At 44.8% G+C, this 284,775-nt stretch overlaps 3 protein-coding genes, 1 long non-coding RNA gene and 13 other non-coding genes across 18 annotated transcripts; 16 read left to right on the top strand and 1 right to left on the bottom strand.

Moving 5' to 3' along the window:
- The first annotated feature begins 22,042 nt into the window (after positions 1–22,042).
- On the top strand, positions 22,043–22,126 carry Trnal-cag (transfer RNA leucine (anticodon CAG)). The gene has a single exon. It is a non-coding gene; the product is annotated as a tRNA-Leu (tRNA).
- A 397-nt stretch (positions 22,127–22,523) lies between these two features.
- Trnal-cag (transfer RNA leucine (anticodon CAG)) lies at positions 22,524–22,607 on the top strand. The gene has a single exon. It is a non-coding gene; the product is annotated as a tRNA-Leu (tRNA).
- Positions 22,608–27,823: 5,216 nt separating this feature from the next.
- Positions 27,824–27,907, top strand: Trnap-cgg (transfer RNA proline (anticodon CGG)). The gene has a single exon. It is a non-coding gene; the product is annotated as a tRNA-Pro (tRNA).
- A 396-nt stretch (positions 27,908–28,303) lies between these two features.
- On the top strand, positions 28,304–28,387 carry Trnal-cag (transfer RNA leucine (anticodon CAG)). Its single transcript has one exon. It is a non-coding gene; the product is annotated as a tRNA-Leu (tRNA).
- Positions 28,388–28,783: 396 nt separating this feature from the next.
- Trnal-cag (transfer RNA leucine (anticodon CAG)) lies at positions 28,784–28,867 on the top strand. Its single transcript has one exon. It is a non-coding gene; the product is annotated as a tRNA-Leu (tRNA).
- Positions 28,868–29,265: 398 nt separating this feature from the next.
- Trnal-cag (transfer RNA leucine (anticodon CAG)) lies at positions 29,266–29,349 on the top strand. The gene has a single exon. It is a non-coding gene; the product is annotated as a tRNA-Leu (tRNA).
- A 400-nt stretch (positions 29,350–29,749) lies between these two features.
- Positions 29,750–29,833, top strand: Trnal-cag (transfer RNA leucine (anticodon CAG)). Its single transcript has one exon. It is a non-coding gene; the product is annotated as a tRNA-Leu (tRNA).
- Positions 29,834–30,229: 396 nt separating this feature from the next.
- On the top strand, positions 30,230–30,313 carry Trnal-cag (transfer RNA leucine (anticodon CAG)). The gene has a single exon. It is a non-coding gene; the product is annotated as a tRNA-Leu (tRNA).
- A 397-nt stretch (positions 30,314–30,710) lies between these two features.
- On the top strand, positions 30,711–30,794 carry Trnal-cag (transfer RNA leucine (anticodon CAG)). Its single transcript has one exon. It is a non-coding gene; the product is annotated as a tRNA-Leu (tRNA).
- A 397-nt stretch (positions 30,795–31,191) lies between these two features.
- Trnal-cag (transfer RNA leucine (anticodon CAG)) lies at positions 31,192–31,275 on the top strand. Its single transcript has one exon. It is a non-coding gene; the product is annotated as a tRNA-Leu (tRNA).
- Positions 31,276–31,673: 398 nt separating this feature from the next.
- Positions 31,674–31,757, top strand: Trnal-cag (transfer RNA leucine (anticodon CAG)). The gene has a single exon. It is a non-coding gene; the product is annotated as a tRNA-Leu (tRNA).
- A 397-nt stretch (positions 31,758–32,154) lies between these two features.
- Positions 32,155–32,238, top strand: Trnal-cag (transfer RNA leucine (anticodon CAG)). The gene has a single exon. It is a non-coding gene; the product is annotated as a tRNA-Leu (tRNA).
- A 9,326-nt stretch (positions 32,239–41,564) lies between these two features.
- On the top strand, positions 41,565–41,648 carry Trnam-cau (transfer RNA methionine (anticodon CAU)). Its single transcript has one exon. It is a non-coding gene; the product is annotated as a tRNA-Met (tRNA).
- Positions 41,649–59,143: 17,495 nt separating this feature from the next.
- Positions 59,144–241,264, top strand: LOC135401506 (uncharacterized). Of its 2 annotated transcripts, XR_010424832.1 has the most exons (5): positions 59,144–59,201; positions 60,728–60,915; positions 224,105–224,284; positions 224,345–224,570; positions 241,161–241,264. It is a non-coding gene; the product is annotated as an uncharacterized LOC135401506 (long non-coding RNA). The 2 variants fall into 2 exon arrangements; XR_010424833.1 differs by lacking the exons at positions 224,105–224,284; positions 224,345–224,570; positions 241,161–241,264 and adding an exon at positions 148,901–150,392.
- On the top strand, positions 175,206–176,595 carry LOC135378432 (uncharacterized). The gene has a single exon (XM_064611462.1). It carries the CDS (start codon positions 175,272–175,274, stop codon positions 176,574–176,576), a length of 1,305 nt encoding a protein of 434 aa, XP_064467532.1. The 5' UTR covers positions 175,206–175,271; the 3' UTR covers positions 176,577–176,595.
- On the top strand, positions 232,834–236,939 carry LOC135378582 (uncharacterized). The gene is made up of 3 exons (XM_064611639.1): positions 232,834–232,963; positions 233,240–233,818; positions 236,917–236,939. The coding sequence occupies exons 1-3, from the start codon at positions 232,834–232,836 to the stop codon at positions 236,931–236,933; spliced, it is 726 nt and encodes a 241-aa protein (XP_064467709.1). The 3' UTR covers positions 236,934–236,939.
- Positions 241,265–275,151: 33,887 nt separating the features above from the next.
- Positions 275,152–279,093, bottom strand: LOC135377625 (uncharacterized protein K02A2.6-like). Its single transcript, XM_064610189.1, has one exon. The coding sequence runs from the start codon at positions 279,091–279,093 to the stop codon at positions 275,152–275,154; it is 3,942 nt and encodes a 1,313-aa protein (XP_064466259.1).
- Between the last annotated feature and the right edge of the window lie 5,682 nt (positions 279,094–284,775).

The following is a 284,775-nucleotide window of genomic DNA, read 5'->3' on the forward strand; positions in this document are numbered from 1 at the left end:
CGAAGGTTAAACTGTCTCCTGGATACGCACAATGATGTTTTTAACGGATCCTGAAAATTGTAGCGCGATAAGGATATGAATAAGCAAGGTACGACGCTTCCAAATCACAGATGAAAAACGGAGTTCAGCGCCATCTACCGAGCCGGTTTGGAAGCGTTCGTGGTAGCAACTCCAAAGGTTACCGAGGGTGGCGTGGCGCTACATCAAACCGGAACCGCATCATACAGCAAAGTATATGCGGTTCACGTTGTGAACTTGTCGGCAATTTTCTTGTCGACAAGTGGTGCTTGTGTAGTTTGTGGTGTGTGGTTGTGTAGCTTGTGTAATTATAGTATATGTACACTTTCTTTTTGCATCGTGAACGGCTTTGCCCATACTTATATTCACTGATGAGTTTTAGGACTCATGTACTTATTTGTGGTTGATACACCGAGACAAGAGAACACTGATACTCCATATTTTCTTCTCTGTTTTCTTCCATCGAAGCTTCGTTCAGCGAATTGAGGAGAAGCACTTTCTCGGGATTCGTTCTTTCTCGCAGATACTGCAATATTTTTTCCTATTCATTTTCCGAGGTCGTTTCCGTAAACATACAGTGTGCAGTCAGAGATTTTTTTGAGAAGTTCTTCTGCTCCGATAAGTTTACTCTTTAGTTTGTGATTGGCATTTTCTCTCAGCCGCGCTATATTCTTGTATATTTCTCAGTATTCGCGCATCTCGATGACGTTATCACGTGGCTTTCAAAAGGAAAGAGCACGGATTTGTGGAAATACAGCTAAGGAAAATGGACCGGTAGTTCTTTTACGCTTCCCGCTTCTGACAAATGTGTCTAATCTTACGGATGCTCATTCTGGCGTGAAGGACAGCAGTCATAAAATAAAGCGTGTCGCCAGTGCCCCTTCGAGCTTCAGTACGACAAGGCTTTCCTATGTCGTCCCTACTATTTCATTTATACCTTGAGCCGTTATGCCGGCGTATCATCTCTCGTGATGACATACGTGGTTTCGAACTTCGCAATGCTGTGGTGAAGGTCGTGGCGTACGCGGATGACCTTGCGTTTCTCGTGACAGACAAGCCAAGTGTCGTCAAAGTTATTCACGAACTTGGTTTGGCTGGTGTTTGGCCAAGTCTCTGGGGCGCGTCTAAACAAGGACAAATCCCTGGGGATATGGTGCGGTCAGTGGGGAACAACCCCGAAATTCTTTTCTGGCGTTCAATGGCAAACCCGTGGTCCTTGCTACCTTGGGGTCCCTTTAGACAAACGTTGTAACACGACCTCCTTGTGGTTGGAGCGATTACAAAGCATTAGGACGCACGCTTCGACCTGAAAAAAAAAAAAAAAGAACTCTCAATCTTTCAATGAGCTTCTGTGTGCAAGGTTTTTCTGGCCGCTAAGCTGATTTACCTCTTGCAAGTCCTGTAATGCTCCCGCAAAATTATACATGGTTGTCATCGCATATTTGCCACCACAATAAGGTGTTCAACGTTCGAAAGGATGCAAAGACAAAACCTGTTCAAGAAAGTCAAGGACATATTCCAAGAAGAAAAGCACAGGTGAGTGTCCAACTCCAAACATTACTAAATTTGTAATCACACTATTGTTCCTATTCCCAGGTATGCCCCTGTCAAGCAGACGTATATTTTCGTTGTGCCTAATTTTATTATTTGTTCATGATTACGTTTCAGGTGTTCAAAATAAGATGTGCACACATCACAAGGGTACGCAGACATGGCTTATTCCATCTGAACCTGTACCCCGTTCTTCAACTCCAGTACCAGCAAATGAATCGCAAGTGTGGAATGAAAGTGACAGCGAAACAGAGTGAGTGTTTATGATTGCCTGAGCAGAAAAATTCTTCACACGTTCATCTATTTGCTGCGGACACTAAGAGGTTCTCATGCTTCATTTCAGGATACGTGATACTCACGACACTACGTATGACCTCCAACCAAAGTGACCTAAACTTGTATGTTAATCTCCAGTTGTTCATTTTGTATTGCTCCTGCATAGGAGCTTATCACTATTCACATCCCTATGATAAGACGCAGGATACTTACCTCTGTGAAAGGTCGTTCATCGAGCACTGTGATACTGTCAACAGCCACACAGAAAGTAGCAGCGTTACTGAGTACCCTACTAAAGATGATGGGTACACCTGTGTTCCTAAGCTGTCCTGCTACTTGACAATGGTGTAGAGATAGGGTACAAAATAACCGGAAGAAAACAGTGCAAGAAGACGAGGACAGAGGGACACGATACAAGCGCTGTATCGAACCCTCACGAACACTCAGCACTTGTATCTTTCCCCTCTGTGCTTGTCGCCTTTCTTGTTTTCTTCCAGTTCTGTCGTGCTACGTTATAGTTATTGGTATCCCTAATTGCAGGCATGAAACCAGTGACACTCACCAACACCGAGAGGCAATGTACATGGTTTCGGAATCCTGCCCTCTTCAGCTGCACAAGACTTGTCCAGAATGTTTGACGACAAAAACTATGACAGAACTCAACTGCAAGGGCTCGTGCCTACGTGTAACTGTGACATACCAAAACAATCACACCATGGTTTGGTACAGTCAGCCTTCGCTTGGTGGAAAGCCAGTCGAAAACACCCTAATGAGCGCCGCCATACTTTTTTCGGGATGTAGCCCTACAAAGGTATTGCGACTTTTCCAGTTCATGAAGCTTGCCAGCATAAAGAAGACCCAGTTCTTCAGAAGGCAGCATTGCTACCTTTTTCCCGCAGTCAAGGAGGTAAACACAAGTCATTTCCTATTTACAGAAAGCATGACGGACTCCCTTTATCTATTTTTTTTTTAATTTGCTCTTCCAAGGCATGGAAGTTGGAGGAAGAAGCCTTGATGTGCGACCTCAAGGAAACACCCCTAACACTTGCAGGCGACGCCAGGTGGGATTCTCCGGGACATTGCACACTAACGGGGACATACACAGTCCTGGAGGCATCAGTCAATAAGATTCTTCACTTTGAGCAAATTATGGTAATTAAGTGCGGAGGTTAATTATGTGTGCGATGAATTTTGCTTCTGTATTTCATATATTAATCACCAGAGGTATCCTCCAGCAACCAAATGGAAAAGATTGGCCTTGAGCGGGTCTTGGGCTACCTCGAACAACAAGAAATGACGGTTGACATGCTGATCACTAACAGGCATACTGGGATTAAAGCACTCATGAAGACCAAGCCCATTAAACATCGATTTGATGTGTGGCATGTAGCTAAAGGCAAGTTTGCGAACGAAGCATTGAAGTAATGCAATGAAATCCCCTCATCAGTGTAGAATTTGGCATTCTGTAATGTTTTATTCGTAACGCACACCAAATTTAAATATATGAACCCTCTACTTCAAGGCATCAAGAAGAAAATTGCTGCTGCAGCACAAACAAAAGCACACCAAGTACTAGGCCTGTGGTGTGAGAGCATCATAAGGCACTTGTATTGGTGTGCAAAAACAAGTTCCGACAATGGAGAGGAGCTACTGGCCAAGTGGACTTCTATCATCACGTCACCAATGTCCACACGCACCCCAATGCATTGCACCCAAGATGCTTTCGTGATGACCCCGGAGAAAGGCTGTGTCTTCACGAAGGTGAGTGCAGTGCAGTAGTGCAAATTGTGTACGAGCCTTCCGTTGCTGTGTCATAAGCATATTCCAGGTTTTCCTTGTTGCCAAATTAGTGAATGACTGACATAGTAAAGATTGGTATAACGAGTTCTTATGCATGCTTTGTAGGCACAGAATCATTTATGAAGCTTCACAGCATTCTCATGTCAAAGTACCTGTTAGTCCACATCCCGAAGCTGTCTCCACGCGACCAGACCTATGGCCTAGCCTACCAAGCCTACCATAGCATCCTCATCCATTTTGCACCAAAGTCGCACAGCTGCACATATGAAGGCATGCTGGCAAGGTACTGCTTAGTTTATGCTACAACATTTAAAAAGAGATCAAATAGGGATTAGATTTACACATAAGATGAGTCAGCCTATTTGTGTGACGACATGCTGCACATGCCGCAGTGTACGACTGTGGATAATTTCGACCACCTGGGGTTCCTTTGATATGTGCTGCAAATCTCGGACATCTTACAGCATTTCAGTTTTAATGAGTTCATTCATTTTATCAGCTCAGTTCATGAGTTCACAGGAGTAGTGATGTTCCTCTAAGTGCATGTATACAGTGAACCCTCGTTATTATGACCACGGTCGTTCCCGAAAATTTTGGTCATAGCGCGGAATTGTCAATTTAACGGGGAGGATTTGCAGAGGTTTCATTGCATTGTTGCCCAAGAGTATGGTCGTAAAGCGCGTATGTCAGATTATCGGGGGTCATATTAAGGAGGGTTCACTGTACCTTGAACAATAATGAAGGTGACATATATTCTCCAGGACCCAGATGCTGCACTGCACTATAACTTCAACAGTGCCAGGATAGTGCTCAAAAATGACGACGGAACTGAGAAGTATGTCCTGAAAGGGTCTAAGCCAAAGAAACAGTGGGTTGTCATTCCACTGAAGGAAAATGCTTCATATGGTAAGTACACTCTGAGAAAAAAAGGAGTCGAACGAGAGTATTAGGCAATTTTACACCCCTTGATGCAGTTTAACTCTCACCAAACACCATTGCAACTCCCTGTTTCTGCGTTTCTATGTTTTCATGCTCTAATAACTCCATTCAACCAGCGCTTTACTCCGTGGTAAGAGTTGAGCGCGAGGCGTCTGCATATTCTTGGACCGTTTTCGTCCTTTTCATTGCGTAGTCTAGCAACACTGACATCGCGCTGTCGTTTAACGGTTGGCCGTTGTCATGCGGGAACTTGAAACTGTATCTATTAACGATGTTCTCAAAGCTGAATAAGATTATCTTCGAAGAACAACGTCGGCGTGCTGAAGTGCAATGAATGCCACAATTACAAATCATGTTTCTGAGTGTCGTCCTGTATGTTCTTCAGGTAAGCATGTGTCCTGCGTTACGTACACGAATTATCAAAATGTAGTAGCTGTTCACAGTTATATGCTTCTTCAAGAGAGTTTCTTTTCGTAAGTGGACCTTTGTATCCTAAGAAGTCTAACTTCTTTGAAGAACAGGAACTTCAAATTGACGATAAGTGAAATCGTATTTTGAACAGGACACTTTGTTAATTAATGTTAACAGCATTGCAGAATAGTCTGGCTTTGATGGAACGCACTGCAGATTACGAAGGTGGCAAGTTACCTAGCATCGCTCGGCATGGCTCTGGAATGAGAAGCCAACTGTGCAGGTTGTGGTAAGGGGGTACCCTGCACTGGTAAGTTCCAATGGGGTAGGTATTACCGCCGTTCTGTATTATCATTCACGTGTATCCTGCCGACGACAAGTGGTGTCAGTGCAGGGGCGGATCCAGTCCGTGTCGCTTTTGTTGTTGTTGGGGGGGGGGGGGGCGGTTTGTTTGTCGAAGCCCCTAAGTGGGTAGGGGAGTGGGGGACACCGCTGCTAAACCTACTGTTTTGAGCGGGGGGGGGGCGATCACCCCACCGTCCCTCCCCCCGGATCCGCCACTGCATCAGTGTTGAGTTCTAATGCTGTTGTTACTGTTTCAGACTTACGAGTCGTTTGCACGGCACATTGGGCAGACAGAGAAAAGAAAGTGCTGCTCCACCTCCACAAAGGATGGATGCACATGAACTAGTTAGAGTAATGATCAGCTCATAAATGAGAATATTATTGATGAACAAGATAGTAAGTAACCGACATAGCACCAATTACTTTTTGCACGCACAGACATGATTCAAACCGTTCATTTTCCTAGCATAGTTTGTTTGGCAATTGTTGGTTATGGAAGTATTTGACTTATGATAACGTAACATATCGCCACTGCTCGGACTCCATTACCTATATTTATGTTGCAGATTCTTACCCAGCATGAGTAATTCATGCCCTTGCTCATCTGCTGAAGGAGGTGCATCTGACCTTTTCACTTGTGTAAGTGCTCATCTTATTACAGGTGTTTTACAATAGATATATTGGGAAGTGTATACACACATCTATTTTAGGCAAGCTATTCTTGTAGCTCCAAATTGTGAATTGCATATGACAGCAGTTTCTCATATAAGGCAACTATTCTTCTGCCAAGAAAAAAGAAAAATCTAAAGTACATGCACTGCACTTCATGCCTCAGCAGGATGCACTTCAAAAGGCGCGTCTCCCCCTGCTTTCTCATGAAAAAGCAGAAAAGTGGGTGCCGATATGCTAAATTCCTATGCACTGATATGTTAATGTATAGTGGCAGATGAAGTTCGAATAACTGTTTTGTTTCCTGTTTGTAGGGAGTTGGAAGTATATGCCAGGTGATAGTTGCATTGCGTGTGTGGCAACCTTATAATGCAAGAATGTACTTGTACCTGCGGCACCTTACCAAGTGTTTTCATAGGATCATATTAAGCACTGAAAGCTTCCTTTTTCTGTTCTTGCCAATTTGTATCAGAGACACAATAAATGTTTCTTATTTAGAGATACTGTTTTGCAACACTTATTTGCGTGATCTTCAAGGTGAGGAAACGGCTGGAGTAATGTGCACTCCAGGTGAAGGGCATAACTTTTATGCCTTATGTAGCATAACAAGAACTCCCCAGTGGAGTTACGCTAGCCTCATGAACGGAGTTACTTTTACACCCGATATGCTGGAGTAAATAGGGAGCTGTATGGGAGTAACTTTTACTCTGCACCATAGGAGTAAACTTTACTCCGTAGTTCCCGGAGTTGCAGATACTCTTCAAAAGGGGTGTTATTTTGCACCCCGGAGTTAGGACGTTTTACCCCCGTAAAGGAGTCGGTACGACTCCTTTTTTTTTTTCAGAGTGTACACTTATAAACACTTCATGTTGTATGTGTCACATGCTGCACACTGTTCCAAAAAAAAATAAAACTATACATTTCAGGCTAAGTGGACAAGCTATTTGCGGAGCTCTTCAGATGTTTGAGCAAGTGGCCAACATATGAAAGTGCCGAGAGGGCAAATCCACGTGTGCAGCGGCCAACACTGTTCAGCTCCTATGGAGAGAAGCCAAGCATCGAAGTTAGGCAGAATCATTGGAGTCGATTCCAGAGATAGGTACACCCCTATGGAAGGTAGGCCGCTGGTGCAATCACTGGTTGCTTGTAATGCGATTCGATATGATCATGCATTATCAAAGTTGAAGGGAGACTGCACACAGAGAAGAATGAAAGGAATGCTCTTGTAGCTGATGCTTCGGATGTGTATCACACTTCACACAAAAGGTAAAAGTGCCTCTTTTAGACATAAAGAATTGAGAGAAACAAAATAATGCAATCAATGCAATCTTCACCCTGATTTTAATAAGTCTAAAACCCAGCACAAGGCCCTAATTTACGCACTAGCTAGCCTTCATATTGTGGTGTGTGACACTCGCATAATTGTAGGTTGCTTGGAGCAGGTGAGCTGGATCAGCTGTAGTGATCATGGTACTGTCTGTGCTCCTGGACTGACCTTGACAAACTCGTGACAAAATGTGGACTACAAGTTAGGTTTTATTTGATTGTAGGCATTGTAATCTGCAAAATTTTATGCATGTATAGGATGTTTTTAGAAGATCTCCTCTTATGTGAATCTTAATCCTACATGCATGTGACAAGATACAAGACAAGTGGGATATGACAGCTCATGCACACCACGACAGGGGCAACAGACGAAAATAATGAGCGAGATTGCCAGGTAGGATACCCTTGGGAAGCCGGTATGTGATATATCATTGCATATGTTATGTAGGCAAACTGAGGAAACATCAGTATAATGCATTATCACACATGAAGACAAAATGGTGCAATGCGAAGAATTGTCTGTTTTTAATTGTGGCTGCCTTCTCACTGAAGATAAGTATCACACGTACATACAATCTTAAACATATAAAATATAGTAGGTTACAATGACTTGAGAAACAACACAGTGTGACATGGTATAATTATCTGTTGCAGGTAATCTGGATGAAGGTAGCACCTTGAGAACAGGATGACAGTTGCCATGTAGGATACTTTTGGGAGGCTGGTACGTGATATAACACTGAATATATGTAAGTAAATTGAGCAAACATCGATAAAATGCGTTATCACAGATGAAGGCAAAATGGTGAAATGTGAAGAATGACCTGTGCTGTTTGGTTAGGACTGCCTTCTCACCTAAGACAAGTGTTACACTTATATACAATCTGACATATAAAATATAGTAGGTTACAATGACTTGAGAAACAACACAGTGTGACATTGATATAATCATCTGTTGCAGGTAATCTGGATGAAGGTAGAAGCTGAAGGTTAGAAGTGGTATGTGATATATCATTGAACACATTATGAAGGCAAACTGAGCAAACATGGATATAGTTGGACGTTATCACAGATGAAGCCAGAATGGCACATCTATGCAAACAATGACAAGAGTGGAATGAACTTCTGTTCCATTAAATATGGATTCCTTCCCACACAAGATAAGTATCACATTTGCACACATCATGAAATTTTCAACATATTATTATTGACGTCACTTTTATAGACATGAGGTTCGCAATTAACCCGCTGGTTCACACGGTGTGATTGAGGAATTCCAGAGAAATTTGCAGACTAATTTTTGAACTGTTGCAAATTGTGAATTGACATCACCAAGCATAATACTGTATAAGTAGTAATTTTCGCGAGGACCTATTTTTCGCGAAATTCGCGAACGCCCTTTTTTCGCGAATTTAAAGTCCCGCGAAATATTCGAACCAATGACAGAAAAATACGTGAAGGAAATATACCCAGAAATTTGACCCAGGACGCGGAGGCAACTTATGTACACGGGGTTTCTTACGCTATTACACTGCATTGTCTCGCAAAGTGCTCTGTTCGCCGCTGCAACTGGAGACAGTAGTCCCGCCTTCATGTAAGAATCCCGCGGAGATGTAGGCTTCCCGTGATTCCAGTTCCTTGTAAGCATGGATCATCCAGCAAGCGTGTATGCACTCTGCCACGCGAAGAGTAATTGTATTTGTAAAAGTTGTCGCATCACTATTGAGCTCCAATCGCACCTGCTCGATGCGATGACAAGAATGACGGGAGACAGGGCAGTTCGGCAATGGCATAGATACACGCCGAGTAGGACCCCCTAATCGCAGCCCTTTCAGTCAGAACTGCTCAAAAGGAAGACAAACTGGACGAGTTGCCCAGTTGTGATACCTTTTATTAGCCTCTTCCAGGAAGTTCAAGGTGGAGGGCCCCGGTCGACATGGCGGTACCGCGAATTCAAGGTTCCGCGAATAATTCCCTGATCCTGGCTTCTCACAAATTCGCGAATTATTGAGCCCGCGAATTTAACCACTTATGTATATTAGAACAGCTCGAAAAGCTAGAAGAACACACTGGTGTAACTTTGTAGCTTCGGAAGAAGTAATGCCACGGCAGTCTGTAAGGATACTCTTAGGAGCTCATATATTCTAAGATATTACAAAGGCTAAGATTGATATGGTTATGCATTATCAGAGACTAAGAGCAAATGGCACATTGTGAAGAATGCGGCTTGGTGACAGTGACGGCTATAGGCAGTGTGTGCTCGTGGATAAATCGATTATGGATGCCTCACTATGCAGGATGGGGCCCCAGGTGAGTGGAGCACATCACTTTCAAGATCACTGTGCTATCCTTAATGCATGCTGGAACTGTAGGCCGTTGCCTTGACCACCGTGGCGGAGATGAAGCTGCGTGTTCACCTGTACAGAAAAAAGACTCTGTGTACAAGACTGGGACATTAGTACCCCTTTGAATCAAAAAATCCTAAATACACACATCAATAAATGTGTTGTGCTACATCTTTCCATCATCCCTTTCTTGTGCATGCAGATGCGCACATGACATGACATAAGAGCAGTAAATGACCCACCACAGCATACCATTTATGTGTGTGTGTGCATGTGCTACACAACATTTCACAGTAGAAATTACTGTTCATTGCTGCATACATAGTACTACTTCATGCCTGATCCACGGCCTACTAGATTATAACGACCATGTCATAGGCACCCCTTCCCAGCACCGCATTTGGAAGCTAGCAGTGGTGCTACTGATCAGCCTGGTTATTGCTTCCTCAATTTCTGCAATTCTTTGTACTTCAGCTTACCTTAATTTAATATTTTTGTACAAGCGGGGGATATCCCACGGGAGACGCTTCTTTCTAAAATTGATCATCATCATCACATATACTTGCTTGCCATGATTGACTCTTTGCACAAGCCCTTTTGATAATGTTCTGCATACAAGATTTCAATGAAACAAAATGCAGTTGATCCATTGCAACATTGTCATGCTGTTGGAGGGTGGATTTCTTCATGTAAAATTTTTCCAAGCTTTTCATGACATCTAGTACAATATCCAATAATACACTGCCTTGCTGGCAAGTTCTATAACAATATAGGGCGAAATAATAACCATACTTAGCTGTTTCTATGAAGCCGATAACATTGCGATGGGAAGGCGTCCCTAATTCTGCGCAGAACACACCCCGGGATGTTTTGGCGGTTGTCACGTTCAAGGCGACCCCACACCCACCAGACAAAAATCCTATAGGCCTATAATATATAGTGCACCTGAGTGAACTGTACGTATAGGGAATAAAAAGGAACCAGTTTGAAAAATAACCAAGGAACGATTTGAAAACGCAAACTGTAACACTCACTACATTCTACGAGTACCCACCTGTTTTCGTCGCTGCATTCTCCCATATATGTTGGACAATAAAACCTCTGCATCCTCGAATGCACTAGTAGCTGCCGCCTATCTATGCACATCGGCTCGAACAGCGAATGGTGCATGACGCAGTCGACGCCTTTTTCGTCGCACACAACTGCCGTTTGGTCAATGTAGCGGCAACACAGCCACTCGTCTGCCTCGACCATTCGGCAGTGATCACACAGGCACCTAGTGATAAACTTTGGTACGACCTAAACTGCACAAAAAGCGAAGCTGGAAACGTCTCTTACCCATCTGTGGAGCCCTGTGAAGCGTCCTCTGCGCATTCGTCGCTCGACGCGTCGCTAGCGCTCACGTCGCGTGGCAAAGGGTCGGTCACAAACGGCGATTCTCCGTGAGAAATAATAATTTCATCCTCATCGGACTCGCAATGACTGGATGAAATCCCTACAGAAACGGTCCGTCAGCATAGCTATAGATAGTTTCGGATGTGGCGCGATCGCAGCTGAACCAGTGACATATGCGGCACCACCCACCACTGACGAGAAGCCAGTGGCGTCACCGGAAGACACGAGCAAGGCGAAGCGAGGAAGCGCAGTTTGAACAAGAAGTAGACGTCTGCTTTCAAAGCAGACGTCTACTTCTTGTGAGCCACCCCGTGTGCGCTTGGAGCTTCGGTTCGGCAAGGTTGTCCTTTATCGCCTTTACTTTTCGATTTGTACTTAGAACTGCTGTGTAGACACGTAATCTGTCAGTATGACGTTAATGGCTTTCAGCTGGGTGGTGTTGAAGTTAAAGTTGTGGCGTATGCAGATGACATTGCGTTCTTGGTGAAAAATAAGAGAAGTGTCGAAAAAATAATGGAGCTGGTCGACTTGTTTTGTGCAGCCTCTGGAGCTCAAGTAAACAAAGAGAAGTATGGTGTGGGCTTCGGGGTTCAACTCCAGAAATATTTTGCGATATCAAGTGGCAGACGCGCAACCCGAACTACCTGGGGGTGCCATTACACGCAAGTAGAAACACAAACAGGATGTGGTCAGAAATAATTGATAAGATGAAAAAGCATGCATTCACCTGGAGAGGCAAGGAACTGTCAATATTCCAGCGGGCTTCAGTTTGCAATGTGTTTTTGGTGGCGAAAATGGTATACATTTTGCAAGTACTCCAGTGTTCCCGTAAAATAGTACATGCATGCCATCGGGTGTTTGCCACCACGATATGATGCTCAACATTTGAAAGAATGCGCCGAGAAAACCTTTTCAAGAAAGTCAAGGATGGAGGTTTAGGTCTGCAGCACTTGTTTGTAAAGCAGCTAATTATGAGACTCTGGTTTTATAGGCAGTCTGTGCACCCGCCATTAGACGCCGTGAAGAGAGCAGTAGCCTACAACTACATGCCTGATATATATGTTGGCTTCCACGAACAAGGCTTGCAATTGACAGGGTTTTATCAGGAGGTCGTGGACTGCATCAACTTTCTGAAAGTCAGGTTTACCCTAGAGTACCTCTTTTCGGCTTCAAAGAAAGTGTTGGCAGCCCATTTGATAAATACCTTGTTTCCCGTGCCAATTTACAGGCAAATTCCGTCTGAGTGGCCTGGAGCGGATGTTTAACACAGGGTCAAACGCATGCACATAAAGCCGAATATGAAAACATTCTTTTTCAAGCTTCATACATCAACGCTCTCTGTGAAAGCATGGTTGCAACAGAAAGACATATATGTTCCATGGTCTGCCAAATGCAGGTTTTGCAAAGTCCCTGAAACCGTTGACCACATCTTTCTTGATTGTACGGAAGCACAGTTTTTCTGGGACGACATACAGATTAAAGTGTTGAATAAACGCCTCTCTCTGAACCCACACAGAATCAGATTTCTACCCTTACATCCGAATGAAGAGATACGCTACGATATTATCATGCTGATATATGTATTGCTTGTGGAAGCTGCGTATGGCGGACAGAAATGAAGAGCCATTGGTGTCGCCCATGCAGTATTTTAAAGTAGAAATAACGCAGCTGAAGCTATGCTGCATGCAGCATTTGGAAGCAACACCATGGTTAGAACGTCTGTGTGAATCGCTGTCCTCTATGTAAATTATTATTCTCTGTGTGTGACCTGTGTAACCTGTGTGTTGTGTACCATGTATTTTTTGTATCCTGTGTATTTGGATGCTGCGGTGTGCATCATTCATCATCCATCACTGATTAGCACTGTACAGTCATAGCTTATTTTAATGTTTGTAAATAAACGTTATTACCTGGTGGAACAAAAAAATGTCAGGATGGCCGAGTGGTCTAAGGCGCACGATTCTACTTCCGGCTGCGAACGAGTTCGGACATGGCATCATGAGCTCGGTTGGAGCGGTAAACAAGGCTAACCCTAGCCTGGATACAGAAGGCTCTTCTGCTTCAAGTGTGCCTCAGGATTACAGAATTGTGCTTCCTGTACTACCGAAGGACTCTCTTGGATGCAATGCCATCATTACGCATGCGGATATTACCGGTAGGCCCTATCGAATTGAAGACTAAGTCTGCTCTAAAGAACTTAGGGAATCCTCAAGATATCACGCAGTTCGGGGCGTACCTAATGAATCATGTCTGGCTGTTAACGACTAGCACGCAGGATGCAAAGGACAGGATACTCCGACATAAGGAGTGTGTGGTAAAAGCAAAGAGGTGCCTACTACTTGATCCGTCCCAAAGGGAACTGACAGTGAAAGTGTTCTGGATACCGTATCATGTGAGCGACTCTCAACTTCAGCTGGCATTCCAGGGCTTCGGCAGGGTATCTGATGTGCAGCGCGAGAGATGGCGCGAGGACACTTTCGGGCATGTAGAAACAACAACGAGAGTTGTCAAGCTTAGGTTACATGATGACGTCTCTGCCGAGAGGATTCCACATCTCATGAAAGTGGGCGGAAGCCAGGTTCTCGTGTCTGTTCCCGGGAGGCCAAGACTATGTCTCCGGTGTAGAGAAGTCGGCCACATTAGGCAGTACTGTAAAACCCCGAGGTGCACTACCTGTCGTCGTTTTGGACACCTCGCAGAAAATTGTATTCGATCCTACGCACAGATGACACGCCCGGTCCAGGAGGACAATACTGACGACATCATGGACCAGGAGGAAACGGCTAACGCAATGAACAGCCCATCAGGGCCCACCAACGCTAGCGACGATGTTATTTTAAGTGCCCCGGCTGGCGTAGCAACGCTCGATGCGCCCGTGACTCCTTTAGAACACGAGTCACAACCTACCGATCCCAACTGCAACGCTGAACCCAGCAACAGAAAGGAACCCCCTACTAATCATGGTGCCAACCTCGACACTTTAAGCCGGCGCCCTGACACAACGGAGTCCGAGTTGTCAGAGATGGAGGGCGATCCGAATAACACCCCTTTGGAATCGGATAATAGGCAGCGGCCTAGCTTTAGAACCAAACGCAAGAAATGGGCAGTGCCCAAGATTAAATACGACACTCGAGATAAGGGCAGTCACCTTACTATAGACCCAAAAGTTGCCTCACCATGAAGATTACAGTTGCTACTTTCAACGTCAGAAGTCTCATAAGCAGGAAAAGGAAGCAATACCTTCTGGACATGTTATTAGCGAAAAACATCGATATCTTGTTTGTGCAAGAGACTAAGATTGATACCGACGGAAATGAGGAGGAGCTCGTTCAGTTCTTCAAACAGTCTTATCAGGTTTTTCATTCTCAAGCTATACATGGAAGCGCGGGCACAGCGGTGTTTGTGAAACGATCCATGAAGATTAAGGTCGTTCCAGATATCGGCCACGACTCTCAAGGTCGCATCAGCTTCGTCGATTGCCTAATCCAAGGGGAACTATTACGCGTAATCTCAGTATATGCACCGAATGGAGCATGTGAAAGAAAAGATTTCTTTATCTATTTGCGGGAATTTGTGAATGTCCCGGGCAAAGTTCTGCTAGCGGGAGATTTTAACTGCGTTTTGTCGGCTGCTGATAAAACTTCACACACATCGTGGAAGGACGCCGGATCAACGGAACTGAGCAAGTTATTGTACGAGAACAACCTAGTTGATGCAGCAAATGATATACAGAACACCACCTTTCGCTTCACGCACTTGCAAGGGAGCTCGCATGCCCGACTGGACCGGCTCTATCTGTCCGCGGAGATCGATGTCACCGGTAGCCGATATGTTGTCGAACCCTCCAGTTATTCAGATCACGGCATGGTGCTTCTGACTTTTGGTGTGACACCTGAGAGAACCACGCAGTCACCAAGGACCACTCCTTGGAAGTTCAACGAGGCATTGCTGGAGGACGAAGGTTTTAGGTCTCAGGTGTCAGAGCTGTTGAACACCTATGTTGTGGCAGGAAAGATTGACGCTGTTTCATGGGAGCTCTTCAAGTGCCGTTTCAGGGCAGCCGCAATCAGCGCTGGACAACTTCAGAGTCAGAGAGCGAAGTACCAGAAGAAATGCCTGGTGGACACATTGAAGTTTCTAATTCGGGAAGAAGAACGTGCACCTGGCCTATTTAAAGAAGACATTCGGCATTGTAAAGATTAACTGCGGACCTTGCTGAACAGGGAGTACGCAGGAGCCGTTATAAGCAGCAGAGTTCAACTAATTGAGAGAGAGGAACTACCAACAAAAGTTTTTGCGACATTGGAGAGGAAACACTTTTCGACGAACGCCATCACAACAGTACTGACTGGTAATGGCATAGTACGTGACAGCAAAGGAATTGAAGAAGCCTTTGTTAAAGTATACAAAGATTTGTTAGCGCCTTCGTCAAGCCTAATGAATGAACTGAACACACGCCTATTAGCACAAGTTCCTAAGGTTCCGGATGAAGTTAGAGATAGATTGCAGGAAGAAATCAGTGTTGAAGAAGTACTCTGGGCCATCAACAACCTGCCAGCTAGAAAATCCCCGGGGCCTGATGGCATTGGGACAGCCTTCTATAAGTTGTTCAGTGAGCGTCTAGCACCCATCCTGAAAATCGTTTTCGATGACATCTACAAAAGGAAGCTCCTCCCTCCTTCAATGAGGCAAGCCCATGTGGTCCTTATCAGGAAGAAAAAGAAGGCGTGCGAAGTTACCGATGTCAGCGACTTCCGACCGATCAGTTTGCTGTCCACTGAATACAAGGTTCTTGCAAAGATCTTGGCAAGACGCCTGGAGATAGGACTTCCTTCCGTAGTCGGGACGCATCAACCTTATGGTTTTAAAGGCCGCTCACTAGTAACGAATCTTCATCTGATGCGCACAGTGTGTGAAGTAGCAAACGCACTCCAAATGGCGCTAGCGGTACTTCAGATCGATCTCAGTCGCGCGTTCGATCGAGTACTACATGGCTTTCTTTTTGCACTCCTCAAGTGGTGTGATGTGGGGGACTACATGGAAGGCTGGATAAGAACGTGCTACAGAGAGCTAACGGCTACACTACTCATGAACGGCAACCCGAGCGCGCCTATCCCCGTGAAGCAGTCAGTACGGCAAGGTTTTCCTCTGTCTCCTATTCTGTTTGCGCTGTACTTAGAGCCGCTATGCAGGAACCTCATGGCCGACAAGAGGATCAAAGGCCTTGAAACGCACGGGGGTAACTTGAGCGTTCTCGCCTATGCAGACGATATAGCGGTTATCTTCTCTGCGAGGGACCAGGTCGAATTCATTCTCGAGCACGTCGCTACCTTCTGTGAAGCGTCCGGCGCCAGCATTAACCTAGAGAAAACCTCTGGAGCTTGGTAAAAAACGCCTGGAATGCAGCGCCTAAGCACTTCTCTGGAATCACATGGGACAAGACGATCAAGAGGTATCTCGGCATCACCTTCAATCCCACGACGCCTCTGACTGAACAGTGGAGTCCACATATCAACCATCTTCGAGCTCCGCTCCTGAAGTGGGCTGGAAGAAACACGTCTTTCTTAACGAGATCGTTCATCTGCAATACTGCAGTCTATCCAGTGTTCTTCTACCATGCCCAGGTCACACCGTGTCCAGCCTCATGTGCGCACCGCGTGCATAGGATCTTCGCTGTCTTCATCTGGAACTCGCCAATGGAGAGGATGAGAAGAACCAACATATTCCACACCATACAAGGGGGTGGCTTCGGATTGGTCAACGTAGATGTCAAGCTTTTAGTCCATCGTTTCTCTACTTTGGGAAAAAGAAGCACGATGTCCTGCAGTGGGCTTTTCAGACGCTTGGCTATGTCTTCACACCTGCATTCACAGTGACGACGGCGAACCCTCCGAAGCGTAAGACGGCTCTCGCTTTCTACCGGGAAGTAGCTCAGTCGGTTAATTTCTTGAAGGATATGTTCTCCTGGGAGTATCTAATCTCGGTTAAGCGTCAGAAGTTGTACTGGGATATGATCAACAGCCTGTTTCCTGCACCGTTGTATCGAAGCAACTATCCAGGGAGAGAGCAAGATAAGGTCTTTAAGACTCTGAAGAAACTGCCAGTATCCACAAGTACCCAGAGGTTTTCTACACTATTTCACACGAGACCCTGCCGGTCAAGTCATGGCTGATAAAGAAGGGCTTCACGGTACCTCGGTCCAACAAATGCGACATGTGCTTCGCGGAGGAGGAGGATCTGCCTCACACTTTCCTGGGATGCAGAAATGCTGTACAGTTTTGGGGCTTTCTGCGTACAACTTTTGGCATCGAGGAGGAACTCACGTGGGTTCGTCTGAAGTTCCTTGACGTTGCAACGGAGGGCAGCGTCTGCCTAAGCCTCTCTGCCTCCTTGGCCTGCACGTACTGTGGATTCATCGCATGGACATTGCAAATGGCAGGTCTCCTCCGCGAATTCCGCTCGTCCTGCTCGTAACTAAGATCAACTGGTCTGTGAGTGCATTACAGAAGCGCGGCGTCGGCGACGACGACCTCCTACACAGTGTAATCAACTTGCGGGATACATTGTGCAACTCCTTCCCAGAAAAGCTGAGAGTCTTCCTCCGACCTGTCGATTTTAGTAGGAGAGACCCTTGCATACAGCGCCCGGCTCCTTATTAAGTTGAGGACTTCTTGATAACTTTCCTGTGACAGTCACCGGGAGTGACCCACAAGGACTGCTCATTGTGAGGTGTTTTTAAGTGTACGACGCCAAAGAGATGGCGTCGTGTTGAAATTTTAATGTAATAAAAAAGTGACTAGAAAAAAAAAAGAGTGGTCTAAGGCGCTGCGCTCAGGCAGCAGGTAGGATGGCCGTGTGACGCACCTGTAGTTGTGTGCGCTTGTGTGTTTTGTTAATAAAAGGTGGAAAAGAAAAAAAGTGTAAGGATGGCCGAGTGGTCTAAGGCGCTGCGTTCAGGTGGCAGTCCGTTTCTCCGGGCGTGGGTTCGAATCCCACTGCTGAGATATCTGTTTTATTTTACGGATGCTCACTCTGGCGTGAAGGCCAGCAGTCATAAAAGGAAGCGTGGCTGCTAGGAAATGCAACATCGCAAAGGCCACTGTTGCATCTCGATGAAGTTATCACGTAGCTTTCAAAAGACCTCGGATTTGTGGAAATACAGCTAATGAAAATTAATCTAGATCTCATTTGCGTGTCATGTTTTTCTGGCCGCTAAGCTGATTTACCTCTTGCAAGTCCTGCAATGCTCCCGCAAAATTATACATCGTTGTCATCGCATATTTGCCACCACAATATGGTGTTCAACGTTCGAAAGGATGCGAAGACAAAACCTGTTCAAGAAAGTCAAGGACGGCGGACTAGGCTTACAGCATCTCTACATCAAGCAACTCGTCTTGAGACTGTTTTTTTATAGGCAGAGTTCACACCCGATTCTGGAAACCATCAAGCGGGCCCTTGCGTACAACTACATTCCCGATATATATGTTGGGTTTCACGAAGAAAGTCTACGCTTAAGCGGGTTCTACAAAGAGGTTGTCGAGAGCCTAAACTTCTTGAAGGCTAGATTCAGCTTAGAGTACCTCTTTTCTGTCGCCAAGAAAACGTTGGTAGCTCATCTTCTCGATGTACTCTTTCCTGTGCCCATCTACCGTCAAATCCCCTCCGGATGGCACGGCACGGATGTATTGTGCAGAGTCAGGAAGATGCCGGTCAAGCCCAACATGAAGTCATTTTTCTTTAAATTACACACATCCACACTGCCCGTGAAAGCTTGGCTTCAACAGAAGGGATTCTATGTTCCGTGGTCCGTGAATTGCTGATTTTGCAACACGCCCGAGACTGTCGATCACCTTTTTCTGGACTGCACAGAAGCTTTATTCTTTTGGGATGACTTACAGTTCAAAGTCCTTAAGCGCCGTCTTTCGCTTAATCCTCACACTATCCGCTTCCTCCCATTACGCCCCGGTGAAAATGTGAGATACGATATCGTTCTTCTTGTTGCCATGTACTGTTTGTGGAAGCTTCGTATGGCCGATAGGAACGAAGAGCCCTTGTGTCCTCCTATGAAATATTTCAAAGCCGAACTACTGCAGGTAAAGTTAGCTTGTACTCAGCTCTTAGAAGTGCCTGAGTGGTTAGATACAGTCTGCGAAAGGCTGAATGTTTTGTAGAAATTGTGTTATTAACGTGTCCGGTATAGAGGAGAAACATCGTATTCTCTGTCTGTGATTTTGTCGTATTGTGTATGGTATTGTGAGGTATTGAGTCGACGTGACTCAGAGTAGTAAGCTCTGAAAAATAAAGGTGGAAAATAAAAAAAAAAGTCAGGTTGGCTGAGTGGTCTAAGGCGCTGCGTTCAGGTCGTAGTTCGTTTCTCCGGGCGTGGGTTCGAATCCCACTTCTGACGTATCTGTTTTATTTTACGGATGCTCACTCTGGCGTGAAGGCCAGCAGTCATAAAAGGAAGCGCGGCTGCTAGGAAACGCAACATCGCAAAGGCCACTGATGCATCTCGATGCCGTTATCACGTGGCTTTCAAAAGAAAAGACCTCGGATTTGTGGAAATACAGCTAAGGAAAATTAACCTAGAGCTCTTTTGCGTCTCAGGATGGCCGATGGTCGATTACTATAAGAGTTTGTTTGGACAAACAGCACGAAAAGTCGATGAGGGTTTGATAAATAGGTACATTGCAACCATGCCAAAGCTAAGTGAGGAGGAGAAAGAAATGTTAGGGTCGGACATTGCAGCAACAGAAATACAGTTTGCAATCAAAGAGTTAGCTTTCAACCGCACTCCCGGGCCGGATGACTTGGGAGCAGAGTTCTACAAGAAGTACGTAGAGCTGCTCACGCCTGTTTTACTTAATCTTTATGGAGAAGCGGACGAAAAGGGCATCTTTTCCCTTAGTTTTCGGAGGTCGCACACTGTATTAATCCCGAAGAAAATAGCTGAGGGGTCCACTCCGAAAGTAACTGACCTATTACTCTCTGCAATTTTGACTACAAAATTTACGCTAAAGTGCTTGCTGCAGGTCTGCAATTTGTGTTGCCCCATCTAGTAGGGGAACATCAAACGTGTGCCATCAAGAATAGAAGAATACAAACCAATATACATCTAGTTCGTACGGTGTTGGACTGATGCAAATATGAGGGTGGGCACGTGGCGATGCTACAGTTGGATCTTTCGAAAGCTTTCGATAGAGTTTGTCGACATACTTGTCTTGTCATACATACCTGTTCGCATTGCTGCGTCATGTCAACATGGGAGATAGGTTTGTAAATCGCATCCAGTTGTGCTACAAACTAGTTGCAACGAGCCTTGTGGTGAATAGAGTCATTGCCACCCCGATTGCGCTTGGAGCTTCGGTCCGGCAAGGTTGTCCTTTATCGCCTTTACTTTTCGATTTGTACTTAGATCCGTTGTGTAGACACGTAATCTGTCAGTATGACGTTCATGGCTTTCAGCTGGGTTGTGTTGAAGTTAAAGTTGTGGCGTATTCAGATGACGTTGCGTTCTTGGTGAAAGATAAGAGAAGTGTCGAAAAAATAATGGAGCTGGTCGACTTGTTTTATGCAGCCTCTGGAGCTCAAGTAAACAAAGAGAAGTATGGTGTGGGCTTCGGGGTTCAACTCCAGAAATATTTTGCGATATCAAGTGGCAGACGCGCAACCCGGACTACCTGGGGGTGCCATTACACGCAAGTAGAAACACAAACAGGATGTGGTCAGAAATAATTGATAAGATGAAAAAGCATGCATTCACCTGGAGAGGCAAGGAACTGTCAATATTCCAGCGGGCTTCAGTTTGCAATGTGTTTTTGGTGGCGAAAATGGTATACATTTTGCAAGTACTCCAGTGTTCCCGTAAAATAGTACATGCATGCCATCGGGTGTTTGCCACCACGATATGATGCTCAACATTTGAAAGAATGCGCCGAGAAAACCTTTTCAAGAAAGTCAAGGATGGAGGTTTAGGTCTGCAGCACTTGTTTGTAAAGCAGCTAACTATGAGACTCTGGTTTTATAGGCAGTCTGTGCACCCGCCATTAGACGCCGTGAAGAGAGCAGTAGCCTACAACTACATGCCTGATATATATGTTGGCTTCCACGAACAAGGCTTGCAATTGACAGGGTTTTATCAGGAGGTCGTGGACTGCATCAACTTTCTGAAAGTCAGGTTTACCCTAGAGTACCTCTTTTCGGCTTCAAAGAAAGTGTTGGCAGCCCATTTGATAAATACCTTGTTTCCCGTGCCAATTTACAGGCAAATTCCGTCTGAGTGGCCTGGAGCGGATGTTTAACACAGGGTCAAACGCATGCACATAAAGCCGAATATGAAAACATTCTTTTTCAAGCTTCATACATCAACGCTCTCTGTGAAAGCATGGTTGCAACAGAAAGACATATATGTTCCATGGTCTGCCAAATGCAGGTTTTGCAAAGTCCCTGAAACCGTTGACCACATCTTTCTTGATTGTACGGAAGCACAGTTTTTCTGGGACGACATACAGATTAAAGTGTTGAATAAACGCCTCTCTCTGAACCCACACAGAATCAGATTTCTACCCTTACATCCGAATGAAGAGATACGCTACGATATTATCATGCTGATATATGTATTGCTTGTGGAAGCTGCGTATGGCGGACAGAAATGAAGAGCCATTGGTGTCGCCCATGCAGTATTTTAAAGTAGAAATAACGCAGCTGAAGCTATGCTGCATGTAGCATTAGGAAGCACCACCGTTTTTAGAACGTCTGTGTGAATCGCTGTCCTCTATGTAAATTATTACTCTCTGTGTGTGACCTGTGTAACCTGTGTGTTGTGTACCATGTATTTTTTGTATCCTCTGTATTTGGATGCTGCGGTGTGCATCATTCATTCATCATCCATCACTCATTAGCACTGTACAGTCATAGTTTATTTTAATGTTTGTAAATAAACGTTATTGCCTGGTCGAAAAAAAAGTGTCAGGATGGCCGAGTGGTCGAAGGCGCTGCGTTCAGGTCGCAGTCCGGTTTTCCGGGCGTGGGTTCGAATCCCACTTCTGACATACCTCTTTTATTTTACGGATTCTCACTCTGGCGTAAAGCACAGCTGTCATAAAATGAAGCGTGGCTGCTACGAAAATCGCAAAGGCCTCTGTTGCATCTCGACGACGTTATCACGTGGCTGTCAAAAGAAAAGACCTCGGATTTGTGGACATACAGCTGAGGAAAACTAACCCAGAGTCCTTTTGCGTGTCAGGAAGTGCCTGAGTGGTTAGATACAGTCTGCGAAAGGCTGTATGTTTTGTAGAAGTTGTGTTATTGACGTGTCCGGTATAGAGGAGAAACACCGTATTCCCTCTCTGTGATTGTGTCGTATTGTGTATGGTATTGTGAGTTATTGAGTCGAACGTGACTCAGAGTAGTAAGCTCTGAAAATAAAGGTGGAAAAGAAAAAAAAAAGTCAGGATGGCCGAGTGGTCTAAGGCGCTGCGTTCAGGTCGCAGTCCGATTATCCGGGCGTGGGTTCGAATCCCACTTCTGACATACCTCTTTTATTTTACGGATTCTCACTCTGGCGTGAAGCACAGCTGTCATAAAATGAAGCGTGGCTGCTACGAAAATCGCAAAGGCCTCTGTTGCATCTCGACGACGTTATCACGTGGCTGTCAAAAGAAAAGACCTCGGATTTGTGGACATACAGCTGAGGAAAACTAACCCAGAGTCCTTTTGCGTGTCAGGAAGTGCCTGAGTGGTTAGATACAGTCTGCGAAAGGCTGTATGTTTTGTAGAAGTTGTGTTATTGACGTGTCCGATATAGAGGAGAAACACCGTATTCCCTCTCTGTGATTGTGTCGTATTGTGTATGGTATTGTGAGTTATTGAGTCGAACGTGACTCAGAGTAGTAAGCTCTGAAAATAAAGGTGGAAAAGAAAAAAAAAGTCAGGATGGCCGAGCTTTTTTCTTGCTTCCGGTTTCGTACGGAACGGTCGCAGGTAACATGAGCTCCGATGGAGTGACAACAACGGCTAGGCTTAGCCGGGAAAACGGTGTGAATATGAAGACAACGGAATGCCAGGAGTACAGAATTTTTCTGCCGAGTTTACCTGCTGGAAAAGTTGGAAAAAATACTGTTGTGCTGCATGGTGACATCACCGGACGACCCTACTGCAAGGAAGACTTCAAACCTGCGCTGAAAGAACTGATCAAAGGTACGGAAATCGCGGCGTTTGGTGTTTATCAGTTGAACCATATCTGGCTTTTAACGACGCACAACGAGGAAACAAAACAGAAGCTACTCAATGCAAAAGAATGCATTGTGAAGGGGAAGCGCTGCTTGATTATCGACTGTTGTCAACAGGAAATCGTAGCGAAGCTGCACTGGTTGCCTTATCATGTACCCGACGACAGTGTAAGCAAGGCGTTTGAGGTGTTCGGACAGGAAATAATCGTTAGTCGAGAAAAATGGACCGACGACTAGTTTCATGACGTTGAATCGACAACAAGGGTACTTAAAATGAAACTCAAAGAAGGCGTGACGGTCACATTATTCCTCACCAGATGAGGTTGTGTGGGAAATCGGTTCTTGTGTCAATACCTGGAAGACTCCCCCTATGCCTGCGGTGCAGGGAGCTGGGTCATGTCAGGAGACAATGCAGGGCTCCGAGATGTAGTAAATGTCGACGATATGGACATGATGATGAAAGCTGTGTACGCTCCTATGCGTCTGTAACGAAGGAGGTGCGTGAAGAAGCTGATGAGAACCTCATGGACGAGGCCGATATGGATGAAATTCAACAAGACAAACAAGAGGCGGATAAGGAGGGTGATGCAGTAACCGGTGCGACCAGCAGTAAAGTCGACGATGACAGAAAGCTCCTTGAAGCGCAAGTAACAACGCATGAAGAAGACCTGCGGGACGTTCATTCTACTAGCTTCAGCGAACAGAGTTGTGAGGGGGAACATACCGAGCTGGACAGTGAAAAAAAAGAAGAAATAAGAAGTGATCAGGCATTACAAGAGGAAACCGTAGAAGATTGGAAGAACACCTTAACTCCAGTGGAGTCATGGGCCTCACGGAAGAGGACAGGTGGGAAGTTCAAAAAACATGTAAAACCAAATATACCATACGACCCAAGGGATCGTGGGAAAGCTCAGATACAGCAAAACAACAATGACGGCTAAGTTATTAGTAGCAACTTTAAACGTTGTAAGCTTAATCTCCAGGAAACGAAAACAGTGGCTACTGGACTTACTGATTAAACAGAAAATTGATATAATGTGCATCCAAGAAACCAAGATCACGTCAGTGGAGGACGAGGATTATCTCATCCAGTTTTTCAAACAGAGCTTTCAAGTTTTCCATTCACGTGCTAGCAGCGGGAGTGGGGGAACGGCAATCCTTGTGCGCAGGAATGAATGGCTGCGAGTCATCCCCGATATAGGACACGACGAAGGTGGGAGGGTCAGTGCGGTGGACTGCTTGGTGAACGATGATATGATTAGATTTATTTCGATCTACGCCCCGAATGACGCCTCCGAGCGAAAGCAATTCTTCCGCTATCTCAAGGATTTCTTGGATACCCCAGCAAAAGTTTTCCTGTGTGGCGACTTTAACTGTGTGTTGACAGTGTCAGGTAAGACTGGGAGAGGTGCGATTAACGATGGTAGCACAAGTGAACTGAGGAAAATCATCGAGGAAAACAACCTTATTGATTTTATGTATGTTGCTCCTGAATGCAAGGTGAAATACACGCTCTGGCAGAGCACCAGTCACGCGAGGCTCGACAGAATCTATATTTCTGATGAGACAGATACGGCAGACGGGAGGTACAACTTCACGCCACTCTTCATGTCTGACCATGGGTTGGTTACGGCGGAACTAACTAGACTGCAAAACAGGGTAACACGAAAGAGTAGTGATCTTCCATGGAAATTCAACGAAAGCATACTGGAGGACGAAAGTTTCATCGCGGAGATTAAAGAGAAAATAAGAGAAGTGATAGAAGAAAGCGTGGACGCCTGTCGCTGGGAGTTATTTAAGGCGGACGTTAAAAGAATTGCTGTCCGGTACAGTCAGCTAAGAGCAGCTGAAAGAAGAGCAGAAGAAAAGGCGATGGTAGACACCTTAAAGATGCTGGTGGTTGAGGATGAACGAAACCCTGGTATGTTCATTGAGGATATACGTCAATGCAAAAAGAGTATCTTCAAGTTGAAGTTAGAGCACTACCGAGGTGCAATGATCAGAAGCAGAGTAACGACGTTAGAAAGTGAGGAGAGGCCAGCTAAAGTATTTAGAACGTTGGAGAAGAAACGGGCTAATAACAATTCTATAAGAAGAATAAGGAAAGGGTCAGAAGTTATTGAAGACGCCTCTCGGATCGAAGAAGAATTCCTGAATACGTATCAAAACCTGTTTGAAGAACAGTGTTCGGTAAGAGAAAACTTTGGTCAGTATAGTGCCATGCTCTCAAAAATCAGCGAGGAGAAAAGGGATGTAATTAATGCTCCCATAACAAAGTCGGAAGTGGAAAGAGCTATCAAGAAGCTCAAGAAAAACAAAGCGCCCGGCATCGACGGCATAGGCTCCAGTTTCTACATTAAATTCTGCGAGGACCTCGCTCCTGTTATAGTGAATGTGTTTGATGATATACACAGCAGGAAACTTCTTCCACCTTCCATGAGACGCGCTTTGGTAGTACTTATTCCAAAGAAGACACAACACGAGCAAATTCCTGAAGTGAGTGACTACAGGCCAATTAGCCTACTAACAACGCACTATAAAATCTTGGCAAAAATCTTGGCTGAGCGTCTCGCGTATGTACTTCGTGACATCATTGGCGAACACCAGACGTATGGCATCAAGGGACGATCGATCGCAACAAACCTTCATATGATGAGAACAATTTGTGAGGTTGCTAGCACAACGGGTCCCGCTTCAGCAGTTTTACAAGCAGACCTAAGCAGAGCATTTGATCGTGTACGACATGATTTCCTGTTTGCATTGCTTCGGTGGTGCGAGGTCGGGGATTACGTACAAAACTGGGTAGAAATCTGCTACAAGGAACTAGTTATGAACCTTCTGATCAACGGCGAGAAAACGAAGAGCATCCCACTACAGCGATCAGTCAGACAGGGGTGCCCGTTATCGCCTGTACTATTCGCCTTGTATCTTGAGCCGCTGTGCAGAAAGATTATAAATGACGAATTGATTCAAGGTCTGCGGTTGCAGCAGATAGAAATAAAACTTATGGCGTATGCGGATGATGTGGCCGTCATATGTACTTCCAAAAGCCAGATTGCGAGGGCAGTGGGACACATCAAGAATTTCTGCGCTGCATCGGGAGCTGCCCTCAATCTGAAAAAAACGTTTGGTTCATGGTTAGGACAATGGGACAGCGCACCGAGAGATTTCGTGGGCGCAACCTGGTCGACTGCGGTGGGAAGATACCTCGGTATCCGATTTACAACAATGGCTGTACTCAAAGAAGATTGGCAGGCCAGGATCAGAGGTCTCCAAACACAGCTGCGTCATTGGAATGGCAGAAGAATATCGGTTTTCAACCGTAGTTTCGTTTGTAACACGGCGTTATACCCAGTGGTACTCTACCATGCACAGGTTGGTCCGTGCGATTCAGCAACCACGCACAAAGTGCACCGAACTTTTGCGACGTTTATATGGAATTCGCAAATGGAGAAAATGCGAAGGGAGAATCTCTTTCATCCCCTATCCCAAGGCGGTCTCGGGCTAGTCAACGTTGCTGTGAAGTTATTGGTGCATAAGTTCATTTACTTCCGAGACCAGAAGAACGAGGTACTAAGGGGAGCGATACAAAACATCGGAGCTGTCTATCTGTTGGAATGGATAGTGACCACAGCTCGTGTCCTGAAACCGTCAGCAGCTCTGCGGTTTTATGGAGATATAGCCAAAGCTGTCCGATTCTTCACTGAAAGATATTCTTGGGAATATCTATCATCAGTAAAAAAGAAGAAACTTTATTGGGACACTATCAGCCTGTTGCTGCCGCTTCCCCGTTACAGAAGCGTTCGGTTGGGGAAAGAAGCAGATGTTCTGTGCAGAGTTAGAAGCTTCCCGGTGTCAACATCGGCCAATGATTTCTTTTGGTCATTTCATACGGAAACATTGCCCGTCAAAGTGTGGCGGAAAAGCAAAGGATTCTTCGTCCCGTGGTCACTCCGGTGTGACAGCTGCTATCAAGAGGATGAAACCCTTCCGCACGACTTTATGGGATGCCGGAAAGCTATTCAGTTCTGGGCGGCGTTAACAACCTTCGTCGGATCAGACACACAACTGGAATGGAATGACCTCAGGTTCCTCAGGGTTAGCAGTGACAAATGCGAGGGGGCGATGGACATTATTGTGCTTCTCGGGCTATATGCAATTTGGAGACATAGGATGGAATTCTATAATTGTGTGGCGGACATCAGGTCTCCATGGAATGTGTTCGTAAGTGCACTGATCACCACAATCAGCGTGATAGAAGCAAAAGATCTGGACGCAGGACGACCTTGGCTGAAGCTAAAGGAGAGGTTGAGGAAAGCTCCATATCCGCGGTGGTAGGAACTGCAGGGGAACCAGAAATGACTGAATAGTCATGGAACGAGGCAGCTACGAGCAACTTCTGTCGCACACAAGCTTGCTTTTAGACAAGGGGTCTCACGCCCGCATCTTTCTCGCTCCAGGGAGCGAAAAAAAAGTGTGTGTACAATGTGGTTTTAAATAAATGATAAAAAAAAGAAAGTCTGGATGGCCGAGTGGTCTAAGGCGCTGCGTTCGGGTCGCAGTCCGATTCTCCGGGCGTGGGTTCGAATCCCACTTCTGACATATCTGTTTTATTTTACGGATGCTCACTCTGGCGTGAAGCACAGCTGTCATAAAATGAAGCGTGGCTGCTACGAAAATCGCAAAGGCCTCTGTTGCATCTCGACGACGTTATCACGTGGCTGTCAAAAGAAAAGACCTCGGATTTGTGGACATACAGCTGAGGAAAACTAACCCAGAGTCCTTTTGCGTGTCAGGAAGTGCCTGAGTGGTTAGATACAGTCTGCGAAAGGCTGTATGTTTTGTAGAAGTTGTGTTATTGACGTGTCCGGTATAGAGGAGAAACACCGTATTCCCTCTCTGTGATTGTGTCGTATTGTGTATGGTATTGTGAGTTATTGAGTCGAACGTGACTCAGAGTAGTAAGCTCTGAAAATAAAGGTGGAAAAGAAAAAAAAAGTCAGGATGGCCGAGTGGTCTAAGGCGCTGCGTTCAGGTCGCAGTCCGATTCTCCGGGCGTGGGTTCGAATCCCACTTCTGACATATGTGTTTTATTTTACGGATGCTCACTCTGGCGTGAAGCACAGCTGTCATAAAATGAAGCGTGGCTGCTACGAAAATCGCAAAGGCCTCTGTTGCATCTCGATGACGTTATCACGTGGCTGTCAAAAGAAAAGACCTCGGATTTGTGGACATACAGCTGAGGAAAACTAACCCAGAGTCCTTTTGCGTGTCAGGAAGTGCCTGAGTGGTTAGATACAGTCTGCGAAAGGCTGTATGTTTTGTAGAAGTTGTGTTATTGACGTGTCCGGTATAGAGGAGAAACACCGTATTCCCTCTCTGTGATTGTGTCGTATTGTGTATGGTATTGTGAGTTATTGAGTCGAACGTGACTCAGAGTAGTAAGCTCTGAAAATAAAGGTGGAAAAGAAAAAAAAAGTCAGGATGGCCGAGTGGTCTAAGGCGCTGCGTTCAGGTCGCAGTCCGATTCTCCGGGCGTGGGTTCGAATCCCACTTCTGACATATGTGTTTTATTTTACGGATGCTCACTCTGGCGTGAAGCACAGCTGTCATAAAATGAAGCGTGGCTGCTACGAAAATCGCAAAGGCCTCTGTTGCATCTCGATGACGTTATCACGTGGCTGTCAAAAGAAAAGACCTCGGATTTGTGGACATACAGCTGAGGAAAACTAACCCAGAGTCCTTTTGCGTGTCAGGAAGTGCCTGAGTGGTTAGATACAGTCTGCGAAAGGCTGTATGTTTTGTAGAAGTTGTGTTATTGACGTGTCCGGTATAGAGGAGAAACACCGTATTCCCTCTCTGTGATTGTGTCGTATTGTGTATGGTATTGTGAGTTATTGAGTCGAACGTGACTCAGAGTAGTAAGCTCTGAAAATAAAGGTGGAAAAGAAAAAAAAAAAGTCAGGATGGCCGAGTGGTCTAAGGCGCTGCGTTCAGGTCGCAGTCCGATTCTCCGGGCGTGGGTTCGAATCCCACTTCTGACATATCTGTTTTATTTTACGGATGCTCACTCTGGCGTGAAGCACAGCTGTCATAAAATGAAGCGTGGCTGCTACGAAAATCGCAAAGGCCTCTGTTGCATCTCGATGACGTTATCACGTGGCTGTCAAAAGAAAAGACCTCGGATTTGTGGACATACAGCTGAGGAAAACTAACCCAGAGTCCTTTTGCGTGTCAGGAAGTGCCTGAGTGGTTAGATACAGTCTGCGAAAGGCTGTATGTTTTGTAGAAGTTGTGTTATTGACGTGTCCGTCCGGTATAGAGGAGAAACACCGTATTCCCTCTCTGTGATTGTGTCGTATTGTGTATGGTATTGTGAGTTATTGAGTGGAACGTGACTCAGAGTAGTAAGCTCTGAAAATAAAGGTGGAAAAGAAAAAAAAAGTCAGGATGGCCGAGTGGTGTAAGGCGCTGCGTTCAGGTCGCAGTCCGATTCTCCGGGCGTGGGTTCGAATCCCACTTCTGACATATCTGTTTTATTTTACGGATGCTCACTCTGGCGTGAAGCACAGCTGTCATAAAATGAAGCGTGGCTGCTACGAAAATCGCAAAGGCCTCTGTTGCATCTCGATGACGTTATCACGTGGCTGTCAAAAGAAAAGACCTCGGATTTGTGGACATACAGCTGAGGAAAACTAACCCAGAGTCCTTTTGCGTGTCAGGAAGTGCCTGAGTGGTTAGATACAGTCTGCGAAAGGCTGTATGTTTTGTAGAAGTTGTGTTATTGACGTGTCCGGTATAGAGGAGAAACACCGTATTCCCTCTCTGTGATTGTGTCGTATTGTGTATGGTCTTGTGAGTTATTGAGTCGAACGTGACTCAGAGTAGTAAGCTCTGAAAATAAAGGTGGAAAAGAAAAAAAAAGTCAGGATGGCCGAGTGGTGTAAGGCGCTGCGTTCAGGTCGCAGTCCGATTCTCCGGGCGTGTGTTCGAATCCCACTTCTGACATATCTGTTTTATTTTACGGATGCTCACTCTGGCGTGAAGCACAGCTGTCATAAAATGAAGCGTGGCTGCTACGAAAATCGCAAAGGCCTCTGTTGCATCTCGATGACGCTATCACGTGGCTGTCAAAAGAAAAGACCTCGGATTTGTGGACATACAGCTGAGGAAAACTAACCCAGAGTCCTTTTGCGTGTCAGGAAGTGCCTGAGTGGTTAGATACAGTCTGCGAAAGGCTGTATGTTTTGTAGAAGTTGTGTTATTGACGTGTCCGGTATAGAGGAGAAACACCGTATTCCCTCTCTGTGATTGTGTCGTATTGTGTATGGTATTGTGAGTTATTGAGTCGAACGTGACTCAGAGTAGTAAGCTCTGAAAATAAAGGTGGAAAAGAAAAAAAAAAGTCAGGATGGCCGAGTGGTCTAAGGCGCTGCGTTCAGGTCGCAGTCCGATTCTCCGGGCGTGGGTTCGAATCCCACTTCTGACATATCCGTTTTATTTTACGGATGCTCACTCTGGCGTGAAGCACAGCTGTCATAAAATGAAGCGTGGCTGCTACGAAAATCGCAAAGGCCTCTGTTGCATCTCGATGACGTTATCACGTGGCTGCCAAAAGAAAAGACCTCGGATTTGTGGACATACAGCTGAGGAAAACTAACCCAGAGTCCTTTTGCGTGTCAGGAAGTGCCTGAGTGGTTAGATACAGTCTGCGAAAGGCTGTATGTTTTGTAGAAGTTGTGTTATTGACGTGTCCGGTATAGAGGAGAAACACCGTATTCCCTCTCTGTGATTGTGTCGTATTGTGTATGGTATTGTGAGTTATTGAGTCGAACGTGACTCAGAGTAGTAAGCTCTGAAAATAAAGGTGGAAAGGAAAAAAAAAAGTCAGGATGGCCGAGTGGTCTTAGGCGCTGCGTTCAGGTCGCAGTCCGATTATCCGGGCGTGGGTTCGAATCCCACTTCTGACATATCTGTTTTATTTTACGGATGCTCACTGTGGCGTGAAGCACAGCTGTCATAAAATGAAGCGTGGCTGCTACGAAAATCGCAAAGGCCTCTGTTGCATCTCGACGACGTTATCACGTGGCTGTCAAAAGAAAAGACCTCGGATTTGTGGACATACAGCTGAGGAAAACTAACCCAGAGTCCTTTTGCGTGTCAGGAAGTGCCTGAGTGGTTAGATACAGTCTGTGAAAGGCTGTATGTTTTGTAGAAGTTGTGTTATTGACGTGTCCGGTATAGAGGAGAAACACCGTTTTCCCTCTCTGTGATTGTGTCGTATTGTGTATGGTATTGTGAGTTATTGAGTCGAACGTGACTCAGAGTAGTAAGCTCTGAAAATAAAGGTGGAAAAGAAAAAAAAAAAGTCAGGATGGCCGAGTGGTCTAAGGCGCTGCGTTCAGGTCGCAGTCCGATTCTCCGGGCGTGGGTTCGAATCCCACTTCTGACATATCCGTTTTATTTTACGGATGCTCACTCTGGCGTGAAGCACAGCTGTCATAAAATGAAGCGTGGCTGCTACGAAAATCGCAAAGGCCTCTGTTGCATCTCGATGACGTTATCACGTGGCTGCCAAAAGAAAAGACCTCGGATTTGTGGACATACAGCTGAGGAAAACTAACCCAGAGTCCTTTTGCGTGTCAGGAAGTGCCTGAGTGGTTAGATACAGTCTGCGAAAGGCTGTATGTTTTGTAGAAGTTGTGTTATTGACGTGTCCGGTATAGAGGAGAAACACCGTATTCCCTCTCTGTGATTGTGTCGTATTGTGTATGGTATTGTGAGTTATTGAGTCGAACGTGACTCAGAGTAGTAAGCTCTGAAAATAAAGGTGGAAAGGAAAAAAAAAAGTCAGGATGGCCGAGTGGTCTTAGGCGCTGCGTTCAGGTCGCAGTCCGATTATCCGGGCGTGGGTTCGAATCCCACTTCTGACATATCTGTTTTATTTTACGGATGCTCACTGTGGCGTGAAGCACAGCTGTCATAAAATGAAGCGTGGCTGCTACGAAAATCGCAAAGGCCTCTGTTGCATCTCGACGACGTTATCACGTGGCTGTCAAAAGAAAAGACCTCGGATTTGTGGACATACAGCTGAGGAAAACTAACCCAGAGTCCTTTTGCGTGTCAGGAAGTGCCTGAGTGGTTAGATACAGTCTGTGAAAGGCTGTATGTTTTGTAGAAGTTGTGTTATTGACGTGTCCGGTATAGAGGAGAAACACCGTTTTCCCTCTCTGTGATTGTGTCGTATTGTGTATGGTATTGTGAGTTATTGAGTCGTACGTGACTCAGAGTAGTAAGCTCTGAAAATAAAGGTGGAAAAGAAAAAAAATTTAGTTGGCTTCCACGAACAAAGCTTGCAGTTGACAGGGTTTTATCAGGAGGTCGTGGATTGCATCAACTTTCTAAATGTCAGGGGTCGGATTCACAAACGCGATCGTAAGCTACGCTATGATGCGCTAAGACGTCGTAGCCTGCGACGCGCGCACGACGGCGTCGTAAGCGCGATTCACAAAGCTATCGTAGTGGAGAGGGTACCCCCTTTGACGAGGAAGAGGAATTTGCTCGCTTCCTGTCACGTGCACCTCGGAGAGGAACAGCCAAAGGGTGCGAGACTATGTTTTTGCTATGGTAGCGATGACGAAAATTTGTAATCGCACCAATCAGAGTCGTCCCGTTAGAAGAAGACGAAGTTGTTCGTCCCCAAATGTTTTGTTACTGCACGTGCTCTCGGTGTTTCGGTAGCCATAATGGATGTCATGCAATCACAGGCGAAACGCGTTCGATGACACAGCAAATATATTCCCAGTATGTTCGTCTCGGGGAGGGGGTGGGTGAGGGTGTTTTGTAAGCGGTGTGTGACACGCAGTTTTGCAGCTCTTTTGTCTTCTTTTGCCTTTCTTGCAGACAATTTGGAAGGGTGTTGGGGGTGTCTTAGCGGGGTGTAGGGGATGCTTGAAAAATCCCTGCAACCCGATTTTACGGAGCACAAAGTTGAAGCATTCGTTGAGGGTTACCAAGCAAAAAAGTGCCTTAATGTCACTTCGGGGATGGTCTCGAAGGTTCTGTGGCAAAGTGCAATGCGTTGGCGCGTATTACGGAGTCTTTGGTTGCCATCTCCAAATCCACCGCTGCCAAATAACGCCGCCATCTTTCTTCGTAAGACTGGTCGGGAGCTCTCGCAGGATTCCGCCGTAAGCTGCGAAGATTTTGCAACGCGCGCCCTTCGTGAATCTACACTTCGTCGTAGCTTTCCCGTACGACGGAGATACGATAGATTTCGTCGCACGAGCTCTTTGTGAATCCGACCCCAGGTTTACCCCAGATTACCTCTTTTCGGTTTCAAAGAAAGTGTTGGCAGCCCATTTGATAGATACCTTGTTTCCCATGCCAATTTACAGACAAATTCCGTCTGAGTGGCCTGGAGCGGACGTTTTACACAGGGTCAAACGCATGCGCATAAAGCCAAATATGAAAACATTCTTTTTCAAGCTTCATACATCAACGCTCTCTGTGAAAGCATGGTTGGAACAGAAAGGCATATATGTTCCATGGTCTGCCAACTGCAGGTTTTGCCAAGTCCCTGAAACCGTTGACCACATCTTTCTTGATTGTACGGAAGCACAGTTTTTCTGGGACGACATACAGATTAAAGTACTGAATAAACGCCTCTCTCTGAACCCACATACAATCAGATTCCTACCTTTACATCCGAATGTAGATATACGTTACGATATTATCATGTTGACAGCTATGTATTGCTTGTGGAAGCTGCGTATGGCAGACAGAAATGAAGAGCCATTGGCGTCGCCCATGCAGTATTTTAAAGTAGAAATAACGCAGCTGAAGCCATGCTGCATGCAGCATTTGGAAGCACCACCGTGGTTAGAGCATCTGTGTGAATCGCTGTCCTCTATGTAAATTATTACTCTCTGTGTGTGACGTGTTTAACCTGTGTGTAGTGTACCATGTATTTTTTTGTATCCTGTGTATGTAAATTATTACTCTCTGTGTGTGACCTGTGTAACCTGTGTGTTGTGTACGATGTATTTTTTGTATCCTGTGTATTTGGACGCTACGGTGTGCATCATTCATTCTTCATACATCACTCATTAACACTGTGCAGTCATAGCTTATTTTAATGTTTGTAAATAAACGTTATAACCTGGTGGGAGAAAAAAAAAAGTCAGGATGGCCGAGTGGTCTAAGGCGCTGCGTTCAGGTCGCAGTCCGATTCTCCTGCGATTAAGCGATGCTCTCGTTATAGGTGAACGTGGGACTGTATCGACTGTAAGGACGTGAGTTACAAAAAGCTGTAATATTCAAGCATTAACGTTTGAACAATACCAGCGTGATGTTCACTTCGGTTTCTTTACAGGTAGTGTCCTGTCTCAACGGTCACGCATATGCGTGCAAAACTGCAACTGCTTCTCACATCGAAGAGGGGGCTGGTGCCACATGCTCGGACAATTATTCGTCGGCCATTTCATTTGAGGAAGTGTCGTGTTCGTCACTAAGGATGATCTTGGTTGAGCTTTGCAGTGCCAGCCTCGTGCATCGGAGTGGTTGTGTCCATGCAACGTGTGCTCCATATGTGTGTGTTGGGATTAGTGAACCGTGTATGCTTTCCATTCGGCCAACGATGCACGTTGGATACGTTGGATGAAATTTAAAGGTATGTGCACGCCAATAAAATTTGGTGTTTCAAGTTCAATGTCCTTGGTGCATTTTTTCCCCCTATTTTCTTCTTGTTCTTTTTTCTTTTTTTGCGAAGCCTGGAGATCATTTTCTGTTAGAGAACTCGAGAGGCATAATGTGTCTCGCGAATTAGTTGGTATAAGTATTCCTTCATTACGTCCGGTACACTGTGGCTCCTGGCGTCAGCAGCGATGTCGTACCAGTTGTTTCAGGGGGCACAGGGCACCTACAGCTTTCGCAGGCTTCCTCTTGAAGTCATCTGGTGCACTTTTTGAGAAATGTGCCAGTTGATCAGGCGGCACCTATCCGCCAATGGGTTTAGAATGTACATTGTACCTATTTGAGACGTACTTGTCTGAAGTTTGGGCTTCGGGCTTTCACAGCATTCTGCAGCCTCAGTGATGACTCGTTGCAAGTAGTAAGCAGCAGGCAGGTCGGGAAAAATCTGCTGTGCCTGTTTATTACTCACTACCTGCAGCATGCCGCAGAAAGCAGCGAAACCATGAAACCCAAATGACAGACAGTATGTCGCCAGCAGTACATGTCCATCTCAGTATGACTTTTTTTCAGGGCATTCAAGAAATCCTGTGAAGCGAAAAAGCCGCTGCTTCTTGCTCGCTCTTTCGCTGCCCCTTGAGGGCACATTAAGCTTTGGTACACTTTGATATATTGGCGTCAGAAGTTTTAAAGCAGTGTTGCCCATCAGGACTTTACATCATTCTTGTTGAATGTTTCTTTTAAGACCCCTTATGTATGAGACCGAGCTTTGTTATGCAATGCACAAAGCAGGTGCTTTGTATCCTGGCAAGCAAGAGTTTCATGCCATATATAGCTTCGGTGGTAATTGCGGTTCTAGTATTGATATTGTGGGGATTCGAAATGCGAGCGTTTATTGCGCTGACGATGGTAATGTGGATTCGGCTCGCGAGATCTGTCTCACAACTCTCCGGGCACAACTTCCCCCGTCTCCGGAGAGGAGCCATCCTGGCTAGGTGTAGGCGGTGGAGTGTCCTGGGGGGGTCGGGTGACGTACGGCTTGAGGCGAGACACATGGGCGGACTCGGTCGAACGGCGACGATGGTCGGTTGGGTGTTCTACCGGCTCGATGAGGTAAGTGACGTCGGAAAGGGCCCGGACGATTTGGTACGGGCCGACATAGTTGCAAAGGAATTTGGAGGCGTGACCCAGCTTCCGAAGAGGAACCCAAAGCCGCACACGCTGCCGAGGACTGTAGACGACGTTCACGTGGGTAGCGTCGTAGCGCTGCTTAGTGGCGGTTTGAACGTCAAATGTGCGGCACCGGGCGATCTGGCGGCACTCTTCAGCACGACAGGTGGCGTCCGCAAGGATGGGATTAGAGATGTTCGGCGCATACGGGAAGAGCGTGTCTATAGTGTGCACGGGTTCTCGTCCATACACCAGGTAGAAGGGGCTAAACCGGGTCGTGGACTGGGTGGCAGTGTTGTAGGCATAAACAAGATATGGGAGCAAGTCATCCCAGTTGTCTTGTTGAGGTGTGATGTAGAAAGAGAGCATGTCAGCCAGCGTGTGATTGAATCGTTCTGTTAACCCATTGGTCTGGTGGTACGGGGATGTCAGACGATGAGAAACAGAGCAACTGGAGAGGACCTCGTTGACAATGCGAGCGACAAACTGACAGCCGCGGTCGCTCAGAACGACTCTTCGCGCGCCGTGTTGCAGGAGGATGCGGTGAAGAAAGAACGCTGCAACCTCTGCCGCCGTAGCAGACGGGAGGGTTGAGGCGACGACAAACCTGGTTGCGTGGTCGACTGCAGTCACGATCTAGCGGTTACCAGAGGCAGACAACGGTAGCGGGCCGAAAAGGTCAATCCCAATGCGTTCAAAAGGATGCTCAGGGGGAGGTCACGGGTGGAGGGCACCGGAGGACGAAGAGGTTGTCTTCCGTTTTTGGCAGAGCTGGCAGGAAATAACATATTTGTAGATGCTTTTGTAGAGGCGCGGCCAAAAGAACTTTCGGCGAATTCGCTCGTATGTTTTGAAAAACCCTAAATGCCCTGCAGTTGGGTCGTCGTGAAATACTTGCAGTATCCTGCCGTGAAGATGTCGGGGTACAACTAGCAGAAGCCGGTCGCCTTCGGGCGTGTAGTTTCTCTTGTAGAGCACACCGTCTTGCAGTACGAAATGTTGGCTTCTGCGAACGAATTTTTTGTCAGCAGACGGAATAGAGCCGTTAAGATGACAAATGAGCTTCCGGGTCGATTCACCCTTAAGTTGTTCAACGGCGAAGTTGTCTGGATCAATCTGAGAAAGACACATGATGTCTTCGTAGGAAAGAGATGTGTGAGAGTCATCCATGTCGAGGGAACAGCGGGACAGGGCGTCGGCATCCTGATGTTTTTTTGCCTGACTTATATTGCACTAAAAAGTCGAACTCCTGTAAACGGAGGGCCCACCGTCCAAGGCGTCCAGAAGGATCTTTTAGAGAAGCCAGCCAGCAACCCGCGTGGTGATCGGTTATCACTTTGAAATGACGTCCGTAGAGGTATGGCCGAAACTTTCCTATAGCCCAGACGACCGCGAGGCATTCTTTTTCAGTTGCAGAGTAATTTTTTTCCGCTTTACTCAGCGTCCGGTTGGCGTACGCAAGTGCGTGCTCCATAGGAGCCTCAGGTTCTCTCTGGGCGAGAACGGCGCTTAATCCCGCACCACTGGCATCCGTGTGCAACTCGACGGGAAGAGAGGGGCAAAAGTGTCTTAGGATGGGGGCGGTGGTGAGAACTGCTTTTAGTTGCTCAAAGGCGGTGTTCTCGTCTGAATTCCAGATGAAGGTTGCATCACCGGAGAGGAGTGCAGTGAGACGTGCTGCGATGTGTGCATAACCTTTGATGAAGCGCCAGAAATACGAAGAGAGTCCCAAAAAGCTGCGGAGCTCTTTGACGCAAGTCGGTGTAGGGAAATTAGACACGGCCCGTATCTTGTCGGGATCAGGGGAGATCCCCTCCGCGGAGACGATGTGGCCAATCATTTTAATGCGTTCAAAACCAAAGTGGCATTTCTTCCGGTTGAGCTGGAGGCCTGCCCTTTGGAACGCCGAGAACACTGACTCCAGGCGATGCAAGTGATCCTCAAACGTTTCAGAGAAGACGACAACGTCGTCCAGGTAACACAGGCAGGTTTTCCAGCGAATACCTCTGAGGACACTATCCATCATACGCTCAAACGTTGCCGGAGCGTTACAAAGGCCGAACGGCATGACGTTAAACTCAAATAGGCCGTCAGGAGTGACGAATGCGGTCTTCGGCTTGTCTTCCTCCGCCATGGGAATTTGCCAATACCCAGATCGAAGGTCAAGCGACGAAAAGTACTTGGCTCCCTGCATAGAATCTAGGGCGTCGTCGATTCTGGGCATTGGGTAGACATCCTTGCAAGTAATCTTGTTAAGCCTACGGTAGTCGATGCAGAATCGAATAGAACCATCTTTTTTGGGAACCAAGACTACAGGGGACGACCAAGGACTCGATGACGGGCGAATTATCCCTTTAGACAGCATCTGTGTAACTTCTTGTTCGATGGTTGGACGCTCAGCGGGGGAAACGCGGTACGGACGTTGGCGGAGAGGTTTATCGGTCGTCGTCTTGATCGCATGCTCAACGTTGCGTGCAACGCCAAGAGGGGACTTATCAAGGTCGAACAAGTCGGTGAATTTGCGCAGCAGAGACAATAATTCAGCTTTTTGCTCCTGATCAAGAGTAGAGGACACCATCGGGGCAAGGGCCGAGTCGTCAATCTGCAGCAGGGCTGTTCCCACATGTGCCTCCTCAATGTTAGTAACTGTGCCAAAATCCACAAGCTCGCAGGTTGCGACGACAAAACCGGCAGGCAAAAGAACGGGCTCCAGAAGTGTGTTGGTAACAGGGAAGAAAGTATTCCCACCGGCGAGACGTGAAAGAGAGAATGGAGCGATGAGACCTCTGCGAGATAGGGTATCTTGGTTCGGAGACAATATGACGTCGACGTACGATGGTGCGAGTAGCGAAGAAACGGGTACGAAGGACGTAGCACGAGGCACAAGCACAATGTCTTCTGTAGCATGTAATTTGAATAGCCCACGGTCCTCCGAGTTTCGGTATGCAGGTTGTGTAGGTAACGAGATCTCACTCCGGGCATGATCAATAACAGCTTTGTTCTCTTCAAGGTAATCGCAGCCCAAGATGACATCGTGTGATGATGAGGGGAGCACTCGAAATTCCACAGGATAACTTACGTCGGAAATAGTGACGCGAGCAGTGCAGGTACCAACGGGACGGGAGATACTATTAAATGCTGACTTCAGACAGGCTCCACCGGCAAACGTCACCTTACGTAGCTTCTTGCACATGTCCAATGAGAGTACGGAAACAGATGAACCGGTATCGATCAATGCAGAGCAGGGGCTTCCATCAATAATGACATTAACGCAATTGCGGGGGCGATAGGGAGGAACATTTGCAGATGAAGCGAATTGTGCAGTGCGACCTCCAGGGACTGCATTTACGTGTTTCCCCGTGGAGGGGGCGACGCAAGACGAACCGGGCTGCGCGAAAGGGATCTCCATTGGCGACCAGGGGACCGTGAGCGTCGTGGGCTGGAAGCGTACCGAGCAGCTTGGGCGTCGCCACTGGACATGCCCTTGGGGCCGTAATAGGAGTATCCAAGAGGGCGGTCTGGAAAATGTTCATCGGCAAAGGAAGACGGTTGCGTGTATCGATGGCCGGACCAATATTGTTCCCGTTGGCGTCTTCTGCAGAACCTCATAATGTGCCCTGGTACCCCACAGTAATAACAAGTAAGCTGGCGTCTCGGCCGAGCAGCCGGCATAGGAGCAGCAGCGTGAGGGTACGGCGGCGCGTTGTGTTCCTGTGTTACAGCGGCGATCGTAGGCTTCGGTAGGTAAACTTCGGACAAATTAGCTCGGACAGCATCTGCATACGACAGGGGACGAGTCGGCGGCGATGATTGCGCGAGGGCGTTTGCAATTTCCTCGTGTACGATAGACTGCACCAAGGATGCGGGCTCCTGCGAAGTTCTGTAGCTGTTTGTAGCTACTGCTTTGGCAACTTCTTCCCGGACAATCTCACGGACCAGAAGGCGCAGATCACTGAGCGATGATGTACCATTCGTTGGCCCATAACTAACGTACGTCTCCCGATGTCGAAGATTTCTAGCATCCTGGAGTTTCTTGCAGAAATCAAGGATATCTGTTACAGTAGCGATGTCTTTGCTCATAATCAGCTGGAAAGCGTCCTCACGAATGCCCCTGAGGATGCAACGAATCTTCTCGGCATCAGTCATATCCGGGTTACAACGTTTGCAAAGGGACAGGACGTCTTCAATATAAGACATGTAGGACTCTTCGTTCAGCTGGATCCGGGAGGAAAGCTTCTTCTCAGCGTCTAGCTTTCTAAATGCCGGTCTGCCGAAAAGATCGCGGAAGCGGCTTGCAAATTGTCCCCAGTCTCTGAATTCTCCCTCGTGGTTGAGGAACCATGTCTTCGCTACACCGCAAAGGTAAAAAGCAACATTAATAAGTTTGCTCCCATCGTCCCACCTGTTGTGGCGGCAGACGCGACCGAATTCGTCTAGCCAATCGTCGACGTCTTGGCCGTCGACGCCGCTGAAGGAAGGAGGGTCACGTTGCCTTACGACAGGAGCGGCAGATGCCGATGTTGTGGCCTGCGTGGCCGGAACAGTACCGTTACCAGCTGCGACGGCTGGAGCACTGGTGGCCATGGACAGTACTCGTCGGCTTCGAAGTTCCAGGTTATGTTCCAGGAAGAAGTTCCGGGGTGCGTCTTTAAGCTGTAGTAGGGGTGCCTTGAGGAAGGGATCGATGAACGCACCTCCACCAAGTTGTGGGGATTCGAAATGCGAGCGTTTATTGCGCTGACGATGGTGATGTGGATTCGGCTCGCGAGATCTGTCTCACAATGTGGTGTTTGTCTGGTTTGGCCTCATTAGCAATACAAAGGATTGTAACTGCGGTAGCAATTGGACATCAAGCACTATGAAATAAAGAACCTGTGTACTTAACCTTCGTCTGGACTTTTCTTTTCAGGTGCATTTCCCAAATGCTGCAGTGGCTGTGCAGTGGCTGTGCATTTGGTGCTCATGGAAATTTCTTGTGTCCACAGTAATTAGCAGAGAGGCACAACCCCTGAATTATGTATGAGTAATTCAACTCCTCATTTATTGGACTGCGTACATGTGCATAGATTCACAGTTTCTGGCTGCTGGCATTTGTGAGAACTATAGCATCCATCTCTCAAGTAGCACATGTATTACTTGACAGATAAACGACACCTTTTTGAAGGGTGTAATATTACCAGGGGTGTTAAATTAAAAATAAAAGAAAATCCCTAAAGGGAGTTAGTTAGCAAATTACACCATTTTTTGAGGTTGTAGCCGATGGAAAAGGGTGTAATATTACACCCTAAAGGGAGTGAGTTATCGCACTTTGGGGTTACACCCTTATTACACCCTAAAGGGTATAAAAAAATTAAGAGTGATAGTAACCTTTAAAAATAAAGGTGGAAAAGAAAAAAAAGTCATGATGGCCGAGTGGTCTAAGGCGCTGCGCTCATGTCGCAGTCCGATTCTCCGGGCGTGGGTTCGAATCCCACTTCTGACATATCTGTTTCATTTTACGGATGCTCACTCTGGCGTTAAGGACAGCAGTCATAAAATGAAGCGTGGCTGCTAGCAAACGCAACATCGGAAAGGCCTCTGTTGCATCTCGATGACGTTATCACGTGATTTTCAAAAGAAAAGACCTCGGATTTGTGGAAATACAGCTAAGGAAAACTAACCCAGAGTTCCTTTGCGTGTCACGATGGCCGAGTGGTCTTGAGCTCCCTCGTGCTCGGCTTCCTGTGGTACAGCATCCCAGTGTTGCATGGCCTGCACACGACTCACGAGCGGGAACTCCTGAGCATCCAGTCTCGCAGCCTTCGCGCATGCCTGGGCTTACCCAAGACCACGGAAACTCATTCGAGACTTGCAGATCCAAGGGAACCACTTGTTACCACCCTGCGAGATAGAGAGGCCCTCCGCATTTACACGCGGCTAATGACTCGGCATCCTTCCCACTACCTCAGGACCATCGACCACGACAGCCCCACGTCTGCCTTTGGTAGCGCAGTGCGCCGTCTGAAGGGTGTTTTCCCACCTCCCACATCCCCCGTATCGTATGCTCCCCCAACGTGGGCTCTCGACCGACCTCTCATATGCTCATTCATCCATGGCCTCGGGAAAAAAAAGCGACACGCCAGCGGCTGTAGTACATCAACTTGCCCTGGAACACCTAGCCTCGCTGCACCGTTGAAGGCAGACCATCTATGTTGATGGGTCTGTGATACCTGGTGGAGCGACTGCAGCCTTCTATGTGCCTCATGAAGATTTTGAGAAAGCGTCCAAGCTCCCCAACGAGACGACCTCAACGGAACCAGAGCTATTCGCCATAAATATGGCCCTTCAGCACATCTCGTCCTCCCCACCAGCAGAGTGGACGATCCTCACCGACAGCAAGGCAGCCCTGGAGATCCTGAATTCTCACGCCACCAAAATCATCAGCGACCTCCACACGGCTATCACCACCGCATGCGATTCTGTTTGCGCCTCTGGCCACGGTGTGCGGCTACAGTGGGTTCCCAGCCGCATAGGCCTCAGTGGGAACGCCCGAGCAGACGTCGCCGCGAGGCGTGCCCATCAAGGCGTCGGCCCGCCAGCTAGTATACCGCTCACATCGTCCGCCTGCCTTATAAAGATCCGCCAGTGGTGTGCCTCCGAAATGCGCCGCTCTGCCGAAGACGCTGTACGCGCCAATGCGTATATCCAGTCCATTGACCCAGCAATGCAATTCACTCCACCCCAGCAGCTCGTCCGCACAGAAGAAGCGCTGCTCCATCGGGTGCGACTCAACGTCGCATATACACCGCAATACTTGTGCAGAGCCGGAAAGCGTCGCTCAGCTAGCTCCGCTACCTGTGGCGCAGTAGCAGACGTCGAGCACCTCCTACTACCTGCCCGGAGTACTCTGCAGCCCGCGCTGTCCTCGCCGCTCGCCTCCAACGCCTGGGACACGGTTCGCTCTCACTGGCCGTGCTTCTCTGCCCCGTCGCACGCCAACAGCAGGGAGACATTACAAGGGCTCTCCTGCGATACCTACAGGAAACCCAGCTGAGGGTTACGCTGTAACCTGAGAACCGCGGCCATGGGCGCTCGCCTCCACTGCGACGAAGCCGGCCGTTTTTTTTTCTCCACCAGGGCGTAGCAGGCCGACATGGGTCTGGCTGACTTCTCCCTGCGTGGACGCCACCTCCTGTTCATTAATCTTATATACCCCCCCCCCCCCCCCAGGTTGTAACAGATCTCGTAGACATCGAGGGACCCTTCCTGAAAGAATACGAACAGATGTTCAAAGAGGTGACATGACAGGTGCCCGCAAACTGTGAATCTCTCTTTAAGGCAGTACCGAAGGTAACGGAGTCGGCGAGGGACCATTTGAAGCAGCCAATCACTCCGAACGAAGTCGACAGGGCCATTAGAAAGTTAGCGGAGAATAAGGCACCTGGGCCTGATGGAATCGGAGCAAGCTTCTATTAGAAGTATCGAGAGCCACTCAGTGAGATCCTCGCAAGCGTGTACGCCGACATCCACAAACGACAGCTGCTTCCGCCATCAATGCTGCAGGCCATCACAGTTCTCATACCCAAGACTACCACGAACGACGCTAAGGAAGTAGGTCACTTTCGGCCTATAAGTCAGCTGTCAACTGACTACAATATCCTAGCAAAGATTCTCGCAAGCCGTCTAGAAGTAGCCCTACGAGGTACCGTCGGACAACATCAAGTATACGGCATCAAAAGGCCCATAACCAGCACGCACCTTCATCAGATAAGAGTGATATGCGAGAGAGCTACAGTGCACGGTGCGCTCATCGCAGTGCTTCAACTGGACTTAAGCCGGGCTTTCGACAGGGTGTCCCCTGACTTCCTGCTTCTGTTGCTGCAGTGGTGTGAGGTGGGAAAGTTCACAATTCAATGGATCTCGATATGCTATCGTGAGCTCACGGCGAGCCTGATAAACGGAAGAAGGAGGAGAAGCATAACCGTGAGATGATCCGTACGGCAAGAATGTCCCCTTTTCCCAAACCTCTTTGCACTCTACCTTGAGCCTATCTGTCGCATCATAGAAGCGGATTCTACGATAACCAGCATGAAGTGTGAAGCTGGAGAGGCAAAGCTGCTCGCTTACGCAGATGACGTTAAGCGTGAACCGGCTGGACCGAAAACCGTCCGGATTCTTCTGCCGAACCGAATTTGGGGCCGAACTCTTTTCGGGCCGGATTTGGGAGATCTTGCGAGGCCAGATTTTCCTTCCGAAATGGGAAGTGTCGTAAGCCGAAAAGGCGGCAGGCAGCCAATGACTGACAGACCGGAAGAAGAATCATAGCAACCATGGCAACCGTCGTAAATAGTGCCATGTGGTTATGATTCGCAGCAGTTCGTGTTTGCGGCTTAATCAACCATCCCACCAGTTCGCGGCTCAACAACATTAGAATGTAATGAAAAGCTTATCCAGGAAGTGGAAAAACGAGTACCTTTGTGGGATGTATCTGCGCCGCAATATAAGAATGCGGTGCTGAAAGCACATCTGTGGAACGAGGTAGGGGCGATCCTAGAAGCTTCCGGTAAGTGGATTATGCCTTGGCTTTGATAAACAATCCTATATCGGCGACGATGTCTGATGTATTGCAGCGGATGACTGTCGGAAACGGTGGGATGCCCTGCGAGACACTTTCAAGCGGCACTTAAGGACCTTAAATGCCTCCGGTAGAAGCGGAGCCGGCGCTGACGATGTTGTGGCCGTATCGTGGCCATTTTTTACAATCATGCTTTTTTTGAAGGACACGGTGGAATTGAGAAGGTACAGTTGGAACCATCAATTACTATAAGGTTTTTCATATTCGCGCGAGTCTCTCACTTTCGTGAATTAGGAAATTCATTTGTCCCAAGCATCACAGGCAGAAATTTGAGTTGTCCATTGAAAAACAAAATGGTTTCAAACAACAGGGAAAAGAGGTGCTGGCACTTGGAATTGCCCCTAATTGTGGTCTGCCTCGGTCAGTTCTTGTTGTTTACAACAAGATGGTTTTATTTTATTGTTCAAGTGGATCCACATGGGCGTTTAGAGCTCATAACGGGAGATGGATTCAGGCAGGGGGATATGTAATTTTCCAGAGACAGGATGCAGAAAGGGGAGATGCTTACATATATTGCTAGCTCATCATTTACTCGTGAAGAAAATTGCTAATTACCAGAGTATATCCCTGTGATTGTAAGAAAATGCCCAAACTTACTGATTGCATTCATAAAGGTAGATATGTTAGGCTGGTTGCAATGTGAGCTAACCAAACCACACAATATGATAGGCAGGATTCTTAAGATACAGTATGGTCACGTTTTCATTCAAGAGGCACTGGAAATTGTCCAGCTGTAGTGCAGTCACCACAACTGGACATTGCGGCATCTCTTCCTACAAGCTCTGCTGTGTCGCCAGCCGAAGCTATCTTCAGACAAATGTGCACAACTATCGATACTGAAGATGACGATTTTCAGTGATATTTGTTGCAAACACAGCTACTGCCACAAAGTGATGTACACAGGACCTAGCCCGTCAAGTTTCACAAAGAGAACGCACAAATGGCACCCTCAACAACCGCAAGCAGTCCCAGCAACTGCACTCCACCAGCAACACTGCATCAGCAAAGAGGAAGAAGCCATATGATCGAGAGATTGCAAGGCTGGATGCAGTTTTGGCTCACAAACCAGATCACGCTGAATATTTTGGCCACGTCATTGCAGGTCATATGCGAAACTGCCCCGAACGCCTCAAGGGGGAGATGGAGATTGAAATCTTAAGAGTTGCAGTCTCCTACTCTAGCCTGAATAATGCTGCAAATACAACCGAGTGAGCATTAAAATGAATGTTGTGCATAAGTTTACAATGTGGTGTTGTTGACTCCCTCGAGACAAGAATATTCCCTGCACTGTTCAATGCACAGTGTCGAACCGAAACTTTTATCATTTCGGTTCAGGTTCAGATATAAAGCTTTGGTTCCAGGGTGACATCAGTTCAAACCGGCTCATGAAAAGGTAAACTGGTTTGCTGCATAATATATGTGTGAAGAAGACATGACACGAAGGATAAGCTGGTTATACATGATGGTAGAAAAACCCCGATACAGAGGAACATGCAACACAAGACAACAAGTTTGTGAACACAGCAAATGTTTTCTCCGATCCAAGACCTTTTACAGCAACGCGAGGGCTCCTCTCCCATTTTTGAGATTTTTGCTGTAAAAGGTCTTGGATCGGAGCAAATATTTGCTATGTTCAAGAACTTGTTGTTTTCTGTTGCATGTTCCTCTGTATTATAGGGTTTTTCTTCCATCATGTGCAATGAAACTGTACACTGTTAGAAAAAAAGGTATTAATAAGGTATAATAATGTGCTCTTATACCTCTTTTGTACCTTCTGCTTCAGATATATACCTTTGGAGGGTATAGAAGAGGTACAAATTTCCTATTTATACCTCCAACCTTTCTCAAGGGTATCAAAAAGGTATAAAGGAGGGCTAACGTACCATATTTATACCTCATCACCATGCGTTCATATCCAGTACCAGGAATAGATCACCAGGCTATGCCTTTCACGGTATATAGATGAGGCTGCTTATACCTTCTGTTTCTTTATACCTTTATGGTTTTTTTATACCTTTACTTCCGCAACCTGCTGTATTACATCATTATTATTTTTTCTTGAGACGGTATCAGCTAAGTTAAACGGATATTTAACTAAGAAACACAGACATCAGTACAGGAGGAAGCAGTTGCCTCAGGACAGAAGCCGCCGATATTTCGAACAGAGACTGTTCTTCTTCTGGGCACCGTCCTCATCATTGGCATGGCATTTAAAGGGTTAGGTGTGACGTGTTTAAAGGTTCATGCGAATTGTGGGTCAACAGCCCGGAGGGAAGAAAGGTTCCGTACGGGGTTTTACGGCCGGAGTGAATGGCTGCTTTGTTAGAGTGTGGAGAGGATTATGTGAACGTAGTGATCTAGGCTACAGACCGGTTACAGAAAAATGGAAGGTTCACGAACACGTGGACGAAACGGGACAACAGACAAGAATTGGCAAGCATAGCGAAAGATAAGGAGGTTAGTGATTACGTGGGGAAAATTCCAGAACCAGCAACGGTTTTTTTTTTTTTTTTTTTTTGATATTTGTAATGCAAAGTTGTGGCATGCAATAAAGAAAGAAAGCAGTGGCCATGCAGAACATAACAGATGATAATGGAGGTAGAAGGGAAAAGCATATTTTATTTGTGAAGTGTTTCTAGGGTGCCTTGTGATTTGTTGATACCGGACGGGTGAAGAGCGTTGAACTTGTGTATGAGATAAGACTCCCTATCACGTCTGTCACGTGTGGATCTAAACCCGGTTTCTAGAATATATAGTTTAATGTTGTCAAAATTGTGACCAGGAACGTTAAAGTGTTCGGCGACTGCTTTGGGGAGTTTGTTGGACGTGTCGGTTCTGTGTCCGGTAAGGCGGTTGTTCATTTGTTGGCCGGTTTCACCAATGTATTGCATAGAGCAGTCGCCGCATTCAATGCAGTATATGACATTGGAGCTTGTGCATGTGAATGCGTGGTTAACGGGGTGGGTGTAATTGCTCGCAGTGCTTTTGATGGAGTTAGCGTGTTGAACGTGCTTGCATGTTTTGCAGCGCGGGAGGTTGCAGGGTCGTGTTCCCGTGTACGGGGTGCTTGTTTTGCTGATTTTGGCATTGACCAAGGAGTCTGCCAGGTTTTTTGCGCGTTGGTATGTCACCTGTATGGGATTTGTGAATATATTGCTAAGTCGGTCACTGCTTTGAAGGAGGGGCTCGTGCTTCTGTAGAATGGCTTTGATGTTTGGAAGTGCGTTGGAATATCTTGTGATGAAGTTTTTTGGCACGCGTCAGGATTTTTTCGGTTTTCCAGAACCTCGTCTCGATCGAGTGTGAGTGCCTTGCGACGGAATTCGGTTAGGAGGGAGTCTGGATAATCCCTTTGGGCAAGTGTACTGCAGAGTTCGTCAAGCTTCTCAGCGTAATCTGTGTCGTTTGAACAAATTCTGCGTAGTCTTACACTCTGCCCATTAGGAATTCCAACCTTACAGTGACGCGGGTGGTGACTCTTGAAGTGAAGGTATTGTTGTTTGTCATCAGTACAGTACTATCTAAATCCACATGGTTAGTTTATAACTGCATAAAACTGTATTGTTGTGGTGACTCTTGAAGTGAAGGTATTGTTGTTTGACATCAGTACAGTACTATCTAAATCCACATGGTTAGTTTATGACTGCATAAAATCGTCATTGCTGGAATGTTGAATCTAGATGTCCTCAGCCTTAGGGTTGCGTACCAGACGAAAGCTGCTCCACAGTTTCGCAAGTCGCCATCAGTATATCAGTATATGTTGATCTGTAAATGTCTATCTCGCGATACATCGTGATACACACTTGATGACTGCGCAGAGCGATCTTGCTCCTTGAAAATTTTCTTTAGATTTCAGCTCCACATTTTTTTTTTTAGATGCGGAGTAACGTGCACGAGGTTTTCGTCCTACTTCACAACCATATGCGTTTGCGTGTGTTTGCAGTACGTGTGTGTGTGTATGTCAAAAAAAAATTATTACCTCCAAATGTGATTTTCCTAGTTCCCTCCTCTAAAAATACCTATGCCTAGGTGTGATGTAACACCATGATGGTACCCGTGCAGACCTTCACAGGGGTATAGAGCTATACCCCTAAAGGTATGGCATATAGCCCTTTGTTGAGGACTGTTATACCTCTAACCGAGGTATAAAATAATATCTGAGAAGTGTTAAGTTCTTGAGCAGGCGATCTATACCTCTAAAGGTATAGATTTTTCTCTGAGTGTAGTTGCAATTTGTCCGTAACAACTTACAGGAACACAACTCAAAAAAAGGAACGGTCATGACCTGGTCATGAAGTTGTTAGTCTATGTTTTTTTCTTCAAATTTTTGTTAATGTTGTTGGCCTCGTACACCTGGAAGCCTCCACTGCCATGGGACAGCACCCTCCTCTGTCATGAAGTAGGCCGCTAGTGTGTCCCTAAGTGTAACTGCGGCTCTGCTGCTGTTGCGGGCGTGAGAGTACTCCAGCTTCAACACACTAGAGTTTTGTGCCATTATCTCCCGCCACCTTCCTTCACACAGGTTCCCTATGTTATCTTCAGTGTCCACCAAACCGGGAGGGCAGTAAGTGGAATCTGTCCCAATATGTGAGCACATGTAGTTGTGCAACACACATGCAGCTTTGACAACGTAGTCAACGTTGTCAGGGTCCAGTTTTAAAGGCGTCCGGAACACCCTCTCCGTGCCACAAGAATACCAAACGCATTCTCCACACAGCGCCTGCAAGAAGTGCAATGGATATTAAAGAAACTATCTCAACAATACAGTCCTCAAATGTCAATGGAATCCCATTGTGCGTGTACCTTGCCCGACTTAATCTATAGTTGAATACGGTGCTGATTTCACTGATGGACCTCCCAGGAAAAGGCCGCATGAAGCCAGTCCTCAGCTGAAATGCTTCGTCTCCAACAAAGACATGCTGTGTGTACGTCGTCGTGCCAGGCAGGCAGGTCTGGCTAGGTAGCCTAAGGGTGTTTGTTTCCAGCCTTTTACCAATAGCAGACTCCTTCAGTACACCGCCATCACTTGTACGTCCTGAGGCACCCACGTCTATCAATACAAATCTGTATTTGCTGTCTGCCACTGCCAGCAGAACAACAGAGAACGTTTTATGAAAAAGATTGACGTACACAATATAATGTCAGTTCACCGCAGTAACACTTCATGTAGATAAAAGCTGGTACCTGATCTAGTTATGGTTAGTTCATTTATTATCAACTACCTACAAGGAAACCTTTCTGTCATGAACACACCTGGTGCAGTTGAAACACGACCTATTAAAGGAGTAATTCAGGTTACAGAATCCAGAAAAATTAAATCAATAAAATCCCAGATATTCTGTCAGAAATATATAATGTTGTTTCGCTTGCCGCTCATATTCAGTTGGACCTTGCCAGTGCAATGAGATCTTGTTTAACACCAGGAGTGCTTCATATTCCAAGTGTACTGGCCGCATTTTCTCTACAGCTATATGGTTCAAAACAAAAACACGCTGTCCACCACTGTAGTGTACTGCGGACACACACATCGAAGTGAAGTATGCCATTCACCTATTGCGTAAACCTATGTCAGTACTGGTGAGGTAGTAGCAACTACAAAGGCTATGGCACTATGAAATCACATTGTAGTTAAAAAATAGGCTCCCACTCTTCTTAGGGCACTCAATCTGAATGTGCTTTCCATCCACAGCACCCACACAGCCAGGAAACTGCTATTGCTCCTAAAAGCCATTTGCAATTTCTCGCCACTCTTCTTCAGTAGGGGGCTGAAAAAAAGAAAACCAGCACCACATTCAGAACTACACAATTATTGTATGACCTTCCATATATAACACCAACAAGCAGATTACATGTTCCTCTCCCTTTCTCTCTTTATTTTATTATTATTATTATTATTATTATTATTATTGTGAACCTCTGGGGTTGGGAGAATCTACCTATTTTGGAAAGAAACGTCAGGGGGGGGGGGGGCAGAAAGGACGGCTTGCTATTGCTTGCTAAATTATTCCGAGTGGGTCGTCAAGTCACTGGGGTAGTTACAGTAATGCCCAAAACGCACCGATACAGGATCCACATCGCGCGCAATCGTGATTAGGCAGCGATTGTGATCGCACTCAGGTGCGGACAAAGCGAGTCTCGGCGACAGATATCAACAACGCAGACACTTCCCCCGTTCGCGAACATGATTACGCACTTCAAGGAGGGTTGGCCCAGGCGCAGTGGCTTCCTTTCGCCCTCGCCTTCTCGCTACTCGCACTGCCGGTTCCGGGTTGGCAAGATGGCGACGATGACAGCGGCCCACACGAATAAAACAACATCGACAAACGCCGAAACAGATGAAATCGCATTTGTATTAATGTGAATTTCTTTAAAGTAGACATCCTGGACCAGTGTTTTCTTTAAATTTTTAACTTCTGGGGGTATGGGTGGTTTTCAAGTTGAGAAGTGGCGCTACGCATGCTGGGTCTTCGAACTTCCGGTCCGAAATTGCGCTCAATTGGAGCAAAGCAAAACTTATACCATCTGGCTTAAAAGACAACCAAGATGAGCTTTCCTGGGAATGCCTGCACCTCAAAGAAGTACTGTAACAAATACTTCGCACGTACTTTTCTTGCGAGAAAGATCATATTTCGTGACACATCGTGCATGTTTCGGTTTCGTTCGGCGTGCGCTTCAAAATCGCAATCTTTTGCTGCGGGAAATGTTCTGTTACAAAGCGGTCAATTTGACGCTTCAAATAACAAAGATAACACACAGCATTTCAGATATGGCACAACTAAATGTGCAGGCAGTATTTTACGCTGCAGTCTTCGGCACTCTGACGATAGTACGCATGTAATCGTTTTCTTTTAGTCTGGGAAGAAGCTGTGGCTTTAGTAATATTCTATTCACATTATGAGTTGATAATCTTATCACAGCCACGCACAATTCAACGTGATAAGTATACAGCACGGCATTTGGTGACAAGTGCCTACACCCCCTAGTTCAATTTTCGTTTACGTTGACAACATTTTTCCAAAGGCGCAGGATCCAAGGGTATGCGATACATTATATGTCCCTTTTCCGTAGAATTAGTGCATTTACGCCCGGAACATTAGCTTATTTTTAGGTTGAAAATCGCACTTACTCTATAAGACTCCAGCAGAACTTCGGACCGGAAGCGTAAATCCACGTGACATTGCAACTTCCCTTACGTCATTTTGACAAGAAGTTGCAAACCACCTATTGTGTAAAAGCTTCCACCAGACTGCTGCAAATGAAAACCAAGATCACAAACGTGAAGTGCGGACGGTACGGCGTACCCAGCGGGATTCCGCCGACCAGGATTGTGGACCGATCCAGATTGTGTGCGACAGTGCGTTTTGGGTATAAGGCGATGTGGGATCAAAGGTTGTCCATCTCTGATGTGACCAGCAACTCAGCTGCTATGACATGCGTTACTTTCATGTACATTGGCGAAAGGGTGTCCCATATCACTCGGCAAGTGAGGTGGATTGCTTCACGGGCGGTTTCAATCCCAACCCTGTAGCTCAGGGCGATATCCTGGATGGGGTCTCCAGAGGAAAGGTACCTGAAAGTTTCCGTGTGTGTCATAAATGGCCTGTAAAAGTTTTGTGTGAAACACTAATGAAAGTTACTTTAATGGCACACTACCGTAGAGTCATGGCGAGACGTTCACAAGAGGAGATAGGTTCCCTCACGCAATGCTGCTTAGTGAGGTGCAGACGAACCATTTCGTGCAGCTCGTCGAACAACTCTGGGGTCATTCTATAAGACTTGAAAAAGAGCTCCGGGTTGCTCTTTCTCATAGTTTGCATCTTTAAGCAAAGAAATATATATATTATGCATATTGCAACCATATCTAGGGTGAGACAAAACCCGATAGCGCGATAAATACGGCGACATACCGCTGTGAAATATTCGCTCTCTGTTCTCCTGTTCGCCCAGGTAGTCCTTTTTCTTGTCAGCTGTGCAGCAGCGTGTCGCAGGCTTATTTTGTCAATGGAAGTCCGTATCCTATCTCTTTATTCATTCATCTAGATATATGCAAAATATGGGCAGTCTGGGTTATCCGGTGCTTAACTGAAAAAGTAATGCATCCGATTATATGCACGGGGCAAGACGCGACAACTTAATGTAATTTAAATTTAATGTAATTTGGAAAGCGATCAATCAACTATCAGGTGGCTTTATGCTTGTCCCTCAGAGATTCCTTTTTCTGCATATTGCCCAGGATTTTCCAGCAAATTTCCTGTTTTCTGGGACATTTCCAGCAAAGCAGAAGCGCATGCAAGGGCGAGGGAACAGCGACACGTCAGACTGGCGGTGCCTTGTTTGCAGAGGACGGTGGAGGGAAACAGCACCGGGTTCTGTCTGTGTGGTTTTATTGCATATCACGTGGGCGGTGGGCTCAAGGGGAGTGTTAGGTGCTTGGATTGCAAAAACTAGTTTCTATAGTTCATTACCAACCACGGCGTGTCTCATCTTGCCCCGAGGGCTGGGGTAAGACGAGACAATCTGGATTTTTAAATTTCTTGTTCTGTGTTTATTTTAGAACCGGCTGCATCAGTTATGATTTACAGATCAGAAGCTCTAGATTTCTGAGAATGTGCGTAGGGCTAGTTCTTTTTAAAAACACGAAAAATAAAAATTCCATATTCAAATGCCAATTCCTGTTTTATCTTGCAACACCTCCCCCTATATGTACTATTACCTAATATTTATTTGTTCAGGATCATGTTTCCTCTCGACCCTTTTACATTTAACTTTTAATATCTCCCTATTAGATAAACTAGTGCTTCTAGCTTCTCTACAATCTGTTGTCCGCGTCTTTTTCCTTCATGAACTACTATACATATATTATATGCGAAGTTGAATAAAATGAATAAAAGCAAAATAATAAGACATATGACAACAGACTGCAGGGAAGTTAACAAAAACTAGTCTATTTAGTGGGTAATTCAACACAAAGATTATAATATACTATGAGACGTTTAACAGTACGGTCGACCTTTCGACAGTGACACTGTCTTCGCCACGAACAAGTTCCGACGAGACATCTATTCCAAAGCCTACACACATCTGCTTCACAAACCAAAACGCCAAGGTATACCACTAGCCCCAGCTGCGTATGCAAAAAAGACATTTATGCTTTATTATCATCTGACTCCAGTTGCAGAAGTGAATGCCATCTGCCCTGTGGTTCAAGCCAACGTTCGTCTGACTCTAACGTTTGCTGCCAATCTCGCAGAAGCAGTTACGGTGTTGCTTGCATCCGAAAAACATCGCGTGCTAGAAATCGACGAAGACAGACGGATGAAATTTGTCTAAAAATGGTGGAGTGGCAGTTCTATGAAGCATTCAGCAGACACTGCTGCACCAGAGAACTGTTTTGGGGATCTTTGCATGCAATGAAATCGCCAGACAGGAAGCCAAGCCAGGCATTTATGTGATAAACAGTGCTCCAAGGAGCAGTAACGGTGAACGCTGGACGGTGATTTATGTTTCCAGTGACGGTGTGCTTACGTATTATTTTGATGACTACGGCATTGAGCCGGTCTAAATAGAATTTTACCAATTCATTCCCCCTACCAAGTCATTTTATTATAACAAGAAAGTACTTCAGGGCTACGGATAACGTACTTGTAGCCTCTACTGCTAGTATGTAGGTAGCATGCTGGCTTGTGGATTCTCGCTCCAAGAGTGCACTCAGAGATTTTCGTCAATAAACTTCAGACTGAACGACAAGCTCATACCTATTCTTGTACGCAAACAATTCCCAAGAATGACAGACACACACACACACATCAATGGGATGATGATGTAGTGGGTCATTCTCCGCCGTTATGGCGGTAGACTGACAGACAGCATGTCATGCTGCAGTGTACTTTACACAACAACATGGCATTTATTTCCAGAGCCTTTGTCATTTACAGAAAAATCTTATGTACAGAAAATCATCGCTGTCATTGATTTTCAAACCTTTTGTCGTGCACAATATTCAGAAATAGAAAAAGAAAAGAACATTGCAAGAACAACAGCCGGGTAGGCAACATGTGCATAAAAGCCTTCTTTCTACTCCTTTCTAATGGATACATAACCAAAGCGTAACGTATGGACACCCAGTGGCGTCACTGGGGTGGTGCGGTGGGTCGGTCCGCACCGGGTGATGCGACAGATGGGGGTGACGTGCTGCACCAGTACCGCGGCCTCCTCTCTTTTTCGATAGCGAGGTGACGTAAAAAAAAAAAAAACATAAGAAGCCCTCGGCGAGCATGTCATTTTTCCTGCGTACGATATGGTACTGTTATTTATCATGTATCGCCTCGGATGGAAAGGGACACATTATTGCGGGTGGGGTGGAGTGACGGAGCTCCCGCACCGGGTGACGCATACCCTAGTGACGCCACTGTGGACACCGCCCACCCAAATGAAACATATTGTGCCCAGAAGATTTCAAGCTATTTTCGTTACACATACACCTTTGTTGACATTTTCCTTGCGTACGATGAGCTTCAGACGAACTTTGTACACTTCACCAAGCTGAAGAGCGTCTACGTACATCGAATAATGAAGTTTCTGAACTTCACACTGTTTCACTCCCTTAGCAAGATTGGGACGTTTTTTACTGTAGAGGTCTAGCTCGTAGAGGTTTGGTTTCAGACGGCAGAATCCAAGAGTATGGTCGTTGAGCATCTCGTGTTTACATTTTCCTGGCAGCATGTTGATTCTCGTAGATTACAAAATTGCTGGGATGTGTCATGGTGGGTGTCCGCGAGCTCCGCAAGCGCCTTCTCATCGCTCAGCATCAAGATATAGGCATCCGTATCCATACACAACAGCCTTGTGTCCGGGGCCACCCGAAGCAAGTTGTTACAGTAAAAGTCATACAGGATGACTATGACTTTAGAGTGCTGAAGAATTGTGAGCCCCAGGAACAGAGGCTGTCGCATACGAATTATCCCCTGAGAGAACTGAAACAAGACAACGTCAGACCTTAGATCACTGAATTGCTTCACAATTGGCTTACACAAGAATCTCAACACTTCCTCCTCGGAAGCTACCAAGCAACAGTCGACGAACTTTGGTGCGTTCATACATATTTTCCTATTTAGCGAATTAATTTTCACGTTATATATATTGCATTCGAAGTTATTGGTTGCCTGCTTGTGTTGTTCCTGATAAAAGTCAACATAGGGTCGCAGGAATAGTTTCTGTTTAAACCTAAGTACACGATGAAGTTTCCCGAGCCGGAGACCTAAATACAGGTGCGAATTTAGACTGCGATAGTGAAGAACATATTTCTTCTTGTCAAACAATGTAAGCCGTAATTTCGGCTCGATGTCACTCTGTCGGAGGTTAAATGTTTTCATCAGGTCTTTCTCATAATCTTAGAGGAGCTGATTGGCAACGCTCGTTTTTCGGGTGCGACCCTATGTCGTTCGTGGAGCTCACGTCCGTAGGCCAGTTCGACCACCAAAAAATAACCAAGGTATGCATTATCTGCAACAATAGTTACATCTAAATTTGCATCCTCCTCGGGTGTCAGCCACTCAAAGCCTCCGAACGGGAGGGGTTCACGCATAAGTGCGCCATGAGTCCATTTATGTCCATGTAATGGGCCTTAATGGGCTCTATATAGCGCAGTTATGCGTGAGCCCCTCCCGTCTTTGGTTTTCTGGGATCGTACCGCTCCATCCTCATGACATATGCAGTGGCCATTCGCGTTGAACATTGAGTCGCAGACCCGCTTCATATAACAGATAGGCATCGGGATCGTGGATTAACTCCAGATTAATCTTATTCATTGTTAGAGACAAAAAGATTTAAAGACATGCTTAGTCCTGGGAGTTACACAAAATGAAAGGGTTCAATTTTGCGCGCGTCTCCAACGTCCATATTTGAACGTTTTGAAACAAGTCTGCCAGAAGTAGTGTGCCTGTCAGAAGGTACAAATCCGAGTACTCTCCCAGGCTCTTCAGTTGGAATTTTTCACATACGTAGTGCGCATGGCGATAATCATCCTCGCTTGTCAACTTATCATCTTCCTCACTCACTCCTTCCGTTCAGTTCGTTAAAAAACTGGTCACGGGATGGCAGACAGGGCTTATTGAAACGCTCGAAACAACATTAAACTCCATTCCGTACAACCAACTGAAAGTGGTCCTCCTCTGTGAAAAACTGACGGAGACACCTGATGTGGGATTCACCTTTGTCGCGTAGGTTTTTCGTCAGCGTGTCGAAACTGCAGCGTTCAGGAAGTTCAAGGTGTCTATGAAGCGAAACACGTCAACGTCTATGGCCTTAAACTTTTGACAACTGGAAGTGATCACTCTGATATTTGTCTTGTGAAGCAGGTGCAGATGAGATACTACGAACCCGAGGTCATAATTGGTATTATGCGCAATGATGGGCACTTTACGCGTGGTGTTCTCACCTTCAGATTACATTCCTGACACAATGATTGGCGAAATTTTCCACTTCGGTGATCATGGTCTGGCACTTTCTGCTTCTTAGTAAATGGTTTCTTGCAGATGTTCCAGTGGGTGACTTCAGAATGTTCGCGCGCTCGTTTCCTCGAGTCATTTACAATGGGAAAACCTTGTGCAACATCGCCTGCAGCTCGTCATGCAAATTATGCAATAGCTCCATGAAAACGGGAACGCAATTTGCACCGCATTAAATATGTTTTTGAACGACATACGAATCGGACGAGCATATGACTAGGAGAAAGAAGGATGAAGGAATGCGGTCCTCATAGACATTCCCGCCTCCCGAACAATGTGATTGTATGCTCTCAAAGTCTTATCCACAATAGAAGGGTACTTGCAACATCAGATGCTCACCGGCACACGACAATGTCTCACCCTTTTTGGAAAAATAGTCTTGGACACGTTTTGTTGTTTTCACATCGGTAGATGATCGGCGAGGACACTCGCGGTAGTGAAAGCCATCGTACACTGCTTGCAATGAACATAACCAGGTGGTGTCAACAAACCATCGAAATTAGTAATGAGTACAAAATGAACAGTAAGTCGACGTGCTTCTGGCACTGGTCTTCTATAAACTTAATGGGCTAACCATATTTTTGTCTTTGTCGTAGCCGTGCACGTTAATGCTCACATCGTTCTGTTTCTCAAAGAGCTGTGCATGTTTTGGAAACACCACGGTGAACGTCTCTGGAAATACATATTGAGATAGGTACGGTCTGTACGATGAAGCTCTGCGTCTGTAAGAACCCTTTGCAGGATGTAGCATACAGCAATTACAGCGAATTATTAGCACAGTTCTGTTCACTATCCTGAAGGTCGACATTCAGAAGACACCGACAATTTTTCTTCAATTCGTTTGGCAGTTCAATGACAGTACAACCAATGCGCTGCAATGCGAGACGTCCGACATCAAGAATGTATTCGAAAAAAAAAAACATCCCGATCCTTGCATTTCAAGTTTTTTCTAAATTGTTGTCTAAATTGTTGGTCACTTCATTGCCCACTTCAATGACGGCATGCTCTACGTGTCGTTACGACCACAGAGTATGCTGTCTCGAAAAGCGTGACAGAAATCCGAAGTGTCTCAGTATACACTGGCAAGGTAACGTCCGTTTTCATGAAAGAATGTGTTGACATCCTGCCCGTCGTCGTCTCTGTCGTGTAGATGAAGCTCATAACGATTGACACCAGCTGGACACCAATGGACGCCAGCTAGATGAATTTGAAGTCCCAGTGGTGTTGCTACCGGTTTGCCGGATGACAAAGGTGGCATGCCACCATCTTTTCCTTTTTTTCCTTCAACTGACAGAACACGTTGTCGGGTGGCATAAGACCTTTGCCAAAAACTCGCATAAGGGTGAGGGAGTATCGCTTGTATACTCACACCTTGTCGATGTTGTGTCTTCGATGTGTGCATATGACCTGTTAAACTATCCACAGTCGCTCGGTCTCAGACTGCGGTCGACAGCTAGCTATATCCTTATAAGACCCTTGTTTTTTCTCTCTCGAGGGAAGGGATCACGTGAATGCATCGTGGAAGTCTGCAACACAGAACCCCTCTTTTCATATAGGAGCATCATATGTGAAATGCGATACTTGCCAAGTCGCGATGATACGTTTTGCCTTTCTTTCTTAATTTTTGTCTTTACGATAAGACAAGCTGCGGAACACCATGCACGTTGCGAGCCTTCGATGGAGACATTTTCATTCGTCTGGCTTTGCAAGGAAGGCTTTCCCTCGAAACAGAAATGTTAAAATGCTATTCGCAGCACCAACCATACAAACCTTATCACCCGCGAGTAATAGGATGCCGCCGCCTTTTCGCTGACATTTCGAGAAGGGACTGGTGGTATCAATGTCAGTCCTGCCAGCGCCACATACGCTTCACATCTCTATCTGTGTGCCACGTGTGAGTCTCAGCGACAGAGGTGTGAGTATTTCAAGCAATTTCTTCAGTTACATAATAATGACTACTGTAGTTCAGTGTATCTTACATCTAAATGAAATGGGGCTGTGTATATTAGCTTTCAACACTTTTTATTGTCTTGCTCAGATTAGACAGCAGAAAGATAGTGCACGTTTGTGAAAGGGTGATACCGTAACCGCCGTACATTCCATTCCCGATGAGTCTTGCAATATTGTGCACGTTGCACGGACACCGTTCTATTACTGGCATGGGTTCGAAGCTTATTTCGCATAGCTTTAGCAGTGGAAGTTGTAATAATTGCGCGAGACCTTTGCTTCCTTCAAGCACTACATGCCACAGTTGACGTGTATCATTTTGCGACAGATTGACTCCGTGTCACGTCGGTTGACTATTGCTGTGCCAATGTCGTATGGCGGTTACTGAAGCTGGGCATCGGCGGACGTAGACGTTATACTCTACCTGAGTCGCCGTAGCGCATTTTCCTTGTTTCAGTGCTGGTTTTGTTAACGAGCAGAGAGATAGCACTCAGAAAGGTCAAGACGTATGGCAGAAAATGTCCGGGCACCTATTTACCATGGTGACCGACAGCGAAATGTGGCGACTCGTCATGGATTTCAATATATTTATTCGTAAGCGACTTTGGTTAAAAATGTATTTTGCAACAAGTCAATTGACATGTCGTTCATGCATGTACGACATGACAATTGACTTGTTGCAAAATAGATTTTCAACCATCTACACTACATGTACTGTCGCGGCCACTGTTAACCATTGTCTTGTTTCCGTGGCCTCCAAGGGCTCGACTACCGGAGAACAGGGGATATAGCAATGGAGCGGTAAACTATCAGTTTGGGGGCGGCCAGTTGCAGGTATAGTATTGTTTGTTGACAACAACTCTAAGGAAAACTGCCCACGAGCGATGAAAGAAGCCCCAGAAACATCATTCACGCACGTCTTAGATAAGCAGCCTTCTTTCATTGCGCTTCAACCGTTGTTTTTGTTTGTTTGTTTTCGCACGTGTTCACAACAAGTGATACTATGTCAGCACCCTGTCATCCCCAAAATAACAATCGACCGGTCTAGTGCTGTTTTCGCTGTTCCCTGGTAGTCGAGCGCTTATCGGAGAGAGGCGACGGAAACGGGAGATTGGTTAACAGTGGCCACCACAGTACACAACGAGGCAGTGATAACCAGTCTTCATCGCGTAGTACATGACACATAGACTATCCGCCACCAGTTGCATTACGTCGACGTCGCGATCGGTGTAATAGCGAAATATGGAGAGCTCATTTGTTTTCCCCATTCGGAGACCAGGTCGAATTGGTGATCGGACGGGTGGCGTACATTGTTTTTGCAGACTCCCACACAGTCTGTCTGGCGAGAAAATTCAGAGCCAGAGACTGGAATAGGAAAATGTCTCTAATTATCTTGAATGCCTCGACGAGCACATGATTGTTCTGATGATTTGGACAAACCGCATTCAACATGTCGCTCCAACAGATATAAGGATGGTGACATTTTCCTTTCAGTTGATGATGCCGGATAATGTACGGCGACCACCTGCCGCACGCATCATCTTTCGATTGGGACAAGGAATCGCCAGCGGGAGGCTGCTTGACATCCGACCAGTGATCGCCTGTCACTTCGTCGTCGTCGACGGCGGCAGATAGTTCTCTGGAACCCAAGTCCTTCTACGACTTCTAGCAGTTTGCAACAGGTAGTGCACTTTGCGTTTCGAACGCGTGTTTTTATAATTCAGTACGAGCTACTTCCCCGATTCGTAGTACCCTTCCACAACTTCATATTTTACCGTTCGTGTATGATAGGCAACTATGTAACTAACTTGTAATCGTAACTATGTTAATCATTTCTTCCGTATCCACCTGATATTTGAGCCAATGTTGGAGATTTGAGATCTCGAATTTGATTTAAATCTGGATTTAAATCCACAAGACAAACTTGTAGGTTTGATCTGGATTTGACTGGCGGCTTCATTGTGAACAGGATTTGGATTTGGACTGAATTACACTTTTACTCAGGGATTTGGATTAAATCGCATTTTTGCTTAGGGATTTGGATTGAATCACGTTCTCTTATCAAAAATTTGGTTTTGGGTTCGGATATCCATAATTTGCCATGAAATTTAGCCTATATGCATGAGCCTATATGCCTGTAACGATGTGGATGCTTGTGCGACCAAGGCGCAATGCTTGCTCCGGCTCTGGCTGTCTCTGCTATACTTTGTAATGTAATGCTGGCAGTAAATCAGTGCACTTCAATATGCGGCAAATGGGCCTCTCTGAAGACCTCGGCGACTCTTCATAGGATAAGAGGCCGTTCTTGGGTGGTATACTGCCCGAACACTGCAACGACAGTTTTGCACGCTGCTTACGTCAATATACGGTCTATTATACTATATGCGCGGGGGAAAAAAGCGCTAGGATCCGTCTTATCCTTCCTATTCCTCACCAATTTTTGCAGCGCTGTATCATTATGCTGCTCTCCCATCTCTTTATTTCACGTATTTTTGGTGCATATTGCACAGCAAAAAACTTATCACGTGGCAGGTGTACCGTACAAAGACCAGCGACAAGGAAGTAATAAGGACGACATTTTCCGCAGCACAATATTCGTGTCCTGCAATCAAGTTCCCTTTTCGTTTGCCGCAGTATATGCTCGTGGGGCTCCACTGAAGTACTAGATGTCTTCCGTGTTTCGCCTCTTTTTCTTAGCTGCGCAACTGCTAGGAATTCGTGTTAGTAATTAGGTATTATTTGTAAAAATTGAAGCTTCAAAAACTGCGCTACCGTTCCACAACTGTTCAGGAGTGTTAGTTCCGCTTCCGGATTTGTGATGGATTTAAACGGGGGTTTGATTTGGCGAGCTGAAAATAAATCCAGATTTAAAGTGATTTGATTTACTCGAATAAACTTATATCTGGACTTGATTTGGATGTGATTTAGCGCCTTCTACAAACCGCGGATTTGATTTAAATCCGATTTGTTTCCTCAAATCCTTAACACTGCTTTGAGTACCTAGACGAGTGATCCTCTGTCCAACGCTCCACAGCCGATTATCTTTTCGGCATTGCACTTAGGGGGAAGAGTTGCACCGATATGCAATCCATAGCTTAGAGGAAGTTGTATCTCATAATAACCACTACCTCGTATTGGTCATGCCTTATGCTTCAAATGCTTCGCTAAAAATTGTCTCAGGGGTAAGAGGATGTTTCCACTAGCATTGAACTTTACCTGCTCTGATGTTCCAACCGTAGCACTAAAGAGTCGTTTCCGATATGCTATTGACTGTGCCACTACCCTGTGTGCCCTACCCTGCCACCCCCTATCCTGTGTGCTGTGTGTGATTTTAATCGCAAAAAGGATACTCATTTCTGTCAAAGCAGCCTCCTACCTACCCTCCAACTTCTGTGGATGGGCAACCTGTGCTCGAAACTTGCTCGTTGTGTTGTCGGGAAACATCCAAAGATGCATTTGAGAGCCGATTCATACAGAACTGGTCGGCCATTTTTTCTGAGAGAATCTCCACGTGTAAGCTTATTTTATACCAGAATGCATTTATTTCATTGACGTTGGCACAGCGAAAAATGCATAGTGAGGTGAAACGCCCATTTTCAAACCGAAACCAAAAATACAGTTTTTCAATGCTTGTCTTGCTTGAAACTAGGGGGCGGTGGCTCGAACCACGCTTGGAAACTGGGAACAGTTCAAAACCTATGCGGCGAGCGATGATTTGGTTTTGATCCGGCGCTTACGTCGTTGGCGAGGTGCGCGGGAATTTTAAAGATGTGGCTGTCGTCCCCTCCGGTGACGTCCGTTGATCGATTTTTAATGAGAATGTTATTAAATGACATTGTGCATTATTAAATGTTTTTTTTCAAACTGCTATTAAATGTCCCTCCAGGTGCCTATCAAACCCTATGGACATATGAGTTCCCATTAGAATGTTTTAGTACATCGTACGCTACCGCATTTGCGTACGTAACTGATAGCGTTGGTGGTTCTGCGCACTGCGCGAAGCTGTCTTTCTGTTATGGGCGTGCGCAGAACAACCAACGCTATCCCTTATCTATCTACTAAAACTCTCATCTGAGTTATACGATATTTTATCGTGGCGGCGCCTGCCCGATGTTATTCAAGTCTGAGAGCCCATTGTTACGTACTCTCTACGTATAAGAGTACGTAACCAAAGATTAAGACAAAACGATTAACTTACGACATGCTCACCATTTCGGTAAGTGTCAAGGATGGGGACAGTTACAGTACTTCTGCTGTTGTAGTGCACCTCTTTGATCCATTTCCTCCGAGCTGCGCGCGTGTTCTCCATTCAATCAGCAAGTTTTGCACAGGTCATGAGAACTTAGCTTCATTTCCTGCATTATGGAGTTAATGTGTGCATTGTGAACCTTCTAATATTCGGTGTTACCGTCAACGTCCGAGGCCTAATGAGATTATTGAGAATGTAATGTAAGAAAGTAACTATTGGATCATTATCGTGCCACATTGTATAAGAGGATGCCAATCACTGAACAGTTGAATCATATTACTGCAGAATGTGATATTCTTGCGCCAGAGAATCCCGAATCAAGTCCAATATTACTGCAGAATACCCCACAATGAGCAGAACCGAAAAACTATTCCGTGCTACATTACACGGCTCAGTGACTTTACTTGTTAAGTAACATTTGCGACAATCACATTCGAAAGTACGCTGATGACTCGACCAAACTGTGATACGGCTTTGCAACTCACTCGTGAGGATTATGATAAGAAGCAGGTATAAAGTCGTAGTTGCTGCTGTGCTCTGAAAATGTCAATCATCATCACCGTCAAGCATGTATAGAAGTCCAGTTTTACAATTGCAAGGTTGTTAATATTTGCTTACTCAGCGATACAGTCGTTTAGCCTCTGGGTTGTCTGTGAAGCTCTTTTTGCGGCCGTACTTCTTCCTAGCTTCCTGCACAGCAGGAACTGTGTTCATTGTTTTTCCCACATTGCCCAACTTGAACTTGAAACACAGCTTCCATGAGTCCTGTGAATAAAATTCATCCACAACATCTAGTGTGAAGGTTAGTAGAAAAAACTGGAAAGAGAAAGCATAAAATGGGAGCAGCTTACTTAAAACTAAATATGTACGCAGAACTGGAGCAAGGAAGGCATCACGTAATTATTGGCAGAAATGCTTATGAAATAACATGCCTGGTGATGTGCGCACTGCTAACCTCAAGTAAAATAAATGACAGTTATATTATAAACGCGCAATTTAGAGAACACATTACTGCTTGAAAACTGTTAGTGCTCATATTTGCATTGTAATTTTATAAGCCAGGGAATATGCTTTGCTACCGATGTGGATGAGCATGAGCAACTCTGTACAAGACAGTTGTTGTTGCTTACAAGCCGATGGTTCGCCGATCCGTGGTTATCCAGGAAATAATTCCACCTTTGGCGCGTCTAACAGCTCTCCCGGCCTAGCATTGTCGATGCCGACTTTTATGCTAAAAGAAACTGGAGACAGCTTATAGTCGTACTCTCGACAAGCCGCTCGAGGTTTCGTACTTATATCTCCCTGAGATTAATCTGATATCAGTCCCTTATGTCCATCCACAGTTACCAGGTTAGCCCAGCTGCCCAACCATTGTGAACAACAGAGCCTCATCAATGGCCTCAGCTCGATGAGTTCATCCCAATAGCCCTGATTAGAGCAGCATAACTTGCTCATCAGTCGTCATAAGCCACCTAGCTTATCAGTGAGCAGCCTCTTGTCAGGTATCCACACACTTCATGATGTGGATCATAGCTTCCTGGAGGTTTCGTCGACATATCCCTGATCAGGGCAATATGTTTTGCTTATGAGTGTATATCGAAATAAGCCGTCTAAAATAAACCACCCAAATAAATAGTACCAAAATAAATCGTTTGAAATCACGCGGAAATAAATCGTGCCAAAATATATCCTATTAACACTCCTACGTTTTTGTTAAATCCCCCTATCGACGAGACAACAACCGCCAGCTATTCCGACACTGGCGAGTTTCGAAAACCCCCACCAAAAAGCCGTCCCGGCATCTTCTCTCCCGGCGGTCGCCCATATGGACGTCAAAGCAGCGGTGGCGGCCCTCACCCCGCACCAACGAGTTTTGACAGGAAACGCAGACGGCAGCAGTCCGTCGACCGCCAGCCATTATTGCGGCTTCCATGGCCTCCGCGGCATCCACGGGGCTGGCACAGCGCGCCTCGCCAGACAGCATTAGTCCGGAGGAATAGATATCTGGTCTTGTGTCTCTACGCGTATCATTGCATTGGTTCTCGTGTCGTCGAACTTGTTTCCCGTCCGTGTCGTTTCCCTCGGACTCAAGGAAATGCTACCGATCTCTAATGTACGCCAGCTGGCTTGTGCCGTTTTGTTTTGTTCTAGATCATTGCATGTTGCGTGCATGATTATTGGATCAAATACGTTGCGGTGACCGCACTGGCAAACGCCCTTTCGTTATATAATTTCTGGTCAGCTCGAAATCTGCTTACTCAGTCTGCTTACTTGCTGACGGATTGATCAGTTTTCACTGCGGTCAAGCGGAGCAGTTCAACCACTCATCGAATCATGAATACGTATCTACCAGGTCTCAAAAAGATCAAACGAATGACACAACCTTTGCTTATGTTTTCCTAGGGCTAACTCCTCCAAGAAGAATAGAGTCTTATGAGTAACTGCTGGCATACCACACCAAAGTTTAGGTCTCACAGGAATTAAGAGTTACTGTTGTTGCTTACTTCCTTCTTCCATTCTTCAAGCCACATGACGGCTTCTGACGGCGTTTAATACGCTCTTTCCAGTAGTACACTCTAAAACCGGTGACCCTTTTGTGACACGTTGTAAGTATCACTTTTTTGCAAAAAAGTGACGCTTTGCTCAAGTGTCACTTTCAGAAGCTTTTGTTGCTTTTTGCTTTTTGAAGCATGTGCCACGAGAGTTCTCACAGCAAGTGTCACAATCGAGGCCGCTTACGCGACGCAGCTTGCACGAAACTGTTTGAGTGCAACACTCCGCGAGTGTTACACGGGGGTGTTGGCGCCGCTCTCTATACATAAGCACCATATACAATTCCACCTCTCTTGTGCCTGCCCTGCAAAAGTACTTCCTTTCGCGTGCCGGTTCAGTGTTGCTCTCAGGACAAAGTACACAGCATACGAGAAAGTAACAGAAAAGAAACAGAAACATATATGAGTTCCGCTGACTCCTGTCTCAATTCACAAAAAACGAAATTAAATGCACAACACATATGCAGGGTGTCCCTGTAATTATGTCAAAAAATCCTTATTAAAAGAGCACGCTCCAGAGATATGCGGTCGACGATGTTTAGTCTTGCTACGTCTTTGGCTACCTCGTGATGTGGATTTCATTCGTTGGTAGCATTATTTTCACCATTCTTAAGTAGTCAGCTCTGAAAGTTCTCTTGATATCGACTCTTTTTTATGTCGCTATTTCGAAGCCCGTGATGAGTTTACTCAATTTCAGCATAGAGAAAATTGGTACTCACAATCAGGGCTGTGAAACACTTCGCCCAGAGTCTTCAGGAATACCGCACAAATTCGTCAATCTTGGGCATTCTTTTCGCCTCCTGCGACTACCAATTTGCTTAATGGCAAAATGGAGTGAAGTTGGCACGGGCTCCGCAATGGTGACATAAAAAAGCACCATCACCTAGGCAAGTTTCTGAGTTGACTTCTCAAAAATGTTAAGAAATATAAAAACAAATGAAATCCACATCACGAGGTTGCAAAAACGTAGCAGGACCAAGTATTGTTGAGCGCCATAGGTCGGCGCAATCATGATCGCAATGCCTTATCAAAGCCTGATGATCGCAATCATGAGTGCGATCACGAAGCACTGGCAAGGCTGCCGCGATCGTGATCGCGCCGACCTATGTTGAGCGCATGAACCTGTACAGCGTACTTTTTAGAAAACTATTTTTGGACATGGGTCACCGAGCACCCTATATATACCAGCTAAATATAAGCGCCCCGTATCCAAGGTCCATAACCACAGCTTCGTCTCCGCTCACCGCAGTAAGTCTAATATGCGTTTTGCCCGTGCTGACATGTACCATTTTTCAGGTACACTCTTCTTGCTCACAAAAATACACTCTAGCAAGCCTAAGAGCTGCGCGTACGCATTAGGATATTCCAAATCCAGGATGAAGTAAACGCTGAGAAGGAGCAGCAGACCGTCTTCTTGATTAGCGTACTTCTGGAGGGGGACTTTTTGCAGTGTTCTGGGGTCCCTTGACTGCAACGCGATACAGCTGTCATTTGGTCCCAGGAACAGTTTCGGGCCGGGAATCGCTGCATTCGGAGGAAGGTCACTCTGAAATGTATAAATGTCTTTTTTTGTTTTGCTTTTTTGTAAATAATATGTGTAACAACAAAAACCGCCTGTCGTCTGAACGTGATTGCAAACCACAACCAGAGAAGGATATAATATTCAATAACGTAATACATCACATTTGCAAGTGAATTTTAAAAGTGTGACGCAGTATGTCTCACGCTTGCCTCTGCCTCAGTGTCATTGCGTGACTACGTACCTCACACCAGCCACAAATGCAAAAATGCAGTAACCCTGTCAATTATTGATACCAAATTGCAAAAAAAGAAAAGAACAAAGGTGTCTGAATATTTTTGTTAGTTTTTTGTTTGCTAAATCAGAGCTCACATCACACACAGATGCCTAAAGAGTGGCAGCTTTGGCGTACCAGTGTGATTGCACATTTTTTCGAATGCTTTGGTTGGAGATACTTCGCCAGCTCAACGTATGTGTGTTGCCCCTCTTGACTAGCCAACTTGCTCAGAATATGTGTGTGCTGACTGCGCATTTCTGCCAAGGTAGCCTTGAAAGGGAGCTACGTTTCGCGCATCAACTATACGCGGAAGAAAAAAAATTGCCGGTTAGTGCACATTCTTCTCTGTAGCATCTTGTGTGCCTTCAGGCGGGCACACATTCTTCTGCCATGAAATAAACTGGCAGACAGTGCGTAACGTCCGTTTCCCTCTGCTCGTAAAAGTATTTCAGTAGGATGCAGACGCGAGCAACATCGAGCTGGTCGAGAGCAGCTTTCTCGATCACTTGTAAATTTAGCACAAAACACAATTAACTAGCACCGTTACTGTATCATTTGATAAAGTAATTGTTTGTAAATCAAGTAAGGTCAGCTAAGGATTTGATAAATAATTTGAGCTACCTAGAGTTCATCCATGGCGGCCTCGGCGGTCAAGGTCACATGACTCTCCTCCTGTGATCCCGTTTGTGCTTTTTGTTGGCTCCGCAGTTTAGGCATCTTCCTTCGCTGGCGCAGCCGACGAATAAAAACGCTCTGAGAGGAAAGTTTTTTTTACATCACACTACGGAATCCTTGCAGTAAGTAAACACTGATTGTCTGAGGTCAAGTTAACCGTAGCGAGTCGTACAAATATGCATAATCCGTAACTGTTAAGCTAGTTTCATTGAAATATCCCTCTCTGATAGGGATCAACAATTTGGAGACGTACCGAAACACTGCCATTGGTTATCTTTGTTCCAGGCTTTGTCTTATCAAACAGCAGATGAGGATGTTCCTCAGCCAAGGCTGCTCCTAGGACTTGGTACTGTGTCCTCTTTCTTCCCATTGGCACATCATTGACCAGGTTATTTTCACTACCAACCAATAAGGCATACTTAACGCTGTCCCAAAAATCATGCAACCTCAAAGCACACCCTTAGTCAAGATAAAACAGGAGTTCATCTTTTAACTGCGAGGACTGCTACCGAAAGTCTGAAGGATGCAATTCATTTCCCAGCAGTAAATTTTGTACTGTTCGTGAGAAGGTAGGGAGTGGATGCTTTCACTTGCTAACCTGCAGAAACCTTAGTCATTAGAGCATACTCAGTAGAACATATTTTAGATGCCAAAGACAACAATTTTTTTTTATACACAAAGGCGCAACTCATGGTGCAACACTTCACAGTCAAGATTTGTTATGCGCAATAAGTAAAATACACTTGAACTTTACCAGGCTTCGCAAACGAAAAAAAAAATCCCACAAAAATCTAGGCGAAAAATGTTCCCATTACGAAGGAAATCTAACACTGAAAAAATACAGGGTGCTTACTTCTTTTCTTAGGAGTAGAGCATTTTGTGACAAAACTATGACAACTGCCTAAATGTTATGTTGCTGTGATCGCTTTGTTATCAAAATCATGTAAGAATTCAGAAAATACACTGTGTAGAAGATTTTCAAACTTCAAAACAGTGAAAGCATTTAGGTACACCGAAAACATATTCCGCAGATGGGTAGTCAAGAATGGGCCACGGATACATAAGCTCTCCTGTCACAGCAACTACCTTTGAAGATGTGTCCTTCAGAAGAAAGCAGTTCAAGCGGTCACTGTATCCCTTTTTACCATTAAGGTACTCTCCAGATAATGGGAACAATCGAACAGCTCTATCTGTAATATACATGCGAAAATTACTGCCGAGTGCTTGCCGTTGAGTACAACTACGTTATTCGGCTGAAGCCGGACGTTCTGCACCATCGCATATGGCACAGGAAGGCCAATCGATGCCTCCTGCTGCTCAACAGTAGCCTTCCGGAGCACTTCCGCACTAAGTTTACAGCAACCTTTAGGGTGCTGAACATCAATTTCACGCATCGTGTTTGAGTTTCCTTTCCAAAGTGTGAATGAAGCCCTCAGCTGAAAAAATTCCGCGACAGAGTGGGGTATGTTTTTGAAGTTATAGAACTTTTTAGATTTTGGAACGGCATTTTTACCCTCGAAGCGCATTGCCCAATGGTTTCTTCCCGGCCCATGTTGTTTGAGCTGTTCTCCCAAGTGCACATGCATACGGAGCTTTGGAATGAAATTCTCCGTTCCATAGGAAGACACATAAAGCTTGTGATCCTCCTCAATCATGTCCTGCAGGTCACCTATTCCATCTGCTGAAAGTACAGGTGAGGTGCAGGTGAAACGTAAAGCTCGCAATACTTTCATTCAGCTCCTTACTTGATAGCCATGTTTTTCCTGAACGACCGACTTCAAAATAAGGATATTTCCTTCGGTACAACTCCTTCCAGAAGGACGTGCATGGGGTCATACATAGGTGGGGAAGTTACTTTTATTTTGTAGTGCACTACCGTTACTCACTACATTTTCAAAAAGTAACGCGTTACGTTATTCGTTACTGTTGCGGTAGTAGGTAACGCGTTACCAACGCCGTTACTTCTGATAAGTAATGCCGTTACTTTTGCATTACTTCACCAGTTGTCCTTATAATATGTACCATTTTTGGTTGGTCACATAAGTGAATTCCGCAAACCAATACAAGCAATGTTGGGCACAAACAAGGGTCACGCATGAACACAACTTACATGTACGATTTATTGCAACGCAGAAGTAGTTGATGTTCAAAATTTTCATCGGTGAGCTTCGCAGGTTGGGCTGAGAGGAAGCCTAATGACCAGTGAGTGCTCCTTGTCAAGGTTGATAGAGACGGTGACCTTTTATCTCATACAGTACAAATCCAAACAGCCAATTACTTGGTTCTTTGTTACTTGTTCAGAGGGTAGAGGCTATTTTTCTGCCGCTTTTGCCCCATTCGTCCGAAAAATACCAGAGGGAGTGAAAAACAGAGGTAGTAAACAAAGGTGACACCTCGATCAAGGTAGGTCAACAACCCTTCTTTTGCGCGCTCTTCGTGGGTGCCGATGTGACCTTCTTGTTATTGTTGAAGATGACTAGAAAAAATCGGGGATTTTCCCGGATTCTGCAGGCACGGTCCTCGCTCAAGCTTTCAAGTTCCCGAACACGCAGTAACGCCTAACGCCGTTACGCGTTACTTGCTAAAAATGTAATGACGTTACGTTACTCATTACTTTTCTCCTAAATGTAATGCGTTACCATATTTCACTACTCGAATGTAACGCGTTACCGATAACGCACTACTTTGTAACGCGTTACTCCCCACCTATGGGGTCATACCACACATATTCACAATTGAAAATCCCTTCAACTCTGAAAGCACACTTGCACAGTTAATACAAAATTCCCATGAAAGCCTAAACTTTTCCGTCTACGTTTTAGCTCTCGTGAGTTGCTTGACTTGATGTCTGATTTGGGTGTCAGTTCGAATGCTGCATTCCTCGTACCATACTACTGAAGGAAACTTTTCCGTGATTTCTGTGCACGTTCTGCAACCTCTGTATACAGATGGGGAAAATGACTCTTTGACTCTATGGGGAAAATGACTCTGAAAACCCAGCTAGGCCGTGACAAGCGAGAGCATCACCAGCAATACCTACGAAGCAGTCAAAAAATTTCTCTTTAGATAAAACGTCAAATTCGATCCCGACGGCACGTAATCTATTTGTGGTTCACACAAAGTCTCCAAGTATAGCTGCCTTGCTTCTTGCGTCTCTCAGGTGGCTTGCTTGTGCTACTCCAAGGAGAAAAATGTTTGACAGCTTTGATCTTTCTGCCAGATCAACATTTAAATATGTGGTATAAAATACCGTGAGCTTCCCTCTCTTGCCACTTTTCATGCCCAAAGCATTTGCGAGTTCAATATCGTCCGAATAAAGCACCATCTTTATATGATTTTTTTATTACCCCACAACAAAGGATGCTGCACAAAACTTCACGCTGTCGCATACATCTCGAACAAAGCTGTCATGTGACTGCCTCGCAGGAGATGAGAAATACGTTCGAAATGTTGGCTGCTGAAGGAGATGGCTAATGAGCTTCTGCAGCGCGATGTCGTAAGCATACTTTCCATTGGGCAGGCTTAGTTGTTCTCGGGCAATGTACATATTTTGGGACTGATTGTATTGTAGCCTAGCATGGTAGCTTGCAAAGTCAGAAGTGTCAAAGTCACAACCCAAGGCACTAGAAATTTCTTTTATGGATAAAACAACCGCGTCCACTACTACTTTAGCACATCTGTGGTGCCTTTCTAGCAAGCGACTTAAGCCGCTTAGGAAAGCCTTAGCATCGAATGGTTGTTGTGGTCTGCACGTCCCTCTCCTCAGTCACATTCACATTCTCAATAGCGGGATCTTCCTCAATACGGTCTTCAGCAGGAGGGTAATTTACACATAGTGCAGGTATGCAGAACTTCGTATGCTCCGGGTACTGACTGTATGACTTAAAAGGCGTACCACATGTGGAACACACAACACGAGCTCCTATCTGTGGAGCACGGTACATACGCATGTGCTGTTTCATGCGTGATAAAAAATGTGTGCAGTAGCTGCAATAAAGACAGCAGTGGACTCGTACCCCCTCCTGAGCACTAGAACTTGCTGTGGCAGGCCCCTGCGACGCGTACGACACAGCCTGCCCCAGTGGAGGCTCGTTGTCATTTCGTCCCGTCTCTTCAAGTTCCCGCTCAACCTCACCCTCTGTATGACCAGCACATATATCCGTGTCCTGCGAGGTATGTCTTTGGTTGCATGGACAGAAAATCTGGACAGGCGCTCCTAAAGAGAGGGCTTCCCCTAACATCACATGCGCAATCAGGGAAACATTACACACAGGCAGATGGGGGGGAAAGGAGGAAAAATTCGCAAGGGTGAGACGGAACTATCACAGAAAACCGCGCGTGCCGTCTGATGATAACCAGCGTTGAAGGATAGACTTGGCGCTTATCTTGAAAGCAGATTTCTGCGTTGCTTTCAAAGGACAGAGTTTTTGGGTATTATACCCCTGTCACACCGATACTTTCGATCCGCATTTAGCCAATGCTCATCGAGCTCAATGCGGACCTGGCGCTACTACACGGACACGTTCGAGTAGGATCGAACTCCAATCCTGCTTCACCTGATCCAGTTTTTTAAACGGGATTGAGATTCTCAAGACGGCTTGAACACCGTCATTGGCATCCTCGAACTCAGCGAATTTGTAGTAGCCAACAAAAACATTACATTAATTTGCAGATGTTCCTATACAAGCCCATGGAATTTCAGAGTTACGGTTTTAGTCTAGGTATGACGGGCGACTGCGTTTGCTCATTTGTTTAATCTCGACCACTCTCGACACCGCGCCCCCCGTAAAGGCTTAGTAAACACCACAATGCGGAAGCGGTTGTGGTTATTCTCGACTTTTTAGGAACATATTTGTCAATCCCAGCGTACCGTCCCTGTTACCGCCGCCTGTCTACAAGCCAACCTTTCAATACGCATTGAATTGGACCACGTAGCAGCATCGCGCACCGAACGCTCTTGAAAAACTCGATGCGGATCGGATTCAATCGGCATTGAAAGTGCCATGTGACAGGGGTATTACTCGCAGAGACTTTACTCCTTCTTACTTTTCTGGCTTTACACGATGGAATGTATGAGGGGGAGGTACTTTGTATCTGTCCGCAAAAACAATTAACAAACATGTAAACGTCAGTGGTTGTAAATGCCGTGAATTACCTAATACCTAATTTCTGGTAATTCACGGCTTTGCCTCAGGAGAGAACTGTGATCATGATCGACGCCACGGTGGTCGGTCTGTGGGTGAATTTTTCCCACCTGAGGGTTCTTTAACACGCGACAAAATCTCCACACACCGGAGACCGCATATTTAAACATCCCTTGCAGACGCCGGCCCCTCTGAGGCTTCGTTCTGTGCCACCCTTTGCTGACGCTCTCATCTTCGCACGAACAGGAGATAATTTAAATAGACAGATCATAACTAGGGCTCGGCATCTAAACCGTTTTTCTGATTTTCGTTAAAAGCATTTCCGTTTGAACGTTTCATACGCCGTTTAAATTAACGTATAGTCCGGAAAACCTTTCCTTATGAAACGTTTAAACGTTTTGTGTAATGCGAAACGTTTAAACGTTTTGTTAATGCGAAACGTTGAAACGTGTCGTTAATGTGAAACGTTAAACTGGAGCGTTTAAGCGTTCTGTTAAACTGAAGCGTTCGAACGTTATGTCAAGGTGAAGCGTTTAAACGCCTTGTTAATACGAAACGCAACGCCTTTCGAAACGGATAGCTATTTAAGCAACTTCTTACCTTTATTAATGGGAAACATGGTCGCACCAGGCGTTACGGGGACAGAGACAGAAGTTGTCCCCCTTATGCCTGGCGCGCCCTTGGTTCCCATCAGTAATTACCAACTACGCCAGTTTCTCACTGTCTTATAAGTAGCTTATTACTCAAGTTCATATTTGGCTTTTAAGCAACCCCCCCCCCCCCTATTTGTGTTCATTTTCGTCATACATTTCATTACGAGCCTACGTATTTCATGACAGTTCAAAACATATCGAGCTTGTAATGGCGGTGATGACGATTGAATCTTTTGGGTAGATTATAGTAAAAATTCTGTATTTATCTTCTTTACGCGAGTACTATTTTGGTGAAAAGACCGTGAGCGACCACTTTATGCTGAAACATGTAGCCTGCTCTTTCCTACTGGTTCCCACTACTGCACTCTAAAGCAAGAACATTTGCCAGTTACGCCAGTTACTATTAACCACCAAGAAACGGAATAAAATGCGCTCTTCGTTGTGACTGATCTTTATTAAACATAAGACGATCACAAATGAGTGGGACAAAGTAACATGCCACCTTAACGATACCCTGCACTGTCTTTCAAGGAAAGTAAGCTGTAGTCTTTAGAGGAGGAAAGGAAAAAACCCCGAAAATTTACATTTCACTTCTTTATAATAATAAAAGTTTCCTATAGGAAAACGTTTATATACGTATACGTGCCGCTGTATGTTTATGCAAACGAAAACGTTTAAACGTACTGAAGAGTGCGAGGTACCAGGCTGGTTGGTCTGGGAGTTCGACCGCTTAGTTCTATCAGAGGTTGAAAAGGAAGGATTGGGAGTAAAGAAAATATTTAGGTACGTCGATGATTTTTTGACTGGGACCATGGAGAATGTGAATGCGCTCTTTTGTTAGAATTGTTTAATAAGCTTGGGAAGGGTTTGATGCTCACTTTGGAGGAGTTGGTGGAAGGTGTCATTCAGTTTTTAGATATTGAAATTGAGTGTCATGAGAGGGGCATCTGCTGGGAATACAAACAAAGGTGCCGGAAACCGCTAATGCCTTTTGAATCCTCCATTTCAAAATCTGTAAAAAATGCGGTCGCACAAAATGTTCTTGGGGCTGCATTAAAAAAGTCGTGTGTGCATAAGGTGTTGAACAGCTGTTTGGGCCAATTGATGAGATTAGAGCAGGCGGGATGCCCGAAGGGTGTTGTTCAAGATGTGGTTGGCAGGATGTTAAGTAAGTTCGGGAAAGAGGGTTCAAGTGACGAAAATGAAAGAAATCGTAATTTCGGAGTGGTGCTGTACGTTCACAAAGCCTCGTATCGGTTATGTGGGAGGATCTATACCGGCCAGACATCGCAAGGCGTGTTAATGGAGCGCGTCAGCCGGCAAAAGTGTCTGGACCTTCCATTGGGAAGGCATTTGGGTTAACTGCGGTGGCTGTGGGGAGGGAGTGGAACAAACCTGCGGTGTTACATAGATCAAAGAAGGTTGGAGCGTTAATGTATTTAGAAGCGCTTGAGATTACGAAAGCAGGAAAAAAGTGTGTCAGTTCCACGTCTGTAACACTAACCGATAAGGTGAAAAATTTTATCGATGTTAATTAAGCGGTGCAGACGAACAAGTTTTTACTGGTTTCTGACGGGTTTGTTTGAACCGTGCCAGTGTTTAGTACCATTGTGTGTCTTGTCGTCTAAGTAAACCGTGTTATCGAGATAGTGCCGTGTCGTCCGTCCCAATTTTTCATCCCCTGCACTGGGTTACTGCTTCTGCAATGTTTAAACGTATCCTGTGAAAACGTTTGAATATGTATACGTGCTGTTGAACGTGTATCTAACAGAACGCGTTTAAACGTGTTTTAAGAAAACGTTTAATCTGGGAAACGTCTTAAAAAACGCGTTTCTTAAGAAAACGTTTAAACCTTTCGACGTGTAAACGTTTAATAGCGAGCTCTAATCAGAACCAAACGCAATGGTTTCGTACGTTTATTTCAGTGCGTAGTGCCAAAGAGTTTTTGTAGCTCTGTCAAGAGAACGAAGAAGAAATATTGAAGTCAATTGTCACAGGGGATGAGACTATGGTGCTCTACTATGATCCCCTTTCGAAAAGGGATTCGATGGAATGGCGCAAACCGGAAGAAGCACCTCTAAGAAAAGCCAAGGTCACACAGTCCACAAAGAAGATCATGGCAACAATATTTTGGGATTGTCACGGGATCCTCCTCATCGACTTCAAAGAGAGGAACACCACAGTGAATGCGACTTATTATGCTTCACTCCTGCACCCACTGCGAGACGCCATCAAGGAAAAGAGGCGCGGCAAGTTGAGTCGAGGTGTCCGGTTGCTCCAGGACAATGCCCCTGTCCACACGACTTCTGTTGCCAAGGCTGCACTGAAGGAGTGCGGCTTCGAAGAAATCCACCACCCACCCTACAGTCCAGACTTGGCACCGAGTGACTACTTCCTGTTCTCAAACTTGAAGAGGGATCTCAGAGGACGGAGATTTCAAAACGATAGTGAGGTGCAAGAGGCAGTTTTCCAGCATTTTGCGGGCAAAACTTCTGACTATTTTTTCAAGGGTATAAGAGTGCTGGTTGAAAGGTGTCAAAAGTGCATCGAAGTTAAGGGTGACTATGTCGAAAAGTGATACACTTGTTTCGTCTCTATGACTTAAAAGTTGGTCGGGCCGGAAATTTATGGAACCACCCTCGTATATGTACAGTACAAATTTACTTTGTCTGTTGTAACAGTGCGTCTCGGCGAGACGTCAATGTTCCACGGTGACGGCGCCACCTGTGGAGGCCCCAGTGCAGGCCAGCAAGTACATGTACATAGGAAGAGTAGCCGAAGCTGTGTGGCTGCACGTTGAGCATATGTTTACAATTTTATAATTTGGTATGATGATTTGATAGCCACGGCAGCGAACAATGTTCCAATAATAATAATAATAATAATAACGTACACGGCAATACAACATAAATACAAAAAACTACAAAATAATTAGCACATTGTGCGAGAAATAATGCAAATACAAGATGGTAAGAGTAACAATAGGTTACCCCGTAACAGTCCCTTTAGTTCGCCCAGTTATATCGATAACGTTTTGGTGTACTTTAGGAAAATTTGGAAACAAAAAGTTATGGAAGTCGAATCTTTGCTTCGTATTCAGTGACAATATGAAAGCAATCTGTAGGCGTTATGCGTGACAACCGCGAATAAAAACGAGCCTTTAACTTGAGGACAACATAAAACAGGCCTTATCAGTTTTTGATCAAACGCGTAACATATTAGAACTGAATGCTTTCATTAATACACAGTGACAGAACGCGTAGGAGACAGACACAAAATGCACACAGGAATCGTTCGTGTTACTACATAAACCCTGCGATGCGTGCTGTTTCGGTTTTACATCAATCCCAAAATCCCGTCCCGGGATTTGTCCGCATAAATCGCGAAATCCCGCGACTGGAAAAGTGGCCGGGGATTCCTAACCCTAATCGTAATCCACAGAACTAGCTCTGAGCAACGTAATGAAAAAATAATAATAACATGGCCTCTAGAATCCAGGAAATATTCCTGAGCAAGGCTTGTGACCTTATTCAACACATAATATCGCTCAAGAAGTTAGAACGATACAGCATAAGAGGTCTACTACAGCAGCTAATTGCTTGGTGCTCATAAGACAGAGAGCAATATGAATATATGAATGGGATACAGTCACGCACTAGTCAATGTACAATATAGGGGTTCCTCAAAGGTCAATACTTGGTCCGTTTGTCGTTTGGGCTTATATAAATGATCTCCCAAAACGCTTAGGTCACCGATTATACTAACGGTATACGGACGTTTCACTACAGGATATTTTGATACAGACATCCTTGTACGCGGACGTTTCGGTACATGGTGTACACCAATATATCCGTGTACCGAGATGTGTGTATGAGAATGTTCTGTAACGAAACGTCCGTATACCGTTAGCATAATCGGCGACCTAAGCGTTTTGGGAGGTCGTTTATATAAACCCACCTCCTCCTGCACTGCCGCCTTTACTCCTCAGCCAGAGCCGCACTTGAGCAACAGCTCACACACCTCGGCATGCACCTCACGCTGCGGACCTTACTCGGCCCCGTGCAGCGCGCCCGACAGTGCGTAGTCACCAGACTGCTCCTCCGTTACCTCGCTGCAACCGACCTACTGGTCGCCCTGTGAACCGGACTGTGCCCGCCTGGGTACTCTCTCTCTGTGTTTTTTTTTGTTTTTTTTTTGTTTTTTTGAATAGCAAGCCGACACCCTGTCTGGCTGACCTTTCCCTCGTTCCTCTTCTTTCTTATCATTAAACATATCCCCCCCCCCCCCATGGAGGGAAGAAAGCTAAGGCGGGAGCGCACCGTATTTCCTCGCTTGAACAAAGTGTGGCGGAAACGCAGCGTGGGGTGTGACGGAAGTGACGTTGCTTTGCACGAGGTACCAATGGAAGTTTGAGGGGCCCATGCACCCAGAGGCGACGCCATGTCTGTTTTTCAAATAGTCGGAGTGCGTAGCAGACGAACAGTGCACATCGATTCGATCGATTCGTGCAGGGTTCGATCCCTACAGCTGGCTAACCTTTTCAGTGACTTTCATCTTTCATAGTGCACATATTTCGCAGTGATTTCACAGATTTTGTTTGTGTCAGCTTGAAACTGCGGCCTGCAACAGCGTTGTGTGCATTTTTCCTGAGGCAGTGTGACGGACTGCTTCTTTGTTATCTTTCGAGTTGTGCATTTAGTTTAGTTCGGTAACAGAACAACACTGCATTTCACCAAATATTTTGCTCTGTTTAATTGCCTGCTCTGTCAAAGACTGCTGGTTTCTTTCAAATTATAAATGTCATATAAAATGTCGTGGTGAGATACCTACTCCAAAGAACGTCCCTTCGAGGCGGGAGATGTGATACAATACACGAACGGCAAACAGCAAGGTTTTGGCTCCCACGTTCGCACACCTCGGCGAAGACAAAAGTTTAGCGAGTAAATAGATTTGGCACACGAAACAAAGAGAGAGTAAGAAGTAAAAGAGACACATTCACTGGTGACTTGACTCACGTAGCCTTGGCTTGCAGGAACAACACGCTACTAGTGGTACAGTCATTGTCCCTTAAATTGAGTCAGTTTTGTGAACATCTGGCGTACCCTAGAGACGTGCAGGTTTCGTGACACCTCCTTGCTTGCGTGATGTAGTCTTACGTTTATATATCTTTGCGCAGTTGCTCTGATCAGATGAACAAGGTGGTTGTCCATTGGTGACGTCTCGAACATGTGTTCATGGACAGATGAAAAGAGCTCCTTGTCCTTGAGGTCCTGAACTACTTCATTGATCATAACTTGCACAATATTTTTCTTTGCTAGTTCATTGTGGGCCATGACAATACGAAGAGCCTGCTCGCATTTTCTTGTTATCCTGAGTACGCCTTCAGATGGGCACAGCAGCCCTCCTCTGCTTTTGCGACGAATCAGTGAATATGCCGACAGCTCAGTGGATCAGTGGATGTTGCAGTGAGAACGTGAGAACAGGTGCTACGCAGCAATGATCGTTGTAAGTGGCGTATAACAAATCCTGCGATGTACGCGACTGTTCGTCCTGCACTATCAGTTATCCTGCCTGGGTCAGGACAGTAATCATGATCAAGTTCGCTGGCTCCCGACGCTTCTTCAGAATTGGGTAGCAGTTGTCTTCGCGGTGCGGTAACGTTGATCACTTCCTCAGGTGAGGGCATCGTTGGACTTGTGACACTCAGGATGGATACAGATTCCAGTGGTAAACAGTTCCCTGTGGTTACATCTCTTATTTCATTCTGAATTATCATCCGCTTAAATGAAGCGCAGAACTGCCGTGCATTTGGATTGTCATTTTTACTTCCATATGACCTGATTGCACCGAAGAACAACTCCAAATGGTCCTGGCATATCTTGTGTGCTGGTATGTATTTCAGCATGTTCTTCCTAATGCTGTTTCTTCCTATAAATCCAGCAGACTTTTCATGGAGATCTTGGATCCTAAGAATCCAGTTTTTCTGTTTGTGTTGAGCAGCATTGGGCCATTTCTCTACTCCCTCAGCTCCGATAAGTACTGGTCAACTATGTTAAATAGGCCTATTTCGCCTATTCCCATTTCGCCTAATGCTTTTCAGCGGATTATCTCGCCGTCCTTTAGCAGGTTCACCGACCTTAAACTGCAGGGGGTCCCATTTGGCCTAATGTATGCTGCAGACAGTCCCACTTCGCCTACTAATTCGTGTCACGTGAGCACAAAAGGCGGTCCCCTGACGTGCTGCCAAATGTCACTTGATCTCGCATCTTCATATAACTCTACAACCTTGTTGATTTTACTCAAGCATAGGCTTGCGTTGACTTTTTTTTATAGTTCTTACACAAAAGTCAATGGGATAAATTCGTTATTCTGTATCGGGAAGTCAACGTTAATTACGCATCTCCACATAACAACTTTATCCCTTTGCCAGTTATATTCAAGCTCGTGTTAATCATGGACGATGAACTTGTAACGGAAATACTTTTTCGATACTGATTTAGAAAAAGTATCGCGATCCGCACTCAGATACCGAAACAGTACCGATCACTGTAACGGCTGTACTGTACGGATTGCGGAACGAATTACTGTAACGAATTTTTACGTGCCTTTTTTCTCGTAAGTTAGGTGAAGTGGTTTGTGGCACAGTATAAATAAATAAATGTTTGTCAATCCTAAGAGAGGAATAGCAGTGAGGGATCCCAGACGAATCCAGGATGAAGACAGAATGTTTTTAATCACGCGCATTGCTGTAGCTCTGTAATAGCAAAATAATTCATAAATGTGCACAAGCATAGAAGCAATGTAGGACTCATGCGCCATCAATTTCTCCTTTTTTTTCTTTTTCTCACACACACTCATTCACGCACGCATATGTGCAATATCGGCAAAGGCGATGTAGGATTGTTTATAAGGGGGTGGGGGGGTGGGGGGTTGGTTATTGAAAAGTGAAAGGGTGGGAAGGTTAGTCAGGCATAGGCCGACTTGCTATTCCTTTAAAAAAATATAAGAAAAACACAAACACAAAAGGAGGCCTTAGAGTCTGATCGATATGCTGGAGGCATGAAGAAAGTGAAAGCGAATAAAGGTAATGTGTACCAGTGCTGCTTTTAAGAAATGCTGTGAGAGTAATATAGGGCTCAGCGCTAAGTAAACTAGTCCAACCACATACTTGAACCCTGACTTCGCGAATGCACGAAGCGCGCATATACAGCTACTGCAACGGATGGAAACTCCCTGGTCATAACTCAGTTTCCTCGTTTCTTGCAAATCCGTACCACACAAATGCCGACTAAAATTTTGTGTTCAGTACCTCCAAACAACAAAGAAAAACGTGCTGTGGCCACGGCTATAAAGGGCCAAAACGACTGACGGCATCTAAGATTGTCATAATTTGCGTTATCGAAGCCATTGCCTCCACCAAGGGTATACCGAAACTGATATTTTATATATAGATATATAGATATCAGCTGTCGGACGATGCTGTTGTTTCTAAAAGGTTGGAAAACTAAAATTGATCTGGAGAATACAACGCTTACTATAATTCACTGTTTCACACAGAGGGTAAATATGAAGATAAATTATGAAACTGTCAGGGTGTGCTCATGGTAAAATAGAACGGGGTGAGCAAATGTCCGCTCTCAGTTCTGGACTGATGAGCAAACGTCCGGTGAGCAATTGTCCGCTTTCCATCGCGCACACCTTCATTTGCAAATGTAAATGGTCCTTGTTTCGGGCGACGTAAGGTTGTTGTCGGACGAGCGAATTCATTTCTTACAGACGTCACCACCGGGGAGGGACGTGTCAGTAACGCCCACTTGCAGACAGTCCCGTTTCGCCTAATGAGATTGCACAGCAGTCCCATTTCGCCTAACGCCTGTCACCCCGAAAATGGGAAATGCGAAATGAGAATAGGCGATGTGGGATGTAACCGTCCACGTACCCTTGGAATTTCTTCCCATCACACTCGAGCTGCTGACGAATGGACATCTCATACACTATCATGGATTTGGATTTGGATTGCTTTTTATTACCACACAATTTTCATGCATGACATTGTGATAGGACCGCGAGGTGAAACCTGTCCCATGCTGCACGTGGTGGCAATTCCATGTTCTGTATTAGCTTGTACTTTCATTTTGAGTGCTGCTATTGCTTCCTTTGAAAAGCCTGGTTTCCCATCTACAATCTGGTACCACTTTGCAAGTATCTTAGGATGTGGCAGACAAGTGTCAAAGACACTCCGGACATAGTTGCATGCTCGTGGGGAGTAAAAGCGCACACCAACTACCCCAACTTAGCACTTTGGTACTTCAGCAGTCATGGACCGCGAATGCTCTGAGCTGAGGAGAATACTGTTTTGGCAAAGGTTTTCCTGTAGATTTTGCAATCTGTCTCTTCAAGAGTTGCTGATTGGCTGCTCCCAAGTTTTCCAGAATGGCAGCACTTTCTTCAAGCAAGATGTTTTGTCTCTTCAAGTCTCTGATTACATCTTTCAGTAGAGCGTTACGCTTCTTAAGTCTACGTTGAGCCTGCTGGAGTCTTTATCTGTTTTCTGCTCTTTGTTTGCTGTTGTGTGTACCACTTCACTCTGGCTCTAAGAAATGCCTTCTGTGGGGTGTCGACATAGGGGATAGCCTAGGATAACAACATAGAGAACTTTGTTCGTTGGAATTTGGATTCATATTTCTTTAATGTACCCTGCAGTAACTACAGAGTAGTAGCACCTACAATACTGTAGAAACAAGTTTCAGTACATCAAGCTTTTCCCTTTGCTCTTCCAACAGCTATTGGTCAAATCCAGTCGCACTATTATTCCCTGGAGCGTAAACAGGGAAGGCAAGAGAAGGAGTTCATGTAACTAGGTATGGCCAATAGTCGTCCAAGTGACACAACGCAGATGTTCACAACAAGGCCTGATAAGACTGGCCTCGTCATACATAGGAAGTAAAATTTTAAATAGTCGGTTATCACGCAGCGAAGGCGAGACAAGCTAAGTGGTTATCAGTACTCTGGAACCTGCTTCTCTGGGAGTTACTGGAACCCATTACGTAGATGCACAGCTACCACTTGTTCCACATATAGAGGGTGTTTCATTTAAGGTAGACCCCACCTTTAAGAAATAATGGTGCACCTCATCAGTATGGGACCACTTGCGCGATGTTGCACGTAACCCGAACTGATTCTATGTATTTTTGTTTTGCAATTCATTAATTAACGAAACTCATTTTGTAACTTTCATTATAATAATTATAGTGGAAGTGTCAATGCTGATGTATTTGATGGTGACACGAGACAGTGAATACCTATGGATGCACCTCGCTGCCATTTACAAGTCGTGTTTCTCCTGGGTCCCAAGAAATGCACATGGACTTCTGAAAGCACCACGTAAACTTGCTCCGCCACGTGATAAGTGAAATTACTTGCTCAATACAATTGTCGAGATGAATGTTAGGTTCACTGTCTGTGTCTTATGCTCCTCCGGATATATCGGCAGGGAAAAGGCACAGTAAAGTGCCTGCCCAGAGCAAAATACAGTGATGCACTCGTTGTTGCAGGATACTGTGCTATTTCTGAGCGTAGAAAGAGTGTCGCAGGCTTCCTGATGCTACTGTTAAACCCTTCATTTTCGCACCCCAATTGTTCGCAAGTGGGCCACAACAGGTAATTTTGCGACCGCAAGATTTCACAAGTGTGTTACCTTCATGCAGTACATTTTGGGCCAGAAGTATTTGAAGGATATATTATTTGAAGTTCAGTGCAAACATCAAGTTTTATACTTGCATGCTTAAATTTATGAATCTCGAGATAAACGATTACACCCACTACTGAGGTCAAGGATAAAAAGCTGGGCTTATTATTGTTGCGAATCGAATTTGCAACAATAACAACAAGCTTGAGAAAACTGTCTTTAGTTCCGTGTTCATTGCTTGGTTTGGTGAAACAAAGCCGAAATTTTAATCTGTATATGACGGCTAGACCAGGCTATAGAAATGGAGAATACAGAGTTTTACCCCAAAATCTCAGGCCCGAAGCAAGTTAATACCATGACAGCTTATGTGGTCTGATGCCGCAAGTCTTACCAATCGGGACTGGGCACTTGTCCTAGGTGTTCAGCAGTTTCTTGAATAGCTTGTTCGAACGAACGCCCCCCCCCCCCTTGCCCCCCCCCCCTCTTGACAGCCTAAACTAGTAATGTCACACCAACTACCCCAACTTAGCACTTTGGTACTTCAGCAGTCATGGACCGCGAAAAGTCTTATTTGCTTGGCCTTGCGCGATGATTTCATAGCTTATTTATATAGGAGGTGGAAATTCCCTGGGTGGTTGAATCTAAGAACGGCATTTTGAAGTTCATGTCTACAGGAGGCCACCTGGTTTGCATATGTGAGGTTGAGTTGTTGTCTGCGTATTAGGAACAGTTGAAGGTTTCTTCCTCGTTCCTTGCGAAAGCGAAATGTCAGTGGATGCCCTCTGAACATTTTGTGTTCAATACCTAAAAAGCGAGCCGTGATCATACCTATAAAAGACAAAGTAACTGAAAGCATACCAGATTCAGACAACGTTGATTATGGAAGTCCTTATCTCCACCAGAGGAAATCCGATGCTTCTTTTGGACGGTTACGAATATGTCAAAAGGAAGTTAATATCACGGGGTTCCATGGCAGTGAAAGTTCCAAAGGAGCAGAAACTGCAAGAGAGCCCTCAGGAGGAAATGAAAATTTCAGGGTGGGCTCTATTGGTTACTTGATAATGAGGTGAGCAATTGTCCGGTGAGAAGCTATCTTTGCTTATCTTTCTCTGTACCCGCCCAGCCTCTCTCAAGCTTCTGATACGTTCATCATCCTCACCGTTGCTACAAGGGGGGCCAGAGTACAACTGACGAGTTGTCGTCTCGGATACTTCTGCCGAAAGTACGCCTGTGCCACCCTTGTAAACTGCACCTCTACTCGTGCTGGACATCTCAGCAAGCAGGATATCGAATTGAGCTGTATTATGACTCATTTTCCTGACAGGCTGTAAAGTTGTGCGGGTCATAAATAGGGTTCCCGTTATTTAGATGCATTATAAAAACTCCGCTTTTGGGTGTTCCAATAACCGAGACCTCAGCAAGAAAAACCCCGCCCTGATGACTATTTTTCAGGATTCGTCTCCTTTTTTGTGGAGACTGCCTTGTGTCGCGGGTTAACAGCACCAGTGACAATGAGGTGTGGCTGTCTGCACCCAGGTGTACTCGTACTGTGTGAAAGTCTTTCACTTAACAGTGCCCACGGCATCCATATAATGGGGGTTAACTCCATCCTTTCCTAAAGGCAATTGGAGATTGGAATCACTGAATAGGGAATTTAGTGGCTCCACTCTACCCAACCTGAGATCATTTTGAGGTAATTTCAGCCACTTCCGACTACTGGAACAGTATGGAAGTTCTTCCGCGCATCAGCCAGCGTTTTTGCAGTACGAGATTATTCTTCTTGGGAGTACACCATCCCATAGTTGTCGTCCACTGGCGCTGGCACTCATTGGCTTTTTCGTGAATTACTTGTCGTTTTTTCCACCTCCGCATTTGGGATAATAATAGGGCGTTTTAGAACATCGGAAGGTGTTCATGATGACAGTTCCGAAAACATGATAAGCCAATCGCGCTTTTTCTTTGGGGCAAGTGACATCACATTGCTAAGCACGGATTTGACAACTTGGTTAACAGATGCGGCGGAATTTTTTGCGCATTGTGCTCTGCCTCCGACGTGTTCAGTTATCGGCGAACATACTTGTCGGTACAGAACGCATACTTCAAAGGACACGTGCAGTATACCTTCTCCGAGGACTACAAATTAAGTACAGAACCTTCGCCCCTAACCAGTCTCAGGCGGTATTTGACGACTTATACAGCCAGCGAGTTCCCTCCAAGTTAACAGTATTGATGGTCGGCAGTGATGCCTACCAATGTAGCAGACAACGTAACCAATTCAAGCTAGAAAACTTCAAAATGAAGAGAGCTATACTGGATATTGGTGGACAACGGTACACAGACGAGTTCCAACGAGACATTATTACAATGCCTACATACACCTGCTTCACAAACCAAAACGCAAAGGTATAACACTAGGTCCAGCTGCGTATGCAAAAGAGACATTTACGCCTTATTATCATCTGACTCCAGATGCAGAAGTTGCCCTCCGTCCTGTGGTTCAAGCCAACGTTCCTCTAACACGAACGTTTGCTGCCGATGTCACAGAAGCAGTCACGGTGTTTGTATGCAAAACACCTCGCGCGCTAAAATCAACAAAGACACACGGGTGAAATTTGTGTAAAAATTGAGGAGTGTCAGTTCTATGCAGCATTCAGTAGACAGTACTGCACCAGAGAACCGTTTTGGGGAACCTTTGCATGCACTGAAATCGCCAGACAGGAAGCCAAGCCAGGAATTTACGTGATTAAAGCAGCTCCAAGGAGCAGTAGCGGTGAACACTGGATCATGACTTATGTTTCCAGTGGCGGTGTGGTTACGTATTTTGATAGCTACGGCATTTAGCCCGTCTACATGGAATTCTACCAACTCGTTCACCCTACCAAGTAATTTTACTACAACAAGAAAATACTTCAGGGCTACGGATCACATACTTGTGGCCTCTACTGACTCTATGGAGGCAGCAAGCTGACTTGTGGATTCTCCCCCCAAGAGTGCACTCGGTGATCTTCGTCAGTAAACTGCAAAGTGAACGAGAAGCTATTCTTGTATGCAAACAATCCACAACAAAGACAGACAACACGACATGTTGCAGTGTACTTTGACACAATAAAATGACATTCATTTCCAACCCTTTTGTCGTTTACAACCACAATCTTATGTACAGAAAACCATAGCTGTCATTCATTTTCAAGCCACGTGTCGCTACAGGAACAATCTTATATACAGAGAAAGGAAAAAAAATGCAAAAACAACAGCCTGGTAGGCAACTTGTTCATCAAAGCTTTCTTTTTACTCCTTTCCACTGGATACATAACCAAAGAGTAACGTGTGGATACCATCGTCACAAATGAAACGATTGTGCCCAGATGATTTCTAGCTATTTTTGTTAGACATGCACATTTGTTGACATTTTCCTTGCGTACAATGAGGTTCTGACGAACACTGTACACTTTTTCAAGCTGAAGAGCGTCTACGTACATCGAATAATGCAGTTTCTAGGCTTCACATTGTTTCACTCCCTTAGCGCGATTGTATCGTTTTTGACTGTAAAGGTCTAGCCCATAGAGCTTTGGTTTCAGCAGAATCCAAGAACATTGTCGTGGAGCACCTCGTTTTTAAATTTTCCTAGCACCATCTTGTTTTTCATAGAATAAAGTAGGTCATCACAAGAATGCCCGGATGTATCAAGGTGAGTGTCGGCGAGCTCCGCTAGGGCCTTCTCATCGCTCAGCATCCAGATATAGGGATTCCTATCCATATACAACAGCCTTGCGTCCGGGACCACCTGCAGCAAGTTGTTACAATAAAAATCATACGTGATGACTTTAGAGAGCTCGAGGATTGTGAGCCCCAGGTACAGAGGTTGTCGCATACGAATTATCGCCTGAGAGAACTGAAACAAAGCGACATCAGAGCTGCCCTTAATTGTTTCAGATTTGGTTTAAGCGAGAATCTTAACAATTCCTTCCCGGAAGCTGCCAGGCGACAGTCGACGAGCTTTCGAACGTTCATACATATTTCATTCGATATACCGAGTTAATTATCACCTTATATAGACTGCGTTCGAGTTATTGATTGCCTGCTTGCGTAGTTCGGGATGAAACTCAACATAGGATCGCGGGAATAGTTCTTGTTTGTATCTAAGTACCCGCTGAATTTTCTTGAACCGGAGACACCAATGCAGGTACGGATTTAGACTGTGATAGTGAAGAAAATATTTCTTCTTGTCAAGCAATGTGAGCAGTAATTGTGGCTCAATATCACGCTGTGGGAGGTTAAATTTTTTAAATCAGCTCTTTCTGATAATCTGAGAGCAGTTCATACGGAACGCTCATTTTTTCGCGTGCGACCGGTAAATTTCTATGTCGTTCGTGGAGCTCACGTCCGTAGGGTAGGTCGCCCTCCGAGAAATAACCAACGCCTGCATTATCTGCAACAAGTGTTAATCTAAATCTTCAAGCCCTTCGGGTGTCAGCCACTCAAGGCCTCCGAACTGGAGAGGTTCACGCATAACGGCGCCCTGGAGTCCATTTCTGTCCAATTATTAAGTATGGTTTTTCGCGACCGCGCCGCTCCGTCCCCGGGCCATTTGCAGTGACCATTCGCGTTGAACATCCGGTCATACTACCACGCAGACCCCCTTCAATTAACAGATAGGCATTGGGATTGTGGATTAATTTCAGATTAATCTGACTGATTTTTAGAGCGGAAAACATGCTTAGCCCTGGGAGTGACACAAAATGAAAGGGTTCAGTTTTGTGCTTCTCCAACCCCCATATTGAAAAGTTTTGAAACACCTCTGCCAGAAGTAAAGTGTCTGTCAAAAGGTACAAATCCGAGTACTCGCCCAGGCTCTTCAGGTGAAGATTTTCAAACACGTTTTTCGCATGGCGATAATCTTCCTCGCTCATTTCTGCTCCGTTCAGTTCCGTTGCTTAAAACACTGATCACGGGATGGCAGACAGGGCTCATCGTAACGCTCGGAACAAGTAACGTAGTTATAACAGAAAACTCCTTTCCCTACAGGCAACTAAAAGTAGTCCTCCTCTGTGAAAAACTGACACAGACGCCGGAAGTTGGGTTCACCTTTGTGGCGTTTATCTCCACTATGGCGAAATTCTCTATTTACGTGATCATGGTCTCGCACTTTCTGCTTCTTAGTAAATAGTTCTTTACAGATGTTACAGTGACTGGCTTCAGAATGTTCGCGCTCATCTCCTGGTGTCATTTTGAAGGGCCCAATCTCACGCAACATCGCATACAGCACGTTATGCAAATTATGGAATAGCTGCATGACAACTGGAGCGCAATTTGCACCAGGGTAAAGATGTTTTTGCAAGACATAGGAATCGGACGAGCATATGACTAGAGAAAGAAGGATGAAGGTCTGTGTTCCTCATAGACATTCCCGCCTCTCGGACAGGGTGATAGTATACCCTCAAAGTCGTACAGACAATAGAAAGTAAATTCTTACATCAGATGCTCTCCGGTAAACGACAATGTCTCACCCTTCTTGGAAAAAATATTCTTGCACACTTTTTGTTGTTCAGACACCGACAGATGATCGATGACGACATTCGCGGTAGCGAAACCCATCGTACAACGTTTGCAACGCCCCATTCAGTGGCGCCTCGGAAGGGAACTCGTACGGTTCCTTACTGACACAGGGCTGGCGCTGAGCCTGTGACTGCGCCTCTTTTCTTTCGCCCTTTTCGTTTTTTTCTTTCTTTTTCTTCTTTTTATTTTTTCCTTTTTTTGTAAGAGGGAATAGCAAGTCGGCTTCTGGAGCCAGGCTAACCTTTCCACTGTTTCTTTGTTTGTTTGTTTTTTGCAATAAACCTATATTCCCCCGTATATTCCTCCTAAATAACCACGTGATGTAAAGAAAGCACTGAAATTAGTAATGAGTACAAAATGAAAGTCAATTAACGGTAAGTCAGCGCGCTTCTGGCTCTGGTCTTTGACAACCTTAATGGGGTAAACATATTTTTCGTTTTTGTCGAAGCCGTATACGTTAATGCTCACATCGTTCTGTTTCTCAAACAGTCGTACATCTTTTGGAAACACCACGAGAAACGATAATGAATGAACGAGAAATACATATTGAGATAGGTACGGTCTGTAAGATGAAGCTATGCCTCTGTAAAGGATCACTCCGGTTTACACTTCGCAAAATAAACTTCGAGAACAAACTCCTCAAAATAAATCACGGAAAAATCCACGCTGTAAAGATAAAGCCGTAAACTGTGTGCAGAGTGTGTTCGCAGTACCATTTAAAAAGTTGGCACCTATAGGGCTAGATTGCAGTCCCCTATTGCGTGCAGATATTCTGATGCCTGTAGAGCTGTAAGCTGTTCTTCCGGGTGAAAGCTTGAAGACTGGCTCACTGCCAAAGACATACGGTTGGAGAAGAAATTACTCGACATAAAGCACAGTGAGACATGCTCCACCCAGGGCGCAAGGAGGAACTATTACTTTGAGCCACCTTCTGTTAATGAAGCAAAAACACCTATTTCCACTGAAGGAAAGACTGTGGGCTTCTTTTTTTCTGTTGTGGGAGAGAGAGAGAGAGAGATACATGATGACGATGATATGGGGATGACTTCCGCTCATTGAGCAGAATGCTACCCCATTGCTATTGGGGGAAAATGAGAGGATGGTGATGAGGATGATGCTGACGACGCTGACGGGGGTCTTAGGGGGAGTTGATCAGGCGGGTAGTAGGGTCGCAAGACGGACATCTGCTTTCGTTTGTCCCATGGGCCCAAAATGAGTCTGAGGTCAAGGTTTCGGCTGTCAATCCGCGCAAAGTCGTTTGCCAACAAGTGACGCTCCCTCCTGTAAGTGGCACATGCAATGATCACATAGTCCGCGGTCGCTGGCACACCACACTCCGGGCACAGTGGGCTACTGTGGGAGAAGGGCACACGAAACAACAACTACATGAATGATTATGGGATGAGGTGATTCACCGCAACAATTGCGAGGACACACGAGATCATAATAAATGGTTTCCAAACGCTGTTACGTCGCATTCTGGCATGATCTATGCCAATATGGTCAGCTGATGCAATAAGATCTACAAAAAACACATGCCAGCAGATTTAAAGATGCTATAGGAGAGGGTCTGTCCTTGAAATGATGAGATTTGTTCACTTTCCAGAGGACTTCAAGTATGTGAAAACAATCATAAATGTTGACAAAGCTGTTATGAAGCAGCGACTGCAACTAGTCTGTAGAACTGGGCAGAACAGTAGAATGCAAAATTTGTTCAAAGTGTGCTATAGCGTTATACAGATGGGACATGAATGAGCTGATGAAACGTTTTTCTTGCGTAAGAACAAATACACCTGTCGGTTCTCAAAATGGAAAAGCAGAGTCGATTTTCGCAGGAGACAGCCACAAATTCATCTTTTTTTTTTTTTTTCACCTTCCTAGACGACCTCAACTGACGAACAAGCTGCAGCACATTATGGTGACAATTTTTTCTTGTTTTTTTTTTAAGGAAGCATCCGTTCAGAACATGTTCGGACTTGACGAAAACTGTGGAGCGCATAGGGAAGTAATCGTGCGGTCTTTCGACGGAAGTTTTGGAAGTAAGTTTTCCGGCGCGGATATATTTTGACAGACGCGCGCGTTTATCTTAGTTCAGCACTCTGTTACTTGTCGTAGTGTTCTTGCTGCATTGGCTAAGTGTGAGGGGGGAGGGGGAGTATCTGCCGAAGGGCAGCGGCAAGCTCCCAGTTTGAGAGACTTCGTAGTAGGGCTCGGGATATAACAATTTTTGGCGACTTTCGTTTAAAACATTTCCGTGTAAACGTTTTATAGGACGTTTAGATTCACGTATAGTCCGGAAAACGTTTCCTTATGAAGCATTTAAACGTTTTGTTTAATGCGAAATTTTTGAAACGTTTTGTGAATGCGAAACGTTTAAACGTGTCGTTGAAAAGTTTAAGCGTTTTGTTAAAATAAATCGGTTGAACGTTATGTCAAGGTCGTTTAAACGTGTTGTTAATACGAAACGCAACGCAGTACACACTAAAACATATCACACCTTTTTGAGTGTAAAGTTTGTCACGAGGTCCGGCGGGGGTGCTCCGTTTGGTTAGCCAGGTGATTCTCACAGGGGAATATCGGGACTAATTCCGCGACATGTACTTTGGACCTGTGCGATTCACCCGAAGCACACCCTACCTCGTAAGCAAGAACACAGAAGAAAGAAGTTGGGCTGCCAATGCGTACCTTGCGGCACGTGTGAACACGAGACTGTGAAATGAGGGGAGTCACACAGACAATGTAGCTTAAACAAAACAAATATTTACTTCAGAAACAGCGAGGCTTTTAAACGAATGAACTAACCAATGCATATAGAATACCACGCATGTTACAAAATGATACGTTCTGCGTTTTGAGCAACCGGTTACAAAGAGGTAAGACAGGCAACAAAGCAACAGAGTCTTAGCTGGTGGCGGCTGAGGGTCCTGGAGCTCGGAAGGGTCGGGTCCTTGTTGGGTCGATGTTCTGTTGGTGGACAACAGACGTACACGCAAACACTCCTACACGCAGACACAAGTCCTCGTTGACTGTTGAGTTGCAGTGCGACGACTTCTTCGCCCCGACACCCGTCGTTGTCGTTCGTGGATACGTGAGGCCACCGTTAACCGACACTGACCGCCCCTGCTTTCCGAAGTCACCAAAGTCCCGGTTTGCGCCACACGCCTAAGACGGAATCGAACAAGCTACATGTCCCCACCAAGTCTTCTGAGCGACTCCCGTTGTCTCATCTACTTAGCCCCTTACGATGCGTTCAGAATACATATGTTACCTCTCACCCCGGTGCCAGACGAGACAAGACAAAAATACAAAACATACAATACCGCAAACATAGGTTTAGCTAGCCACAACATGCCCGGAATCCCCAAATTTATTGCTGCCACAGTTTGTCTCGGACGTCTGGGAAAAACAACCCGAGGCGAATAACCTGACACCTTGGACGCGTCTGTGTATGACTTCCAGGTCGCTTTCGACCACCATGGGTGTGATTCTCCGGTCGTTCCCCCCATCCACGGTTACTCAGTTTATTTGTTTACAGTTTATTTACAGTTACTCAGTTAAACCAAGTAAATTATCTCCCTTTACGTAAGGCGGCTGGCTGTGTTTTGTGACAAAGTTGGAGTTTGATAATTCACACCAAATTCGGTGTAAACTGAGTAGGATGTAAGAATCTACACCCTTTAGAAGGGTGTAAATTGAAATATTTCGTACACCTCTTGTGGCGTAAAGTTGGTGTTTGATAACTTACACCGGTCCTGGTGTAAAAGCAGTGGGGTGTAAGGAATTACACCCTTTAGATGCATGGGCCGATGGTGATCTGCGCTTCAACTGCAAGGATGGGTACACTCAAGAGCCATCACAAGAAGCTGTGTTGCATAGCTTTAATAATGTCTGAATAATAATGTTTCCATAATGTTTTAATAATGTTCATATTGATACGTATTAATATGCACGTTAGAGGGCGATCCATTGTCACAATAAAATGTGTCACTGCTGGTATGCTATTGCTTCACATTTTTTATTTCAGCTCCACACGCAGTAACATTATTAGTAAGCTGTATGACTCACTCCTTTCATTGTGTGCGCAAGCGGCCTTGTATGGAGTCTTGTAATATTATAATGAATTTGAGGAACTGCAATGCACAGCTTACAGGAGTGCTGAAAACTGAATGCAATTTTTTGTTTTGTCTTGAGTACTGTTTCTTTCTTTTCTGCTGTTGCTAGCATGAACTTTTACAGCTACAATGATACCTCATTTCCATTTTAAGCCAGAAGTTCGCTGTCATTACCCTAATTACACTCTGTAAGGACCCAGGGCAAACAAATTTCATAAATGAATGAGTATATAGTGGTGTACAGGTTCGGTCAAAAACGTGCGAGCATGTGTCAAATGGAAATGGAAACCAGAAATGGGCCCTTTCACTCGGGGGTGGATGGTTGACATTGGCCTCGAATGTGCATGGAAAGCAGCCTTATATAACAGCCACTGGCCCCCCTCTGATCAAGTGGACGTCCCTGTTTCGCAGGATGTCGCTCCGCCGAGGGTTGACGCCGCTCGTAGCGTTTCTTTTTGTCTCAGCCGGTACACATTTTTACACCAAGATAGTTGTTGCTATTTTGACTGTGGTGTGTAAACTGTACAGTACACCATCTTTGCACCTGGATATGTGTTCTGCTTTTGGCTGTAGGGTGTAAATTGCAAAATACACCCCTTCAACACCTAAATGGGCGTAAATATTCTTAGTGTGTAGTCAATAGATTAGCTCTGCCGCCAGGAAATGACATCACGTCATTCTAGGCCGCAGTCGCTCCGCCCTCATATCAGTGACGTCAGTGTTACACTATCATATCAGTGATATCATAGTATCATTGATATCTTAATATCATTGATAACAGTAATGACGTCATGGTGAAACAAACTAGGAATCGAACTCGGGTTGTCAACCGGGCAGCTTAAACCAGTGGGCCACGGGCTCAACATCTTTGCATGGGTTGCTAATCGCGGTAGAATTGTGGGGGAGACGTCGTTTGATTTCTTTTTACGTGAGATGGCGTCACGAAGTTGAGTTCGTTCTTCAAGAGATGGCACCACTTCCAGCAAATTTTAAATTTACCGCCGCAGCATTTACTTTTTTGCTGTTCAACAGATGGCGCTACCTGCGCCAAATTTTTAAATTTCGCGCCCGAAGATTTTTTTTTTTTGTCATGTTCAACAGATGGTGCTACTTACACCACATTTTAAATTTTCCCGCCTTTTGTGTCACATTTTAAACAGATAGCGAATGCACTTTTGCCTCAACAGATGAGGCTATGACGAATTAAAAATTTCCCGCTATTAGTCTTCGCTCTTGCTAAAGACTCCTCACGATGATTTAGTTTCAGAAAAAAAAAAAAATGACGAACCACTTCTACGTCAGTTTACTGTCAAATACCTCGAGTGATGTATTTCGTAGTGACACAATGAATGAGCAAGTTTCGAATGAAACTCGCTCACTCAGTTCAATTAGATCGAAAGTGTCAGGTACCTCTGGCTGAGGTGAATATTCCATTTGCAATTAACAATATCACGGATATCGGAGACAACCCTCCTCGATACTGTAAGCATGAGAGAGCAAGCAAAATTTCTTGCTGGAGAAAACATTATTGTACCTTTTCCTCCACGGCTAACGAAACAGTAAACAAGAACGAATATAAAAAACGAACAAATTCATTCGCTTTTTTGCATGACATATGTTTATTATAACAGGTAGATCACAGTTATCTTTATTTTTTTATTTTTTTAAAGTATATAGTCATTTCAAAGAATGAGCAAAGCATAGTGCTACTCTAGTTTCAAAAACACTTCAGCTTCGATGACATTTGGATTTCATACTCTAATTCACTCTGTTATGCAAAGTGTAGTACCGGACATATTGTAAGACAATTACACACATGTCTTGCTGTAGGGATAAATATTTCTTCTATTGACGTTACATGACACAGTCAACCTAACACAGCATCGAATCGACATTTAAATTAAGTCGATCCACATACCGTGTGAAGACGACGATGAGGCAGTGTTGATTTTTTTAGTTGTTGATATCCAAAGCGAACAGAAAGTCCAACAGACCGCTGGTCTGCTTATGGAGATTCTCCGACAAAAGGACGCCATCACACTCAAGTCTTGACTGATGAAGTTGTAGGACGACTTCCCCGTTGCATGAGAGAGGCTATATTTTTAGAAGGCTACCTCGCTAGTGTCCGATGAGGACTGAAGTCGCTCTGCACATGATTGTTTATGCCGACGAGCCGCTGAAGTTTCTACAGTGAGCCAGGCGGTATGAGGAAGTGACAGAAACAATCGTGAACTGTTCGTACTGCATTTCCGTGACTGCTACAATGAACTCTGGTGCTATGAAGATAGAGCAAAGCAGTATCACCAGAGAGGGGGTCGCAGCAGTGACGGCGAAAACATCAGGAGGTGACAGGCAGGCCACATGACTGCCCTCTCTCTGGATTCTTCGTAGTGCTAGGAGCTCTGTTGAATGTTTGAGCCATCTTTACGTTAAGGGGGTGCAACACCCTCCTGGCCCAATGACATTCCTCATGCATTTTTCAAACCGCATAACTCCGCAAGGAATTTCTCAATTTGCATAAAATAAGTCTTGAATGGAAGATCTCAATGGGTTCTATACTTAATGGTGCCAGAAATTCAGCTTTTATGTTGGAAATGTTTCCGCAGACATCAGAAATTGCGTTTCGCGCTTCCTTCAATTTCGTTGGCCGGTCACAAAATAAATAGACCTAAGGTGAGAATTTTAATCCTATTAAATACTGGAAAAATATGTCTAAAATCCATATGTCCCGAAAGATTTTGTTTATGTCGAAGCATAGAGTTGCTACACGGATTGTCGCGAGCAATGGAGAGCCGATGCTGACTCGCTGGGATTTTGGCTGTGCGCGGTGGTGCCATCTGCCTGCATACCACAGAAATCTGCACAAGTGGGAAAAGCCGGATAAATTGTCACAATCTGTCTTTTGGCATGTGATAATAAATGGAGTGTGGGCGCGCAGCTATCGCTCTCATCTCGGAATCCTTCGTTCCATGGTTCGTTCTGTGACTGTGGCTCGACAGTCACGGTTTTTTGCATAGCAGGAAAACCTATCTGCGGAAAACGAATGAGACGCAAGGAGTAAACCTTACAAGAGACTTACCTTATGTGCACTTTGCAAACTTTATGTGCACTTGTTCAAGAGATTCCAAGCGCTGGGAATCCACAGTCCGTTCAACTGCACACTTGCAGACATGGAGATAACGTAAGAAAAGAGAAATGGATTACGGAACGAAATTATGCTGCAATGCAAAGTGTGCTTGCTGAAGGCCGTTGTAGATACTGAGGGCCCACCAGATAGCATGTCAGATTGTATGGACGGGAGCACAGCAGCTGTTTGCGGGGTGCTATCCATTGGGGCTGGGTATACCTTGAGCGGTTCCATAATGACTAGCTGCTTCCAGAGCTAATTGAACCACGCGTACCACGCATATGCCGATCACGAACCCTGACTACAAGAAGAAATACAACACACAGGAGAGATCTTTGTAGTGCAACCCTTTCGCCAGACTGTGTATTCATACTGCCCAATGGTGCATGTACTATAATTCCCTTTTCGTCACACAGCTGTCCTTTGCTGTGCTTGTAGTTGACCCCAATGGGGCTTTCATCATTGAATTCAAGTTATCGGACCCAGTGGCCGAAGCCTCAGCTCCGCCTGCGGTGTCATGACGAACATGAGCACATTCCCGTGGAGCGTCAACTGCGTCACACAGAGGGATACTGTACGCTATCTGGCTTATCACAAGAAGCCCGATTCCTGTATGTTTGTGTGTCCGTGGCGATTCTGCTAGTGTCCATTGGGTATATTGTGGAAGCTTATCCCTTGTACTCACCTTTTGACTATTTGTTTTTGTATATACTAGTTTTCATATACACATATTTGAGTTCTTAGTTGGTATGCCGCTTAACTGAAATATGCGCATCCTGCACAACGCTGCAGTTGGCCAGCGTATTGCCCAATCACATTTGTGTGCGGCAGTCGCATCCTGTTATAGACAACACTCAAACGTTACGTTGTCTTGAACTGTCCTTGCGGATTAGGACGTGCTGTATGAGGGATGCATGAGTTTCAGTGAAATAACACAGCGTTCACATGGCTGTTTAGTTTTCTTTTCATGGGGGTAAAATACTACAACGGCAACACTAATGTGCCACAGGTGACAGTTGGCAGCTTTACAACTTCGATATTCTGCATTCTGTGTACTAAAACATCTGGCAGCAAACAGTTTGGCTGACAGTTAAAATATTGGTGTAGAACGTGGCGTAGAACTTGGTATAGAACTTCGCGGGGGTACGCCAGAGTACCCTTCTCCAGGGAAGGGAACGGAGGGACTTGTTGCAAGCACGGTGGCCGATGGCCAGCGTCCGCGTCTCATTGGTCACAATTTGTGCACTGAGCTCGCCTTAGAAATTCCAGTGCACAGCTTTTGATGCATGTCACCTCGTTGCAAAACCATGTAGCTATCAAGTTGTCCTATATTGTTCCAGCCTCCCCTTGCTGCCCACCGATGGCGACCAGCAACCTGTCCGACACCCCCGCACGCTGTACAATCCACCACAAGCAGTGTACCGCTGGCACCGTGCTCCTGAAGATAACTGCCGCCGCTGTCATATGCAGCTTCATTCCCGTCGTTTTATATACTTTGTGTACAAATATGAGTCTCGAAGTTGTGGCGTCGGCGTAAATGAGTCGACAACAGCACTGTCGGCTATACTGAGACACCAATTACAGTTCAGGTGATCAGATGCCGTCAAAACTGAGAATGGACGCCACGTAAGACCGCACTGCCGACTACACAACTTGGCTGGTCTTTACCGATCACACAGAACCAAAAATACAGTTTTAGATGTGCCAGTGTCAAAGAACCGTGATATCGTAGAACAGTCCACAATAATTTTACAGGACAGTGCACTAATGATCTGGGGCTGACGATGGTGCAGTAATTTTCCTGTTCACGAAATGATCCCGACGCTTCCGGATACACAGATGCGCATGTGAGCTTGCCATGAATTTATTCATGAATTCATTGGGGCATCCGCAAGCCATACCACTCAATTGCTTACTCAATAGGCCTGCTGCTGTTTTTCAAATTCATGTAAAGGTCTGCGCAATCAGCTACTGTTCTTTCTTGTTTCTCTGCGGTTCCACAACGAGTGTTGGAAAGATTCGGTGTCTTCGCGAGGTTCTGTTGAAAGAAATTGTTGATCCGTCTGCTATCACGCGCACAAGTAACAGACAACACGCGGACGCTGTTCTCAAGGTGATAAACGCAAGCTAGAGGTGGAAGGCAAACGAACAAAGCAAGAGGAAAAGATTGCCTTGTTATCCTTTCTGCTGATATGGTGGATCAGTCGCGTAATGTAACATGTAACCGTCTGCCGCCGTAGTACCAGGAGCCTCCGCAGTGAACGCTAGGTAATCAATTAGATCCTCCTGTGCCCCAGCAGCAGCAGATCGAGTATGGCGGTCACGCTCTCCCCGAGCTCCGCAATTCCAATGGCCCATGGCCAGGTTTTCCAGCCTCCTGTTTCTAATTCCCGTCCTATTATTTCCACTGACTCTGTACAACCCTCTGACGACTACAAAATTATTCTCCCTCGGTTCTCCGCCTCTGTGGACTTCAGTCTCTGCTCCGTTCTCCATGCCGATGTTACCGGTAGGCCTTACACTGTGACAGACTTCAAGCTCGCTCTTCGGCCCCTTCTCCAATTCTCTAACGTAGAAGATCTGGGTCAGTACCACTACAACCACGTCTGGCTCTTGCAGTTTAGAACCCCTGCAGCGAAAAGAAGCTTCTTGTCTCACCGTGCGCTCACAGTTAAGGACCAGAAATGTGTCGTATTAGAGGCCACGAATCCAGTTCTTCATTTGCGATTGAACTGGGTTCCTACTGCTGTAAAGGAGCACGATATACGAGCAGCGTTTGTAAACTACGGCAACGTCGAAGAGACAGCTAAGGTCACCTGGTCCGACCCTGAGTTGAGGAACGTTGGTTCTCTTTCCCGAGCTGTAAAGCTCCGCCTGAAGAAAGATATCACACCTGAGGACGTCCCCCATCTAATCAATATCCGTGGTAGTCAAGTGCTAGTCCTGTGCAAAGATCGGCCTCAACTTTGTCTGCGATGCAAACGCCTGGGACATATTCGTTGGGACTGCAGCGTTCTCCAATGCAGCACTTGTCGACGGTTTGGACATGAAGCCACCTTTTGTGCTCAGTCTTATGCGGCTGCTGTAGCTGCTCAGGATCAAAGGACGGAGCTAATGGACCACAGTGCTGATGAGGATGTGGAGGTGGTGAATGAACACCCCAGTGCCAGTCTACTATGTGCGCCGGCGGCTCACCCTGAGTGCAGCCCTCCGAATCTTCCCGCACCAGAAACCGGGAGAGCTGTGAACTCCTGCAGAACTCCTTGGCAGCGATCACTTCCCTGTGCTGATTAACATTCGTGGTGCGCAGCGCTCTCCACTTACATGCTGCATCAAGAGCTCCGACTGGAACGCCTTTCGGTCCACCCTTGAGTCGGCCTTCAGAGACCAACAGCTAGAGCATCTGACTTCTTCCTCCTTTGCTGAAGTCGTGACCGATGCGCAGTGTCCCCATCGCCTTCTCAGCTATTGATGCAGAGTATGAACGGTTGCGTGCTATTCGTCGTCGGGCTGAACGGAAAGCTCGTCGTTCCGGTCTCCCGTGTCACATCGCTGAAGCACGACGCATTCAGAAGGCCATACAGAGACACCGGGCCACCCTTGCAAGAAACCACTGGCGGCGCTTTGCGAGCTCCTTGTCTCCGCGAACGCCACTTTCCAGAATATGGAGCATACTCAGGGCACTCTCCACACCTGTTGCTCAACGGCGTCCTTTTCAAGCACTCGCACTAGCAACCTCACGCTCGGAAATCGACGTTGCAAACGAATACTGTGCCCGTCTAACGACAGCTTCGATATCGCAGGGATCGTCAGCTCGTACCATTCCGGTCGTCCTGGAATCCTCGCAGGAGAAATGTCTGGATGTTCCGTTCTCCTTCATGGAGTTGGAAGCTGCCCTAAGGAAATCACCCCCTCACACCTCTCCTGGGCCTGACTGTATTACGTACAAGGCCCTCCAAAATCTACCCCTCCATGGCCGACACTCACTCCTTAGGCTCTACAATAATTGTTGGCGGGATGGTGTTTTCCCAGCAGAATGGAAGAATGCGATGATAGTGCCGCTCCTGAAGCCAGGCAAGTCTCCAGATGTCATTGATGCCTTCCGCCCAATTGCCCTCACCAACTGTGTCGGGAAGGTTATGGAACGGATGGTATCCGCACGATTGAACTGATATTTTGAGAGCACCCGATTCTTTCCTGAAGCTATGGCTGGTTTCCGGCAAGCGCGGTCCGCGATTGACAATGTCATCGATCTCGTCTCCTCCATCCGGTCTGATGGGCTCCTAACAGCCGCTGTCTTCCTGGATGTAGCGAAAGCATACGACAGTGTTCTCCCTAATGTTGTAGTCGCGTCGCTTCAAGAAGCTGGTGTGGGCGGCTGTACCCTTACCTAGAGTCACTGTACTGGGGGAAGAGTATCGCATTCGCTTTCCCCGTGCCGCCGCCTTGCTCATCCGCCGAGGCGCGTCATGTGGTGCGTTTTCCTCCTCTTTGCTTCCAACCTCCCCCGGTTCTACGGGGAACGCAATAGCGAGGACGCATGTGCGCGTACGTGCGTGTGCCGCTCGAAATGGATCTCAGAGAGCTGAGGAACTACGAACAACCATGTCTGGATATTGTGCTGCAACGGGACAGAGTCAGGCAAAGCATTTTTCTGCATTCAGACGGGCAAAAGTGACGAGACGCGTAGATCGGCACAGAACCTGCCGGAAGAACTTCGCGCCTACGAATAAGGCACGTTTGAGCGAGGTAAATTTCGTGGCGTGTTTATTTTTCATTGCAGAACCTTTGCACACAGTATTGAATAACAGTTCAACAGTGCGAAGAACAGCCGGGCGTATCAAAGTAGTGCTTGTTGGATCTTCCCACTGCGTTCCCTGTCCTGCGGTGCTAACAAAACGCCACTATCAGGACCACTTCACACGCGACGACTTCGAGGACAAGGAGATTCGAAAGAAGTTGATGTGGACGGCAGTCCCAAGCAGTTTTGCATACCGGACACCTACAAGGCTGAGGAAGGTTCCTATCCCCCGTTCTTCGTACGCAGAGTTCTCCGAGGAGTCACCAAAAGACTTCCACACTGAAGTTGATGGCAACATAGTGGAAGATCAAGGGGCAGTGGAGGATGGTAATGCGTCGAAATATATGTAGATATGCACTATGAGAACTTTTGAAACTTATGAAAACTATTCCTAAATATTGAGCTGTAATTGTGAGTGAATCAACTTTGCAGAGGAAGACAACACCGTCACAAATTTCTGTGACCAGAGAATCGAGGAATATGCACAGAAAAAACCTGCAGACAAGTCATGTGATGGTCCCCTCGACGAGGTCGCCGTCTTAAAAGAAACGAGCAAAGGCTGAGACGGAATGTAGTGACTTGAAGCTCACGGTCTACTCCTCATGGAAGATCAACTGCTTGCGTTGGAGCGGGGGATTGGAAGAACAATCCACAGCACTTTACATGCGCGTGAAAAAACGTTGGCATTCACATAGCCATTGAACGTGTGAAATAGAAATTTAATTGCGAAGAGATGAGAATAAAACTGGTGGAGGTTATTTATGTCAACTTGAAGCTGCACACATGAGCACTATAGTTTTATGTCCACAGAACAAGTGAACTAAAAGAAAAAAAAAACTATAGAGCGCAAACGAGACTCGACGATGCCTTTTAGGGGCGAACACGCGCCAACATAATTCGCCTGTTAGCTACAGAATACAACAAACTATACTGTAGTGACGCTCGTGCCCTGTTTCATTAAGTATTAGCCGACTCGCACCACAGGAAGTCATAAAATTTTTGGTGCACAGCCGCGAAATCAATGCGATGTAACGCTGACTACAGCTATCCTAACACGCGATCCGCGGCGGCTTGGAAGCAATATGGCTGCCGGAGCAGACGACGCGGAGCGGTTGCGGTACTCTTCTCCCGGTACAGTGACTCTACCCTTACCTGGTTGCAAGCTTTCCTCTCTGACAGGTCTCTGTTCATACGCACAGCAGATGGTGACAGTGCCAACTACTTTGTGCATCGTGGAGTTCCACAGGGGAGCGTCCTCAGCCCGCTCCTGTTTAATGTCATCCTGGCACATCTCCCTTCTCTTCTGCCCAAGCATACCCATATCACGATCTATGCCGATGACGTTTGCATATGGACCTCTGCAGCGTGCCGCGATGCCATTCAGCGTCGTCTGCAACATGCCTTAGACCTTCTTGTGGCGCATCTTGCTGACCGTGGGTTGTCTGTCTCGCCGGCTAAGACAGTAGCTATGGCATTCACGCGCCGCTGCTTCACCAAGTACCCCCTACTGCTAGCTGGCTCTAGACGGAACTACGTCTCGCATTATCGGTATCTAGGCATCATCATTGATAGGGGACTGACATGGTCGCGGCAGATCAACTCCCTTTCTGCTAGCGCCCGCATCTACTGTAATGTGCTCCGGCACCTCTGTGGATCCACATGGGGCCCGTCCTGTGCTGACCTCCATCGTGCGCACTGCTCCCTGTTGCTTGGCGTTATGCGCTATAGCCTGCCTGTCCTTTATGGGCCCTCCAACACTCACGAGCGGGAGCTGCTCAATATTCAAGCCAGAAGTCTCCGTCCCTGTTTGGGAGTGCCAAAGAGGGAGAAAGAGAAGGCACGCGAGCCATCGGTGCTTATTATTCGCGATAGTGTCGCCTTACACGCGTACACACGTTATCTTGCAGGCCATCCAGCGCATTACCTCTGTGACATTGCGCAACGTTATCCCGCTTCTGCATTCCGTCAAGGTATTTGGCATTTACGAAGCAACAGCCCCTCAACCTCCGCCCGGACCTCCTTTGCGCCACCCATGTGGACACTTCACTACCCCACTGCACAAACGTCAATTCTGGGCCTTAGGAAAAAGAAGGTTGTGCCAACAGTTGTGGCCTGCCAACTGACCTTGTTCCACATCTACAGTCACCACCGGCATCGAACCCAAATATACACCGATCCTTCACTTTCTCTAGTTGGGTCGTCTGCTGCCTTCTGCATCTCAGAGGATGGAGCTGAGCACGGCTTCAAGCTCCCTCTTATGTCATCTGCTGAGGCCGAGGCATTCGCACTACTGGCCGCTTTGAGACGTGTCTCCTCGCGTGCGCCCAGGGCCTGGTCGATCCTCACCGACAGTAAAGTGGCTCTGGAGGCGCCGGCCTCTTACTCTGCCGCAGTCATCAGTGACACCTACACCACGATCATCGCCCTGCACTCTGAACTTGTATCACTGGGACACGAAGTGGTGTTCCAATGGATTCCGCGCCATGTCGGAATTTCAGGCAATGATCGTCCTGACGCCCTTGCTCGGCGAGCCCACGACGCTGAGCAACCAACTGTCTTTCCCCTTGCGCACTCTATGTGCCAGCTGAAAATCCGCCGCTTCACTGCCAACCGCACACAGCTCCATTGACCATTTAATGACATATGATGTGCCTGGCCGCATCCCGCGCATCGAGGAATCGTTGCTTCATCGGCTGCGGCTGAATGTGGCCCGAACTCCTCTCCTCCTATTTAATATGAATCAGCACCCATCTCCTCTTTGCCCAACGTGCAACGTAGAAGCCGATGTGCCACACATCCTCATTGCCTGCCAGCGGTACGAAGATCACCGATCGAGTCTCCGGCGCCGCCTTGCTCATCTAGGCTACCGAGAGCTTTCCCTCGCGGTGCTACTTGGCCCTACCCAGCACGCTGAAGTCAGGTCTGCGCTGACACGATTCCTTCAGGAATCTAAACTCCTGGGCATTCTCTGATGCGTCTTATGCGCAACGATTAGTGAAGGAGCTGTTTCTTCTGTATTTTTTCATAATTTTCTGTATCCCAGCTGTTTGTGTCTTCTTTTGTTTGCTTGAAACTTTAGGGAATAGCAAGCCCACACCGTGGCTAACATTTCCCTTCTCTTTTTTTTACTTTGCATTAACCATATCCTCCCCCTCCATCTATCGAGCGGAATTGACGAAACGCGGAGGGTGTTGCACCCCGTTAAGGTTTTCTTTCCCATACTTTTATTGACAACTTCCACGTGACAACAGCGTGCCTTGTAGACGTCATAGACACTAATCACCTCTTTCCGCAAACTCATCGCTAGCCTAATCTCACTTCGTTCCGCGTGACAGCTTTTGCGCATTCGACATCGTGTTACATCCTCGTTAATCACTGTCCACAAACTCTTCGCTAACATTTTTTTCGTTTTGCATAAGAGAGTGTGAGAAGCACTTTCCGAAATCTGCTTTCGCTGAAAAGGAAGAGATCCAGTTGCGTCTGCTTTTCATCATTTTTTTTCGAAGAGGCGACCACGGAATGATAGCGTACGATAGACACATATGGAAAAATAAAAGAAAAAGTTGAAACGAAAGAGTAATCTTCAAAGTGACTGATTATTATGTACATATTTCTATTCACTTAAACCCATATAAATAAACTAGTGATTCTCCGATTAAATCTTTTTATTGAGATACTTCAACAACAATATAACTGCCCGTTTCGACAGCGTCATTCCATATCCAGAATGTTGCCCGCCATGTGTTCGACCGAGCGTGTACACATTTTGTGGGCAGCGGTGAACTTTTAGCTCCCGCTCCTCACACAAGCAACATACTTCTACGCATTCCTGATCGCAAAAGCTATGACTGATATTCACCAATCTCAAGTACATCTGTAGGTGTTGCGTTTCATTGCGTGTGAGAGTAATTCCATAGCGTGTTGGAAGACCAGTCTTGCCCAAAATCGTAATGCGAGCAGTGATGCATTAGAGGGACAGGAATGTGCATAAACATATTCTTCCAGCTCAACTTCTTTGCTACAGTTACCCTGTCGAAGCGAAGATGATGATTTCGTTAACTCGAAAGTTACTATGACGAGAAAGAATATGTGACACAGAAGACAAAATAGAAAACAAACCCTATCCATTTCGCTCCTGATGATATTGTGCTCGCTATGTTTTCGCTATGATGAAGTGAGAAAGACTTCGCATTGGAGGATGAATTTATTTCTTATTGATGATACATTTTTTTTCTTATTCACAAACAAGCCGATTTTTCAAAAGGCCCAGAGTAAATAAAGTTATATACTTGGCAGTTGAATGGAATCCATGCTTTATGGCAGCGTCAATAAAACACAGACTCTTTGTAGCAAGTTGCGTGGCATCGAAACGAGTCGAATTGTCAAATAGCTCACTCATTTGCCGTGACCATTCGGTTAGTAAAACGAAGGATGAAGTTGTCAAAAACAAATCGTCTGTATGAAGCACGGAATACATTTCCTTTGCAGTTTCCCAAATGAGTTGATTTGGAGGATTATTCGATAGAGCTCGAAACTGCACAATGTTCGTCACAATTTGAAAAGCTTCCGCTAATGGTGTCCTCTCGACTGTTGTTAACCCACAATTTGATAGCTGCTTCCAAGAGGTATGTTTTTGATTACATGGCAGATATGTAGTTGAAATATGTGGGACCTTCTATTCCATTTACCGCATTCGTCTTCTCCTTTTTCCGATTGCTCTCTTTCGTCGTCTGTGGACCATGAATCGCCAGGCTGGGTTTCAACATAGGACCATGCTGTACTGGTCTTTTTTTTTTCAACCGAGGTAATTTTCTGCTATCCACTTCTTGTCCGCACTTCCACTGAAACTAAGTAAATACTGGAGCTGTCCATTTCTAACTCGTCTTTTTATAATCTTCTCTACTTTCGGAACTTCTCTCACTCTTACCATTTCACTCTCGTGAAATGGTAAGAGTGAAACAACAGGAACGACAGGAACTGCCAATGATATCTTCATTGTTAAGGTCAAGCAGTAGGTATGTATTAGGATAACCTATTTTGTTTGCTCTCACTGAAAAAATCTCTTTCGTAAACGTCTGTATATATCTCTTTGTTAACTGGTGTCTATATTTGGCAATCCTAACAAGATCTCCAACATTGTAACATGGTTCTTTGTGGCTTGAGTTGGAGTGGGGTAAAGTCTTTCTCGGAAAATGTGCTCGTTTTCTTTGGTTACATCCACAGGTCTCGCAGAGAGAGTCCTGTGCACTCGATTGTTGTACGCTTTGATTACTTGAGGTAGAATCTTCACATAACGTTTACAGCCCTGATAAGTAAAGATGCGGCAAAGTGTAGAGACAATCGTTCTTTGTGATCTCTCACAAATTAACATTTACATACTGAATTAGACTGATAGATACGTAAGCCTTTTCCTTTCGAGAACTCTTGCATTACCTTGTTCGTAAATTCTGTTCCTCGATCACTATGTATCAGACGTGGAGTACCAATCCTCTTAAATGCAACTTTAAATGCTCGAATAATCTCGGAAGATTTTTTATGGTTAATGGGTACAACAGCGAGGAGACGGGAAAAAGCATCTATACAGAAGAACAAATAGCGAAAACCATCATTTTGACCTTTTAGACTTTGCATGTCCTTGAGGTCGACTTCGAACATCTGCTTTCCGAGTGCAATTATTTTCCGAAAGGTCTTGGGTCGCTTGTACTCCTTATGGAAGATGTAAACATCTCTTGTCTCCAAATATTTAGCAACTTTGCCCTTCTTTTCCCCGATGGTTTGAGAATATTACTATTCTCCAACGTTTGACCGTCAACAATTACTTCGAAAGTTTGCGCATTCCAGGAGATTGTTGGTTGTAGAAGTTGCAGAAGTTGGTTTGCTCTGACCTTATAACCACTACTCATAAAACCAACAATTGTGTCATTTTCCTCCCCTTCCTCGGTCTGTGTTCCTTCTTCTCGCGATCCAGCAAGAGTTTCGGTTGTATGTTGTATTGCAACTCTACTTGGATGTAGCAAAGAGTAAAGATACTGAATTATCTCTTTTGCCTTGATGTCATCCGGTTCGCCTTTCCTCAATAGATTTGGGATGTGATCTTCTCGAAAAGGTACAAGTTCGTATTTCTGCATCGATTACACTCCGATTGCTTTTGCAATCGCTCTGCCACCCAGTGAGGAGGTGAGACACAACAAAGGTGGTAATAGAAACTGCAGAAAACCACCTGATTGTTGCAAGACCTTTTTAGCTTTCTTGAACCCCGTTGCGTCTCGTTTTGCCAAAATGCGAATTGATGCTGTGTAAGGTTTTAATTGCTGTCTTACTCTCGGAGTTACTGTGACGTTTCCTTCACAAAGGTTCATGCAAATTTCTCTGATGGTATTCAACTGATCCTTTGTAGCATGTTCCAAAAGATAATAATGTTGCTCGGGTGACGTAGTTTCTGCGAGCAAGTGAAGAAAATGAATATTCCTCTTAACACGTTTTATGTTTTATATGCTATTTGGCGATGATCGTCGGGAAATGTGTTCGTCCACACTCGATAGTAGCCAGAACAATTTTGAGACAAGTCAATTACGATGTATGAATATGGTTTCTTACAAGCACCCTCATATATGCTTGTCAATAAGTCACTTTTGTTCCGCACAAACAATTGTCGATAAAGTAGTTGTAGTTGATTCACAGTTCGAGCAGAACGACATATAATTAGGGCACTGCTGTTGAATTGAATACATCTATACACAGGATCATTAACAAATAAATATTGAGTAATGAAGATGGCCGAACAGTTCAGATGGTGGCATCCAGCTACATAAAAATTACAGGTTTCTTTGAGTCTTTTCTTGTCAGCTAAGCAATCGTCAAATATGATTAAAGAATTTCGAACATCCTCCAGGTTAATGGGAATTTCATGACTGAAAGTTACCTCGGGAAAATCGTCAAAAATAGGTTGCTTGTACAAGTATGTACCGTATACGCTCAAAATGTTTATCAAAGACAGTGGCTCTATGGTTGATCAAATGTGTAACGAGTGTCGTCTTTCCACTTTGACTGCAGCTATAGTCATTGAGACAGGAGTGAGAAACCTATAAGGTCTAACCTCAGTCATCTTTTACAAGTAAATGAAGACTGACATAAATAGCACACTACATAAGACTTTTACTCATTTTTCAAGCGTGTGTTTTTTTTTTCTGAAAAAAAACGATAAATGACAAACAACACTTAACCTTTATGCACTCCTTTTTGTTTGTCAAAACTTGTCTATGTTGGATATGTGAGCTGAGAAACTGATACCTGTGTATCTTGTGCAGCAAGTCACAGTAGAATTCTCAAGTTCTAGCACTTTCAGCTTGTGCAAACACGCAATATGAGTCTGTGACTGTATTTTATATATTTTTTTAGAGCGAGTTTGTTCTAGACATTTTTTTTTCTTTCTTCTTCATGTTCAAACTTGTCTAGACATGTGATGAGCACGTGATTGGTTACGTCAGAGAAAGGTAGCCAACAAAGTCAAACATGTCTATGCATGCACTGTTTGCAAAGCGCTATATAAGACTGCCCTCCATGACTATTCTTCGCACTGGTCCTCACAGGATGAAGGGTACGTTACACTTTTTCCCTATCGCTCCGATATGTGGGAAAGTGTGCTTATATTTATTCTTATTTTCAGCTTCAGTCTGTGTGTAGAAAAGAATAAGTGAGTCGGAGTGAGAAGTCACCACAAGGGAAGGTATGACATCTATTTTGAATAAGCTCGACAAACTCAAGAAACCTGGAGATGGAGATATTCAGAAAATGAGTACCCTACCGAAGAATGAAAAGCTGGAGGTCTTGGATTTGCGAAAGATTAACGCGGTGTACGGCGAAGCGGTCTATGTAGAAGTGTTGATGGAGAAATGACAAACGTGTAAAGTTCTACCTTCCTAGTCGCTTTAAGGGTTTGACAGAGGATGATCTAGAGGAGATGAAACAACTGCCAAATCTTAAAATTGAGAAAAAGGAGAGATTGCAAGGATGGCAAGAGAGTTGCTTCCCCCGACATTCTATTCACTCATGGGAAGAAAAAGTGATGATACATCGACATATCAGCGGCTCTCATCCTGAGACACTTCTGTCCACATCATGGTGACCTGTCACTTCTGTCCTCAACACGAACGTCAGTACTATGCAAGAGCAGAGGGACTCCAAATTCATCTGGCAAACGTTCACGAACTCCAGGCACCCTGCATACCATTTTGTGAGACTCTCTGCACACTACGAAATTACACAAAACGCTTGGAGTTGCATCTACATGACAGAGACGAGGCGGGGCATGAAGTGACAACGTTTTTTCATGAGTATGGACACTATCTTGCTAATGTATTGCGACACTTTGGATTCCCACTGCGCTACTTCACTTTTCTTAAAGTAGAACTTGGGCGACATACGCCCGATGAGGAGTTACGATTTGAGTTACGATATGAGTAATGGCTACAATTATTTGAGATCCTGGTTTAACACATTCAAGAATAACATATAGAAAAAGTTTTCAGTTATATTATGCGGGAACGCAATTTGGTATAAAACATTTACCTGGTTGGAGTATAACATGAAATCAGACCAATATGATATTCTTAGTCACTCCTTTTGTTGATTTATCCCCAAATAATTTACAACTTTTTTAACACCGGAAGAATATAGTAGTATACCTTTGAATACATGGGCAAAACGATGCCGAATAAAAATAACTCCTTTAGGTTATCGCTTACCTTTTGCTACAAAGGAAGCAAGTTCCTCGTTCGCAAACAGCCAAACACTTGTTCAAATTGGATATAGTGTCGGATTAAATAAAATACATCGCTGGAAGTCGAACCAAACGATTTTACACACATTTCTGCGAGTCTTGATTGAAAACCAATGGCAGATACATTGTACGGTACAGATAATAGTATTGGTGCGAATGTAGGCGTACCAAGACATTGGAATAGTTATATAGGGATTCCAAAGCTTAAAGAATTACGTGGTACTCCTAACTTACTTCGACATATTAACATAAGAAATGTTAATGATTGCAAAGGAATCCCTATAATAGATATATTGTATAATTACAAATGCGGTATTATTAGATTACCTTATGCGTCACAAAGATCTATGACTGAACAACCAATCATGGAAGGTTTTACCAATAGTTTACGAATTGAAGTACGGGAGGATATACTAAAGACGGAGGAGCAAAAACGAAAGATAGTATAAGTAATAAGATTTCTTTAACTTTTGCAATGCCTTGGCAAGGAAATTCATTCCGATATAATACGATTTTAGAAAAAGCTGCATTTATGCAAAGAAATGTTGGTGTATCAATGACTGCTGATGCTCCTCCAACTGCATGTTTCAGAGTCTTACCTGTACAAAGTAATGCTTCACTAGCTCCAACAGCAACATTTGCAAACGTTGTTGTTCAATGGCAAGTTGAGAGATTTTTGGAAGTCGAACATAGTAGTGATAGTATATATCCAAATGTTCATGTACCAATCATACAAGGATATGATCCACAATTTACGAGTATTGCATTAAATTCAGTAGATCTTGATAGTGATGGAAATACTGCTTACATTGCTGGTAGAAGAAAAGCAGATGGCTATTCGGCATTTAACGCAAGAATAACAAATGAAGGAAAAACAAATTTTGTTAAAATGAGTAAAGTACCTGTTGTGGCGCCTGCAACACCAGCTGCTACTGGAACTTCTTCAAGATGAAGAATGAGAAATGCAACAATGGATTGTAATACATGTTTATGTATATTTATTCGATATATTTGTCAAATAAAATGAGCAGACTCCGAGGATCTGGATATCTCTTCACTTCCTTCAGGAAAGGTGCTGTCTTCCATTTTTCTTTGAACATTCTTGACATCCACACGTTCGTGTTAGGAAAAACAAAGCTATTAGCCGTAAATATTATCGGCGTCCTAGAAATCACACTGTATCCTTAGTATTTCACATTGGCTGGACATGGATCACCACCTGTTAACATTTTAACAGAATCATAGGCTGACGGCATAATACTCGGCTCATTCCATATTAATACACGTCTTGCAATGCAGTCGTTAAGAGCAAACAAGCGTTCCCTCACGAAATGGCTGAATTTCGTCGCCACCGAAGCTCCATGGATCCAGTTCTCGACCTAGTCTCTACAGTCCAACATGCTCGTGCCGATCGACGGATCGTCCTATCGGTTTTCCTCGACATCAAGCGCGCATATGATACCGCCTCGCACATTTGTGTGCTGCACGCCTTGCGCTCGTTTGGGGTATCCGGTCGGCTCTTCATCTGGCTCCAAGACTTCCTTACGGACCGAACTGTCGCTGTCCGTACGTCCCAAGGCCAAAGCCCTCAGCATCCTGTTCCTCAAGGAGTCCCCCAAGCAAATATTCTCAGCCCGACACTCTTTAATGTGGTGATGGCCGGCCTACAATCAGTAATTCCTCGCAAAGTGTCGTTTTTCGTGTATGCACATGACGTCGCCCTTTGGACAGTAGGAAAAGCACGCCCAGCCATACAGCGCCGCCTGCAGCTCGCTTTAAATAATGTCCATACGTACCTCACGTACCTTGGATGGACCTTTCACACTAAAAGTGTGTCGAGCTCGCTTTCACGCGCAAAGCTATGGCCAAGTTCCCTCTTTGGGTTGGTGCAAAGAAGCTTGAGCCGGCACGCTTCCACCGCTTCCTTGGCGTGGTAATCGACTCGGACTTGTGCTGCGCTTGGCACATTAAACACCTTGAAACTAAAGTGCAGCGATGGCTCCCCGCAATTCCACATCTTTCTGGTTCAGGATGGGGCTGTGATCAGCGTTCCCTGCTCGCAGTTCACACGGCGTTGGTGAGGGCAACTGTGTTTAACAGCCTTCCTATTCTGAACAGGATATCAACAACATCATTAAATACCCTTCGGTCCCTGTTTGCTCGAAGTCTTCGTCGCTGCCTCGGAGTTCCAAGAATGGCTGAAACACGGCAAGTACTGGCTGAAGCTGGTGAACTCCCGATTGAGGTTCTACGTGAACGTGAAACGGCTCGGCACTTCCTACGTTTGCGTGCTCACATTCCTCGTCACCCGCTCCTCAGGAAAATTCGATACCTCCCTCAAAGCGATTTCTATCCAGTAGCGCAGAGGACACGCCAGACTCTCACTGGCTTCATAGCTAAGGACGGAAGCCTCCTGGTCTCTGCCGGTACCGCCGACTTTTGTAAGCTGCTTCCAAACCTTCTGGAAAGAAGAGATCAGGTCTCCCCTCAAGTCCTCCGAGCCCATTTTCATGCTCTGGTAGACGAGAAGTTTTCTACGTTTTCTTACGACAGCACATACCGATGGCGCATCCCGAAACAACAAGTCCGTCTCAGCATTCGTCATACCATCCGAAGGTGTAGTGCACGGACGCCGCCTTTCACATCCAACCTCCTCCACAGCTGCGGAACTCTATGCCATTCTTTTCTTTCTACAACACATCGCTGATTTTACACCGCGGGAATGGGCAGTCTTCACAGACTCCAAATCTGCACTTCAAAATATTAAAAATTTCGGAATACGAGGCCCATCCGCACCCCTAGTCACAGGTGTGTTAATGGCTTACCACACTATCTACGCAGCAGGCCACAGGCTAGTTCTCCAGTGGGTTCCAGCCCATTGTGGTGTCGTGGGGAACGAGCAGGCCGACAGCGCCGCAGAAGCAGCACTCTCGTATCGGAAACGGACCAGTATTGTTCTGCTGAGAGAAGACCGCCGTTGCATTCTGCGACGCCTCGTGACACCCCTGGTTTCCCGCCAATGGACAACCGACATTCTCCCCCCCCCCCCTATGTTAAGCAGAGTTGATCCAACGCTCACTTTCCGCATGCCACGAAGCACCTCTCGTCAAGATGCTGCATTAATCCACCGAATGCGCCTCGATGTGGCCTTTACAGCTCACTGGCGTTACCGCCTGAGACAAGTTGACTCTCCCACCTGCTGCCACTGTGGTGCTCTTGAGGATCTGGAGCACATTCTTCTTCATTGCCCCCACTACCAACCCTCCCGAACCGCACTCTCCGAGTCTCTTCGTCAGCTGGACTCTCGCCCCTTCTCCCTATCAAAATTGCTTGGTCCCTGGCCCAATCCAGCCCAGCAACGACCTGCGCTCAAAGCTCTTTTGACATTTCTGGACACCATCGGACTTCGATCGTTATTGTGAAGGGGCTCATTATTTTATTCCCCACATCCTCACCAGCAATGTGGTAGAGTAGCGCCTCTGGCGATGAACCTCCCCACTCTCCAAAGTCAAAATAAAGTTGTTGTTGTTGTTGTTGTTACATGTGGCACATTGTAGCGTACTGCAGCTAGCTTCACTGTTTGGCTGAAAATTTGCACGGTTTCTTCTTTAATATTAACTGAATAACTTTTATCTGATACTGTACCATTAAATAGGATAGGAATCCATTATGGTTTAGAATTTTTTTTCCTTTACGATGTTCCCATACTAATCTCGGTGAAAAGTTCTCTCTCATTAAATTCCTTTTGAGTTGTATTTCACACTGCTTACAGCATAATGTGAGAATGAAAAAATGTATGCTTCACATGTTCTCAGCATCCTCTACCGCAACTGCTGTTGGGTTAAAACTCCAGAAACTACACTCGAAAAAAAATAACAAATGTAGAACAGACGACACAGAAGAACGGACACGACAACATGATTAGGACTGTGTTATGCTGTAAATTTTGTGTGTGTGTGTCTCTGGTTCACCATTTTCGTGAACTTCTGCCATGTTGCCGGCACTCTTGCCCTCTTGTCACAAAGTAGCCTCAGGCATAAAAATGTAGGTTGTGAGAGGCACATAAACATTGCTTACATTGCTAACCTGTCTATCACAAGACATGTGAAAGGATTGCTAAATTAAAATTGAATAATACAAAAATGAGGCTGAAATACATAATTCCAATACAAGCGAGAGTAAAGATTGAAATAACAGGTAATGCAAAGCACTGAAGTGTTGGCATTCTTCTGATGTGTATGATGTACTGCTCTATTTAACCCATGACATATATGTTGTCAAACATTGTAACTTCTTGCATTCAACATCAAGGTGCTATACCTATTACATCTAAGCAACTCGTCTTTACATGGACACTTGGCACACCATTTTGGCAAAAATATTTGATGTCTCAGCATGTTGGATATATCAAGCATAGATTGTGGCAAAATTGTGTTACCTATATGACATGCTACATCTGCCGAGATATGTCACGGGAGAGAAAGACTCCTGGACTGATTAAAGGAAGTGCATACGAGTACATAGACTTTGCAAACAAGTTGTTCTAAAGTATAATTATGTTCGTGTTAAATTGGCAAATCATTAGTCATCTCATAACAAAGTGATGAAAGAAACTAGTGAGAAATGCAAAGCCGTAAGCACGGTTGCATGGCCATGTTCACAATGGGCAATGACGCGTTTCACTGTCCGTACCGCAGACCGACTACGCTTAGTGAGTCGTTTGCAGTGTTTATGATTGATGTAGGCCATGGCAACTACAGATGAATTTTGCAGAGTGTGGAATGATATCTTTTGCGAACAAGACAGACCTCAATATATTCCCTTGTAATTTTGGTCCTACTATTAATTGAGTTGAGGGTTTCAGGTAATTAGGTGTGCACCTCTCTTCCGATCTTTAGTGGAAATCACACATTAGTTACGTGTCTTCTAAGGCTCTTAAAAAGATTGTCTTCTTGAAGTGCACACGAAAACTACCTTTCGCAGACACTACGCTGCTGGCATACAAAGCCCTTGTACAAAGTGCCTTGGAAACGGTTTGGAAATGGTTCAGTTGAAGGCTGTTAGGTTTATCACTAAACAGTATGCTGACGATCAACTTAGAGGATCCATACTTTGTCCTCTCAGGATCCTCTTGACTAGGCCGTGCTCATCTGAATATTGTGCCCTCTGTTCAGGTATCAACGTTTTTAAGTACAGCTTTTTGCCTTCTACAATTGCCAAACAGAATGCTATTGGTGGTGGAAACAGGGAACATACTTTGAACAAATCTTCGCAGGCTGCTCGCTCCTGCCATAGCCATAATAATGGCTGTAGTATGTATAAATTAGTTTGTAAAAGGCTGTAGAAACAGGCAACACATATTGTCATATTGTGGTTTGGGTATGGTGAATGGGCACGAAATAAGTACTGTTTCTCAAATTGTGGGTTGAATCTCCCCCAGGACAACTCCAGAAGTAGCACAGGAAACACAGAGAGCTTAAGAAAATGGACAGAACCGCACAGAAGTATGTAGACTTTATATCCTGCTGCATCAGTAGATATCTTCCGGTGTGTAAAAAAAATGACATCATACTGTTCAACAGCGCCACCAATTTTGTACAGTTGAGCTTCGCTCAAATGTAGGGGCGGATAAGGGCGCGCCTAAAAGGCACGGTCTTGAGAGGAATACGGTGGTCTCTGAAAGGGCACGCGCCTTTCGATCCTACTTTTCTTTCAAGAGGAGGCAGCGAACAAGTGCCCATTCGTGGAACCCAGCCCTCCCCTTCCGATTTGTTTCAGTTTCAGTCTGTCTACCAACGTCATGTTGACATTTATATTCTGTTGAGCTTCTTCTGTGTTGTCCGGGACATGTATGTAGGTAGGTATAAATAGTTATGCCAATTTTTTTTATTATTAATCTTTTTGTAGTTTGAATCCCTTGAAAAACCATTGCACAGCACAAGAATACAAAGGCTACATTATAATCCAGTTTCACCAACCTTTTCATCATCTGAAGTAAGATGAACGGTGATTAAACTCTCTGCTTCACTACATGAGTTATTATTACTGAAACATTCACAACATCACCAATGAAAAAAAAAGTGTGTGTTAAGTTCAAGAATTGGCAACCCTTGATCAGTTAACCAGAGTTGGTGAAACCGGGCCTACGAAAGTCACCGAAACATTCATCACATCACCAACCAAAGTTTGTAAAAAGAATTGAGCGCTAGCACGAAGTTTTGGAAATTGTGAGTATAATTTTAACTGCTGCCTATGTAGATGCAGCATAATTACAACTAATTCTGAAAAAGTAGTACAACATTTGAAGTCACTCTAGTCTATCTTCCTCTGCATGGTACTAAAAACTGTGATAATTCCAAGTGCTCACCCTCTTGGCTTAGATTCTGTAGCATATTTTTCAGCCATTTGTGTTCCTATTTGTGGTACTGTGGCAAAGTAGCCACTTCACCGACATATCAGCATTCCTAGGTTACGCAGAACATGTAGTTATAAGAGTGGTTGCACAAGGTGCACATGCTGTTCAGTAACGTTATAAGAAATGGAGTTAATCGTTCCAACATCAACTTTATTTTGAGATGGACAGCGATTTTCGTCGCAGGGGCGATACTCTACCCCATAGCTGCTAGTGGTGTGAGGAAGGAAATAATGTCTCATGGAGTCCAAAATTGTCAAAAGAACTTTGAGGCCAGGCATTCATGGGGTCGGTTTAGCCATAGGCCAAGCAATTTTAGAGAGAGGGGCAGGAGTACAGATTATTAAGAGATCCGAAAATGGCAATTTGGAAAGTTCGGTAGTGTGGGCAATACGAAGAATATGCTCTGGGTCTTGTACAGCAGTGCAGTGACAGCATCTGAGACAGTCAACTTTCCTGAGGTGATAATGCCACTGAGCGGTAAATGCCCCATTGAGTCACAGTCCATGAGTCACAGTTTAACATCTTGGCGAGAAGTGTTTTGGTGCATCCAGAAACCAAGCTCTGAGTCTACATCTCTCAGTATAGACGGGAGGAAAATGTCAGTTGTCCATTGACAGGAAGACAATTTGTACAATCCATTCATCTGTTGGTCAACGAGATCTGCTTTCTACATGACCAGTAACATTCCTTTGCTATCTTTCACTGTGATCTAATTAAACACCTCCCTCCTATGACGGTGTTCCCGGCACAGTTTTACCTTGCTGAACCACTTGCGACCTCTTATCAAACATAACATTAGCGGTTCTTCGTAGGCTGAGGCCGAGGAAAGCAAGAGACGTTTATATGATGTTTACGTGATTACCGTAGTGACAAGTGGTTATATGTTGCTCATCGTGCACATTTTCCACTACCCGATTTCCTGTCTAAAACAGCTACGACTGCATCAATGTCACTTCACCCATGAATTCCTTCATGAGTTGCATGCGTGTTAGCACACCAAGTCGTTACTCGTCCGAAAAATACTTGACGAAATCGGCAGAAGAAACATATGCTTTATTAGAGGTTGCAGTGATTATCCTTTTTATGCAGAACATCCGCAACACCATACGAACCATACTGCTCCGTCGTTACTCCACTTTCTCAGATAGCTTCGTTCCCAATGGTAGCCGAACGGCCGAACCGCTCAAGCGTTGTTTTCCTAGTATTCATACGCGTAGTTATTCACGTCTATAACTTAATTAAATTAATGAATAATTGAGAGATACATGCTGAATACGACATAGAATTGCATAAAGACTCGTTATTCTGGAGTGTGACCCTCTTAAACACTGATCTTCTCACGTGAAACCATGCTTAACACTGGACTGCATAGACCCAATGTGATTTATTTTGACAGCGTGGATTTCAAAGGGATGGATTTTGAAGGGTGGATTTCAAAAGTTTTATTATTAAGAATGGGTAACAGGGCACACCCGTCTGTAAAAACCCCTCACATTTCAAGCTTTTCTAATTTGTTGGTCAGTTCACCCACAACAATGACAGCGTGCTCTACACTGTTAGAAGAAATTATACCTTATAAGGTATAAATGCCTTGTCCCAGGACGCATACCTTATAAGAGATAAAACATATACCCATGGTCCTGGTATAAATAATATATACCACATGAAAGGTATAAATTTTATCCCTCGCAAGGGATAAAACGCCTTCGTCTTGTATACCTCTCAGATGGTATATCCTGGTCCGACGCTTAGCCCTCAAGGGATAAATGTTAGACCTTGTTGAAGGCCTAACATTTATCCCTTGAGGGATAAATGTCAGACCAGGATATACCATCTGAGAGGTATACCAGACCCCTTGCGAGGGATAAATGTTACACGTCGTTGAAGGTATACATTTCTGCGCGTCCTGGTATAGGGGATAGGCCTCCAGGTATTACTGCTATACCCGCGTGTGGGTATATTTATTAGTGCTTATGGTATAGCTATTGCACCCAGTTTGAGGTATATACACGCTGGAATTGTAGTTATCCCTCCCGCCTGATCTGATACATGGTATAACTGAAACACCCGTAATGGTTTCACTGAAAAGCAGTCCACACTCGACAGCAGGGGTCATTGGAAACCGAAGAAATTTATTTAGCGTAAAATTCGAAGAATGCTAGGAGGTCTAAACACTTCGCCTTGGGTTTAGTAGAGTCGAGATGTAAAAAGCCCCGCTCCAGGAATGTCAGGGTGCTACTGGCTTTCCGCTGGTACTTGATGTTGAACAGCCAATACGCAGCAAAAACCAGGGCGCAGAGCGCATAGCATCTCTCACCAGGCACATTTGCAATAACAGTACAAGAAAGATATGCCAGAGGCAATTCTCACCAGTTTGCTCTGTGACTGCAACAACTTCCTCTTCAGTACCTTTGTGGCTGAGTACATCCAATACCTTGAAGAGCCCCTTCTCTATGTCGGACAGCAACTCCCTCTGGTACAGGATCTCGAATTCTAACAGCAGCTGCACATCACGCGTAATTTGAAACGGCCACGTTTTCATTGACTGCACAGTTGACACTAATGAGAGATGGATATGCAAATAGTACTCACTGTTTCGTCCTTCATAAAAGGGTATATCCTGAGGAATTCCACGACGGTAATGGTTGTCACGTGGTCATGTCGAGCTCTGGCTGTCACGGCGAGCCTGTCTCGGTACACGGATGTGTCAGCAGGGCACCCGACTTCACGTAGCCATTCGTTGTGTTGCGCCAAGCTAGCGTCCGTCTCCCCGTCGTGCACAAGATGCTCTGAATCCTGAAACAAAAGTAAGGATTAACGTGCAGCCACCAGACAACCATCACCCTATTTCCACCCCTGCCACCAACGGTCATCAATTCGAAAATACGTACGCGGAGGCGAATAACTTTCGCGTGGCCGGGGTCTCCGGCAGGAGCAGCTTGCCTTTTCTTGGCTGCGTGCTTCTCTCGGGTTCCGGCCACAATGGGAGGAGGATCGCTGATTTTCCGTCGCTCATTTTTATACTTCCTTTTAAGCGCCTCTTTCCACGACTCCTGGAGGCAGTATCCCACATTGTAGGCACAACTTACTTTACATAGCCCAATAACGTAAGCGATAACTGGAGACAGCACATGAAAACATACCATTCCGGTGCCTATGGGATCCCGTAAATGATCATATTCGGACAGCAAAGCATCGACAAGTTTGTGGTAGAGCCGCACTGAACGATACCTGGGCACAGAAAAAATAAGGTGTACAGGAAAACTGGAACTGAAACACATGCACAAGAGAAACGTTGTGCAGAACAAATAAACGAAATGAAATTTATATGCACAGCTCTAAATATGTACGCACCATGTGAACTTAACCGCTTCCTGGAATAGTGCACATATGACGAATCTTCGCACCTTCCTGCTGATCGGCTCTCCCCTCTGCAGTACGCCCTCCATCGCCCCAAACGGCGGTAATTCTACGCGACGATAATCATAAGGATCTTGCAGAAGTAGGTTGTCCGTTGCTATCGACGGCTCCGGCAGCAATGAACTGAAAAGAAGCGCACGTATTGTTAGTCCGCAAAAGGAATTCCCAGATTATACGTGTTTTTTTTTATACGTGTTTTTAAATCGATACAGGTCGCATCACAAAAACAGCGATAAAAGCAAAACGGGTGCTACTTTGGTACTACTTGAGTAAGAAACAGGTGATACTTGTTATGTACTACCTGTTTCTAACTCACGTAGCAGAAAAGCAGCACCCCTTTTGCCTTTATCGCTCCCTTTGTGAAGCGATCTGTCTCGATTAAAAAAAAACACCCTGTATACATGATTGCAAATACATACCGGTCATGGCCTGGCACGTCGGCGTGAAACTCAGTCTGTGTCGTTTCGCCACCGATGGCAACATCTTGCCGAACAGGCTGTGAACAATATGCGCAGTGAATATCGCACACTAGACGCGGTCAACAACAAGAGAAAGCTTTTTCCAAGACTCTTACTGGAATGATGTCAATCATTTGTGGCTGCGCCTTTGTCATTAGCATGACTTTCGCTGCGTCCGGGACCTGCTCATTTTCGTCAATGTCGACATAGTCTTTCACGTCTTCGTCGTATATCTGTCAGAAAAGTGCGTAGATGGAGAGGGAAGGAAGTCAGAGAAATATAACAACACTAGAAAAGCACACCTCTTGTCAACAAAAAGCACGAGAGATATCCATTAAAAAGCATACTTACAAATATATTACATGTGCTCACGTCGACATAGCTGCATAGCTGGTCTCGTAGACAGGAAAACGTAGATTCTTCGAGTCGTAGTTTTTTCCTGTTGCCGCTTGGCAAGATTGCCATGCAAAAGATTGTCATAGTCGTGCCCCTATCAGCTCCACGTGTCGGCTGGTAAGAACCAACACTGCCGTCCACCACAGCAGTGTCTTCAAACCGCCAGCGTTTGAAAATGTGGGACAGAAGGATAGCGTGACCGCAATCTTCACCCGGTTTATCTCCTTGCTTCCCAGTAAGGAGATGAACGACTCATGTCTTTTGTTGGGAAGAGAGGAGGGTGCTTTGTCCCTTATCAATGAGTTCAAAGCAGAACGCTGGTGGAAACTGAAGCGATGAATTGAAAAGGACGTTTGGTTGGGGGTTGAGGTACTAAGCTATGTAAAAAACAAAAATTGAAAGGGACGAAGAAAAAATGCAGACTCAACCGTGAGGCGGGCATCATGTCACTATCAAAATGTATGAAATGGTAATTTGTAGCGCTGTCTTTCAATATCATGCTTGTAACAACTAAAATTTGTTATACTTGCGCGGTGTGGCACGACTAGCAGTCGTGGAACGTCAGTTGCCTCGCCGCCGACAGACTCAGACTTGTACGTACGTGACGCGTTACAAGTGGCGTCGCAAATGGCAAAAAAAAAAAAAAAATGTTCTATTCGTTTTTTCCCGGTACATCAATTAAAAAAAAACGGTGGGAGAAATTTCCTAGCAGTGAATCGTGATAATCACGAAGATGCTGATGCAATTGACGTTTTCTTTACTGGTGTCACATTTTATGATCTTTCCCGAGTCCATTTCGAGCAGCATTGAGGTCACGTTGGGGATATTTCATCAACCAACCCAGTTACCTAAGACTGAAGAAATTACGTCAGTTGCACATGAAACATTGCAGCTGCAGGCCGCTCATCTCAAGTATTATCGATATTTATTACCTCTTCAAACAAATACATGTAGTGTCTGGAATTTTCCTTCGTGTATCTGAATAGCTTCTGTCGCCCCGAACTTGTCCTGCTTATCTTCGGGTTCTTTCGTGAACATGTTGCTAGCACTTGTAACAGCTATGATAGTCAATGTGATGACATGAACATTTTCATGCAGGCCAATCGCAAAAAGGTGCAAGATACCTGCAGCTTCATCCACGTATAACGACGTAAAGCTCATCACGGCATGGAAGTATCAGAGGCAACACTGGCCATTTAAAAAGCATATGACAAAAATTTTGTACATTGGTATTGGTCAGTCTTGTGCACTTCAGGCAACGTTAAGTGATTCGCTGAGATCTCAGATTCTGAGGTACTTCCGCACAAACAAGGCAGAGACACCCTAGACGGACACGTACTTTTAAATCAACTCAAATGCTAAGTACGCAAGTTGCCAATGTTCGTTCGAAACGTGAGGAATCAGAAAAGTGTAAATTGTCTTCAATTTCCTAATTAAAAGTAAGTTCATGTATACTACTGCAGACTTCGTAATGTCCCTGTAATTACCTTCAGAGGAACTTCGCAATTTTTCTAATTTTACAGGAGAAGAACTCCAATAATTCGTTTTTCTTTTTCTTTTTTTTATTTCGCTGGGTCAATTTTTCCGGCCTTTTTGAAACTCTGGTTACAAGTAGCTGCGTTGCTAGTAATCAATTAGGTTTTAACGAGTAATTTTTAACGACACCTGCTACTTTTCAGAACGAGTAGTACTTTGTAGAGTAATATCGTTAAAAGTTTCGGTAATTTGTTACTAGTAATAGATTACTTTTTATGTGAAGGAACTGATGTCGAAGGATTGGCCACAGAAGTCCAAGTTGGACAATGCAGTCTTGGACTTTCCGACGATGACGTCACGGGAGTAGAATTCCAGCTGGGTGACGCCGGGGCATAGGCCATGGCCTCCCAAGTATAATGAGTCATCTTTCTCAGCATTCTAAACGTTTGGGGGTCAACGGTTTGTGGAGAAAGAAACGTAAGGAACGCGGGACTTGTAGCAATTGCAAGAGGTTATATTCCTCCCACGTGACTCGCGCGGCTATACGTGTTTCGTGTGCACCATGTTCAACTGCGGCTCTTAGGGCGTCCTTGAGGCAAAGAATTGCCATGATGCGGCGGACAGGATGCCTGGCGTGTGCGTGTGTGTGTGGGGGTCACGATTTCCCTGATTTCAACTCCCCCGTCTCGATTTCCTCGGCACGAAACAACGAGCTCATTTCTTCCGCTTTAGCACTTTAGATGTTAGAATTAGTGTAATAACATTCAAGACGACACAATTAGTATAATCAGTGATGGGCAGTAGTTCAATTACATGTAGTTGAATTACTAGTTAAATTACTTTTCGAGTAGTTACTTGGTAATTATAACTACTCTGTCATATGTAGTTGCAGGTTGGTAGTTAAATTACATCTTTTGTAGTTAACTACTGTAGTTTAACTACGAAGCCGCGCCCGCGACCTCGTGGTGATCGCGCGAAGCCGTAGCAGACGCCTTAGCCCGAGGCACCCGCTTGGTCGCGGCCGGAGGCAATCCAATCCAAGTATTAGCGTTCTGGGTTGCAGCGAGCATGCGTTCGTTGTTGTTGCAGCATGTTTCACGTTCTTCTTCTTGTCGGCGTTATTGCCTGTGTCACTGTCGGGATGGACTCCTTCATGATGGATGGCTTCACTGCCCAGTAGTGCAGTTGTTGAAAGGTTGTTTAGCTTAGCTGGCCAGATATTGACACCGAGAAGGTGCAGAATTTCGGACACACTGTTCGAAAAGATGGTGGTGCTGAGATCACTGGCTTCGTCCGCTAAGAATCTGATTCAAGCGTAAGCACAGCCAGCACAAGGCATTGGTGCTTTTGTGATATAATTTGGAAGCTGTGTGCAGAGTCACCGATGCCAGTTCAGTTAGAGCACTGGACTAGTGTTATGTCAGATGAATAGTAATGTGGCATTACAAAGGTGATGGCTTCGCTTAAACTGTAATGCGACTTTGGGCTGAACAGCCAATTTTTCTTAATAGTTCACTATGTTAACACCTCGTTAGTCAACTTGCCCAAAGGAACAGGAAGGCCTGAAAATATTTTCCTTTGTTTTGTTGAATTGCCTTCTGGAAAAATTTGAAGCTCACTGGAGCACTAGAAGAGTTTTGTATCTGCTCTGTACCAATTTATGACCGCAGACAGGTGAGCGCTTTGGGACTCAGGGGCACCAGGATGGTGTGAACGCATTACGAATGTACATCGAATTAAATTATTACTTCAACCGATATTGCTGTCTATTATTACTTATTAGTGACACCTTTATTGTTCTTACAGCCATTTTCCACAAAGTAGTTGGAAAAGTAATTGAAACTACTTTGTAGTAGTTACAAATATAGTTTAATTACTTTTTTCAAGATGTAGTTAATTAGTAATTCCAATTACTTTTAAGGGAAGTAGTTAGTAGTTGTAGTTAAACTACCTCAAGAGTAGTTACTGCCCATCACTGAGTATAATAATCTCAAAACGGCAAGATATTTCTGATTTTGCATATGGTGTACACGCTGCGGCAGAAAGTTTATGGTCCACGCTGTGCGCGTGCCGGCAACTAATTAACTAAAATTCGTGCAGTAACTACTAGCAGCTTTTCGGAAAAACTGATATAGCAGCTGCAGCCCATCATCAACGACACCCATACGAAAAAAATTCCGAATGCCGCGCGTCCCGGCAGATATTGAATGCCCAAAGAGCACATCCAAATAAGGTGCAAGGCGTAGATAAACCGGTCCGATATGAAGATAAGACACGCCTTCCAGCGTCGTCTGCCCTTACGCTTCCTTTTTTGCGTCGAAGGTAATTACATGCGAGTTTTGGGCAATTAATTTTGAACGTACGCAAGCTTTTGGCAATTTTATTTCCGAACAGTATGGAAGTTTCTGATGATGGCCTACAATCCTGCTATCTCAGTTTTTCCCCAAATCTCCCAATTAAATAGTTGATTAACGAATCTCGATTAATTAGTTGTCCAGCAAGTGCACAATGTGGAACATAACAGTGCCGCAGCGTGTATATCATATGCAAAATCAGAAATGGCTTGACGTTTTTAGAACATTTTTATGAAAAATATTTTTGCAATAAAAAGGACAGCCTGTATTATTACAAACCAACATGTTATTTATCAACTCCTCGGATTTTATCCATTTTCCCTTTCGTTTTTCTTTATTTATTGTAACTTTGTAAAAAATAGCAGCTAAGGGGAAACGAAATCAAAGCAACTGGATTCGAACCGAGGACACTCCACATACAAAGCCAAGACGCTGCCGATTACGCCACAGCGAATGAGCGAATTCGGAAGATAAACACGCGAGGAAGCCCGTGGGGCCTCCATTTGAAATGTAGCTGATATTCCTTTCACGGCTGCTACTTTAGAAATCTTGCTGGTTATTTGGCCTCATACAGTGTTTATCCTCATTCCTGTCGTGCCGTAATGGCCGTAACTTAAATCAACCATTTGCAATCGTTGTTGTAACTTTAACCAGACGTGCTCAAATAAGAAATACACAAGCCACAGTCCTTCTGCAGCCTTATCATGAGGGGGGAAGGTAACCGGCATCTGAGATCCTCCAAATTCAGCTTTTCAATAATGTGCTTTTCATGGAAGCGAAATGCTCAATTAAGAAATACACAAGCCACAGTCCTTCTGCAGCCTTATCATGAGGGGGGAAGGTAACCGGCATCTGAGATCCTCCAAATTCAGCTTTTCAATAATGTGCTTTTCATGGAAGCGAAATGCTCAATTAAGAAATACACAAGCCACAGTCCTTCTGCAGCCTTATCATGAGGGGGGAAGGTAACCGGCATCTGAGATCCTCCAAATTCAGCTTTTCAATAATGTGCTTTTCATGGAAACGAAATGCTCAATTAAGAAATACACAAGCCACAGTCCTTCTGCAGCCTTATCATGAGGGGGGAAGGTAACCGGCATCTGAGATCCTCCAAATTCAGCTTTTCAATAATGTGCTTTTCATGGAAGCGAAATGCTCAATTAAGAAATACACAAGCCACAGTCCTTCTGCAGCCTTATCATGAGGGGGGAAGGTAACCGGCATCTGAGATCCTCCAAATTCAGCTTTTCAATAATGTGCTTTTCATGGAAGCGAAATGCTCAATTAAGAAATACACAAGCCACAGTCCTTCTGCAGCCTTATCATGAGGGGGGAAGGTAACCGGCATCTGAGATCCTCCAAAATCAGCTTTTCAATAATGTGCTTTTCATGGAAGCGAAATGCTCAATTAAGAAATACACAAGCCACAGTCCTTCTGCAGCCTTATCATGAGGGGGGAAGGTAACCGGCATCTGAGATCCTCCAAATTCAGCTTTTCAATAATGTGCTTTTCATGGAAGCCAAATGCTCAATTAAGAAATACACAAGCCACAGTCCTTCTGCAGCCTTATCATGATGGGGGAAGGTAACCGGCATCTGAGATCCTCCAAATTCAGCTTTTCAATAATGTGCTTTTCATGGAAGCGAAAAGCTCAATTAAGAAATACACAAGCCACAGTCCTTCTGCAGCCTTATCATGAGGGGGGAAGGTAACCGGCATCTGAGATCCTCCAAATTCAGCTTTTCAATAATGGGCTTTTCATGGAAGCGAAATGCTCAATTAAGAAATACAAAAGCCACAGTCCTTCTGCAGCCTTATCATGAGGGGGGAAGGTAACCGGCATCTGAGATCCTCCAAATTCAGCTTTTCAATAATGTGCTTTTCATGGAAGCGAAATGCTCAATTAAGAAATACACAAGCCACAGTCCTTCTGCAGCCTTATCATGAGGGGGGGAAGGTAACCGGCATCTGAGATCCTCCAAATTCAGCTTTTCAATAATGTGCTTTTCATGGAAGCGAAATGCTCAATTAAGAAATACACAAGCCACAGTCCTTCTGCAGCCTTATCATGAGGAGGGAAGGTAACCGGCATCTGAGATCCTCCAAATTCAGCTTTTCAATAATGTGCTTTTCATGGAAGCGAAATGCTCAATTAAGAAATACACAAGCCACAGTCCTTCTGCAGCCTTATCATGAGGGGGGAAGGTAACCGGCATCTGAGATCCTCCAAATTCAGCTTTTCAATAATGTGCTTTTCATGGAAGCCAAATGCTCAATTAAGAAATACACAAGCCACAGTCCTTCTGCAGCCTTATCATGAGGGGGGAAGGTAACCGGCATCTGAGATCCTCCAAATTCAGCTTTTCAATAATGTGCTTTTCATGGAAGCGAAATGCTCAATTAAGAAATACACAAGCCACAGTCCTTCTGCAGCCTTATCATGAGGGGGGAAGGTAACCGGCATCTGAGATCCTCCAAATTCAGCTTTTCAATAATGTGCTTTTTATGGAAGCGAAATGCTCAATTAAGAAATACACAAGCCACAGTCCTTCTGCAGCATTATCATGAGGGGGAAAGGTAACCGGCATCCGAGATCCTCCAAATTCAGCTTTTCAATAATGTGCTTTTCATGGAAGCGAAATGCTCAATTAAGAAATACACAAGCCACAGTCCTTCTGCAGCCTTATCATGAGGGGGAAAGGTAACCGGCATCCGAGATCCTCCAAATTCAGCTTTTCAATAATGTGCTTTTCATGGAAGCGAAATGCTCAATTAAGAAATACACAAGCCACAGTCCTTCTGCAGCCTTATCATGAGGGGGAAAGGTAACCGGCATCCGAGATCCTCCAAATTCAGCTTTTCAATAATGTGCTTTTCATGGAAGCGAAATGCTCAATTAAGAAATACACAAGCCACAGTCCTTCTGCAGCCTTATCATGAGGGGGAAAGGTAACCGGCATCCGAGATCCTCCAAATTCAGCTTTTCAATAATGTGCTTTTCATGGAAGCGAAATGCTCAATTAAGAAATACACAAGCCACAGTCCTTCTGCAGCCTTATCATGAGGGGGAAAGGTAACCGGCATCCGAGATCCTCCAAATTCAGCTTTTCAATAATGTGCTTTCCATGGAAGCGAAATGCTCAATTAAGAAATACACAAGCCACAGTCCTTCTGCAGCCTTATCATGAGGGGGAAAGGTAACCGGCATCCGAGATCCTCCAAATTCAGCTTTTCAATAATGTGCTTTTCATGGAAGCGAAATGCTCAATTAAGAAATACACAAGCCACAGTCCTTCTGCAGCCTTATCATGAGGGGGAAAGGTAACCGGCATCCGAGATCCTCCAAATTCAGCTTTTCAATAATGTGCTTTTCATGGAAGCGAAATGCTCAATTAAGAAATACACAAGCCACAGTCCTTCTGCAGCCTTATCATGAGGGGGAAAGGTAACCGGCATCCGAGATCCTCCAAATTCAGCTTTTCAATAATGTGCTTTTCATGGAAGCGAAATGCTCAATTAAGAAATACACAAGCCACAGTCCTTCTGCAGCCTTATCATGAGGGGGGAAGGTAACCGGCATCTGAGATCCTCCAAATTCAGCTTTTCAATAATGTGCTTTTCATGGAAGCGAAATGCTCAATTAAGAAATACACAAGCCACAGTCCTTCTGCAGCCTTATCATGAGGGGGGAAGGTAACCGGCATCTGAGATCCTCCAAATTAGCTTTTCAATAATGCGCTTTTCATGGAAGCGAAATGCTCAATTAAGAAATACACAAGCCACAGTCCTTCTGCAGCCTTATCATGAGGGGGGAAGGTAACCGGCATCTGAGATCCTCCAAATTCAGCTTTTCAATAATGTGCTTTTCATGGAAGCGAAATGCTCAATTAAGAAATACACAAGCCACAGTCCTTCTGCAGCCTTATCATGAGGGGGGAAGGTAACCGGCATCTGAGATCCTCCAAATTCAGCTTTTCAATAATGTGCTTTTCGTGGAAGCGAATGGAATGCTCAATTAAGAAATACACAAGCCACAGTCTTTCCGCAGCCTTATCATGAGGGGGGAAGGTAACCGGCGTCTGAGATCCTCCAAATTCAGCTTTTCAATAATGTGCTTTTCGTGGAAGCGAATGGAATGCTCAATTAAGAAATACACAAGCCACAGTCTTTCCGCAGCCTTATCATGAGGGGGGAAGGTAACCGGCATCTGAGATCCTCCAAATTCAGCTTTTCAATAATGTGCTTTTCGTGGAAGCGAATGGAATGCTCAATTAAGAAATACACAAGCCACAGTCTTTCCGCAGCCTTATCATGAGGGGGGAAGGTAACCGGCATCTGAGATCCTCCAAATTCAGCTTTTCAATAATGTGCTTTTCGTGGAAGCGAATGGAATGCTCAATTAAGAAATACACAAGCCACAGTCCTTCTGCAGCCTTATCATGAGGGGGGAAGGTAACCGGCATCTGAGATCCTCCAAATTCAGCTTTTCAATAATGTGCTTTTCATGGAAGCGAAATGCTCAATTAAGAAATACACAAGCCACAGTCCTTCTGCAGCCTTATCATGAGGGGGGAAGGTAACCGGCATCTGAGATCCTCCAAATTCAGCTTGTCAATAATGTGCTTTTCATGGAAGCCAAATGCTCAATTAAGAAATACACAAGCCACAGTCCTCCTGCAGCCTTATCATGAGGGGGGAAGGTAACCGGCATCTGAGATCCTTCAAATTCAGCTTTTCAATAATGTGCTTTTCATGGAAGCGAAATGCTCAATTAAGAAATACACAAGCCACAGTCCTTCTGCAGCCTTATCATGAGGGGGGAAGGTAACCGGCATCTGAGATCCTCCAAATTCAGCTTTTCAATAATGTGCTTTTCATGGAAGCGAAATGCTCAATTAAGAAATACACAAGCCACAGTCCTTCTGCAGCCTTATCATGAGGGGGGAAGGTAACCGGCATCTGAGATCCTCCAAATTCAGCTTTTCAATAATGTGCTTTTCATGGAAGCGAAATGCTCAATTAAGAAATACACAAGCCACAGTCCTTCTGCAGCCTTATCATGAGGGGGAAAGGTAACCGGCATCCGAGATCCTCCAAATTCAGCTTTTCAATAATGTGCTTTTCATGGAAGCGAAATGCTCAATTAAGAAATACACAAGCCACAGTCCTTCTGCAGCCTTATCATGAGGGGGAAAGGTAACCGGCATCCGAGATCCTCCAAATTCAGCTTTTCAATAATGTGCTTTTCATGGAAGCGAAATGCTCAATTAAGAAATACACAAGCCACAGTCCTTCTGCAGCCTTATCATGAGGGGGAAAGGTAACCGGCATCCGAGATCCTCCAAATTCAGCTTTTCAATAATGTGCTTTTCATGGAAGCGAAATGCTCAATTAAGAAATACACAAGCCACAGTCCTTCTGCAGCCTTATCATGAGGGGGGAAGGTAACCGGCATCTGAGATCCTCCAAATTCAGCTTTTCAATAATGTGCTTTTCATGGAAGCGAAATGCTCAATTAAGAAATACACAAGCCACAGTCCTTCTGCAGCCTTATCATGAGGGGGAAAGGTAACCGGCATCCGAGATCCTCCAAATTCAGCTTTTCAATAATGTGCTTTTCATGGAAGCGAAATGCTCAATTAAGAAATACACAAGCCACAGTCCTTCTGCAGCCTTATTATGAGGGGGAAAGGTAACCGGCATCCGAGATCCTCCAAATTCAGCTTTTCAATAATGTGCTTTTCATGGAAGCGAAATGCTCAATTAAGAAATACACAAGCCACAGTCCTTCTGCAGCCTTATCATGAGGGGGAAAGGTAACCGGCATCTGAGATCCTCCAAATTCAGCTTTTCAATAATGTGCTTTTCATGGAAGCGAAATGCTCAATTAAGAAATACACAAGCCACAGTCCTTCTGCAGCCTTATCATGAGGGGGGAAGGTAACCGGCATCTGAGATCCTCCAAATTCAGCTTTTCAATAATGTGCTTTTCATGGAAGCGAAATGCTCAATTAAGAAATACACAAGCCACAGTCCTTCTGCAGCCTTATCATGAGGGGGGAAGGTAACCGGCATCTGAGATCCTCCAAATTCAGCTTTTCAATAATGTGCTTTTCATGGAAGCGAAATGCTCAATTAAGAAATACACAAGCCACAGTCCTTCTGCAGCCTTATCATGAGGGTGGAAGGTAACCGGCATCTGAGATCCTCCAAATTCAGCTTTTCAATAATGGGCTTTTCATGGAAGCGAAATGCTCAATTAAGAAATACACAAGCCACAGTCCTTCTGCAGCCTTATCATGAGGGGGAAAGGTAACCGGCATCCGAGATCCTCCAAATTCAGCTTTTCAATAATGTGCTTTTCATGGAAGCGAAATGCTCAATTAAGAAATACACAAGCCACAGTCCTTCTGCAGCCTTATCATGAGGGGGGAAGGTAACCGGCATCTGAGATCCTCCAAATTCAGCTTTTCAATAATGTGCTTTTCATGGAAGCGAAATGCTCAATTAAGAAATACACAAGCCACAGTCCTTCTGCAGCCTTATCATGAGGGGGAAAGGTAACCGGCATCCGAGATCCTCCAAATTCAGCTTTTCAATAATGTGCTTTTCATGGAAGCGAAATGCTCAATTAAGAAATACACAAGCCACAGTCCTTCTGCAGCCTTATCATGAGGGGGAAAGGTAACCGGCATCTGAGATCCTCCAAATTCAGCTTTTCAATAATGTGCTTTTCATGGAAGCGAAATGCTCAATTAAGAAATACACAAGCCACAGTCCTTCTGCAGCCTTATCATGAGGGGGGAAGGTAACCGGCATCTGAGATCCTCCAAATTCGCTTTTCAATAATGCGCTTTTCATGGAAGCGAAATGCTCAATTAAAGGGACTCTGACCAGAAACTGTGGGAGCTCTTTCGTACCTGTATTCGATAAAGCACCCAACAAGGACTCTCCATGCGAAAATTCACGTATTAAAACCCCACGGTTTCTCTAAACTCGAATTTTAAACATTCGACTTCATCCGAGTGCAGCACGCCTAGCGTCAAACCAGAAAACATACGTTTATATAGAATATCCACCCCGGTCCACCATCAAAATGACGTCAACACGGGGGCCACTCGCAACACCCACAATTGGCTCAAACGCGTCACGTGGTCACGCAATATCTGTCAATTTCCTTCATGAAATGGCATTTCTACGTTAATATGTTTTTGTTAGAGAGCCTCAAAAAGAAAAATATACCCTCCATTTATCACCTGCAACAGTTTCTACGATTTTCTTTTCAATCTGTACACGGCGTTCGATATATGCTTCCGTATCCGGTCAGCTGTAATGGATGCCGTATGCCGAGCTTGCGAACTGCGAACTTGTGTGACTCCCGGTTCATCCTCTTTGTTCGGGTCATTGGGTTGGTATTGGAGTTGGTCACCATATTCTGAACGTTTCACCTATCGTTGCGGTGTACTGTTCTTGATCTGCTGCGAAGCGACGAACCGCAACGGCAGTCACTCGCCTCAGCGAACTTCTGTCTGCTGCATCTCAAAGGAGCATGGGGACCTGATGATACCTTCAACTAAAGAAACCAAATGTGCTCTCGTGTGGTCCTGACGGAAAAGTAGTATCAACAAGGTTAGCACATTTATTTTTCAGTTCCAAGTCTACGTACTGAAAACCATGCAGGTGCAGTCGATCATTCTCGTAGCTGTTGTGTAACGCGTATGCTTTCTTACATATCCCACAGAACCCTCCACTTTTTCGACCAAGTTATCGTTATGAAATCCTTCTGATGGCTTCTTACTAGGTTATGCCGCTCCGAAGCATTGAGATGACGAAGCGTCGTGGTAGCTGCACCTCTGCCTTCGAAAGATGAATCAGTCATTCCCATGGAGGTAAGAAACTAAGGAGAGGGCTATAAGATCGGAGGGCCGTGGGACCCCTCTAGCGGTCGCTCCTGGCAATACCACGCCCATCTAGTTGCCCGGTCACGTGATCCCCACATGTTTCGGCGTTATGGCGGTCTGCGCGGACGTTTGGAAGTTTAGCAAACCTCATTTTCAGCGAACGTCTTACCTTCAAGGAGTCCATTCGCACAATACTTTGAAGGTTATCGGTTGTTTCAACATTTTCCGCGTGATAAATCACAGCAAAAGTTGAGCAAAACACAAGAGCAGCCAGGCAATGTCACGATGACGTACGTACCTCTTCTAGCGATTTAGTGATCCATTGCTTCCACACTGAGATGATCTATCTTGTGTTCGAACGCGTGTGATAATTTCTAACTCCAAAGACGTTATGAAAGCGGAAACAAGTTATTAGACCGCAGCTCGTCTCTGTATTCAGGTAAGATACGCCGCGGACATGGAGGACGCCATGTTTTATGACGTCTTGCCGTGACGTTTATGGGTCACGTGTGTGGGCAACTAACCACAATGCCATGCGCGGGTCACGGCATGCTCGCTTGCATTGGGAGAGGCGCTTAGGGCATCTCCTTAGTTTCTTATCTCCATGGTCATTCCACACTGTGCTTACTGGCTTTGTGTAGAGTCTGGCAAATCCGACAGACTTGGACTGCCTTTTTCAAGAAAGTTTGAAATGTAAGTATGTGTATATTGGTTTCACATATCCACCACATATTGAGCGTGTGTATGATTGTACTTTATATGCTACAGCGTATCAGCGTTCATTATTATTCAACACGTAGTGTGGCAAACTCGACATCAGTCACACAAAGCCAACAATTGCCTTTTCTTCAATTGCTTATTTTTATCATATGTTTTTGTCTATATCTCAATTTACCAACCAACAAAGTATATTATTTTAGTATAATCGTCTGATATTTAACAAGTCACAGTTTTACCATGGTTTTGGCACACTATAGCCCGAGTTGCTTATGCGTCATTAAATTGAATCATCGTCATCTTCAACTGCCATTATTCAATTGAAGTGCCAGGTGGATATAATGATATGGCAAGATATATTTTTTTGCTGTCATCCTGGAATAGCTCATTTCAGAAGAATAGTCACCGTGAAGTTTGTTTTCGTTTTCAGAAACATTAAGAGGACTAAAACCAAACACTTTTCTTTCAGAGCATCCCTTATGCACCTGCATTTCAATTCCAATCTGTATTACAAGAATGACAGACCACTCAACAGAGATGAACATCTGAAAGTGAAAGAGCTGGAATGAAGATACGTTAATCTGTGTCAAAGGTTCTTAGTATGTGTGCGAGTCGAGGACATAGGTCTCAAGCTTATTCCTGTCTTCAGAAGAGGTGACAACTATGCTCCTTCTATCTATTAACCAGCTCCACTTTTTAGGGTTCCCTGTAAACTAATGGAGCACATCATGTACTACCACGTTGTCAACTAAGTTGACTCTGTCAATTTCTTTTTTTAAATTCCAGCATGGCTTTAGAAAAGGGTATTCAGGCAAAACAAACGTAGTGGAATTCGTTCACAGCATTTCAAACTTGTCTTGATTTCTGGGTCCATGTAGATGTAGTATTCTTTTTATTTTGTAAGGGCTTTTGACACTGTGCTCTACGCTCGCGTGTTGGCCAAAGTAGCCTAATTAAAATTTGATTCTGCTACCTGGATATGCAGTTTCTCAGCTAACCGTAACTGTGGCGACAACTCGTGAGGAGAACCTATCATATCGCCACCATGCAGCATTTGTTATATTACAATCGCTTCACATTTTAATCTAGTCAAAAGCAAGGCCTTTTGGTGATCGGTCTTGTATAATTACGTGCCCCTCCGTTATGTAACACCACACTGGGTTCTTCAACCTATGAGAGAGAAATAAATATATTGCCAAGTAAATTGTCTACAAGGCTCGTTATTCCATTTCGCCACACTACCACAAGCAATTGTTAGAGTAGTGGCCCAGGGTATGAAGCTCGCCACTAATCATCATTCAAACAAAGTTCATAATGTAAAATGCTTTACTCAGAACACTGGCTTAACACAACAATTAAGAATAAAGAGAGTAAACGTTTCATTGCCTATCCAGGTGGCATCATCCCTCCAACAGAGAACAATCAAAAACAACATCAAAGGAGTCAAATCGGTGGTCCGCATTCCTTTCATCCAATGTATTTCATACGCTATTTGGAGGGCACTGTGCCCATCAGGCATGTTGACTGTGCATATGAAGTTGAGTGCATAGAATCTGATGCAACCTACATTGGCGAGATAGACAAGACGTGGGACAAGACTAAAAGAGGCAGTTGCCAGGGCTACTAATGCTTAGCTTAACTAAACAGGACCGAATCAGTCTACCACTGCTGTCCTAAGGGACATATATTTTGATGGTGCAGTAACCTTTGCTCATGACTAGCGATGGGACCCTAGAAAGTTCTTAGAATCCTGCTTTATCAGGCGTGATGCTTCAGCCTGTAATACATACCGTGGCCCCCTATCGGATGTGTAAGATTCCCTCTTAGATAGGCTGATGTGCTCATCTTTGGCCTCTGTTGTACTGATGATGCCACCCGGATAGGCGACAAAACGTTTACGCTCTGTTTTTATTCGTTGTGTTGAGCGGTGTTTGCAGTAAAGGACGCTACATTATGAGGTTGTCACGCGGCTTTTGGAATATATTTTCAAATAAAGTTGTTGTTTTACAAAGCTCAATACATTGCAGAAATCATTCTTGTTGCCTATTGTTTTGGGGGTGCCATTCTTGCAGTCACATGAAGCACTGATGGGCCAATTTAAAAAGTAAAGGCAGTCTGATTTATGTTCTTGCCGACATGGCACAGCGTATGTACGAGGTAGCTCCATTTCAGAAGCCTGAGAACACTCAAAGCAATTGGTGTGCTGGCATCAGATATGGTGTACAGCATTACATATTTGCTTTTGCTAGGGCAACTAAGAAGGGTGGATAGAAAGGCAGTTACAACATGTTTCCACAAAAGACACTCAGATTCATTAGCAATTTCCTCTAAGAGAGCCAAGGCTTTTTCTAGATTACTAGAACATGGGTACCTGGTTATAAATAACAAGAATTCATCTACCAGAAGTCAGTGTTTCACACACCCTGCTTTCCATCAACACTATTAAAAGGTGTGACCCCTAAACCTGCACAAAATTCCTGGAGAGTCTTTACTGGACACTGTTGCTGTCCCTCTCACCAGGTGCTCTCTATGAACCCGATTCACAGTTCTGGATGCACTGCCTGAGCTAACTTCAGTATGCTTTCCCTACACGAATGGTAACTGCTATGAGGAGTGTTGTACTTACTGAAAGCAACATGAAATGCTGTACCTTGACAGGTAGCGTTGATATCCTTCTTAAGACCGTAGAGAGATGTTCCTTGCTCCCTTTCTTCCAAATCTTACTATCAGACGCAAGCCCACTTGCCACCAAGCCAATGAGATGTGCCTCACAGTCAGTGCAATCAAGGGAATCAATCACTGAGGCTCAGAAAAGCTGTTTTCCATCGGGATCTGATCAAGCACTGAGCCGTGAGTAGCCCCGTGAAAGTACCAGGGTTTCTTCGAATTTTAGATGTGCCAGCATTTGTTTTCCTCCCCTCCTTCTTTTTATGTAGTAGCTGATTACTTTAGCCTTGTACTGCTTTGGAGATTGTGGAGATGATGTAAGAGGTGGAACTAGGCTTTATGCAAAATGAGGCAAAGTGTGACTATGCACAAATCTTCTGAGAATGTCTATGTATCATTCACACAAAGAGAGGATACGTGTTACATCTTTTTCCAGTTTTGATATTTATTTATTTATGAATATGTCTCAAAGGCCATTGCAGGCATTACATGAGGGGGGACATCAACATGGGTCACTTAACAAATACGGAAGCTACAAGGAACATACATATTTGGAAGACAACACTCTATTTTTTGTTCGTTCATCAGTCTTGCTCAAGAAATTGTTCACTGTAGCAATGGTACACAATGTCACGAAAGGAGTGCTCATCTATCGTTCCGCAAGACTCATTAAAAAGTACTAGTGTTGTGTTTCAACACAACATGTTGAACTCATGAACCATGCATCATCCTGAGAGCTATAGATCATCCTAAATACAGATGCTGAATTATTTTAAATGTGATAGACGAGCTGTGCGAAGAGGTACCCCCAGTTAGGATCTTGGGTACTTGAAGCCTGTGGCATTTTCTGTGGGAAAGGCTTGCCAGACCCTCTTCACTGCACAGGCTGGGATGACCATGATCTTGTTTTTTCCAAGCTTGTGCCATACTCACCTTGCAAACTGGCGATACGCAGTGTATCTGCATCGTCTACACAGATGTACATAAAATATAGTTTAGGCAAATAGGTAACCGGTTACAGTACAGTGTGTGTGCATTGTCATTTCTACATGTACCTGAGAGTAACTGCAGTTTACCTGCCCACACCTTGTACATTACTACACATGCTGTGTTCTTTTAGAACCCAAAATTGTTTTGCTTTTCACTGAATCGACAATCAAGAACACTGAATATCGCTAAAAACCTACGCTAAAGCCTTATGCACAGGGCAATACATAAAAACGTGACTCAGGACACAGCACACTGACAATTACAAAACTGCCTATATTGGTTTTCTCCAGTTCAGAGTCGTGTACTGTATAGCCTTTTTATGTGCTGCGCCCTATACTGGAGTTTTTAACGACTCTATTGCAGGACCAAACCAGTTTTGGGCGCCCAAATTTTAACATCGTTCGACAAGGACACATGTGACTTACTTGTGAATACAGTCGCTCATAGGTTCGCGCTGCCCACGGAGTTCAATATGCGACCTTCAGGACAGTCATATTGAAGAATAGAAGTTGGAAATCTTTGTGGGTTGTAATGCACTCATACTGCAGTCATTCGGCAGTGTTTTCGAGCTCCTTGCAGCACAAGCATTCGATCTCCTTCGGCATTATGACACACCAGCCACACCTGCACCATGAACAGCAAGTGCGCATTAGATATCAGAACACGAAATTTCTGAGAACGTTTACATGTTCGATCACAGTGTGCGTTAAAAAGCTCATCGCTTACCTGAAGACAGTCGACTCATGCTGTTTGCTTCATCTGTAACTGATGTTCGTAGAGCTCTAACTTCGTCTCGCATTCGCGGCATCGGCGACGTTTCGAAAGCCTACCGAGCTGTTCAGCACGCAGAATTTTCTTCTCGTGTCTCGATCGCAGAAAGGTCAGAAAGAAGTTCCGGGCTCGAAGTCTCCGCATTTCTGCCTTTCTGCCTTCGACGTCCATATTGAAGATCGCTTTCCGGACGGATGCCGGCGCTCTCACAAACTCACTAACAACAGAACTTCCGGTCCGGGCGCCCAATGAAACGTGGCCCTCGTGACTTCGTCACACACACGGAAATTGGCGGATGTCCACTGCAAAGAGGCTAGATTTCGGCCCCGATTGCGCGAGTTGAGGGGGAAAAGCGAAGCCGGTTTTCAGCTCCCTGTTTGGCAAACTTTGCCTCCGCGCACAGCCAAAATATTTCGCGCGTGGCTTGGAGGCATATTATACCTTCGTAATAGATGCAAACGAAATATTTGTCGAACTTCTGGTCAGAGTCCCTTTAAGAAATACACAAGCCACAGTCTTTCCGCAGCCTTATCATGAGGGGGGAAGGTAACCGGCATCTGAGATCCTCCAAATTCAGCTTTTCAATAATGTGCTTTTCATGGAAGCGAAATGCTCAATTAAGAAATACACAAGCCACAGTCCTTCTGCAGTCTTATCATGAGGGGGGAAGGTAACCGGCATCTGAGATCCTCCAAATTCAGCTTTTCAATAATGTGCTTTTCATGGAAGCGAAATGCTCAATTAAGAAATACACAAGCCACAGTCTTTCCGCAGCCTTATCATGAGGGGGGAAGGTAACCGGCGTCTGAGATCCTCCAAATTCAGCTTTTCAATAATGTGCTTTTCGTGGAAGCGAATGGAATGCTCAATTAAGAAATACACAAGCCACAGTCTTTCCGCAGCCTTATCATGAGGGGGGAAGGTAACCGGCATCTGAGATCCTCCAAATTCAGCTTTTCAATAATGTGCTTTTCATGGAAGCGAAATGCTCAATTAAGAAATACACAAGCCACAGTCTTTCCGCAGCCTTATCATGAGGGGGGAAGGTAACCGGCGTCTGAGATCCTCCAAAATCAGCTTTTCAATAATGTGCTTTTCGTGGAAGCGAATGGAATGCTCAATTAAGAAATACACAAGCCAGAGTAAGAGTGTAACAAACTGTTTTTATTGTGGCAACTCAGTAGGGATAGCAATATTGAGCACAAAGGAATTCAAAATGACAACCAGAAAAGGCATTGGAGCAGTTCATAAGCTAATGCTAAATATAAATATGCTAGAACAGAAGTATCATACAGATGTACAAGAACAGATACAACATGTGATGTGTTGCAATGTTAAATATTACACAAAAGGAAAAGAGAAAAGAAACATGCACAACATGTCGGGAACGGAGTGTGATGGACAGTAGACGGACATATGCGGTTCCCAGTAACCAAGTTTCCAAAAGTTTTGCCTTTATAACTTCCAGGCAAAGGGACAGTCCTTGAGCAGTGACTAACATGACAGAGCCTGAGCATGAAAAGTCTTTGCATAATATCTTGGGGCAAAAAATGGGGTACTGTCTGCAATACTTCTAAGCAGTCCCACGTCCCACTTGTTTACACTGAATGGTTGATTGGTTAGAGGCGTGGGAAACTGTACATCACGCAGTTTGTTTCTTTCCCAACGATCATCTCGTATCGTGGATTGACATAACGTTTGTCACCAGATTTGTACAAATAAAGTAAATCATGAAACTGCTCATAATGCCTGGGGTCATCAATCACTGCAAAATCACTTGTGCAGCTTACAGCATTTGCATGTAAATGTTCATCGAAATACAATGTCTTCAATAGCTTAACATGTACAAAAAGATGCTGTCGACACAAAGCAATGATCATTACTTGAGCAAAGTCAGGCAACTCATCATCACACACACTCATGGGAAGCACGCAGCCCACTTGAAATGTTCTGCCCATTACTGTGATAGAATGTACAGTACTTACAACACAGTTGGGTATTTGCAATACCTCGATTGTTTGCTGCACAAGCTGTGGCAGTGTAGTAAGACATGTCTGCTTGCTGCCAACTGTCACCACTTCATGATGTTGGGGGTGTGCTAAATGATACATTAACAAAGTTGTGTGTCTTTCTCACTAACGACTTAGTAAATTGTAAATAAATTAATGATAATAAATAAATAAAAATAAATAAAATAATAATAAAATAAATAAATAAAAAATAAATAAAATTAATAAATAAATTGTAAATTGTTAATAAAACGAGAAGTAAATTGTGGTGCACAGACTATGTCAACAACTGCCCTCAGGCTGAGGTACACTTGGTATGCACAATTTGTCTCAGGAACGAGATCTCCAATAAGAAATGGAAGAAAACGGAACAAACACCATTTCTCGGAAGCAGACCCTTTTATACCACACTCCTTCAATGCAGAGGTAGTAATTGATGGTGGCTGTGACTTTTTGTCAGTGCCTTGAAACCGAAATGCAGAGAGCCTCTTGTCAAGCAAAGGCAGTGAGAAGATATGCTCCGAAACAAGTTTGCTGATGACATGCTTCAGAACAAATGGGACAACACCTTCAAATAAATCGTGCATGATATCTGGAGGGAGACTCATCGTTGGGTCAAAAGTGGCTACAGAGCTCATGCAACTTTTGCCATGCACTCCGTACACGCGCGACAAAGAGGGGTCATCTTCTACAAGTAGTACATGGCGAGCATGCGACTCTTTTGTCCTCATTGCAAACTCATGTTCATGCCATTCCGTGCTAATGTCTGCTTTGTCTGCCATGCAAAATCTGCACACCAATCCCTTCGAGAAACATTGCTGGAACGATCCAATCTGATGTGAGGACAGATTGTCCCCACAAATGTAAAGAAGAGACCCGTGGACCTTTTCGCCACATATAAGAATACCTTCAGACTCTAGCTTTTTCAGGTCATTTAGCAGGGGCTTCATCACAGACATCAGGCCATGTTTCTTTACCAAACAACTTCTTGCAAGTAATACTAGGTGCTTGTCTGCCACTTTTGACCTGTGATTAAGTGGGCTGCTGAGTAATGTGAAATAACCTGCCAAGACTTTGTGCTTGCCCCTCTTACTGCCTATTGGGTTGCAGAGCTCAAAATCATCAAAATATAATTGGATAGCTATTTTCTCTCTGCCTCCTGCAGTGCCAAAAAATGGATGATCACAGGAGTACTTCCCGTCAGTTACGTCTCGCAGCACCGATGAACTACAGTTGCTGTGTTCATCACCGTCAAGGCCATGCACTTTTGCAAGTGCAGTTATGACGTCAATGATAGGAACATACTCGAATGTATCTGAATTCCCATTTTCGTTTGGTAGTAGAATTGTTAGTGGTGCAATGTAATCGTACATTTCCTTCCAATGTTTTTCCCTTTTCCACTTTGTGGAAAGTACGTCAAAGTCATCTGATTTAACATTGCTGAGCTCTTCTTTGAAGGCGTCTAAATACTGACATATGTCTTCCGAAATTTCATTGAGCGTAGTCTCTGGCAACTGTTTTTGCACTTTCCACTTCAATAGAAGTCTTGAAAGTTGGCTAACTGGATTAGTTTCATGAGGGTTACCGCAGAAAGAGGTGTCCCCAGGTTCAGTGTAGTCACCATCAGGTGGTTGTGTAGGAACAGCCGAAGTACTGGCAAGAGGATGTGGTTCGTGGCTGTCTGCAATGTCGTCTCTGATGCTGGATGTACTGCCCTCCACGTGGCCACTTAGCAAGTGGCCGTGATGCCTTGTTATGTGTTTCCTGAAGGACGAGTAGATCATGTATGTTCTTGCACAGCCTTCGAGAGAACACTGCCAGTTCCCTTCATGGCTGTGAAATGTCGTAAAATGTCTTAGAAGTGCCTTCAATGACATGGCTCTCTGGCTGCACTTGGAACACACATGTATCCGTAGAGTGGACATCTGTAAAGAAGGGAAACATCAGATTTCATGACGAGTACATTTCTCTTTATGTGCTGCCAGAAGGAAGTACAGATGCTATAAGCTAAGTAATGTGCTGTGTAAACACACGACAGAAAATTCTGCAGTGCCTTGCGCTACGGCCACGGAATAGAAATAAGGGCATGAATTTGTTTCATGTGCTTAAGTGCACTTCAAAGCAAACCCCAAGCCGGTGCCGTCGCTATGCACAGTGGAGGCGAAATGAACTAAGGTCACCTTCCCGATCCATTGGCAACAGAATGATGTCGAAGAGAAGCGTTTAACAACCGTTTCGGCTGAACTGCGGAATCATTCCCGCGGCCTGTCTACACTGTCAATCAGGTCACGTACCTTTTGCAGCAAAGAACGTTTTGCTGTGTGTTCTTCCGTTGTCGTTATGCTGGCGGAACCGTAAGAAGCTTGGCATCACGTTTCCTACTGCATCCAATCACCGCCGTCACGCGATACACAGTGTGCAGCTCGACTGCAAGTACTGTCGAGTAATTGCAGAGGAGAAACAATCCGTGAACACGTTCTGTACAGTGAAAGTCAATGGCTGCACCTGAACACCATTTAAATGATCAGCTTGTCTTGAAAGAACGGCAAGGGACACATTCCACGGTAGAACTTCGATGAGAAACAAGCGGAGGCGAGATTTGTAAATACCGCCTGTTGACTCTCACAAACAATACACTGTTCGTCTATAGTCACTGTTTCTCACCCTAGTTTGTCTAGCTTGTCGCTTGACACAAACCACACAAACCAAACGCTCAAACAGACGGCCATTCTGAATTTGTCCCAAAATGACCAAGGCACAATTGATACCTCAGAAGTAACAGGAATGCCGTTGTGTGGCGCCACTGAGCAGCAGGTATAACGAAAGGTCCCCAGAGGTATAATCATCAGAAGAAGGACATCATATATACCTCCTTACTTGCTCTATGGTATAATGTGCGGACATACGCTCCAGCTATACCTATCTAAAGGGATAAAACTGAGAGCCATGGTATATACGGCGACCGTTGTCCGCGTTTTGCACCCTTTTCGCTCCTTTTTTATACCGTTTCTTCTAACAGTGTACGTCTGGTTCCGATCACAGCGTATGCACTCTCAAATGAGTAAATTGAGTGACAAACACGCTCTTGTACTCCAGAGTGTCTCACGAAATGTACAGAGCGTACGGAGTGTCTCACAAAATGGGATATAGGGTGTTGCGACGTTATGGACGTTAGGTAGATGAATTTGAAGTCCTGGTAGTGTTGTGTAGTGCTGCCGATCGGCCGGAGGACAAAGGCGGCATGCCACCATCTATTTTTTTTTTTTTTTAGTTGGACTGACAGAACACGTTGTCGGGTGGCATAAGACGTTTGCTAAAACTGGCATAAAGGTGACGGAATATCTCTTGTGTAGTCGCACCTTTTCAATGTGACGTCGTCGATCGTCGATGAGTGCATATGGTCTGTCGAACTATCCACAGTAACTCGATCTCAGACTGCGTTCGACAGCTAGCCATATGCTTATAAGACCCTCTATGTTTTTTTTCTCTCTCAGGGGAAGGGATCAGGTGAATGCATCGTGGACGTCTGCAGCACAGAAACCCTCTTTTCTTAGGAGCATCATGTGAAATGCAATACTTTCCAAGTCGTGCTGATACGTTTTCCCATTTTCCCTATTGTTTTTCCTTATAATAAGAGAAGCGGCGGAACACAATGCACACTGCGAGCCTTTCATGGAGACATTTTCATTCGTCTGGCTTTGCAGGAACGGCTTTCCTTTGAAACAGAAATCTTAAAATGCTGCTCGATGCGCCAACCATTCGAACATCACCCGCGTGTAACAGGATGCCACCGCCTTTTCGCTGACATTTCGAGAAAGTGGTATCAATGTCAGTCCTGCCAGCGCCACATATGCTTCACATCTCTATCTGTGTGCCACGTGTGAGCCTCAGCGACAGAGGTGTGAGTATTTCAAGCCATTTCTTCCGTTACATTACAACGGCTACTTTAGTTACAGTGTATCTCATAGCTAAATGAAATGGGGCTATGTATTAGTTTTAAACTCATTTTGTTGTTTTGCTCAGATGAGAGAGCAGAAAGATAGTGCCCACTTGTGAAAGAGTGATACCGTAACCGCTCTGCTTTCCATTCCGGGGACACCGTTCTGTCACTGGCACGGGTTCGAAGCTTATAACATGGCTTTAAGCAGTCGAAGTTGTAATAATTGCGCGAGACCTTTGCTTCTCTGAAGCACTGCGTGCCACAGGTGACGTGTATCGTTTTACGACAGATTGACTCCGTATATCGTCGGTTGACTATTGCTGTGCGAAAGTCGTATGGGGGTTAAGAAGCTGGGCGTTCGTGGACGTAGATGTTATGGTCTACCCAAGTGCATTTTCCCTGTTTCAGTGCTTTTTTTTTTTTTTGCATCCTGCTTTACCTTCGAGAACGAGCAGAGACACAGCACTCAGACTGGAGAAGACGTAGCAGAACAAGTCCGAGCACCTATTTACCATGGTGACCGACAGTAAAATGAGGTGGCTCGTCGTGGATTTCAATACATTTATTAGTCAGCGACTTTGGGTGACAATCTACTCTGCAACAAGTCAATTGCCATGTCGTTCATGTACACAGGGAGGTAATGATAGCCAGTCTTCATTGCGTAGCACATGACACATAGACTCCCGGCCACCAGTTGCATTACGTCGACGTCGCGATCTGTGTAATAGCCGATTATATAGAGCTCATTTGGTTTCCCCATTCGGAGACCGGGTCGAACGGGTGGTCGGATAGATGTTCACAGTTCCTGCGTACCCCCGCGTACGTTGTTTCTGCAGACTTCCACACAGTCCTTCTGGCGGGAAGATACAGAGGCAGAGACTGGGACAGGAAAATGTCTCTAGTTATCTTGAATGCCTCAACGAGCACAGTTTCTTCTGATGATTTGGGCGAACCGCACCCTATCATGTCGTTCCAACATGCAGGTATGATGATGGCGACATTTACCTTGGAGTTGATGATCCCGGATAGCGTACCGCGACCACCTGCCGATCCGATTCGGACAAGGAATCGCCAGCGGGAGGTTGTTCGACATCCGATCACTGATTGCCTGTCATTTCGTCGTTTTCGTCGTCGTCGTCGGCGGCGGCAGGTAGTTCTTCTGAACCCAAGTCCTTCTATGACTTTCAGCTGGTTGCAACAAGCACTGCACCTTTGCATTCCGAACGTGTCTTTTTATAGAGAGTTTTAACAAACCGTTGATAACATGGCTTGCGTGGAACCGTATCAACCGGAACCAATCACTGGATAGGATTCTGAGTCACGCACAACTGCGATTGGTTCCGATAGCAACGATAACTGTAGCAACGGTTTGCTGCAGGTCGGTTCGGTACGAGGTCCTTCCGCGATTCGTAGTAGTCTTATGGAACTCCATACTTTACAGTTCGTGAACGATGAGCAACTATGTTAATAGTTTCTTTCGTATCCACCTGATATTTGTGTGCCTCGATCCACGGGTGAACCTCTGTCCAACCCTATACAGCCTTGCGAAGCTTAGCGGAAAGAGCTGCACCGATTTCCAATCCATAGTTCAGAGGAAGTTGTACCTCATAATGACCACTACGTCGTATTATCCTTGCCTTATACTCGAAATGCTTCGCTTAAAAATGTCTGTGGGGTAAGAGGATGTTTTCACTAGCGTTGAACTTGCCCTGCTCTCATGTTTCAACCGTAGCACCCGAGGGAGTTGTTTCCGATATTCTATTGACTGTGCCGGTGACATTTTTAATCGCAAAAAGTATGTTGGTTTCTGTCAAAGCAGCCTCCGACCTGCGCTCCAGCTTCTTTTGATGTGCAAGCTTTACTCGAAACTTGCCCAATGTGTTGTCGGTAAACACATCGAAAGATGCATTTGAGAGGTGATTCATACACAACTGGTTGGCCATTTTGGTCAGAGAACCTCCACGTGCAGGCTTATTTTACATGAGAACAAAACGCATTTATTACATTGATTGTGTGGTACCAGGCCCATTTTCAACCCGAAGCCAAAAAATACAGTTGTCCAGAGCTTGTCTGGCTTGAAACTAGGGGGCAATGGGCCGAACCACGCCTGGAAACTGGCACCCGTTCAAAACCTAAGCAGCGGGCGATGATTTGACGCGGATCCAGCGCTTGCGTTGTTGGCAAGGTGCGCGGGAATTTCAAAGCGGTGGCCGTCGTCCCCTCCGGTGATGTCAGTTGATCAATTTTACTTAGAATGTTATTAAATGTTATTTGCATGTTAATAAATGTCATTGCGTGCTACAAAATATTATATGAAATGCTATTAAATGCCCCCCCCCCCCCCCAGGTACCTACCAAACCCTATCGACATGTGTGTTTATAAATCCCAAACGTTGCGACGTTTAGGACTGATAAACACATGTTCTATGTGCAGCCAAAGAGGTTAAGCTACTTTTCTTTGCTATCGACATATGAGTTCCCATTGTCACCTGGGTTATCCCATATCTTATCGTGGCAGTGCGTGCCGCATGTTATTCAAGTCTGATACCCCATTGTTACGTACTCTTCTAGATATAAGAGTACGTAACCAAAGATTAATGAGAGAGAGAGAGAGATTAATGAGATTAAGAGATTAATGAGATTAAGAGATGTTAATAAATGTCATTGCGTGCTGCAAAATATTATATGAAATGCTATTAAATGTCCCCCCCCCCCCCCCCAGGTACCTACCAAACCCTATCGACATGTGTGTTTATAAATCCCAAACGTTGCGACGTTTAGGACTTATAAACACATGTTCTATGTGCAGCCAAAGAGGTTAAGCTACTTTTCTTTGCTATCGACATATGAGTTCCCATTGTCACCTGGGTTATCCCATATCTTATCGTGGCAGTGCGTGCCGCATGTTATTCAAGTCTGATACCCCATTGTTACGTACTCTTCTAGATATAAGAGTACGTAACCACAGATTAACACAAAAAGAATAAAGTACCACATGCTCACCATTTCACTAAGTCACTGAGTGTCAAGGCTAGGTAAAGTTACAATACTTCTGCCGTTGTAGTGCACGTCTTGTTTATTCATTTCCTCCGAGCTGCTCGCGTCTTCTTCATCAGTTAGCAAGTTTTGTACAGATCATGAGAACTTCCCTTCATTTCCCGCTTCATGGAGATAATGTGCGCACTTTCTCATCTTGATGTGTTATCTTCAACATCCGAGGCCCAATGAGATTGTTGAGAATGTAAGAAAGTAACTATTTGATAATTATCGTGTCACATTTAATCAGATGTAGTCAATCCCTGAAGAGCTGAATTACATTACTGTAGACTGTTATATTCTTGCGCCACAGAATCCCGCATCAAACCAAATATTACTGCAGAATTCCCAACAATGAGCAGAACAGAGAAAAAAAAATATTCCGTGATAACATTTCGGAAAATCACATACGAAAGTGCGCTCAAACTGTGATACAGCTTTGCAACTTACTCGTAAGGATTATAATAAGAGGCAGGTGTAAAGCCGTAGTTGCTGCTGCGCTATGGAAATGTCAATTATCGTGACCATCAAGCATGTATAAAAGCCAAGATGAATTCCTTTACAATTATTGCAAGGCTGTTAATATTTGCTTACTGAGCGACGCAGTCGTTTAGATTCTGCATTGTCTGTGAAGTCCTTCTTTCGACCTTAGTTTTTCCTTGCTTCCTGCACAGCAGGAACTGTGGTCATTGTTTTTCCCACAATTTCCAACTTTAACTTTACACACAGTTTCCATGAGTCCTGTGAATAAAATTCACCCACAACGTGTAGTGTGAGGGTTGGTAGAAAGTTGGAAAAGTTGGAAAGTTAAAAAAAAAGATTAGAGAAAGCATTAAATGGGAGCAGCTTATTTAAAACTAAATATATACGCAGAGCTGGAGCAAGAAAGGAATGACGGAATAATTCGCAGAAATGCTTATGAAATAACATGCCTGGTGATGTGCGCATTGCTAACCTGAAGTAAAATAAATGACAAATGCGCAAATGAGTTAAATTATAAACGCACACTTCAAAAACACATTACTACTAGCAAACTGTTAGTGCACATGTTTGTAAATTTTATAAGCCAGGGAATATGCTTTGCCACTGATGTATGCTGTACCAATGGTGTCTCTGAGGGCCGAATATGCATGATCAGATCAGATCATATCAGATCTTTCGCCGCAGAATCATAAAGTGTTGCTAAGGATACATAGTTCAAAGTAGATGAGCGTTAGGAACTCTGTACAAGACAGTTGTTGCTGCTTAGAAGTCGATGGCTCGCAGATGTGTGGGATCCAGGAAACAATTCGACCTTTGGCACGTATAGACAGCTCTCCTGGCCATTGTCAATGCCGGCTTTTATATTAAAAGGAACTTGATGCAGCTTATAATCGTACTCTCGACAAACCGGTGGAGGTTTGGTACATTTATCCAGGATCGCCCTGAGATTAATCTGATATCCGTCCCTTATGTACATCGAAAGTTATCAGTTGAAAAGTTCTTACCAGTTGCCCCAGCTTCCTTCCAATGAGTCCCAACGATTGTCAAAGACAGATCCTCATCAATGGCCTCAGCTCGATGAGTTCATCCCAATACCCCTGATTAGAGCAAGATAACTTGCTCATCAGTCGTCATAAGCTAGCTAGCATATCAGTCATCAGGCTCTCATCAAGTATCCACACACTTCATTATGTGAATCATAGCGTCCTGGAGGTTCCGTCGGCATATCCCTGATCAGGGAAAGATGTTTCTATTATGGGTGCATACCGAAATAAACCGTCCAAAATAAATCGCCTTAAAATAAATCACCAAAGAAATAAATCGTACCACAATAAGTCGTTTGAAATCCTGCCGAAATAAATCGTGCCAAAATAAATCCTATTCACACTCCTACGGTTTCCAAAATCCCCGTACCGACGAGACAACAACCGGCAGCTATCCCGACATCGGCGAGTTTCGAAATCCCCCACCAAAAAGCCGCCTCCACGTCTCTCTCTCGCAGGTAGCAGACTCCACAGGAGCGGTGGCGGCCAGTACCCCGCCCGCACCGACGAGTTCCGACGGGAAACGTAGCACCCAGCAGTCCGTCGATCGCTGCCCATCAGTGCGGCATCTACGGCCTTCACGGAGCTGACACAGGGCGCCTCACCAGACATTTTCCATTTACAAACTGCATTGCTGACTTCGAAAAAAGAAACAGAACAGTCATAGGGAATCAACAAGCTTACTTTGTTGACACTTGGTGGTTTCCGGTTCGCTATTCTAGTATAACTCCAAATAGACTGAAATACAATGGCCCTTGTCATTTCCTTTATAACATCACCAGAAGCTACTGCTTATGAAAGCTTGTCAACTTAGTGTGACAATTAAGATGGGCCCGGATCCGGGATATCCTGAATCTCGAAATCCCCGGAATCCTGGCTGTTGTTCACGTGTCGAAATCCCGGGATTTCGGGGTTTGCGCATAATACTGGAAACCTATTGTTTGTTTAGAAAAGTATTGTTCGCGACACAGAACGCCGTAACAATTAGGAGTTATTTAACTTCTAGCGCGCATTATGAATGACAATTCTTTGTCCTTAGCTGCCTCTCAAGCACTTTAAGCAGTCGTACACGCTTCTCTTTCCATTTCTTGTGGGGTGCCGGTAAGCAGGCTGCAATTGTTGAGCCTGTGGCTCACGAGCCGCTCCGTAGCTTTATTAGTTTGAGGGGTATCGGCGGCGCCGAACGCCCTTTATATAGGGGCGCGCGTGTTAATAACAGCACAAAGAAGAAAAAGAAAAAATAGAAGCAAGCGTTTTATTCACATCCTATTGCTTAGCAAGTTTTGACTTCCGTTTCTGTGTCTTTGTTGCGTTCTTTACCATGCTTCATACTAACCAACATGCCCTGCGTCTGCTTGCGTTCAGTGATTGTGGGGGCTTTTTGTTGCTGTTTTTATTTGTTTTATCTTATTTTCCTTGCCAAGGGGGAGCGAAGCCCCGTCTAGGCACGGCAGCGAACAATGTTCCAATAATAATAATAATAATAATAATAATAAGGTACAAATCAATACACAGGAATAAAAAAAATATTAAAAAATCAGCACATGGTGCGAGAAGGAATGCAAATACAAGATGGTAAGAGTACCGATAGGTTGCCTCGTAACAGTCGATGTAGTTTGTGCACTGACGTGCTGGTGTCAATAAGGTTTTGGTGCTCGTTAAACAATATTGGAAATAAAAAGTTTTGAAAGTCGAATCTTTGTTTCGTATTCAGTGACAGTATGAAGTAAATCTGCAGGCGTCATGCGTGAAAACTGCGAATAAAAACGAGCATTTTATTTCAGGAGAACATAAAACAGGTCTTATCAGTTTTTGGATTAAATGTGTCGCATATTAAAAACGAATGTTTCGATTAACAAGCAGTGACAGAATGCCGAGGAGACGCGCACAAAACGCACACAGTAATCATTCGTGTTACAACACAAAGCCTGTGTATGCATGCTGTTTCGGTTTGACATAAATTCCAAAACCCTGTCCCGGGATCTCGGGGTTTGTCCGGAAAAATCCCGAAACCCCTAGACTGTAAACGTGGCCCAGGATTCCCAACCCTAAACTTAATCCACAGAACTAGCTCTCAGCAATGTGATAAAAAAACTAAAAGAAAAGCTAGTATGACCCTTAGATTGAACCCTAGAATCCAGTGTATTTTCTTGGATTTAACCAAGGCTTGTGACCTTATTCAACACAAAATATCACTCAAGAAGTTAGAAAGATACGCCACAAGAGGTGTACTGCAGTAGCTAATTGCTAGCTACTTAAAGGACAGAGAGCAATATGATTATATTAATGGGATACCGTCAAACACTAGTCCCTATACAATAGAGGTTCCTCAAAGGTGAATAGTCAATAAGGTCGATACCCAAATCCATTTAGTTAATATCCAAATATGGAAGTTAATATCCAAATACAATAAGGTTCCTCGAGCTGCATATTTTGAAATTGTCATGTACCGACTACCCCAGCTTAAGACTCTCAGGGTCAATACTTGGTCCGTTAATCGCTTGGGATGATGTCAATGATCACTCAAAACGGTTAGGTCGCCGATTATACTAACAGCATACGGACGAGATGTCTGTATCAGAATGTCCTTTATCGAAACGTCCGTACACCGTTAGGATAATCGGTTGCCTAAAGGCTTTGGGAGATCATCTATATACCCAACGAGAAACAGACTATATATATATAGATAGATTAGAAGCTTAGGAGGGCGGTTGACCACGAGAATGAAATAAGCAGGAAAAATCAGAAGACGACAAAGAGCTTACAGGAAAACGCAAAGGGGAGTTTATTAACACATATAGGGATAGGAAGCTATATGTGTTAATAAACTCCCCTTTGCGTTTTCCTGTAAGCTCTTTGTCGTCTTCTGATTTTTCCTGCTTATATATATATATAATATACTGTTAAAAATATCTCGCCTAAGAATATGCGATTACAAACTGCGTTAAAAAATAATCGCTCAAAAGTCTCCGTTGAAAAGTGAAAGTAGCCCCCTCTGCACTCACGGTTGGGTCGCCGCATGAGAGAGACCCCCACGTATAGATGTGCGTGGCTTTCCCGTGTCTGGGGAAAAGGGGATCCTGACAGATGAGTGGACTCGGAGGTTGGTTAGACCTTTCGGGGCCCTTCCCTGAAAACAACACACTGCTTTGGCCCCTGCTTCCCATAGACGGGTGGTCCTGGAAGGCCCGGCCAGGACTATTCAGCTAGTCGCCATCTCTCTTTTCATTACTTTTTTTCTATCTCTCCTCCCGCCCACTTCTTCTTCTTTTCACCTTCTTCGGCGGCAAGGGTCAACCTTGGGCAGTACTCCTTTCTTTAGAAAACTGCACTTGGGTATAGTGCAGAGGAAGCGTTAACGTCTGGAACACGTTCCCTCGTTGGGTTCCATGGTGGGTGACACACCTGCTGCACCGAATCACCTATTCCACTTTATGGATAACACGAACTCACAAAAACATGATCGGCGCCACAAAAGGCACCGCACCGAAGCGCAAACATTGCAGTTTTTGAGTTCTGCTCCAGAACCATGGTTCCCGAAGATCCTCATCCTTCAGACTGAAGATCAGACACAACCACTAGCTAGTGTCTCTCCCTTTCTCGTCGCTAAAACTCTCGAACAAGTGATAGGTAAAGCATACAGTGCAAAAAAATTGAGAACTGGTGACATCCACATTGAGGTCCAGAGCAGGCAGCAGAGCTCAGCACTATTGTCAGTAAAACAGATTGGTAATATTCCAGTTTCAATGACTGCACACCGCACACTCAACACAGTCCGAGGCGTTATATCTAGTGAGGAGCTACTGCAGTGGTCCGAAAGTGAGATCGAGGAGGGTTTAAAAGACGAAGGGGTGACCAATGCCAAACGGATATCCATCCGCAGGGACAACAAAGAAATACCAACCAGGCACATCATCTTATCTTTCCAATTGCACACGCTCCCCGCAGAAATCAAGGCTGGGTATGTAAACTGTCACATCCGACCCTACATACCCAACCCGCGTCGATGTTTCAAGTGCCAGAGATTTGGCCACGATTCCCAAGTGTGCCGTGGACACCTGATATGCCCCAAGTGCGCGGGTGACGGCAATGACCATACCCTAGATTCGTGCAAAAACAGTTTCCGTTGTGTCAGCTGTGAAGGCAACCATCCTTCCTATTCAAGAAGCTGCCCACGCTTTAGTGATGAAAAAGAAATCCTGAGAATTAAGACTGTACAGCAGCTGACATACAAAGCAGCGAAAACGCAACTGGAGTTTCAAAAAAGAGGATCTTTCTCTGAAGCAGTGCGCCGGGGAGTGGCATCGCTCGAGTATCCGTGGGGAACCAAACTTGTGGGCCTCCACTCCACACTCCCCAAACACAAGAAAAGTCTGCGGAGAGTTCGCCTCCACCGGCTCCCGCCACAACCTCTACGGAGGTTGATGCCGCGCTTTCAGTTTCGGATGGGTTCACTGGGAGCTCATCCCAGATTGCCACACACTCAATGGAGCTTGACGACGATGACTGCATGTCGCAGAAATCGTCGTCAAGTCTTCCAAGTACACTGGACCAAAGAGCTCCTTCCCAAGGGAAGGAGCAAAGAGAAAAGCACGGAGGTCGCGGTAGAGGCAAATCAGAGGAGAAACAGAGGCTTCCCCCGCCAAGGATCGCACCCCCTTAACACACAATGTGCAGAGTCCCTTTGCTCTTCGTTATTTCCATTATAATTATGCGACAGGTGAGTGGGTCGGGTGGGTGGTGGGTGGTTCAGTGGAACTGTCGAGGCCTCTACAATAACATTGATGATGTACACGATCTTTTTGAAAAGTACAGAGCTGTCTGCTTCTTCCTGCAAGAAACATACCTACACAAAGAAAACTTAAACCCTTTCCGCCGCCATAATGTTTTCAGGAAGGACCGCACAGACAGCGCACGTGCATCTGGTGGCGTGGCTGTAGTCCTTCCGCAGTGCATACCTGCAAAACACTTTCCACTCGTTACAGACTTGGAGGCAGTAGCAGTCGAAGTGTGCCTCGTCAGGACTTTGACGATATGCTCACTCTACCTGCCCCCATCAGTGGTAGTAGAGCAAAGAGATTTCGAAAATCTATGCAAACAACTCCTCCAGCCGTTTATGATTTTGGGCGACCTGAATGCCCACAATCCTTTGTGGGAAAGTGCAAAGCTAGATGCACGGGGGGAAATGTTGGAGAGGGTCCTCCTTCCGGGATCACTCTGTCTCCTGAATACTGGGTTACCTACCTATGTGAACTCTGCAACACAGAATTTTTCTTCCATAGACATTTCACTATGCAGCCCATCGATTGCCCAGTTTTTTGACTGGACAGTTGAACAGAATCCTCGGGGGAGTGACCACTTCCCATTAGTGTTAAAATATCGTACTCTAGTCAACACTCTGACAACATGCTTTCCCAGATGGAAATTTCAACTAGCCGACTGGAATCTCTGAAAAATGTGACCTCTCTCTGATTCCTATTGATACAGTGACGATCGAGGAAGCTAGCAATCTTATCAACAACATCATCCTTGATGCGGCAATACGATTCATTCACCAGACTTCTGGTCGTCTCCCACAGCGACCTAAACCCTGATGGAACAGTGAATGCGAGGAAACTCGAAAATTTCAAAATCGGGCGTGGGGTACATTTCGGAGGTACCCCACAACACAAAATCTCTTACTGTTTAAAAAGGCAAGAGCAAAGGCCAGATGGACGCGAAAACAAGCTAAGCGGTCCTCTTGGCGCAACTTCGTTTCTTCGCTGTCCTGTAATACCCCATCCAAAGTGGTGTGGGACAGACTCCGCAAAATCAGAGGGGGACATCTCAGTCGTTCAGTTCCTTTTTCAGAAGTCAATGGCCAGGCATGCCAAAGCCTAGAAGAACAGGCTAATGTCCTCGGTGAACACTTCGAAAGCTTTTCAAGTTCTTCCCACTATACAAGTGAATTTCTTAAAACTAAACAAAGAGCTGAAAAACAAAAATTTCCGATATATGATGGCGATGGTTCTGCGTACAACCTACCATTCACCATGGTAGAACTCTCACGCTTGTTATTAGCTGCAAAAGCAACTGCTCCAGCCCCAGATCGAGTTACATATTCCATGCTCGACCACCTGTCTGACTTATCAAAAAAATGTTTACTCAACTTTTTCAACCATGTTTGGATACAGGGCACATTACCATCTGTATGGAAAATTGCCACTGTAATACCCCTCCTAAAACTAGGGAAGGAAGCTTCAAATCCAGCCAGTTACCGTCCTATTGCTCTCACGAGCTGCATAGGTAAAACCTTTGAGCGAATGGTAAATAACCGACTGATTCACCTCCTAGAAACAAATAATTGTATATCTGAATTCCAGTGCGGTTTTCGAATGGGGTGTTCCACAGTGGATCACCTCATTCGTCTAGAAACAACTATTCGTGAAGCTTTTGTCCGAAGGCAACAGTGTTTGTCAGTTTTTTTTATATGAAAAAAACGTATGACATCGCATGGCGATACGGTATCATGCAGGACCTCTATTCCATTGGTGTAAGAGGTCGCCTTTTTAAATGCATCGCTGATTTCCTTCACCACAGAACATTTAGAGTTAAGCTAGGAACTACTTTATCCCGTTCGTTTGTGCAAGAGAATGGTGTCCCGCAGGGATCCGTTCTTAGTGTGACATAATTCTTGGTTAAAATTAACTCTATAGCAAGTGTCATTCCACCTTCCATATCATACTCTTTGTATGTGGATGACATCCAAATATCATGTTGTTCGGCAAGCTTGTCAAGATGTGAACGACAGATGCAGCTGTGTATAAATAAAATGGCCAAATGGTCTTCACTGAACGGGTTTAAATTCTCCACAGAGAAAACAGTGTGTGTCCACTTTGTGAGAATGAGAGGAGCATTTCCACCACCCACGCTCAAACTTAATGGGCAAGATATACTTGTAAAATCGGATAGCAAATTACTTGGTGTCATATTCGACTCTAAGCTCTCCTTCAAGTCTCATATTCAAAACTTGAAGGTGAAGTGCCTCAAGTCAATGAATTTAGTGAAAATTCTCTCTCACAGATCCAGGGGTGCTGATCAGGAAACACTCCGCCGTGTGTATACATCTTGCATTCGCTCAAAGATAGATTACGGGTCCGTCGTCTATGGCTCTGCCCGTCAGTCTGTCTTGAAATCCTTAGATACTATTCATCACCAGGGACTCAGGCTCGTTCTCGGTGCTTTCCGAACCTCACCGGTCGAAAGCCTGTACGTCGAATCTCATGAATGTTCTTTAAAAAGACGGCGATTTTACCTCGCAGCATCATACTAAGAATAAGAACTTTTCCGCAACATCAGCACTCACTTGTGTCACAAGTACACGGTTTAAGCAACTCTTTATAAACATCTCGGTAGTCCCTCCTTTTTCTATGCGCATGAGGGGGATGTTCTGGATCACGAATTTTCTTGCTATAATACCCTAGTTTTGGAGTGTGGTAAAAGGCTCCCACCTTGGGAACCACCTCCAAGGTCCGATACTACATTGACAAAGTACAGGAAACTGCTAGACCAACACTACAACAGGAATTCGAACACTTGAAAGAAAGTTTTGGAAACCATGTTGAAATTTATACTGATGGGTCAAAGTCTAGCGCAGGAGTGACTTGTGCCATGATTTCTGGAACATGCACAAGGTCACATCGTATAAAAAATATAGCTTCCATTTTTACTGCAGAGGTGTATGCCATTATCCTGGCACTGAACTACATTCTTCAAGGTTGCATAAAATCAGCCATCATATACAGTGATTCTTTGAGCTCCATTAATGCCATTTGTAGCGGGCAGAAACAAAATAATTTCCTTGTAGAACGCGCCCAATCCTTGGTCAGCACTGCACAGAAGAGGGGTTATTCTGTTATCCTGTGCTGGGTGCCGAGCCACACTGGTATATTGGGTAATGAATTAGCAGACCAGGCTGCTGCAGCTGCAACTTCCAGTGATATTACCCCATTTGAAATCCCCATCCAAGATATCAGGTCAGCACTCAAGAAATCACTTTACGCTAAATGGCAGAGCTTCTGGGATACACAGACATGCAACAAACTCAACTTGATCAGACCTCACATTCAAAGTCATGGAGAGTACCTGGAAAATCGTATGTGTATTCTGTTACAATCAAGATTACGGATAGGTCATACATACGTTATACACAAGTTTTTACTTCACAGAGAGGAGCCGCCTCAATGCACGCATTATGGTGAGCTTCTTTCTGTTCTGCACATACTCATCACATGTCCATATCACGAAACTCATCGTCAGCGTCATTTTAAGGAGTTTTATACATATTTCTTACCTCTTCACTCAGCGCTATTGCTCGGTGATGAGGCTATCATCCCTTTTAGTCGAGTTTTCAATTTTTTAAAAGACATTGGAATTGTGAATCTTCTGTAGTTTTAGGCTTGCTTTTTATCAGTAGTTTCTCTCTCTTTTAAACATCGCACCTATTTTTAACAAGTCACATTTTAATCACAGTGTTGGCGCATTATGACCTGTGTTGTCGATGCGCCATTAAAACTCGAATCATCATCATCATCATCACGGTAAGCAATAACAACACCACCACCACCACCGTAACTGGAAGGCTGCCACTGAACTACAGGCGCTGGCAGGTGAGTTATTAGCAGTGGTCGCGGCCGCTAGCGACACAAATGCCGATGTATACCAATCACTGCGATATTGTGCGTGATGAATGACTGCCAAAAACGACGTCGGTCTTCATACAAAGTACGAAGGAGGATGTTCAAACAACTTTGCATAATCACTTCCAGGAACGGCCGCTATATGAATTCCGTCACGTTACGTTACGCCAGAGACACACAAAGTTCGTGTCGTCGACGACGTGCGACGTTTTTATTGCGATTCTGCGTGCATGATTTATGTTGGTGACGGACCATTATGCATCTTGATAGTTACACATTGTACCTATTTTCCGATACCCATTTAAATTGAACCCATTTAGCATACGTGTTCTTCAGCGATGCAACGCTTACGATATTCCGCATAATGGTTTCACTATAGTACAGGCTAGCCAACGAGTCCCGCCGTGGCAATCTCATCCATACCCTGACGAAGTTCAAGAAACAGGGCACATAACCTGTTGTGCTTCAGCAGGAGTTCGAGTCCATTAAATAAAGTGTTGGACAACACAGAGCTTTCCCTTACAAATGTTTTTAATTATTTTTGGTTGAAAGGTCAATGACTTTTGACATTAGAGCCATCAGAATTTCTGATGAATTTCGTGACAAATTTCTGATGAATTTATGTTTAAAATTGGCCGGTCTTTTCTGAAGCATACTTGACGAGTGAGTTTCTCATGGGTTTATGGTGCCTTTCTGGTAAGTTTTCAATGCTCTCCTAATTAGTATATAATAGCTTCTCAGTAATGTAGGAAACATGTCACAGCCAATCATAAACACACTGCAAATTGCTCACACAAAATGTGCCAAATGTAGGAACGATGACATGAGCTCAGAACTACTCACGAGACAGGATTGCGGTTGTGTACTATTTATTTGGTTGTATATACATGGCTGCTGTCGAGTTCTAGAACAGTACGTTAAAAAAAAAAACCGGCTGCATCCAGTATCCTGCAAAACAGAAGAGCACTGATATGTCGATTCATTATAGCAAGCGCTTTTGACACTCACAGGTTAGCATGGTGATCGTGTCATCCTTACGGTAGCGAGAAGTCTGCAACAGAAGTATATAATGCAAAACAAAAAGACCGTTTAGCATAACGAACTGAGTGCAAGCATGTCCTATATTACATGATGCAGCACTCTCATCTATTTCGAAGGAATGTTATACCTAGGGTAGAAATGTTTGAGAATTCAAATTTTTGACATCCAGTGTAAATCCTGAGTGTAATGGCTATGAACGCCAAGGTACTCACAAGACGTGGCGATGGTAGGTTGTACGTTAGGTGGCTGCTCTTCAGCAGTGCTTCAACAGTGCAAAAACTACACACGGAAGTATCCTGGAGAATAGAGGAACATTGACTGGTCAGTCCCCAGTGCATAGATTCACACATCACATATATTCCGGCAGTTTAGTTGTAAAAGGAATGCCATAACAACGGCTATGAACACAAAGGTACTCACAGGATAGGATATGGCTCCGCCATCTTCATTTGAGTTCTCGGGATACCATGGACGACAAACTGTCCTTGAGCTGTACAAGAGATGTGTCGAATTTGCCACAAACATAGCCTAAAAATTAGAAGGGCAGAGAGAAATCAGCACGATATCATTTCATTTGTTGTGAGCACCAATTTTGCCAAGCTGCACGTCGTATCTCTGATTGCATCGCAAACTTAAGTGCAGTACACTGGTAAGAAAAAAGAATTAAGCTGGAACACTGAAGCTACATGTTGAGAGAGAGTCTCCAGATGAATCAAACTTTTTCACCTTTCTAATGCAGCGTTCACACATTTAAAAAGTCTCAAGTAACGCATAGGGTGAACTGTAACCATCTGATAACGCTAGGTCAAAACTGGTTGAGACACAAATATGCTTGCGTACATAATCAGGTACCAGTCGCATGCATACCTAAAAGTGCATTCACCCGCACTGGATCCAACGCTTCTTTTGAAGTCCTCTGTTTGTTAGCGTTCGACCCTTTTCCAAACAGGAATTTGCCACGGAGCACTTCCTCGCGGAAGAGGTTCCTTAGGAGCTCTCTTGCAAATTTTGTCGCTGCGCCCCGACAGTGCGAATGCAGTGTGTCGAGTATCCGCTTCTCAACTAGTACGCCACCGCCTATGTCGGTCTGCACAACATGGTCAATACATCAGTTCTGTTTCGGGCATGCATATTACTTTCGCGTGTATGGACAAGTATCTATAAAGGTATATATGCTAAGTAGTACTACTGATTAACTCTACAGCCAGGAAATGACGTCAAACAGGAAATGACGTCATCAAGGACGTATGACGTCACTCCAGGCCGCAGCCGCTCCGCCCTCATATCAGTGAGGTCAGTGGATAAGATAGTTAATCAGTGACGTCACATAGTTAATCTTAGTGATATGATATCAATGATAAGATTAAGTAACAATAATGACGTCATGGTGTGTAGTCATCTTAATTTTAGCACAAGGACAGCACCTGCAAGTCCTGTTCGGTGGGCTTTGTTTTCTGTGTTTACGCTGAGACATTTGACTTACAGCAAGCGCTTTCACAACGAGTAGCTGTTTACCTGATTTGATGTTCTCGTGCTGAGATTAAGCCAGGATTGAGCTGTATTCGTTTTGCACATGCTTTTTGGTTCACGCCGATATGTTGCCTTTACACGGTTCTGTTTAAACATCTGCGAGGATTAGTTATCCATTTTTATGTTTCCTAGCCCTACGCATGCCAGGGGTCTCCAGCACATTTAACAACTAATATTCCTTAGTGTTCTTCCATGGCAGAACTGTTGTACGGCATACGTTGTTATGTTGGGCTTGTGCAGAACGCATCTGGCGGAGCTTCAACTCCTTCTACATCGACTGGTGCTGCTGAGTGTAATTGCAAGTCACGTCAGAAGCTCGAGAAGCTTCCACGCCGCATTGAAACTTTGGAGCAGCAGTTGCAAGTGGCCGAAAATAATTATGGTATCGTACTAAAATTTTGACATGACCGAGCAGCGGGTTGTGAATTGTACTATGGCCACTGTGATGCAATAGTACTGGGAGCGGTGTACAAAATTTAGGGCGATGATTCACTACAAAATACAGTTTGGGCTGTTGCATGGCAGTTAAACAACATTACTTCGAGATCAGTCCCTTTGCACAGCAGGCCATAATACTCCAGTCCACGTAGCAACAGCTTTTTCCATTTCATTTCATCATTACTACACTTGAGTTTATACACCTCTGTAATCCTCCCAGACTCATTGAAAATGGTACGGAACTTGAAAAAAATCACCCAAAGACTGGAGGCTATGAAGGAGGACAGAACCAGAGATCCTGAAAAGGTAGTTCTTTTCCATGTTTCTCAGTGCTGCCAATACCATGAACGATCTACTATCACATGCCACCATTAGGCCACACATATGAAAAGTTGTTAATTGTACCATTGGGGTCTTGGCATCGTAGCATAGTAGTACTACTGATTAACTCTACAGCCAGGAAATGACGTCAAACAGGAAATGACGTCACTCCAGGCCGCAGCCGCTCCGCCCTCATATCAGTGAGGTCAGTGGATAAGATAGTTAATCAGTGACGTCACATAGTTAATCTTAGTGATGTGACATCAATGATAAGATTAAGTAACAATAATGACGTCATGGTGAAACACACCAGGAATCGATCCTTTAGGTTGTCAGACGAGCATCTTAAGCCACTGGGCCACGGGCTCTACATGTTTACTTGCGTCGCTAATCAGGATAGAATTGTGTGGGGTGGAGACGTCGTTTGATTTCTTTTACGCCAGGTGGCGTCATGGGGAGTTGAGTTCGTTCATCTAGAGATGGCAGCACTTCCAGCAAATTTACCGCCGTTCAACAGATGGCGCTACCTGCGCCCCCAAATTTTATCTGACATTTTAAACAGATGGCGAATTCACTTTTGCCTCAACAGATGAAGCTATGACGAATTTAAAAAATTCCCGCCATTAGTCCATTAGACTCCTCACGACGATTTTGTTCAAAAAAAAAATTACGAAGCATTTCTACGTCAGTTTACTGTCAAACGGCTCGAGTGATGTATTTCTTAGTAACACAAGGAGCAAGTTTAGAATGAAACTCGCTCACTCAGTGCAATTAGATCGAAAGTGGCAGGTTGCTCTGACTGAGATGAATATTCCATTTGCAATTAACAATAACACGAGGAGAGCCCCTCCTCGATACTGTAAGCATGAGAGAGCAAGCAAAATGTGGGAGAAAACATTATTGTAAATTTTTCTCCATCCCTAACGAAACAGTAAAAATAACGAGTATAAAAAAGAACAAATTCATTCGCTTTTTCATGACTTATTTTTATTATAACAGTTAGATCACAGTTATCTTTCAAGTCTATAGTCATTTCAAAGAATGAGCAAGGCATAGTGCTACTCTAGGTTACAAAACAGTTGAGCTTCGTTGACATTTGGATTTTCATACTCTAATTCACTGTGTTATGCAAAGTAAGTAACGGACATATTGTAAGTCAATTACACACATGTCTCGCTGTGGGGATAAATATTCCTTCTATTGACGTTACATGACACAGTCAACCTAACACAGCATCGAATCGACATTTAAATTAAGTCGATCCACATACCGTCTGAGGACGACGATGAGGCAATGTTGATTTTGTGTTGGTGATATCTAAAGCGAACAGAAAGTCCAACAGATCACTGGTCTCTTTGCGGAGATTTTCCGACAAAAGGAGGTCATCACACTCAAGTCTTGACTGATGAAGTTGTAGGACAACTTTCCCGTTGCATGAGAGAGTCTTAGAAAGGCTGTCTCGCTCCGATGAGGAGCAAAGTCGCTCTACACATGATGCCGACGAGCCGCTGAAGTTTCTACAGTGAGCCAGACGGTATGGGGAAGTGACGGAGACAATCATGAACCGTTCGTACTGCATTTCCGTGAATGCTACAATGAACTCGCATACAGCAGCCTCAGATGATTACGCTCGAAGACGACAGAGTCCACTCGTACATCAACTGTCTGACCTGGCTTCTGTACCATGGAGTTGAAGACGGCTGGATGCTATGAACATTGAGTAAAGCTCAGTCTCACCAGAGAGGGGCTCGCAGTGACGGCGAAAACATAAGGATTTGACAGGCAGGCCACATGACTGCCCCCCCCCCCCATCTCTGGATTCGACGCTGTGCTAGGAGTTCTGTTGAATGTTTCAGCCATCTTTATGTCAAGGTTTTCTTTCCCATACTTTTATTGACAACTTCCACGTGACAACAGCGTGCCTTGTAGACGTCATAGACACTAATCACCTCTTTCCGCAAACTCATCGCTAGCCTAATCTCACTTCGTTCCGCTTGACAACTTTTGCGCATTCGACATCGTGTTACATCTTTTCCTTCCACGTGATCGCTCCATGCATATGGCTTCGTGTTACATCGTTGCAGTCAACATCCTCGTTACTCACGGTCCGCAAACTCTTCGTTAACCTTTTTTTTCTTTTTTCCTTTGCAAAGTAGAGCGTGGGTAGCACTTTCGAAATCTGCTTTCGCAAAGGAAGAGATCCAGCGTCGTCTGCTTTTCATCACTTTTCCGAAGAGAGGCGAGCATGGAATGATAGCGACACATGTTAAGAACTGAAAAAAAAAAAAAAACAAGTTGAAACGAAATAGTAATGTCTTCAAAGAGTGTTTGATTATTATGTACATATTTCTACTCACTTAAAAACAAAATAAAATAAACTAGTGATTCTCCGATTAAATCTTTTTATTGAGATACTTTAACAACAATACAACAGCCCTCCTCGACAGCGTAATTCCATATCCAGAATGATGTTGGCCATGTGTTCGACCGAGTGTGTATACATTTTGTGGGCAGCGGTGAACTTTTAGCTCCCGATCCTCACACAAACAACATACTTCTACACATTCCTGATCGTAAAAGCTATGACTGACATTCACCAATCTCAAGCACATCTGTAGCTGTTGTGTTTCATTGTGTGTGAGAGTAACTCCATAGCGTGTTGGAAGACCAGTCTTGTCCCAAAGTCGTAACGCCAGCAGTGATGCATTAGGAGGACACGTATAGGCATAAACGTATTCTTCCAGCTCAACTTCTTTGCTACAGTTACCTTGTCGAAGTGAAGATGATGCTTCGTTAACTCAAAAGTTACTATGACGAGAAAGAATATGTGACACAGAAGACAAAATAGAAAACACACCCTATCCATTTCGCTCTTTTATGATGAAGTGAGAAAGTCTTAGTATTGAGGATGAATTTATTTCTTATTGACGATACATATTTCTTATTCACAAACAAGTCGATTTTTCAAAAGGTCCAGAGTAAATAAAGTTATGTACTTGGCAGTTGAATGGAATCCATGCTTCATGGCAGTGTCGATAAAACACAGACTCTTTGTAGCAAGTTGCATGGCATCGAAACGAGTCGAATAGTCAAATAGCTCACTCATTTGCCGTGACCATTCGGTTAGTAAAACGAAGGATGAACTTGTTAAAAACGAATCGTCTGTATGAAGCATGGAATACATTTCCTTTGCAGTTTCCCAAATGACTTGATTTGGAGGATTATTCGGTAGAGCTCGAAACAGCACAATGTTCGTCACAATTTGAAAAGCTTCCGCTAATGGTGTCCTCTTGACCGTTGTTAACCCACAATTTGATAGCTGCTTCCAAGAGGTATGTTTCTCATTACATGGCAGATGAAGTTGAAATATGTGGGACCTCCTATTCCATTTACCGCATTCATCTTCTCCTTTTTCCGATTGCTCTGTTTCATCGTCTGTGGACCATGAATCGCCAGGCTGGGTTTCAATGTCGGACCATGCTGTACTGGTCATTTTTTTTTTCAACCGAGGTAATTTTCTGCTATCGACTTCTTGTCCGCAGTTCCACTGAATCTAACTAAATACTGGAGCTTTCCATTTCTAACTCGTCTTTTTATAATCTTTTCTACTTTCGGTACTTCTCTCACTCTTACCATTTCACTCTCGTAGAAACTACCAATGATATCTTCATTGTTAAGGTCACGCAGTAGGTATGTATTAGGATAACCTATTTTGATTGCTCTCACCGAAAAAATCTCTTTCGTAAATGACTGTAAATATCTCTTTGTTAACTGGTGTCTATATTTGGCAATTCTAACGAGATTACCAAGATGTAACGTGGTATCTTTGGGGCTTCAGTTGGGGTGGGATAAAGTCTTTCTCGGAAAATGTGCTCGTTTTCTTTGGTTACATCCACAGGTCTCGCAGAGAGAGTCCTGTGCACTCGATTGTTGTACGCTTTGATTACTTGAGGTAGAATCTTCACATAACGTTTATGACCCTGATAGGTAAAGATACGGTAAAGTGTAGACACAATACTTCGCTGACATCTCTCAACGATCGCACATTTATAAATAGACATAGAGTGATATAACGTTATGCCTTTTCTTTTCAAGAACTCTCGCACTACCTTGTTCGTAAACTCTGTTCCTCGATCACTATGTATCAGCCGTGGAGTACTGATCCTCTTAAATGCAACTTTAAATGCTCGAAGAATCTCAGGAGATTTTTTATTGCGAATGGGTACAACAGCGAGGAGCCGGGAAAAAGCATCTATACAGAAGAACAAATAGCGAAAACCTATCATTTTGCCCTTTTAGAGACTGCATGTCCTTTAGGTCGATTTGGAACATTTCCTGCTTTCCGAGTGCAATTATTTTCCGAAAGGTCTTGGGTCGCTTGTACTCCTTATGTAAGCTGTAAACATCACTTGTCTCCAGATATTTAGCAACTCTGCCCTTCTTTTCACCGATGGCTTGAGCGAGTCTCTGCACTCCACCAAAACTGCCGGCATGTTCTGGGTCGTAATAGGCGGCCATTAGTGCTTTCTTCTGCTGCGAACTCGAAGAGCGTCAAGGGATAGATAGGCATTTATTGTAGCTGACACGTCTCCTCTCATCCAGGAAGGTTGTCTGTTGTGAAGTTCATACTTCAGCAATTCGACAATGGACGAGTGTGGCACTACCTTCCCGTGACATATAACTCTTCCATACTCGTCGTAAGCTAGAACAGTTGTTATCAGTTTGAGTATTGCTAATACCTTTTTATGATGCCGTGGAGGGAAGTGCGACAATATGGTTTCATCTTGAAAGTAGTCTTTCTGTTCCTCCTGCACAGGCTTTAATATGGGCTCCATGTTAGGTTTCGGCGGGCACGCTTTGCAGCACGTGTGATTGCTGGCGAGGCACCTTCAGGTGTGCTTGCTTCACTTGTAACAGGCGAGGCTCGACTGCTCGATGCTCCCGTTACTCTGTGTTTTTTTAAACGATTTGGATGCACAATAAGTGTTGGTAGATTCAGTTTGACCAATAGCGGCAAGATGCGATCGAAGTAAGGAGGAGTTGGAACATTTCTCGCTCTTGAGACAAGATAATAAACGAGATCGATTATATTACTATTCTCCAACGTTTGACCTTCAACGATTACTTCGAAGGTTTGCGCATTCCAGGAGATTGTTGGTTGTAGAAGTTGCAGAAGTTGGTTTGCTCTGACCTTATAACCACTACTCATAAAACCAACAATTGTGTCACTTTTCTCCCCCTCCTCGGTCTGTGTTCCTTCTTCTCGCGATCCGGAAGTGTTTCGCTTGTATGTTGTTTTGCAGCTCTACTTGAATGTAGCAAAGAGTGAAGATACTGAATTATCTCTTTTGCCTTGATGTCATCCGGTTCATCTTTCTTCAATATATTTGGGATGTGATCTTCTCGGTAAGGTACAAGTTCGTATTTCTGCATCGATTATACTCCGATTGCTTTTGCAATCGCTCTTCCACCCAATGAGGAGATGAGACCCAACAAAGGTGGTAATAGAAACTGCAGAAAACCACCTGATTGTTGCAAGACCTTTCAGCTTTCTTGACCCCCGTTGCGTCTCGTTTTGCCAAAATGCGAATTGATGCTGCGTAAGGTTTTAATTGCTTTCTTACTCTCGGAGTTACTGTGACGTTTCCTTCACAAAGGTTCATACAAATTTCTCTGACCGTATTCAACTGATCCTTTGTAGCATGCTCCAAAAGATAATAACGTTGCTCGGGTGACGTAGTTTCTGCGAGCAAGTGAAGAAAATGAATATTCTTCTTTACACGTTTCATGTTTTATATACTATTTGGTGATGATCGTCGGGAAATATGTTCGTCCACACTCGATAGTGGTCTGAACAATTTTGAGACAAGTCAATTACGATGTATGAATACGGTTTCTTACAAGCATCCTTATATATGCTTGTCAATAAGTCGCTTTTGTTCCGTCCAAACAATTGTCGTGAAAGTATTTGTAATTGATCCACAGTTCGAGCAGAACGACATAGAATTAGAGCACTGCTATTGAACTGAATGCATCTATACAGAGGATCATTAACAAATAAATATTGAGTAATGAAGATGGCCGAACAGTTGAGATGGTGGCATCCAGCTACATAGAAGTTACAGATTTCTTTTAGCCTTTTCTTGTCAGCCAAGCAATCGTCAAATATGATTAAAGAATTTCTAACATCCTCCAGGTTAGTGGGAATATCTTGACTGAAAGTTACCTCGGGAAAATCGTCAAAAATAGGTTGCTTGTACAAGTATATGTATAGTATACGATCGAAAGGTTTATCGAAGACAGTGGCTCTATGCTTGATCAAACGTGTAACGAGTGTCGTCTTTCCACTTTGACTTTGTCCAGATATAGTCATTGAGACAGGAGTGATAAACCTATAAGGTCTAACCTCAGTCATCTCTTCCAAGTAAATGAAGACTGGTATAAATAGCACATTACATAAGACTTTTACTCTTTTTTTTTTCAAGCATGTGTGTTTTTTTATGAAAATGATAAATGGCAAACAACACTTAACCTTTATGCACTCCTTTAGTTTGTCAATGTTGGATATGGGAGCTGAGAAACTCATATCTGTATATCTTGTGCAGCAAGTCAGTGTAGAATTCTCAAGTTCTAGCACTTTCAGTTTGTGCAAACACGCAATATGAGTCTGTGACTGTATCTTTTTTTTTCGGAACAAGTCTGTTCTAGACGTTTTTTTTTTCTTACTTTTTCCTTTTCAAACTTGTCTAGACATGTGATGAGCACGTGATTGGTTACGTCAGAGAAGGTAACCAACAAAGTCAAACATGTCTATGCATGCACTGTTCGCAAAGCGCTATATAAGACTGCCCTCCATGACGATTCTTCGCACAGATCCTCACAGGAGGAAGGGTACGTTACACTTTTTTCCTTTCGCTCCGATATGTGGGAAAGTGTGCTTATATTTATTCTTATTTTCAGCTTCACTCTGTGTGTAGAAAAGAATAAGTGAGCCAGAGTGAGAAGTCACCACAAGAGAAGGTATGACATCTATTTTGGATAAGCTCGATAAACTCAAGAAACCTGGAGATGGAGATATTCAGAAAATGAGTACCCTACCGAAGAATGAAAAGCTGGAGGTCTTGGATTTGCGAAAGATTGACACGGTGTACGGCGAAGCGGTCTATATAGAAGTGTTGATGGAGAACGACAAACGTGTAAAGTTCTACCTTCCTAGTCGCTTTAAGCGTTTGACAGAGGATGATCTAGAGGAGATGAGACAACTGCCAAATCTTAAAATTGAGAAAAAGGAGAGATTCAAAGATGGCAAGAGAGTTGCCTCGCCCGACATTCTATTCACTCATGGGAAGAAAAAGTGATGATACATCGACATATCGGCAGCTCCTATCCTGAGACACTTCTCTCCACATCATGGTGACCTGTCACTTATGTCCTCAACATGAACGTCAGTACTATGCAACAATAGAGGGGCTCCAAATTCATCTGGCAAACGTTCACGAACTCCAGACACCCTGCATACCATTTTGTGAGAGTCTCTGCACACTACAGAACTACACGAAACGCTTCGAGTTGCATCTACATGACAGAGACGAGGCGGGGCATGAAGTGACAACGTTTTTTCATGAGTATGAACACTATCTTGCTAATGTATTGCGTCACTTTGGATTCCCACTGCGCTACTTCACATTTCTTAAAGTAGAACTTGGGCGACATACGCCCGATGAGGAGTTACGACTTGAGATTCATTTTGTACCTTCTAAAGTGAGAACTGTTTGGTCAGAGAGAGATGTACTGCCTTCGATTGCGCAGTCGAGTAGTGAGATAGCACAAACATTAGAAAACTTAGAAATTCAAGGCTCCGGTTTTTTTCTCTTTCGCATTCTTGCTTGTATTCTAAACATTGGACGTTTGGCTCCTCAACTAATTGGATGTTCCCAATTTGAGTTACCGAGTGAATTGAAATGAAAGTATCGTTCCCTGTTGAATGTGGATTACGGACTACATGAAGATGAAGAGAACATGTGTTTTGCCTTCTCCGTGATTGCTGGACTACATCCTGCCTCGCATCACAGGCGGAGGGCATCTTCCTACAGACCATACATAACACAGTATGTATTTCCTGATACATTTCCCGTAGCTTTCCCAAAAGATGTAGAGATATTTGAGAAACGTAATGAAATTAGCATTAATGTGTACGCGTACGAAAAGGAAGAAAACTACATTTACCCCATCAAAGTTGTTGATGAGGAGCGTCAGAAACATGTGGACTTGTTACCAGTTGACTCTCATTTTGTGCTCATCGCAAATTTTAATGGATTGTTTGTTCCACGTGGACAATTTCATTGTAAAAGATGTACAATGGGCTTCTGCTCAGAGGGAAGTCTGAAGTGTCATTTAAGTATGTGTAAGCAACAGAAAGTAGCCAAGACCATTTACCCAAAGAAGGGAGAGACATTAGCATTTGCAGGGGAACAACTCATGTCGGACGTTCCCTTCTACTGTGTGTATGACTTTGAAAGTGTGCTGTCACCGTGTCTGGATTCAGGAAATGTGTATGAAGATCACATCCCCTCTTCATTTTGTCTGTTAGTGATACGCGCATCCGACTCATATGTCCTCCAAAAGCATCTGTATCGTGGACCTAATTGTGTCACTGTCTTTATGGAGCTACTGCACAGACTCCATGACGACATTTTGGAATGGATACGTACAATTGCCCCTCTAGAAATGACCGCAGAAAACGAGCAGCAGCATGCCACAGCAAGTCACTGCAACGTTTGCCAGGAATCTTTTGCAAAGAAGCAAAAAGTTCGTGACCATGACCATGTAAGTGGAAAATTTCGACAAACTTTGTGTAACACCTGTAACTTAAAACTGAGAGTGCCTCCTAAGATTCCAATCATTGCACACAATGCCAACTATGACTTGAGTTTTCTTTTGTCTCACTTGCATTTGCTTAAGAAAGTAGACATAAAGGTGATTGCCAGTAGCTCCCAAAACTTCAAGGCTATAGACGTTGGCTCTTATCGATTCCTAGATAGTTTAAACTTCCTGAATGCAAGTCTCGAAACATTAGTGAAAAATCTACGTGAGAAAGGTGAAGACAACTTTCGTTGTCTTCGTCAATTTTTTCCAAATGAAGAACACTTTCAACTAGTTGTTCGCAAAGGGGTGTTTTGTTACAATTTTGTCACCACTTTTGAAGCCTACAATGAGCTTTCTCTACCTCCTCGGGATCAATTCTTCAACACTTTGAATGGGACAGAAGTAAGTGAAGAAGATTATTGTCATGCACAGAGGGTCTTTGAAAAATTTCAACTCCGTAATCTGGGAGAGTATTCAGACCTATATTTACTCACAGACGCACTGCTTTTAGCAGACGTGTTTCAGGGCTTTCGTAAGTGGACACTTGACTTTCACAAGATTGAACCTTTTCACTTTGTGTCTCTGCCCGAATTAAGCATGTCTTGCGCCCTAAAAATGAGTAAGGTAGAGCTAGAGTTGATTCACGACCCTGACGCGTACCTGCTGATTGAAAATGGCATACGAGGAGGTATTACACAGTGTTCGCTGAGGAAAGCGACTGCAAATGTACCAGGAACAGAGCAGTTTGACCCCAAAAGCCCGAGTAGCTTGATCCACTACATAGACGTTAATGGGCTTTACGGTTCAGTAATGAGAGAACCACTACCTTACGGAGGTTTCGAGTGGCTCACAGAGGATGAAATCACGAACTTGGATATAACACACCTCCCAGATGACGCACCTATGGGTTACTTCCTCGAGGTAGATCTAGCATATGACAAAGAAATCCACCAACGTCACAGAGATCTGCCAGTTGCCCCCGAGAAAATGTCAGTTCCCTATGATCTGCTGTCAGAGTATCAAAAGGAATTGATGAAGAAGTTTCACCTTCCTGAGAAAGCTACTGATGCAAAATTACTGTTGACATTATTCGACAAAGAGAGATATTTTCTACACTATCGCAATCTGCAGTTGTATATGCATTTGGGCTTGCGTCTCACCAAAGTTCACAGGGTTCTAAAGTTCAATCAAAAGCCCTTTCTCCGATCCTATGTGGACTTCAATCACGATCTTCGAAAACGAGCTACGAATGCCTTAGAAAGCTCCCAAGCTAAGATTGCAATTAATAGCGTGTACGGACGTTCGTGTATGCAGGTTAGAAAGTTTGTAAACTGTCGTCTCACAGTAACCGACGAACAAGTGCTCAGACTCCTACGCAAACCAAACCTAAAGGAGTTCCGACCGCTGAGCTCTCATGTTATCCTCTTCGAATTCTCTCAATCTGTGCTCCGCATGAGACAGCCACTGTACCTAGGATTCGCGATACTGGAACTGTCCAAGCTGAAGATGTTTGATTTTTACCACAACCACCTTCTTCGTGTAGCTCCAGATACTAGACTGTTGTATATGGACACAGATTCCTTCATCATAAAGTTGAGTGAAGAGAAAGCGCTTCTCGAACTAGCTGACAAGCATCTGGATAACTCTAGCGATGACCCCAATCATCCGTTATATTCCGCGAAAAATAAGATGGTACTGGGAATGTTTAAAAACGAGATGCCTCGTGATCACATTCTCGGTTTCTGTTGTCTAAAACCAAAACTGTACGCTCTCGAACTGAGTAGCAAAAAGCAGTACAACCGTGCGAAAGGTGTGAAACATTCTGAAGCACAGAAGCTTCTTTATTCCCTGTACACCGACGCTCTTGAGTATGGCAGAATACACTCTATTAAACAGAACCTGATCGTGCACAAAGACAATGTAAACAAAAGTGTCTCAGTGACAAAGATTGCTCTCAACCCTTTGGATACAAAGCGTTACATTTGTGCAGATGGAATTGAAACGTTCCCTTTTGGTTTTCACACCTAATCATATGTATGCATCGGACAAGTGTAAACAAAGATGGAAGCATCAGGATGGTAAATGATGGAAAAGCCACTTACCATCAATATAGATGTTGCCCTTTCTTTATTCTTGTGTTTTTTTCTAACAAGTGTTTAACACTAAAGGAGTGTTGATTGTACATATCTTCATTTGACTTATTCAGTGCACCTTTTTTCCTAAGTTTTTTTATGTGAATGAGAGAGTTGTCACTTCCTTAAATAATGAAACTTTTTCAAAGTGTTTGCAAAAAAAGTGGAGTATGTACTTTGCAAAACAGCTTGTTTCAGTTCTCTTGTTTTCAAAGTGATGATGAAATTGTGACTGTATAATACTTTTCGCCATTTTTGTGAGCTGTCTGATGTAATGTATCCTACTTTTCTTGCTAAGATGACTAAATAAAGGCTCTTTTCTTTTCAAAAACAAATTTATTCACTTTTAGAGTACACTACAACATGACATGTTATCTGTTTTTCGTGGTATCTGTTTATGCACAAGTATTGCTATCAACCTATCATTGAGTTTAAAGTTGGTGTGTGAGAACCTCCGAGTACACTCTTCAAGTAGAAACCCACAGCAGAGAAGACTACCTACATAGAGACAATAAAGTCCACATGTGGCTGAGCCGTATCCCTGAAGTCGTTTCCTGTTGTAGTGAAATGAAGATGCTGGGTGTATGAATTTGTAGAACTCCTTGTATAGTGGTCGCATTCCGTAGCTATTGAAATAAGAAATGCTCCTATCGTTAGAGATATGGAATAGAGTCCAGTGTTCTCCCGGGGAAGATCTTGGAGCTGTATTCACCACATAAAGACCCGGTCCAGCTTTTTGCAATGCAATTTCATCGCGAGTGAAAGTTCCACGAAAGCATGTCCTTGTGCAATGGTTCCGAGCAAAAGCTGCATAAAATTCCCATTCTTCCATTTTGATTCGTTTATACGAATTTAACGCGTCTGTCTTTGTTTATTTCCAGAACATGAGGTGTCTCGGAAACAAAGAGCACCGTGACAGCTTCTGTAAGGTTAGCAGCAAATGTCAATGTGAGACGAACATTAGCTTGAAGCACTGGACTTAGTGACTGCAGTTCCACATCCGGTGTGAGGTGATAATAAAGCATAAATGTCTCTTTTGCATATGCAGCCGGAGCTAGAGGTATATCCTTGCTCTTAAGTTTGTGAAGCAAATTCATGTATCCCTTTGCATAGATGTCTCGTTGAAAGTCGAAGTCGTCGGTGTAGTGTTGACCGCCAACGTCGAGCACTGCTCTTTTGAGTTTAAAATTTTCAAGCTTAAAAGGGTTCCGTTCTCTATGACCCTGATATGCTTCACTCTTGACCATCAATACGGTCAACTTAGAAGGAACTCGTTCACTATAGAGATCATCAAATATCACCTGAGATTGGTTTGGAGCGATTGTCCTATACTTAATCTCTAAACCTCGAAGAAGGTACGTGGCGGGTGTCGTTTGAAGTCTTCTTTCAATGCCAACGAGTACGCTTGGAGAAACCTGCACACGTCGGAGGTAGAGCACAATTCGAGAAAACTCTATTGTATGCTTTTCAGTCTCGCTGGGACCAGAGAGGAGTCTAAATTCGTCAGTGCATTGTCTTAGCACCACTCGTATATCGGTGTTATTAAGGACAAATTTTTCTTGCTGACAGATGTCGCTAAACATAGGAGAATAAAGATCACAGAGAGTTGATCCTTTGGTGCGTTTATAGCGTGCGAAAAGTCCTTTTGCTTCGTTGGGGATAGCAAAATTTTCAGATTCTCCCACTGGATCTGGTTCGTAAAGCATTGCAGACAAGGTGTGAGTTTGAGTAACATTGTTTGCATTTGTAACAATGTCCAAGTAAGAACGATAGGCATAATGTTCGAAATTAGATACCAGAGTCGAATTAAGATAAATGTGGACATGATGAAAGAGAGAAGATGCAAATGCTTGTACAGGAATAACGTTGTCATTTGTCACTGTACTGCCAGTTGTAGTCAATGCTGCGTCTCCATTTTTACGCACAACTCTACATTGAATGTGTAAGAAACTCGACTGGAGATCAAAGAAGCCGCCACCGAGACCTGGAACATTATATTCAATCACACCGCTCGAGGTAGGTGCAGAAATTGGGAAAAACTCCACATATTCTGACTTCTCCAGAGAAAAGTTTGTCGGTAGAACAGAAAACAGGTCCAACTGATTCGTTGTGCAGAAGCAAGAATTTTTATGTACTAAGGCGATGGTAGACATCTTTTTTTTCTTCAGGTGAAAAAGTCAACCTTTCTTCGTTTCTTCGTTGGTTTTACTGATCGATCAATTCTGTTGCCCTTGCCTATTTTACTTTTCCTACCCTTCCCTCTGAGTCTATGCAGCAACTCGTCACGAGTTGAATGGATGGTGCGACCAACCCCTTTCCTTAGTGCCTCCTCCAAACGTTGTTCCCTGTTTCACTTCCTCCGCTATGTGACGTCCTGTGTCAAGAAGTTTCCGACCTACATAGGGCGCTACTTGTTTAGTCAGTATAGGTATAAACCGCTGCACCAACTCAGAAAAAAAACAAGATCCAACTTGATAAAGAGGAGCTGAGTAATGTGGCAATGGTTGATCTCGTTTACCGCTGCCGAAATGCGATATACAACAGGGTGTCTGAGTTATATGCATTTTCGAAAATGTAATGTTACTCCCACACGACCAGAACCAGCAATGAAGGGAATGAAATCACCTATCTCGTTTGCCAGTTCGATTTGAATGCTAGTCAGCTCCTTGACAGTCACATATTTATAGTAAAGATTTGTGAAAGAGTAGGACATAACCTCATTCTGACTCTGCAGTCTAAATGGGAGAAGTCGAAGAAGGGGTGCGGTTATATCACCTACAGCTTCACTTTCGATGATATCGCTGTAAACGAAAATGTAATTTTGCGCTGGGAAGAGGCAGACATCACGCTGAGCAACTGTGAAACTGGAGAAGGTTGTTCGTTTTCCAAATCCAAGCATCAGAGCTAAATATGGGTGAAATGTAACGTAACCCTCATTGCGACGTTCCAGTTGACAAACTCCATTATAGGGATTGTAAAATATGAGACGAGCATCTTCTGGTAGGTGTAAGTTTGCTCGATATGTGTGATTTATCGCATCGGCGAGGTCCTTCCCTGACTCATAATACCCTTCTGGAACTTCGTATTTGGTTGTACGTGAACGATACGTGATTAGGGTGACTTTCTCTTCAGTGTCCACCTGATATTTCAATACTTTTACTGGCTGGCCTTCATCCAATTCCGAAGAACCGATAATCTTTTCAGGAAGGCCAAGCTTAGCAGAGAGAGTTGAACTTAATTCCAGACCAGTATTTAGTGGAAGTTGTATTTCATAATGACCGCTGACTCGTATTATTTTGGCTTGGTTTTTGAAGCGTTTCGTTAGAAGTTGACGAAAAGGTACAATAATGTTTTCTCCCGCAAGAAACTTAACTTGCTCTGTCGTGGTTACGCCACCGAAGAGGCTAGTCTCCGATATACCATTAACGATATCTGTGACATTATTAATTGCAAATGGGATATTCACCTCCGCCAGAGCAACCTCCCACTTTCCATCTAATTGCACTGGCTGAGCTAGTTTAACTCTGAACTTGCTCATTGTGTTACTAGGAAATACATCACTCGAGGCGTTTGACAGTAAGTTGACATAGAACTGGCTCGCCATTGTTTTTCTTTTTCTAAAATGAAAACAACATGATCGTGAGGAGTTCTTTTAAACCAAGAGCGAAGTCAAATGGGCGCGAAATTTAAAATTTTGGGGCGCAGGTAGCGCCATCTGTTGAACGGCGGACGTGCAGACGGAGGATCGCGGCGCGACTTTCAAAAGGTTAGTGAGATTTCACTCATAGCGCATCGAAAATGCCGAAAAAAAAGCGGACCAGCGAATGCTACAGTGCGATGAGTGTAGGCGCTGGATGTATATAGAGGAGACGGACTTCGGGACTTACGAACAAGCCGAAGAATCGACGGACAGATTCGAATGCAAGATATGCGAAAAATTCCAGGTGTACGATCAGAAATTGAACGACCAACGCGAAACCCTCACGCGGATGGAAGAGAGAAACCAGACCCTCGGCAAAATAGTAGAAAACCTAACAACACAACTCGGGACCCTTTCGGAAAAGCTCACCACGCTGCAAAACGAAAACGACAAACTTAGAGAACGAAGTGGCGCAACCCAAGAGGCCAGTCAAGGAAACACCGTAAAATCTGCAGAATGCGAGACAAAAATGGAGATCATCGAATCCTTAATCAACAGAGTGGAGATGCTCGAGAAAGAAAACGGGGAACTTCAAGCAGAAAAACAAATGGCGGAAGGCAGAGCTAGCGTGGCGACCAAGGATCGAGGTCAGCAAGACGGATTAAGCCCCCCACGTGAACATCCTCAGAAACCACCCATGGCAAATGAGGTCGCCTCAAACAGCCAAGCGAAAGAAAAGAACACTGGGGAAGGAGATCGACGCCCAGGGACAAGTACAACCCAAAAGCGTGTCACCATAATAGGAGACTCGAATGTAAACAGAGTTAAGAGGCCATTACTCAGAGAGATAAACAGGGACAGACGCGTGAACATAATCGGAATATCAGGAGCGAAAACTAACGAAATCCTCGAAGAAATGTCCAAGATGCCGCAGAACGAAGGTGAAGAGAACCTCGTAATCATCATGGCAGGACTAAATGACGTTCTGAGTGGCCAGGAACCAGAACAAATAACATCAGCGTTGACCGACATAGGGAACCAGTGGCTGGAAGACCACCCAAACGGGACCTTAGGAATCTGTTCCATCCCATTTACGAAAGAAAGAGGACAGGAAGTACAAGCAAAAATCCGACAGGTGAACAAGAACATGCAAACCGTGTGCCACTCAGCGCCCCGGATGCTCTTCTTGAACAATTACCATATCCTGAGGACAGCAGAATCGTCAGGAATAGTGGATATACACTTCTCGCCGGAGGGGAGTGAAAGGGTGGCGCAACTAATCGCGCAAAAGATTGATGATTTTTTAGAAGTAGAAATCACCAACGTAAGAAGCAGACAAATGCGGCGCGAGTACTACCAGCCACCTCATATGCCAATGCAGCGAACCAGCTGGACCCCATACCACGCGAGGAGGTGGGGACCCCAACAGTGGCACCCAAGGAGAACAATCATGGACGCACGATATCGCCAACCCCCACGACCATACTAACAAGTCACAAAAACAGAAAGAGAAGAACTCGGATACACCCTAACAGCATCCACATCGCAACACTGAATCTACAAGGAGGGAGCAGATTAAAATGGACAGAATTGGAGCTCAATGCCGGGAAAGAAGATATAGCAATATACACCGTAACAGAAACCCATCTCCGAAACCAGGGCGAACCACTCCTCGACCCTAATTGGGGCTGGATAGGAGTCAACAGGCAACAAACAGAAAAGAAGGGTGGAGGAATCGGGATCATGTATAATAAGGACATCGCCGAAGTAACATCCAGGCAGAACTGTTTCGAGCACATGTGGGCAGAATTTAAGATAGCTCAGAAACATACAATCTACATCGGAGTGGTGTATATGGCGACGGCCAATGAAGACCCAGAATGGAATCAGCATATCTGTAAGTGTCTCATACAAGACATAGCAACATTCAAACAGGTGCGCCCTGATGCTCCAATAATGCTACTTGGCGACTTCAACTGTCACATCACGGAATTAGATAGTAAGGAAACCAGAGCAGAGCATCTCCGGGCGATAGTAACCAAGCACGGCTTGGAAATATTGAACCTCTATGAAAAATGCCAAGGACGAATAACGTGGAGTAGGGGCCTCCAGGAAACAAGCATTGATTACGCATTGGCCTGCGGTCGGTGGCAACAATCTCTTTTACCCATCCAGAAAATTCACATAGACGAAGAAAAACAACATAGCTGTGCAAGCGACCATAACCGGATCAAAATAACCCTGCAAACACCCAATCAGCCCACACAAAGTCGAACGCCGACACGAAAAAGCGAATCAAGATGGAAGACAGGGAATGAAGAAAAAATGCTAATGTTCACCAAAAAACTAGAGGCGACACTCGAAGCACAAGGACCCGCAGATTACACCGATTTTATTCGACTCATTGAGAGCGCCGCCGAAGACACGTTAGGGAGGACACGTGGAGGACTAAAGGGGACCAAAAGAAAACGGACCCAACCGTGGTGCGACAAGGAAATTTTAGAAGCCATACGGGAAAGGAAACGGCTATGCCGACTATGGCGAAGAGCAGCCAAACTGAAGGACAATACTCAAACCGAACAGGAAGCGTATGCAAGTCAACAGGCAAAAACCAAACACTTGATAGCATCAAAGATAGAACAGCACTATAAATCAGTAGAAATTGAAATCAAATCATCGGGAAGAAAGAATGGGAAAATGTTTTGGAGATATATAGAAAAATTAAACCCCCAACAAGAAGAAAACGCAGACGTCACTCTGCGAAACAGTCAAAGTGGACAAATCCTGACACAAAAAGAAGATATGGAAGACTACATGACAACATATTTCACGCAACAGCAAGAGGAAATGCATAAAAGGACTATCGACCAAGACAGCCTCACAGTAGACCAACCACACCAACTAGACCACAGCGAAGACATATTAAGGCCAATAGGGGAACAGGAACTATCAAGACACATCGGCAAGTTAATACAGGGGAAAGCTCCCGGCCCCGACGGAATACCGAATGAAATGTTGAAGGCTATGGACCGCAACGCTAGGGAAAACCTAAGGAAGATATTCAATAATATACTAGAAACACAACTCATACCAGAAGAATGGAAGCACAGCACCGTGAAACTGCTACACAAACGGCAAGGTAAACCAAAAGAAGACTTGAACTCCTATCGCCCCATCACACTCCAAAGTAATGTCGCAAAGCTATTTGCAGCCATCATAAACGAAAGACTAGCAAAGGTATGTGACAGCAAATTAAGCGAATCGCAAAACGGATTCCGGAACGGCAGAAGGGGTAGTGATAACTTGTTTATCCTGACCCAACTCATGGAGCTCTACCAGAAATCGGGAGACGAGCTATATCTGGCCTTTCTTGACCTAGAAAAGGCATATGACGCGATCCCTCACGAAAACCTTTGGAAAAAGGTACGAAAGATCGGACTCCCGGACAGTATAGTATCACTACTCAGGGATATGTACACAGGCTGCTTCTGTTCGTATAAATTAGAGAACATCCAATCACAGAAAATACAGCAAACCGTGGGCCTCAAGCAAGGATGTCCACTATCTCCAACGCTCTTCAACATCTTCCTTGACGAACTCCTGAAAGAACTTCAGAACAGTAACAAAGGCATCAAAATATCCACTGTGAATACGACAAATCAACTGATCGAAACTGACATCCCAGTACTTGCTTTCGCGGACGATATCCTGCTCATAACAAAATCATCAGAAGATTTACAACACCTCCTAGACATCTGTACAAAAGAAGCACGGCCCGCCGGAATCAAATATAGTCAAGCAAAGACGCAATGGATGAAGATCGGAAGAGAGAGCGACGCTAGCGAATCCTTCTCACTCCAAGGTTTCAAAATCTCGAAAACTAAGCAATATAAATACCTGGGAATAACTCTACAGAATCAAGCAAACTACCTAGAGGAACATGAAAAAAGGATATTAACAACGAGCAACAGAAGGAAAGGCCATGTCTGGCACCTCGCTCGACACTCGTATAATCCGTACACCGTAGGGACTCTACTTTGGAAAACGGTCGCCGTCCCGAACGCAACTTACGCCAATGAAGTGTTGTGTTACCGTAGCGACACGATCAACTCATTGGAACGACAGCAAAGGGAAATTGGAAGGTGGATCCTGGGAGGAAACATGGCAACAGCGAATGCTGCGATTGAAGGAGAAACAGGATGGTCCAGCTTTGAATTCCGAGAAGCGCGCTCAAAGACCAGATATCTTGGACGCCTCAGTCACCTACCAGAGACCAACTACGCCAAACGTATCTTCCACCACGTGCGATACAAAGGAACAAAAACAGAATGGATTAAAAAAATGAACCGTATCGACTCAAAATATAGCCAGGGCACCAATCGGCATAAATCCAATACCATCATATCGTGGCATAGACAAGTAAATGAAGAAATGCGGAAAACAAAAAACGAACATTGGAAAAGACAAACCCAGAAAAAGCAAAGTATGGATCTATACAACAAGTACAAGGATGAACCAGCCCCATATGACCAGTATAGAGGCGATCATCAAAGTGGCCTCCTGTTTCAGGCACGAACAGGCGCTCTCCTAACCCGCTCAAGGCTATCAAAATTATTCGACCACCAAGACGACACTTGTATCTTATGTGGGGAGGAGCGCGAGGACCTCGAACACGTAATGCAACGATGCCCAGCGACACTGTCAACCCGTCTAAACCAAGAGACACCAACGGCACTTGGACTAAAAGCCCCACCAAATACAGAAGAAGCCAGCGACATCGCTGAAAGATGCAAGCGCCACCTGGCAAACTGGGAAAGGCGAACAAGGAGTGCCCTGCGCAATCGAATCGACCCCAGTCAACAAGCACTGCAAGCCTCCCCTTCGGATGGACGAACGGAAGCGGACCCGACGGATTCCAAAACCCGGAGAGCCCCGAAACATCCCAGAGGCAGCCCTGACTCCAGTCTGGACCGTTCCTGACGGCCCTGACCCAGCCTGTGGTATCCTAAGATACCTGCCCTGACTCAAAAGGGAATAGGCAACCCTAAACCTAAACCTATTTGCTGGAAGTGCTGCCATCTCTAGATGAACGAACTCAACTCCCCATGACGCCACCTGGCGTAAAAGAAATCAAACGACGTCTCCACCCCACACAATTCTATCCTGATTAGCGACGCAAGTAATCATGTAGAGCCCGTGGCCCAGTGGCTTAAGATGCTTGTCTGACAACCTAAAGGACCCAAGTTCGATTCCTAGTGTGTTTCACCATGACGTCATTATTGTTACTTAATCTTATCATTGATGTCACATCACTAAGATTAACTATGTGACGTCACTGATTAACTATCTTATCCACTGACCTCACTGATATGAGGGCGGACCGGCTGCGGCCTGGAGTGACGTCATTTCCTGTTTGACGTCATTTCCTGGCTGTAGAGTTAATCAGTAGTACTACTATGCTACGATGCCAAGACCCCAATGGTACAATTAACAACTTTTCATATGTGTGGCCTAATGGTGGCATGTGATAGTAGATCGTTCATGGTATTGGCAGCACTGAGAAACATGGAAAAGAACTACCTTTTCAGGATCTGTGGTTCTGTCCTCCTTCATAGCCTCCAGTCTTTGGGTGATTTTTTTCAAGTTCCGTACCATTTTCAATGAGTCTGGGAGGATTACAGAGGTGTATAAACTCAAGTGTAGTAATGATGAAATGAAATGGAAAAAGCTGCTGCTACGTGGACTGGAGTATTATGGCCTGCTGTGCAAAGGGACTGATCTCGAAGTAATGTTGTTTAACTGCCATGCAACAGCCCAAACTGTATTTTGTAGTGAATCATCGCCCTAAATTTTGTACACCGCTCCCAGTACTATTGCATCACAGTGGCCATAGTACAATTCACAACCCGCTGCTCGGTCATGTCAAAATTTTAGTACGATACCATAATTATTTTCGGCCACTTGCAACTGCTGCTCCAAAGTTTCAATGCGGCGTGGAAGCTTCTCGAGCTTCTGACGTGACTTGCAATTACACTCAGCAGCACCAGTCGATGTAGAAGGAGTTGAAGCTCCGCCAGATGCGTTCTGCACAAGCCCAACATAACAACGTATGCCGTACAACAGTTCTGCCATGGAAGAACACTAAGGAATATTAGTTGTTAAATGTGCTGGAGACCCCTGGCATGCGTAGGGCTAGGAAACATAAAAATGGATAACTAATCCTCGCAGATGTTTAAACAGAACCGTGTAAAGGCAACATATCGGCGTGAACCAAAAAGCATGTGCAAAACGAATACAGCTCAATCCTGGCTTAATCTCAGCATGAGAACATCAAATCAGGTAAACAGCTACTCGTTGTGAAAGCGCTTGCTGTAAGTTAAATGTCTCAGCGTAAACACAGAAAACAAAGCCCACCGAACAGGACTTGCAGGTGCTGTCCTTGTGCTAAAATTAAGATGACTACACACCATTTTGTGCAGTCTTTCTCGTGAGAAAAGCTAAAAACAAAAGAAAGGATGAGGGAATATGCACGCCCGGAATCGAAACCACGCATTATGGATTAGAAGCAGAATACTGCTAGTGAAGTACAGCCTAGGACGTTTTGCAACTACTCCACATGCAATAACTGAGCCCGAACCACGGCGCCATAATCAGAAAAACTCCGAAAACGGCGCGACAGCAGCCTTAACAAGAAGAATGCCGCGGCCGCTTGTCACAACAAAAAGAGCTTTCGCAACGTTCAGCCAACGATGACAGTAACGTGAACACTAACCCTGGAAACTTTGGAGGCGCCAGCTCCCTTGATCCTTCGTCAGCGTCGCTACCCGAGGCACTCCGCTTAGCCCTACACTGTTAAAACAGAACTTCAACGCATAGCACGCTCCTAACCAACCACCGTACCAAATGATATCATTCTTTGTCATGATTTGTTCAAAACAGGCGGGAGGCGCCTATCTGGGACAAGATTATCTGTCCCAGATAGGCGCCTCCTCTCATTTTCAACAAATCAATGCACAGAATGATATCATTCGGAAGGATGGTTGGCTAGGAGCGTGTTATGCGGTGAAGTTCTGTTTTAACAGTGTAGCAAGACGCGTCCTTCGGCGCTCCATGGCATTTTCTGAGCCTACATGAAAATGGCAAGCGTATAAAATGTACGTCGCTAAATGATTACGCTGCAGTATGCACACCCCATACTTACCGCAGTCGAGAAGCTCAGCGACGGCCGGTGGTTCGTCTTCTCTCCATTTGACGCTTACGTGCTTCGCACGCAATCTCTCCATGGCGTTCGTCTCCGTCATTAACTGGAAACCAACCTCAACGTCGGTTATAGCGCAGACATCATACACGTCCCATGTGTCTTCGTTTGCCCACTTTACCAAAATGTGCATGGCGGCATTAATGGTGTAACTGCCGATTGCCGACCCACACAAAATGAAACCACGCCGGCAGACAAGAACCAACCGTCAGTTGCAAAACGCGCACAATCGCGATGCGGATTGGCCAGGATTGACTGCGGGCTAGGTATGCACCCGATGCTGTTTAAACGCTTGGTTATACTTTTAATATATTAAGTTGATAATATCTCTACTACCGCTTTACTCTCTGCGACTTCCAAATTTACACTTCTCTAAAAGTTTTGTTGCATTCGAGTATGCGATAGCATAAGCATGTATCCAAGCCGTGACCGCTGCCAAAGCTCCTGTTTTGTTATTACGGTTCCATTGTGCTACGTTGTACGCCGGTTCTGTTGCTGAAATCGTTCTTTGTGCTACTTGGATGAAGAAATGCCCAAATACGAGCGGTATGTGTACGGCGACTACCAGCGGGAGCATGAGATCTTGCAGCGCGAACTGCACGCGATCGATCATCGCCCATTTACCATAGGCAAGGTGCTGGGCCCATGGTCCAGTCCCGCTCATACACGCCAAGGTCTGCGTCACCTTTGGGATTTCCTGTCATCAACAGGCCTCTCCACCCTGCTTTGATTACCGGACCCCTTATCATCTCCATCATCATCTCTCATCACGTACAAGTGGTCAGCCCCATCTTATCATCGTATCTCTATGTGTGTGTGTGTGTGTGTGTGTGTACGGCGACACGTGCGATGTACCGGAGAGGACTAAGAGATGGCTGAAAGCATACTGCGAATCGCGCGATGCTTTGCCGCCGGCGGCTCAAGCTGCTAGCGATGCTCGCGACAGTACCTCAGATTCTGACACTGACGACGTTCCAGCACCTCAGGTTACACTCGGAGATGAGGAAAGTAAGTTGCCTGTTGCTAAGTGCTTCGAGATGGTAGCTGAGGTGCTTCTATTGGTTCTGTAGCCGGACGATCTCACGACCCAAATTACATGTCGTCGGACGATGATAACTGGAACACAAACTTAGCACAGGAAAGCTTCCGCGACAGCAATCAGGAGGACTCTTCGTCCAGCGACGAAGTCATTGACGACGAGGGTTGCAGCACACGACAGCAAGTAAACGAACGAAAAAGCGATTTGGTACGTTTTCAACGTTTGTTCTTGGGTGTCGTGCGGTATTAGGAGTAAGAATGTGTTAAATAATTCATGTCAGGTCTTTTTCGTTCAGTTGCACCAGATGTATGTTATATCGCATGGCATATGTCTCACTGCTCACATCAATTCTTTCAGGATGAAGCGCTATACCCAGGAGCTAAACTATGAAAAGCTGAAAGTCTCGTGCTGGTGATGGCCCATAGTCTGCGACACCATTCCTCAAAGGGGGCAACCTAAACCCTCATTAAATGTATTGATGCTCACATGCCTGAAGGTGCTGATCTTCCCACAACAAAGTTTCTATTTTTTAAGAACTTCTCATATGTGGCGGAATGCAAGCGGACAACTCATATATACTGCCCAGGTTGCCTCGAGTACCTGACTGTCGCTCCAAGTGAATCTGAGTCTCTGCAGTGCCCCCAGTGTACATCAGTGCATAATGTTTGTACAGTTTTGAAATCAGACTCATTCTTCTTAACGCTTGACGGGGGCGCACAGATCAGACAGCTGCTGACAAGTGCCAAGCTTTCCCATAACCGTGCTCGTGTGTCATATGATGTCGGCGATATAACCCAGGGTGCGGCATACAGCAGACTACCAATAACAGACAGTAACATATCTGTGACATAGAATACCGATGGTGTTCCTTTGTTTGAATCCTCTGGACATAGTACTTGGCCTTTGCTGTTACAAGTCAATGAACTACCATACAAAGAGAGGGTGTAGAAGCTTCTACTTTTTGGTTTGTGGTTTGGGCCACAAAAGCCCAGTATGAACACTTTTCTGAAACCGTTCGTTCAAACAATGAATCGCCTGTCGTCGGAAGGTGTCAACTGGACAAATGATGACGGTGAAAGCAAGACATGTCGTGTCTACCCAGGACCATGCATTGTCGACACTGTAGCACTGCAAACTGGAAATCCTCGTATGGGTGTGAAAGGCCCAAGTGTACTCTTTTTTCTCTCATTTTTCAACCTTTGCGGTTCTTTTGTTGTAGACTACATGGTTTAAAATCGCTTTGTGAGAACAACTGCACTTTTGTGTTTTAGCCACTAGAAGCGCGAAGAGTACAGCATAGGGTGCTGCATGCCGGCAATCAGCGAAAGGCTCAGAAAAATGACTCCAACCTGGGAAATGAGAAGGTTCCCTCGGTCACTGTCAGACATGAAATACTGGAAGGCATGCAAATGAAGAGACTGGCTGCTGTTTTTCTCTCCTGTTGTTCTAAAAGAGTTCCTTCCAAGGAAATACTATAAGAACTGGACGAAGTTTGTGTCGATCATGCATTTTTGTCTCCAGTCATCTGTGCCACTGGACAAAATTCAAGAAATGAAGGAAGCTATGTTTGAATTCTTGGAAGAGTATCAAGAACTATACGGCATCCAGAACATGAGCTACAATGCACACATCCTTCTTCACATGATGGACCACATAAAGGAATGGGGACCCCTCTGGGGATTTTCTGCTTTCCCTTTGAGTCTATCAATGGGAAGCCTCTACGGTTTGTGCATGGATCAGGATACGCTCACTCTCAGATTGTGGAGAAATTCTGCATCATGCAGAGTCTTTCACAAATGGTACCAACAAACTTGTGCTCGGCAAATGACAATTTGAGGCCTTTTATGAAACCGCTGCACAAAGGCTATAACTTGAAGAAAAAGGTTTCACGAAGTGGTAGGACCCTTCTCCACGGAAAAGGAAAACAAGAGGGTGGTAGTATGAAATACAAAAAAGGCAACCGTTCGCTCTTTTACCTATTGTGTTGAATCCCTAGACATGTCGCGCCGAAAAAAAATCCGTATGTGTCTGCTGAAGGAAATATCGTCGGAAGAGTGAGTGATATTTCTACAACGTGCTGTGAGCAGCCCTGCATGATGGAGAGCCGTGTACAGTTTACGATCAGGAAGCTGCGTGTCTTAGACATTGTGCTGCCAACCGTAGGAGCTTGCAGCCCTCCTCTCGTAGCTGTTGAGGAGACCGATGAGTACACCACTTTGACTTCCTTACAAGTTAGAAAATGTGTCATTCTTTGTTGCTCAGAGAAAATAATACTGAGCACGATTCCTGAGGAGAATGTCTTGGAGTCTGTATAGGATGTTGTTTTTATACTTGAACGGACTGAAAATATTGCAGTTCTATTTCGATTAAATACTCTTTATAAGTAAGTTACTTCGGTTTGCCTCGGAAACAAGAGGGAACACGGTGCATAGAACCTGAAATCTTGCTTCATCACATCACTGAGTTTGACTTCCAGGCATGTTAAATGTTAAAGGTTTGGAACTGTGCACATTATTTTGTGCTTCTTATTGATTGATTGCATTAGTGTAGGATGGGACAATGTACATAGTACACACAAATGTGTTGCACCTTCATGACGGAGCGAATTGAAGTTATATTAGTATCAGCTGCTAGATATAAACAGGGTATTTTGTTCCTCAAGCTCAGTCTCTTGTCCAAGGTTATTCAAGGCCGTAGCTAAAGACATGAAAATGATCGGCTGGTAAAGTCTCACTTGGGGCATGTTCAGGGTCAAAAAGAAACTAAAAACTGTGTTTCTAAGCCGGGCCTTCAAAAGAGGATCGCCTGGAAAATGCTACTCATGCGAAACAGAAAGAAAAACACAGCCCGAACGATACAAGAATAACTGCCATCATCTGGTGTGCTTAACTGAGTCACCCAATTTTGCTCATCACAAACTTGTTAGAGCCTCAGCTGCTTTATTATAAATTTGACATTTTAACCACATTCGCTGTTTTTTGCGGTAAAATTCACATCGTGTAATCCAGCACGGAAGGAACTGGTGGATATCTGGACGTCCTGCATTGAACCTAATGATTTCACATATGACAGACCTAATAAAAATACGACGTACATCACTCATTAAAAAAGTTAATGAAAAAAAATCTGTAAGGTTGTTGATGATAATGGCATGTCAAAATACAGTATAGACTTCGCATTTTTGTTGCATTTTTGATTATTCATTAAGAATTCATCACAGGCCCATAAGAAACTCCAAAACCATTTTTGTAAGGGCAGAGATGGTACCAAAACTCACACTTCAGTATCATGTGCAATTCTTAACCAATAGGTTTATACAATCATATCGTCTACCTCACGTACTCTCCACCGAGTCTTTGCCTTGGCACACTCCCTGTTCAGCAGATGGCGCTACATCCGCCAAATTTTAAATTTCCCGACAGCGACTTTCAGTGTACATGTCATGTTCAATACATCGCGCTACTTCCGCAAAAAAAAAAAAAAAAAAAAAAAATTGCCGTCGACGTTGGCAGTTTACACGATATAGTTCGCTATATATATGTTCAACACTAGGCGCTATTTCCTCGATTTTTTTTTAATTTCCCGCTGAGTCTCAGTCAACACGCCGCCTTCAACAGGCTTTCACTTTACGCACAGGGGTGACATCCAATGTATTGCTCCATAGACAAAAGCGTGCTGGGCGAACGGATGCATTCTGGACAGGCCCGGGTCGCACGTCACGGCAAACGTCAACGCACACGTGACCTTAAAGATGGCCGTGGCCGGCGGCAAACCGGTTATAAACAAACGCATTTGCTGTTTCTGGGTACTGTTTTGGACATCTTTCCTCCACGGTACTTATTTTTATCCTATAATCTCGCAGTAAAACGCCCAGTTGTGCACATGAGGTCTCGTACTGTCGACTATTTCCAAAGATATGATGACGAGCCCGCGTAAAGACGCACTGAGCGGATGCGATGCACTTAAACTCAGGAGAAATGGGTTAACATATCGCGGAACAAGCACCGTACAGTTTACGCTAGTAAAATACGTTCATCTCTTGGCTTTATGCCGACGGGAATATGTCGGCAAGCGCTAAAATGACATGTAAACAAAGTCACATGACCTCAAAATGACGTTTTCTATTACGTGTGACCACGACAAGATAGCGGTTTTGCACTCCTGTGAGTTTACACGTCATAGTTCGATAGTGTTCAACAGATGGCGCTACTTCCACCAAAATTTTAAATCTGCCACCTCTCCGAGATTTTCCCATTATCTCCACTCATGTATTATCACAACACCGTTCGTCCGACATGTTTAAACGATAGACTTGTTTTCGGTTTTTCATCAAAGTGTGTCACACATGCCATCCACCTAGCACATTTTGTGTAGCCACCTAGTGGCTGGTCGGCATGTTTTGGCATCCTTGCCTCCTCGTTTTCATTTTTTCCCAGGTTCGACTGAAGAGCAAGTGCTCGAAACGTTAACCAATACTTTAACCCATTGTTCTTTTTTTTTTTTTTGCCCTCAAGCTATTATCTCCCTCCTTGATACCTTCGTCCTTTTGTTGTGTTCCTTTCATGAAGTTGTTGAGACAGTTTCACTTTTGTCCATGCTCTTGCATTAACAGAACTCCTCCAAATCATGTTGTTTTCATTGAGAAGGAAAAATAATGGCGAACCAGTTCTATGTCAGTTCACTCTCCAACGCCTCGAGTGTTGTATTTCCTATTAACACAATGAGCAAGTTCAGAATTAAACTCGCTCAGCCAGTGCAATTAGATGGAAAGTGTGAAGTTGCTCTGGCTGAGGTGAATATCCCATTTGCAATTAATAACGTCACGGTTATCGTTAATGGCATATCGGAGACTAGCCTCTTCGGCGCTGTAGTCACGATAAAGCAAGTTAAGCTTCTTGCAGGAGTAAACATTACTGTACCTTTTCGTCAACTGCTAACGAAACACTTGAAAAACCAAGCCAGAATAATACGAGTCAGTGGTCGTTATGAAATACAACTTCCACTCAACACTCGTCTGGAGTGATGTTCAACACTCCCTACTAAGCTTGACCTTCCTGAAAAGATTATCGGTTCTTCCGAGTTGGATGAAGGTCAGTCAGTAAAAGTATTGAAATATCAAGTGGATACTGAAGAGAAGGTCACCTTAATCACGTATTGTTCACGTACAACCAAATACGAAGTCCCAGAAGGGTATTACAAGTCAGGGAAGGACCTTGCCGACGCAATATCGATGCATATCGAGTAAACTTACAGTCACCACAAGATGCTCGTCTCTTATTTTGCTATCCCTACACTTTTAGCTTCGTACCCATATAGTAAAGGCAAAAAAAATGTCAAAAAATTATCTCTATTTAGAAGTGTTAAGTGTTCCCTTTCGTTTCTTTTGAATAAAAGCTACGGTGTACCTCTTAAAATATCACGGTTGCCTTGATGTTTAGGGCACGGTCCCTTCACAAATGTAACTCTTGTGTAGAGGCTTGTTTGTAGCCTTATGGAATTATCACCGTTACCTTCCTGTTAAGATTACTGTTGCCTTGAATTCTGTACCCTCTGTTTAGAGGCTCTATCGTAGCCTTAAGGAAGTATATTCCTGTTACCTTTATGTTAAGGATACGGTGCCTGACAAAAGTTTACGGGACGCGAGGTCGGCGTACTTTTTCTTCAGCGTGACACTGCCGCCGCCGACACGTGAGGACAATTGGAAAGCAGAAGCAGTAACGGATTGTTCTTCTGTTTTCCACTCCTTCTGTCGTGCCGACAGCCACGGTATCACGCTGAAGAAAGATTACGCCGACCTCGTGCCCCGTAATCCTTTTTCGGGCACTGTACCTCAATTTCTTGGACCAGGTCGCTATTAAATGCAAGTTACAAAGACTGATCTGTGAGACTGATGCGATTAAGGCCTTTAGTTAGTCACAAAAGGACTAACTATAACCAGCGGCATGGCCGAGTGGGCTAAGGCGTCCGCTCGTTGGTGATAACCAAGGTCGTGCTGTAGACTGGGAGGTGGTGGGTTCGAATCCTACCGCCGGCTGTGCTGTCTGAGGTTTTCCCTGGGTTTTCCGAAGACTTTCCAGACGAATGTCGGCACAGTTCCCCCTGAAGTCGGCCCAGGACGCATACTAATCCCCCTGTCCCCCACTCCTTCCTGCTGTCCTCTCTCCGTCTGTCCACATCTGTACGTCGCTCATAGCCACAGTTGCTTCGCGGCGCTAACACGCAATCAAAAAAAAAAAAAAAAAAAAAAACTAACTATAAGAGTCAGTCACGTCCGTCTCAGGCGTCAGTGTTTTTGACTGGCTTTCAACAGCGACCTGTAGAACGTGGTGATAACGTGATGTCAGTGTACCTACACAGACTACAAGAAATGACAAGATGTAGTTTTTCGGTAATATATATTTACAACCATTCTTCGGTACAAAATCCAGTTGCACATATTTGTTACGTATTTGTACCACCGCACCGTGAACTTCTCGCTTAGAGCTGCACCATAAATAAATTATTTGCGGATGACACTTTGGCGCCCGTGTTTTCAGTTCACCTTGTCGGTAAATTCACCTTTAACGCATTAATTCAGTCAATAAAATCAACAGTCAGAAACATTCATGGCGTGAGGCATAATCGGGAAGTCTGCCTCGTTCAGGGATCTAGTCAAGTGACAGCAAAATCGTTACCTTGCAAAATCTCTAGAACACAGTCTTCTAGAATTTCTAGAAGGACAGTGAATTGCACTGAAACTCACCTTAAAGTGACAGTCCGGTCGAAAACATAGGTCTGGGAAACACCGCCTTATGATTTCTAATACTCCTCACAACAACTGTGCAAAATATTTCAGAAGAAATCGTATCGCACGATTTATAATCGACTTTTTTCTATGCCGCCGTTGGTCCCGAGTAAAGGCCGCAGCGAGCTCTCGCGTGACGTGCATAAGAGCAATGCCGCACGTGACTTGCGCATGCCTGCTTGCGCGATAGTTGATTGTTGCGTGCTAGCATTTGTCCATTATGATGTTTTTGAGTAGCAATCACGCGTTATGTAGACTAAAATGCAGAGTAGCGTCAATGTAAACACAGGTATCACGACGTAGCCTTCTGTTCAGTACGCTCATAGACAAAAACACCTCTCTGCATTCCCAGCAACGGCGCAGTCCTCCGCTCCACTTTGTCCATTGGGGACGTCATGCTCACGTGACGGCTGACGTACATAGATGATCCTTGGGGCAAGGAGTATGCGAGGGAGAAAAACGAAACCGGATATCTTCGGAGGAGTATTTTTTATTCGATATCTCGAAAACCACGCCATTTTGTGAGCTGACACTTTCCACCCAGCATGTAACCTTCCGTGGCAGTTGGAAAAAATCAACTTCCGGTTTTCCCGGACTGTCCTTTTAAGCAGTTTTCAAGCTCATACATTATAGCCAATTATACAGGGTGTCCCACCGAAAATGGACCAGGGGTTTAAAGAAGAACCCCTTACCCTACGCGGATGAAACCAACTGTAGTTTGTTAGCTGCCATGTGAGCCGCCAAAAATATTTTTTCCTGTGCCTCATTAAATAATTAGCAATAATTAATTAGCTGTTTTTTAATTATTGGTCCTAGCGCCAAGGTGTGAATTCGGAAGTTGCAGATCATCTTGAGAAAGAGATAAACGAAGTGAAACCCGGTCGCTACGCCAAGCGGTTCCTTTTTTTCCCGGGCCCAAAAATTGCTTTCAGAAGCTACCCGCAGCCTAAATAGCTCTCCGGAATTGCGCGCCCGCGCGCGACTACTGTCGCGCTATCTGAAAGACGCGTTATGAACGAGATAACGTATTTCTTCGGTACTGGCCTTGATTCTAGTGCTTGCAGCCGCATGACGTGTTGTGGAAAAGCGCGCAAGAGCAAACGTGTGCTATCTCTTGTGATAAGCTGCAAAGACAAACAGGCACAGTGATACGTCTTTATTGTCTGAAGAAGGAAGTTTCTTACTTGGAGAAAACAAAGCCGTGCGATGAATAAATGTCACTCAAATGTAAAACTCTTTCTGAACTTTTTCCTGTCCACCTCAGTTCCAGGCTACAGGATGTGTTCAAAAAGGTCACCACCTGAGGCAATGCAGCACTGACAGCGGTTCAGAATGTCCGCGGTCGCTCGTCTGATTCCATTTTCTGGAATCTCGCTGCAGAACTTGATTATTTGCGCTTTCAGTGCATCCGGCATGGTAAGACTACCCTCTCGTACACGCGCTCCTTAACGTAGCCCCACAAAAAGAAATCAAGGGGAGTGAGATCTGGGGATCTTGCAGGCCATTCCACCGGTTCGTGGCGCCCTATCCAGTGCTCGCTGGATGTCGCATTGAGCCAACTTCTAGACTGGCTAGCGTTGTGAGCAGGGGCACCATCGGGCTGGTACCACATACGGGGCAGAGCAGCCAACGGAAGATCGCAGCAAAGCTGGTCCACAGGTGCTTCCAAAATTTCCGTGACGTACCTCTACCAGTTAGCGTCTGATCAAAGAAAGCCGGACCAATGATGCGACCACCATAGACCCCGCACCAGACACTGAAGCTCCACTGGTACTTGTGTTTGGACTGGGCAACCCAGTGAGGGTTCCTTTCGGTCCAGTAATGTGCGCTATGCAAGTTGACTTGCCCGTTCCTTGAAAAATTGGCTTCATCAGTCCAGAGAACATTACTGAGGAAATCATTTTCTTCATCGCATTTTATTAGCATCCACTTCGAAAAGTCCAGCCTTCTTTGGAAGTCCCTGGGTTCCAAACTTTGATGCAGTTGGACATGGTAGGGATGCATGCCAACTTCTTTCAGCGTTCGCCATACAGATGTCTTCGGACGCTGGCATGAGGTTAGGCAGCCATGAATGCCAAGACATCCGTCTCTACGTCCTCACCTAAGGTGGTTGCTGTGCGCCGCTTCTTCCTGAAGCCTCCGGTCTGACTGAGTGTTTCGTAGACCCTGATTATTGTGTTAGGCGCAACTTTGTCTCCAGGGTGCCACTCTCGGCATATTTCGGCAGCCTTCCTCTTGTTCCAATCAGCCGCACCCAACGCAAGAACCATATGCGCCTTCTCCTCATTCGTGAAGCGTATCCTCGCACCATTACAATCCCAAATTCCAAGTCAAGACCAACTGGAGGATTAAAGGAAACCTCAGTATGCTTTGCAGCGTCCGAAATAAGGCCAGCCTCGGCAATACTTTCGTCAGATAAATGCGCAAGGGCAGCGACTTTTATGAATACAGCAAAAAGATCCGCTTATCGCATTTATCCCTCTCTCTCAATGACACGGCAGGCGGCTGCAAGCGCTAGAATCAAGGCCAGCACCGAAAAAATACGTTATCGCGTTCATAACGCGTCTTTCAGATAGCGCGAGAGGAGTCGCGCGCGGGGCGCTCAATTCCGGAGAGCGCTTTTGGCTGCAGGTAGCTTCCGAAAGCAATTTTCGGACCCGGGAAAAAAAAAAGGAACCGCTTGGCGTAGCGACCGGGTTGCACTTCTGTTACCTGTTTCTCAAGATGATCTGGAACTTCCGAACTCACACCTTAGCGCTAGGACCAATAATTAAAAAATAGCTAATTAATTATTGCTATTTAATTAGGTGCAGGAAAAAAATATTTTTGGGGGCCCACATGGCAGCTAACAAACTACAGTTGGTTTCATCCGCGTTGGGTAACGGGTTCTTTTTTGAACCCCTGGTCCATTTTCGGTGGGACACCCTGTATATCTCCAATGTACGATATTAAAACGTAGTTCTCTTTTTTTTCCTTTTGACTTGTCGTTTGTTCTCTTGCTATTTCCTTTCGCTGTCTTCTGAACGTTACTTTATTTACTGTTTCTCTTTCTTCTTTCTTTTTTTTATCGAGCATCTCAATACCTGTTCTTCCTCCTGCGACTAACACGGTGTTAAGTGTTGCTTGTACACGGCATGCGGGAACATGCTCGTTAGGCGAACATGTGCGCGCTGTTATTGTGTCTCTGCGTGCGTCAGTGAAATTGTTCACATAAAAACTACGTCTCCCTCTCCGTTTTTCATGGACTATTGAAGAAAAGTACAGCCTCAACTAAGTCGACATTTCTACCTATATCAGAAAGTGCCGAGTGTCTTCCAGGTCCATGCTTGCAGTAACAGCGTTGATGATTTCCAGTTTCGTCTGTCTCAGACATGTATTCTGGGCAGTCGCATTCATCTCCTGTGCACATTCCACTGCGAACACCGCGAACGTCCGTACTTGAGAGCGGCATGATGCCTGAAAAAAAAAAAAAAAAAAAAACAGTTTCAGCGTTTAGTGACATGCAGAACGCGTTGACTATAGAAATAGTTTACCTTTGGCACGTCAGCGCGACCTCCGTCAGCAGAAAACCTCCGATATGAAGAAGCTCATGCGATATCAAAACTGGTAAATTTTCAATGTCAAAAAATGGCGTCCAAGATCTGCAGGCAGCAGGGTGTGGGAGCGAACCGAAAACCGAAAAAAAAAACGCTATTTTGGTGCGAACCGGAACAGAATCTCAACCGTATATGTTTTTTTTGTTGTTTTTTTCGCTCATGAGGGAAACTGAAAAATGTATTTAACGGTTTTCGGTCCAAGAAAAAACTTTGCCGGTTTGGACTACGAATAGGTGAATGAAACTGAAGTCGTGTGTTCTGAAGTCATGTCATGGATACTTTACGAGCGTTAGGTTACGGTGGAATGTATGTCAGTATACTATGACCCTTAGGCTCCCTTTGTAACGTTTTGTCGTTCGCGCACATAGACTTAGAGGTACATGTGGCCGATTGTGACTCCCTATCAATGTGCCGTAGTGTTCGTTTTAATTTCATCCGCTCAAACTCTCAACTAAACAGCGACCCAAGGGGGCTGCGTAACGGCTTCTCTATCGGTAATGTCGCGCAACGCGTCCCTTGTTTGAGAGCAGCGAAGTTGAATACATTTACGTATCCGCGAGGGCAAGCGCGTGCGAAGTGGCGCCTCTTTTGTGGACAAGACACGAAGAAAAGAAAACGGAGCCGTCGAGCGCATTTGTGAGTGAAGGTGTTCCTCGATTTGCGTCGTACTCGTGCGGTGATGCTTGCTGGCTCGGAAGCAGCAACAGACATTCGGATAGAACGCGATCGCACCAATCCAGTAAGAAAGTACTTTACGTATGACATCACGACAAACAAGTCCGTCTGTATCATGCGCTTCAAGAAAGGAGAAAGCCTATTTGAACAGACAGTCACCTGTACAGGAACCAGGAGCTCCCAATTTCACAGCTGCCTATTAATATTGAATACCATGTATGCGGAATAAACGGGGTTACATTTTGCAACATTGCTTTTTTTTCAGGGAATGAATATGCCGACCAGAAGCGGAACCGGTTAAAACCGGTATGAACTGTTATTTTTTTTAGCCCGGAGCAGAACCGGTACCGGACCGTTTATGATAGAACCGGAACGAAAACCGGAACGAAAAATGTTTCGGTTCGACACCCTGGCAGGCAGTTGCATGTTGAGGGGCAAATGATGACGAACGAGAAGGCGAACATCACGTGCACAGCGCGCCCCCAAGGCCAGTTCAAGTGAGAGTGAAACTTATAAGTAACATCGCCGTTACTTCTATGGGTAGGAAACACAAATATTTACAAGTTACACCATCTGCCATTCGGCCTGCCGCTTATAGTACCGACAAGTACCCTCTGCTGTGACGTGTAGAAGGCGTGTAACGTTGTCAGAAAAGTAGTGTAACTTTTAAATTGTATGTTACAGCATTTTCAACGTGGCCCTAAAAGCAACCAGATTAATAGTGTACAATGAGGTTTGTCACCTGGAACATCGCAATGAGGGCCATGTTATATTTCACCCATATTTAGCTCTGATGCTTGGATTTGGAAAACGAACAACCTTCTCCAGTTTCACAGTTGCCCACCGTGATGTCTGCCTCTTCCCAGCACAAAATTACATTTCTGTTTACAGTGATATTATCGAGAATGAAGTTGTAGGTGATATAATCGCACCCATTCTTCGTCGATTCCCATTTAGAGTGCAGTGTTGGAATGAAGTTAGATCCTATTCTTTCACAAATCTTTACTATAAATATGTGACTGCCAAGGAACTGACTACTATTCACATCGAACTGGAAAACGAGATAGGTGATTTCATTCCGTTCATAGCCGGTTCTGGTCGTGTGGGAGTTACTACCATTTTCGAAAATGTAGCGTTACGCTACATTTTCGAAAATGCATTAACACAGACACCCTGTCGTATATCACATTTTGGTGACAGTAAACGAGATCAACCATTACCGCATTACTCAGCTCCTCTTCAACAAGTTGGATCTGGCTTTTCGTGAGAATCTGTGCAGCGATTTATACCTATACTGACTAAACAAGTAGCGCTCTATGTAGGTTGGAAACTTCTTGACACCGGACACCAGGTAGCAGAGAAAGTGAAACAGGGAACAACATTTGCAGAGGCACTGAAGAAGAGGGTTGGTCGCACCATTCATTCGACTCGTGACGAATCGCTTCATGGGCTCAGAGGGAAATGAAGGAAAAGTAGTAAAAGCAAGCACAACAGAATTGATCGATCAGTAAAACCGGCGAAGAAATGAAGAAAGGTCGACATTGTCACGCGAGGAAAAGATGTCTACCATTGCCTTGGTGCATAAAATTTATTGATTCTGCACTACGAATCAATTGGAACTGGTTTCTCTTCCACAGGCGAAATCGCAATATATGTTTTCCCCCATTTCTGCACTTACCTCGAACGGAGTGGTTGAATATAATGTTCCTGGGTGGGTGGCGGCTTCTTTCACGGAGACGCAGCATGGAAATCAAAAATGGAGACGCAGCATCGACTACAGCAGGCATTACAGTAACAACAGACAACGTGATTCGTCTACAATCATTTGGATCTTCTCTCTTTCATCACGTCCACATCTATCTTAATTCTAAACTGGTTTCTAATTTCGAACATTATGCGTATCGTTCCTACTTGAACATTGTTACAAATATCAACAATCTTCCCCAGACTCACACCCTGTCTGCTATTTTCTACGAACCAGCTCCAGAGGGAAAATCTGAAAATTTTGCTATCTCCGCTGAAGCAAAGTGACTTTCCGGCCGCTAACGCACCAAAGGATCCGCTCTCTGTGATCTTTATTCTCCTACCTTTAGCGATATCTATCAACAGGAAAAAGTCCTTCTCAAACTCCTTCTCAATGTTGACATCAGACCAGTACTTCGTCAAACCAACGACGATTTTAGATTACTCTCAGGTCCGAATGAGGCCGAAAAGCACACAATAGAGTTTTCTCGAATTGTGCTCTCCGTCGAATTGTGATCTCCGGCGTGTGCAGGTTCCTCCAAGTGCACTTGTTGCAGTTGAACTCGTTGAGGAAGACTCCGAACAACACCCGCGGCATACCTTCTTCGAGGTTTAGAGATTAAGTGTTTATACTTAATATCTTGTCGTATACTTGTCCTATAGGACAATCGCTGCAAACCAATCTCAGGTGATATTTGATGATCTTTACACTGAACGAATTCCTTCGAAATTGACAGTATTGATGGTCAAGAGTGAAGCCTACCAGTGTCATGGACAATAGAATCCTTTTAAGCTTGAATATTTCAAGCTCAAAAGAGTGGTGAACGATGTTGGTGGTCAACACTACATGGACGACTTTGACTTCCAGTCAGACATCTACGCAAAAGGATACATGAATTTGCTCACAACCTTAAGAGGAATGGTATACCTCTAGCTCCGGCCACAGATGCGCCAATAAAAATTTATGCTTTATTACCAACTCATGCCAGTGCAGTCACTAAGTCCAGTGCTTCAAGGTAATGTTCGTCTGACATCGACATTTGCTGCTGACCTCACAGAGCTTTTGCTCGTAATCATTGTACAAAGGATATGCTTTCATGGAACGTTCGCTCTCGATAATATTGCAATGCAAAAAAGCAGAACCGGGCCTTTATGTGGTGAATAGAGCTCCCAGATCCCCGTTCCCCGGCAGAAAGCTAGACTAAATTTTATATCTCTAGGGACAGAAGCATCTCTTATTTCGACAGCTATGGAATACAACCGGCATATAAGGAATTCTATGAATTCATTCATCCCGCAACTTCATTTCACTAAAACAGGAAATGACTTCAGGGGTATGGGTCGGCTACCTGTGGTCTTTATTGTCTCTGTTCTATTCTGCTCTATTCTGTGGTCTCTATGTAGACAGTCTTCTCTGCTGTGGTTACCTGCTAGGAGAGTGCACTCGGAGGCTCTCGCACACAAACTTTAAGTTAAATGACAGGTTGATACCAATACTTGTGCTTAAACAAATACCAAGAAAACAAATAACATGTCATGTTGTAGTGCAGTCTAAGAAGTGAAGAAATTTGTTTCGACACCAACCTTTATTTGGTCATCTTAGTAAAAAAACTAGGACATATTACATCCATAGATTGAGAAGTTACCCGTCAAAAAGAACTCGTTACAAGTTAAGCTACCGTGTGCAAAATGTAACTAAGTTAATAACGTTCTTCAGCTTGAAATGTAACTCGCAGTTACTGAGTTACTTAAAAAAAGAACGAGTTATTTGCAAGTTACTTCGGACACAAAATAGCGTTACGCAGGTGCAGCGCGCGTGAGCAGTTGAGTTAGACCTTGCCTGCGGAGGAGTGCAACACGTTTAGATCGTTTTTGTTTATGTCCTACAATAGACCTCTCCCTGTTTGCAAACAAATTACGTCATAGTGTTCGACAGCGCCAAAATTCGGTAGACTTGAACTACACTCGAAGCTAGAGGTGAACAAGGTCGCGCGCGAAAGCCATGGCCTTGAGGGGATTACGATATGGTCCCTTAAAGGGATGGTCTCGTACCCCTGCCCCTCTCATAAAGTGTACCATTCGATTGTCCATTGTTGAAAATGGAATACTGCGAGTTTACCCGGCAAAGCACATCACGGTTATTAAATAACCGAATTAAATTGATAAAGATTGCAGAACATACCACGGTCTGTGTTGGCAACAATAAGAACGGCTAAGTCGCTCTGTGGGGAAATCCGTGATTGGATGCAGAAATCGTCTGTTTTTGCGCGCGCTAGTGCCCCGGCGTAAGAAGACGACTTTCAGAAGTGACTGGGGACCGCGGCAACTTTCTTTCTTTCGACATTTTCTTTCAGTTCTCATGCGAAAAACGCACATTCCAAGAAGTGGCCCACATGCTGGTTTAAAACAACTGTGTTAATCCTCAGAGACAAGTTAAAAATCGCAGGACAACCTCACCCACAATCACAAACCTGAAGTCGCCCGTCATCGGTCGCGCCCGGTCGCATTACAGCTCCGACCAGAAATATATTACGCGCGCTTCCATTACACTCCCCATTGCACACTGATCATGTCTCGAAATAAAGTGCAGCTGACGACGTACAAGGGGTGTTCAAGTCAAACCGGGACTTTCTGTCTCCTGAGTGTGCAAATGGATCGCGCTACTTCTTTTCCATCGTTTTCACACGCAACAGGCCTCCGCGTTCACCACGTGGTGGTCCAAAGTTTGTGAAAAACAGAAGACACATGCTGGACGATGTGGCCGACAACGAGGTGAGCGCGCACATCGAACAGCGAATTGTTATGAAGTTTCTCGTGAATGAAGGCGTAAAGTAATCTGAAATTCACAGAAGGCTTTAGGCTCAATATGGCAGCGATACACTTAGCCGCAGCTACGTGTTTGAGCGGTGCAAACGGTTTCGAGACGGCCGTACATCAGGGCGGCTCAGAGCCCAGTGTCAGAGTTCCTGAGAACATCCAACGTTTGTCCACGGTTTTCCAGCATTGTTCATGTTGATTTTCTGCCCAGTGGTACCACCATCAATAGTGCATATTGCTGCCAGGTTCCCAGGGATGTGCATAAGGTGCTGAAGCAAAAGCGGCTAGGCCTCATCACCAAAGGAGTCCTCCTCCTACAGGACAATGCACGCCTGCATACCGCGGGTCTCACGACCCACACCTTACAGGAACTTGGCTGGGAGTTGCTACCACATCCCCCTTACAGTCCAGACCTCGCCCCCAGCGATTTCCATCTCTTCGAGCCACTGAAGGCGTTCCTTGGGGCCCGCCACTTCAGCTGCGACGACTAGGTCAAGAATGTGGTCCGATCATGACTGCTACGCGCTGGTAAGGATTTCTATGCTGCTGGCATCCAAGCCGTCGTGAAATGCTGGGACAAGTGCATTAGTGCAGCTGGAGATTCCGTTGAAAAATAAAACTAATTTCTCGCCTGTAAGTTCATTTTACTTTTGAGAAAAATGAAAAGTCCGGTTTCACATGAACGCCCCTCGTACGTGAAGAAGGGGTGCGTGTTTCTTCAAAAACCGCACTAAATACTCGCGGAAAGAAAACACGTGACTTGACGTGACGGTTGCATGTGTACAGTACTCGTGAAGATGGTCTTGGCTAAGTTTTGGAATCGCCCGGGCTGTACGAGACCGTCCCTTTAAAGGGACGCGACCCTCGGTTCTACTTTTCTTTCAGTGGGAGGCAGCGAACAAGTGCCCGTTCGTGGAACCCAGCCCTCTTCTTCTGGTTTGTTTCGGTTTTAGTCTGTCTACCAATATCATGAGGACATTTCCCTGGTAGAGGCCTATTGGAACGCTCTGCATCTTACTTCCGCACAGTGGTTCAGCCTCATTTCAATGGCAGCGGTTCTTACTTCCTGAATAAAATACTGTCATTGATTGAATATCACATTTTATGGCAAAATATGCCATGAAGGAACCGCAGAAAATATGTGAACGTGAGTGAAAAGTGAGTGAAGAGTAACTGGGAACTTTACTTAAGTTACTTTGGCGAAGTTACCTGAAAAAGGAACGAGTTGCTCTAAAAGTTACCACGGTGCAAAAGAACCGAGTTAAGTTAGAAGTTACCAAAAAAGGAACTTAGTACAGTAATGAGTTACTTGTAATGAGTTACCTCGAGCTCTGATTACATCAGACAGCTTGACAAAAGGACATCATTACACATTCATAATTTCATCATCAGTTGGAAAACAAGAGAAGTCGAGACAAGCTGTTTTGAAAAGTACATACCAAGGCAATATTCCACTTTTGCAAACACATTGAAAGGTTTCATTATTTAAGGAAGTGACTTACAAACAATGGAAAGAAAAGTATGTCAACTCTCTCATTCACATCTAATACAAGAGTAATGAAAAAACAAGACACATTGAATAACTCAAATGAAGATACGAGTATGTACGATCGACACTCCTTTAGTGTTAAACATTTGTCAGGAAAAAAACAGGTATAAGAAAACAAGGCAACATCTGTGTTGATGATAATTTCCTCCTTATCCACCATCTGTCCTTGTGATGCTTCCATCCCTTGATCACAGTGTCCAGTACATATATTAGGCGCAAAAACCGAAAGTTAATGTTTCAACTCCATCTGCACAAATGTAATGCTTTGTATTCGAAGGATTGAGGGCGATCTTTGTCACTGACACACTTTTTTCTTTATGTCGGCTCTGTTTAACAGTGTGCATTGTGCCCTCCACAAGAGCGTCGGTGTACATGGAATAAAGAACCTTCTGTGCGTGAGAAGGTTAGTAGTACGGCGTCAGACTGTATAAGAACCACTTCCTTCTAATCCAATTCCAATCCAATTCTAAGCCAAAATCCAGTTCCAAGCCAACACAATCCAGTTCTAATACAACACAATCCAATTCAAATCCAACACAAACCAATTCCAAGCCATCTGATTGGTCACCTTTAGCTCCACCTACTTCACGATGATTAGCCCATGCTTAGCCTACTGATCGCTGAGCGGTCGATCGTGGCTCCGCTCCTTTAAGCTAATTGTTTGGCTTGGCTCCGCCCACTTCATGTTGATTGGCCCATGCTAAGCCTACTGATTGTTGATTGGTTGACCGTAGCTCCGCCCCTTTATGCTAATAACTTGGTTCCACCCACTTCACACTGATCGCTGATTGGTGAGCTCTGCTTCTTTCTGCTAATTAACTGGCTCCGCTGATTGACCCATTCTAAGCCTACTGATCACTCTTCCCATTTTCTCGACTTCTAAGCCCTCTGATTGGCCGTCCCCATTCTAAGCCTACCGATTCGCCCGTTCTAAGCCCACTGAGAGGCCGACTAACATAGCCTGCACCAGCGGCCACCAGATGGTGCCATCGGCAGTGGATCCACCGCGTCTCTATCTCAGATGTCCAAACTTACCTCGTTGGAGTGCCACCAGATGGCGCAACTCTTTACTAGCTCTGCCCACTTCATGTTGATTGGTCCATTCTAAGCATAACGATCACTCTCACCATTTTCTAGACTTATAAGCCTGTCCACGCTAAGCCTAAACGATTGGCCCTTCACACTGATTGGTCCATTCTAAGCTTACTGAACAGTGATTGGCTAGCCTGCATTTGTCACCCCTAAACCGGTCCGGCACAAGGCAGCGGCTTCAGACAAGGCACGACAATTGTTGATTTCAACCTTTATTTGGTCCAGCAGCATTGTAGAGCATGGGTTGGTTCAGCTGCATCAAAGAGATCATTGGTCCATAAGTCTATCCGGTCATCTCTTGCGCTCATTGGTCACTCAGCTCCCTCGGTAGACTTGTCTGCTCGTTAGCCCATCGGACTGCAAGTGGTCGCTCACCCAGCTGCTTACTGCTCCTAGTCGGTCACACATATCTAGAACTCCCTCATGGGCTCCAACTCCAATTGGTCCGTCTAACTACAAGTAGTCACTCACCCAACTGTTATTGGTCCATTGAACTGCAAGCCATTCATTGGTCACTCACACTCATCTCTAGATGAGATAAGTTTAGCCAGGGTTATTAGAACCTTCTACTGAATTGGTTCACATTTCTATCTGGTCACTTCAACTCATCTCTTGCGCTTATTGCTAGCCGGTTACTCAGCTCCCTCAGTACACACCAACTGCTATTGGTTCATGTAACTGCAAGTGGTCACTCCCAACTGCTCATTGGCCCATCTGACTACAAGGCTCTCATTGGTCACTCACGGCCACTCATCTCTAGAGCTCCCTAACAGGCTGCAACTGCGATTTGTCACTTCCACTCATCGCCAGACCCAACTATTATTGGTCCGTCGAACTGCAAGCCACTCACTGGTCACTCCCTCTAATCTCTAGATAAGATAATATAAGTTTAACTGTGGAATATTGGAACTTTTACCATGAGATAAGTTTAGCAGGGGTCATACTCTGGTAGGCTCCAACTGCTATTGGCCCATGCTAACTGCATGCCACTCATACCTCCATCCGGCTGCTCACTGGTTCACAATGAAACTTTTTCACAACGTTTCTGCACATGCTCTGACGGCGCCAAAGAAGGTTCTCTACACTTACAATAGATGGAGCCAATATGGCGCCGGTTGTATACTAGCGCCCTCTTTACAAAGAAGGCTGAAGCTGGCGATCGTGTCTCGCTGGACAGTGTGAAAAAGGCCCATTCTAGGCCCTCTCGCGAGTGTGAAAAAGGCCCATTCTAACTGCATTGATGACTCATTTTTATCCAACTGCTTATTGGTTTGTATTTCTAGCTAGAGAGCCATCGTTAGAAGGCTAATTCATCGCTGAACATTACAAAACATGAATAAAACAGCTTACATCAACATGCTGCCACCTCCTGCTGTTCACACTACTCATAGCCACAGTTGCTAATGGGAATTAAAAAAAACGTGTTCAGGGTACGATGTACACATCTTGAAACACACTGTACCCACCTACACGAGTAAAGTTGGCTTCACCTGGTTGCATGCGTGCGTTAGGTGAAGCCCACCCCTGGGAACAAGCTTAGGATCGTTTTTCCCACAGTGCGTGCTTTGCACTTCAACATAAAAATTGATTTCAATGGCTATCACGCAGAATGGCAAAGAAAATCCACAAATGGCGCTATGGAGTGAAGCGCGTTTACTCTTAAGAACGAATTTTGTCACAATACGTACCCACAACAAAAAACACTCAATGTGTATTAAACACAGTGCAAAAAAGCTCATCGTGATGCTATGCAGCGAAGCCCGCGCGTGCTCTTAGCTTAGAATCATTTTTGTTTTAGACAGTGTGCGTTGCACTTCAACATAAACAAAAATTTATTAAACCAAGCAGAATGACAAAGCATAGTGGTGCTATGCTGGGAAGCTCAAGATTGTTTCTCTCACTGACGCTCCAACGCTTATTAAACAAAGCGATTGAGTAAACCCAAAGTGCTTGGTGCTATGCAGTGAAGCTTCGCGCGTACTCAATTTTACGAAGAAGACTCAACCCAAGCTCAGTATCAAGAAACACAATTTCAGGTTGCCTTCAGAGCTGTCCCAGAACATTCTGTGCAAATATAGCCATCGTATATTTCCCGCAACACACCTCGCACGCGTCCCTTCTAATCAGAGCACTACTGAACAGTAAAAGCCACCAACAGAAATACAAATTGAGGATGATGCAATGCTCCTCACATTATGAACAAGTTCATCTGAGAAAAAAATGTGCTCACCTTAAGAGCATCTCAGTTACGAATATGAGGGGTTTCACACCACATAGATTCAGAATCTTGTCACACGACACCATGCAGCAATATCTGAAACACGAATTTCCGGCGGCACGTGGACAGCTCACGCGATTTTAACCTGTCCATGTCTGCGCATATTGCAGTTTTAGACAGTGTGCATTGCACTTCAACATAAGAAAGTAATTAAATCAAGCAGAATGACAAAGCATAGTGATGCTATGCGGTGAGGCTCAAGATTGTTTCTTTCACTGACGCTCCAACGCTTATAAACAAAGCGATCGAGTAATCCGAAATTGGTTGGTGCCATGCAGTGAAGCTTCGCACGTACTTAATCTTAAAAAGAAGACTCAACCCAAGCAGAGAATGAAGAAACACAATTTCAGATTGCCTTCAGAGCTCTCTCAGAACATCCTGCGCGTGCACAATAAACATAGCCATCGCATATTCGCACCTCCGCGTTCCTTCTAAACAGAGCACTACTGAACAGTAAGAAGCACCAATATTAGGAATAGAAATTTAGGATGACCACACAAAATGTGCAATGCTCGTCGCGTTATGAACAAGTTCATCTCAGGAAAAATGTGTTCACCTTCAGAGCATCGCAGTTACAAATACGACGAACATAGATTCACACACTTCAAATTCACGCGACGCGGTACAGCAGGGCAAAGGAAACACGAATTTGGGGCGCGTGGACGTGTCACGCGATTTTCCATGCCCGTGCACACCTCACACGCCGTAGCTACACACAGGCTCAACATGCGCCGATATAGACGTACCAAAATACCGCGAACCTCCCAGGTTCACAAATCTACCCCCATGTCGACAATGAATACCTCAACTTACCATGGTGAATGCCAGCCGCACAGAAAACTAGATAGCCGGAACACAGGCGCGTAATATACCCCTCCCGGTCTGTGCCCCAACACGTTGGGGCCATCTGTTTTACATCAATGCTCGCTTGTTTTCGCGTACTCCCGCGGTTGCAAGTCATGTTTTCCGAGAAACTGGCTCACCTTGACGATGTGCCGACACGCATGCCACAACGTGTTCGAGGCATCTGTTGTATATCAAAGTTTCCACAGTTTGGGGTTGTAAATCATGTTTTCCGAGTCATCGAGGCCACACGTATTAAAACGTATACCAAACGTAAACTGTCCTGCTTGATCACACATCTCTATGCGAAGAAAATAATCTCTATGAGCCCACGTCAAAGCAGACCACCTGTTTTACATCATGGCCTGCTCATTGCTGAAACAAGCTTTCTGTAACCAAAAACAAAGGGTTCGCTTTTGCGGTTTGGTTTCCAAAGAGTTCCAGATGGGGTTATCCAAGTGTTGTAAATAAAGGACATCGTTTTTTTATGCCACAAACAACTTTTTCAATAATCTCATTGCTAAAATACGCTGATGATATATATCATATCATCAATACCTCATAAAGTTTGCACACACATCCATACTCAGTGTCCACACGATTCCAAGGATTGTTCAACGTTTCGGTAAAATAAACGTTTTCTTTTCATTAAAAAAATCTATGGATGATCACAGTGTGTGTAAACAACGAAGATTTCGCGATGTCTATATAGAACAACGCTACCTTCCTGGCTATCCAAGCTGGCGAAATTTACACAGCGCCATTGCGGGCTCAACAGTTGCATCGGCTGGTTCTGCATGGTGTTTCAAGCGGTATGGTATCAAGGATAGCTGAATGAAACCCACAGAAAAAACGACCAAGTGCAACCAACTCGAGACCGAAAGTTCCGCGCTAAACTACCACTCGTTAGGACGCTGATGTTGCTGCTCGCTCGCGCCCCGCAGAATCAGGTGGTTGTTCTCTGTGTCGTGCTTACAGGGCGATGTTCTAAAAAATAGTCAGAGGGGTCACTCCATTCCACTATACATGAGCATTCCCGCAATAATCTCGCGCGAACGTTTGTCACAAAAAGGCGTACACTAAATCATAGTCAAAGATTTTTTTTAGTATGGACATGGATGTGTGTGCAAACTTTATGAGCTATTTTTCACTCCTGATTCGCTTTTGAAGAGCCCTGTTTTCCAATAATCTCGTGGCTAAAATCAATAAAGATCATGAAAAAATTGTTTGTGGCATAAAAACACGGTGTCCTTTATATACGACACTCTAGTAAGCATGCCTTCTAACGTGGATACAACTCGTTCCTTTCCATCGGCGACGTCGTTTGGTTATTTTTCCAGCATAGTCACGTCTGACGGGGATCCGGTTGATTGTCTCCGCTTCCACATATCGCTCTAACAATTCCAACTTGTATCTCACAAACTGTTTTATTTGATAAGTACTTCGCGTAAGAATAGCCCTTAAAATATCACTAGAATCACTATGTTCTCCGTGTCCATTTAAAAAGTTTTTGAGGTGCTGCAAATCTGCGTTTGCATACGAACTAATCCACTCACGCGACACACTGTATTTTTAAATGGGAAAATACGCTCGCCGCCTTCACACTTTTGAAGATGTGGCTCATCACTTTTTCTTTGTGCTGATATGTCAGGGGACGCGAGTCTTTCACAGTCCTTGAATCACTCCTTCTTCTCCAGTGTTAGATTCGACGGCTGACGCATTTCTTCGAAGTCCGTTAACTGCTTGAAACGATGGGGCACCTTTACGTATCATTTTCCATCAGGAGTCCCAAGAATAACGCCTTCCCATATGTCGTTTCGATCTTGCACAAGTCAAACACATCAGGCATTGCATTCTTTGGAATCACCCAGTTTTCTCGAACACAGACGACTTTGTGTTATGATGACTTCTTGCTATGAGATTCTGCACACAGAATGAATTGAAAATATTAGCTCAGTTTCCTCACGATGAGAACAACAGTACGTTCCCGGCTCTCTGTGCGAAGGATACCTGTGGAGTCGGCTCAGGAATCTCAGACAAGTAGCTCCTTGAAGCGCAGGTCACGAACGACTTATACATATGTTACAACACTGTGAAGTTGAGGGAAGTGACTATTTTTAGACCACGAAGTAAATGGGCTAGCCAGTGCGAGCGGGCGCATGATGCAGCACCCAGATAACACAGAGACACCCTGTGGACTCCCTCAGGATGTCAGGATGGGATGGAGTTGATATCCCAGGGATGTCACAAAATGGTCCTCTGTGTGTCATAAAAGTGTCAAAGTGAGTCTCCCAATGACATCCTCAACATGTCCCTGGGCAGCCACTGTGAACACTCTCAGGGGAGAGGTGTGGGCAACCATAGCTGTGTATTCCGTGCAGTTTCTTAATTTACCAATGTTGGGTGTTAATAGTGGTTCTCCATGTAATAATACTTCGATTATATCTGAATTATACGCCCCTTAACATGCGACTATATATGTGCAACAAGAATACGCATAAGTAATACAGGAAAATCTTTTATTACATATAACCTCAGTTTCAACGTTCTCAAAGTATTTCTTTATTGGTGCAGACTTATTCAAATTGATTTAAGGTATCTGAGGAATGTATAAGGAATCTGAGTAATTAAAACTGACTAGACATGCTGCCTTGCTTGGCACTATCACAAAGCCAGATAAATAAATTCTGTGCATCGTACAAGACAAAAACTTATGTGTTGCAGGTATTCAGTCTCCAAAGGTGGGCATTCCACTCATAAGGTACTTCTTGCGTTTGCAGCAAGTGAACAATGCTAGACAGCATTTCATATAAAAAACAATTATGTATGCCATTAAAAACAAAATGACATGAGAAAGGAACGAATGCGATGCAAAAGAGTTGGCGCGAGAACGGCGAGAAGCTTCTCCAACACTGGACGTTCTATGTAGATAGCATGTCCCACTGCGCAAACACACATGAGGCAAAACTAACTTGAATGTACAGGGTGCTCCACAAGAGAATGTCACTCAATTCCTGAAACCAGGTTTTACTTCGAAAAATCATGAATCTACACGGAATACACTCATACAGACTTTTGCGACAGATTGAGGTCATTTGAATTTGTGTCGCACCTTAATGAAGCCAGTGTGCATAATTGAACTAAAAATGACTGCCAAGCAAAGGAATGCTTGGGATGTTTTCAGATGGGATGTTTGAAGATGTTTTGAAAAGTGCTTTTCTTCCTGAATTCAGAGCCACAACACACTATTGCAATCAAAATCGCATGGTTTTTCACAGGATTTCTATAAAAATTTGGGAGCTGAAGGTCAGTCGCTGGCGGAAGCACGCTCAATGATTTTTTACGTTTGCGGAACTGTTCACTCCGTTCACAACTTATCAACGTGCCTGTCATCAGCCACCAACCAGTGGTAATGACGGAATGCGTGGCAAGGCCATTGATTTGAATAAAACTGCTTTATGCTTTTTGACTGCCCCTGGATAGAGGCGGTGCCAAGAGTTCCGCAAACGCAAATTTCACCGGGCATGCTTCGCCCAGCGACTGATTTTCGGTTGCAAAATTTTTGTAGGGATCTTGCGAAAACCACTCAATTCTGTTGGGAATAACATATCATGCTCATAGGTTTCCGAATTAAGGAAAGAATGCATTGCCCCTGGGGATGAACGATGCTGCCTTTGCTTAACACTTTTTAGAGCTTACTTATGCAAATTAGCTTAATACGTCACGAATGCAAACGGCCTCAATCTGTGGCAAAAGTCACACAGGTACTTTTTTGGCAGGTTAAAGTCACACAACCTGCCACATAACCTGCCTGGCATAAAAGTTACACAGTGGCAGGTTATGTTACACACAACCTGCTCTGCAGGGGACTGAGAAACAAACGAACATGGTTTGCACCTACTCAGTGCTTATGATAAAAAAACATAATTGGTTGGAAAGCTTCTTTTACAATCTTTAAAAAATGTGATGCATTACGTATTTCCCTCTCAAATTCAAGAAAAGCACTGCCAAAAGAAAATTATAAATCATGCCGCCCGCTCCTACAGACCAGATAATATGCGTGCAAAGAAGGTTTACATCATTTGCTTTAGAATTAACCAATCTGGCATATGTTCTGCAAACGACTGTGATCAAGGCTGCTCCATTGAAAAGCTCTCCATGCGGGGTTCATCCACGTTGCTTGTATTCTTGCGGTTAATTCTGTCCTTGGCATGGCGAACCCAAGTCATTATTGCTTTTTGGGTTTCAGCCACAGTCCCGCAATTCGGAGTCCTGCTTATGGCACCTGCAAGAGCAATTTCAAGATGTTTTATAAGCTCTATTTTTACATTGATCATTCTGATCAACACGGTAGAACGTACATATACGATCTTCCGTCAGGGGCGGATCCAGACCTTCAGTTTGGGGGGCAGTTTCGGGGAGAGCACGTAGTGATGGAGGGAAGAGAGGGTAATCCCATGTATAAACTGACTTTTTTAGGGGACGATCGCCCAACCGCCTCCCCCACCCCCCGGATCCGCCACTGTCTTCCGTAAACGGTGTTAATTCAAATTTTTGTTTGGGAGCTTTAGAATGCATTTGTAGCTCGTTTTCGACTTTTGTTATTGAAATCCACATCTGGGAAAAAGGGCTTTTGCTTGATCTTTAGAACCCTGTGAACTTTGGTGAGTCGCAATCCCGCATACAACTGCAAATTGGAATAGTGCACAAATCTCTCTTCTTGTCGGATAATGTCAACAATAATTTTGGATCATTATCCTTCTGAGGAAGATGAAACTTTTTCATCAGATCCTTCTGATAGGCTGACAGCAGATCATACAGAACAGACATTTTTTCGGGTGCAACTGGCAGATCTCTGTGACGTTCGTGAAGTTCTCTGTCATGCACCAGATCTACCTCGAAGAAGTAACCCACAGGTGCATCATTTGGGACAGGTGTTATATCCAAGTTCGCGATTTTATCCTCTGTGAGCCACTCTAAACCTCTGTAAGGCAGTGTTTCTGTCATTACTGAACCGTAAAGTCCGTTGATGTCTATGTAGTGTGTCAAGCTACTTTGTCTTTCGGGATCAAACTGCTCTGTCCCAGGTACATTTGTGGCCTCTTTCCTCAGTGAACATCGCGTAATACCACCTCGTAATTCATTCTCAATTAGTAGGTATGCGTAAGGGTCGTCAGTTAACTCTATCTCTACCTTACTCATTTTTAGGGCACAAGGCATGCTTAGTCCAGGAACAGACACAAAGTGAAAAGGTTCACTCTTGTGAAAGTCAAGTGTCTGTTTGCAAAAGCTCTAAAAGACGTCTTTCCTCAGTGAACATCGCGTAATACCACCTCGTAATTCATTCTCAATTAGTAGGTATGCGTAAGGGTCGTCAGTTAACTCTATCTCTACCTTACTCATTTTTAGGGCACAAGGCATGCTTAGTCCAGGAACAGACACAAAGTGAAAAGGTTCACTCTTGTGAAAGTCAAGTGTCTGTTTGCAAAAGCTCTAAAAGACGTCTGCTAAAAGCAGCGTATCTGTGACTAAGTATATGTCTGGATAGTCCCCCAGACTACGGTGTTGAACTTTTTCAAAGACTCTCTGCACATGGCGATAATCTTCTTCACTTACTTCTGTCCCATTCAAGGTGCTGAATAATCGATCCCGAGGAGGTATCGAAAGCTCATCCTAGGCTTCGAAAGTGGTGACAAAATTGTAGCAAAACACTCCCTTGCAAACAACTAGTTGAAAGTTTTCCTCGTTTGGAAAAATTGACAAAGAGAGTGAAAGTTGTCTTGGCCTTGCCCAGGTACATTTTTCACCAATGATTCAAGACTTGCTTTCAGGAAGTTTAAGCTATCTAGGAATGATAGGAACCGACGCCTGTAGCCTTGAATTTCTGGGAGCTAGTGGCAATCACCTTTATGTCTGCTTTCTTAAGCATATGCAAGTGAGATAGAAGAAAACTCAAGTCATAGTTGGCATTGTGTGGAAACTAACAGGCAAAAATGGGAGAAGTCTAACACTCGCAAGTGGATACAATAAGTATATAAAGAGATTGAAACATTTATATTACTGAAAAGCAAGCTTTCGAACGGAGTCCGTCCTTCATCAGGTGCGATACATTGAACACTTGGTAGAGATATTTATACTAATGTACATCAGAGAAAGGGGACGACGAAGGTGGTGAGGAGGAAATACAAATTCTTATTAGAGAGGACTGAGGGAGCGAAAAAGAAAATACAAAAGAAAGCAATGTACAGTCGGAGGGTTACCAGAGACAAAAAAATTGTTGAGAGATCTCAGGTGAGTGAACATCGTAAAGAAGACCGCTGGAAGAAATATTACACTGCTGGGGTTTGAGAAAAGATAGACAATGGCAGCACTCGTGTTTAGCCTGCATTCTAACGTACAGAAGCTGAGAAAAGGCTATCGGTTATTAGGAGTTTTGCAAAAGTGGTATATTCTTAAAATGGGTAAAAAAAATAAAGGGAAAGAAAAAGTAATAAGCAAACAAAAATAAAATCTGGAGAAATTGTGACATGTATGTTGAGAACACAAGGTATACGTACCACCGTTTAAAGACAGAGGGCCCTGGAGTTGGTCAAAAAAGGGGGATGCATTATATAATACTAAAGGGGATTGCTTCGGGTGGTCAAATGACCAATACACATGTGGTCTCCTGCAGTAGGTGAAAAACAGGTAAAGAGTTTTTATGTTTAGCAGACGGGCAATGTTTTGGAACCTTCGGGAAAATCGGGGAAACAAGATGATAAAGTGGGCAGAAAAAACATTGAGACCATGGGGAGTCAAGGACTGGAATTTAGCAATTAAAAATGACTCTCGGTTTTTGCGTTTGTTGTTGTCAGGAAAGCCCGATTCTAAGATGACGACCTTTAAGTGTGTGTTAAAGTCGTGCTCGGGAAGGTTAAAATGCAATGAAACAGGGGTAGGGGGTGCAATGATTATAATCTTAGGAGGCACTCTGAGGTTTAGGCAGGTCTGACACAAAGCTTGTCGAAATTCTCTGCTTACATGATCATGGTCTCGAACTTTTTGCTTCTTTGCAAGACATTCTTTGTATACGTTGCAGTCACTTGCTGTGGCATCCAGCTGCTCGTTTTCGTCGGTCATTTCTAAAGGCGCTACTGTACGTATCCATTCCAAATTTCGGCATGGAGTCTCTACAGTCGCTCCATAATGGCACTGACGCAATTTGGTCCACGATACATATGCTTTTGGAGCACATATAAATCGGATGCACGTATCACTAACAGACAAAATGACGAGGGGATATGATCTTCGTACACGTTGCCCGAGTCCAGACACGATGACAGCACACTTTCAAAGTCATACGCGCAGTAGAAAGGAACTTCTGACATGAGACTTTCCGTGGCAAATGGTAATATCTCTACCCTCTTTTTGTAAATGGCCTTGCCTTACACTTACTGCTTCTGCTGCTTACACATACTTAAATGACACTTCAGGCTTCCTTCTAAGCAGAAGCCTATTGTACACCTTTTACAGTGAAACTGTCCACGTGGAATGAACAAGCCATTAATATTTCAGATGAGCGCAAAATGAGAGTCAACTAGTAACAAGGCCACATGCTTCTGGCACTCCTCATCAACAACTTTGATGGGGTAGGCGTACCTTTCTTCATTTTCGTATGCATACACATTAATGCTGACTCCATTACATTTTTCAAAGATCTCTACATCTTTTGGGAAAGCTATGAAAAATGCGTCAGGGAATACATACTGGGATGTGTATGGACTGTAGAAAGATGCCCACCGCTTGCGATGAGTGACAGGATGTAGTCTAGCAATCACAGAGAAGACAAAACACATGATCTGCTCATCTTCATGTAGTCCAAAAGCCACGTTCAAATGGGAACGATACTTCCGCTTCAATTCAGCAGGTAACTCAAACTGAGAACATTCAATTCGTTGATGGACAAAACGTCCGGAGCCTTTGATTTTCCAATGTTTGTGCTAGCTACTCAACTGAGCAATCGAAGAATGGAATCGTATCTCGTCATCGGGTGTGTGCTGGCCAAGTTCTACTTTAAGAAATGCAAAGTAACGCAATGACAACTCAAAATTTTCATACTCATGAAAAAACGTTGTCACTTCGTGACCTGCGTCGTCTCTGTCATGTAGATGCAACTCGAAGCGTTCCGTGTAATTTCGTAGTGTGCAGAGCGTCTTGGCGGAGCTTGTTAATGTTTGCCAGATGAATTTGGAGTCCCTCTACTGTTGCATAGTAATGTCATTTCGTATTGAGCATATAAGTGACAGGTCACCAGGATATGAAGGCAAATGCCTCAGGACCAGAGCCGCCAACATTTCGATCACAGAATGCTCTTCACCATGGGGTATCATCACGTTTTCTTCGCATGGGTGAATATTATGTCGGGGGAAGCAACTCTTTTACCATTCTTGAACCTCTCCTTTTTTCAATTTTAAGATTTGCAATTGTCTCATTTCCTCCAGATCTTCATCTGTCAAATAATTAAAATGTCTACGAAGATAGACCTTTACACGTCTGTCATTCTCCATCAGCACTTCCACGTAGACCGCTTCACCGTACACAGTGTCGATCTTTCGCAAAATCCAATACCTCCAGCTTTTCGTTCTTTGGTAGGGTATTCATTTTCTGAATATCCCCAACCCCAGGTTCCTTCAGGTTGTCGAGCTTATCGAAAATAGATGTCATACCTTACTTCTCTAGTGGTGACTTCTCACTCTGACTCACTTATTGTTTTCTACATGCAGACTGAAAGTGACAATAAGAATAAATATGATCACACTTCCTCGCATATCGAAGAGGAGGAAAAGCGTAACATACCTGCATAACTTAAAAACCCGACCCTGGGGGACTCTCGTAACATACCTGTTTCTGCTGTGAGGATCTGTGCGAGGAATCGCCAAGGAGCCGACTCTTATATAACGCTTTGCAAACACTGCCTGCATAGACATGTTTAGTTTTGTTTGCTACGTTCTCTGACGTAACCAATAACGTGCTCATCACATGTCACCACAAGTTTGAACATGTAAGAACTTGAAAATGACGAACAGACTTCTTTTGCAAAACTACAAACGATAATCACATGCTCACCACGTGTTTGCACAAGCTGCAAGTGCTAGATCTTGAAAATTCTACACTGAGTTGCTCTGCAAAATCTGCAAATATGAGACTCTCACGGCGACAGCCACATCCAACATTGACAACTTCGAAAGGTCTGCATGAAGAGTTTAAACGTTGTGTGTCAGTTATCGTTTGCGGAAAAAACCTTCTTGGAAGCGTGTAAAAGTCTTATGTCATATGGTATTTACGTCAGATTGCATTACTTGCAAAAGATGACTGAGGCTACACCGTATTCGTTGATCACTCCTCTCTGAATGACTGTATCGGGACAGAATCAAAGTGGAAACATGACACACTGGTTACACGTGTGATTAAGCATAGAGCCACCAGCTTTGACAAACCCTTCAAACGCATACTGTACATATACTTGTACAAGCAAGCTATTTTTTATGACTTCCCCAAGGTAACTTTCAGTCAAGATATTCCCAATAATCTGGAGGATGTTAGAAATTCTTTAATGATTGCCTGGCTGACAAGAAAAGCCTCAAAGAATATTGAACTTTTGTGTGGCTGGCTGACAGCATCTCAATTGTTCGGCCATCTTCATTCATTACTCAATATTTATTTGTTAATGATCATCTGTATAGATGTATTCAGTTCAATAGCAGCGCCCTAATTCTATGTCGTTCTGCTCGAACTGTGGATCAACTACAAATACTTTCACGACAATTGTTTGGGCGGAATAAAAGCGACTTATTAAAGGATATATTACGATGCTTGCAAGAAACCGTATTCATACATCGTAATTGACCTGTCTCAAAATTGTTCGGACTACCATCGAACGTGGACGAATGCTTAGATGGATGAGATCCTCAAATCGATCATCGTCAAATAGTATACAAAACATGAAACATGAAAATCTTCACTTGCTCGCAATAACGTCGCCCGGGCGACGTTATTATCTTTTGGAGCATGCTACAAAGGATCAGCTAACTGCCATCATAGAAATTTGTATGAACCTTTGTGAAGGACAGCAACTCCGCGAGTAAGAAAGCAATTAAAACTTTATGCAACACCGATCCGCATTTTGGCAAAACGACACGCAAGAGGAATGAAGAAAGTTAAAAAGGTTAAATGTTGAATCGGGTGGTTTTCTGCAGTTCCTATTGCCACCTTTGTTGGGTCTCATCTCCTCGCTGGATCGCCTCGCAATCGGAGTATAATCAATGCAGAAATACGAAGTTGTACCTTACTGGGGAGCTCACATCCCAAACGTATTGAAGCAAGGCGGACCGGATGACATCAAGGCGAAAGAGATAATTCAGTATCTCCACTCTATGCTGCACCGAAGTGGAGTTGTGAAACAACATACATCAGGAACAGTTTCTGCGTCGCGAGAAGAAGGAGCACAGACCGAGGAGGAGAAAAAGGACACCCGCCCGCCAATCACGCGTGCTGCTAAGCGCGCCCGCCGAAATCTAACATGGAACCCATATTGAACCCCATGCAGGAGGAACAAAAACTCTATTTCCAAGATCAAACCATATTGTCGCACTTCGCTCCAAGACATCATAAAAAGGTATCAGCAATGCCCAAGCTGATAAAACCTGTTCTGGCTTACGACGAGCATGCTGGAAGGGTTATATGTCACGGGAAGGTAGCGCCGCAGTCATCCATTGTTGAATTGTTGAAGTACGAACTTCACAACAGACAACCTTCCTGGATGAGAGGAGACGTTTCAGTCACGATAAATGCTTATCTATCCCTTGACGCTCTTCGAGTTCGCAGCAGAAAAAAGGTTGTAGAAACCACTTCGCTGGTGCTCTGCGATATGCAAAGTGTCGTGTATGAAGACTCACGGCGGCATGAAGATGTCGGCAGCTTTGGTGGAGTGCAGAGACTCACTCAAGCTATTGGTGAAAAGGACAAAGTCGCTAAATATCTGGAGACAAGTGATGTCTACAGCTCACATAAGGAGTACAAACGACACAAGATCTTCTGCACAGGCACTGCAGCAAGCATACGTGAAAATGCGTCGATACAAAGCAAGAGATAGCGAAAACCCTTGTTGTATCTCGACAGTTTCTGTACATCTTTCAAATCCACTTGGAATGTCTCTTTCAGGCCCAAAGGGATAATCTTCCGCATAAGTTCTCTGAAGAGAGAGTACACATCACTCCTTTCCAGGAACTTGGCAGACTTTGCTGGTTTTTCGCCGATGCCTCGTGCGAGTCGTTGAACACCACCCAGAGCACCGGGATGGTGTACGTCCACGTAGGCAACCATTAGCACGTTTTTCTCCCGCGAACACGAAGTCTGTCGAACGACAGGTAGGCGTTTATAACGGCTGCAACGTCACCTTTGTACCAAGACAGTGATCGATTGTGCAGTTCGTATTTTATAAGCTCGATGATGGAACTATGTGGAACAATGCGAAAATGACAGATAATCCTTCCCTCTTCATCTATCGCAAGTACGGTCTTGAACATCTGGAGAATGGCGAGGGCCTTCTTCCTGTGTCGTGCGGGGAAATGCGCCAGAATGTTTTTGTCCCGAAGGTAACCACACTGTTCCTGTTGCGGTTCCAGCGTGCTCAATACTGTTGCCAATCTCGAAGTCTCTTTGCCGCTCTTGTGATAACCGGAGAAAGGCGACGACGAGGTGTCTCAGGTGTGAAAGCTGGACTGCAGGTTGACGACCCATGCAGTCTCCTTTTGAATTCGAGAGGGATGCACGATAAGCGTCGGTATATTTAGCTTCACCAACAGCGCTAGGATCCTCTTGAGATACGTGGGTCGCCACACATTTGGCGTTCTTGTTACCAAATAGTAAACAAGGTACACAGCATCGGTATTTGATATTTGTTGACCATTGACAATGAGCTCAAAGGTTTTGCGATTGCAGCTGAGAACGGGCTCTACTAAACGCAGTAATTGGCTTGCTCTCATCTTGTAGCCACTGCTCATAAAATTAACGATGGCGTGTTCTTCCTCCTCTTCCTCGTCCACTCGAGTCTGTGTTTGCTTGCTTGTTGCCGTCACAGGATTTGTCTTCTGGCTTGTTGCACGCGGCTGTCTTAACGTGTTCGTGGGAGGATGCAATAGCTTATGCAAGTACTGGATGACCTGTTTGGCTTTGATATCGCCAGGCTCCTGTTTATTAAATATCGACGAAACACTGCTTTCCCGATCAGGAACAAGCTCGTATTTCTACATTGTCTGTATGCCGATTGGTTTTGCGATGCTTCTGGCCGCTAAACTTGAAACGATACCCAGCAAAGGTGGTAACAAATATTACACAATCCCGCCAGACAGATGCATAATCATTTTAACTTTCTTCACATCGGTACAATCTTTCCTGGACACCAATGTCCTTATGCGTGCTGCACAAGGTTGCAATTGCGTTTTACCTTTTGGCGGTACGTCGATGTTTCCTCTGCAGAGGTTAATACAAATCCCTCTGATGGTTCTTAGTTGTTTCCTGTTGGCATGTTGAATCAGGTTGTAACGCACACGTCCAATGTCTTTGCTTCAGCAATCATACGAAGGAAACGAATGTGTTTGTCCAGCTTTTTCATGACCTATATATGATCTATCTGTGATCGTCCGGGAATATGTTTGTCTACACCTTGTAATGATCGTTGCTCTGTAGAGACATGTCGATAACTAAGTATGAGTATGGTTTCTGACAGCCATCTTTGTATAATGTGGGCAGCCAATCATTTCGTCCGAAAATCGAACTGGACAGCATACGCAGCTGGTCCGTAGTGCGTGGGGAACGAAATAAAACGAGAGCCATGTAGTAGAGATCAAACGATTCACCACATCCGATCTGTCATGTAACGCCAAGAAGGTGAGGTAGAGGTCGAAGAAGAAGAAACACCTATAACCAAACCAAGATTAAACTTTATCTTAAAAAAATAATCGCAAAAGCATAAGCGTGCACAACGTTTCAAACATTCCAATCACATCACATCACATTCCAAAAAGAAGTTGAAGATTAGGCGAGGAAAAAATCTCTCTCCTCTTCGAATCCTTTCTTTCTGTCGTCCTTTCCGTTTTGTGAGATTTCCGCAACACACTCCCCCACGAAAGAAGCTGCGGAGCTAGCTACTTTCCAAGACTGTTTCGAGAGGGTACAGGAGTTGCACCGGTCGTCTTGTTGTCTTTCTAGTTGGGACTAGCACTGAACATGCCCTGACGTGTCCATCTCGTCCACGGTGGGTCTCCGTTACACGAGCAGTTTTCCACATAAGTCGCGGAGTCTTTTCTTCGTGCATGAGCACAATGTCACCCTCCTTACTTTCATTGCTTCTGACTGAAGAAGCTAGGTGTGCTGACCTTAGCTGGGGGGCAGCAAGTAGTCGGCTAAAACTCGGCAGTGTATCCATCTTCTCGTGAGTGCATCTCAAGTGAAAACTACTTTCTCGTTGGTAGGCGGCTCGGGGAAAGAAAGTATAGGCGTTTGCCGATGAGCAGGTGTGCTGACGTAAGTGCCCTTGTCTCGGACGGGTTCGTTGCCAAGTAAGTAAGCGGGCGAGAATTTATAGCAGCTTTGGCGTCTTGAAGAACAGTCTGTAACTCTTCTAAGTTGAGGCTTTGTTTCCCGAGTACCTTCCGGAGAGAGTCTTTGACACTTCGCACGAGCCTCTCCCTCCAGCCCCCACCATGCCGCTTTTTCTGGGATGAACTTCCAACGAATCTGTCTTGTGGATAGATACCCTTGTGTTCTGTCGTGTCGCAAGACATACCAGAGTGCTTTGAACTCCTTTTCGGCGCGTTTAAACGTGAGCGCGTTGTCGGAATAAATCGTGGACGGGGTCCCGCGACGAGTGATTAAACGGCCCATAGCCAGCAGGAAGGAGTCCGAAACTAGCTCCAAGTGCAATGCCCTTGACGTCGCACAAGTGAATAATGCGACGTACTATTTGCCGGAGTCTTTCTTCGAGACGTACAGTGGTAGGTGAAGTCGATGCCCACTGTCTCGAAGGGGTGGCCTTAATGTACTCGGTCTGGTGGCAGCAATGCTGTCGGAGATGTCGTTGCTCGTGTTCGGAAAGCATCGACACGTGCCGCACCTGGCGAGTACATTTTCGTTAGTTGTCGAGCTTGCGTAACCCACCACCTTTCGTGAACGTCGCTCATAATGGTCTGGACACCGCCGTGCTGGGTCCGCCGATGTCCGCTGTTGATGATAAAGCGAGATAGCCTATGTTGTTTGTCTAAAATTATAGAATGCTTTACCGTCTCTGTTTCTGGTCCGTACCGTCTCCGGTCCGTACCGTCGTACCGTCTGGTCTATGTACCGTCTCGACCTCGTTTCTACAGTGCAACATGCACGTGCACATCGGCGGATCGTTGTATCAGTTTACCTCGACATCAAGCGCGCCTATGATACCGTCTCGCACATTTGTGTGCTGCACGCCTAGCGCTTTTTGGGAGTATCTGGTCGACTCTTCAACTGGCTCCACTATTTCCTTACGAACCGTACTGTCGCTGTCCGCACGTCCTACGGCCAAAGCACTAAGTGTCCTGTTCATCAAGGCGTACGCGAAGGAAGCATTCTGAGTCCTATACTCTTTAATGAGGTAATGACATGCCTAAAATCGATAATTCCTCGCAAAGTAGCATTCTCTGTGTATGCCGATAACGTTGCCCTTTGGACGGTAGGCAAGTCACCACCAGCCATTCAGCGCCGTTTGCAGCTAGCCTTAAATAATGCCCACCTGTACCTCACTCGACTTGGGATGGACCTTTCGCCTGAAAAGTGCGTCGAGCTCCCTTTCACCCGCAAGGCTATGGGAAATTATCCTCTTTTGGTTGGTGCAAAAAAGCTCGAGCCTGTACGTTCCCATCGCTTCCTTGGTGTGGTCATGGACTCGGACCTGCGCTGGGCCCGCCACATAAGTACCTTGAAACCAAAGTGCAGCGATGGCTTCCTGCAATTCAACATCTCTCTGGCTTAGAACGGGGCTGTGATCAGCGCTCCCTCCTAGTCGTTCACGCGGCTTTGGTGAGGGCGACTGTGCTTTACAGCCTTCCAATCTTGCACAGGATTTCCACAACGTCATTAAATACCCTTCGGAAACTGTTTGCCCGAAGCCTTCGTTGCTACATTGGAGTTCCAAGAATGGCTGAAACACGGCAAGTCCTGGCTGAAGCTGGTGAACTCCCGGTGGAGGTTCTCCGTGAGCGTGAAACGGCTTGACATTAGGGTTCGGAATCTCGAGCCGTTTTTACAATTCCAGGATTTCGGGATTTCGAAATGTGGATCCCGGGATCCCGGGACGGGATCGGGATTTTTTGGCAACTATACCCAGGATGTCGTATAGGACTGTATCCACTTGCACAACCATGCTATCACAAATTGCGATGTAGTTCGCGTCTTCTGTCATCCCTACGGAGCACTCTAGCGAAAAAAAAAAAGCAAAAACAAAATTGCTCACGGGGCAAAACCTGCGTATTACATTGAACATTCGCACCGTGCCGGAATGTCAACTGAAATGCCGCAATGAAAGACGTCTCTTCTTGTCATCTGCTACGGAATATCTTATGGCTGCGCCCCAGGATATATTTCCCACAGTTAGCAGTGCACGAGAAGATACATATTTATGACTTACAGCAATTCTGGTTACGCAGCCGCTAAAATTAATGAAGTATTCCGCATCATCCGCTGGAGTATTCTGGGGAATGTCATTTGTGTGAATACATGGAATAATGCGGTTTGCTCGTCTCGCCTTTTATTCATCCCCAGTGACTGTTGTGTTCTAGTCTACAGCAGCCGAGTCTATAATTTTCTGAAAAGGCTGTCTCCATTTTATCTTTTTACTTTCAAATATATATATATATATATATGTATTGACGTTTCGAATATACGTATTCGTGTGGATCAAAAGAACAAAAAGAGATATTCTGCAATATTTCTTGTTGTATAGGATTGGAAGACTCCTTCTGATTTAATGGGAGTTTTATGCTACTTGAGGGCTGTTCTCCGCTATGGCTTGCGTAGTTCAGATGAGACAGCAGCTAACGTCCTTGTAATGTGTCGCAGACGACAAGGTTGGTTCGGTTTCGGATTGCAAATGATATTTTTCGGGGAAGGGACGCTTGAAACAAAACTCGATTGGACACCGTTCCTTCCCTTTCACTCGTACCACAGAATATTTGTTGTCAAAAAAGCCGAAATTTATAATCTCGAAATCCCGGTATTTGGCCTTGCGAAATCCTGAGATTTCGGGGCATGAAATTATGCTGAAATCCCGGGAATTCGGGATCCCGGGACCCCGGGCTCCGAACCCTACTCGACACTTCCTACGTTTGCGTGCGCACATTACCCGTCATCCATTCATATCGCACATCTCGAAATGGCAAGTCCGCCTCGGCGTTCGTCATCCCGTCCGAAGGCGTAGTGAAAGGACGTCGCCTTTCGCATCAAACCTCATCCACGGCTGCAGAGCTCTATGCCATACTTTTCTTTCTGCAGCACATCGTTGATTTTACCCGGCGGGTATGGGGTCGTGTCGTGTCGGGTACGGGTCGTGTTCACTGACTCTACATCTGCGCTGCAAGCAATTGAAAATTCTGGCATCCGAGGCTCATCCGCACCGTTGGTGATGGACGTGCTAATGGCTTACAACATTGTCTACGAAGCAGGGCACAGGCTAGTTCTCCAATGGGTTCCAGCACATTGCGGTGTCGAAGGGAATGAGGAGGCCGACGCTCCGCAGAAGCAACTCTCTCGTCTCGGAGACGGACGCGCATTGCGCTGCTGAGAGGAAATCGTCGTTCTGTACTTCGACGCATCGTGACTCCTCTGGCTTCCCACCAATACACCGCTTCCATTCTCCCTCCAGCCGTGCTGAGCAGAGTTGATCCAGCACTCGCTTTCCGCATGCCTTGTCATACCTCTCCTCAACATGCTGAATTAGTTCATCGAATGCGCCTCGATGTGGCTTTTACAGCGCAGTGGCGTTACCGCTTGAGACAAGTTGACTCTCGCCAATACAGTCACTGCGGTGCTGTCGAAGATCTAGAGCACATTCTTCTCCATTGCCCACACTACGAACCTTCCCGAACCGCACTCTCCGGATCCCTTAACAAGCTGGGCTCTCGCCCCCCCCCCCCCCATCTCTCTCACAAAATTGCTTGATCCCTGGCCACATCCAGCCCACCAACGCTGTGCCCTCAAAGTTCTCTTCACCTGTCTGGATACCACAGGACTTCGATCCTTATTGTGAAGGGGCTCATTATTTCATTCCCCGCATCACCACCAGCAATGGGGTAGAGAATCACCCCTGGCGATGAAACTCCCCATTGATCATCTCGCAATAAAGTTGTTGTTTCTTGTGAAAATTCCAGGCGTCCCTTTCTCATGGTATGGTATCTCATGATACCATACTCGTCCAAGTAGGGTTGCAACTTCCCAATCTTGGAAGTCTTCGGAATGGCGCTGCCACGTTTCAGTTCCTCCACCTCGTAAGGAAAACTCTCTTCTTGAGCATCATTTACCTAGTACTCATCGGCTGCATTGATTTCCTCGGAGGTTAGCCACGGTGCAGACGGCTGGGCTGCCTTCTTGCGTCTGGCAGTAAACCGCATAACCCAAGCGGTAACTCGTAGCAGATTCACATGGCTGCTAAAATTCTGGATATCAATCAGGGGTTCTACTTTTTCGAGAGTCACATGCATACCTGCGATGAGTTACTGCAGGCTTTCATGGTCGATTGTTCCGTCCGGCAAGGAGCATCAAATTTTGGGCACTGATATTCTCCATCCTTGAGCCAATTCGGACCTTCCCACCAGTGCGAGCACATTAACATCGCGTGAATGGTCATGCCCCGCGACAAACAGTCCGCGGGGTTTTGTTTTCCTGGGCAATACCGCCATTGATCCGCTGTCGACGTTGCCTGAATCTCCGTGACTCGGTTGCGCACAAAGGTCTTCCATCTTGCAGCTCGTCCTTTTATACAAGCGAGTGCAATGTTGGAGTCCACCCAGAAATATGTCGGAACTGACGGCATACGTAGTTCGTCCTTGACAAATTTTGCGGTCCTGGCAGCAATCAAAGCTCCCATGAGCTCCAGCCTGGGAAGCGATAATTTCTTAAGAGTAGCTAGGCGAGCCTTGGAGAGAATCAACGTACATTGTACATTGCTCTCGTAGTTTTCACATCTGAGGTATGCACATGTCCCATACGCTTGTGGACTTGCATCGCTAAATAGATGTAGTTGTGTTGACGTAATCAGGGGAGGAACGGTGAGCGGTTTTCGCTCTGCGAAAATAGTGTCGCCACTGGCATTTCCCGCCAAATTCCGGCTCTGTGCTTCTCATTGGCTCCGGTCCATCACGTGATCTTTCTCGATCATGATTGGCTGAGGCTCATTTAACCGCTGGATTCGCTCGCGTAAGTTTCCTCCGAGGCGCCGACCCGTCTGAGCGTTGTGCAGCTGACGATTATGTGGGCAAGGGAAGATTTCGTTTCGTGGATTTCGAAAATGTTCGAGCCGTAGACGAACGCCGGAATGAAAGGTAAGCAGACAAACGTATGATGCATATCAATGATCGGACGTTTAATACTGCTGCCAAACAGTGTGCATAACTGAAGTACTTCTTGTCCCGTATTACATCACTTTCTGCCGGTCATGAGTCATGACCTGGTTCATGTGCTATTCTGTATCGGGCTACTAGTGGCGTTTTGCTCTGCTATTTGAATGTGTCTGATGTGTAATGCACTGGTGGGCATGTATCGCGTGCGCCTCGCTCCCAGAATTTTGTCATTAGTCGGCACGTCGGTGGCTAACGGCGCCTAAGGCCGATAGCATAACCCACATAGCGTATTCAGCCAATTAACGTTGATTATACTCTGATTTACCATATCGTTAACCGGTTTCTTTTCATTCAGACACCGACAGCTGTTCGTGGCCCTGCGGTCCCCAAGCATGCAGCCCCTGTCAGCTGAAAATTCTACAGTTGTGTTAGGACGAAGCGAATGGCTCATGCGCCTCATTACGTGCTATGTGCATAATAATATCTGCTTTCTCCAAGCCGAATAGGTTCCTTTCAATATTGTATAATATGAAGTCACGGTTTCTGTTGTTCTGCAGTATGTATTATTTATTTATTTATTCTACAGTATTCCGTAATCATCGTGTAGATTTACTTTCATTCAAATGTCGCTTCTTGTTTATATGTTTACCGTGTGAATAAATTTGTACATGTGCCTTTCTTTGTGTTCTGGGTTTTTGATTTTCTGCCTCTCGATAATTTTAGCAGATGACCCGGCGGAGCGCCGAGAACGAAGAGGGTGTAGGAGAGAGCAAGCAGCGCACATGCGCAATTAGATCAAGTCAGCGCGCGCCTTTTGGGGCCAGATTCCGGCTCTGCCTTCGTCATTCGATACCGATGATCACGTGGCCGAGGGTGGCGTTGGTTTTCGTGGCGAAACTTGTGGTAGGTACAGCTGCACTCCACTGGTTTGTACTTAACTGGTTTTTCTTGGGTTTTCCTCAGACGCTTTCAGATATATGTCGGCACAGTTCCCTTAGAAGTCGGCCCAGGACGTACATTCCCCCAGGGCGTCAGTCGTGACGTTGCCCACCTATGTGAGGCCGATAACGGCGAGCCCTTTCACCACCACCACTTAACCGGTTGGCTTTGGCTTGGCCGTTGTAGCGGCCTTGGCCTGTAGGCGATATGCCGCGCTACCTGCAGCGCGCAGTTCTGACGCCGAGAGCAGGTATACTACATAAACTGAACTACATTATATAATTATTAACAATGATGATGACGTAAGCTCCGAACTACACAACTGACTCACGTTTTGTGCTCGTTTTGATGTAACAACGGAATAATTTAACCAACGCATTAATGTAAATTCTAAAGTAAAACAGTAAAAATGTGACAATCCACATTTTTACTCGCCAGTAGAAATGTGGATGAATGAATAATGATGATGATGATGAAGTTGAACGTAGTGCTGTGATCCCACGATGGTGGATGGATTCAGATGATGTCAGCAGCAGTTCCGGATGGGTTCGGATGTGGACGTGGTCAAGCGAAGAGTCAGCCGTGGATCGATGAAGACAGCAATTTATGCATAATGTGAAAACCCCGAGACTGATTTGTTGATTACAGTACGCAGATTTTATGAGCAATTTATTTTCTGTAATCTATATGATGTCTCATAGACACCAGACTTCAAGTTGAGATCCAGAATATCTTCACAAAGCAAAGTTTCTCCTTTTAAAGGGACCATGGCGTCATGTCCCGCCTACATAGTGACATCACACTAATGACCAATAAACACATCATAAATTAGGTGCAGCCCCCAATAGACGGATTAACTCCGATGAATAGAAGGATTAGACATTGTGTAGGGTAGACCACTAGAGGGCGCTACGAGCAACGCTTCACCACTAGGGGCCGCTGCTGTCGCATTCCGCGGATGACGTCATTGCTCCTTCAGGGGGCAGATAGCGGGAGGAATGGGATGGCGATCCGAAATAGAACATCCCGTATGCAAAGCTGTGGTGGCGCTGCGAGCGATAGGACAGCCGCTCGCGGTGGCGGCTCTCCACGGCGTTGTTATGGCCTCGTGACCGCGATACGCGGCGGCGAAGGGTTTTGGGTCCAGCGTTGTGTACCAGTCTTTGAGCGAGTTTATACTAATCACACTCCGTTTATTGTTCAACAGATCGTTGTTGTTTGAGAGCTCAATTGCTATGTTGTGAGATTGGGGTGTACGGCACGCATACGACAATATAAATAAATTAATATAAACAAAATGACGTGCACGATAAAATTATTCTTCCCGTGTTGCTACACTCTGCATTATAAACCCACTTTCGCAAACCAGTCCGTTCACAAACAGCCGTGTGCATCCCGTCGTTATATATTAGACTTGGATACTTTCCTTTTAATTGCCTAATAACGCTTTTGCGACTCGAGCGCGTATATTAGCAGGCTCCAGACTTGCGCAATATTATTTTGGTGATGCTGCATATGTTCAGACAAGAGTGGAGGAAGGTTGTTCCTATTTGCTTTATGTATTTATTCACTTCAGTATATCATTCTCACATACTAGTTTAAATTTAATTAGCGGTTAGTAATACTGCAGTATAAGCGATTTAGCACACTACAGTGCTGTATGATGTATTGTAAGCACCTTATAGCTGCAGAATCACTGGGTGGATATCAGTAAAATTTTAGTGCCTTCCTTTCTGTGGTGGTCACTATCACTAATAGGGATTCAGTTAAGCGTTGTGGCAATTCCAATGTAAACAGTCATCTGCTATATTGGAAAGTGAGTGACTATAGTCAAACAAGTCTCAATAAACATGATACCTTCTACAATACCATCTGTGATTCCTAAATGTCAGTATGACAAGATATGAAGAAATGTTAACGTACTGCATGTTATCCAATCAAGTTGTTCCACATCCCCCCCCCCCATGTACACACACTCAGGAAAAATAAATAAATAAAGGATCTTGGGTTTGCCTCTGGTAGCATAATTTAACTACGCAAATGCAGATACACAGTTCCATATGTACCGAACCAAAATTTGAGCCAGTATGAACACACCGGTGCAACATGAGCAACAATAAGGCAGATGATATGTCAACAGGTTGCAAACCGCTGTTCCATTTTGCACATTTGTCATGCTCATCTAGGTATTTTTGAAATTTCTTAAACATCTCCACATCTTTTATATTCAACGTGCTGGACAACTAGTGTGCAACACCTGATATCGAACCAAAATCTGAGCCAGTATTGGGTCATGAACACACCGGTGCAACATGAGCAACAATAAGGCAGATGACATGTCAACAGGTTGCAAACCGCTGTTCCTTCTTGCACATTTGTCATCCACATCTAGGTATCTTTGAATTTTTTTAAACATTGCCACATCTCTTATATTCAATGTACTGAACAACTTAGTGTGCATCTTGCAGACTGTAATTTCATCAGAGAAGCTACATTCGCGAAGGCAAACCCAAGACATTTTTTTTTTCTGAGTGTATGTGTGTGTGTGTGGGGGGGGGGATGTGGAAGAACTTGCTTCGGGTAGCATGCACTATGTTAACATTTATTCATTCTATTCATATTCCAAATTTCCAAAATACCTATGTGCATGATAAATATGCAAGATGGAACAGCGGTTTGCAACTTGTTGACATGTCGTCTGCATTGTTGCTCATGTTACACCGGTGTGTCCATGACCCCATACTGTCTCAGATTTTGATTCCATATCAGCAGACATGTACAAGATACTCAAAAATGTATTTAAGATAAGATAATAAATACTAACGTTAGAATGTAATTAAGATAGAGTATAAATACATGAAAATTAAACTAATTAAGATAGAGTACAAAATACTTCAAAAAGTATTTGAAATACAATTAAGATACTATTTGTCCTTGAACGGAAAAAGTCACCGGTCACTGGTCAATGCGGCTAGTCACCGCTATGTGACATGAATCACCTAAACGGCTAAACCTCGCGCACTACGCAAGCCGCCGATGCGTGATAGGAGTCATCTAAACATAAGTCCCAAAAAGATGACAAAGAGATACCACATAACTCCACTAAGTATATGTGACCCTCTAAATGGAGACTTCCAAGAAGGGCCAATGTCCGGGTCAAGTCCGAGGGACTCAAGGAATTTCGACTGAACAATCAAGATAATGGAAAGACAAGACACAGAAAGTTTGAGAGGGAGATCCAAAATATGTAATTAGAGTATTGAGTAGAAAATACCATAAAATGTATTTTAAATAGAGTAGAAATACACAACACAAAAAGTATTGAGTAGAGTACCAAAATACCACAAATTGTATTTAAAATACAGTATTTTAAATACAATACAATGGTGTGCAACACCTGATATGATATCAGGTGTTGCACACCAGATGTCTAGCACGTTGAATATAAAAGATGTGGAGATGTTTAAGAAATTTCAAAAATACCTTGATGAGCATTACAAATGTGCAAGATGGAACAGCGGTTTGCAACTTGTTGACATGTCGTCTGCCTTATTGTTGCTCATGTTACACCGGTGTGTTCGTGACCCAATACTGGCTCAGATTTTGATTCCATATCAGGTGTTGCACACCAGATGTCCAGCACGTTGAATATAAAAGATGTGAAGATGTTTAAGAAATTTCAAAAATACCTAGATGAGCATGACAAACGTGCAAGATGGAACAGCGGTTTGCAACTTGTTGACATGTCGTCTGCCTTATTGTTGCTCATGTTACACCGGTGTGTTCGTGACCCAATACTGGCTCAGATTCTGGTTCGATATCAGGTGTTGCACACCAGATGTCCAGCATGTTGAATATAAAAGATATGGAAATGTTTCAGAAATTTCAAAAATACCAAGGTGTGCAATGCATGACCTACTGACATGACTGTTGCAAGTGCAATAATCGTCATGCTTTCCTTGCAAATGTGTTTGATTGCACATATCTCCATTTGTGTAGTTAAATTATGTTACCAGAGGCGAATCTGAGACCCGTTTTTTTTTTCAGACTGTGTGTGTATATGGGGGGGGGGGGATGTGGAAGAACTTGCTTTGGATAACATGCACTACGTTAACATTACTTCATACCTTGTCATACTGACATTTAGGAATAACAGATGGTATTGTAGAAGGTATCATGTTTATTGAGACTTGTTCGACAATAGTCACTCACTTTCCCATATAGCAGATGACTGTTTACATTGGAATTGCCACAACGCTTAACTGAATCCCTATTAGTGATAGTGACCACCACAGAAAGGAAGGCACTAAAATTTTACTGATATCCACCCAGTGATTTTGCAGCCATAAGGTGATTACAATACATCTTACAGCACTGTAGTGTGCTAAATTGCTTATACTGCAGTATTACTAACCGCTAATTAAATTTACACTAGTATGTGAGAATGATATACTGAAGTGAATAAATACATAATGCAAATAGGAACAACTTTCCTCCACTCTTGTCTGAACATATGAGGCATCACCAAAATAATATTGCGCAAGTCTGGAGCCTGCTAATATACGCGCTCGTGCCGCAAAAGCGTTATTAGGCAATTAAAAGGAAAGTATCCAAGTCTAATATATACACAACGGGATGTACACGGCTGTTTGTGAACGGACTGGTTCGCGAAAGTGCGTTTATAATGCAGAGTGTAGCAACACGGGAAGAATAATTTTATCGTGCACGTCATTTTGTTTATATTAATTTATTTATATTGTCTTATGCGTGCCGTACACCCCAATCTCACAGCATAGCAATTGAGCTCTCAAACAACAACCATCTGTTGAACAATAAACGGAGTGAGATAGACTGGTACACAACGCTGGACCCAAAGTGTAGCAACACGGGAAGAATAATGTGGCGTAATTTATCGTGCACGTCCCTTTGTTTTTATTAATTTATTTATATTGTTGTACGCCGTATGCGTGCCGTACACCCCAATCTCACAGCATAGCAATTGAGCTCTCAAACAACAACCATCAGTTGAACAATAAACGGAGTGAGATTAATATAAACTCGCTCAAAGTCTGCTACACAACGCTGGACCCAAAACCCTATGCCGCTGACGCCGCGTATCGCGGTCACGAGGCCATAACAACGCCGTGGAGAGCCGCCACCGAGAGCGGCTGTCCTATCGCTCGCAGCGCCACCACAGGCTTGCACAAGGGCGCTCTATTTCGCATCGGCATCCCATGCCTTCCGCTGTCTCTCCCCATGCTCCCCGAAGGAGCAATGACGTCATCCGCGGAATGCGACAGCAGCGGCCCCTAGTGTTGAAGCGTCGCTCGTAGCACCCTCTAGGGTAACATCTCATTACGGTCGAAGTTTCATTACGGCCGAAAGTCTCATTACGGCCTCAAATCTTTTAATCCACAAGTGTCTCGTTACGGCCAAAGTCTCAATACGGCCGAAGGGATTCTCATTACGGCCGAAGATGTCTCATAACGGCCAAAAAGAAAAAAGAGGCATCCACCATATTAGCTGTGTATATACTGTGTTTTATGCTTCCCAAAATGTGTCTTAGGCGGATTGCCCCCACGGCTTGTGTCACACACAATGGTTCATGCACACAATATTGCGACAGTGTTTCATGCATCCCTCGTGAAAAATGTTTTTATTGTCATATGTGTCACACGATATTTGTATGTGTTACGCCATTTTCTCTCAGTATTCAAGCAACATCCTACTCGTTAGTTCTGTGAGCAAACGGTGTGTGTGTGTGTTCTGAAAAGTACTCCACAACGGAGCCCACTGGGAGCTCCAGGAGCCACATGGCCTATGACCATGATCTTCTCCCCCACTACCTGCCTTCTACAATTTACGTCCACCTGAAATTTAAAAAAAGTACATAAGGCACTGAACAAAATGACATATGCTCTTGTTTGATGATGACCATAAGACATATGCTGTCAAGCAGACTTTTTTCCATATATTCAAAACATATTCAAGAATTATGGACAACAATGACAATTACGTCATAATGATGCAGCTGCATAGCCAGGAAAATATTTCAGGAGGTGTTTTATGAGGCTTGACATGGGGTGGAGGAGTCCCCCTCGTCAGTGCTTTATCCAGACCCCCCCTAACTTTTTTGCCTGTGCACCCCCTACAGGGGGTGGCCTTGCGATTTCAGCTTCAGATACGTCTGTAATGATATGTTAAGCTGTAATGACGTAACTATAATGATGACTTCCCCTCACCATTTTTTCCAACACCCCTCTCGTGCTTGGGATTCTGGATAAACCACTGCCCCTTGTTCATTTTCGTGGGGCACTACATTAGAGCTTATGCCACTGCACTGATGTCACAATGTTATAAGTGTGTGTCACTCTGAGCATTCGGAATTCCTCTAAGCTACAATATGTAAATTCAGAATATCCGAAGGGTAAGCATCAGATGTTACCTGCAGGCTTCATGCTGAAACGCGTGTACGCAAAACACTTCCGCCGTAGTGGGCGACGTCGTTAGTGTAATCATACACGCAAGACAATTGCGGCCACATGGAGTAGTGGCAGCAACCTGAAAACGATACACTTTCTTGTTATATATGAGTAATCAAAAATATACATTCCCACACGTTTCGTTTTGTCGTTTGTAGGAAGCGCTAGTAAGGGAACAGCACTTGGTTGGTCACATGCAAGCCACAACGCGAGAGGTACCGATATTCCGAATACGCGATCAACAATTAAAAGTCTAGAACCATGCACACTTCCCTATGCAACTACTTCACCAGCATCGCGAGACATGACACCATGTATTCACGTATACTGTAATGTGAAATGATATGCAGGAATGAACAACAACAACAACTAAATCATGACTATGACCTGGGGTGATTCACCGCTTGAGAGCAGTACCCTACCCCATTACACGAGAAGCATGAGATGTGAAATATGAAAATGAAGTTATGTGCAAGTCCAACTCGAACTCCCGTCGTCTGGTTGCGCAACGCTATACGTCGCAGGAATGAAAAAGATGCCAACATACCTGCAATCCAGTGTCTCATAAGTTTGCTTCGTTTCCTGCAGCTACCATCAAGTGCAATGCACGATTTAAAAGTTTTGTTTCGCCATGATGCTCACCGCACATTGCTGCACATTTCGCAAGCGTCACGCAATCCCACGTGACCTCTTTTTGATCAGTGAAAATAACTCACGTCATGGACATGCATGTTCATCTCAGCGCTAATCACGTTTTGCATGCTATAGAAGAAGGGTCGATCAATACTCTTCCTTTCGTGTTTTGATATCTTATTATATATACTCTCACGCTCTCACTTCGGAAGTTCGGATGGTGTCTAGCAACGTTGGGTATCTCGTTTCTTATGTTAGCGATCAGTTGTAGTTTACGACGCAATAATATTATCTATCGATTTGTAGTGCTGTAATGTGCAAATTATACTTCTGTATATGTCGCCACTTACTATCAGGGTTTACAACTGCTTTTTCCCATTTTTCGTGCGTCGGAGCTCAAGTTCAAAGCTAAATGATTGAAATCTGGGATCCCAGATGGCGCTGCCACTCCCATCATATATAGTGTCACTTCCCTAACCCTACCCGTCTTTCCTCTTTTGACGTCCGTCGGAGACAAGTTTGCCGCTTTGTTCCTCCGTTAGCTTCAGTTTCTTTTTGTTTCTTACTTAGATTAATTATCTTGCGTCTCTCAGTTTTCCTTTTTTTACCCCTGCTCGGTACAGGTGAGTTACCTTTCTCGTTGAAATAACCTGTTGGACAGAGATAACTTAATTGGAGGAACGTGCGTCCCCGCCACTTTCGGTTCGCTCTGGAAAACGCGGGCTGCACCTTTTGCAACTTGGCTGGACGGCCGTATAAGTCTGCAATTATTTTCTTTCTTTCTTTTCTTTCTTTATTTACCCTCAGGTCAGAGAATTACAGAGGGGTGTGGCAAAATGAAGGAACATACAACGAATTTACATACAAAGTAATTGGTCCAGCAGCTTGCGGAAGCTGTTAGGGTCCCGGACGATTTTGTTGGTGCTTGCAATAGTCTAAACTAGTGCTGCTTACGACTTAGGCTGGACGGCCATATAAGTCTGCAGTTTCCTGTTTGCGCTTGCAATATCCTACACTAGTACTGCTTGCGACTTAGGCTGGGCGGCCATATAAGTCTGCAATTACCTATCTGCTCTTGCAATAGCCTACACTAGTGCTGCTTACGACTTAGGCTCGACGGCCATATAAGTCTGCAATTATCAGTCTGGGCTTGCAATAGTATACACTAGTGCTGTTTGCGACTTAGGCTGGACGGCCATACAAGTCTGCAACTACCTGTTTGAGTCCGCGAGTCTTGCTATGTGTGACACGGACACAGAAGACGACACACGTAGGTTCTCAGCTGAGAACCTACGTGTGTCGTCTTCTGTGTCCGTGTCTCTCGGTCTTCTTCATGGATCTATACCAGCTAGCCTGCACCCTTTCCCTTGTTTCTTTAATACCCTCTTCTCACAGATCATGGCTACCCCAAACAAGGAGGTGTCAGAGTTGCGGGCCATGGTGGAACCGCTGGCAGCCACTGTGGCCACGCTGGCAGACCGGCTCCCTCCCCTCGCAATGGAGGAGGTCGATATCCAGGATGGTTCTGGTGATGACGAACCCCCCCCCCCCCCCAGCAGTCCTATTCTCGCTAGGGCTGGAGAACATGACCCCTCAGAGACGGCGCCCCAGGAGGACTGGTTGGCGGGCCTAGCCGGTGTGGGTCCTCGGGAGGTGCCCCCTTCTATCGCACAATTTGTCAGGGCCCATTGGGGCTCTGACAAAGCTGGAAGGCCCTCTCAGACTTCCCACGCCAGAGACTTCCTTTTCTGGTGGTACCAGAATTAAATGCTGAAATGAAGTCTCTGGTGCGGGGGGCACCAAGGGACAGAAAGGCCCTCCCTGTCACCGGACGGTGACATCGACCACAGCAGCGCCACTCAGAGGGACCAGGCCCTCCGAGACGCACAGGCCTCGGTGGTCTCATCAATCAGTCCGCTTGTGGCCCTCCTCGAGCGTTGTGCGGACCGGGAACCCACGGCGCAGGATGATGTCCCCAGCGGCCAAGTGGAGAGACGGGTCATTGCTGACCACCTGGCGGCGACCATCTCCCACCTCGGCCGCCTCTTCACCTGCCTAGGCAATGAACGGCGGGACAACATCCTGGGGCGCATTGCTCCGGACCTGCGTTCCCTCGGGTCTAAGGACCCCCAACCCGAGGACGAGGGGACGTCGCAGCTGTTTGGGCAGCGCTTCCTAGATCAACTTCGCACCCGGAATGAAACATTCCGGGTGTTGAAAGAGGCCCGCCAGGAACCCACACGCCAGCCGATGCAGGAACCGGCAGCCAAACGTCCCAGAACAGCAGGCGGCGGCCCCAGTACCTTTCGGCGCCAGCCCATACCCTTTCCAGGGAGGCCCTTCCCGGGGGGTTTGCAGGGAAGGGCACCACCAGGCCCAAGAGGTAAGTCCTGTAATTCGTCACCCTTCACGGCAGGCAGTACCAGTCATTGTGTTCAGGCTTGGGCTCAGCTATCTCGCGACGCGTGGGTCCTCAAAACAATAAGGGGCTACCATCTAGAGTTCTCACAGAGGCCGCCGTATCAGTCCCTCCACAGCAACACTCAGGTTCCTTGTCCTTCGGTTGCCACCGGGGGAGTGATCCAGGAACTACAGCAGAAAGGAGCAATATCTGCCATCCCCTTGAAGGATGCACGTTTTCTGTCCCCATTTCTGGTCCCCAAGAAAGATTTCCAGTTGAGACCCATCTTGAACCTGAAAGAGCTAAACCGTTTCATTGCTCACGAACATTTCAAAATGGAGGGCTGGGACACTGTAAGGGGACTGCTCCTCTAGGGAGATTTTCTTGTTCGAATAGACCTCAAGGACGCTTTCCTGTCCATTCCGATCAGCAGTTCCGATCGTCCATGGCTTTGTTTCCTCTATCACGGGACCTGCTACCAATGGAATGTGCTCCCTTTCGGCTTAACGTCTGCACCACGGGTGTTCACCAAATTGATGAAACCAGTCGTGGCTTACCTGAGGTCGCGGGGAGTTCGGCTAGTGATTTACCTGGACGACGTTTTGATCATGGAGCAGTCTCCTTGTCATCTACTTGCCACCACGAGCTTTGTAGTAGATTTCTTGCATGCATGCATCGTGAACCAATCCAAATCCCACCTCGTACCAACTCGGAAGCTACTCTTTCTGGGGTTCGAAGTTTCAACCTCCCCAGAACCCACACTTGGCCTACCCCTGGGCAAGGGTCAGACAATCATCATCCAGGAGCTCGAACCCCTTCTTCAGGGCCCAAGGCGGGCGAGACATTTATCAAAAGTCGTTGGCCTATTGAGTGCAACATCCCTAGCAATCTTGGAAGCTCCTCTCCATCTCCGGTCGCTCCAATCTCTGCTTCATCAGACCTTGAAGCGGGGTTCGTACGAGAGCACAATTACGCTCACCGTGGAGGCCACCAAGGACCTGCAGTGGTGGAGCAAGACACTCTTGTCATGCCCCACTCGACCATTGCGCGAGAAATCTGTAGTTCAGATTAGTCAGTCAGACAGCTCCCTGAGGGGCTGGGGGGCGAGCTCCGAGGGTTCTGTAGTGGGCCAACAATGGACCAGCGACCAGGCTTGCCTCCACATAAACGAGTTGGAACTGGTAGCTGCCCTCTTGGGGCTCAAAGCTCTAGTGAAAGCGCCACCTCAAGGGCGGATCCTTCTCCAGCTAGACAACAGTACAGCAGTGGAAGCCACCAATCGGATGGGGAGCACCCGTTCCTCACGCCTCAATCAGGTAGCACTCGAGCTATGGTCTTGGTGTCTCAATCGTGGCCTGACAGTGCAGGCGCAATACATCCCAGGGAGTCTGAATGTGGTGGCGGACCGAGCCTCACGTTTCAGGTTCGACAGCAGCAGCTGGAGACTGCATCCCTTAATATTCCGCAAAGTCGTGAAGCTGTGGGGACCAATTCTGGTAGACCTGTTTGCAGACCTATCGAACTTCCAGGTGCCACACTACTTCAGTTGGAAACCGAATCCAGGGTCAGCAGGTGTGGACGCCTTCAGCCAGCCCTGGTCGGGACCAGGTCTCTATGCTTTCCCCCCCTTCAGCCTAATAAGCCGTTGCCTTCAGAAAATGTGCGAGTCACAATCCACTCTCGTCCTAGTAACCCCGATCTGGCCCTCTCAGCCATGGTATCCGACCCTCCTGCGTCTTTTATGCCAGGAGCCTCATCTAATTCCTCCACTTCCAGACCTTCTACAGAACTCCCAGGGTGTAGCTCATCCACTGTTGGAACAGGGCCTTCGCCTGGCGGTATGGAGAGTGACCAGCGACCATTCACAGACCCAGGCCTTTCGGGAGAAGCTGCCGAGCTTATCTCAGCATCATGGCGTAGGGGCACAAAGCTTGTTTACAGCGTTTGCTGGCGAAAGTGGGACAGCTGGTGCAGTACAAGGTCGATGTATTCCCTTTCTCTCCCTATAACAGCAGTCCTGAATTTTTTTGCCCATCTCCACTTCAACGAACGTCTAGCTTATAGAACGATCAACTGCTATCGGTCCGCCCTGTCCCAGATTATCGGTAGCTGCGAATGGTATCCTTTAGGCGAGCACCCTTCTGTGTCTCGCCAGCTTAGGGGAGTATTTAATCTTAATCCCCCTCTCCCAAAATATACCACTACTTGGCCTGTGGAAGTGGTCACCTCTTACATCTCGTCCCTCGGCTCAAACAGCTCCCTGCCCTTACGCCTTTTAACTTACAAATTGACCATGCTCCTAGCCCTTGATACGGCTGGCCGCTCGGCAGACCTACGTTTGTTGTCTACAGAGAGTATAAGACGACAAGCTTTGGGCTGGGATATAGCTCTCAATGGGTTACGGAAAACATCCAGGCCCTCAGGGACTGCACCTTCCCTTTTTATTCCTGCCTTGCCACAGGAACCTCTTCTTTGTCCTGTGCTCTGCCTGCAATCTTATATAGCACGCACCCTCCCCCATCGGAACAGCTGTCCTCAGCTCCTTCTGACAACCCAGAAGCCGTATAAGCCTGCCTCACGCGATACTATTGCAAATTGGCTAAAACGGGTCCTGAATCTTTCGGGTATTGACACCCGCATCTTCCAAGAACACTCTACTAGGGGTGCAGCAACATCCAAAGCACTAGATAGGGGGGTTCCTGTCTCTGAGATACTCAAAGTTGCTGACTGGTCTTCTGACACTACACTCAATCGTTTCTACAGGCGTGAGGCTCGCTCAAGGACTAGCTTCGGGGTTCAGGTGCTATCTCAGGTGTGCACACAGCTTTGAACCAGCAGTTGTAAACCCTGATAGTAAGTGGCGACATATACAGAAGTATAATTACCAGTTCTGACGAATGGTACTTACCTGAAGTCAGAGCAGGAATTATACGATGTATAGGGAGACACTTACTATCAGGAGGTGTGCCCTCCCGTGGTTATGTGGCCTTATGTGGTTATGTGGCCGTGGTTATGTGGGTGGGTTATGTGCCCTTACACACCCTGTTTACTCATACTTTTGTATTCTTCTCTCCTGACAGGTCGAGGCAGAGTATGACCTTAGGCCATCAGTCTAACCTACCTCGTTCCTATGGCCAATAAATGTAGTTGTGCACACCCTCGTACTGTCTCTCGTATGTACCTCCATCTCCTCCTCAGTCGGCAAGAGGAAAGACGGGTAGGGATTAGGGAAGTGACACTATATATGATGGGAGTGGCAGCGCCCCATCTGGGATCCCAGATTTCAATCATTTAGCTTTGAACTTGAGCTCCGACGCACGAAAAATGGGAAAAAGCAGTTGTAAACCCTGATAGTAAGTGTCTCCCTATACATCGTATAATTCCTGCTCTAACTTCAGGTAAGTACCATTCGTCAGAACTGGTAATTAGCGGACTTAAGCGGCACTTTTTTTTCCGTCGTTATCTTTCGAGCAGCGCGTATTGTTCCGGTGAACATTGAGTTGAATGAATCGTCACAGTCCCAACGTATATCGCGCTGTGTTGACCGAGACCAAGAACAAAGTATTCTGGTGAGTTATGCTTTCGTAGACTGTTTGGCTTAGCAATGTGTTATCCACACATAGTTGCATTCTCATACGAGTAATTTGACTGAATCAAAACAGCCGAAGTGCCTGTAATAGATATGTAGCTCGGCACGTTCGCACCGTTTGTTGTTCGTTGCGCGTTCAGGAACAACAAATTCATTCGAAGGTAAGACACCGATAATGCCGCACCGTACAGTAGCATTTATCATTGTGAGCCATATTTCATTTGTTAAAATTTGTCGTCATATTTGTTCAAAAATAAAAGCACAAGTCGGCATACTTGAATTGATCTCCTCGAATTGCTTACCGCGAACATCTGCAAATGTTGAGCAGGCTTTTGCACTGTACTAAGCGCAAAAGCATATCTGATTACAATAAATATTTCAAGAGGAAGTCATTTAAGTACATTGTTATTTATAGCTATTTTCCATTTCAGTCATGTTATGTGGGAACGCGAAGGATTCCGAAAAATACAACATGGCTAACAGGATGTTGCGGCCCAGGGAGTCTTGGCTGAAGAGGTGAGCTGTATTACCAATTGTATCATACGGTTCTGTTGTGAAGTGAAAAATTGTGTAGTAGTGCACGAGAGTTAATTCGTGCACTACTTTTATAAGAAGAAACGAGAAAAGGAAAGTCATGCATGCATCATTTCATGAATTGTAATGTATCACTGTTTCATATTCACGTTTCCATTAAGTGAATAAACTAATGCAACTAAATTCATGTCATGGTTATGCATTGTGTTTACCTGGAAGTCACATTTTTTTCATTTTTTTGTCTAGATGAAGGTTTATGTTAGCCTTGTATGAAATAACAGACACATATCAACATGTATGCAGCTTGTGCACATTAAAACCAGCCATGTAGAGTCAAATGCCTGTTTTTTTAATATTCTAGCCTATTCACGGTTGCTCTTTGCTTATTGCAGGTCTACTCATTCCAGAAGCAAGAATTGTACCATTGTAAAGCGAATGGAAATAAATTCACGTCGACTGAGATAGGTGTTCCTTTTTGGCCAATGACTGCAGGATGTCTCCAAAAAACGTCACAACAAAGCCGATGTTCATCTAGCTCTCCACAAGTAGCTAACTCCACCTAGTAGCCTGCTCCTTTACAGCAACATCAACACTACCTTTGGGGTGTACACATTACACAATATGCTGCATTGTGCTGTGGTATGATAACATACTGATTGTCACACAATATGTTTATATATATGATAAGGGCCCTAAGGGCACACTGCATGGCCTATATACCCCCTGGAATGTAGATCCATACCTGGCTGCAACATTGCATGTCAATGCACGTTACAATACACATTTTGACTTTTGGCCGTTATGAGACATCTTCGGCCGTTATGAGACTACCTTCGGCCGTATTGAGACATCGGTCGTAATGAGACTTCGGCCGTAATGAGATCCAATCTGCATTGGAAACAACACCCCCGCCCTGCCCTGTGGGCGATGCGCACAAATTTACAAATAGCCGGCGTCGGCGTCCGTACAGCAAACGCATCGGGTTTTCGGGGTTTTCTGCCGCCGCCGCCGCCTCTCTTCTGTTTCGGTAAGGTTTTCGAAATACGCTTCCCGGTCTGTCAAACCGAAACTATAGCCATAATGCTCTCATCGTAAAATGCGACCAACCGCCATCGGCATCGACGCAGAATCTGCTTTGAACTGGGAAACGTCGGCTGTGGTGTTGGCGTCTAAGGCGCAGCCTGGTAATTTAGGTGTTTCCTCTGCACATTCGCCGACCGTATAAAAGTGTGAACGTCTTTGCATTTGTGTAGTCGTGTGCTCTCTTATGCATTTTGTTCCTGAACCCGTGCACGAGCTCTATTACGACAAAGGGTAAGCGGCGTGTGTAGTACGATTGATCCTCAAGTCCTAAATCTGAACCAAGAGGTGCAGTAGTGACCCGATACTTATCTATAGTTATCTGAACTGCATTCATGATGTGCCTTGGCTAAGTGGTGGTATACAGCAACACGTGGAATCGTCTACATGTTCGTGGAAGTGACAAAATTTAAATAATCACAACGTGACACCCAGCCCACAGAGCGATAGTAGAAAAAAAGTGACAGTTCCTGAAATTAGGGCAGGACAGTTATGCCCCAGCCGAAGTCGGACGCGATAAGCTATGTCTCTGTTATCTGTTTCTACCATGTTGGTGTGGGCTGGGTTTCCAACCTCCTTTCGTCGGACTGACAATCATTGCGCTGAAAAATTCGTCGCGCGCTATACTCTGGAAGCTCCGTAGAGCATGATTTTCGGCATTTATTTTTTTTTTCCTGAAACGATAGCTCCTTAATACCCTGTGAATTATCATTAATTTGAGTAAATTCGCCACGCTCTACACATTGGTGGGGTAAAAAGGTGATCTTTACTTGGCAAATTTCCGAGTTCAGTTCGCAAAAATTTACATAATTGAACTTAGGTTACATGACATGCACATCAGGAGGTGGCAAAAGCCTAGTCAGAACAAATGCCGTTGACCGCATAATTCTATGTGGCGTAGATTTTAAATTAAAATTCAATTACACGTTTTCTGGGACACCCTGTATACTCCTAACTATTCAATTGCGCTTAGCTCATAAAAGTTAGTGAAATTGGGGAACATCGCCACATTAGACTCCCTGATTAACAAGTAACTAAAAGAAAGACAATAAGAAATTCTGCTTCATCGTTCTGTCTGGTTTTAATATAATCATTATAATTTTAGTCTAAGTACATGCTCAACATCTGTCTTGGCGCATTATGGCCTAAGCTGCCCTTGCACCATTAAATTCCGAATCATCATCATCATCATCATCTGCTTCATCGTTATCTCACTTTTTCTCTCTGTGTACCACGTCTTCCATATTATGAAAAGTAGCGGTAGCGGAGAAAGAGTCCGCCGCTACCCGTATTTGTAGCGGAAATACTTTTTCCGTTATCAATTTAAAATGTAGCGCGATCGCTACTCCGCTCCTGAAAAAAGTTGCGAATACGGCAGCGGCGCTACTAGTAGCGCCGCTATGTACAACACTGTGTCCAGCCTAAGTTATTCTAGCACTACGTGAAAGCACAGTGCACAAATTGAGTGCGAAAATAACTGAAAAGATGTCGTAGTGTTAAGACCACACATAGTACTTTCTCATCAGTAAGCTAGCCTTGGCATTTTCTATTATTGCACTGTAACTGCAAAATATCGGCACAAAATGACTAATGAGAAATTATTCGCAGTTATCTATATTCACTTGTGTACTGTACTCCACCTGGAAGTTTCATATTTTGACACCGCTCTTTCGCTGTTATGAACACTGGTCTAAATTTTGTCATTACCGGTAACCTACTTCAACTTATTGCAGCACATGACAATCGCTACAAGGAGGTGACCACATGTACGTCACTCTGTTGAAAATTTTTTAAAACTAAAATATATAGAGTGTGCATGATTATGTAGCATATCCGCTCAAAAGCACCGTTTTGTTGCTCGAAAAGGGATTTTTTCCTGCTACATTAGGTTCTTTAAAATGGCTTGGGTCAATCACATCCCTGCAAAGCTGATGAGAAACATCCTCATGTAACCTTATTTCATTCACGGCAGCAAATACCAACTCAATTTTAACCCCTGAATTATGTTATGCATTTGCCGCGGAAGAGATAGATCTTATGAAATCGTATTATTCTCTGATAATGTGGTATTGTTTTCCAGGCACTCTTAAAAATTTCACTCCTAACATACTTTACTTGCAGAAGGCAGGAGAGGCGCATATGTATCCTACCATCATCCACACGGGAGATGACTTGCAAACTTCTGCATCATTCGGTGTTTTGACCGAAGAGTTCATGGTCCGGGCATCCTGCGTGGGGGACACAGTGGTATTGCTGATCGCCACCTTCTTAACCTTTAACGTTGTGTACAGTCCTGGAGCTGCCACCAGTCTTGTGCTTCTGGAACGCATGCGTGGTGTAGCACACACAAAACTCACCTTAAATGGCTTTAAAGTGATGACAGCCCTGACGGCCGATTAACTGTTACATTAACGTGGAATCACCGTTTACAGCTTATACAGATTGAAACTTTGCACAAATCTCATAATGTACATCGATTAAGAACTACTAGTTGCCATAACTAGTTGGTGTGCTTCATTAATTTCCAGGTGATGCTCCATCGTAGAGGGGTTGCCTCGGAAAGCCCGCCCCTATTCAGTATTTTGTGTGCTACAGCTGTGTGACGGACACCTCTGAGGCTGCAAGAACACAACACCTATTCTTGTTATCAGGGGGAAAACTGGAAATTAATTCGGAATAGCAGCAAAACGTTACTCGAAGGCGTGAAAGAGCATACAGAAAGATGTTGCAGATATCGCGTCCCCGCAGTGGGCACCGGCTTCGGCTGGTGTTTGGTGAGTGGCGCCACCACGGACCCCAGCCCCCAGTCCTAAGGTGTTATCCGTACAGTGCCCAGGGGATGAAAGGCGAAGGGTAGAAGCCTTGAACGGTGGCGGTCGGCCGATGGGTTTTCCTTAAACCTCCGGGACCTTCCCACATGTATGAATGTGAAGTGTGGGTGACCAATGGGAACATTCAATTTCTTAAACCTCGCATATTAAAACGTTCTTCTTCTCCCTCGATCGCGGGCGGCAGCCGTCCGCGGACCGAAGTCTTCAAACAAGTCAAGGTGTTTGACACCTTTCAAACTAAATATGTTGTCGTTAGTAGTGCGAGCACAGAGACTGAAACAAGCACTCCACTTGAGAAAATGTCGCCATTCTTCATTGAGAAGGCGGTGGCGTCTGTATCAAAGAATGTGATAGAAATTAAGCGCCTTAGATCAGGTGACTTATTACTGAAATGCACCTCTGAAGCTGATTGTGAGCTCATACTGAACGCACAGCAGATGCTCGGAATCAAAATAACAGCAAGCTTGCACAGGACTCTAAATATTAGCTGCCGTGGTGTCCTGTCGTTAGCTGAACTCATTGATGTTCCTTCGGAAGAGATTCTTGAAAACCTAAAAAGCCAAAAGGTGATTGATGTAAGGAAAATAAAAATCAGGAAGAACAATGAGTACATAACGACACGGAACACAATTCTCACATTCGACTGCCCGACTCTACCAGAAAGACTGAAGGTAGGGTATCTGACTGCAGAAGTGCGGCCATATATTCCTAACCCACTTAGATGTTTTAAATGTAACCGCTTTGGCCATCCTTCTGATGCGTGCAGAAGCTCTGCATGCTGTGCGCGCTGGACCACAACTCCAAAGAGTGCAGAGGTCCTGATCACTGCGTTAACTGCTCAGGTGACCACCCTTCGTACTCTAGGTCTTGCCCAAAGTGGAAGTTTGAGAAAGAAGTTATGCACATCAAAGTTACACAGAAACTAAGTTATCCAGAAGCCAGGAAGAAGGCAACTCCCTTCCTGTTTCAGAAATCCTTTTCATCTGTCGTTAAAGAGAAATCAAGGATGATTTCATGTGCAACACAGACAGAAAAGACAACACAAAGTGAAGAAACACATACACTTCTCTCTCAAACACCACCTCCTGTAACAGTAACCACAGTTTCACAATCCTCTTCCGTGGCGTCATTTTCACAGACGCCACCGTCATCATCACAAACCGTGGAGGCAAGCTCCATGGAATGCGATGATGACACGAGTTCGCAAGGCTCATTCACGAGTGTGAGCTCACAATCCCAAAGGAAGCCTAAGGGAGATATTTCACGGAGTGGCTCACTTCCTGATATATATCCAAAAGAACTAGCGGCTGCTCGGAAGAAAACTCCGAGACAGCCAATAATGGCCCTTAAGAAGAAATAATGAAACTATCCTCAAACAGTACACTCTTCTTCATAGTGCAGACATGTCTTGTACACACCTCCCTCATTTTCTCTATTATGGCGATCCTTCAGTGGAATTGTCGAGGGCTCCTCTCCAATTTTGACGATGTCAATTATCTTTCGGGCAGGTATGATGCACTCTGTTTTGCATTACAAGAGACCTATCTGAATCCACAACACTCACATGCATTCCGGCGATGGAACCTGTTCCGAAAAGATCGAGTTGGTGCAACACGTGCATCTGTTGGTGTTGCTATCCTCGCATCAAAGACCATCCCTGCAAAACACCTTCCACTGAAAACAACACTTGAGGCAGTTGCTGTTCAGGTATGTCTTCACGGGGTCCTAAACATATGTTCCTTATATCTACCGCCGTCAGGCCTGGTAGGACAAAAACAACTCGAAAGTCTGTTAGATGAGCTCCCACCACCTTTTCTTTTATGGGGAGATTTCAATGCCCATAACTACTTGTGGGGCAGCGCAAGGGCGGATAGTCGTGGCAAAATGTTAGAACGGCTATTACTCTCAAGGCCAGTGTGTCTACTCAATACTGGTACACCAACATATGTGAACGCTGCTACACAGACATTCTCTGCAATAGCTCTCTCTCTGTGTAGCCCATCCATCTTCCAAATGCTAGACTGGGTAGTGGATGAAAATCCTCGTGGAAGTGACCACTTCCCACTTACCTTAAAATTACACCTGCCTTCAAATACCCTTGCAACACGTCCACCTCGTTGGAAATTATCAGAGGCAGATTGGGGCATGTTTCAGAGAGAAGCCGATCTTTCACTGTCTTCTACTCAAGGTATGGGTGTTGAACAAATGAGCAACATGATTACAGACACGATCATAAGGGCAGCCACTAATTCCATTTCGCAAACATCCGGTCGTCTCCCCAAGTGCCCAAAGCCTTGGTGGACGAGTGATTGCGAGGCAGCTCGTAAAGGAAAAAACCGTGCATGGGGTACCTTTCGAAGATACCCTACAACAACAAATTTAATTCGATTTAAAAAAGCCAGGGCTAAAGCAAGGCGGATACGAAGAGAAGCTCCACGTGAATCGTGGAGAAATTTTGTATCCTCTTTAAGTACGACGACTCCCTCATAACTGTATAGGACAGACTCAGGAAAATCAAGGGCGAATATGCCAGCTTTACTGTCCCATTGTTACAAATAAATGGCACAACGTGTCAGAACATGGATGAACAGGCCAATGCTCTGGGTGAGCATTTTCAGGGGGTTTCGAGCTCCTTGCATTATAGTAGCGACTTCTTAAAAATCAAACAACAGAAGGAGAAACAGAATTTTCCTAGTGGAGCTTACGACAAGTATTCTTACAATATGCCTTTTACAATGATAGAATTGTTAAGGGCAATGTCATCATCAAAAATCACAGCGCCTGGACCAGATCGAATAACTTACTCCATGCTACAGCATTTGTCAAACACTTCTCTGGAAAGTCTTCTTGATTTCTTTAATACTATATGGCAAAGGGGACATATCCCTTCTCGCTGGAAGGTTGCAACCGTTATCCCGCTTTTAAAACCAGGAAAAGATGCATCAAATCCATCAAACTATAGGCCTGTAGCACTCACAAGTTGTCTCGGGAAGACTTTTGAGCTAATGGTGAATAACCGTCTCATACACTATCTTGAGGAAAATGAGTGCATTGACCAATATCAGTGCGGATTTCGGACGGGGTGTTCCACTACGGATCATCTTGTTCGTTTAGAAACATTCATACGCGAAGCCTTTGTACGAAAACAACATTGTGTGTCTGTTTTTTTCGACCTTGAAAAGGCCTATGATACCGCATGGCGATATGGAATCTTGCTTGATTTGCATTCGTGTGGAATACGTGGTCGTATGTTCCACTGCATCGCCGACTTCCTTCAAGGAAGATCGTTCAGGGTCCAGCTCGGCACAACCCCTTCGCGTCCTTTTGTCCAGGAGAATGGTGTTCCTCAAGGATCTGTTTTGAGCGTTACTCTATTTATTCTTAAAATGAACTCTATCTCTAAGGTTATACCCCCCTCAGTCAAGTACTCGCTCTATGTTGATGATGTCCAAATATCTTATTCTTCCTGCAATTTAGCCATGTGTGAGAGACAGCTGCAGCTCGCAGTGAAAATGACTTTAAATTCTCCCCAGACAAGACCGTATGTGTACCATTTTCAAGAGTTCGAGGAATGTCTCCCGAGCCATCACTTAAAATGAACGGCAGTGATCTTGTTGTAGGGACAGAATGTAAATTTCTAGGTCTAGTCTTTGACAAAAAGCTTACTTTCCTTCCCCACATAAAAATATTGAAGGCTAAATGCGTGAAATCTTTGAACCTTTTAAAAGTCCTGTCTCACAGGTCTTGGGGGGCAGACAGAGAAACATTATACAAGGTCTACATGTCTACAGTTCGGTCCAGGCTGGACTACGGATGTGCAGTTTATGGATCGGCACGCCAATCTGTCCTAAAGTGCTTAGATCCTATACATCATCAGGGCTTGCGACTGGTCCTCGGAGCATTCCGAACGTCACCCGTTCAAAGCCTATACGTCGAACGCAATGAGTGGTCTCTAGGAAGGCGACGAGCTTATCTTAGTGTCATGTACGCACTGAAGATTCGTACTTATCCACAACATGCGGCGCTCTCATGCGTTACAAGGACGCCTTTTGAACAACTGTTCTTAAACAAGTCTTCAGTCGTTCCTCCTTTTAGCATGCGAGTTTTACGAGAAGTTGAATTTTATGATTTTACCCACTACAACACTCCGCTTTTGCAATCTGGTGGGAGCCTGCCTCCATGGCAACCACCACCACATTCCAACTCTTCACTGACCAAGTACAGAAAAAGCGATACTTCCACGGCTGTGCTGCAGCAGGAGTTCGAGGGTTTATGAGAAAGCTTTGGAAAGCACGTGGCGTTTTACACGGACGGATCGAAGACTAATGCTGGTGTATCTTGCGCCATGGTAACTGGGACAGTCACAATAACTCACCGCTTACACAAAGTCATGTCGATATTCAGTGCAGAGGTTTATGCAATCATCATAACACTCAACTACATTTTACAACATTGTATTGTGTCATCAGTCATCTATACAGATTCCCTCAGCTCTTTGCAGGCAATATGTTCAGTTCAAAAAACAAAAAATTTTCTTGTGCAGCGAGCACGACGTCTAGCTAATACAATAACTAACAGGGGCTATCGTTTAACCCTTTGCTGGGTGCCAAGCCACGTGGGCATACAGGGTAACGAAAATGCGGATCGTGCAGCTGCAGCTGCACTTTCAGCTGCCATAACAGTCTTTGATGTCCCAAGACCTCAGGTTATGTTTGATGAATGCTATCAACATGAAATGGCAGCAATTTTGGAGCACACAAGAGCAGAATAAGCTACACTTGGTGAAGCCTCAAACAGGAAATCGCTCACAAAGTCTTGAAAATAGGTTACACGATGTCTTAAGGTGCAGGTTAAGGGTTGGACACACATACATGACTCACGGGTTTTTGCTACGTGGGGAGGACCCACCTGAGTGCGTGTGCTGCAGAGAGCCCCTTTCTGTCCAACACATTATAATTACATGCCCATTACATGAAAGTTATCGTCAGTGTCATTTCACTGAATTTTATCGTTACTCTTTACCTCTTCATCCAGCTCTTTTGCTGGGTGATGAGGCTATTGTTCCTTTTACAGGAGTACATAAATTTTTAAAGAACATATCTTAACAAACTGTGAATTTACAGTGAGCTCTTTTGTTACCCTTTCATGTTTTTTTAAGCCACCACTAGCCAAGTTGTTTTAATATGAGCATTTCAATTTTTAACTGGGTTCATCACATTACCTTGTTGTTTGGCGCATTATAGCCCTAGTAGCTTTCGCGCCAAAAAAACCCAAATCATCATCATCATCAGATATCGCGTAAGTGTTACGGAAGAGCTTCTTATACAGTACCAATTGCAGCATCAACGGAAAGTATGCAAGTGTTACTTGAATTCTGCAGCACTATCACCAGCCAGCACATCAGCAAGACGTTCGTACTGTTGTCAGAAACCTTCTTCATTGTACTTTGCACATTTTTAGGAAGCTTCACATTTTTAGGTATCGAATCACATTCCAATTTTCTCCCCGGTAATGAGAATTCGTTCTCAGTTCGGATATTCACAGGTACCCATTCCGTATCTGCAGTACATGAAATGAATCATCAGACGGGTGAGTTTTTGAAGGCACCACCTTGTACATGACATTACATCTGACCGCAAAAAAAAGAACAAAAACGTGGTGGCACGTGGTGGAACAAAGAGGTGGCACGGGTTCGAATCCTGTCACCGGCTGTGCTGTCTAAGATTTTCCCTGGGTTTTCCGTCGGCCCAGGACGCATACTAACCCATCTGTTCCTGACTCCTTCCTGCTGTCCTCTCTCCATCTCTCCACGTCTCTACGCCGCTCGTAGCCACACTTGCTTCGCGGCGCCAACACGGAATTTAAAAAAAAAGTATAGGGTACGGTCAGGCGCTTGAATGAATAATGTTGCTTGAAGGTGACTGAGGAACGTTCAGACACTGTGCCCTAGCAGCATTGGAGAAACATTGCACTGCCACGTTCCAGGAACATCGTACAATAAATAGTAACGTTGGCCTACTTTTGGAAATATTATATTAATGAATGTTGCCAAACGCTGCTCCACATTGGACAACATTTGCAACGTCACGGCAACCATGTGTGCTACTAGGGTTCACGCCTAGCCTGTGCTGTTGACGGCCCCATGCCCAAAGACTGCGTTCAACTGGGCCATCACAGTCAAAGTTCGCCATTAGCTTCTCGCCATTAAATTCACATTAATCACCAGAAAGCGGCTTTTTAGGCACTAATAAACTGTGCTTTAAACGCCTAAAAAGGCTGGAGCGAAAAAGCTAAGAAAGGCATGTATATTCTACAAAAAGGCACTAGCATTACTGCTAATATAACTTCCGTAAAGGAGTCACTGGACATACCGTTCTTCAAGTAGGATGCGACCGTTCCTCTGGAGTCGTACCCACCTCTTATGGGATAAAATAATGCTCAAATATAAGTTGACCCAGGACACAACTTCTGATGCTTTCCAGTGAAATTCCTCCGACATCCATGACGCACAACCAGTGCTCCTTTGCGTTGATGTTTTTTTTCTTTTTCTATTCTTTTCTTCTCTTTTCCTTCTTCTTTACTTGTTAGCGAAGGCCGCGGAAGCAAGTAACGCGACAATCCAGCACGCATAAAAAAACACGAATAACGGTCACGGAACGACAATCGACAAAGCACACAACTTCGATCATATTCGTACACGCTTACAAAAAGGACGAAAGGTGAAAAAAGGAAAAGCAACAAAGAAAGCAAAAGCCAACAAGCACAGACGTTATAATCGGTGAACGCTTTACTGGTGGCAAATTGCGGGGGTCAATGACGTTCAGAAAGGAATTCTCGTCGGCTTTGGTGGAATTACGTGAAAAACTTTAGGCGGTACCGACTGTGCCGTTACGATTGACACGCCTTGTATCGAGTGTTCGCTGATGTCCATTGAGACTGTGCTACGCAATGTGTGCCTAGAGTTTTGATTTTCTTTGTGAGGGTGTGAAGTCGGGAGAGGGCGGAGGAGGTATATAAGACGGACTGCAGCGCTGGGAAGGTTGTATTTCACCTGAGTGGGTTTTACAGAACAACTATGATCGCTAGGGTAAGTTGCCGTCATTTCTGGGTTGGTGAAATAGCAGAACATAGAAAGGGAGCCCTTTATGTTACCTTTATTCGATCGACTTGCTTTGAGAGTTGAAAGAAAACCAAACCCCAGGACATATTTCGATCCATGCCTTAGATGACAAACTGTTTTTGTTATTTACTTCATTCGTACAATATGATGTATGAGCACACAATAAGTATGGAAACTCTTAGATTACTAAACACGAAAACATAATCAATCAATATGTAAAATCTAAATATCTACATGACGATATACAGGGTGTTCTTATTCTGTGGATATGTTTTATCAAAAGAAAGCTACGATAGCAGCATACATGCCGCTTTTGTAGTGAGTTATACTGCCAGGCGGACATCCTCTCGAAGACCGTATGTAATTACTAGATGACTATTTGCCTAAAATTCACCAATTAACTCTTTAATTAGGGACTTTCGGGCAAAACTGTTCGATAGAAGAATGGGACAATCATGGTTGAAAGCACTTCAATTGTTGAAAAATCCTCACACGAACGCGTGTGTTCACATATGTATCGGTGAATGGTGCCGTGCAAATGAGCCGAAATCAAAACCGCGCGCATCAGGAGCGCGTCACCTTTGTCGTCGTCGTCGGTTTATCTGGGCCGCAAAGTGGTTGTTGTAGCCAGCAGATCAGAACCAACCGCTGTTATCTCTATAGCTCCAAAGCACGTGGCCCTGTGACCTCCGCTTCTGATGCGCGCGGTGTCCGTTCATCTGCATAGCAAAATTTCGCGATCGATATTTCAAAGCACGTGCTCGCTTCAGGATTTAGAAAAAAAGCAACACACAAATTATTTTCAACGAGGATTTGCTCCTATTCTGCTATCTCACTCTTTCCGAAAAGCCCCTAATTAAAGTGATAAGCAATGAATTTTAGGTAATTTTTCATACAGTAGTTCTATGCTCTGTTCGAGAATGTCCGCCTGCTGTATAACCCGGCTGCAAAAACGGCATAAAAATGAATGAACTACGAAATAATTCCATAAATGGCAGCGAAACATGCATAGTAGGCTGTATGAATAATCATTCAAAAACAAATAGAAACGAACACGTATCGAATAGAGATATAACGGCAGAAAATACAAATGGTAATGGTTCTGTCATTGAGCCGAATCCATATGTACCGTATACGCAGCAACGCAAACGACCATCGGTTGGAGCAGCGCTTACCTTGCTGTGTGTACCTTCTCGTGGCGTTTTCTGGCTTATGGGTGCAGCTTCCGACCGAACTATTCCAAAACATTCGGTTTGAAGTGTTTCTTTGATTTGAAATTTGACTCGAATACAAGGTTTTCTGCTTCGTTATTTGCAAAATCTGGATATGTATTCCCGCAGCACTAGTGTATAGGAAAAAAGAAAACTATGAAAGCCAAAAAAAAAAAAAAACATAACAGTAACAATATTTCGTTAATAACGAAGAGGATCATCTCTTGGCACAAAAAGGGAGAAAGGGAAAAGTGTATGTCCTCAAAGCTTTGTGTATGATAACTACGGAAACGTCAAGTATTATCTTCCCCACTAAAGTACTTCGCCCTCACTCTTTTTTTTTTCAGTAAAAGATACTATTAAGTTTCAATAACATACGTTCTGAGCAATAACATGTTTAATGATACGAGAATTTACTGGTGCGAAGTATTCGGCGTTGAGCTGGAATCTCCGGGTCATCACTATTTTTGAAACCTCAATGACACAAAGAAGGTGGCTTATGCAGTCGATACAGCATTGTGAAAAAGCAGATCCAACAGTTCAACGCTTCTCGCGAAGCAGCAAATATAGTGTTCTGTGGGTGTTTGAACGTGTCCATTAATGTAGTTACGTAGTTAACCATTAATGTAGGACGTTTTGAACTGTGGATTAGTTACTCAAGGCGCGTTGTCTATCTTCGACACACAAGTGAGTTACGTTTTTGTTTCAGGTCACAGTGGTTCTCGCCGTATCGACCCTCGCCCTTGCTGGGGGTCATGGGGGTCACGGAGGGCACAGTCAACAACACAGACATCAAGATGTAAGAAATGTTCACAGTTGCAATGGGAAAGAAGCCTTGTTTCATCAAACAACGTCTGTGTGTTTTTCTTCGCGCGACTAAGGCCTCACTGATCGAATAACGGCCCTTACATGAAATGTCCTTCCAATGATTGCATGTCACCTGAAAACAATACGAGGAAGTTGAGCTACGCAGGATGATCTAAATAAATTCACTTTGAATTACAAGGTGTTTTGAAAGGCTATAGCTTCTTTGCGGTAGTTTCTAATAGGCCCTGGAAATTGTACGTATACATTCCCTCCTTAGTTTGACGAGAAGATAAACTTTGATTTCCTAAAGTTTACAGAAAAAAAACTTTATTGCTTATTGTGTAATGCCATTCAAATCGCAGAACTGGCCCAGTTCTTGAGTTCCATGACAATCAAGTGACCCCATGTTATGTCTGTCGTTTAGCAGAGTACTTATACCTTAAAATTTTCTATATATGACATTCACGTGACTTTACGTCTAAATAATTTGTTACACTGTGGATCACGTGCTCCCCGAGTGTTCAAAAACAGAAATGATCATTGGACACCCTTGCAATTCGTTTGTATGTCGACTCGCCGTCGTATCGCGCCCTTGCTGATATTTTTAACGGTTTTGCGTGCGTTTTCCAATTCAGTTTCCTGTCTCATTTCTTTTTGGTTTGTTTTTGTCTTTCTTCTACCGACATAGGACCACGGACACTACAAGTTTGGCTACGACATCGTCAACCACTACGGTGCCAGGAACGGTCGCTGGGAGGCTGGGTCTGCTTATGGCCCCGTCGTCGGTTCTTATTACCTGGGTGACATCGACGGCAGACACCGTACCGTGAACTACGTAGCAGACAAGCACGGCTTCCGCGCCATCGTCAAGACCAACGAACCCGGCACCAAGACCAGTCTTCCTGCCGCTGCACCTTACGTATCTGCTCACGGAAAGCACGTCCCTGCTTACGGCCACGGTGGTTACGGTCACGGCGGCTATGGTGGATATGGTCACGGAGGTTACGGTGGTTATGGACACGGCGGTTACGGCGGTTATGGTGGATATGGAGGATACGGTCACGGAGGCTATGGTGGTTATGGTCATGGTGGTTATGGAGGCTATGGCCACGGATTCTACGGTTAAGAGTTCCAGGACAACCTTTGTGTGTGCAGCCTTCGCGTGTTTTCTGTTGTGAGTATCGACGAACGTAAAGTTCCTCAACTCTTCTTTCAGTTTTCTATTTTTCCCTTGGATTCTGACGGCCACAAGGGGACAATAATCCCTGAATAACTTTCTGGTATCTTCAGTACTTCTTCATCTACCCAGCACAGTATTTCTAACCCGCTTACCTCGCACCCTTAAGACGTAATTATATATGTATATACAGTGAACCCTCGTTATTATGACCATGGTCGCTCCCGAAAATTTTGGTCATAACGCGGAACTGTCATATTAACGGGGGTGATTTCCAGAGGTTTCACAGCATTGTTCCCCCAAGAGTATGGTCGTAAAGCGAGTATGTCAGATTATCGGGGGTCACATTAACGAGGGTTCACTGTATATGTATATTAGAGTATGAATGGGATGCTTCATCGCGAGAACCGGTACACTGCCGATGCTGACACTACGATGCTGACGGTAAAATTATGAATATACAAGGGCCGTTCAAGGTTGACCGATACTTTTGTTTCTTTAAATGCAATGGAAGATTCGAGAAGCATCAAGCTACGTTAGTTTTTCAAAGTAGTCACTTGCGCATCTAGACACAGCTGCCATCGCTGTGACAACTCTTTGACGCCTTTGACGTAGAAAGAAGTGGGCTGCTCTCGTATCTACTGCAGGACATATTTCTGGAGGGCTTCATCTGTGTGGACGTCTGTCCTCCAAGGTGTTTTGTCCCAGACGTTATGAGCTTGTATTTCGCCTCCTCTAGATGTTCAGTGTTTAGGCATACCTGTACACCATCGACACCATCATTCTGCAACATGATTCCACATTTGTGTTTTGATCCTGTTTGCACAATTTTCGATAAGCTGATAAAATGGTAGAGATCTTTTGTCAGGCAAATCAAAAGTCCCCAGGAATTTTCCGAACACTCCGGTAAATATTATAAAGTGCGAATATCGCGCAACTTGGAACATGAAAACTGTACACATTTTCTAAAGTCTGCGCGAACGAGACGAGGCGCGATCATATGTATGCGGACAGCTTGGTCGCAGCTATGGCGCACGACTCTGAGGTAGCTGACCGTTGTAAATTAAAAATACTAAGGCGTCATATAGCCAAATAGTAAGTTTCCGGCAATCGTGAAAGCTAGCGACATCCAATTGCCGCCCTTTCCCAAGATAATGTTCAGTGTCTTCGTAGCATAGATCAACATGGTTCACGTGGCAGACCAATACATGAGTTACTATGCCTTGACCGGCTCCATGGTGTTGGCGACTACATCCTTCCACGTTGAACACGATTCACTTCACTTCCACGTTTCACCTCCACCACGTACTTTTTCTTTTTGCAATTCCCGAACCTAGTGCTCGCTGTAGTGTGCTCTTCAGGAATCTTTGTGTCAAACCGCCTAACGCATTTAGCCGCCTATCACTTTCTTTATCTTCAGAATTTCGTAGCACGAGCAAAACCTGACAGCAGGGGCGGATCCGCTGTGGACAAGTGCCACGTGCATGCTAGGATTGGTCCACTGAACCCCATCTTCAAGTCTGGAATTGAGAGGGGTGTCCGGACCCCTGGACCCCCCCCCCCTAGGTCCGCGCCTGCCTGACAGCCATCCTGTATAGCCAGTACACCATGCATCATGTTGTGGCAGTCCTCTTTACCTGAGTCATCTTTCTTTTTCTTTGTTCTGGCTTCACTCCCCAGAAATTTTCTTATTGACCTACGTGGCACACAACGACGTTCCAGTACTCTGTTTTGCGCGCAGCTTTCGCATGACGCACATACGGGGATAGCCCTGGATGATTATGGATGATTCATTCACTCCGCAGAAAGCTTTCCCTGCCATCACTACTATTGTTGGATTCTCCTTGAATACTGTTGGAACAATGAAGAATATTACAACGTACGGCTTTGTGTGGAGCGAGTGTTTAAAAAATGCAATCAGCCCGCTCGTATCTGGGTGCGCAGTGCGATAGAGAGCAGAAAAAGAATAAGTATAGAAATTTGTCTTGTGAGGATTTCGTCCTTATGGAGTCGGAAACTCCCTCCGTAGGAGTTTCCGAGGATCCCCGGACGTATTAATAGGATGGTTCAGGAGGGCAATCGACAACGACACATGGAACTTGATTCACTTTGCTATATACTATGTATATTCCTTCGTAGTTCGTGCTCCACTGTTACTCATGAGGTACCCTATCTTTTCAGGTGTCGTTAGCCACCTTTCCTGCTTCCGTGCTCCGTGCTGCTGCGTTTTTGTGCCGTTGACCATCACTTCTTATTTATTCGCTGTTCGTCGGGTTGTCCGTCGTCGCTCGTGTCTCCGTCTGCTTTGCCGCCATTCACTTGGCAACACGTCTGTTCTGAATCTATCGCTTTTTGTCATGTTGTGCTTGTGTAGCAGAGTAGTCATTTGATTATGTATAGCCGTATAAATAAATATACAATTTCTACGATACGATAAGCTGAGTGCATCCCTTGTCATATCCCGGTCCACGCACCTCCGAAACTTAAACCTCAAACGCACTGTCGCACACAATCTGGATCGGCGCACAGTCCCTGGTCGTCGCAATCCCACTCGACACGCCTTGTCGTCCGCACTTCACGTTTGTGATACAGGTTTTCATTTGACATCGTTTGGCGAGAGCTTGGCACAATACCCACTGAAGTTTCAAATTAAAAGGAAATATTGGTTCAGGATGTCTGCTTTAATGAAATTCACATTAAGCCACATGCTATTTCAACTATTTTGGCGTTTGTCCACGTTGTTTTCTTCGTGAGGGCCGCTATCTTGCCAGCCCGAAACAGGCTGGGCAAGTAACGAGTAGAAGAAGGAGAAAAGGACACACTACGCCTGTGCCAACCGTCATTGCAGTGTGTAACCACGTTCGCGAACGTGGGACAAGTGTCCCCGTTGTTGATCTCTGTCGCCGAGGCTCGCTTTGGACGCACCTGAGGGCGATCATTATCGCTGCCTAATCACGATTGCGCCCAATGTTGATCGTGCGTCTATGCGTCGGGAACCGTCGTGGGTATATTCTCGGGCAGCGTTCAAACGCTGCATTGCGTATCAAGGCATTGCACGTGTAAGAGGCTGTCTAGCGTTGATCGTTCCTGATAACCCATGGCGAAACCGACATATGTGTTTCAAGTAAGTCGCATTTTTATTCCAATATGACAGTTTTTGCTGTAAGTAACAGAAACGAAACCGAAACTTATGAAACACGACTTACTTGAAACACATATGTCGTTTTCGTCATGAGTTATCAGGAACGATCAACGCTGGACAGCCTCTTACACGTGCAATGCCTTGATACGCAATGTAATGTGTGAATGCTGCCCGAGAATATCCCCACGACACGGTTCGTTCAGTGAGCACCAGGGTGCGACTCCCAAACTTCTCGGCGCTAATAGATCACCCTCTGTTTACAACCATATGATGTCACGAGAATACCAGTTCGAGGTCATATTTTGCTGTGGTGGGCAAGAAGCGGGAAGAACGCGTCGGCTGATAAGGCTGATAGGTGCCCACCAGCATGCTTTGCGCGGCGGCGTTACGTGATCGATGACGTAGGGGCTCAGGTCACCTATACACAATGCCCCGAACATGTAGTAGAAACTTATTGTTGAGGGAAATTCGCGTGACCTCCAGCGTCGTACCGAAAATCGTAGGGTGTGAGTTCGAATGCCACTGCCTGGCGCCTTTCCTTTTTTTCTCTTTTTTTCAACGGCCACTATTCAATTAACATTCCTGACCGGAAACCTCAGGGTGTGAGTTCGAATCCCACTGCTGGTGTCTTTTTTAAAGTGTCATTATCTAATTCATTATCCAGTATTTAAAGGGGCTATGAACTCTGCTAAGCTAGCCCGCCGACTAAGTCGACTCCAAACGGCGATTTCAACTTGTTGGCTGTGGCACATTTTGTATAGATGAATCTGATAGGTCCGTATCTTCACCACATATAACACGCTGCTAGCCAACCATCATCCCCAATGACAACGCTCTCGCTCCTGATTTGTTGATAACGGGAGGCGGAGCCTATTATGTAAACATTATGTACGATATTATGGCTACAGAATACGCTCCGAGCTCGCGCTTTCAACAAATCAGGGATGAGAACGTTGTCATTCGGGATGATGGTTGGCTAGGAGCGTGCTTTGTGGTGAAGTTAATTTTTAAGAATGCAGTGAAGTCAAGGAGTTCCGGGAAACCAATCAAGAGGACTGGGATAATGTAAAAGGGCGGTTCAGGAAATTCGTTCATCGCACGTCTGGTACAAGAAATTCGACAGTGAATCCGGCCCCAGAGTTCTGATGGCAAAAACCGCCGTGGACATTCTTTCGTCACATTGACGTGTGTGTTTGCATGTACCACACTGAATCCGAAATACTTTATTAGGCACTTCCCCCATAGGCACCCGAACTGCACCTGAATGTACCTCATTAGTCCGCGTGTGTCTCTACTTGTTTCTCTATTTGCATGTTTCATATACATTTTCGTGTGTGTGCATACGCGTATGCTTCTTTCACATAATCGTCGTTCAGGAACAAAGGCGCGCTCTTCTTCTGCGACATTGCATATCATTGTTATGTGTCTTGTAGGACTGTTGTGGAATCCTTCGAACATCAAAGCGGGTCGGAAAAACTCTTGGAACATACATGATTTGGAAGACTTTTCTTTGCCATGCCAGGCAGAATGCGAATACCTTGTTGCGGAACGCACACCGCGTGTTCTTGCACCGGAGCGATCCAGGAGTGGGAACGGAACCCGCTGTCCTGGCAGTCGTTTTCTTTTTTTTTTTTTTTCATTTTGTATGTGCGGTTCTGCAGTGCGTGCATAAAGGTGGTATGCCATTACAAAGGTGACATGTTACTGCATGCCTGATATTTTTTTAGTCAAGGTCGGATGTGGTGTTTCTGAAGAACAGGTTTACGAATACGGTGCATTTTGCCGAAGATTGGTCTATTCTAACGCATATTCCACCTTTCCAGTAGGATTAATAAGTAAATAAAATACATCGCCCGAAAGAGCATAAAATAAGCTATCATTTTGACACAAAATTTTTATGTTCGAGATGTATTTGTTCGAGATGTATGTCCTTTATTTGGAAACAGACTGCAAATATTGAGACAAATCACACTACGTAGCTTTTTGGCGATAATTTCTAAAACGAAGTACGCAAATATTTTTTTTGCATACGGTAACAACAGTTTGTTGCGCGTAGAATATGTGAGAAAAAAAAGTGACTGTGTGGCTTCTATGCGGGGCGACTGGGGTGCCCTCACATTGCAAGGAGAGCGGAGTTTGGGCACGCGCAGTTGTTCACGCGAAGACGTTTCATTATTTTCTTTCACGACCGCTGTACCTCGGGCTCAAGGACCGTTGAACTTGTTCATCACACGCGATGTGCTTTCACATAAAAAAATAAAAAAATAATGGCACATAGCAGAGAGTTCTAGGTGCCAGCCTTGCCTGAATTGCGATGAAATCGCCCACGTAAACATATTCCGATGTACTAAATGTACGCTACTTCTATCAATTTGTTTTACCGCCCGTAATGACATTATCAACAAATATTTCAGTTCGTGCTGTTTCAACGCTTCTTTTTTTTTTCGCCTCACGGTAATGAAGGACGCAAAGTGGCCTTCCCCATCTGAGGTATAACCTCCACCGTCATCGAATTGCTTGGACGAGTCATATCCTAATAAGAACATGAATGGCTCCCATTTTTGTATTGGCCGCACTTCTCAACACATAATCACGGTGGAAAGTAACTGTTCTGAGCAGAGCCGTTCCGATGTGGGGGCGAGAGGGGCAGCCGTGCACCCTCGCCAGAGAGGGCGCCTAACGGCAGGACGTGGGAGGTTTGTTGGACAATATGAAGCAGGAATTAAGAGAAATTGAATTTACGATCTCGCAAATGAGCGTTTTTCTTTTCTTGTTTAGAGAACTTGTGACTGCAGTGAGGGAGGGCGGGGGGGGGGGCGGTACTTTCTGTTTACCACGACCCGAGCCCAAATTCGCCGCGGGACGGCTCTGGTTTTGAGGCTGAATCAAACAAAGAGACGAACGCAACACGAGCCTCAAGTGCCTAGGAACATAAGCAATTGAAATGTGGCAGTCATCGAAAAAGCCCGCTGCTGTCTGACTTTTCCAACGGCCGCCTTAGTTCAACAGAACCATGCACCGTATTGCTCACCTGTAGGTAAGGTTAGCTTTGGCTTGGGCTTGTCTCCAACTACCGACGCCCCTGGATGTGGACGTATTGAATGTGCAAGCTGGCTGTGCTCTGCTCTGCACAGTACTTGCGTAATTATTTTCCCTTTTGTACACCCGAAGTAGAGCGTCCCACCCGTTGACAGCTCAAAGAAGCTTGAGAAAAACCAACAGTTCCCGAATAAGTGTGACCATTTTCGATCCACTATGGCGATAACCACAAGAAAAATGCAACTCCCGGTGCTTCGGAATGAGACATTCGAGCAGAACATTCGGGCTGAACCAATTTCCTCAACCACACCTGAATGTGGACGCAAGTCGCCGAGGCGAGAGAACGAGCTTCGCACGAAATGATCGCGAAACGATGCGCCTACAAGCGGCCTACGAGGCTAGGAAGCATGCCAAGCAATGACTCTCAGGCGCATGCGCACAGCCCAAACCGTCCGTACGAGCCCCAGCAGTCTCCGCATCCGCGACGGAGAAATGAGCTCCAGAACACGAAGAAAGAGGTAACCGGAAGAGAGCGCTTTCCTATCGAGAGAAACCACGGTGCCCAAGTGCAGAGGATGCTAGTGGACGGCAAAGCCACTATTTTTATGCGTAGGAATCTGGAAAACTACAGTAAGCTTCTCGAATTTGTTGATCGAAATCGGTTCCTAGACTGTTACTCTAAGGAATGACACATTTTGGCCCAGGTATCGCAGTCGTGGGTGCCGTGAGAAGCGATTTTGTTGCATCTCCCATAAACTGCCATGTATTGGAAATCTGACAAACTTTAATTCGCCAAAATGCAGTGGTTCCCATCATGCCTTCACAAATGTGTGATCCCCTAGATAAATTCGAGAGGAACACGCTCGTACCTGTTTCTTGTAGAACTCTAGTGTGGTTTATGAGATCTCTGCGAACAAAATTTCCCCATATACTTTCTTCAGAAGTGAGTCCGCCTTTACAATTCAGCTTTCTACCACCAACGTATTACAAAGTACAAATCGCATAAAATCGGACCTCATGAGGTCCGGTCTTATGCGATTTTGCGACTGTTGCGATTGTCCGATTTTATGCGATTCATGTATTGACCCACTGCAAATGCATGCATGCCTTTCGCAATGGGTCAATACATGGCGTAAATTTTGCGCCGTCATCAGGGCAGTATTCCGTGGTTTTCTCTTTTTTTTTTCCTTTCAGTCCAAATCAAGTCTCGGTAGTGTGGGTACTGAGTCAGACACCAGAATTTAAGTTGAGCTGACTTCCCTGACTTCGAATGACCGCTTTTGGAACGGATATTTCGCATACATTTGGCTTTTCCGTATTCCCAACAAGTTTAAACTATATAGACTCTCTTTTTTATTTTCAGCTTCCAATATGCCCGAGCAGATATACTTGTCAATTGATCTGGGTGCCTGCAGCGTCACCCATTACGAAGAACACCCTACTCACAGACAACGTAACTTGTATTACTGTTCCTTAACTTCTGTATGTGTATCTGCGTTTTGTAGGGCGCGCAAGTTTCGTGCTCCCCTTCAGAACATTAGTGCTCTTATTAAGTGACTTGATTTCGGTTATCATGGATATACTTGCTGGGCATATCATTTTGCTTGAAAACCGAGCAAAACCCCTTAATGCTGGCTGAATTAAAATACATTAAAACGATAGACACAGCATATGCAGTGGACGTCCACTCGGACAATAATATCGAAAACAGTCGCTGTAACAAGAGTTAACCATGTTTCACCATGTTGTCCAAGTTTCACCATGTTCTTTCTTTCTCCTCTCTCTCCCTCTTTCTTTTTTTTTCTTTTCTTTCTTTGCTTCTGAGACTCTTTGCAATTTGTAATATGTACTCTTTTATTATCTGACCGCTTCACAGGCACTGCCTCGCGGCTATTAATTGTACTATGGTGTAACTTATGTTGTAACAAAATGAGTTGAGTTGAGTTGAGTCCTCTGTGCCAGATGCTCACTAGACGCATGCCCACCCTATCTATAAAAAAGTCATCATGGAGGCATCTCTCACAGAAGCGGGTATGTACGGGGATGTAGGGAACTATTGTAATGAAATTTCTTGGTGGTAAACATAAATGTATTCAACGTAATGTAACAAGTACATGAAGCATACTTCAATAATAAAAAAAGCATAGGTGGAGTGCGTTTGCTCTGCCTTGCTATAGATTGTCTTTGCTTAATGGGTATCCACCCTGCAATTGGGTGGGGGGGGGGATGATAATTCTAATATGTGGGAAGGGGCTCTAATTTAGCTATCCATTTACATTGTATATAGCATTTTATCGGCGTTTTTTTTTAAAGTTTCTTCCTTATGTCCAGTGTCCCTATCCATGAGAGTTTTTCTTCTCATTTTCAAACGTATTTATGATTTGGTCAGCATATTTATTGCGCTGTTGTGTATGATTCTTAGTTAATGATTTGAATGTTACATGCAAATAAACATTTTACATTTACCTTCACGTTTTGATTCACTGTTTGTAACTCCGTGTGCGAGAAGGGGAATTACAGCAGTATGTATTACAGCCTAAATGCCGTGTTTAAATGAGATGACTCTGCTCTTGTCTTGCAGCGGTAGCAGAGCGCAGGCTTTTCCTTTCTCACGAAATGACTGTCATGAAAAAACCTGCGCCCTGAATCGTTCCAAGACTAGAGACGCGAAGCCCCGAAAAAACCCCTGAAATTTTGGGCGTAAAACCAGTTTTTTTCGGTTTCTTTCATCGTCTCCGGAAAAACAGCCCAAAATTTCCATGCGACAAAATTCAAAAATGTAAATTTTCGTGCTTTTGATGTGTTCCAACCCGCCAACAGTGCCTTAGGTGCCTCTAATCCGCCAACAATCACCAACGAGCTCGCTCCAAGCGATCGCCATCGCGGTCACATAATAGAGAGTTTTAGCAAACTGCGTCCTCCCGCACGGTAGATTACCGTCGGCGCGGCCACGCAACTTCACATGCTCAGATGACGTCACCCTCACGGTATCTTTCCGGCCGTCGCCGGAGCTGCGCTCGCTAGCCGCCATTACCGGAGTCATTTGCGATAGCAAATTTCATCATGGCTGTGTCGTCTGCTACGGTGGCACCTGCTAGAAAACGATTTACAATCGCCCACGACACGGCGTTCAAAAGCGAAAGAGGGACCGGACCCCGACTTTTTTCTTCTTCTTCTTGATATGGGTTTAAGAGCTTTCTTTCTGATCTCCCAGTGGCCTACTTCCGAAGAATATACAAGGTGTCCCGGCCAAATGTATACAGAATTTTTAAAAATAGATATCACTTGTTCCGTGATGAAATTGCAATTGCAATATAGTATATGCTGAAGGGCACTCCTTAGGAGGGCACTAGCAAACTCCTAAGGCAATGTCTTCATTAACTTTCGACAATTAACTTTTTAACTATAAAACCTACGAGGTTGTGCCAAAGAGAACATCTGGTCCCTCCGGTTCCCTGATACCAATGCCGTTTCCAGAACAAAATTTCGTTCGATAGGTCGTCCACAAAAAGAATTAGGAAGGAAAACCATTATATTCTTTATTTTGTTCATTGCGCATCTCAGAGACGCGTCTTCTCTTCGCCCCTGGCGAGCGCGAGTTTGCTAGTCACTCCGGTTTGCTAAAAGTGTTCGCGCCGGGGTTGCTCCGGATACGATCGGTTCGCATCCACCGTATTTGTTGGCGATCGGTAGCTGCAAAACTCGGTATGCTAAAACCCTCTAATGTCGGAGTTCTGGTCGGAGTGGACGGGTTGTTCTAATTACCAATCGCTGAGTAGACAGCAGTCTCATGGGATTCTCTGCTCTGTATTTATGCCTAGAGGATGAACGCTACTAAAGCTTCTATCTCATTGTTTACTGTGGTTTGGCTGGCAATGCTTCGATTCAGCAGTAAGAACGTTTGTTTCCATTTTTCAAATTTTTCGGAAAAAACACGAAAAAGTTTTTTTTCGAACGGTTCAAAATTTCCGGAAATTTTGCATCTGTGTCCAAGACAAGCGCAGAGCCATCACATTTAAACACGGCGCTAAGACCGAAACACATGTACAATAGAATGACCGAAGAGATGGAGGGAAGGCGCAGCGAATAAAGCATAAAGATGAACTCACGAGGATGGGACGCTGAGTTCGGTCCTATTAAACCTTTTCTCTCTTGTATCTTCTTTTTGTCTATTTTTGTATTTTTCTGTCTTTTCTATTTATTTATTTTTTGTGTGTCACATGCATGGTGTTGGTGATTTAGTTAATTTAGTGACAGATGTAACAGTGTCGGCTATTCATTTGAATACCCGGCGTCGGGTACTTGGCGCCCCCATCGCCCGGCAGCAGCCGCAGTAGCCCCCTCCTGCACTCACGGTTGGGTCGCCGCAGGAAGGAGACCCCCACGTATAGCTGTGCGTGGCTGTCCCGTGTCTGGGGAAAAGGGGATCCTGGTGGTTGAGTGGACTCAGAGGTTGGTTTGGACCCTTCGGGGCCCCTCTGGGAAAGCAATACACCACTTTGGCCTCTGCTTCCCATAGACGGGTGGTCCTGGAAGGCCCGGCCAGGACTATTCAGTTAGTCGCCATCTCCCTTTTCATTGCTTTCTCTTTCTCTACTTCTTCAACCCCTCTCTTTCCTTTTTCACCTTCTTTGGCGGCAAGGGTCAACCTTGGGCAGTACTTCTTCCTTTAGAAAACTGCACTCGGGTATAGTGCAGAGGCAGTGTTAACGTGTGGGACACGTTCCCTCGTTGGGCTCCATGGTGGGTGGCACACTTCTGCACCGAATCACTTCCTCCACTTTATGGATAACACTCACTCAAAAAACCCTGATCGGCGCCACAAAAGGCACCGCACCGAAGTTCAAACGTTGCAGTTCTTCAACTCCGCTGCAGAACCATGGTTCCCGAAGATTCTCATCCTTCAGGCTGAGGACCAGTCAAAAGCACTAGCTAGTATATCTCCGTTCCTCGTTGCTAAAACCCTTGAACAAGTCATTGGTAAAGCATACAATGCAAAAAAATTGAGAACTGGTGACATCCACAGTGAGGTACAGAGCAGGCAACAGAGCTCAGCACTGTTGTCGCTAAAGCAAATTGGTGATATTCCAGTCTTAGTGACTGCGCACCGCACGCTCAACACAGTCGAAGGTGTTATCTCTAGTGAGGAGCTGCTGCAGTGCTCCGAGACAGAGATCGAGGAGGGTTTAAAAGACCAAGGGGTGATCAGTGCCAAACGAATATCCATCCGCAGGGACAAGGAAATACCTACCAGGCACGTCATATTATCTTTCCAGTTGCACACACTCCCCACAGAAATAAAGGCTGGGTATGTAAACTGTCACGTCCGACCTTACATACCCAACCCACGTCGATGTTCCAAGTGCCAGAGATTTGGCCACCATTCCCAAGTGTGCCGTGGACGCCTGATATGCCCAAAGTGCGCGGGTGACGGCAATGACCATAATCGAGAGTCTTGTAAGAACACTTTCCGTTGTGTCAACTGCGAAGGGAACCACCCATCCTATTCAAGAAGCTGCCCACGCTTTAGCGATGAAAAAGAAATCTTGAAAATTAAGACTGTACAGCAGCTCACCTACAAAGCAGCGAAAACGCAACTGGAGTTTCAGAAAAAATGATCTTTCTCTGAAGCGGTGCGCCGGGGAGTGGCATCGCTCAGAGTATCCGTGGGGACCCAAACTTGTGGGCCTCCACTCCACACTCCCCAAACACAAGAAAAGTCTGCGGAGAGTTCGCCTCCGCCGGCTCCCGCCACAATCTCTACGGAGGTTGATGGTGCGTTTTCAGTTTGGGATGGGCTCGCTGGGAGCTCATCCCAGGCTCCCACACACTCAATGGAGCTTGACGACGATGACTGCATGTCGCAGAAATCGTCGTCAAGTCTTCCAAGTTCACTGGACCAGACAGCTCCTTCTCAAGGGAAGGAGCAAAGAGAAAAGCACGGAGGTCGTGGTAGAGGCAAGTCGAAGGAGAAACAGAGGTTTCCCCCGCCAAGGGTCACACCCCCTTAACACACAATGTGCAGAGTCCCTTTGCTCTTTCCTATTTCCATCCTAATTATGGGACAGGTTTTCCTTCAGTGGAACTGTCGAGGCCTCTACAGTAACATTGATGATGTACACGATCTTTTTGAAACGTACACAGCTGTCTGTTTCTGCCTACAAGAAACATACCTACACGACGAAAACCTAAACCCTTTTCGCCGACATAATATTTTCAGGAAGGGCTGCACAGACAGCGCACGTGCATCTGGTGGTGTAGCTGTAGTCCTTCCACAGTGCATACCTGCAAAACACTTTCCACTAGTTACAGACTTGGCGGCAGTAGCAGTCGAAGTATGCCTCGACAGGACTTTCACGGTATGTTCACTGTACCTGCCCCCATCAGTGGTAATAGAGCAAAGAGATTTCGAAGACTTACGCAATCAACTCCCCCAGCCGTTTATGATTTTAGGCAACCTGAATGCCCACAATCCTTTGTGGGGGAGTTCAAAACTAGATGCACGGGGGAAAATGTTGGAGAGGGTCCTCCTTTCGGGGTCACTCTGTTTTCTGAATACTGGTCTACCTACTTACGTGAACTCTTCAACACAAAATTTTTCTTGCATAGACATTTCACTATGCATCCCATCCATTTTCCAGTTTTTTGACTGGACAGTCGAACAGAATCTCCGAGGTAGCGACCATTTTCCGCTCATTATTAAATTTCGTGGTCACACTAACAACATAAGAACACGTCCACCACGGTGGAAATTACAAGAGGCAAATTGGGAAATATTTGAAAGAGAAGCCAGTTTCCCATCTTCTGCTTTTCAGGGTTTGAATATTGAGGAGGCAAATAAGCTGATCAGTCATACTATTATAAATGCCGCTGAACAGTCCATTCCACAAACATCTGGCCGACTCCCCAAGCGCTCCAATCCTTGGTGGACGAGCGATTGTGGAAGCACACGCAAAGAACAAAACCGGGCGTGGGGTGTCTTTCGACGGCACCCCACTACAACAAACCTAATTGCTTTCAGGAGAGCTAGAGCGAAAGCTCGTTGGACGCGAAAGCAAGCAAAGAAAGAATCTTGGAGAAATTTCGTATCATCCTTAAATGCTACAACTCCATCAAAAATAATATGGGACAGACTAAAGAAAATAAAGGGCGACTATACAAGCTTCTGTGTACCATTGCTACAAATAAACGGTACGGTGTGTCAAAGTATGGAGGAGCAGGCCAATGCCCTTGGGGAACATTTCCACCAAGTGTCAAGTTCATCCCATTACAGCAGAAATTTCTTAAAAATTAAATCAACTGCTGAAAGACAAACATTTGATAGTGGGTTAGATGAGAGGTGTGGTTACAACTCACGTTTTTCAATGGCGGAGCTGCAAAGGGCCCTGTCATCCCCTCAAAACTCGGCACCTGGACCTGATCGCATAGTGTACGCCATGCTTAAACATCTGTCGTTAACTTCATTAAAGTCTATCCTGGATTTCTGTAATCTTGTCTGGTTAGAAGGTGTTCTCTCTTTTGGCTGGAAGGAGGCAATTATAATTCCACTGCTGAAGCCAGGAAAAGATTCCTCGCACCCGTGCAGTTACCGACCCATAGCGCTGACAAGTTGTCTGGGGAGGACCTTTGAGCGCATGGTCAATAACCGTCTTATGTATTTTCTAGAAGAAAATAATTGTTTAGATAAATATCAGTGTGGCTTTAGAGCTGCGTGCTCAACAGTCGACCAACTTTTGCGTTTGGAGACTACTATTCGTCAGGAAACAGCACTGTATGTCTGTGTTCTTCGATCTAGAGAAGGCATACGATACAGTATGGCGATATGGTATCCTTCGAGACTTGCATGCACTTGGTATACGTGGTAGAATGTTCCAATGTATTACAAATTTCTTACAGGGGAGAACTTTCAGGGTACAAGTTGGGACAACACTATCTCGTCCATTCATCCAGGAAAATGTTGTCCCGCAGGGATCCGTACTTAGCGTGACTCTTTTCATCGTGAAAATGAATTCTATAGCAAGTGTTATCCCTACACCAATCAAGTATTCGTTGTACGTCGACGATGTCCAGATTTCTTATTGCTCCTCTAACCTATCTGTGTGCGAACGTCAGCTACAGCTAACAATAAATAAGCTGGTTAGATGGTCTCAGGAAAATGGCTTCAAGTTCTCTCCCGACAAGACAGTTTGTGTTCGTTTCTCGAAAGTTCGGGGAATGTTCCCAGAGCCCACTCTTTCTATGTGCAACCAAAGTATAAGCGTGAAACCTGAACACAAATTCCTCGGTCTCATTTTCGACCAAAAACTGTCTTTCTCAGCTCACCTGAAAACTCTCAAGAAAAAATGCATTAAGTCTTTGAACATTTTAAAGGTACTCTCACACCGATCATGGGGCGCAGATCGCGATACATTACACCGGATCTATGTCTCCACTGTCCTTTCAAAACTTGATTACGGTTGTGTGGTGTATGGGTCAGCACGACCTTCTACTCTGAAAATGTTGGACCCTGTACATCACCTGGGACTGCGCCTGGTCCTTGGAGCGTTCCGGACCTCGCCAGTCGAGAGCCTTTATGTAGAAGCCAATGAGTGGTCTCTCGAAAGACGGCGGTTCTACCTGAGTACGTCATATGCATTAAGGATTAGAGGCTACCCACAAAACCCGGCGATTCCTGCTATAAGAGACACACAATATAAACAGCTCTTTTTGAACAGACCTTCAGCGGTATTGCCATTTAGTATGCGTATGTCGCAGGAAATTGAGCACTATGGCTTTTCAGAATATCACTCAATGATCCTTGACTGCAGCAAAAAATCTCACCATGGCAACCTTATCCAAAATGTGATAAATCACTGACCAGATTCGACAAACGTGATACGCCAAGCATTGTATTGAAACAGGAATTTGGGCACCTAAAGGAAACCTTTGGCAGCCATACTGAATTCTACACTGATGGATCAAAAACAAATACCAGGGTTTCATGTGCTATGGTTACTGGAATAGTTACACGTTCACCCCGTCTCAAGAGCACTATGTCTATTTTTACTGCTGAAGTGTATGGAATAATTTTAGCCCTCAACTACATCCTACAAAATCACACAAGATCCTCAGTAATATACACAGATTCTCTCAGTTCTCTGCAGGCTATTTGTAACATACACCCCACTAAAAACCTGGTAGTTGCTCGTGCAAGGAGCCTGGCAAGCACTATAGCTAATAGGGCCTATCAGCTACTCTTCTGCTGGGTACCCAGTCATGTTGGGATACCTGGCAATGAGCGAGCTGATCATGCTGCTACGGCTGCGCTAACAAGTGACATAACCCGTTTCGAAATTCCATATCAAGACCTCAAACTATGTCTAAAAAGATGCATCAGTAACGACTGGCAGACATCTTGGGACCGGCAAACCAATAATAAATTACACAGTATCAAGCCCTATGTAGGCTCCAGTTCACCTGGTATGTCCAGTCGACTATATGAAGTGCTATCATCTCGCCTTCGTTTGGGACACACATACTTGACGCATGGGTATCTTCTACGAGGAGAAGACCCACCGGAATGCAACCACTGTGGGGAACAGCTTTCGATCATTCACATCCTCATCACGTGTCCAGCGTACCAATATCTTCGTCAACATCATTTTGCTCCCTTTTATAGAACCTTCTTGCCCCTCCACCCAATGCTTCTGCTGGGTGATGACAGCTTTGTTCCTTTTGAGAACGTGTATAGGTTTTTTAAAGATACTGGGTTTTTAAAGCATCTGTGATTTTAAATACTAATGCAGAGTTACTCACATTTTAGTCCTACACATGTACCTTTTAACTAACTAGTCTTCAGTGGTATTTGGCGCATTATGGCCTTTGTAGCTGATGCGCCAATAAAACCCGAATCAAATCAAATCAAATCAAATCATTTGAATATTCGAAGTTTACAGAAGCATTTTGACGAATTAAAACTAATTACTGAGAGCGTACACTCACATATAACATTCATTGCTCCGAAACTTGGTTGAACCACACCAGTGAATCATTCTGTTCTTTGAATGGCTACAATGCTGAATTTAAAGGGACTGTAAAGTCTAAAATAACCCCCATATTTTTGCCCACTATCGTGCCCAACATCACTGTTTGATAACACACAAAAGCATTACTTCTCAATTCGGCATATTTTTTACGTATAAACATTTTGAAGATTGCCGGAACATGGACGGTGCTGCCAACGAACGGCGAAAAAGAGCAACTTGGGTTTCGGCGGTTTCCGGTCCAGGGCTCCCAGGGATTGGTCAATCCTTACCACGTGAGAGCTAATTTTGTAGAGAACAAAGTTGACGCACAGGATCTTACAGCTAAACGACATTTTAAAAATGACACTCACTTCCATAGTTTCTACATTAATAAAGCGTTATTAAAGCATTCACCTACTTCGCCGCGAGCTACGATCCGCCGCGCCATCTGCAAGGCCGTCTGTATTATCGCGTTTATTGTGGTTTATTGTCTACGTCGTGGGTGGTCGTGCTGGTCGCGCGAAGCAGAAAATGGAAGTGAATGACATGTCTGTGGCTGCTGTGTCATGTATTCAAGAGACCTACATATGCCTGGCGTAGTTTTGGCGTTCGGGGATGCAAAAATCATCTTTGTTCGTCTTCGACGACGGGAGTTTCCTACCACAAGATTCCACAGGAGAGTGCGCGAAAACGAATGTGGTTCGAAGCACTCTGCTATTAGATACAGCAGTCGTGTCGTGTGTGCTGAGCTCATTTTGCTGCCGATGACTACGAAGATGACGTAGAAGGCGAATTGCGAAGACGTCCGAAGCAAACTGCCGTTCAGTAACCAGTGATTTTGCTTCACCGAGGTGACGAGTTCAACACAGCCTCTTAGGTATGTACAGGTGTCACACATGTATAAATTATAATATAGCAATTCCATTTAACTTATGTTATCCTACTTGTCCCGTAATGGGCATTGTCAACATCAACAAATTTGATTTTAGGGGCCTTCCAGTGTTGAAGTGGCGCCAGACTGCTTCGTGTGTGTGTGATCCAGGCACTCAAGTTGACATGACAGAAATAGCTGGAAGCAGGTATGCAAAGTCCACAGATGGAAGCATTAGATCTGTTACGTGTTGCAGACTTTGTGACATTTTTGGAGTCTCTGGAAAGGTGCAGAACATTAGTATAACGTCAACAGTAGGAGAAGAAACCGATGAGAACTACTAGCTTCTTTGAAGGGTAGAGGAATACTTCCTGTTGAGGTATAGTTATGACTAAGGAACGGTTATTAATTTTCTAGAGATGCGTCCTCTACACTTGAATGCCCAGTGAAACACCGAAAGTTCATTGTCTTTGAAGCCCCCCTACTGGAATTGTTCAAAGCGTGTCACAGCTGCAGTGAGCCATGCAAGGTTACCACATCATATTGGTCCTAAATTTACAGATTTCCCCTATCCCAGACACAACGGTCATTTCTCTTTATTGCTCTCCCAATCCTACCTTCTCAGAGATTAATGTGGTCCTGCATTGCATGGGCACTGCCTTTTTCTGCTTATGCTTTCGGTTTCTTGTTCTGTTGAATAAATCTTCAATTGAGAGATTGCAGCCATCACGCTGTCTACTGTGTTCGCCCCTCATCTATATTGATGTGCTATAACGGACGGAATAGCACATCAACATGCCGACAACTTATCAACAACAACCTTGCCTAGTCCTACTTTTGGATGGAAACTACACGATGTGGTAGCATCCACATATATAAACTTTTAGTCGACGGAGACTTGCTGTTTTTGTACAACCTTCATTGTACATTTCTTTTGTCTCGCTTAGCACGCGTGAACAAAAGTTATCATCTTCATCAAGATGACAGGCCATTGTTGGATCTATCTGCATCATTATTGTTCCTGTAATCTTTTCATCAACAGAGAATACAAAAGTGCACATATAGTGAAATATAACTTGATTGTTAAATTCAAAAGGGAAAGACAAAACTGTTTACTTGTATACTTCTCTTGTTTATTTTGTTGCAGGTTTTACAACTCTATCAAGTACGTCAAAACATCAGACGGCAAGAGGTCCTACTGTGTTTCCTAAATCCCTGGACAACAACAAACAAAGATATAGTTTGAGTTGTGACAAAATGTTGCCTCTGCTCTTATATTATATTTCAATTAAATGTTACGATGCATTTGTCGTGTACACTGAAGCCAGTTTCAATTTGCAGGGCTGTCAAAAGTACTGTACAAAAGTACATCTCAATTACAGTAACAGAGAACTTATGCACTAAATTATTTAGCGATTTTGGAGTACTATGCACACCAATACTGCATGGTTAACTTTGAACCCAGATCAAGGGTTGATAGTACTTGAAGTCAGCCCTCAAATCCTTCTTTACAAATGTTAGTTGGTGATGTGATAATGAATCAGTTTCCTTATAGCAAAACAGAGTTAATCAAGTATTAAATCCCAATCTTGGTTCAAATATTAATTGACATTTGGAAACGTGGTCAATAAGAAGTATATTAAAAGGTTATGAACACAGTTCAGCTGAGTGAGACTGATGAAAATTATGTTATTTACTCCTCATATATACAAGACATGAGTATAATCTACAAATACAGATATGCCCCGAGGTTACTTAACCCTCCAGGAACAAACTAATAATTATAATATGCTGTGACAGCAAAGAAAAAGCAATAAGAAAAACTTGCAGCAAGCAAGAAATGAAAATTTGCTGACATAAACATTTCTACAAGTCTGAGCACTGATGGGAAAGCATCCCAATAGCATGCACGACGCAGATCGAGATCCAGTGGAGTACGTTCTATTGTATTTTCTCGGAGCACCCCATATCCTTCTTTGGAATGGTCGACAGGTGACATAACGGAATTTCCTGCACAAATAAGGGTTTTCCGTCCAGTTTTTCGTTCAAGTAGCGCGTAAAGACCACACGGCGCTGCCGCGTATGTTGCCATGCTCTTCGGTTTCTCGGATGTATGTAAAAGACACTTGCAGTACTTCGGTGTCAAGGTACAGTATTTCGAAATATTCGTTAGTTGTGATGCAATTGTCTGTCTGCTTTTCATACGCATTCTCTACCTCTCGGCAGCAAAAACCGTAGTATGCGTCGGTTTGCATTTCACACATGAACACCTGCACGACGAAAAAACAGCGCTTGTTTCGGCTGACACAAGTGCTTCTCCCTGATACATGGAAATTTCACAAAGCAGTCCATGTTCACGGCACGCTGAGCTGCTGGTGAGGACGAATGTGACTCCGGTTAATCTCTGGACGAGGAATCTTCTGCTTCGAAGCACACACCAGTGACACACACTTTCCAACACGCTGACACACGAACAGAAGTACTGTCCCCGACAACACAAGCAGGTCCGAGAAACATCTCTAAGACGTCACTTGGGGAAGACGACGATATCCCTATAACATCCGAAATACAGCCCCAAATGATCCCTGTCACGTAACAATGGCACACCCGGATATGCCTCTGGGACGTATCTGGCAGGTCCCATGGGGCTTTCTTTGGGATTAGCATGGTACACAAATGGGATGTGCCCGAAGGGCGCTCCTCATCTCCTACCCCCTCCATTTTTCTGAGTTCCTTGGCCCCGTTACAAAAAAATGCGCACTCAATACTAAATGCGCTGGCACAACGACGATTGAAAACTTGAAGCAGGGAGTTCAGAAAAGAACTAGTTTATTCTTACTATTGAGACTCGCAAGTGTAATTCTACATCCATCATTTGCATGCGGAATTGAAGCACTTGGCATAACAGTAAATCACAATATCACAGCATCAAGAGCAATCCACAGTAATAAACTGTATATCACAGATCAGCTTTGTTCTGGCCTTCCTGTTGTTGTACTTTTGTCTTGTCTTGTTGTACAAGTACTTTCTCAGTCAAGTCTCAACTTACCTTACTCAACTCAGCCTTACAATAACAGATTGCACTGCTGGAAGGGAGATGCTCCAAAATGTTTATCAAACATGCAGCACAGTAAAAGGAGAAAGCTTAAAACATAACCTAATTACCTAAAAATTAATCGCTGGGCATATCACCTTATGAAAGAACTGGCTAGAGAGTGTTCCTTTCTCTATGTCACATGAACTTTGTGATATCCGTGTTGAATAAAAATGAAAAATGACCATAAAAATATCATGGCACCAAAGACTGCAACACACTACAAGGTACCCACAAAACAATCTGTAAAAACAAACAGAAAATACGACCTTTCATAATACCCTGGCATTCAAACACTAAGACAAACTCCAATGAAAAAGACTGACTTCGCCTGAGCATGTTAATGAGATGCGGCGACCAGGTATCGTTCTTCTCGCAACAGTGTGTGAGTGTGAATAAATGATGGTACTTAGGCGATGGCAGGTTCCAATAAGACAATGAGATGTATCAAAGTTCCAAGCACTGTGCACTTATCTGCATGTACAACACATGAAAGGTGAAAGGTGAAAAAATACTGACTTGTAAAACGTAAAAAGTGTAGGTAGCCACATATTGAAGCAAACATGATGCTTCAGGTACGAAAATTGCAGTCAGTTTTGGAAGTGCTTCCTCCGGGTGGGAAGGCCGCGATTCAGTCAAGTTCGCACCGTCAATGTTACGAACCTCATCCACATCACTGCTCCCGTGGTCGCCAAGACTTTGATCTACCAACACGGGACGTGGCTCATGATCACTAGGAGTGTTCACCAACATGGAAAGCGGTTCGCTTGACTGGCCCACAAACATCGAACGCGTTTCACTGCCGGCGTCACCATCGTTGCGACAGTCATATGATGCTCCTTCAGTTTATCACGCAAAAGCTTCCCGCTACAGCTTGGCTCACATGACGACGAAGTGTTCGCCTTGATGTTCGTTTGCTGCGTCTCATGATGAACACACTTTGATCGAGGAGTAGCTCACGATGTTCCTAAACCGAAGTTAAACGAAGAAAAACGCGTTTGAGCATTACAACGCTTTGCATGTTTTCAAACTAACAGCAAGCTTCACTCTCGATTCCGAATAACACATCAAAAGTACACTTACAATTCATTGAAATAACGCCGTTGGCAGCAACATTGACAAGGCCTCGCTGGAGCACATGCGATCGCACGAAGACCGTTGAAAATTGAACCGCGCAGTCAGCAGTCTCGCCCTCCTCCTCGCATTGCCGTGAATCAGTTCCCCCTCCACTCGTACAGAGGTCTCTGACACGCTCCCATGGGGACGTTTTTCGGACCTCGTTGCTCGACGTAGCAAGTATAAGTTCTGAAGGCATCCCCACGGATCCCTCAATCGAGCCAGCGACGTTGGGATCTGTTTGGGACGTCCCCAAAACGATACGTGTTGTCGGGGGTGCGGGTTACAGTTCTCGAATGCGGAATACCAGCGCACTCATGTTCAAGAGGCTCGACATTCTCAACGTAGAAAGTGGTCACAAATGCCCACTGCCATTTTCGTTTTCCCCGGATTAGCGAACAGAATGGCGCGTATTACATGCGTCCTCGACAGATGGCGCGGGGTCATGCAATTGTTGACAGATTGCTCGGTTTCCTACTAGGTCCCTGGACATGCAATTATGGAAAATTCGATTACAGAAAAACTACAGCAATTTCAGCGGAGTTATTTGATATTTGAATTTTTGAAGGTTCAAGCTTTTCGCTGCACATAAAGTTCCGATAGGTTTATATTCACTTTTCGGTCCCTTTAAGCACCGGGAGGCGCATATGCATGGAGGTGTTGGGATATACGTTAGACATGATGTGGCATTCTTTCCGCGACAGGATATCAGCATCGACGTAGACTACTGCGAAAGTCTTTTTATAGAGATCCCAGACCTTGCTGCTTTTTGCCTTAACTGTGATGCACGTTTTCCTAATCGGCCGCTGGTACTTGGTGTAGTATATAGATCCCCGCAAAGTAACATACAAGCCTTTCTCGACCAGTTGGAAACGATTATGAGTGTACTAGACAGTGCGAAACTGAAGGTCGTTTTGATGGGAGACATGAATATTGACCTGCTTGGCGATAGCAATATTGCCATAGAATACCAAGAAATATGCTCCCCTTATGGCTTTAGTCAACTTCTTGATACGCCAACTAGACTTGGATCATATGGACCTAACACCCTGATTGACCATATTGTCACGAACCTAAGGAGAGAGCACCTAAAATATGGCGTTGTTGTATGCGACATCACTCACCATGATTTGGTTTATGTAGTACTCCCCAGGGGTCACCCTCCAACGCACACGGAAAAACGCATGTTTTTGGACTATGATGCCGCTGAAAGTATTTTGAGTGCTCAAAATTGGGAATTCACTGATTTTAGTAAGGTCCAAGACAAGTGCAGTTACTTCATGTCTCTTCTGCAGAACATTGTAACAAAAGCCAGTCGAACTTAGTTGTCTAGTCGCCGTAGTACTCCTCGGAAAAAATGGGTAACGAAAAGTGTAGTGTCTTTCTATTCGCAGAGAGCCAGCAAAAGCGTACTTAACAGCAATGTTTATTGCTCGACAAAAACGACAGGCAGCACCGCTGTCTGCATACTGACAGGTTGGTGTCGCCGACGTAAAAAGACGCGTACACAAGAAAGCTGCGCCCTTTTATCAGGAACGCCGAGACGGCGGAAGGCCTTGAACCGTCAACACGTTATCGCGTAATCGATACAGATATCACATCTTCGCCCATTCGAGGCTAAAACAATATTTATACAATACTAATTGTCATGCAAAATTTATCATTGCGTATTCTCATGTGCAGCTTGTACATGGAACAATTCAAGTAGCCTGATAGCGGTCAGGAGGTTTGCGTACACGTGAAGGGTATCTTCGTTCCATCTGTGGTGACGGTGGTGTTTCCACTGTAGCGGTGGCGTTCTCGGCAAAAGTAGCTGATCCACTTGGAACCGACGGGAAAAGGTCTGACGATTCTTCTTGGGCTGTCTTCTTGGCAGGAACGTCAGCTGTTATCATTTGGTCAGCGTGCCTCCTCCAGACAAGTGTACCATTCTGGCAATTCACCTTGACCCTGTATGACACCGGTCCCGTTCTCTCAACAACATTTCCCATTACCCATTTCTCACCACCACGGTAGTTTCTGACGCGCACAGGATCTCCCACTTGAAAAACGCGGCCTCTGGGACTCCGGGTAAAGGATTGTATTACTTGTTTCTGTCGGACGGTGAGGTCGAGGGACGGCTTCATGAGGTCCAGTCTGGTTCTTAATGGTTGTCCCAACATGAGCGATGCGGGTGACTGTGCCGTTGTGGCATGTGGAGTGTTTCTGTAAACTAAAAGCAGGTTAGAAAGTCTCACCTCCAGAGAGTGACTTTGATCTTTCTTCAGGCCTTCTTTCAACGTCCGGATGAACCTCTCTGCCAACCCATTACTTGATGGGTTGTAGGGCGCCGATGTTATGTGTTTCACGCCATTTTGCTTGAGAAACATCTGAAAAGACTCCGCACAAAACTGAGGTCCATTGTCTGTGACAATTGTACCCGCGATACCCCATCGCGTAAACAGTTCTCGCACACACTGTATAGTAGCTGCTGCGGTCGTTGACTGGAGCACAAACACCTCCGGCCACTTGGAGTGCGCGTCCACAGCGACTAAAAAGTTCTTACTCAAGAAAGGACCCGCGAAATCCAAGTGCACACGGTCCCATGGTCGCGACGGCCAGGACCAGGGATGCAACGGAGCCTTCGGTGGTTGAGGGCGTTGTTCCTGACAGTCGTCGCATCGTTTTACCATCTGCTCCAGCTCGTCGTCGATTCGTGGCCACCATGTGTAACTTCTTGCAATTTCTTTCATCCTGACGATTCCTGGATGTCCGCAGTGGAGTTCGTCGAGCACCCTCGTGCGTAGCTTTGAAGGTATCAGGACCCTCATTCCCCACAGGATGCATCCTTGATGCATTGTTAGCTCTGTCCTGTGTGAGAAATAAGGTTTCAGTGCCTCATCATTTATAGTTGCAGGCCACCCCTTGGCAATAACTTCCGCCACCACACTTAGTACTCGATCGCGAGCAGTTTCTTTAGCTATTTCTGCGCAGTTCACAGGGAAACTTTCAAGTCCCAAAGAGTAGATCGCACTGACTTCGTCATCGTCGTCCTCCTGAGTCCTTTGCAACGGCAGACGAGAAAAACAATCCGCGACGACGTTGGCCTTTCCGGCCCTGTAGCGAAGCTCGTAGCGATATGCTGCTAGAATAAGGGACCACCTCTGCAGACGTGCAGCAGCAATAGTAGGTGTGCTTGACTTTTCACCGAATATGGTCTGAAGTGGCTTGTGGTCAGTCAGTAGCACAAATTCTCGTCCATACAAGAAGCTATGAAACTTTTTAACGCCAAATATTAAGGCAAGTGCTTCTTTCTCCAAGTGACTATAATTTGCCTCCGCTGTACTTAGTGTTCGTGACGCGTAGGCTATGGGTTTCACACTTCCGTCTTCTTGTATGTGCGACAGTACCGCACCTACTCCAAAAGCCGAGGCGTCGCATTCAAGCTGCAACGGGGCGTCCGGGTCGTAGTGCACCAAGACCGGCGGTGATGCGAGTAATTCCTTTACTCTATTGAAGGCCATCTGACACTGCTGGTTCCACGACCATGCCACTTTTAGTTTCAAAAGCCTGTGCAGGGGATACAGGACACTTGATAGGTCTGGCAGGAATTTCCCGTAGAAATTGATTACTCCCAGCAGCGAGCGAAGCTGTTGTTTGTCTGTCGGCGCGGGGGCACGCAGTACCGCTTCAACTTTCTCTTTCGACGGCTTCACGCCTTCAGCGTTAATGACATGTCCTAAGTACTGTAACTCGGTCTTCAAAAACTCGCATTTTCCCCTTTTTATACGGACCCCTCGTTCCATTAGGCGCTGCAGAACCCTTTCCAGATTCCGAATATGCTCTTGTTCTGACCTCCCCATAACAAGAATATCGTCTAGGTAGACGATGACACCATCCAGGTCTTTCAGCATATTATCCATGATTCTCTGGAATATTGCAGGGGCCGAAGTAATACCAAAGGCAAGACGGTTTACCTTATACAGTCCTTTGTGGGTATTCAACGTTAAATACTGACTTGATTGCTCGTCGACTTCTACTTGAAGATATGCACGATTAAGATCTATTTTCGAAAAGTACTTTCCACCAGCAAGCGCCGCAAAAATCTCATCGAACCTCGGAAGGGGATACTTTTCGACTTCCAGGACTTGGTTTAACGTTGTTCGGTAGTCACCACATAATCGGACGGAGCCGTCCTTCTTGACGACCGGAACTACTGGCGTGCCATATGCGCTGCAGCTTGTTGGCGATATTACTCCCATCTTCTCCAATTTATTTATCTCATTTTCCACAGCATTCCTCAGAGAAAACGGTAAGCTTCGAGCTTTCAAGAAACGTGGCGTACTGCCTTCCTTTAACTTGAGACATGCTTGCTCACCCTTAATCTTTCCGAGTTCTTCGGTGAAAAGAGGCTTGTACTTCTCGGTCAACTGTCCGGTAATTGTGTTGACGTCAAGCGACATGGTGTTCAGTCCGGCCCAATCTAGCCGCAGCTCACGCACCCAGTTACGGCCCAGGAGAGGGACACCTGGTTGACGCAGGATATGAAGGGGCAGGGTCCGCTGACGACCTCCGTAGTTGACGTTGACCGTAATGTACCCTTGGGGCGTTAGTGCTTCACCAGTATACGTGCGCAGACGTAGAGATGTGGGTTCCAAGGTCAGGTGTGGGAAGCAGTTCTGGTACTGTTGTAAAGACATTACAGAAACAGCAGCACCGGTATCAATCTCCATCGTAAGTGGAACGTCTTCGACGGAAACGGTAGCATACATAGGATCATTCTTGTGCGACTCCAGTCGAAGGATAGCGTTTCCCCCAGGATTATTCTGAACCCAGTCGTTCTCCTCCTTCAAATTACCCAAGGATTGTCGTCCCGCGGGCTTGACCTTCGTTCCAGACTGGCAAGCTCTTTTGATGTGTCCCTTCCGTTTACACCTATGGCAGACAGCGTCTCGAAAGTTGCACGCCTCACTCGCATGATTGCTGCCGCCGCACCGATAACAAAAGCGTTTCTTTCTTCTCTCTGGTTTATCAATCTTATTCAGTCTTGGGGGCGTGTCCGCCGCGTGACATTCCGAGGCGCTCTTTGTCGCCATTTCAAGTGATAGCGCCTTTTCTACGGCTTTTTTAAACGTGAGCGATTCGTTCTCAGCAAATAAGCATTTCTGGATATCAAGTCGGTGTAGTCCACACACAAACCGATCTCGCAAAGTCTCTTCGAGATTCGCTCCAAACTTGCAGTCCTGCGCAAGTCGCTTTAATTCAGCAACAAATTGGACGATAGTCTGAGCCTCCCCTTGTATATATTTGTGGAATTTCGCCCTCTCCGCAATCACTGATGGTTTCGGGGACAAGTGATCACGTAGCACTTTCATCAAATCATCGAGAGTTTTGTCTGACGGTTTCTCAGGTGCGAGCAGCGTTTTTAGCAACGTATACGTTTTCGGGCCTATTATGCTGAGAAACGCATCCACTTTCCTATCATCTCCTATCTTGTTCACTTTCAGGAATGAACTGAGTCGCTCTTCATAGGAAATCCAATCTGAGATAGTCTCGTCAAAATTTTCCACTTGCCCAATAGTTGCCATGTTCGTCCCTGCCGTTGGTTCCGTGTAGGGCACCACTTCCTTCTTCTGGACGATATCTTCTTTAACAGCGTCCATCCATGCTGGCGTAAAACTCCATCTTCTTCGTCGCCAATATGTAGTGTCTTTCTATTCGCAGAGAGCCAGCAAAAGCGTACTTAACAGCAATGTTTATTGCTCGACAAAAACGACAGGCAGCACCGCTGTCTGCATACTGACAGGTTGGTGTCGCCGACGTAAAAAGACGCGTACACAAGAAAGCTGCGCCCTTTTATCAGGAACGCCGAGACGGCGGAAGGCCTTGAACCGTCAACACGTTATCGCGTAATCGATACAGATATCACAAAAAGTTTGCTTAAATCCATCAAGCATAAAAATAATCTATACAAGAAGTGTAGAGCCAACCCGCATAATCCTGAGATACGTGCTCGCCACTCCAGATATAGTAACACTTTAAAGGCGATACTGAAATCTGAAAAAGAGCGATATTTTTCTGAATCTATCAAACTATGTACAGGAGATCAGAGCAAAGTTTGGAAGGTAATTCACGAAGTCCTGAACCGACCTACCCCTTCGCCAGTCATTACTTCCGTCATGAATGAGGAAGGCATGGTAATCAGTGACTTGTGTGGCATAGCCAATGTATTTAATCAGTATTTTTCTGATATCACGAGCCGCGTGAACTACTTGCCACCTAGTGGAGTCGACCTTCCTCCTTTGCCTGCTAATCGTGTTTCGTGTTTTCTTGTTCCGACAACGCCAGAGGAAATTGTATCCCTCATAAACACGTTACGCGCAAAAAAGGCCACTGGTTACGATAATATACCGATGGCATTTTTTAAGAAGTTCCGTTATCAGTTGTCAAATGTTACCTGTGAACTTGTGAACTGCATGCTTACAGAAGGCGTGTTTCCTAAAGAGCTGAAAATCGCTAAGGTGGTTCCAATTTACAAGAAAGGTATAGCAAACTTGATGTATCGAATTATCGACCAGTTGCTGTACTGTCGTCTTTAAGCAAAATTTTTGAGAAAGTGACCATGAAAAGACTTGAGGCTTTCTTCAGCAGCTGTAATATCCTAAGCCCACACCAATTTGGTTTTAGAAAGGGGAAATCAACGGTATTGGCGCTGAGTAACGTTACTGAAAAATTTAAACGGAATTTGGATTATAAATTACTTACGATGGGAATATTCGTAGATTTGTCGGAGGCGTTCGACCTGATTGACCACAAATTAAACTTGAAAATTATGGTGTACGTGGTGTGGCATTACGACTGATTGCAAGCTACCTAAGTGACAGGGAGCAGTTTGTAGATGTTGGTGGTACCAAATCACACAGTAGTCCTTGTTCAAGCGGCGTTCCACAGGGTTCTATTATTCGGTCCTTTCTTAGCCTACATAAATAACCTTCCCGGGTACTTGTCGGAGAGCAGTGTTTTATATGCTGATTATATAGATATCTTTGTAGAGGCTCTTACTATTGATGAATTGTTTGTAAAAGCCAACAAGGTTCTCAGCGAACTTGTAATGTGGCTCTCTGAGAACAAACGTATTCCAAATTTCTCTAAATCTAGTTATGTTCTGTTCCGCCGCGCTCAAAGTCGCGTCCAGTTAGATTTGCATAGTCTTTTTTTCTCAACAAAGGTCCTTCCTAGAGTACGATCTTCCAAATTTTTGGGAGTCATATTGGAAGAGCATCTTAATTGGCACCCACACGTCCTCCCTGTGAGAAATAAGATATGCTCAGGGATATATGCGCTAAGCAGGGCACAGTCTCTATTGTCAACAAGAGTACTTACTGACATCTTCTACGCGCTAGTTCATTCAATTATAAATTATGCGCTAGAAGTTTACGGTTTGACTTACAACACTGCCTTAAAGCCGCTTTATCGTGCACAAAAAAAGGCGTTGCGTATTATCTTGCGTGTTCCGCCTAGGACGACAGTCTTGTATGCTTTTAATTCACTCGCAATAATGGATGTCTTTTCCCTTAGAAAATATAAGATATGCTGCCTAGTACACAAACTTCTGCCCGAAACTGATGTCACTCACATCGCTTCTTTTTATTGCTTCTCTTCTTGCTATGATTTGAGACGCGATCTTTGGACCGTGAAACTGCCAAAACCACGAACAAATTATAGGAAATTTACGCTAGAGTTCTACGGTGGGATGGCTTGGAATTCCTTGCCCGTTACCTTTACGGAAAATGCTAATTTTAACTCTATGAGAAGTAGCCTTAGGGTATATTTGTTGCAAAGCCTATCAGACATAGAACATTTAAATGTTTGAATTTTTGCTTATTGTAACCGCGCTGTTGTTCTGAGCAAAATTAGTTGATACTATAGTCTGTACGCTTCCTAATTTGTGGTATTGTTAGTTTTGTTCTTGATCTTAGTTAGCCTCTAAGTTACCGATTTGTTTGACATCAGGTCACTATACGCTTAAATGTACTGTGCATTCTGACATTTAATTCTATCGCACAAGGCTGTACTATGTGTTATTTCACTTTTGTGTTGTGTTAGATGGATTGCATTTACAGGCTTTGACCTCGCAATCCAGTTGGTATTTTGTGTATACATTGTTTATTGTACATAAATATAATCTGAATCTGAATCTACCGGCCAGCAGACGTGTGCCCGTTACTCGAAAAAAGTAATTGATTACCGTTACAAATTACTGGGCTCCAAATGTAATTGAGTAACGAGTTGGAAAGTAATGCGTTACTCCGGTCGTTACTCTGCATTCACGCAAATTATACCCATCTCTATGTGCCTCAGAGAAAAAAACAAAATAAATCGTTCAACACCGGAGCAGCTGAAATAACACGAAAAACAAAAACGCGTAGGATAAGTAAATCTGTACGTCTACTGTATTTATCGCCTGGGAAGACGTTGACACGATTGTGGAAGAGCATAGCCTGCACCTTCCCAATGACCAGACCTGTAAAGGAATTACAAGTAATTGAATTACTGTAATTACTTTCTTAGTAATTAATTACTTCCGGATTATTATTATTCTGGATTATTATGTAATTGTAACTGTAATTGAATTACTTTTACAAGTAACGCGTAAGGCATTTTGAATTACTTTCGGAATTACTTTGAACGCTATCAGGGAAGGCCCAACGTTTAAAGTTTGGGTCAGTTGCACACCGTGTTTTTTTTTTTTTTTTTCACAGTGATTACCCAAAGACTCGATTCAGATCGGTACATGTTTCGGTACAGACTTTTTACATTTGAATGTGGAAGGAGAAAAACTCTTGCGCCATGGGAAAAGGAGTACGAATTGTGGGTATCGACCCGCACTTCAGAGTCGTTAGAGTGCTTGAAAGATCTTCCTTGTGTGCTCGAGGTGTTCATGAAGTACAATGTTGGGCTGCCAGCAGTGCACCAGTGGAGCGTCTGTTTTCGGTTGGTCCTCTTGTTAGGACAAGAAGACGTGGAAGCCTTACAGACAAGAACTTCGAGAATACCTTACTCTTGAAAGCCAATGGACGTTACAAGCTGCACTCATGATCTGCACTTTGTTCACATACCTGAAGAAAGAAAGCCTTTTGACTGTGATGTTCGGTGTTTCTTTAGCATGGCAAGAGACTTGTCCTTGTGTAAGACTTCTCTAACTGTTTTTCTACCACAAACACAACTACCACCATCTTTCAGAACATGTGCAATAAATGTGTACATCAAATCTTGCAGTTTGAACGTCGTTTGCCTGTTGCAGTCAACTTTGTGAATGTGTTCAGTGTAATGCAATTACTTTTTCAGTATTTGTAATCGTAATTGAATTACAATAGAAAATGAGTTATGTAGTGACATCACAGGCCTGTAATTTAATTACTTTTGTGGATATGTAATTGTAATCGTAATTCAATTACTTTGAAAAAGCAATTTTTACAGGTCTGTCCATGACTCACTAAACCTCCAAAGCTACCACAAAGGTACCACCACACTGGTGTAGGAGGAAATTGTGGAGAGAGACCCTGAAATTCCAGAACGTTATTAGAATGACGGTGACGTCCGCTTGAGAACGGCCCAAGAAAGGCTGACGGCACGAGGGTCTTCACTTGGGGCAGAACATCTGAAAGATGAGTTAATCTCTGCCGGAAAAGTAATCAATTACTCAGAAAATTGATTGATTGCTCGAAAAGTTACTTTGACAGCAAAGTAACTGATTACTCGAAAAATTACTCAAAAAAGTAATTGTTTACAAGTAACGCAATTACTAGTAACTCGTTACGCACAAGTCTGCCGGCCAGGTTCAGCACAGACGCTACCAGGGCAGGACACAAAAATAAAGAAACACAAGATGGAAAGAGACGCGTCTCCCACTACGAGGACGTCTGGTGGCGACGGGCGCATAATCCGGATTAAAATACGTAGTTTTGGCTTGAATTCGTTTGTCGCCGTCATGTCCCCTCCCCGCGCGTGGCTCTTTACCAGGGGTGGGCAGTAATAGTAATACTTTGTATTTTAATACTATTACTGTAATACTTTTGAGTCTTTGTATTATGTATTATAACACTCATTTTTGAAATGTATTTGTATCTGTATTATAATACACGAAATCGGAGTATTACATGTATTATAATACTTTTGAAGGTGTAATACCTTCCCAGAGGTCATAATCAGAGTTGTGCCTAACTCGTTACAAGTCACTCGTTACTTGGTACCGGTTACTTTTTTGGGTAACGAAGTAACGATTCAGTTACTTTTTAAAAAATGGTAATAGTAACGGAATCATTTACAAAAATTGGTAACTCGTTACTGACGTTACTCCTTCCTTTTCTTCAGTGCGGCGGAGCACATTTCGGCACTCTGTGTGGCGCAATGCATGCAGATTTCACCTGCGTGAAGTGTGACTCAACGTATTATTGCTGTCCCTCGCTGGATGTGTTGTTGTCATTTCTCTTGTTTCCGTAATCTCAGACCATCACTCCTCCCCAAGAATGGCCACCAATTGTGCTATGGCAACAAAAAACGCGTTTCGACTTCTAACCTTTTCTTGCCTCTGCTAAGCTTCTGAGCGCTCTAAATTATGACGCAGCCCCTCGTCTGTTTTTGGGAACCGTTGGTGATCGGTGGCACGAAAACCAGTGTTTTTCCTTGTGTTTTCGGAATCTCTTATCACCCCTACTTCGGAAACAAGGGAGAAGGACCAGGCAAACTGATATAGACTCATGGTAATGGGCCGAGAGACACGGAACACGAAGGACGGACGACAAATTTCGAGTATCAGCTTTTTCTGAAGTGCAATTCCTCATTAATAAAGAGTCGAAGGCAAGTGACGGCATGTTCGTTGACTCCTTTAACTGTGCTGCGGTAACGTAAAAGTAACTCGTTACCTGTGAGTAACGAGAACTCGTTACTTTTGTATGTTGGTAACGAGTAACGTATTTAGTTACTTTTTCCTGAAGTAACGGGTAACGGTATTTAGTTCCTTTTTTTCGGTAACGGGCACAAGTCTGGGTCATATGTACGACCTCCTACGTGTCACCGGTGCACTTTATCAGTAATTTTTCGTGTCCCACAAACATCTGGACATCAACAAGGGCCCTATTATTCCTTTGCCTCAAACGATCCCAAAGGGAGTGACCTCAGTGCCAGAGGTTACTGGGGGCTTCCTCGCATTCCTTCCATTTCAGCGTCCGTAAAGATGAGTCATCGCATTGCAAGCCCTTTGTGGTATGAAAGAGTGCGTCCAGTCCAGGCACCCCTGTATGGGGTTGCACTATGGACAGTTACACACTTTTGAACGGCCAACA

Source organism: Ornithodoros turicata, chromosome 1, assembly GCF_037126465.1.
Source record: "Ornithodoros turicata isolate Travis chromosome 1, ASM3712646v1, whole genome shotgun sequence".
NCBI classification, from domain to species: domain Eukaryota; kingdom Metazoa; phylum Arthropoda; class Arachnida; order Ixodida; family Argasidae; genus Ornithodoros; species Ornithodoros turicata.

Excerpts from the sequence above, each read along its gene's own strand:
- LOC135378432 (XM_064611462.1), top strand. The coding sequence starts at position 175,272 with ATGCTACAGTGCGATGAGTGTAGGCGCTGGATGTATATAGAGGAGACG.
- LOC135378582 (XM_064611639.1), top strand. The coding sequence starts at position 232,834 with ATGGCTACCCCAAACAAGGAGGTGTCAGAGTTGCGGGCCATGGTGGAA. Across the intron at positions 232,964-233,239 it reads CGATATCCAGGATGGTTCTG|GGACAGAAAGGCCCTCCCTG; the intron begins GTGATGACGAAC and ends GGGGGCACCAAG.
- LOC135377625 (XM_064610189.1), bottom strand. The coding sequence starts at position 279,093 with ATGGACGCTGTTAAAGAAGATATCGTCCAGAAGAAGGAAGTGGTGCCC.